At 40.5% G+C, this 284,964-nt stretch overlaps 10 protein-coding genes across 20 annotated transcripts; 3 read left to right on the plus strand and 7 right to left on the minus strand.

Moving 5' to 3' along the window:
- Positions 1 to 515: 515 nt before the first annotated feature.
- On the minus strand, positions 516 to 12,102 carry hmgcll1 (3-hydroxymethyl-3-methylglutaryl-CoA lyase like 1; the record flags this gene model as incomplete). Its single annotated transcript, XM_083988715.1, has 9 exons — positions 516 to 620; positions 1,015 to 1,140; positions 7,723 to 7,911; positions 8,537 to 8,600; positions 9,447 to 9,595; positions 9,787 to 9,882; positions 10,244 to 10,351; positions 10,849 to 10,926; positions 12,007 to 12,102. The coding sequence occupies 9 exons, from the start codon at positions 12,100 to 12,102 to the stop codon at positions 516 to 518; spliced, it is 1,011 nt and encodes a 336-aa protein (XP_083844841.1).
- An 8,271-nt stretch (positions 12,103 to 20,373) lies between these two features.
- On the minus strand, positions 20,374 to 30,490 carry bmp5 (bone morphogenetic protein 5; the record flags this gene model as incomplete). The annotated part of the gene is made up of 7 exons (XM_083987859.1): positions 20,374 to 20,523; positions 20,669 to 20,779; positions 20,957 to 21,033; positions 21,906 to 22,103; positions 22,480 to 22,628; positions 27,279 to 27,471; positions 29,971 to 30,490. 7 exons carry the CDS (start codon positions 30,488 to 30,490, stop codon positions 20,374 to 20,376), a joined length of 1,398 nt encoding a protein of 465 aa, XP_083843985.1.
- Positions 30,491 to 32,304: 1,814 nt separating this feature from the next.
- col21a1 (collagen, type XXI, alpha 1) lies at positions 32,305 to 56,088 on the minus strand. Of its 3 annotated transcripts, XM_083988040.1 has the most exons (29): positions 55,953 to 56,088; positions 50,749 to 50,876; positions 49,986 to 50,546; positions 49,654 to 49,819; positions 49,339 to 49,567; positions 48,616 to 48,789; positions 47,134 to 47,211; positions 46,092 to 46,175; positions 44,881 to 44,943; positions 44,394 to 44,447; positions 44,224 to 44,277; positions 44,066 to 44,119; positions 40,344 to 40,397; positions 40,205 to 40,258; positions 40,068 to 40,121; positions 39,651 to 39,704; positions 38,050 to 38,094; positions 37,896 to 37,949; positions 37,752 to 37,805; positions 36,759 to 36,812; positions 36,523 to 36,594; positions 36,028 to 36,063; positions 35,279 to 35,323; positions 34,301 to 34,333; positions 34,064 to 34,210; positions 33,878 to 33,932; positions 33,595 to 33,786; positions 33,438 to 33,515; positions 32,305 to 33,274 (listed from the first exon to the last, which is right to left on the minus strand). In XM_083988040.1, exons 2-29 carry the CDS (start codon positions 50,843 to 50,845, stop codon positions 33,087 to 33,089), a joined length of 2,883 nt encoding a protein of 960 aa, XP_083844166.1. In that variant the 5' UTR covers positions 50,846 to 50,876; positions 55,953 to 56,088; the 3' UTR covers positions 32,305 to 33,086. The 3 variants fall into 3 exon arrangements, 2 of the variants coding, with proteins under 2 accessions (XP_083844166.1, XP_083844167.1); XM_083988041.1 differs by lacking the exon at positions 50,749 to 50,876 and having other exon boundaries at positions 55,953 to 56,082; XR_014595970.1 differs by lacking the exon at positions 32,305 to 33,274 and having other exon boundaries at positions 33,458 to 33,515; positions 34,064 to 34,206.
- A 4,746-nt stretch (positions 56,089 to 60,834) lies between these two features.
- Positions 60,835 to 74,382, minus strand: LOC310997874 (uncharacterized protein; the record flags this gene model as incomplete). Its single annotated transcript, XM_083987698.1, has 26 exons — positions 60,835 to 61,044; positions 61,344 to 61,421; positions 62,449 to 62,539; positions 63,221 to 63,397; positions 63,859 to 64,005; positions 64,565 to 64,597; positions 64,682 to 64,726; positions 65,880 to 65,915; positions 66,001 to 66,072; positions 66,215 to 66,268; positions 66,360 to 66,413; positions 66,501 to 66,554; positions 66,653 to 66,697; positions 66,808 to 66,861; positions 67,277 to 67,330; positions 67,411 to 67,464; positions 67,552 to 67,605; positions 67,780 to 67,833; positions 67,916 to 67,969; positions 68,050 to 68,103; positions 71,160 to 71,213; positions 71,300 to 71,395; positions 71,485 to 71,562; positions 71,650 to 72,043; positions 73,077 to 73,200; positions 74,304 to 74,382. The coding sequence occupies 26 exons, from the start codon at positions 74,380 to 74,382 to the stop codon at positions 60,839 to 60,841; spliced, it is 2,295 nt and encodes a 764-aa protein (XP_083843824.1). The 3' UTR covers positions 60,835 to 60,838.
- A 1,944-nt stretch (positions 74,383 to 76,326) lies between these two features.
- On the minus strand, positions 76,327 to 169,644 carry dst (dystonin). Of its 2 annotated transcripts, XM_083988745.1 has the most exons (94): positions 169,477 to 169,644; positions 157,137 to 157,198; positions 153,471 to 153,560; positions 150,337 to 150,414; positions 149,161 to 149,253; positions 142,726 to 142,892; positions 142,503 to 142,615; positions 142,208 to 142,314; positions 141,994 to 142,113; positions 141,507 to 141,602; positions 141,268 to 141,395; positions 139,742 to 139,835; positions 139,501 to 139,655; positions 138,950 to 139,415; positions 138,722 to 138,850; positions 138,553 to 138,630; positions 138,264 to 138,425; positions 137,858 to 137,962; positions 137,564 to 137,659; positions 137,359 to 137,484; positions 137,114 to 137,266; positions 136,871 to 137,025; positions 136,583 to 136,709; positions 136,283 to 136,466; positions 135,498 to 135,655; positions 135,224 to 135,402; positions 135,000 to 135,138; positions 134,719 to 134,912; positions 134,446 to 134,608; positions 134,275 to 134,358; positions 133,989 to 134,096; positions 133,806 to 133,904; positions 127,633 to 127,779; positions 126,239 to 126,327; positions 126,047 to 126,155; positions 117,726 to 117,878; positions 117,383 to 117,616; positions 117,019 to 117,276; positions 115,962 to 116,510; positions 115,558 to 115,734; positions 114,528 to 114,651; positions 113,806 to 114,014; positions 113,383 to 113,700; positions 113,112 to 113,278; positions 112,846 to 113,002; positions 112,259 to 112,385; positions 112,016 to 112,066; positions 110,895 to 111,130; positions 110,586 to 110,715; positions 110,030 to 110,229; positions 109,447 to 109,945; positions 107,588 to 109,056; positions 100,261 to 100,422; positions 99,939 to 100,109; positions 99,470 to 99,636; positions 98,949 to 99,108; positions 98,415 to 98,741; positions 98,176 to 98,260; positions 97,744 to 97,985; positions 96,945 to 97,151; positions 96,730 to 96,849; positions 96,476 to 96,583; positions 96,165 to 96,383; positions 95,870 to 96,073; positions 95,109 to 95,340; positions 94,394 to 94,620; positions 94,181 to 94,303; positions 93,984 to 94,085; positions 93,261 to 93,362; positions 92,749 to 92,922; positions 92,368 to 92,523; positions 92,057 to 92,254; positions 91,375 to 91,503; positions 90,620 to 90,790; positions 89,367 to 89,522; positions 88,825 to 89,031; positions 88,415 to 88,534; positions 87,608 to 87,777; positions 87,325 to 87,484; positions 86,727 to 86,921; positions 86,514 to 86,642; positions 86,038 to 86,181; positions 85,730 to 85,918; positions 85,103 to 85,232; positions 84,745 to 84,908; positions 84,492 to 84,654; positions 84,247 to 84,401; positions 84,085 to 84,159; positions 83,840 to 83,857; positions 81,323 to 81,440; positions 78,984 to 79,174; positions 78,640 to 78,750; positions 77,987 to 78,113; positions 76,327 to 77,386 (listed from the first exon to the last, which is right to left on the minus strand). In XM_083988745.1, exons 1-94 carry the CDS (start codon positions 169,562 to 169,564, stop codon positions 77,130 to 77,132), a joined length of 16,464 nt encoding a protein of 5,487 aa, XP_083844871.1. In that variant the 5' UTR covers positions 169,565 to 169,644; the 3' UTR covers positions 76,327 to 77,129. The 2 variants fall into 2 exon arrangements, with proteins under 2 accessions (XP_083844871.1, XP_083844870.1); XM_083988744.1 differs by lacking the exons at positions 112,016 to 112,066; positions 126,047 to 126,155; positions 126,239 to 126,327; ... (31 more) ...; positions 157,137 to 157,198; positions 169,477 to 169,644 and adding exons at positions 80,452 to 80,565; positions 118,722 to 118,958; positions 119,042 to 119,185; ... (1 more) ...; positions 119,611 to 119,751; positions 119,844 to 121,464.
- An 8,650-nt stretch (positions 169,645 to 178,294) lies between these two features.
- znf451 (zinc finger protein 451) lies at positions 178,295 to 185,223 on the plus strand. 5 transcript variants are annotated; one of them, XM_083988044.1, is made up of 12 exons: positions 178,295 to 178,394; positions 179,397 to 179,478; positions 179,821 to 179,904; positions 179,998 to 180,111; positions 180,842 to 180,947; positions 181,186 to 181,336; positions 181,434 to 181,560; positions 181,679 to 181,838; positions 181,953 to 182,100; positions 182,206 to 183,683; positions 184,037 to 184,102; positions 184,334 to 185,222. In XM_083988044.1, the coding sequence occupies exons 2-12, from the start codon at positions 179,401 to 179,403 to the stop codon at positions 184,372 to 184,374; spliced, it is 2,553 nt and encodes an 850-aa protein (XP_083844170.1). In that variant the 5' UTR covers positions 178,295 to 178,394; positions 179,397 to 179,400; the 3' UTR covers positions 184,375 to 185,222. The 5 variants fall into 5 exon arrangements, with proteins under 5 accessions (XP_083844170.1, XP_083844168.1, XP_083844169.1 ...); XM_083988042.1 differs by lacking the exon at positions 178,295 to 178,394 and adding an exon at positions 178,817 to 179,085 and having other exon boundaries at positions 184,334 to 185,223; XM_083988043.1 differs by lacking the exon at positions 178,295 to 178,394 and adding an exon at positions 178,818 to 179,005.
- A 517-nt stretch (positions 185,224 to 185,740) lies between these two features.
- Positions 185,741 to 188,324, plus strand: bag2 (BCL2 associated athanogene 2). The gene is made up of 3 exons (XM_083987659.1): positions 185,741 to 186,025; positions 186,288 to 186,397; positions 187,595 to 188,324. Exons 1-3 carry the CDS (start codon positions 185,904 to 185,906, stop codon positions 187,987 to 187,989), a joined length of 627 nt encoding a protein of 208 aa, XP_083843785.1. The 5' UTR covers positions 185,741 to 185,903; the 3' UTR covers positions 187,990 to 188,324.
- An 891-nt stretch (positions 188,325 to 189,215) lies between these two features.
- On the minus strand, positions 189,216 to 194,772 carry rab23 (RAB23, member RAS oncogene family). Of its 3 annotated transcripts, XM_083987685.1 has the most exons (8): positions 194,421 to 194,772; positions 192,751 to 192,828; positions 192,474 to 192,668; positions 192,084 to 192,169; positions 191,668 to 191,824; positions 191,497 to 191,579; positions 191,317 to 191,409; positions 189,216 to 191,234 (listed from the first exon to the last, which is right to left on the minus strand). In XM_083987685.1, the coding sequence occupies exons 3-8, from the start codon at positions 192,626 to 192,628 to the stop codon at positions 191,101 to 191,103; spliced, it is 708 nt and encodes a 235-aa protein (XP_083843811.1). In that variant the 5' UTR covers positions 192,629 to 192,668; positions 192,751 to 192,828; positions 194,421 to 194,772; the 3' UTR covers positions 189,216 to 191,100. The 3 variants fall into 3 exon arrangements, with proteins under 3 accessions (XP_083843811.1, XP_083843810.1, XP_083843809.1); XM_083987684.1 differs by lacking the exon at positions 192,751 to 192,828 and having other exon boundaries at positions 194,396 to 194,772; XM_083987683.1 differs by lacking the exon at positions 192,751 to 192,828 and having other exon boundaries at positions 192,474 to 192,712; positions 194,396 to 194,772.
- Positions 194,773 to 195,660: 888 nt separating this feature from the next.
- Positions 195,661 to 215,644, plus strand: prim2 (DNA primase subunit 2; the record flags this gene model as incomplete). Of its 2 annotated transcripts, none has more annotated exons than XM_083987717.1 (14): positions 195,661 to 195,730; positions 196,854 to 197,009; positions 197,147 to 197,259; positions 197,754 to 197,857; positions 197,963 to 198,083; positions 198,675 to 198,770; positions 200,283 to 200,420; positions 203,696 to 203,763; positions 205,157 to 205,229; positions 205,495 to 205,680; positions 211,604 to 211,730; positions 211,962 to 212,044; positions 213,608 to 213,676; positions 215,414 to 215,644. In XM_083987717.1, the coding sequence occupies exons 2-14, from the start codon at positions 196,865 to 196,867 to the stop codon at positions 215,642 to 215,644; spliced, it is 1,554 nt and encodes a 517-aa protein (XP_083843843.1). In that variant the 5' UTR covers positions 195,661 to 195,730; positions 196,854 to 196,864. The 2 variants fall into 2 exon arrangements, with proteins under 2 accessions (XP_083843843.1, XP_083843844.1); XM_083987718.1 differs by having other exon boundaries at positions 195,679 to 195,821.
- Positions 215,645 to 233,867: 18,223 nt separating this feature from the next.
- khdrbs2 (KH domain containing, RNA binding, signal transduction associated 2) lies at positions 233,868 to 282,697 on the minus strand (the record flags this gene model as incomplete). Its single annotated transcript, XM_083988634.1, has 9 exons — positions 282,592 to 282,697; positions 271,313 to 271,440; positions 260,827 to 260,943; positions 256,066 to 256,212; positions 248,360 to 248,487; positions 245,696 to 245,885; positions 235,777 to 235,859; positions 235,001 to 235,059; positions 233,868 to 233,962 (listed from the first exon to the last, which is right to left on the minus strand). Exons 1-9 carry the CDS (start codon positions 282,680 to 282,682, stop codon positions 233,868 to 233,870), a joined length of 1,038 nt encoding a protein of 345 aa, XP_083844760.1. The 5' UTR covers positions 282,683 to 282,697.
- Between the last annotated feature and the right edge of the window lie 2,267 nt (positions 282,698 to 284,964).

The raw sequence follows: 284,964 nt of genomic DNA on the forward strand, positions 1-284,964 counted from the left end.
AAACGCATTTTGGTGATAATAAACTTCAGCACACAGCCAAAGCAGACTACTAAACTATTATTCTGTTACTTAAGGCCACAAAGCTTTGCAATGTAATTACAGTACTAGTAGTAATTACTGACCTCTACTGGGTGTATTTGTCAGACCCAAATAAAGGCAAAAAAGTGAAAAAATAGAAGTGGAAAATTACGTCAGTAAAAATGTGTGTTTATAACTAATCAATCTAGACCTGTGTGACAGAGGACAGTCTTAGAGTCAGTTGTCCCCATTTAGTTTTCAAGCTGATATGACCTCTACTCTCTCCTTTGCAGTGTCCAACTATATGCAGCAGATAATAAGAAAACCAAAATTCAGGAGAACTTAATGGTTCTTCAGCTCTGAATAAACCAAAACAATGTAACAATGCACTTCAAATACAGCGGCATAGGCAACAAATTGGAAGGCAGCAACAAGAGGGGAAGCACTTCAAAGGGAGCAGGTGGAAATGTTTAAACATATTCCTCGACTGAAACACATCACAACATTCTGCCTGTGGCCTGGGCAACTTTGGAGTTTGTCTTGCGGCGTAAAACGTTGCAAATGAAGTCACCAGCCTCTATGACTTTGCTGAGATCTACACCCTGCAGAAAAATAGTCGTATTATCAATTACTGTAAAATGCAACATCTCCAAGGTGACATGATGTCGGTGAGGTGAACAAATAGTGGCAGAATGAAGGATGTGAATGGATAAATGCAACAGGTGAGAGAAAACTAAGGTGTAGTGAAAATATTCTACCAGCAGGGGTAGGAATTGTTAAATAAATAGTTCCTGAGAAGGGCCATGCAACACCGTGGGCTTATGCAAGTTCTGTAAAACTACTGATATTATAAAATAAACATTTACAGAGTGGTATGTTTGCACTGCGATCTGTTTATGTAAATGAGCTTGGAATGATTGTATGAGTTTCGCTGATGTGTTTGGGAATTTAAAATACAGCAGGTCTGCCCCAATAGCACGGCACAGACATACTTACAGTTTCAATGCCCATGCCATGGAGCATGTAGAGAACATCCTCTGTTGAAACATTGCCAGATGAACCTTGAGCGTACGGGCAGCCTCCCAGACCAGCTACTGCCGAATCCACCACACAGACCCCCATCTGCAAAGACACACAAGAGAGACATTCAGCAGCTCAACACAGACTTCACCTCAGGTAAAGTCCTGGGAACAAAGATCCTTGTTCTGTTGAATTGTTCGAGGTGCTGGCTGTACGGCCACACGCTGCGGTCGTGTTTTACAGCTGTTTAGGAGAACTGTGGACTTATGTCTTGAAGATGAGTGGGCACAGAATGTCCCACAGTATGCCTTAGTCATCCTCTTTGTCAGTTCAAACCACCAGCACCACATAATTATGGCCTTGTTCATATGAGAGGAACATTATAAATGCTGAACAGAACATTTCATATGTTTCTTATTCTCCTGGTTACTCATGTTTTTACAGCACTACTCTGCCCTTAACCATGGGGATTCACTTTCTTGCCAATGAGAGGATGTTTTTTCCTCGGCTGGATGGTGTCCTATTACACTGTGCCAACAATACAGGAATTGTAACAATACTTCTCAAATGTGTTCTTATTTCAGAGATTTGGTTCATTGGCTAATTATAATCAATATTTTAAGGGAGGATGTCCTGAGACTTAAGTATCAAGTGACCCTAACCCTCCATATGAAATTTTATCATGTGTTTGCATTGTGTTTCTTTTTGTTGTTGTTGTTGTTGTTGTTGTTGTTGTTGTTTTTGCCGCTTAGGAAATACAACCATCCTAAGATGAGTAGATAAACTTGAAATTTCTCTGAAATGAGATACTACATGAAGAGATAAAACAGCAGCATTTTATCACTGTCCAACCTTTGTTTTCACACATGATGAAGCCAGACCTTCGGTTTTTCAGAGTCATTACAAACTCAGGTCTCAGGATGTTTTCCACATGTCCCTGGGATTGTCATGAGAATATTAAAGATGCTTTCCAGCTTCCGTGGCAGAGCCAGATGTCAACGGATCCCACAGTGAGACAAAATTAACACGCTGATCCTCTCAGTGGCATTGGGTCATGAAGGACTTTTACCTCCATGGTGCATGACAAAGAAGGCTAAATTAAAAGAATCTCTGTTGCCTTTTTTTCTCCTTTTTTTTGAACAATGCTGCTAATTGGTTGCTTTTCCTCCAGACAAGAACCTACTTCTTCCAACGGCTGTCTGAGCCAGCCGTAATTGCTGTTTGTGTTGGCAAGAGGAGAGAAGGAGGTGGGGTAGAAGGAGGAGGAGATCTACTCCGGTGTGTGTGCAGTGCACAAGATTTCCAGACCTTGGTTCAAGCCAGAGCAGGATATTGTACTAGGCAGAATTTTTGTAGTATAAACACAGAGTTGTAATCTACCATGCCAATCCTCTCGCTTTCAGCTGCTAACCGTGTAAGGCCAGGGGTCTTGAGCATACTGTTTCCGAGAGGAACAAAACAGAGCCTTCAGCAACGTGCCCTGCTCCTCTGGACAGTAATCACGCAGGGATTGGTGGTCAGCAACTCAAACTTGCCAATGCTCAGTTAGATTCTCACTGCCCAGAAACCAGATGTGCACTCAGTGTGAAAAAAGCCATATCCAGTGAGCTGTGGCTATATAAAAACAATACATTCCTGGGTAACGACACAGTGCATTTTCTAACTTTGCGTGATTGGGGATAAGCTTGTTGACATTCTACACACTGAGTGGACGAGGCTGAGGATGGACGTGCTCCCATTTTGGATTTATAACTGCGTCAGCAAGAGAAAGAAAGAGCGCATATTCACTGTGGGATATGCAGGAGTGATGCTTTACCCACTACTACATAAACTGGGAAGCTGAAAGAAAACTGTCACAGATCCACTGCTGACACATATATAACCTCTTTCCAGGAACCTGAAGCCCAAAGCCCAGATACTGTAGGGCAGCTGCGGGAGATAGACAAAATAAACACAGAGAATAAATAAATGACATTTTTTCCTTCATGATTTACTTAAGCATAAAAATACTGAACCATGTAATCAAATCATTCATCTTTATACCTCCTCAAGCATCACAGAGTTTTGACAAAATTTTGACCGTAATTTAAAATCCTTGTGCTTTTAAAATTATTCAAATTCATGTTCTTCTGTGCTTTTTTCATGTGGCCAGTAAGAGGGAAATTATATTAGCATATCTAACTTTATTACCCCCCCTAAAAAAGAATTATGTTTTAGAGCTGCCAGAACGACAGAAAAATAAATCAGCATCCAAATGACAAGTTGCCATAGATACTGACCGTGCCAAATGCACCTGTTTGTTTGTTTATTGGCCAACTCTTAATCTTATCAAAAAATATTAATATATTTTTAATATTTTTTTTATGAATATACTTGATTTCAACATTTAAAAATATTACAACAGTAGACTTAGAAAGCTGAGCTCTCTCACTCTTAGCACTTCCTATATCTTTGTGACTTTTGGGTGAGTTGGTTAATGTATAAGGGTCTAATGTGATGTGATATAGTGTCCACAATAATTTGTACTATACATTAGTCCATTCTTGCTGTAACCTCTTGCATGTGGTTTGATGCTGTTCTGTTTATTTAGCCTATAGTTTGTTTCCCAGAAGCTGCAAGTGAAAGTCGAACCCATTGACACATCATGTACACTACATTAACGTTCATTCATTTGTGGTGTGCCTAATAAATAATATACTGTATATTAACATACTGTAAGTGTATGAATACACTCATCTTATAAACCATTTTAATGTTGCAAACCTAGTTTTTGCGAAAGATCATTCAGTTTCACAAAATTGGTTATTTTCTATAAATATTATGTGGTGATTTGATTCTCTTGATTATCTAGCTTCAGAGACTGTCATTATTCATTTTTTGTTGTTGATCATGAGGCTTTTCCATTTCACTGAAAAGTGACAATGATACTATTAATGTTTACCATGATGATCATGATGATGAAGAACATAAATACATCAATTTTATATTGTCACATCAACGCCCACTAATGAGGCCAACATAAAGGTGTACTGAAGCTGTAAACACACTCAGTTCATCTATGACCGTTACTGACCCTGCACAGCCCAATTGTGCCTCATGGAAAAAAAAAAAAAAAAAAAGTGCAGATGAATGTTATTGTCAGCGGAGAGCTCAAGTGTGAGCACAAACAGGTTATAGTGTATTCCCCAGCTGCAGCACTACACAATACACCAAAATTGTGGGTAAGAATAAATAATATTCTTTGCCAAGCCTGTGAAATCTAAGTACATACATTGTCATTGTGTGACCTGCCAGGAGTAGGTTAGTAACAAAGCCCCCCCAGACCTCATGAGAAAAAAAAAAGGTACAAAGACTGAGGAATGTCTTTATCAGGAACAAAAGAGGTGACTCAGGGCTGACAGCGCTGGGGGAATTCATTTCTCTCCCAGTTGGTGGTGTGGGCTTCTGGCACACAGTAATGAAAAACTATGATAAAATCTTTCATTTCCATCTTGTTTATGGGTGAGCAAATGGTAGGCTAAATATCCGCGGCTGCTATTACTCTCTGTGGCCATGGGGCAGCTGTGATGAATCATTTTAAGTAGGAATTTCACTATCCCTCTGTGCTTCCTCACTCCAGCGTAGAAAATCTAAGATAACTTTCTAAATATTTGCTATTTTACACATGGAGATTGTTGAGCTTCACTTCTGTACAATGTTACGGTGTTACAGCTGACCATCACCATAGATAATCGACATTACAGTGAACATACTATTCTCCAAATTGAAGCCTTATTGTGTTTTGTGTCCCGAATGAGTTTACGATATATCATGACTTGTTTTTTTGTTTTTTTTTAGGATTTTAAGAAGTTAGAAATACAAAAGTTCCTGCTGAATTTCATAATGATAATGATTTTTTTTTTTTTTTTTTTTTTTTTTACAAATTCTCCTTCTACACTAAAGTTTTGTATAGAAGTTAGGAATGCACATAGAAATAACAAGTATCCTAATTTTATTTGATCTATTTAGCAAATTAAATATCAGGAAATAAAAGTGTGAAATGTGTGAAGATGTATTTCACAGTACTAATATTGACGTTCTTTGTTTGATGGGCGTGAGACCCTTGTTAATTAATTGTTTTCAGGTTTTAAAACATCTTGGTCTCTTTTGTTCTTGGGTGATACTTTTTCTGACTAAACATCATAGCACAGTAGCTAATTATGCAGCCATTTACACAAAGGGAAATTATCTTCTGCACACCAGACATTTACAGTCCTATGAAACAAAGTGCTCCCGAAGTCTTCTCAAGTTGGCTCTGCAGCTGCGGTGCCATTCATCACGTGCTCCGCAGCCAGCGAATGAAAGGATCATTTTCCACTGGCCTTTAAGCACAGCATTGTCAGAGTTCAACAGCCAAGCGACAGATGAGTTAGGAGCCCCCCAGGGCCCTTCTATCCACCTACCTTTCTGTTGCTTTGTACAACAGACACTGAATAGGTGAGCCTTTGTGCTGACCCCCTCACATCTGTTGACCCACCCAGCCCCCAATGAGCTTCCTCCTCTGCAATGACAATGTGCCCCAGAGAACTGATACAGCCATATCTACGTTACCTCTGTTTTATGTCTGGATTTATGTCAGTTTTACACTCGCTACGGGCAAAGTGCTGAATTCAGTGAGGTTTACAAGCTAATTACATTTTTGTGAGTCGCCAATATTCGAGCATATAACTGTAACAGTCCGTGAAGTTCTGCAATAGCATACATGTATACTATGATGGGAGGGCCCTTTGGAAATATCTTATGTTCATTAAGATTCTGGGATTTTTCTCTTTTTTTTCCACGGGGCAGTTTGTGAATCATCTTACTTTGTGGGACGGCTTAGATCATGTTTCTTAATGCCCCTCTTCCTTGTTGAATGATAGTTCCTGGTTTTCTGTGTGTCCCATTGTGACCTACACATTTGTTTTGGGCCGTCTATACTCGCTGAACAGAGGATACATTCATAATGTCGTAAACTGACACATTGCCATTAAAGCTGAGGGCCAATTGGGGTTTACGGAGACTTTCATAAACATCTTATCATACTCTACATACTCAAAATGACAATATTTGTTTAAAGGAAGGCAGTCGACTGAAATTTTATTCATATTATATTATGTTTATTCATTCTAGATGTTAGAGGCTTGAAAATACTTAATTTCATTTCAAACAACTTCACCCAGAATAAATGGCTTAATTGATGAGAATTTAACTTCCTTTGCCTGATTCCCATGAAATAATATTTCCATAACTCTTATAAAAATGAAGAAAAAAAATGCTGTCTTTAAATGTACTGTAAAATTGTCTAAAAAGATGGATTGGGAGCAGCTTAACATATGATTATCCCCAGCAGGAAGAATGATTTAGTGCCTCAGAAAAGACTTGTGATCTCTACGATGTTGGCAGTTACTTGAGCAAGTTGAAAGATATCCTGGAACAAGAATCAGCACCTCAACTTTGCTTCCACATCTGGTTGCTCCTCTTCATGTCATCATGACTAACAACACTGATGTATGCACAGGCTGGGCATTTATCCACGATGGGCCGCAAGAATATTTATATTCATCAGAAGGAGAAGGATGTGCATGTAAAGGAGAAGGTGCCTGAAGAATCCTCGCCAAGCCACGAAGAAAGCACAAACCAAAGGCTGTCAGGCAATTTAACGTGAGGATGTGAGGATCAAGAGGATGATGCACTGCTGTCTTGTGCTTGTACAGTGGAGAAGCTGCACTTCCAACTGCTGCCTCTTCTCCTGTAATCATGCCAGCATTCGTAAGCCCTCGGACCTCTGTAACAGAAAGTACTACCGCTTTTCACATCACTCACACAAAGATCACGAGGATTCGTCCTCTGACCTACATCAAAGCTCTGTGACTCACACCTGTCCTCCCTGAATGATCAGCGCCCACATCTTTCTTCTCTTCATACAAGCCTGAGACATTTGCAGAGAGCCCTTGCATTTGCTTCCTTTCACTTGAGTTTCAGGGACATCAGTTCTCTTCTTCACTCTGTTTTAAAAGATGCCTGATACAGTATCTCCTAGGTTTTGAAAATTTTCGAGTTTTTTCCACTGCATTTTCCCAGAAATCACGGTCTATCCACTCTACTATTGGAGCTGCTCCACCCCATTTAAGAACTTCCAGGAATACCAGGTGCTTTTAGAGTGACAGCACAGTCCTGACAGAGCAGCACCTTTCCCTCAGCCTCTCCTAGAAAAATGTTTTACTTTGTTTTTCTCTTTTGCTCTCCCTGTGAGTGTTACAGTAATGTTTTTGTGTCTCATGACCCTCTAAAAATAGATTTATAATGAGCGTGTTGTGTTCATTGAGGTTGCTACAATCACTTTTTACATCAGAGAACTGTTAAAACCATGTACAGTAGTACAGACAATCAAAGTTGAACAAGTTGATACAGCCAGGCAAAATGAGGAGAATGTTTCAAAGAATGTGAATGTTTCTCACAGATTTTTTCTCTCTTTTTGTCAAAGTCAATATACTAAATCTATATCTACACTTTTCCCTTCTGCCAGGCTAATTACAAAATAGCCTGATGGATAGAAATCAGTCAACATGGATGATCATTACATAATCAGTCCTTATTGTCAGTATAGTAGCACTATTGGTAATTTTGTGTCGATTGGATGTATTGTATATTATGAAGTCTTACCTTAAGTGCAGTTAGGATGTTGGGCAGTGCTTGTCCATAGGTGTCATGGCAGTGAATTGCCAGAGCATTAGTGGGCACCTCCTTCATCACACTCTGTAGCATCTTAAACATGGACCCTGGAGTACCGACACCGATGGTATCCCCCAATGAAATCTCACAACAACCCATTTCATATAATCTCTTTGCCACCTAAAGAGAAGTAAAAATATGGCAAAACAATGTTTACATTTACAGGAAATCATACAGTGACAGAATGGTTAGTGCATGTCTGATATGCAAGTATTGTTTGGTTTTTCATTGAACATTAATTTGTCATAGCTAAATATATTTCATTCTGTGATTACAGTGGGAAATATGAAGAACTGCCTCAGTGCCTGAAACCGAGGACCCATGGCTCAGATTTGTGATGCACATGGGAGGTTTTAGTCAACATCAAGTTTCACAGTTTCACATTAGTTTTTGCATTGCAATACAAGTTCAATGATGCCAGATAAAACAAAAGAGCTCAGCTTCGTTCCCAGACAATTATACATGCTGCTGAGATAAGAGCCTGCTCTACTGTAGTTTAATGAAACAAACCTCATCTCATAAATTTATCTTGCATAATAAAATGAGAAAAATACATTATACATCTGGCAGTTACAGCATAGTTACTTAACCTTGACCAATGTAAGCTTGTAGTATGTACTGTAAAGGTTGAATAAATTATGATTCATTGATTACTGTATATATCCCCTGATTCAGGACAGGGGATATATACTTTTCAGACATTGTTTCAGACATTGAAGAAAAATAAGTAAATAATTAATCTCACCTCAGCAACCTTAGAAGGTTCAATGTGTCCCTCATGGGGGCATCCAAGAGCACAAGAAACATATCTGAAAGAATAACTTTTTTTTTGTAACATACGATAGCATGCAACGCTTCTGCTTAACTAAAAAACTAGTGGTGTGGATAGAGCAGCATTTTTCTCTAAAAACTGTCTCTGAATCTATTATTTAATTATGGGTTTCATATTCCTGATAAAAAATATGTGTTTCACATTCACTGGAAAATAAATCACCATTTATGAAAAGCCAGATATGAAGCAGCAATTTTCTCTTGTCTGTTGTTGTAACATGAACATGTCCAGTTTAAATAAGGATAAAGAGCTTCTGGAGCCCTGCTGTTGATTCTGATGTGTTCTGGCCTTTAGCGATTTGGCCATTCATCAGTTTGTCAGCGAGATATCACAGAGGAATCCAAAAAGATTCACATGAGATCTGATTCACAGATTGGTGATTAGAATTTGGTGGTAATCCAGACTTCATTTCTATCACATTTGTAAAAGACTCAACAGTATTTGGCTCTTACAAAGTGACAGTGTTTAGACTAATCCACTTTTGTTGTGATGTGTTTATCTTTTTTGGACGGAGAAGCTAATGTAATTCAAGAAAACATGAATTACAGTCTTACTTTTCCATGCATGACAAAAGGCATGGCTAAATTCAGTAACTCCATCTGGACTAGTGGTTTTCGGATGCATAGATATAGCGTGGTGAACATCTGGAACTTTGCTATAAAGGTATCATTACTGAAGTGTGTTTTCTTCTACTTATAGAAACAGTATTTTAAAATGTTTTGTTTTCATTTGGAGCAAAAAGGATAAATGTGACAGTCAGAGCAAAATCAGCAAGTGAGTAAATGTGTTTACAATTGACAATTAATATACAAAGAGTACTGACCCGCGGACTGGAATTTGTTGCTGTTTGGCAGTGTTAATGACTTCCTCAAACCTCACCATGCTTTCATCAATCGAGCAGTTAATGTTTTTTTTACTGAAGGTTTCAGACGCTGACCCAAACACCGCCACCTCGGTAGCACCAGCTGCAACCTTCAAATAAGGAGAGAAAAATGAACTCGTAAAACTGTTCTGAGCGCAGCCTTGGAGTCACACTTACGTAAGCGCAGAGTATATGTGAAAAGACGATGTAGTGCCAGCAATTAACTCAAATTGACAAGTATGGGTAAACAATTGTGCTTTGTAGCAGAAATCTTGAGGCCGAATTGAAAATTAATGCTTACAGCGTCCTGGAAGCCTTGCATGTTAGGTGTCAGAACAGGGTACTGAATGTGAGGCGCTCTCTGGATTCCTCTGAGAACCTCAGTGTGGTCTGCCATCTAAATGACGGAGGTAAAACACATGATGCAGAAAAATAAACCATTAACATCATCTGAACGTGTTCCTGAGAATACATGAGTCATTCTGCACCAATGTTTTTTCATTTTTGCGATCCTTGGCTGACAGAATTCACATTTCTCAGTATTAAGAAAACATGTTTGCTGTTTTCCGGGGAAGTAAATAGTGGAACATTTTATGACAGGGAATGAGAAGGCAACTAAATGATGTACATCTTCAAATATTTTTTTTACATGGAGGATAGAGGAACAGATTTTTTTTCTTCAGTAGTTATGCAGACGAGAAAGAGGGGCTAATAAATCACTCAGCACTCTTTCGCTGTGCACAAAGAAGAGTTATTACCTGCGGTACCCACTTTGAAGAGACAAAGCTGGTGGCCTCGATCACAGACAGGCCTGTGCGTGAGAGCATGTCTATCAGCTGGATTTTCACCCCTGTCGGAACAATTTCCTGGAAAACAATGAAACTGAAACAGCTCTTTCTGGATTTGATTCCACTCAAAATGAGAGGCACAACTCAGATAACTTGCAGATTTCTTCTTTTTTTTTCTTTTCTGCAAGTCACATTGACATTGCTGATATTTTTAGATCTTTGAAGAATATAGACTGTAGCTCACAGTAACATGTTGTGGTAAATAAAATTATTTCTGCGTCCAGTGCAATCTGTAAAACCACTGGTGTGCAATAAGGAAATCATAAAGCTGTGACATGCTAAGAAGAGTAAACTAAGCCAGAAGTCGTGTCATCTTTCCTATTCAATTTCAAAGTAAATGTGAAACACATGCTCCTGGCAATTATGGCATACAAGCCATATGTTATGAATTGTTTTATGAATGACAGACACAGGAAAACATGGGGGTTTCCAGGGATGAGCGTGTATAGTAATACAAAATGAGGCTGCATATAAATGAGATTCCTGACTGAAATGATGGTAGGCTGTATACCTACCTTTTCATTTTGAAGTCCATCTCTGGGCCCAACCTCCACAATTTTAACAAACTCTGGATACTCATGTCCTGTGATGGTCTGACAAAGAGAAACAGAAAAGATAGTTTAGAAAGAAGAGGAAAAACACTCAGGACACTGAACACAAGCACTTAGTCATCCTTTTGGCATTGGATGCTCCAGATCATGTCATTTCAAACATGAAGAACTCTTTACCTCAAAGCAAAATGAAATATAAGACCCAAAACATACCTACTACGCTTGTCAGGCCATTAGGATGCAAACTCATATGTGTCACAGTAAAAAGCTGGGAGGGATACTGAGGGTAACTCCACAAAAACCACAGGGGGATATTCTGAGGATGAGGGTATTTTTCTAGTCTGAACCTCATCACTCTCAAGAAAAAGCTCTGATGGAACTCAAACTTGGGACCTCAAGAGAGATCAGATATTGCACAATGTATCATTATAACTTCAGCTAATTTAAGCTAGCACTAGCTGACCAAAAAAACCCAAAACCTTAACTTTCTTATTTGCGCACTATAGGGAGCAAAGAAAACAAACAAGCTAACAGCTGGGAGCTTATTTAATTGTTACTAGAATCGGCTAGAATTTCTTTATTTTCATTGTACAGTGAAGCACAATGAAATTTGGATGCATCTCTCCGGGAGAGCGCAAAAGCCACTGCGTGTGGATGCGCCGCCATGTTGACATTCTGGCTGATGGCTAAAAGGGTGGCAATCTGCCATGCATAGGCCTACACATGATTTCACATTTTTTCTAAAATAATTTATAAACTTTGTTACGTAATAGCATGTAAAGCGCCTCAGTTTCACGACTTGCAGACACTAAGAGACACTCTGTTAGTACAATTGCATTAGAGAAATATTGTTTTTCATAATCTTTTGTCATATTACGGTCAATTTAGAAATACATGACATAATTTTTCATTCTTAATGATAGAGAACCCCATGCATCCATAAGAATAAAGCAATATATAGGCTACATAAGGCAGAGTTTCATTTGAAGAGGACCATTATATAAGCAGCATGCAGCATCAGCTCTGTCGTCAGTGGCTGAGTGCTGCACAGCCTCTCTGTCATGAGAGAGTCATGTGGCAGAGCATGTGCAGCAGATTAGGAACAAGAAAAACGACGCCCACCTTCTCCTCCTGCAGCCAGCGTCTCAGCCATGGGTATTCCTGGACAAGTTGCTCATAGCTCAAGCAATGCTTCACTGTTGTGGGTACGTTACCCATCCGAGTGGCTGCTGTTCAGCCCTCCGCACGTCTGTATCCTCCGAGGCTAACTTGCAGGCTGCTGGAACCAATATAGCAAATTAAATCTTCAGATCAATATGCTAATGGAGGGCCTGGACGACGGAGGGCCTTGCTACACGACGAGATGGAATTAAGGGACGGACAGTGGAGGATGATTCAGCAGTTGCCATGGCAGCCACATCCCTAGCAGGGAGGGGATCAAAACAGAGAGGGGAGGGGGGCGGGAAGGTGGATGAGGAGTGAGAGGGAGGAAATGGTGTGAAGCAAAGTGGCAAATGGAGCGATATGGGAGATTACTGCTGCACTCTGGACTGGGAATTCTTGTGGAAACATTTTGAGGAAAGATGTAACATGTGCATCCAAAAAACGCAATGCAGGTGCAGGGCAGGAAAGTGGAACTATAAGGAAGGAAGAGTTTGCATAAGTGATTTATTAACAGGCTGAGTGCTGAGTGCTTTCTTCACTGTGGAAGCATTTAAAACAGCCCTCACTAAAAAGTTTTATAGTTATCTTGATTCAACAACAAGGTCCGATTCACCTCCCTGTTCCAGTGAGAACTGAAGGCTTCAGGGAAACATGCTGCTTTGATTGATTTCCTGTGACCTAAACATTTGAGGGCTTTCCATTGCCAGACGTGGCACTGCTGCCAATGTCAACTGCATGGTGTAATAAAATCCCTTGTTAAGCTAGGGCAACATTTACCAGAGAAAGAGCCATTCTTCTGAACCCAGATGTTAACAATAGAGGGGCTTAATGAAGTCCTAGCATTCAACCATCTCACCGCACTAAACTGCTCTGTGATGAGAGACCTCTACCTCTCTCTCAGGGGAGGAGAGTGACTCACATGATCGGCCCTGAAAAGCCTTTTTTGTAGCAGACTTCAAGGTTGATGTCTATCAGTTGCCACCCCCTAAAATTTAAAATGCCTTTTTGTGTATTTGCTCTAATCACTTATTCATGTTTCCCCAAAGAAAAGCAACAAAGTGGGATTAATGGTTGAATTTTGAAGCCTTGAAACTTTTAAACTTGATGTTTAACCTTTTTATCAGCGTTTTTTTTTTTTTTTTTTACAAGAAACCAAATAAGTGCTTATTATTTAAAAAAGGGAATTTTATTTTGTATTTGCCTGAGAATAACTGTTCATGCATTTGATATAATTTCACGGTTTTAGTGGTTTGTTGGGCTTTAAATTATTTTCAGACGTGAGTGCACTGATCAGAATCAGAGCAATGTATATGTCAACCCTTTTAGATAAAAATGTTATGGAAACTATTCCTTACAATATCACAAAGTAAGGTTTCAATCAATGATAACTAGATCAATCACTTAACCTTAACTGGCCTTTTCACATTTCTGCTTTCAAGGAATCTCGGCAGCTACAGTTTATCTTGACAAATACCAGCTGCAGGACAGTCACTTTAAACACCCGGCCTTCAGGGGCTTTCCTGCTTTTAGGAATCAATAATGTAACACAGGTGAGTAAAAAAAAAAAAAACTTAAGAATGTAAGTAGAGGAAAATTTGACATTTTACAAAACCTAGTGCCTGGAAAGAGTTAATCTGACATTTGTGAGACAATAAAAAATGGCCGTTTTTTGGAGATATTAAAAGTTGTGGTTGTGGTTTAAAAGGGAACATTGATAGATGAAGCACCTGTAAAAACATTTTTCTGTAGAGCATACATTCATACGATATAAGAATCTCATATTGTCAGATTACTTTGCAAGTAGTTTGGTCTCCATATTACATGGCAATTTTGATGTTGTAACTCATTTTTTGGATGGAGGATTTTCAGGACTCTGTGTGTCACATGCAACACATCAAATAGTGGATTTTTGAATCACAACAGCAACGGTTTTGTGTGTTTCTAGACCTCAGAGATCACAGCCATGTTGTTTGACTTAAATCTAAAAGACTTATAAAGTGTTGCAAGATGGTTATTTAATGTAATTATGAGGCTACTAACAAATGTTAACAACTATGAGATCTCTGAAAATAGACAATGCTCTTTAGGTTTGTGAAGATTAGGCAAACAGATTTGCTTTGACAGGAAAAAGGATGTCTCTGCTCTAGCTTGTGAGCCGTCTCCTGAGAACAATATATTTTACACATGAGGATTTTGGAGACCAGGCAGATGATGAATGCTTCAAAATATTAAATAAAATCAAACAGCCACAACATGTTTCTCCACTGGAAAATGGCGCATATAAAAGAAAGGGACTATTCTCCTTTTTTTTGTACTAAGAAAGAAACAGATGTGAAAAACAGCACTTTATAGAGTACAGGTTTCGGCATGGCATGAAAGAGGTTTTAAGCTCTCAGATATATACCGAAAACAAAGTGGGAGAAAGAAAACAGGAACCAGATTAAATCAATTTTCATCCTCCATCCGTCTTCAATTTCGACATCATGGATTTAACTGAACTGTAACAACAAAAGAGTCCATGGTGCTGAGCGAATAGCACATTATCATCACCCCTGAAAGCAATAATTATGACACAGTCTTTCATACCCAGGGAAGATGGAAGAGTTTGACTGCCTGATGGTTTGTAATTGAAACTGAATCATGCCTGAAAAACAAACTTGAACACATATTAAAAACTTGCTCTTAAAGGCAAGAAAAACCAAGAGAAAAAATTTATAATACCATTTATATAAAATGACCACCATATATATATATATATATAGGCCTTTATAAAAATAGCAGCCTACCTTTCGTCAGGAAGGCCGCCCGCTCTGAGCCAACTTTCCACAGCTCTCCTCAGAGACACCATGTGTGTTAAAGATTATCCTTGCAGTAATCACACCGCAGAGCGTCCCGTGGCTTTTAGTCACAAAAGCCACTGACCTGTGAGTCGGGTTTGTGTCCACACACAGTCACATCGAGGGCTGTTGAACACTGATTTATTAAGTTCTGTTTCTCCTGCTTGATTACCCGCCTGTTCAAAATGATGAACATCATATTTAATAAGAGGTGTGATCAAAAGCACTTCAGTCCTCGCCAGTTAATGATCAATAATCACTCACCTTCATATGGTCTTTTTCTTCAAGTCAACAGCAGTTGTCACAGATATACATTCACAAGCAGACTGTTTTCTAAGCAGCTCAAAATTTATTGTGTAGATTTTTATATTGCACCGTAGAGGACTTCACGGCTGGATTACTGCTCCGGTTGGATCATAAAGCGCAGAGGTTTCCTTCAGCATAGCCGTATCCTTGGTGGGAGAAATTAAATTTCACAGCAAAATTTACAACAGCGGTATACACATGAACTGGGTTAAGTGGAGAGTGTTGACGTCTCTATTTGCTCTCCAAATTGGAAAAACAGCCTTGTTTTGTTCATGATTTTATGGTGGTGTGAGACAGGACAGATGCAGTAAACATCAGCCCTGTGCGGTCACATACATTTTGTTCATCAAAGTACAATGGCTGAGTTTACTTACACCTTTTTGAGCAGTGTACACAACACATTTTGCTACAAAACTCAGTGACAGCAGCAAACACACACAGCATGGGGCAGCAGGAGGTGTCATCCTCCTGTAGTCTCCCACCTTTCCTTTAACAATCACTGCAGTCATTGGTCAGTGAGGTGGATGATTGTCTTTCTTTAATAAGCTGCAGAGAGGTTTCTGAGTGTTAGCTCAGCTCAGCTCAGTAATACTTTCAATCTGCATTATAAACACAGCTAGATACCTTTAATTATCTCTGGGTACTACAGTGATTGTGATTAATGTAGAGTCAGTGCATTAAATCTAAAGACTTGGACAAAACCAAGCTTTTTCCGAGTGTTTTCATCTTGGAGACAACAGAGCAGCAGGTTTTAATAAAAGCATTTTTCTCTTTGCTACCTTGCTTTTGATCTTTCTTTATTACTTAGTTCATAATTGTGCCCAGATATGCCCACATTCTTCTGATGTGCCCTGTTCTGGCAGCATATTAAACATTGGTTTAAAGCTCACTGTTACAGTAAATCAACAATGAATAATACTGGATAGAGATGTCCTTGGCCTCAGAAACAGGTTAATATCCTGCGCATCTGCTTCAGTTTCATCTTTTCCTTTTATTTTATGCGCTCTTTGACATAAATTGTACAATAGATGGGCAACAGGAGGACATAACTAACCAGCACACAAAGAGCGAAGTATCATGACAGACGCTTTTATTTCTCCAGAAACAAACCCACAAAAGAATCTTAAAAGGCTCATGTCTGTTTTTTCAAGGTGTTTTTTTGGATTCTCATGGAAAATATCTTTCATAAATGCTTCATCCACTAGAGAAAGGGGAAAATGGAAAGCCCAACCAGGATTTGCTTTAAAAACAACTGTGTGTACATCCATTTTACAGCGTTATACAAAGTAAACAGAGGGTTTAGATTTATTAAATGTTAAAATAAAGACTGAAAGCATGCGATTCCAAAATATAGAAATGATTTAAATGCACAGGTGCCACCTCTAATGGTAATGGGAAGTGACAGCTGAGTTCACAAACACTCTGTTGTAACTCCCAGGACCCAAAACGCCTCTCTTCTCTGGCTCGGGAAGTGAACTTGAATATGTGAATAACAAGCAAACATAGCGGAGTTTCTGAGTTGCCCTCTGAGAGGACACATTCCTCTCTGGTCCTGCTGCAGCCTTGTCATACCAAACAACATGTAAAAATGTGACCCATATGGTCTCCCTTTTCAAGAGGGACTGATTGAGCTGTATGGAAGTCATAGCCCACCCACAGAATACAAATAAGGAGAACCATATGTGAGGAGATGAATAAGGTAAACTGCACAACATTTTTATTAGATACAATTTCACTTGCCTTGTGGATGGACTGCAAGGTGAGACTTTGAAAATAAACTCTTGGCGAGAGCAAGAAAAAGATCTCTGCTTAACAGAGGGTAAATCTATGAAACATGGAACCGCTAAAACAAACGAACAATAACTATTACATTTTGCAGTTGTAACAAACTGACCAAAATGTGATCAAAGTCAGCATCACGTCCATCAACCAACCCGCTGACATTAGAGCGGACTGCACCAGAAACTGAAGCATGTTAATGAAAAGTCAACATTTAACTAGAGGTGTGTCTTTACAGTAGCAGCTCTAATAAACTCCACCAAGAACATGAACAAATGTTTAGTTACATCGTTTATAATACAGTATGTTTGTGGAAAATACAACTTTTCTTTCACTGACTTCTCACCACATAATTTCATTTCATAAACCAATGTTCTCATTCAGAACATATGTTTAGAAAATGAATAACAAACTACTTAAAATTAACTGTAAATAAATAAAACTTAGTTTAGCTGTTTAGTTTGGTGGAGTTTATTGTCATTATGCCCCAAAAATAATATTCCCCTTCCAATGTTTCTGTTGCATGTTTCCACATAAGCCACTTATAAACTGTTGTTTACATACATCTAACATGGATAACTGGGAAATCACTGTGCTAAAATGTAGGTTGTTCTGATGTAGATGTAGAAGTTCTGCAGCCTGTATGAAACATTGTTACAGGACCTGTCTGAGTGGCCCCCAGCTCATACGTACACCTCTGCTGGTGGTCTGACAAGATCAGTGGCTCGTAACAGCAGCCCTTTGTTTTTGTTTTGCAGTATTTGTCAGTGTATTTCCTGCCACTGATGGTTTAGATTAGATTAAGAAATGACCTGAATCATCAAGCATTTGCAGACAGCCAGTCCTGCCTACTAAGAGCTAAGAGCTTCAAGATGATCTCTCCTAACTAAATATTCTGGACAAAAGAGCATGTTCCTCAGAGCCACTCACATGAACGTGCCTGTTTTCTCCATCAGGTTTAAGAGAATAAATATGTTAGAAAAAAAAAGTACTGTAATACCAGCACCTGGAAAGACATCCTGACATTATGTAAAGTGTAAAGTCTAAAGCCAAATAGTGTGTAGTGGCATATTTGGTAAACCTGAGAGGGTGATGCACGAATAATACACAAGAAGCCCTTCATGAAAAGTAAACTTCTGTGGGTTGTGACCTTTTCCAGCTTAAAGTGGCCACTGGAAGTGCTGATCTGATGAATGTCGAGGCACCTCTGACTCACTGCAGGCTGGCTTTTGACCGCGGGGGTCTCAGAGGAAAGGGGGCCGATATATTAATCTGCCCTGAGTATGGCAATTGTTACCCTTTCCTTTCATGTGGTGAGGAGGTTGCTGTCAAGAGGGCTGCGGAGTCTCGGGGTACTTAAATAGGAGCTCATTCATAGCAGCTCCAGCGTTACAGAAAAGGAAGAAATGTAGTTGAATTGGAAAGAATCCATGATATTAAACAGTAGATGGGATTGTGAAGTGCTAGGAGTAATCATGCCAGGCAACAGGCCACAGGAATGCAAATCACCCCTCAAGCCAAGAGTTAAGTTAGCAGGTGGCCTCTTCTATTCACTGAATGTCAACACTCCTTTTAGATGCAGCCCACATAACATCTGGGCAGGCCGGCCACTGCTTTTAATTAAGTGAAATACAGTCACTCAATGTTCTGCCATGTCAGAGAAAAAATGTTATAAAAGTTGGGAAGGTGGGGGGAGAAAAGTGCACAGTACATATCCTGTGTTCAGGGAAGGTCAACACAGTTGTGTAAATAAATATTAATCCTTAACCTAATCCCTACATTTCCAAGACCATTGAAAATCTGTGCGTAACCAGAGTGTTTCTCTGGAAATAGCACGTTCTCTCACACTTCTCTGGAAGTTCTGCTCAACCTGAGCGAGGAGGGAATGTAGCACGCTCGCTCCGTTACAGTTTATGGTCTCCACTTTGTTTCCAGGGTTGAATCTTAGCTCTGAGGATGTGAGCATACAGAAAGCAAGCAAGCAAGAGGTGTGACACACATATCACATAAATCATTGGGCGGATGGTTGTTTTCTCCCCCATAACCTGGAAGGGATTGGTTACAAAACAATATACCTTGCTCTGCTGGCCGCCTCGTGATAATCGCTGAGTTCGTTTTGTTTTGGAGGTCACAGCACTGCTTTATTGCTACAACTGTACCACTAGCATTACCACTCCCCGAGAGCATGTCAACAGGCTCTGTGGGTGGACCCCCGAGTTTATATCATACTTGTCAAACAGTTATAAAGCTGAGACGGTAGTCCAGTAACACACATGTGAAACATCCGCAGAGCTCCAAACAGAAATACGAAGGGACAGCTTGAATTTAAAAAAGTCTGGAGACCTTGCAGCTGGAGGACAGAGGGGGGAAAAAAGGTCCAAGATGAAATGCAGTTCCGCATATAGCTGAGAGTGATGAATGGAGCGAGAAAAGCTGTGAGGTCAAGAAAAGGCAAAGCACGAGACTGTGGTTTTCAAGTGGTACATTTATTAAAATACACAACACTCTACATTGAGATATACTTTCCCCAAACAAGAGCTAGAAATTAGTGCGGAGCGGAGATGTTCGCAGCTACGACTCAGAGGAACAGTGTTTATGGAAGAGATTAACAATAACACTGTTTTTGAAAAGAAAAAAAAGCCCTGCAAAGTGTAAAGCATTCATTCATGAACACTCGGCATAATAAGAGTTTCATTCCAGATTGACACAATTCCCATCTGAGAACACGCTTGTAAAAACAAAACAAAACACAAAGCTGACATGGAAAAGGTGAAACGGTATCAGTGCTGAAAGATGGTGACAGCTTGTAAATAGCTTTGGGCAGTTTGGTTTATATACTGTAGGAGAACCTCCACTGTTTTTATTTTTGCACTGATCAAGTCAGATCACAGCCTGTTCAATTTAATTATTAGTGTAGTAGCATTTTGTCCTTTGTGTATCAAATTCACATTTTAACTGTTTCTGTGTACAGTATCTTTGCTTCTCTGTATCTGTGTCAGTCATTTAAAATTATTAAGAAACAAACAGATTACGAAATTAGCATTGAAGGAAAAAAGCACACACACATATTATATTAGAAAATGGAAAAACAAGCAGGAGGGGATGTAACCTTATGTATCATGATGACTCCAGTGAATAATTTACTCATAAAAGTTATACAGGCGTAACTAAGAGGGAGTATATGCCAACGGACACAAAAGATATGAGATAACTGGCATAAAGTAAAATCATTTTGTCCTAATCATTTAAATATCACAATATTCAGTGCTATTTTTAAAAAAAGAAAATAAATTAGGTAATAAAACTTTATATACATAATACTGTACATCACATCACACCTGCAGCAGATGTGTTTTCCAGCGATTCCCATAGCAGATAGCATAAATTAAAGTTAGCCCAGCCACTAATGGCAACCACAAGACCTAACTACCATATTCCTGTATTTCTTGAGGATAACGTTTGAGCTGTCATCAAAGTAAAGTACTGATATTGCGTTGAGCTTGGTTGGGGCACAGCATGGCTTTGGCACATTGTCAGGAAACATTAAATGGACCTATAAGTGAAAGCATGAGGTAGGTTTAAAAGAGGTGCGACTGCAGCAAGTTGCAAATGAATCATAACTGCTAAGAACATTATGGAGGTTGAAAACATGGCTTTATTGTAGGAGACATGTGCAATAGACTCTAAAGGATACTCACCAGGGTTTGCACAATTGCATGATTTGTTGCGTTCATGTGCGCGTTGAGTGGAAACGAGCATTCACCATCACAGTAAAAAGCAGCATAGCCCTCAGGTGCAATGATCCAATCCTAGACAGACAAAAAAAAAAGAGGACAATCTGTTTTTCTTTATTTGTGACACATTTATATGTTTTCTCAGTGTGACCATATAATCTAAATTTAACAAGTGTGTCATTCTTTGCGTTATTGCCATGTGGTAGTTCTATCACTGCTTTGTGCAAAAGAAGTGAAATCACTTCGCCTTACCTGCCAACCCAAATCTCGAAAGCTGACATAGAGTTCATGTTTCTTACAGGCTTGCTTCTGTTCACTGGTGTTATAATCTGAAAATTAAGATAAGTGATTATGACAGATAATAACATCTCCTTATATCCTGCTGTTCCTGCTTATTATGGGAAGATTAAATACAGCATACACTGTAGATGTCTGTAAAACTCATTAACGAATGCACTAAAACCATACACGCCACTGTGTCTGTACATTAATACGATGTTCGGAAATATTTCCAATAAATCTTAATTTATTAACAAACAGTAAATGTTGCACAGAATTTATAGCCTGTAGAGTCACAGATATGGAGAAGCTGTGACTGTAGAGCTGCAGAGAATCATTAATTAATGAAGATGACAGTAACTCATCCATCGATGTGCTGGATTATTAATTATTCCTGATTAATCATTAATGACATGTACAGCCCAGTACCTTACAGACTAATCCACAAGCCATTCCACCTCTCAGTCTCTCTGTCTAGTATTGTAACAGCAGTGTCACTTTGGTTGAGAAGAGAGAAGAGCTGACCTGGGATCTGAATTGAATCCTGAATAAAAACCTTGTTTGTTTCCAAATTGAAAATTAGTTGTTTCACACAGGGACATTTACAGTTAAAGAAACAGTTTTGGAGGAATAAACAAAAGAACATTTTGTAGAAGGAAGCTTTTACAATATTGAAAGTTCATTCCACCTCAAACTCATGGCAGATAGCCCATCACTGTGAGCATATGAGCAAAATATTATTTCCAATTTTATGGCAATCTGGCCGGTAATTGTGGAGATACCTCGCTGCAGACGGTTACAGTGGTTTGTCTGACAAACGCATCCACAGTCTGATGCTTGTCGTTAAAATGTAATCAAATCTAGAGATTTTATGTAAAAGAAATTATAGAAAAAATCTACCACGTCGTAAAAGAGCACATACCTCCACTTTTTGGCGCCCTGGATGATTCTTGCTGATTAGTGGATTTATTGCGATTGTGGTTCTTTTTCTTCCCACCAGCGGCTCTGACAGAGCGAAGTAACACCCCGCTGGCCTTGAAGAAAGCAACCAGGAAGGGCTGCTTGGACTGGGGCCCGTTCCTCCCAATGATTCCAGCAGATTTTATGTTGATGCTTCGTCCTTTTAAAAATCAGCAGGTAAATAAAACGTTCAAAACAAAACAGAGGAAAAAACGGTTACTTTATTATTTTATGATGCTTTCAAGGTAAAGCTGAAGTCCAGAATCACTAAAAATACAAAGACTGGATCAGCCCATTAATCTTAGTGGTGGATTTATGGTTATTTATTGCTGATAAATAATCACCAAAGTCAGATGCACAAGTCAGATTCGCTCTGAAGTCAATGAAAATACTGGTTCTTAATCAAACACAGACATTATGAATGGTTTCAAAAGATGAACTTCCTGACCCCTTTTTTGGATTCCAACAGTCTTAAATAAATCTGGTGATGTTACAAGGGAAGGAACAAATAGAAATAAAATCTGATCTTCACTTGCCATCTACAGTCTCCACACAGAGCTGCAGGCCCAGGTTCTGCTGTGGGTTCATTACCCAGTGGTTACTGGTGGCCGTGATGTCAAACACCAGCCAGCCTCCATCGGACGCCTGGACCTTTTTGGAGTCGAGTAAGAACGTCTCTGCATCTCTGAAGGTAGAAGAACACAACGGGGGGAAAAAACAACAAACATATGTATTAAATAAACTGCAGTTCAAATGATGCACACATTATCAATGATAGCTGCAGCTGCTATTACACAATAAAAACCATACAGTGTACCTTCTGATTATGTAGAAAAAATTCACAATCCAGTGTACGTACAGTGCATTGATTTTCAAGATTGTTACTTCTGCATTTCAGACCAAACAAATGATGAAATGAATGGCCACTTAACGGCTGCATCATAAACAAATTACAAAACCTCTGCCACAGTTTTTTTAAATGGAAATGGCCTGTGCACCTTATTGCTTCATACTGTAGCTTTAATATGACATAAAACAGAAACCATGTGCATCTTAACCACTTAGACAAGAGGAGATAAAGGAGGTATCACTGATTGAACACAAATGGATGCCTCAGCCCACGCTGTGCAGCAGAAGCCAGAATCTGAATGGCTTTTATTAGTTTCTTCATCTCTTTATCATTTTGAAACCAAACATTATTCTCCAAAAAGCCGCTCACTGTTGAAACCTGGTGATTTGGTGCGTAAGAGTAACTTGGTGATGTTTTGTGTGTCAGCTTTGTAGTCGAGATAAAAAGAAAAAAAGCTGCCAAAGACGCTGTGACTATATAATAAACTGCAGAGCTGTTGTGGCAGAGCGTGGGCAGAAATCTCAGCTATTTGATGAGTAAAACCTTTTTCAGGAGGTATGAATCCTGCATATCAGCCCTTGTGTGTATTTTTAACATGACTCTGACATAAGGCATCAATCAAACCCTAAGTTGAAAAAGTCCCCGCTGCGCAATTTGCATTGGAATACTTTCAAGCAGCAGATCGGATAAGGCCTGTTCAGTTTTTGTGGTTACATGGTGCTGGTTGGAGAGAACCAAGATTTTCCATGTGGCCTCGAGAGTTCAGGAACTATTCATGTGTTTATTACAGGTGTAATAAAACTCAACCACACAAGGTTAATCCTTATGAGTGACTTCCTGCTGAACTTCCTCTTTGAAATGTACAGCATTAAGGCTACATCCTGTGATAATTTAGTTTCTGTAGGTAAGAATTTGCAACTCTCACCGCCCCGTCCAAGAGGGAAAATGTTTTTCCCGCCCTTTAATCTGTGATTACTGGATGTACTGTCCCACTGAAAGCAAGTTTAACTGAGTGGAAACCAGGGATAGAGGAACTCAGTCTGTTTAGACTTTTTTCAAGTCTGTTTCATATGTCATCAGTCTCCAATAGCAATATGAAGAAGGTCAGGGTTGGTGCGCTGTCATTTTTTAAAGTGCCCTAAAGTGTAGGTTTCAAATCCATCTAAGAATTGCTTCTGTACGTGCTTTAGATGAGAGGAAATGCATTCAACATCTTGGTTGGACCTCAGTGATACTGTAAACACAGTGAGAAACAGTGAACGTAAACATAAGTTTGTTTAGAAAGAACATCATCTCCAGCTCAGCATCACACCACTGAGTAAGATGTGCTGCACTTTTTAAAACCCAGATTGACACTTTTACTTTAATCATAATCGAATGACTTTGTTTTTTCTTTTTTCTTTTTTCTTTTTTTTTTTTTACAATTGCTTTGGTGCATTTCTCAGATCAGAATTAAAAAAAAAAAAAAAAAAAGTTCAACCTCCACAACATTTAGTCATTTGTGCACATCATAGTAGCGATTTTCATTCCTTTGAACAAATTGCAAATGCTTTTGGACATGTCAGTTGCAGTTGATCATCAGTTTCTTTCATACAATTCTCTGCTGTTTTATAACATTATCATTTGCTTATGTCATGTCAGTCAAAATGAACTACTGTATACAGTGCTTACAAATGTTGAATAGTCATTCCCTATAAAACTAATAGTCCTCATTTCATTGCTTGAGTCACTACATACAAATTGTTGAGCAAGTTGTCAAAATCTGTCAAGCAAATTTTAAATGTTGAGAGAACCACTGTAAATTCAATTACTCAAACATTTCGTAGGGAGAACAGGTATGTACTGTATAGTATTGGACAGTAATTCATCACTAAACAATCTGCACTACAAAAACTGTCATTGTGTCATACATTAAGCTTACAGTGAGACAGAACCTTTTACATTTTACATTTAGACTTACAGCTTTACTACAGTATAGATTTACTGTATTGTACTGTATTACAGCAACCTGCTTACAGTAAAGATTTGCCATATTTACAGTATGGTACTGCAGCATTTTACAAGTAGGAAGCACTGATATTGTACACAACTACAGTAATATCGGTTAATGCAGTATATCTCATGTGTACTATACATTACTGTAATTTTACTCTGCACCACATAGGATTGCAAGACAACCTTGCATAGGTGGAAGAGGCCCTTTTTACTCTGCAACAAGAAGAAGCCTTTGTGAAATGGTGATTGCAAACAATGACATAAGGTTGAGAAAGATACAAAGCGAGGATGACAATATCTTTGGGAATATTGAATCCATTTCAATCATTACAAACATATTTGATGTAGATGAAAATATGTGGCCGGACAGACAGGAACGTCTGGATGTGCAGGAATGATTTACAGTACTACTTAGGTTCAGTTACATTATGTACTGCTATATTGTTTACAGTTGTGCACAGCTCTACCCAAAGGGTGTTTCTTGTGTTTGTTGTAACATGACTGTAGTGTATTTTTCTTTTGCATAAGGCTGTGAACAAATTCAATTGCAAAGAGCATATGCAGTAAAAATGTGAAACATACGTATCAGTTACTCCACTAGTAATGTGTAACTTTACTGAAGTTTTCACATGGCTGTACACGTAGTGTATAGTGCTGTCTTTAGTATTTTTAGGAAGTGTCACCAAGACCTGACATTTTTGCATTGGAAAACACTTAGAGAATAAACTGTCATAATGAAAACATGACTATCTTGTTCGTAAACAATGGTGTGAAGACTTCTCATTTTGATGACACTGACAGTTTCATTGACATGAATACTTTGCTTTTGAGGGAAGAACTATCCATTTTGAGCAAGTGATGCACTTTTGCAGGTTATACACTAGGTTTTGCAGTTTGTACTAATTGTTTTGAGAAATGCACCAACTGTTGTGTAAATGTTAATAGTGATGTGAGAAATGTACCAAAGTTACTGAGAAAAACTGGAAGAATTGAGATGAAGAAAGAGAAAGAAAGAGAACTGATGATGATATTTGCTAAAGAACTCATAACTCATAACCCTGATCTTGAGTGTTGAGGGGATGTTGTAGAAATAAGTGACTAAAAGCTCCTGGCTGTGACTTGAGGATTAACGTTAAGGAATAAACATAAAAAGAATATATATATAAAGCTGTGCAGGGCAATCTACCTTTTTGAATAAAAGAATGATAGATAGATAGATAGATAGATAGATAGATAGATAGATAGATAGATAGATAGATAGATAGATAGATAGATAGATAGATAGATAGATAGATAGATAGATAGATAGATAGATAGATAGATAGATAGATAGATAGATAGATAGATAGATAGATAGATAGATCTGTTATATCTGATAGAGCTGTTTAGTTGAGAATAATCACATTCTTCAATATTGATTCTAAGGTTTCTAACTAAACTAAAAACATACAACTCCTCATAAAAACGCGTGTGAAAACTCAAACTGAGCAGTCTTCCCCTTTAAGATGGTAGAGTCCATTGACTTGGACCTTTTCAAAGCCCAGGAGGGTCATATCTCCACTTCAATCACCCACACACATTTTTGGCAAGCAAATGTGGGCCCACTTTTAAGTACACCCTTGTGTATTCAGCTATGTCATGGTTTAAACTTCCGGGATATTGTTAAGACAGGCAGGTGGTGGGCATAACAGTGATCATGGGAGCACCCGAGGGAGCCCCCCACCTCCCTAATATGGGCCCTCAAGGTTTCATCTGGGACGCGGCCAGTTTGGCAGGCAACACAAGACGAGTGATAACTGATGGACCTTCTGAGCTTCATAAGTGGCCAACTTGCTAATGGAGCTCTCTTTATCCGAGGACTATATTTGTAGGGCAGACATGGTGCGAATGAAGGAGAGCAGAGTTGGAGATAGAAGGAGGTTCTGTGTGAGTGGAAAGTTTCAGCCGTGCAAGACAATAGCTGCGGGACTATTTGCTTTTTTTTTTAAACTGTGAAATAAGATTAGTGCAGAGGATCAAAGCAGAGCTGAAGTAACAGCTATTTCTGTTTTCTTTCCAACAATTTGCAGTTTGTAAAGAAGACAATGTTTGTTGTGTGCCGTGTGCTTTGTGTTTCACAGCATTTCATATAACTCAGAACAGGCTTGATGCAAGTCCTCCTGCCCTGTATTATCATCAACATTATTAGTACGATTACTATTAGTATTGTGAAATGTTTGTTACCTCTGGGATTGACTGAGCATCTATTTACGCCTGACATACATAAAACATATAAAGTTCTATTAGTTATTGGTGCAAGAAGCATTGAGATGTTTCAGTTTAATTCATACATTAGCAGCAAAATATATTTCAATCATCAAAAGTAGAAATATTCATGACTCCTGTCAGAGTGTTATATTATATTATTAGACTATATTTACAATGCACAACTGAAAAAGCAACATATTGATGTTTTAAGGAAGAGCAATTTTGTAATGATTTGGTACTTACTTGTTTTGATATTCCTTGATGACTTGATAAATGGAAACCTTCAGAGTTATATTGTCATAGCGGGCATGACTGCGGTCCTTATAGATCCGAAACTCCGCAGCCGTCACCGCCTCTCCATCTGGGATCTGAGTCAGATCAAAACGGAACTCCTTGTAGTGTCTTCGTTGGTGGGAAAAATCTTTATCTTTCTCCACTGGGAAAGAAAAATATTTTATGATGAATTTCATTTTTTACTGGCAGCAGAGCTTGTGCTGATCAAAATATATGGCTTCACCTCCTGAACCGCTACGTGAGTTGCTCAAAAGAGAAAATATGCCAGCATTAACGCACAGAAAAAGGGTAATTTATTACATCTTCTTTTACATTCCAGGTCCAATCCAAACATTTTGACTACCAACAAAAGCACTTTCCAGTTCATTAAATCAGTCAACTGAATACAGGTAGCAGTTCCCAGACAGGCGCTCTACTGTGTGCCTTAACTGCATTCTCTGGCCATGATGAATGGGCTGTCAGTTAAGAAAAACAGGCTGATTTCAATTAAAAACACTTTGGTCTGATCCTCAAGTGAGAGAAAAGACCAGACAGGATTCTTCAACATCATGGGAGCGTCTACTCTGACCTCATTTCTGACCTTTTACTGACCTCCTGTAGTTTTCATACAATGTGTTAAGAGTCTTTCATGACCCTTGACCCTTAAAACTAAATATTTCTAACATAATGAATGAGGTGGGATGTCTGTTAAGGCCTGTAGTTGTGGAAATATTTACAAACTCATATTCTGTTACATGGGAATAAATAAAAGACATGTAGGCTACTGCTTTATTTTTCAAAATAAAGTTCCTGAGTAAAAAAAAAAAGAAGACTTTTATAACTCAGCCTCAGTCACTCAATATCCTCACCTGTCAACTTTCAATAGTTTGATGCTATAAACGCTGACTGCTAACTGTCTCACACCCCTGCTGTTTAACAGAGAGGGGGCATGTGGCTCAGCTCAGTGGATATTCTGCCATCCGTAGTGATATCATGCAGTGCATTTCCCTGGTATTTTATCGGGAGAACGCCTGTGGTTACTTAGCACAAAGAGGTCAGAGGTCAGGTCTGACTTTTACCCACTGAGCGTGTTCCATTATTTTAGCCACAGGCAGTAATCTGAAGCAGAAGTGCCACTGAGAGCATGGAGCATTTTACTTTCAAATGGCTAAAAATTAAACAATAATGGCCTCATTCTCCGGTAAAGGTAAGCTGTGTGCATTCTGGATGTGTCCATCTTAACTGGATTCAGCTTCTACCACGAGTTTCCATATTTTGTCTATAGAATTAATAAATGACCTGTGTATGTGTTACATTGTCACATCTTTACCCCTCTTGCATACATATAGCTGCCTCCTATTCATACTTACAGTAGGCACGCTGCACAGCGGGAGATCCCACATAGATGTTTCTAAAAGAGCTGAGGTCAGTAGCTATATTTGAACATACTGTAATAAAGACAGAGCCCTATTGAACACTTCACTGACAGTCCCCAGAACGACAGCAGAGCTTTCAGGGCTGACAGTGTACATGCCCTGGTATAGTGGTAAGTGGAAACAGATGGGCTCAAGCCAAGGTGAGGGAATATACTCCCAAGAAACTCTATAGAAATCCACTTATACATGTGTTTCTGTATTTAAGAAAATAAAATCCTCAACACTGCAGCGCAGACACGGCATAAAGTTTGATTAATTTCATCATTAATTTACAATTCTGCAATGTTGCATTGTGTTTCATTTTTAAAGGTAGTTCATGTGTAGTGTGTTTAATATTTGAATCATCACTAGAGAAAATGAAATACTACACCAAACACAGATATGAGGAATGAGGCTCCTGGTTTCTCTTAGTGAGAGAGCTTCAAGAACTACAGCCATCAGTCAATATCACTCCCCTTTTAACAACAGGAAATAATTTAGACCAATTTTCTCAAGGTCAGACAGTCATCTGATAAGTTACTCTGAACTGCAGGGTTAAAGGTCACGGCTACTGAACAAACACAATCATTATACATCAGCTACTTTTTTTCCCTGTTAAATAGAAAGCAGCACAAACGGATAAGGTCCAAAAAATGTTGGAGCTTCATTGTGTTTAAATAGAAAAAATATTTCAAACAAGGCAAAAGCAACTGAGGCCAAATAATGACTGAAATCTGAAAATTAATGAATGACACCTATTCATTTAAATGTTGAAATTCAAACTAAATACATAAAGAATGAATGAATGAATGAATATGTCATTCATTCAAAAATGAATGAATGAAAGTCAAAAGGTGGAAAAACTTGCTCACACAATTTGGATGCTCACAACATTTTTAGAGAGTAATACTTTTTGATTATTTAAATAAAATCTACATTTATTTTGACGGTAATAAACTCCACGTGCTGATGTATCCATAATACAACAAGGAGGCCAATAGGCTACCGTGTTAATTTATGTATACCGGCCTAACTCCCGTCTATGTCCTTATATCCCCTTATCCTCAGAAATTGGAGTCCATATAAAGGGATAAAAAATGATTTGGAGAAGGATTTTGTGTCTTGAGGTTGTTAAATTTGTCTCCATTTGAAATATTAATAAAACCAATTACCTGTCTGTACTTTCAGTGTATGAATTAGGATTTAATAAAAGCAGTTGATGAAGAGAACATTTTAACTCCACTCACCTAAATTGACAAAACTCATCACCATGTCAGCGTCATTGAGAAAGTTGGTGTCGTGCGCTGTGGTGAGTGCGGGGCTGTGGCCTAACAGCGGGGCCGCTCGGTAAGGCTGTGCCACACGGCTGTAGCCGGCATGCTGGGGGCTGTAGTAACCCTTCCTGGAGTGCCCTTGAGCCTTGGCACTGAAGCTCTTCCCTGCGCCCTGCTCCACCGCAGCCGCCGCCGCTGCAGCCGCCGCCTCCTCCTCCTCCTCCACGGCCATCGCGTTGTACAGGTCGAGCATGAAGAGCGGCGCGGAGGACGCCTGCTTCCCGGGAGAGAAGGGCCTCGGACGGTGAGGCAAGCCCAGGATGGAGAGGATCTCTCTCTGGATCTCCCTGCGCTCGTGATTGCGCAACCTCCTGTAAATAAAACTGGAGTGCACATGGTTGTCACTTAACCCGCAATGAGCGCACGACAGAAAACTCAAACAGCTCCACGCCAGTCCGAGCACGGCACGGTTCAAAGGTGTAAGCGCTGTCATCTTGACAAATAGCTCACTCTGGGAGGTGAAGTTGAACTACATCGCACTCTGCGAGAAGAATAAAGCAATTTATATCTCTGCCAATACGGAATCATAGACTCTCCATATCAGCCAGAGGCACCACGACCTTCACGGTGGTAAATGGGAGAACTTTGTTTTCTCTACAGATGGAGGTATCAGTTTGCAGAAAAGTCGCCGCAGTACTTCCCTGTGCGTAAAGCTCCTCCGGCACTATTTACTCCTCCAGGGTCCATCCAAAGACTGTGCCACACCAAGTATTTATGGAGCTGTGACCCCCGTCCCTCACCTTACTCTTCTGTGATGAAAAAACAAGTAGGTACGCCCATAACGTCGAGGGATAACCCGGAGTTTCCAATGGATGAAAAGTGTTGAACAGTGTCAGAGAAGCTCTCGACTCATGGCCCGGCTCGCATTTTTCTTTCTCTCTTCTTCTTCTCCTTTTTTTTTTTTTTTTAAACCCAGTGAGAGTGGAGCCTACTAGGGCTAGTTGCCCTCTGAGTCCATCCCACTCAACTTTTCTTTTTAGTGCGTTTGTGTGTGTTTTTGCATCCACCTCTAGCGGCCGCAATAAAACTTCAGCCCCGGTCCCATGATCAATGTGGCGGCTCTGGAGTGTAAAAGGAGACACTTGAAATCCGAGAGGCCGTCTTAACGAGTGAGAGAAGAATGACAGAGCCTTTTAATCACCTCAACTTATTGAAGTCTGCTGTGTTTATGGGGAAAGAGCTCCGCTGCGTTCAGGGAACAACAACAAGGACCCTGTGTTCATATGCTGCACAGGGCTCCACTGGGGTGCTGCAAAATATATTTTTTTTTATTAATTTACACCAACAAATAAGTGGTTCTGTTTACACTGTAAAATCCCATCAGAGAAGAGAGGAGATTAAAAAAAGATAAAACCCCAGATAGATAAGGATGGTTGTCAAATCAATAGACCCACTACAGGTCTCTTAATCCAATAACAATTTCCATCTTCATAATTACATAAACTCCCAGAAGACCAAAGAACTTACTTTGAGCACAGAAAAGTTAATTTAAGGCAAATAGGTTTGACGTAGAGAGCTCCATTCTCAGAGGAACCTGAAGTAAACAGTGTGTTCAAGTGCACTGGGATAATTAAAATCATAAATAATCAGAGGTTTCCATGTGATGGGTGGCTGCTGTCCAAAGTGGAAAAATGAAGCTCCCACAAAGGTAAATTGACTCCAGGACATGTTGTGTGACCACATGGCGCCATCTAGTGCACAAACACTTAATTGAAGTCTCTCTCTAAAAGACACACACACACACACACACACACACACACACACTCACACACTCACACACACACACACACACACACACACACACACACACACACACACACACACACACACACACACCGCCCACACAAACTTTCTGTAGTGGTATCCAAGTTTCCTAATGCGCTGTCCTTAGTGGAAGACCCAGGTGATGATCTCTCTCTCTCTCTCTCTCTCTCCTTTTTGTTCCACAGCCACCACACTCATACACAAACACAAAACCACCACACCCCATAATTTCCAAGAGAGAGTTGAAACTGATGATGTGACAGTCTTGAAATAAAGCAGAAGCTTAAAACCGAAAGCAGAGGACAAACTAGGTTCACAAATCATTAAGATGTTTTAATTCTAGTAAAAAACAAAACAAAAAAAACAAAGGAAACAAAGAGAACTTTTCATTTAAAAAGTCACCATCAGTCACAAAATAAAATTACAAATGATGCTTAAGACATGTCACTGCTGAAATACACAGCTGTGACTCTTTCATAAATAACAATAAAATACCTGCTACAGTAATGAAAGGTAAGCTTCAGGAACATAAATGACAAAAATTCAAAGTAAAATGTCAGCATGTTCTCAGATAGCAAAACTTTTTGACAATTTTCTTTTTAATTGGAATAAAATGACACATGAATGGACTCAGGGGGAGGGGGTAATTTACCTTGAATGACACGCTGTTGTAAAAGCTTTTCATAAACAGTTAAGTGCTTAACAGTCTAACTGGATGCTTCAGGAACGCAGGCTTACAGCAGCTCGTAATCAGCTATGGGAAATCAAACTCACAGTTTTGTGCTGAAATGTGCCAATTTCTGACATCAGATATGGTGAAATCACTGAAATTGGAGTTAATAGATGATAGAAGTTGTGTTTTGTAATGTAAGATGTAGCACCCACTCAATGTGCTGTGAAAATCTAGACAGCAACATGCAACGAAGCAAAACCAGGGGGCAACATGGAAAAATGTACCAGCTGTTTGCCCAGAGGGAAAGTTCAAGGTGTTGATACTAGAGGTATTACATGGGGCCAATTGTTAATTCTATCCCCATTAAAACCTCAAAGCATGTTCAAACACATCTGAATAATAATACAGAATACCAATAGAGAAAAGGTGATAGGATCTAGTTCTGTTGACTGTCTGAGATCACATACAAGCTGTTAGAAGAGGTCCGTTTTGTTTCCACGACAGAGACAACTGTAAAGATGAGATCTTCCTGAGAATGACTGTTTGTTCCACATCAGCTCTAGACTGGTGCCTGCAGGGGTGCTGCATTACATCAATAGATTGGCCCTTTGCTGTAAGGATCCCGCCTCATCATGCTACCATAGCACATGGATGGATCACACACCCCGGGCTGGCCAGGGATGCCAGGACTACCATTTTTACCCTCTACTCCGTTTACACCAGGGGTTCCAGGCTTACCTGGAGGACCTGATTTACTGTACCCCTGGGGACCCATTGGACCTGAGGAGATAAAAGTAATACGCCAGCATAAAATCAGTTGTACACAGGACTGATATTAATATGAAAACCTTGTCAAACTATAGCTCCAACGTGGTTTTCCGTAAACAAAATCAATAATAAATTAAATAATTGGTGAAAACGAATAAGAAGCCTCTTAATTTACCTGGAGGTCCAGGCAGCCCTGGTTCTCCAGTCACACTTCGACCAGGACTCCCCTTCTCACCCTCAAAACCTGGTTCTCCTGAAAATGCAAGTGTCCTTGTGAGAGCATCCCATAAAGTAGTTTAAATAACACACTGTGAACATGACACTGACTTTACCTTTGAGCCCGTGCATGCCAGGGTGCCCTGGTCGACCCGGGTGGCCTGGCTGTCCCCTGGATCCAGAAAGTCCAGGAAGACCCCGGAGTCCCTGGGACCCAGGTAAACCAGGAGGACCAGGAGATCCAGACCGGGTTTGGCACCTGGTGCAGCCACTCTGCTGGTTGCTCAGCAACAATAAAGGCAGCTCAGCTAGGGTGATGGACAATGACAAGATTTCAGATGTGTGCGGTGAATCAAAGACAGAGAAACAAATCATCAGTCTGTCTTTGATGATACTCACTCTGAAGAATGTCTCTGCAAATTTGCCGAATGTGACTGTCTGACATTTCACTTGCCTGGAACAAAGTAATGGATCACATGGTTCTACAGTAAATGTCTGTGCAATTACTGTCAATCTCAGATAAAACATCACAATAAAATACAAGATCAACAGTAATACTGTTTACACAACACGTATCATGCATACAGATCTTCCTTCAGGTCCGGGTGGGCCAGGTAGACCATTGTCCCCCTGAAGCCCCCTAGGGCCAGGTGGGCCTGATTGACCGGGCTGTCCAGGCCGTCCTGCTTGACCCTCTTGACCTCTCTGCCCCGGGTCCCCTGTTGTCCCTTTCTGGCAAAAATACAAGCCCAGTGTTGGCAGTGCATGGGATAATTCAGGTAAGATGGAGGTAGAGTAATTAATGTAATCAGCTTAACATACCTCTCCCTTTAGTCCCATTGGACCAGTGGAGCCCTGTCAATCAAAGTCAGGATCTGTCATTAAAAACTGCAGTAGAAAGAAACAATCCTCAACCATAAATGACATTTAGATCTTAATCAAAACACACAATAACAGGCATTTGTGGTGATCTTACAATAATATTCTAAAAATGGAAATACTGTATATGGCATAAATATTGTAGTAAATATTTTTAATTTAAAAAGAGTCATAATTATGACTGCTGAGTTAAGACCAGCTATTAGTCATCATGTTGCTGTAGCACCACCTGTAGGCTAGACAGCACTGGATTTCTGCAGGATCACATTGAAACGGGACCATGTTGCACCACGTGTTCAAGAATGATGGGAATTTATGACTGAAGAACTTGGCAGAACAATGAAGGAGTGTATTCACCAAATGACTACAACCACATTTAGCAAATCTTGGATACCTTTCATTGACATGATAAAAAAAAGAGAAAAAACATTTGCATTTAGATAGGAGAAGATCAACATATAGATCACAGACACTGTATGTAGCTTCTTTGGGTAAAGTACAGTTCTGGACCGAGGGATCGAGGAAAACAAGAGTTTTGCTCTTCAGTTTCATAACTCAGAAGTTTTAAGTGAAAAAATGTTTATAGTGTTTTGTAAATGGCCACATGGTGGCACTATCAACTCTCAAGACACTCAAACTATTTGTTCCCTGGACCATGGCTTACTTTTCCAATTAATTCCTTTTATTTTAATGTTCACCAGTTTTAAGGCATACTGGTTTTCAACAGAAAAATAGGTGGAGGTAATGCATTTATAAATATATAAGTATCAACCATAAGACACCAACATTTCCAAATTCATCTCTCAATGTCTTTAATCAGATACATCTTCAAAGAAAAGCAGAAATTGCCTTTTTTTCCTCAAAATGTATTTTGTTATATTGTCAATCAGCAGACTACAAAGCTGAACAAAAGAAACTCACGTGATTGCCTGGTCGTCCTGGCTCTCCTTTTTCACTTCTCAATCCCTGATGATTAAAAACATAAAGGGCACAGTCACAAAAACCCATGAAATTACGTAATGTTCCACACATCAGTCTATAGTGGAAGTGCAGCATCAAGTGTTGCACTGAAGATTCAAATCTCAATTCAAGATTACAGATGTTATTTATAGAATTATTTATGGGTGCTAATGTGGTTTAAACGCAGCACGTTAAAAGCCATTAGATTTGATTACATAAATATGATTGAACCTCCCTGTTGCATTCCAGAGCTGATTTTGTTTTCATGACATGAAATTAATCCAGTGTGTTGTAATGGAGAAAACCATGATGGAAGTCACAGCAAAGCATCCAGTTGTACTTCCAAAAGACAAAATATAGCTGACACATAATAATTTTCCAAACCCAATACATGATAAATGAGGCTTTGTTTCCATTGGAATATAGTGATTTCTATATTAGATGAATTAAGACAGTGTAATATATTCCTCCACTAATCGGGATTCACCACTGCAGACAGCATTGAATACAAGTTTACAAAAATTATTTGATATGAAGCTCCAGTGGGAACAACTTTTTATGACAAAAGTATGTTTTGATCCAAGTGACACTCATTTTTTATATTAGGCTGAGGATGTTCTCGCAGCCTGTCAATATCAGTTGTTATTTCATAATAGGAGCACAGAGGTCAACAGGCTCACTGCATTGTCTAAAGGTTTTTCTAGTCTTACCATCTCTCCTCTTTCCCCTGGATTTCCCCTTTGTCCCTGGTAAAAAACAAAAACAAAGACATGATTCATAATTTTATAGATGTTTTATAGCAGGAAAAGTTCCACATAACAGAGAGAAAAAAATACATTGCTAGAACACATCCTTCTTCGCTCTATCGCAGTAAAGATGTTTGACTTATTTTAACATCTTTTGTCAATGACCAAATGAAATGTGAAAAAAAGTAGCTTAGATGACAATTACTACCCAAAAAAGTGATAGTAACGTTAGGTGTTTGCTGGTATGGAAGCAGAGGCATTATTACAACTAGAATTTCAATGGACATACTGTAAACTGTCTGACTGGGTTGACCATGACCAGCAAACAGCGGCAAATGATGAACTATCATTATAATCACAGGTTTAATCACATCAAGGTTTCCACTGGATGAAAAGGAAAAGAGAAATGACAATAATGTCACAACATGGTCAGAAAGAATAAAATCACAGCAGACCAACCTTGCTGCCCTTCAGGCCTGGCATGCCCGGGTGCCCAGGCTGACCTGCACTTCCTGGCTCCCCGGAACTTCCCTTTAAAGGCATTTATTCAAAAACCGATCATGAAAAAAAAAAAGCAATAGCATTATGGACATATTTATTCGCTCACACCTTAATCGATTCAATGCATTTTACAGTATTTGAAGTCAGACATAAATCCACCTGGTTCATGTTAGATACTTTAAACAGAAACATACCGTGGACCCTGGCGTTCCTCGTGTACCTGGACTTCCACTTCCCCCCTTACTCCCCTGGATTGAGAAATAAAACATGTCTTGTGTTACAGAGAACATACAATGAAACAACATCCAATCTACTTCAAATCACTGACCGCAGCGCAGTTGGTATTTTCACTTTCTTATCATAATTCATTTTCCTTGATGCGTGCAGGAACTCCAGCATACCTTCATGAGGTTTTTGGATATGGCAGTTTGATGTTTAATTGTGTCTAGTCGAATGCTTTCTTTTCCAGTTGAACAAGCCTCAGTAATTGCAGGCTGAAGCTCAGCCATAAAATCAAAGTCTTTGCCTGCCTGTCCATAAACTAGGTTTTCACTTGTGTGCCATTTACCAATACACATTGGCTTGTTAAAGGCAGATCAGCTAATGAAAAGTGATTAGGAGACAGAACGTCCAGACCAGACAAGCCCAGACTGCTTACATTTCCACTAAAATTCCACTGACGAAAGCAGTAAGATCGGATCATCGCTTAATTTAGCGCTGCCAGTGTGGCCAAGAGGTCGTTACTTGTTCTAAAGTGTATTTCAGAAAAACAGTGACCAAACAAAACATATAATGCTGCTGACCCAAGCTGCTTTTCTTTGCATTTCAAGAGGGCAGCAAAGATTTAATCTCATCCAAACTAATGAGACTGTGCCATATGCGCTGGACGACGTAAGGCTTGGCTGCTGGTTGACTGCTTAGACTGAATTTAAATCATAACATGGCTTGGCCTGCAGCTTGTCGATCTGCAGTGTTAGATTTTCTAGGTCACAGTTTGATCCAGCGCGCTCACCGCCCCGGGGATGTAGGGATGAATTCACATTATATTTAGTGAACAGTTTATCCTTTTTTTAAAGACTGTATTAAAACTTTTTGATGTCAGCTGGTAAAATGAAACTCAAGTCATTACTTTTACTCGCTTTTGTGGCATTGTAACTTTGTATTACTAACAATACGGTCATGATTACCTTGGGTCCAATTAGTCCTTTTGAGCCGGGTTCACCAGGTAAACCAACTTCACCCTGAAGGAGAGAGGCAAGAAGAAACCCCTTAGATTCAGTATCAACAGTCTGATGTGAAGTGCGTAAACAGTCCGGCAGCTGTCAACTTACGGGCGGTCCAGATGATCCTGTGAATCCTCTTGGTCCAGGAGAACCAACTTCCCCCTTAAATGAGAATCGTATCAACCAAATGTTGTCACAGAGAATGAGTAAAATAGACCACTGATCAGTTTTTTTTTTTGCACATCAGTTTGGAGTTTGTTACCTTTTGTCCATCCAGGCCTGCAGTTCCAGGTGATCCAGGTAATCCCTGACAGCAAGGAAACAGGTTAACTAATGCTGATCGGCAGTTTCAAGACCCCTGTCAATTCGGTCCTTAGTTATGTTCCTAATTTTTCTTGAGTAATGTTTCTAAACTGGTACTAAACACACGTTCCAGTTTACTTCCTTTCACAGTTCTGAAATAATTACTTCATTGTGTCAATAACCACTGAAGCCAGTTGCTCAATAAAAGCAATCAAATGAACTGGTCCTGGTGCAGCAGAACATGTCTGCCAACAGCTAACACTCACCAGTTATATTTTGTAAATATAATCACTGCAATAAAAAAAAAGAATATTTGAATTCATTTCTCAGACTAAACTTGCATCATTGTGCATGAGTGGAGCCCTGTCTAATGTTTAATCTGCATGTGATGAAATATATAGGCTCCAAGTGGGCTGTTGCAGTTGTTTTCTTTCTTTCAGCTAGACACAATAAGACAAAACATAGTTGCTATTTAAATTGCACTTGTGGGGGGAAAAAAAGTATAACAGCAGATACTGATTTAGAGAATAAATTTAATACATTGAAAGTTTATTTGGTTCAACATGCGCAGCAAAAGTGCCCTGGGAAGACTCTTTAGTTTCTTTTTTTTTGTTTTAGCTGTTTTCTTCAGAGATAAACGCTTGCAGATGCTTAGCGGTTGTCTCACACAAAAGTTTGAGAAACATATGTGCACAGTGAATGCATTAGACAGTCAAGCTGAGAGACGGGGATATAGATAGAGCCACCCAGACACTTGCATTTCAACCTATAGGTAAAGAAATCCTCACGCTGGGGCCCACACTGGGAGTGCTAACTTCATCTTGTTTTAACTTGAGGAAGTACAGTACTAATCCTGTCTCCCTGGATACATCGCTAACTCTATTGTTCTGGTTGTGGGGGAAATGGCTTACAGCCTTGTGGAGCAACTGACTCATCTTCTGTAGACCCATCTCAAACTTTTGGATGACACTTATAATCATGATCAGCGGGGTGGCTGCCCAGTTGAAACACTTTCTTCCTAAAACAGATTTGCCAGAGAGCCGCAGCATTCCCTCGATGAGTTACTTTCACTGCCTAAGATTATGGCCTGAGTCTGCTTGTTACATAACAGGGTTATCCTAGGATGAACTACAGGGGAAATACCCCTAATTTACTGGCTGTTAAGGGGTACTCTCTCCACTGCTGACAATATGTTAACACACAGTCTTGCTATGGTAAAAACATTATGTATCTATTTTACAGTTCTGTTAGATTAATTCATGTCAGCCACAATTTATTGCGTTTGTGTGTGACAAACTCCATGAACCGTAATATAAAGGACCACACACACATATAAAGCTCCACTTCTCTTGTTTTAAAATGTTTGGGTGACAAGTTTAAACCTTAAACCGACATGACAGACTTTTTCATATGTCATCCATGCACAATTTGCATCACATTTTGCATCAAATCCTGAACGTCTAGGGGTCCAAGGGGTAAATTGCAAGATAGCAATAACAGCAGTAGCAACCTACAAAACACCAAACATGTACACTGAGTAATATTTGTGTTACGACTCACAGGATGGCCTGCTCTTCCATCGGCACCAGGAATGCCACTGGCCCCAGCTTCTCCCTTAATACATCAGAGAAATAAAAATATTATTAATACAGTACATTTTCATCTGAATTTCTAGTAACGAGGCCTTAATTTGACACATAAACATAATTTTACATGTCATGCTGGATTTATTAAGAAGACATCTTCGATCTTTGATGTTTGCTAAAATTGTCAAATGGAGCTTGTAAAAACAAAGGGGACAGCAGCACTGTATGACTCAATATGCGTGGTTGCCAACAACATCAACAGTATGATTTTTGGGAACAGTTAAGTCTTTTAAGACTCTGCACTCTGCAGCCAATCTCGTGCTTCTATTATTCTCCAAATCCCTGAACGAGCTTCATGATGTAACTTTACAGTGCTGTCAAAACACTAGACCTTTTGACCAGGTCCACCCGGAAATCCGTCCTTTCCATCTCTGCCAGGTAGGCCCTAAAATCAGAGAAAAGGGTGTTGACACTGACTTATAACAGCACAACAGATCTGGATTTGATTCTGATTTATTTGATACATACAGGTTTTCCTTGATAACCAGGCAGCCCAGGAGGTCCCATGCTTCCTTTTTCTCCCTGGATATATCACATCATGCAAGTTAAAGTTGATCCGTTTTCTGTGTCATGTTCAGAGACAGAACTGTTGTGTCGGCAGCCTTACCACTTGGCCAGTTGTCCCTGGTAACCCTGTAGTTCCTGGCGATCCAAAAGAGCCCTGAGAAAAGTTACAAGATTGAAATGATCATTAGATGTGCCAATTATCTGTCATTCACATTTCAAATATGTGAAGCAAGCAAAACAGGGGATCACGGAGTGCAAGTTGTGGGATGTGAACACTTAATAGTCCCATTGTGAAACCCACACATGGTCGTAGATATGCAGTCAGTGTTTGGCATGAGTCAGCAGTTGTTTTTCTGAGAGAGACAATCAATTAAACCATTTCCACTGAAACCTAAGGGAGTGACTTGTTTCACTGTGTCATTCTGGTTGACCTAGAAGTACATGTTGAGTGTTTGTTGAACATTGCGTAAACTTAAGTTGCTGCGTCACTGTTTTATCAAATCTTCTGAGTAATAAAGGCGGAGTGATTGTTGGAACACAGTGGGACATTACATAATGTGTTTTCCTCTGGGTTTTCATCCCAGTATTCAAATGTATGCTAATCAGGCTTAAGAGGGGATACATCATTATTCAGCATACAACCAGACGACAATGTTTACTACTGGCTGACTGGTTTTGGAAGTGATGTCATTTTGTATAAACAGGATATTTTGTATGTAAAAGGGCTTTGTGGTCAGTAAGGAGATAGCTGCATAGCACAAATCTGGCCGTCACAGAGGCTTTTGTTTGGGATTGGGATTGGAAGTTGTAGAGGGGGCATTGAGGCTCAAGGTGCCACTGACTGGCAAGTGCTGCAGCCAGGGCAGTAAAAACACAAATATGGACCCTAACTGTTTATGTCTGTAGAGATAAGAGCCTCTAACCGGCATGTACTGTACTGTACACTCCCCAAGCTCCAACTAACATTGATTTCTGTCTAAATGAATGCAGACAATAAAAGTGACTAATGTCACTGAGAGAGAACAGACCTCCTAAAGAGTCAGTGTCAAACAAACAACATACACCAGACTAGAGAAAAACAAAAAATCTAATTTATAGTAAATGATGCAGATCTGCACCAAATTATTGTGAGTTCTTCAGTCATTTCTGAGTAATATTGCTGACAAAACATAACCTCCTTGGCAGAGGTACTAAACGACAGAGATCAATAGCACAGATTGACAGACTGGATGCCCACAAAATTAGCTATAAGATGTTCCGTCAAAGGTGATGAATGGTTGTGGTCACGATTAAGTATCACAGACTGTGAACACACAAACAACTGCCAGTTTTTTGGCGAAGTGTCTGACAGTCTTTCTTCCTCTTGTGATCTTGAATTATGTACTTCTGACTTAATTTAGCAGAGATCTCAAGTTTCCATTCTCTAGAGTCTGTGCCAGGAAAATGAGGCTACACCCTTTGGTGGTCTTAATATGGGAATAATTTGAGATGTTGTAGTTTGTAAGTTTGTATCCAAAGAAAATCTGATTTTCGACAAGACGAGGATTCCCTCTAACTGTAGGAGAAGTGGCTTCCTGCTTGTTAAAGACATCTTGATCTTCAGAGACTGTTTGCTGTTGAATGGAGGCTCTTTAGCTGCCTGGCTCTTCAGGCAGGCAAACACCTTTTGGCACCAGACTTGAGGGAAATTCAGTTGCCAAGACTGAAAATTGTGACGCATTTTCACTTGGCAGCCTTGAAGAATAATGTAAAGCTGAAGTCTGAACTATGAAGGTGCCAAAGACGCCAGACCTCTTCACTGTTTCATATGTATTTCCTGTTTTCTCAGACATGCAAAGGCTGGTTTTATTATTGCATTTACTGCTTTTAGTCAAGTTATTTTTGGATCAGATGTGCTAGTTTAATGTGACTGAGGCATGTTTTGGGGGATATTTAATGCTCTCTTGGTCATTCAACTGAATTCAGTGAGTTTGCAGTGAAATGTCACTACTACATGGTGTCTGTTTTACCTTTTCATTGAAATAATTCGGTCAAGGCTTTTTCCAAATCTGTGCTGTAACTCATTTTGGCAGCTGTTCTTTTTTTTCTTCTTTTTTTGCCATGCTGGTGATGGAAAATCACTTTCGGTGCCCCTTCTAGACACTCATCTCATCATTCAAGCCTCAGACCATTACACTAATTAGATGTCTAATTATCGGATTTAAAAAGAACTCTTTGATAGACCTAATAAAAGCTGCAATCCTTTTATGTGTTAACTGTAACTGGAAATGGGGGGAAGAAATACAGTAAATCCACCTGATCTTTAGAAACTCAGCCTTCCATTGTGGTCTCTCTCTTTGTGTTTTTATACAGACAAAACCAAAAGCATTTGACTGAATCAAAGACAGTTGTGTGGACAGTCCAAACACAAATAAAACCTTAAATTGATACATCCTGGACCTGTGAGTGAAACTCTAATAATGGGACAGATGGTACAGGAGGATCCGCTCCAGGTGCAGACACGTGTCTGCAGCCAGCTGAGACCATTTTTGACATGACATTAACTGCTTGAACTGCTCTGCACCTCAGCCAACTGGCAGGGGGTCATCCTGTGGTCGCACTGATTACAAGGTAGGACGATATGACAGGGGTGATGCAATCTGGACAGCATGCATTACTTCACTGTACCTCACAGTAATGAGGTATTATTGTGGCTAATGCTGCTCAGATGCGATGAGAAAAAGCTCTAAAGAGCCTCAGCTCACTCCACTTTTGTTTGGATTTGTACTGACGCATTTCGGCTCACAGGTGTTATGTCCTCGTCGTGGCTCAGGTTAGTATACATATCATGACAGCTGCTGCTAACACACAGCGTCAATAACTGCTTGTGTGACTTATCCAGCTGACTTGTGCGTTGATTTCCTACCATCTTAATACTTTGGCTTTGTTTGGCTGCGATCTAGACTTGCGCTGTCAGATTTTTATCTGGTAAAAGAGAACTAAATCACATTTTGTTTGGATCTGTTGATACATAAAGTATTCCTTCTCCTTAATGATATCAGGGAACATTGGAGCAGATGATGTACACTGCAGCCAGGCCTCCCTGGATTGCAAAGTTTTATTTCTAACTGACAGATGCAGATCAGGGACATACAGTCCTCACTGTGTGGGGGTGTGACTTTCTGGGATCTGACGTCACTTTGATTTACATTATCGATTCACATGACACTAGCATTGATTCATCTCTTCCTGGCACCTCCAGTTTAGATCTTAACACTATCGGAAGGCAAAGACTAGATGCTTGTGAGTGGAAAAAAACACAGGGCAACAAGGGAAAAGAGACACCTGTGGTTCCCTATAAAAGCAGCAGAGAAAGTGTTTGAGCTCACTGAGGAAACTGAGGGCAGAACAAAAGTCAGGAAATATGAACAGTTTTAAAAAGTCTCTGACGGCCCTCATGCTCTCCCTGCACAGCGTTCTCGTCCCACAGTGTAGGGGTTGTATTTTTGACTCTCCCAAGGGATCGGGCTTTATATTTATAACATATGGTTTCTGGAGTGATTGATGCAAAAATGTTCAAATGGCTCACGTTGATGTGTCTAGCAGGGATTTCCTGTTAATCCTACATTTGATCTCATAAAAAAACGAGAGGATAAACCTTGAAAATTCAGTGTGTGTTTTGTACTTTTTAACGATTGCTTTCTTTCAGCGTCGGTCAGTACATACAATCTCTCCCTTAGAGGATATTCTGGAGAAAATGAGCTTCTAAGGCAGGATCATCGAGACAAAGACACAGTACAGTCTTATTGTGAAGAGGCACATTTGAGAAATGAATATCAGCACCTTCTCTCCTGGTGGTCCAGGCGGTCCTTGTAATCCAGGCATACCCCTCTCACCCTGGAAATACAGGTATAGTATTACAAAATTGCTTTTCACTATGTCACAAATTAGTGCTACACAATGACAATGAAACACCCTTATGTGTTTTTTGACCTTCTTACCGAAACACCGGGCCTCCCTTGCTCTCCTTTGTACCCGTCTGACCCACGTGGCCCCTGGCGGAGGTAACAAAAGAAACCAGCATTACATTTTCTATCACTGATGCTGAATTGAATGTTCAGGTAGAATAAGTGAGTTTTTTCTTCATCTTCTTTTTTTTTTTTTCTTTTACCTCTACACCTGGTGGACCCGGCAGCCCTCCACTCCCCCTAACGCCAGGGATACCCTTAAATAAAACCAAAATAGTATGGGAGAAACACAGTCTTTGTTAAACATTTGAATCCAGCTGTGTGCACATTGTCTGAGTGAGTCTGGGCTGCTGTGCTGGATTCTGTCTCTGCCCTTTTTTCAAGATCAAGCTATAGAACATGTGGTTTACTTTTGGTTGGTTTTAATCACACAAAATCACCACTGTGCTGTCACTATACTTATAATCAGACATGTTTTTGTATTTACCCTTTGGAAAAATAAGCAAACAGGCATATTCACCACTGTGTCTGAGCGCTCGGATGTAGCCCTAACCACATACAGTTAACAAGCAGAAATTGTCGTGACCTAATGGCTACGTTAATTCAAATGGGCGACTGCGGATGCTGCTGTGACGTTGCTGTTGGCAGTTATGTACTGTATGTTTGCATATTGAACTATGTAGTACTCACAGGCTTACCATCAGCACCAGCAGGTCCAGGCTGACCAGGTTTGCCCGTGTTTCCTTGTTCTCCCTATAGAAACAGCAACAAGGTCACTCAGTCATGTGTTACTCAAAAAACTTGCATTGCAGCAGCATGAATAAATCCATTTAAGCATCTTTGGTAACGGCGTGCTTTCTCAAGCATAGAGTGTTGATTTATTTATCTATAAACCATCTCATGTAAGATACTCTTGGGCACTCTGTGGAACATCTGTGAGCCAGCAACAGACCAGCATTTTGGATCTATTAGTAAATGTAGTAAAAGCATAGCATTGACCTTATAAACACAAACATGCCTGAAACCATGTAGGTTTTATGAAGTTTTGTTGCTAAGGTTATATCTCTCTGAGGTCCTTGTGTAAAGGTTTTTTATGACCGGGGCTGCTATTATTTGCTTGATGCCCTGTGATCAATAAAGAACGGAGATGCAGGGCTTATTCCTTAGTTTGGTAATTTTCCATTCTAGTTGGTGTTTATCTTGAGCAGTGGTCTGGTTTGTTTCCAGCGAGCAGTACAGTACAACAGGATCTTGCGAGAATAATTGTGACTCACTCGCAATGGAAAGCCTCAATTTGGCTAAGTAGAGAAAAGAGGCTATTTGTTGCATTGGATAATTTGTTAAACTGTACACTTTCGGCAGGTACGTGTTTATTTAAGAGATAAAAGGTTCTGAAACCTCCCACACAGCGTGAAGGGAGTGTGTGTTTACAGGCTGTAATGACAGTGGGATTTGACCTATTGGTAAATTGCAACCTCATTTGCTCATCACATAATTATCTGACACAGGGAAGCAGGGTTTAGACATCGCTGGAGAATTCAGCAGAGATCCCCTCAGAGCGAAACTGTAGGAGAGATAGAGTGTGTGCGCTAACGCCCAAACAGAAGCCATTCGGTCTCTTTGTCATTCTCCAGTTTACACACAAACTGACACTGTTAAAGATTAAGCAATTTTTCTCTTATTCAATCTCAACAGACCTCCACTGTTTAAAGTAAATATTTAACCAGTTGTCTGAGCAGTGAGGGTTTGCTGAAGCAGGGACAAGCTCTACTGTCTGAGATCCAAGTGTGTGAGGTTCATGTTCTGAAATGTGCTTTTCAGAGTGGCACTGTTTTCTTTTGAGATACATAAAACAACAACATGCCATAGGACAAATAAGGAGAGGAAAGAGACCAGCTGACCTTCATTCCTTGAAGTCCAGGGGGTCCAGGAGGACAAACACACGGTTCTTGAGTAGGTTCAGTGTAATCAGGACTGTTGGAGCACTGTAAGGAACAAACATAACTAGTGTGCAATTTTCATTTTTTCATAATATTCTACAGATAAATTGCTTTCTTGATTATTTCACTTTTAAAAAAGACCATGAAAAGCTCATTTTCTAAAATCAGATTTCAGAAAAAGTTACATAAACAGAAGGAAACAAAAACACAGATTTTAAGGGCTGTAATAACAGAAAAGGCAGATGGCATATTTAGCCTGCTCCACTCTGTAATTAATGATCTTGCACTTGGATATGAGTGATGAATATGTGAGATTCTGCCAGAGAGAAGTCTGATACTTAACTTCATACAGAAATTGATAACTTGAACTTGGAGATTCCATAACAAATAAACCATTGAAACGAACAGAGAGAGTGGAGAGAAGCACCAGCGCCTGGCGAGCTTTTGTCATTTTAGGCTCCTCATCTTGTCTCTTTGATATTTTTATCCAACAGCTTCACATTAAAAACAGTAATTTGGCAAAGCTTTTGTGGTTAGAGCAATTTCCAGGCCAACATAACAATGGGCCACTGCTTCACAAACACATTTTTTGCCAGCAGACAGAGGGGAAAAGAAAAAAAAAGAAAAATACTGAGCGCAATATGTTTGAAGCGGAGCCATGTGGTCCTCCTCCTCCTTCTCCTCCTCCAGCAAATTGTTTTATGCATAAACAGATGCGACATAAAAATGAATATGCCGAGTTTACACCTTCACCGCAGAACACTACGGTGTACTGTACTGGTGAAATATAAAGCAAGAAAGCGTGATTTCATGCCCTGCCGTATGAGGTGTGGAGGTAAGTGATGATGAAAGGAATGGCTGCACCACAGCGGAGCAGAAACAGATGGAGCTGGATAAGGTGTGAAGTAGGTGAGAAGAAGTCATCTTTGTTGCTTTTGGACTGAAACTAAAAAAAAAGAAAAAATGAAATTGAGCAAAGAGCCAAGCAGTCTCTTGTACTTACAACTCCAGGTATTTCACATGCAGTCTCTCTGTTATTCTGCTCGGGGTCACAGTAGATACGAAGTTTCTGAATTTCAAACTAAAACACATTGGAAAGAAGAAGAAGAAGAAGAAGAGGAACATCTTGTGGAATTCACATCCTCCTCTCGAGACACGAAACAAGCTTACAAAACAAACAAACATGTAATACTGGGGTAATTTTGCAACATTTAGTCCAGTGATTGGCCACTAATGAATTGAAATAGCTATTATTTAACTGTTAAAGGAGAGATAAGTGCCCTCACTGGGCATTGAATAGCTACACGTTGCCAGACCTCCCTCAGTGGTTGGGAGTGTTTTGCACCATCCACCGATATTTGGTATTTGGTCGATGTTGGTGGTAAAAGACATGGCTCCAGCACGTCAAGCGTTTCACTTCAGTTACCACGTGAGCAGAGAGATGATTATCACATGTGATTTCTATTATTTCCAGCTGTATGAAAACACTACCAGTGCATGACTGTCAATCTGAAATAATGTAGTTGACATTTTGTTGATAGTGGCTTACATGATAAGAATGTCTGTTGTGTTGTTTAAAACTGCGTTGTGGTCTAATCACGGTGTACTTTAAGGGGTCCAGTTACAACAATCTGTTTGCAGTTATAGATGTATTTGTCTTACATAAGTACATTGGCTTTGTGGGTCAGTACACACAATAACAATAACAATAACATTTCCTGCCAAGCTGCATTCATGTTAATATTCACTGCTAAAATGATGGCTGACACATGATATAGAAGTGTCTGTCATGAATGAATTATATTCTTTATTTTGTTCATTTAAAATAAAAGACTTTCTGCACTGACCCTCGCCACCACCAGATGAACCAGGGGTTTCATTCTTTGATTTGAATTTATTTTACATTATTTCATTCATCATCATTAATGCCACAAATGAAACGATGCCAAAGTTCCCTAATTGCTTACATATGTGTTTGAGGTATTTTAGGAGTAGGTCTGTGCTATTGTTTCATAATACATCATACTGACAGTTAGAATAAAAGGATGTATTGTGTAGAATTTTACCAAAGCTGTGTCATTATACAGTATAACAATGTTATATTATGTTTGCAGGGATGCATTTATTTCAAAGCTCAGAGTTCACACCATCCAGCCTTCTGCAGAGCAAATTACAACACAGCACAATTATGATTTATTACAAATACAGCGTTTTTGCCGAAAATGATGCCAAATGAGACAAATAAAACAAAGATTAATAAGCCCTTGTGGAGAAAAAGGGCTCTTTTTTGCCAAAGATTTATTATCCACAGGGTTTAGCATGTCTCTGAGGAGGCAGCAATAAACCGTGCAGTGCTGTGTGATGCCTTTTGAACCATATATCAGCTACTCATTAAATCTGAGTGTATACTCAAGTTGACGCAGTGCTGGGTTACCTCTCTGGGGACCAAACAACATGCAGTTTATGATGATGCAGATAGACTTACTGGCACTGTTGTTTCCTTGTTCACATATTTTCCAATCTGGGTTTTTCCATTGATGAAGATGCCAACAGGGGGCTCCAGGGATAGGGTTTCTATTTCCAGGTCATCAACATAAAGAGTAACATCCTCCTCCGTGACCAGCAGCCGCAGCTGGTGCCATTTCTCGTCAAACAGCTTCTTTAGTCATTGAGAAAGAGTAGGAAATGGTAGTTGTTAGTACAATGGTACACCCTGGAAATGTTCCGATAAAGACAAAATACAAACAATAAAACAGAAACACTGAAAGGAAAAGGGTGTGTAGGATTAGAGTTTATTGATTACATAAAAAAGATTACGTCTGACTGATGCTTAAATCCTAGAGGTTGATTTTAATCTGTTTCTGCCAGAGTTGTATAAAATAATGAAGAGAACAGGCAACTGTTTTATCCCAGTGGGAGCAGCTTTCCTGCTGAAATATACTTGACATTAATTACCTGTGTCATGCAGTGGGAGTGTGTTTTTGCTTGACTGTTGCATGTGTTGCCTTGATTTAATATTGACTCACAATCTAATATTGGCTCATTGATGGTCCACATTGAAGCAGTAGTTAAAGAGATATTTATAACTTGTATCTTGTAGTATGAGCTAAGTTCCAGAAATGTTGGGCCCTACTGTACATTTCCATAATGCATCTTTGTAGTGTCTTGATATAACTCAGAATTTGTAACATGTTGTGAGTTGCGTTACCCTGGCTGTCTGTTGAGAAAATGTAACCGTCTGCGTTCCACTTGGTGAGTCGCTGGTTGTAGTGAAAGAGACGGTGCGATCCAGTCCATTTAGAGTTACCGCCATCTGCGGTTTTCCATCGCGTGTCTGCACTCTCCACAGGTCCCACTCCTCAATCATTACAGATCCTTTGTACCTCAGCGTGGAAACGAAGACGTAGGATGGAGGAAGGCCGTCGGGAAACAGGGTCCTGGATGGACAAATGTTAAGCAAAGTGAATTATGCCTGTACTGATGACGATGTTGTTGATGACACAGTAAAAGTATAGATGACTACCGTGTAGTTGTGCTCAAGTCAACTCGAGATGTCACTTCATAGGCCTTAGAGCCGTAATATGCCCCTTGTGTCCTCTTTGCTTTTTTGGCCAAATTCAAATGCAACAGAATATCAAAACCCTTCTCATCACGGGAATCCACGGGAATTCTTGATGGGCAAACAGTCTCTGCAAGAGAAAACAGTGAACAGTGAAACAGACCAAGACTGGGGAGATTGGAAAGATTGGAGGCAGAATGACCAATGGAATAGTGTGGGCTTGAAAAGATGCCACTGATGCAGTCAAGACAGCGATATTTGATATCTGAGTTGAAAAAAAAACAGCAGTTACTTACCTTCACACAGCTTCTGTCGTATGACCTGTATGATCCTGGAAATAGCTTTGTAGTCCTCGACAGAGAAGACATAAGTTGAAAATGGTTTGTTCGCAATAGCCCCCAACTGGGACGGTTCTGTCTCTGACCCAACACCAATTGCAAACACAATTACTCCTTTTTTCCTTGCTGCCTCTGCTGCTTTCAAAACCTCATCTTGAGACTTCCCATCAGTGAGGACAACAGCGATTCTGGAAATGCCTTGTGGGCCACGCTCGGAGAGGCCAAACAGTTTGTCTGTAGCAAACTTAATGGCCGTGCCTGTGTTTGTGTTTCCCCCCATGTACTCAATGGACTCCATCGCTTTGATGAGGTCTTTAGTAGAGGAGTGCTTCCCCAGAGGTATTTCTAAAACAGGGTCATCACTGTATTGGACGACTCCAACCTGTGTAAACTTCGTTCCGATGTTGAAGCTTGTCGTTATATTGACAAGCCATCGCTTTACTAATTCAAAATTGACATCTTCAACACTCCATGAGCCATCTAGAATAAAGACCAGATCACATGGCGCTGTCCTACAACCTGAGGCAGACAGGAAATAAACAATTAGCAGTGTATTATAATGGCTGCAATAATTAACAGTCTAGTTTGGTGGAATATGTTGAATCAAATTAATTTACAGTACATGAAATCACCTTTGCCAGTTGTATGCATATGGCAGTTTTTAATTTATGGACAAAAAGCAAAACAAGGTGTGAGAAAATGAAGACAGAAGCACTCTTACTTCTTATGTCTTCATCTTGCGCTGCACTAAACAAATGGAGAAGCATGAAGCACAGGCATCTCAAGACACAATGCATGGATGTCGCTTTGTAACCCATTATGCAGCAGTACCAAGTTCCAATTGTGCACCTAAGGGGAAAGGGAAAAACATGCTTTGTATTGCAGGGAAAAAGAAAAGGACAATGCAAGCAATTGTGACATGTGGTCCCAGAGTTATTTTTGCCTTGACAGAAGTTAATGTCCAAGACTAGTGTTTTTTGTTTTGTTTTTTTCCATTACTGAGATGTTTGATTGCCATTTGTTTTGGCTCCTAACTTCACCATAGACTTAAAGCTCAGAACTCTACAACAACAACACAAAACTACCCATCTGCCAGCAGTTTAACACACAAGTGATCAAATAATGGGTGGTTGATAGGCTACCTGTGACAAAGTTCTTGGCTATGCTGCCAGACTCTGCAACGGATTCTTGCCAATACATGCAAATTAGCAGCCTTTGTGCAATGAGATCAAGTTGTCTCTCTGAATGATGCACCAAAGGTCAACCTGGGGTTAGATGAAGGTGATCTGATTCAGCTTTGTAAGAATACACATGACTCAAGCATGACAGCAGGAATTCATGCATACATTCACATTGTAAGCATGTGTTATGACCCATTTTCAAATGCTGTGTATGTGACTTTTGTTATTCTTTGGTTCTTTTTTTAGTTTTTGGTTGTTTTTTTTGTTGTTGTCTAGTTAGCAGTTAAGGAAGTAAGTATTTCCTGAAGCTAAATGGTGCAGCTAAATGTCAACATAATTGAGAACGATACGGAACAATTTAAATCTGATCAAAAACTGTTATTATTGAGGTTTAATGAACAGGTAGAGCAACAAAAAAGTGCTTCAGTTTTCACTCTTTGTTTATCCCGTTTTTGTTCTCTTCCAGCTCCTGAGAGCCTTTTAGCTCTTAAGTTGCACTATGTTCAATAGCTAACTGCTACAGTAACTCTACAACCAAAACAATGAGGTAAAAGATGCTAAAACACACCTGCAGGGTCAACTGATCATTTACATTACACATTCACCTTCCTCGATTAACTTTATTTATAAAATACTGATAAGTGCAACTTTAAATCCAAAGTTAAATGCTATTCATTTACTTGTGGGTAGAGTTGATGTGTAATGGGAGGATATTAAGACATGATTCAGGACAAGTCTTCACACTGATATATGGTTCATAATCTTTCTTATAGTACTAAACCGCAAAGGGAAACCATACAGCACACCATGCAATTTGAGTGCCTCTTAAAGAGACGGTTAGCACTCATCAACCCTCTAACCTGAATGTGGTTAAATGTCACTGCGGGTCTCAAGTGCAAATCCCATTTGCCAATGTTTGCTTTCCCTTGTACTCACTTCCTACCTCCCACTGCTGCCACAGACACTGCTATACACAAATCCTTAATTCACTCTCTAACCACTAAATTATACTCAAAACTCTGCATCCATCCTCCATGCGGTGCACTCTATCTTTCCAGTCTGGCGGCATACAGTACATACTGTAGCCTCGGCTGCCTCGGTACACCTAAGCATTTTCCTTTCAAGCCTCATCTACCACATCCTCACATGGCACTGTCAGCTTTACTAAATAAACAAGTCACTGAACCTCTGACCACAACTACCCTTGAAACAGTGCTCACTGTTTCCTGTGGGATTATGAGCTGTTTCCTCAAATCTGCTGCCATTTGTCACTCTCTGCCCACCCTTGGCCCAAAGGCAACAGGCCTGCCCAGAAAAGCTTCACTCCTACACTTTTCCTCCCTCATGGATAAAACCAATTGTAATACCTTCCTTCCCATCAGCACATGAAGTAATTTTAGCCAGTTACTGTGACATGCTGCTGAAGCACTTACAGTTTGTTATGTCACCAGGGGTGTCATTACTTGGAGTAAGATTATTTTACACCCTGGCAAAATGTTTCAAAACACTGGCATGTCTGGACATATTGGAAACTGACATTTTGGGAAGATGTTAGCTGCTAAACAGTTTGTACATATGATTAATGTCTTTTGGTTTTCTGCCATTTTTTTCCTCCATTCATCCATGGAGACGGTTCTGCTGAAACAGCCGTGTTAGTGCTCATGTTTTGCTTTAGAACCATTCTGTTTTTTCTCTTGTTATTTTTAATTCAATCTATAATGATTTCTCTGTACTCAGCCCTGAGGCTGCCCACTCTGCACCTGCACAAAAACATCCGTGCTGTCTGTGTGGTTGACTGTTGAAATGCCTCAGCTACACCTCCACAGATTTCAAAACACAAGAGCTGATATGTCAAGATAACCATGTCCTGTGATGATGGTATTCTGTAAAATATCTTGATAAGGTAACCTGATAACAAGTTCACACCCAAATGGCAAAATGGGTTGTTTATCAGTGCACTTAAAAATAAGCCATGTGAGTCCTCCCCTGATTTGGCACCAGCACCACCATCTGTCAAGTTTAGTGCCTTTCTCATAATGTAGCTGCCAAAACATGTTGTAGTGGTCATAGTTAAAGGAAACCGCCATTGACTGTTGCTAAGAGACTGGATGCAACTTTTCGCTCCACCAACGCCACCACAGTTTAGTCATCCCTACAATACATCCAAGTTGGTACAGTTATATGAGTTGCATCTTAATTACTTTCAATTTGTGCCTGTGCTTGATTCAAACACAAATGTTAGCATGCTACTAAACCAGACTAAGAGTGCGTTCATTGGAAAAAGTACAGGCCCACCTGCTTTAAGCAAAAATATTATATTAGCTTATTCGCATTTAACTCCAAGTTGGCTGTAAGATTGGTTTTGTTTATCTGAACACAGGAGGTTGACTAACCAAATCTAAACGGTCAAATGACCACCATCTCAGAAATGGCAAACAAATCCCACTTGGATTTGAATGAATAAACGTGCAACACAAGACAAAATGCAAAATGTTTGTCCTTTAACATTAGGTAATGTAAAGTACAAAACAATAGCATATTACATACATGCTACTTACTGCATTTTGCAAGTTTATATCTGAACGTTAATATCATTCAATTCTGCTACAAACAAATGTAACATTGTAATGGAGTGTAATGATGGTTATTATGTTCATGCTGATGGAGTCAGAGATGAAGGGGGACATGAAGAACCAGGGAAGATGACGATGAGTTTCTCATTTGCATTTGCAGCTGGAGAGTTGCACGTCAGCAGAGAGCAGACATCTGATCGCATGTTGTTTTTGTTGCTGTGCTATTTAATTATCTTTTACTGTATTTTCCAGCACATGTAAGAAAGAAACTGCTGACATCCTAAAAGGAAGCAGTCACAAATGAGGACCAGATATACATACAAAACAAGGCTTGTGGAAGGAATTTGATAGGAAGGAACTGACCGTACACCTTATTCAGGGATGAGTCTGATTGCGGCATGCGAAGGTCAGCAAAACAGTGGCCAGGATGTAACCTTTGGCCTCCCAAATGCTTTTATTTCTATGCAGCCAAAGACGGGGTCACACTCTTTAACATGACTGCATTTTTCCACCGTGTAAATTCAGCGTTGAAGTAACACAGTCGAAGGAGGCGTTAAGCTGGAAGCCATTCCCCTCAGAATTTTTCCCCACTAGAGAGCTGGAGGAGGCTGCTGGAAAACCCCCTCATTGGCAGCGTCTAGGCAGAATGACTTTCCCCTCAACTGACTTTCCCCAAACTGAGTATTTCTACACCTCTGCTCAGGCCACATGGAATTCATTTACACCATCAGACAGTGAAATTCCGGCTGTGGACAGTGACCAAACACATGTAGTCGTGATGAAGGGAAGCAGCCTCCATCCAGGAATAAACTCGCAACATTACACGTGCCGTGCTATAATGCTCAGAGCTGGAATGCATGCATAATGTAGTGGAATTAGCAGGTGCACTGGTGTTGTAGGTTAGCACCAGACCCCAGTGATCCCTATTTTTTTTATTGCAGCTGCTCAGACACTTGGACACTTGGTTGGTATGTAGAATATTTAACTACGCAAACTTATTGTGGAAATATCTACAACATGACAGTAACTGTGACTTGAGCCTGCTGTTTGTCTGGCAATGCTCTGCAGAATTAGCAAGATTTAATGTTTGAGACTTGGTTTAGTGGTGGTTTAGATCCAGCTGGATGTGCTGACAAGGAAGCTGCGGAGCAAATGATATCTCATATTTCACCAGATAAAATTTTGCTTGTTCAGGGTGGGCGACTTTGACTCATCACCCAGATTTTAATCACAGTGTCAGACCACAGATTTTGTGCTTAACAAGTTCAATCATGTGAATTATTGAGCCCAGAAGCAAAAAACAAACTAACAGGCTTTTCTATTTGCTTTGTACCTGTAGTTTATGTAATGCAACAGCAGGCTTCAACTCCAAATGAACCGTTTAAGTTATAGTTATCTGTTGTAAATTTGGCAAAAGGAAGTTGTTCCATTCCAGAAACAACAACTGCTGTTCAGCGTGAACAGCAGTTGCCAAGATCGGGGGGGGATTTATTGCTGCCAAATTCTTGAAGCAACAAGGGAAAGCCAAGCCCCACCATAGAAATCTGTTCAACTAATCCACAAAGTTAAATAATGTCTTGTAAAACATTAAATCACACAGGTATTATCACTTTCCAGCCAACATGTTCACTTTCGGGTGCCTGATATTGTCTTCTCTAGTCACAAAGATTGTTGTTCTTCGTGTGCATGCAATTTTTCACATCTTTAAAAACCTGCATGAGCACTGTGCATGCAAAGCTGTGGTGCCGCTATCCAACGTGCAGGAAATATGTAAGAAATATCCATTTACGACAAGTGGAATAGCCAGGAAAATTCTTGCGATGATTCCATTCATTCTTTTCATGAAAGTAGCACAAACAAGGGACTGATAACTGAGCTTAATGTCTTCAATATGCAACTTCTGCAGCACGAAGGAGAGGACACCGAAGAAAATGTTGAAACAGTGCTAAACTACTGCTAATCTGCAAATTATAACATGTGCAGCACTGAAAATTGAATAAAAAAAAAAAAACAGCCCTCTGGACCGTAGCTGTCTCATAGTTAAAAACACATGACAGTTGCAACTTGCATGCATGAACTAAATCTGCAAAACATACAAAAAAAAAGTTGATTTCAGAAATACAGCATGCTGCCTCACAAGAAAACACCCACAAGTAAACATAAAAAGTTACCGGTAAGCGTCCAAGCCCTTGTGTGAATCCCTGTTAATCCTCTCATTGAGAGCCAGTGATCAATACTGTTCACAGCCTCAGGTTTACAGACACTGAATATGGGGAGAAGTGCACATGTTTCTTTGCTGAATGAAAGCCTGCCCTTTCCAGCAGCTCTCTCTCTGTCTCCTCTGTTTCTGTCCTTCACCGCGCCCCCCCTCACTCACTCACTCACTCCGGACTTTCACTGGCCTACTGCCATCCTCAATTACCATGGAAAGAGAAGCAGATAAGGAGAGCATGAAATAGCACAGCAGACAGCCCATCTGACAGTCCAAAAAGGAAAATAATTGTAATCAGTGCAACCTTCTTCCAAAGTGTTGCGGGTCTGGATCGTGTGTGGGTAGCTTAGGGCATAACCAGAGAACATGGAGTTTTCTGGATGCACGACAAGTACATATTTTAGTCTACTGAAACACATAATGTTGATGGTACATTCAACAGGACCTGAAGTAATGCATTACACTGCTCCCTGGTCTTTCCACTTCATCACCCAAATAGACACGAGATAGTGCTGCAATGAACAAGGTAAGAATAGCTACTGCAGTGCTTTTCCTGCACAAACAGCTGGGAGTTATTAGAAATGCAGAGTTGAATCTGCTGTCTATCTATGTGTAGAGCAGGAAGATCTTAGTTCGCTCCACTCTAACAAGTTTTATCATGTTTGTCCTCAGTGGCAGCCTGCTTTGCATCAAGGAACAAGAGCCTCAGTGTTTTCATGCTCTTAGAGGCTCCAAAAAGCCCGAGCACAGTGCTGTGTGGCACTATTTTATTCAGAATTAAGTAAAAACAAGGCCGATTGCTGACGGCAGACCAGTGTGGTCAATTATAGTCAATAGCTGTTCCTTTTGTTTAAAGTCATTTGTATAAGAATGAAACTGAATTTGACAATGGTGTGGTAAAGATTCAAATCAATGACATAATGCAAATTTCCATTTCATTAATTATTGTACCTCCAATTCAGTGTAAGCTGAAGATGCTGACAGACACTTGCTTGGGTAACAAGTTTAAGTCAATAAACGTTGAAGTTAAAGTGTTTGTTTTGTTCTTTACTTGAAGTTTCCATTAAGCTTCAATCCAGAAATGGAAAGTAAGTTTACTCATGCGCTGTGATTAAATCTGAATTTTACATCATTATATTCTATATGTATATATTTTTTACACACAACATAATATTGAAAGCGAAACATCACGCAATGAAATGACATGAGCTCATGTGATATTATGCTGAGATTGAGTTGCAGTGGTTTCCCCCCTTGTGACGGCCTGGTTGACCCTGAGACTCAGCACACTCTGGTGGATCATGCCGGCAAATACTGAGCTGGCGTTTGGTGAGTGGAGCCTGGGAGTGGCCAACCTGCTGGTGAGACTAGACTTTCCAATGCTGAGTAATCCTCTGAAGCTATTGACCGGTCTCTGGTTTGGAACCAACAGGAAGGAAACCCCCGGAGCAGAAAATCTGTGTGCTCATGGTGTTTTCCCACAAGAAAACCACTCTGGTCCTCGTCCTCTCCGGCCTGCACATCGATCAATATGCAGTAAATGTGAACAGCTGTCATATCTGGAAATATGACAGTGAATAAAATTAGCAATGACCTCAACAAGATTACATAATAGTTAATAAATAAATGATAAACACTATTTGGCTAAATCAGGTATGCCAGGAGAAACTAATTGTTTTAACTGATGTAATTAAACTGCCACAGTATAATCAAGTAAATTAAACTGTTTTGTGCCTCGGCTGTTGCTAATTAGTCATAATTTTAAGTAGATATGTATGTGCAAACAGGTGAACTCATTTCATTGTCAAAATAAATTACTCCAATTAATGTTCAGTGCTGTGAAAGTGAGAAAACCATTTCAGCAAAACAAGCTTTAGGTTATTTATCTTGCGCAAACCCAAACCGGAGCTACTGCTACTGTACATAGGCAACATTATCATTGTTGGCTGATTACTTACCAGTCTTACTGTGACCTCCAGTCAATCTAAGACGTCCCAGCAGTGAGCGGAAGTCCAGCTGGGTAGCTACTATATGCTACAAAGTGACTAGAGCTAGCTGGTTAACATGCTGTCTGTCCTAGAAGACAATATACAAACAGGAACAACACAAGAGAATGGCTTTCCACCATTGGAGACAGCTCTTGTTGAGTATGCGAACTGTATTTGATGAACCTGCAACATTTCTTCAAGAATCGCAGGTTAAAGCAGAAGTAAGCGATCCGCTCGTTTTGGCTAACTTCTTGTCAGCAGATGGAGTTAGCAGTCCCCGTCCTCGTACTGCGTCACCACATTCACGTGCATCCCTTGGCTGCACACACAGAGAGGACCGCCCCTTTATGCCTTTCTCTCTCATTGGATAAAGGTTGTAGGATAAAAGGAAAGTTTTCTCCTCAGCTTACAGCAGAGCAGAGTGACTGACAGACCCGTGTTTCAGACCAAACACTCTATGTGATTGCCGCTTTTTGTTAGCAGTCTAATGATAGGACGCAAGGCCTTCTTTTGACTGTTCAGGGTGCAGCTAGGCCTCATGTGGCATGACAAAAGCAAAAATGTATAATATCTAAACACTTAAGTGACTATTGGTTTATTGTAGGAGCCCAATGGGATATGTGGCTCATCACAAGCTACAACTTGAGCACCTGACTTGCAAACCATGGGCCAGGATCAAAACTCAGAACTTGCAGAACTTAATTTGTGCCCACCACATGCTTTTCTGTGTATGATGTATAAAAACGCTCACCCTACTAAAAAAGCCAGTTTAAGAAGTTTCTCAACTGATAACTACAAAATTCTATTCAATAACAAATTCGCCTTCAGGCAATCATGTGGGAATACAACTGATCAAAGACGCTCTAAAATCAGTTGACTATTCATAACTGTGAGTTAATAACTGCTCCCATGATATAGCCCTACAGCCTCAGACAAAAGGAATAAAGACCTTTTAACAGCATTGGCCTTTAACTTTTTTTCCCCTCATGATCATCAGAGGACTCTTTTTGTGTTCAAAACTCAACCCCAGAGAAAAATTCCAGTCTCTTGTCTTTTTTTGCAACATTGTGAAACAAGTCTGAAGTCTGTTAAGGAGCTCAAATGCTTCAAACAAATATGCAGTTGGCGCGCACACATATTAGCTGTGCATACAAATAATGAGGAGGCAAATTAACCAGAAAAAAAGTTTATGTCATCCACCACCACCCGCCCAGCGGCATCTCATTCTGCCAGTATGTTAAAAAGTGTGAATGTGGTAAAAAGTTGTCAGTATATTTAATGAAATTTAGAGTTGGAGCTAGCAGCATCAACACTCTTCTCATTTTCACTTCTACAAAACATAATGACACATTTGGATTATTACTTGAATCAGCTAACATTTACAGTGTCTGGCATTTGCTCTGAAACCTTTTAAAGAACTGCCTGAGGACAGTATAAAACCTCTGTATACTAACCTCTGATTCAGTGCCATCACTTTGAAGCCCAGTTGTACTGGTTTGTTTTAATCAGCTCACATGCATTAACGTATTTACCATGATCACTTGCATGGTTTGCCACAGGGATAAATAGTGAGCATGTCTGAAGCAAGTGGTTGAGCTCAGAGAGAAAATTCGGGGGATAATCGTGTATTAGTAATAGTTTCCATGACAGAGGTGGCCATAGCATCCTTTGATGGAACAAAACAGAGCAGCATGGCACACGACGCTGCAGTCGCACAGTGGTGGAGGATGACGATTTACAGTCGATGGGCTTCTTGCAAGAGCCAGGAAAGACACTGGGAAGAACCACACGCAGCGCATCCAGCGTGTGTCTCCCTTCAGAAGTGTCACTCCATTAAATATGAGCTGTGGAAAACACTCAATTATGATTTTTCTCAACTCATTTCGTCCTGTCTCGGCTGCAGGCCCGCTGGAGCCTTTCCCAGCATACGTTGAACACAAAGCAGGGAAATGCTCAAGACTGGGTGTCTGCCAATTGCACGGCTAATGCAGATAGACAGGCGGCACCTCACACCCCTCAGTCGATTTAAACTCTCTCCATTCCACTTGACCAGCAGGTTTTTCAACTGGAAAGTCCACACAAGCCAGGAATCAAACCAGCGCTGTGTTGCTGTGAAACACAGAGTGCTGCAACAGCATCTACAGAGTCATCGAGTGGGGAAACACTGCTCTTTGTGTCATTGTTTGTTCTCATCGCTACAACAACTTCTGCAAAAGAGGGAGGAAAAAAGTGAGCACAGGTTGAAGATCATCAACAAAACCCATGTATAATCATTGTAGTCCCATGAAACATGTCATGAGAGATGGGATTTCCATACCTTCCAGCTGGGGAAATCCAGAGGACTCTCTGTGAAATAAAAATACCCATTGGCTTCCCACACACAGGAATGGTGTGAAAATAAGCACCGATATGACTTTAATAGACTTTTCACATTTTATTTAACCATCAAAATGGATTCCATAAACTCTATGTATTATTAGAGTTTATTATATTCACACTAGCTCTCAAATGCCATGCCTGATATACTGTAGCTGTGATTGTGAACCTAAAGCAGGCTTTCACTCAATAGATTTTAAGATTTTTATTATAAAGAGCAGATGTTTAAAGACAACTCAGACTCAGTTTAAATAAAACTATCAAATGACGATGGTCTTTTTATACAAATATATTTTGTTACTACTCTCCTTCAAATCACATACAGTACAGTAGGTGTTGTCTTTGTTCCCAGAAGTTCAGTTCAGGTCTTAGTTGTATATTTACATGACATGAAATGTATTTGAACAAACAAATATTAACAATAACATTCCTCCATTTAGCTCAATATTCAATTCACTGTCCACATAGATGCTTTCTTTCTCTACGGGCGAGTCCTCGACCTCCTTGGCGCAGGCTGAGGTGTCCCACTGGTGGTGGCATTGAGCAGAGGACACCCAGAGGTGAGACAGACACCTGGAGGTCCTCTGAGACCTGGGTGGCCCCTGAGTCCCAGCTGGCCTACACGTCCCCGCTCACCTTGCTTCCCCGGCTGGCCATCGAAGGCTCTGCCCAGACGTCCACGCTGACCTGGGATGGAGGCACAAGTGTTGTTTAGGCTGCGTACGGCTGCGTTAGCTGAGTCAGACCAAGTTTTTCGCCGATTCCAAGAACAGAACATTTACAGAGAAAAATCATTTCTTTTTTGGCAGATAACCCACTCCCTCTTACAGTAACACATCTCCCTCCCCCTCTTTCCGGGGTTTTGTAGCACAGACTCAGCTGAATATAGTTTGCAAAACGTTGCACAAGCCCAGATGTGCACGTAGATTAATGTCTCATTTTAGCGATGTCATCAGGCGACAGTCAATTCTGGAAAATAAAATTACCCTTTGGCCCCTGATCTCCAGTGAAGCCAGGTAGGCCATAACCCTTGGCTCCTTTATCACCTTGCTCTCCTCTGTCACCTGGAAGCCAGACACACAGACACACACACACACACTTCTCTGTTAGCAGGAATGACAGAAGACAGGCTGAAATGCTGTTCCCCCAGGAGTGATCTCTAGTCAAGAACATGCCGTTCATGTTGATTAAAGACCATGTGTGTTACTGAGATCATTGTTAAATAAATGTTTAAAACACCTTGTAAATATTCTTCGATTTCATTGGTTTGGCACAGAAATGTAGCATGAGTGTCACGTTATGACATCATGCTAAGGCTGTTAACCATAAATTAAAGAATGTAAATGTTAGCCTATGAGTTTTACAACACTGCCATATTTGATTCAATACTTTCATACAGGTTAAAGGTGACATGTTTGTTCTTTCCAGTGGTGGAATTACAATTGGCTATTTGTTTGGCCATCAACAGGTTGCATATTAAACACAATGAACTTATATGATATGAGGTAAACAGGATATAAACGAATGAAAATATAGGCTAGGACAGGATAAAATAAGTGATAAAATTGAGTGCTTTTATTTTTGATAAATGTTGCCAACAAACCCAATGTGTTTCTGTTTAGAATTATCCTCCATATAGCTGGGGCACAGATTTCAGATTTAAAATTGAACGGTCCAAATTGATAGTCCAGGAAATAACATTTCCCAGACTTCAGCACATTTGAGACATTTGTGAGGCTCTAACATGCTCACGTCTCTCAAAATCCATTCCTCCAGTTTGTATGGCAAGCAGTCTTTTAAACATGTGCAAAATCCAAGCACTGATATGCCCCTGATGGCGTTGAATGTTGACGTTGCTTAGTGTTTGCTGGATGTGTAAAAAAAAAAGTATATCAATTTTATAAGCTGATAACATGTTAGTGATGTGTTTGTAACTCATCCTGCCCCATAGTGGCCAAAAACCTGCGAATGCAGATTTGAGTAAAGGATCTGAATTCCCTTTTCCACCACTGGCCCTTTCTAAAACAAGACACGGTGAATTTGTTGTTAGTTACATTAATAAATATGTCCTGTCAGGTTCGTTTTCCACACCTGTTTCTCCCTTTCGGCCCGGATCTCCAGCTTCCCCGTAGAATCCCGGTTGGCCCACTTCTCCTTCAGCACCATCATTACCAGGGTCACCCTGACAACATCATCAATAGGAAAATACATCATTAATCTTTTGGGTGTTTTCAGTATAACCCTGCATTGTTTTTTTTTCTCCTCAGGTTCTATTCAAGCCATGAATTAAGGTTCCATTCACCTCTGACCTGAAGCCTGTAAAGATTTTTCTGCGTGATCGTTCAACACTGAGTTGGCAAAACATTGGACATCACTATTCTTGGTTTGGCTCTAAACGTCACAACATGGGGCTTACAGGCCATAATCTAATAAAGTGGAATGTTTTTATATAGTAATGGCTTCAAGAGTATTTATCAGCCTGATAGTCATTGTGATTAAAGAAGTTGTGGAACATGAATTGGTTCTACACTGTATAATAATGTGGAAAAGGCTTCATCCAAGGACAGCCTTGATACTCTCCAAAAATCGTTCAACACAGACCAAGTGTCTAGTCTGTGACTCCTTATTTGTCCTCATAGAGACGTGGAAAATTGTAATGTTTTCATTCCAAGATTTTCTGCCAAATACTTCAGCTCTTTTAGTCCAGTCCAGACCATCGCAATGTGTTTGCATTTTACTCAGCCAGGGAGGCAGAAAACGAACAATGTATGGAGAATTTACTCCAGCAGACTGGAGAAAAAAGAGGAACCGAAAGCATTGGCGCAGGCCAATTAACCTATAACAAGGAATACCAAAAACTCACAACAGGTCCAGGGGGTCCCGTCTGTCCGGGGGGACCGGGGGCTCCCATGGGCACGTCGCCATAAAGAGGACACACGGCGGCGCACGTCCTCTTCACTGAGTTGGCGAAGGTGGACATCTGCTCCAGCACCACTTTCTTACAAACTTCGATCACGTGCTGAGCTGGGAGGGTCGGGCCCTGTGTGACAAATCATTACCACTTTCATCGCTGGAGGTAACTCAACTGTGGAGCATGTAATGTGGAATATTACAGGACAGGGCTTGTAGAAGCAGCAGTTACTTCTCTGAAGAAATGCAGAGAGCAAGTGAAGCCAACAATATTTCCTGAGGCTCATTATGGATTTATAGACACACTAAATGCTGTGAGTCACTACTAACTGCTGGCTAATGAGAAACTGGTTAAATGTGTTTTTGACACTAAAGTTGTTAGCAAACACAGCTTGTGTGCCAGTCAGTGTAAATGATTACTCTGCTCTTTCTGTGCCACCATTCACAGATAGATGAAGTTATAGTCAATTACAGCAGAGGCTGAAGAGCAGTGACCGCATCGAGTACCACTCTTTACTATCACGCTGAAATGTTTGTTGTATCAGCCAAGAAAAAAAAAAAAAAAGACCCAACGGCTTGTATTTCACTTACTGCTGGACCTGGGGGGCCCTGAAAGCCATCTGGTCCTCCTTCACCCCGAACCCCCTTGACTCCAACAGGACCTGAACGTCCAGGTGGGCCTGCCGGGCCACGCTTCCCCCGTCCACCCTGGGGACCCTGCCCCCCTCTGTCTCCAACCTACAGACCAGGTTAACAACATCAGCAGGCCTGAATTCATCACGCAGCCAGTGCATCCATAACAGAGAGTGCACAGTGAGAAATCAGTTTTGCATGGCCACAAACTTCATGGAAAGCAGTAAAAGCTTAAGATGAACATGCACTGTAATAATAAAACAGTAACTACAAGGGTCAATCTGTTTATACACAAAACCTGCTATTGAGATACAATATCTGGATTTTAGTATTACATCTACAGATGCCCAAAACATGTTTGAAATGTCATCTGATGAGTTGATGTTAGATTTTTCTGACAAAACAATGATGAATACAGCATTTTCAAATAACAATCAAATGTTTATCACACAATTTAGAAATGTGACCAAACTCAAGACAGTGAACATGTTCAGATTATCTTTTAGTCAAACTGTTAATTATTGGATTGATGTCGAATTGGAAAACCTTTTATCTACAAAATTCTTACATTGAAGTAAATTGTGCACTAAGATCCCATTGTGTAGTACAGAAGCCACAATTGTATGATTCTCAGTTACACTCCACCAACTGAATCACAGCTCACCTTTCCTTTGGGGCCTTTAACTCCTTTTCCTCCCTTGAAGAAAAGAGCAAATTCATGTTAAGAAAAAAAAACATGAAAACTGCAATGACAGAGATGATGAAATATTTGAGGTGGTACCTGTGAACCTTTAACTCCTTGGATTCCCTGGATTCCTGTGTCACCCTGCACAAGGCAAATGAAAAAATAAACAGTGTAGAGAGACTGGCAAATATTTGGTCTATCAGGATTTCACAGGTGCTCTGCTCTATGAATGGACACATTTCATTCACTGGTGAACTAGAGCATCTATCAAATAAAAACAGCTGCTTAAAGCAGTTCAAAAGGCTCAGCCAGGCTACAGTATATGCAGATTCACCGTTTTCATCATCTTCATATTTCCTCACCAGTGTTCAACCATTAGGTGTAGTTGCATTCAGCAAATAAACATCTCCTTTTGCTCTATTTCATTCATCACCACATGTGTGGCTCCCTGTCCTGATCACATTTTGTCTACATAGCTACTGGACATGGGATCGATCCACATTCACCGTAGGCAGGCAGATGGTTGTGAAAAGACAATGAGACTCAGGGATCAAACAACTATTTGAGTTGGTATGCAGAAAACACGATTTATTTTTGTTCTTACTTCAGGTATTTTGATCATGTGTCAACAGCCCACTGTGAATACATCTGTTTGCACCATGGCTGAGTGATTTGGCTTTTTGAATTTTTACAATTAACATTTTCTTCATCCAAACAGACCAGTGCCAGATTTCTTCTTTTTTTTGTTTTATCTGATTTGTCTGCCACAAAAATGCCACAAAAGCATAAACAGCTGAAAAGCGGCTTGTGCAGGAATATCTGCCTCTTTAATCAGCGTGGGACATCCTGTAAACACCAAGAACAGGACCTGAGGGGAGGTTCAGCACGGGCTGTGACCTTCAGTCCAGATGAAGACAACAGGGCAGACGGAGCCAACATGCCCTGACGGGCAACCTCTGATCTGAACTATTGAGGTGTTTATTCTGCCTCTTCAGGGTGGCTCATTATATGAGTTTGCTCACATGAAGCTGGCTGACAGCACGGTGATCAAAGGACTAACTTTGGTACTATTATTAAGTACTAATACCTCATTTGACCTTTAATTTAATTGTATGAAAACAGAGTTCCCACAAGTCTAGTGAATACACCTGGTTTTAGAGAGAACCCATATAGAGATCCAAGTGGCTCATTTACCCAGTAAATAATTCCTGAATAGTTACAGTAATTGTGCTGTTAAATGGTAATTTTGCTTTCATTTTATATCTCTAATGTGTAATGGATGAGGCTGTATTACCTTGGTTCCTGGTTTTCCAGGCACACCCACGTGTCCCTGTGAAGAGATGACAAGGTTTAATGGCTTAAAGAAAATGAACTAGTGTTGGGGAGAGTTTTGAAAATTCATCTGGAGCACTTACAGTAGGTCCCGGTGGGCCGATAAATCCAGGTCTTCCTGGCTTCCCAGCAGAACCTTTGTAACCTCTTGGGCCCTCGAGAATAAAACATTTATTAAACCGACCTTAGGGACTGCTTTATTCTTTATCTTTTTCCTTTAAGATGGCAAACTACTTTATGTATAAAATGCATTATGTGCTTGTCTTCAGTGACTGAGATGGCTGAAAAGTGACTTACAGTTCGGCCTTGGGGACCCATTTCTCCTGCTGGCCCCAGGGTGCCTTTCTCCCCCTGTAAAAGTTACAAATGACAATGAATGAATCCGCCAAAAACAGCTCATTTTAACATTTATTTACAAAACCACACGAGAACAGTGAGTTACCTTTATTCCAGCTCGTCCAAGTTTTCCACCAAGACCTTGTGGTCCTTGATACGCCTGTGGGGAACAGTTGACAGCTCTAACAACACATGTGCACAGCTTCCAAAGTTCAGCATAACAACATAATTACCAGGAAAATAATACCTCTATTCCTGGATCTCCATCTCTGCCAGATAATCCTGGATCTCCAATAATGCCCTAAGGAGACGCTATCATTATTATAAAACACACAGATTATTTTCAGAGTATATGTGAGCACCCAGTTATGGGGGCAGGTAGTGTTGGCAATGAATTACCTTTGGGCCAATGGTGCCAACTTTCCCCGCCGGTCCTGGGATCCCCTAGTTTTTGGGCAAAAAAAAAGAAATGTCCATCAAAATTTTAAATAACACATTTTGAAATCTATGTGATACTTGTGAATTTTCATGTAGGCGCGTCTTGTGATACATACAGGCTTTCCCTTCTCTCCAGAAGCTCCTCTCTCTCCTGGATCTCCCACAATACCCTAGAGTTAGAGTATCATTTGAATAAGATGACATAAGAAAAGATAAGATTCTACTTTTTATGCAACATATATGATTCAATTGGCAACATGATGAACCAAGGAGCCTTCCTCCTTGTACAATCCATCCTTCATGAGTGGGTTATCATTGCGGTTGAGGCTCTTCTTTCAGTGACTCACCAGCTTATGTTGATATAGTTCAGGCTCCCAGATCTCAGCCAATATCCAACCACATGGACTTACATTGTTTATGGAGACAGCACACACGCCAAAGACAAAGCTGTATTCCAGTGTTTTACCACATTAAAAATGATTTACTGGCTCTCTGCACTCAAATGAGGGAGTTTTGAAGATAGTGGTCACAGAATTAAGGAAGGCTTATTACGGATTATGGAACAGGAATCCCACAGCAGCCCACCTGTTTTCCTCTAGGTCCTGAACGCCCCGTGGCACCAGTGGTCCCACTTTCTCCCTGAAAAAAAAAAAAAACATGATGGAGTTTAATTACAATATCAAAGGATAAAAAACAGAGAAAGTTGGGAATATGAGTACCTTAACTCCTTGAAACCCAGGAATCCCTTCAAATCCTCTTTCACCTTTAGAGCCCTTCAAGGAGGCCAAGATGTTAGCAACACATTAATTACAAAATCACTTGCAAAAGGACTCACCACTGAGTCTGAAAGGTTAACTTACAACTTCCCCTGGATTCCCAGTCTGCCCAATGTCCCCAGGTGGTCCACGAACCCCCTGTAATTGGAGTTAAAATGTTGACAATAAACCCCTCTGGTTATCTATAAAGTTGTAAAAAAAAACTTTAACAACAAACTGCACAAAAAACCCAATGAAAAGTTTGTAATTTAATGAAGTGGCTGCCTAATTAAACAGATCCAATTAAACCCTGAACCCAGCCGAGATGTTTACCTTGAAGCCAGCTGCCCCGCTTAATCCTTTAAGCCCCTTAGGACCTCTGTCTCCCTGTTAATACAACATCTCATTAAAACAAATTTGTGACATATCAGTGTCAAGAGAAATGATAAATCTGGGTGTCATAAATTACCACTTGGCCCCAGAGTCCTCTCATTCCTTTCTCGCCTTTGATTCCCTCTTCACCCTGAGGAAGTGTGTTTAAAGTTTCATTAAGGTGTTTTGAGGGCAAGCCAAACCGGAGGAGCATATAGATGCTAATCTTACCTTTGGGCCTGTCTCACCGATGTTGCCATAGTCTCCTGTGTTTCCCCTGATCCCCTGCAAGACATGTTGGACTGAATCATATGCAAGACTTATGCTCAAACTCTTTGTTTGTGAATTGAAAAGAGTTTTGTGAAATAAGGCGTAAAATGTGAACAGTGTTTCCAGGGGGAGAATTCACTATTAACTTTTTCAAATTTGAACATTTGATGTATCAGGACATCTGGGGTTTGCTCTTTGAATAAACACAGAAAGTAGCTTTTGATTTTTTATGCAGTCAGTGTGGCAAGATGGAAGGGGAATAAAGATACAAAAACAATTAAAAGTAATAGCTGGACATGCTGGGAAATACATTTATATTCACTTTCTTTCTGAGACTTGGATGCACTCTCATGCCTGTGTTGTAAATATGAAGCAGAAAACAGTTCGCCTGGCTCTGTCCAATCGTAATAAAATTTCCCAGGATCCTCTAAATGTAATTGACATGCTACAATTTGTGCACAAACCAAAGTGTAACTTCAAAAAAACAGCATGTAATGATGGTGGAAAGCCCGCAGGAAGTCAGCATGTGTGGAAAAAGTTAATCTCCCATGAAACAGTTGTTGATTTTACACTTTGGTTTTTGTACAAAGTAAACAAACAAGATGCAGCGTGTTAGTTCATGAGCTTTAAAGCTGCAGCTCTTCACTTTAATGTCCCAACATCTAGAGTTCATAGAATGTGTTTTTGGGACAACATCTAAAAAAAAACATTTTGTTGTCAGGACCGTGACAAACAGGCAGACATGAAATATTACACAATAAATAACAGTTTCATTGCCAAAGTGGCCATTTCCCTTCTTTTCTAGTCTTTGTGCTAACCTCAGCTAACAGCTTCATACTGGCTGACACGAAAGTCGCATCAATCTTCTCATCTAACTGTAAATTTAGACTGGAAAATGTCAAAGTGACTGGAAGTCATTCAGTTTGTTTGATAGCAGAAAGCGACATGCTGGTTGGCGACGCATCTTGAGCATTGAGGGCTTCAGAACGAGTTAAAGTCCAAGCTGCTTTATGGTAACAAGCTATGATACAGTTCAGCAGCGGCCAATCAAAGGCTGAAGAGGAAACAAGCTGAGTGCAGGAGATTTTCATTTTGAGATTTGGGCGGGTTTCCATCCTCTAAGACTTGTTGCTGTTTGCTGACAGGGACTTAAGAAAAAAGGGAAGGGAAAAAGCATTCTTAACAAATGTGGTTTTGGTCTACTATACTAACTCTTGTCAATGAAAGTGAAGAAGACAAAAGAAAACAGGAACCTCTAAAGCTCAGTAATGTAATAATTAATTTGGTGTTAGCAAGGTAGGCTAGCTGCTTCTTACCATTTCCATTTTTATGGTAAGCTAACCATATCTGTAATCTTGTTACTAAGTATTCATGGCACTGATATGAGTCTTTCAGCAAGGAAGCTCAACTGTCATGCTGTGTTTATAAGATAAGCTGTTAGGATTAGGTGAGAAAATGAGGAAAATTACAGTTAAAATGTGAATGTGCTATAAATTTCAGTCACACTCGTCGCATTAGTGGAAAATTTACTCCAGCCTCTTCAGCAGGATTTAGGAAACATTAGTCATGAATACAACAAAGTGTCCCAGTATTGTTTGCACAGATGCTGACTTCCTGGGTAGTAGAGGGACAAGTGTTTTCCAGTTGGCTGTGTTTCACTGAGTCAACAAACAGATTAAACTCGTCCAGGACGCCTTTGCATTGTCAGTTTATTTGATCGTCTCACCTAACACCGCTTTTTACGCAGAGTCAGCTAGGCGGAGGCTAACCTCAGAGATGGCCGACAGGCCGGCAAGAGGCATGACCGTGAACTTTACGACAGTACTAAGGCGGGAATAGCTCTGAAGAGAAAAGGACCACCCACCACCTGAGATGGATAGTTCATGTATCTGTGCCAGGAAATGCCCTCCTCGGATGCCAGTGGGGGGAGGAGATAAACATGTTGGGGCTCTGTGATTCACAAGCTGGCAGGACGTCAAACTCTTAACAAGTTACACAGGGCAGATGTTTATTCCCAGATGTACAGCTCTGGAAATGTGCTCTAAATGTACATCGCTCTTCAGGAGAACATTTGTGTGTTCTCAGACAGCATGGCCGACGTTATATACCAAACCATCACATATGCATTAAAAAAAAGACCTTTCTCCTTTAAACACATGTTCTGTGGACCGCTATTAAAAGACTGTCAGATGTGCTCCGACGTAACAGTGAGCGCTAAGGATCAAAGAGATTAACAAGTCATAAATTTAAAGTGGAAATAATCACGTCCGCGGCTCCCTAAAGGACACAACTGTGAGTGTATTTGCTCTTTCACTGATCCCTGAGTTACTGGCTCCTGCAGCCGACTACTTTGTTCATTGTCATTTTCTCCAACCTCTTCTTTTCTTTCACAAGTTGGTCTTCCTGTGGTGAATTAATCAGCCCTGCCGCAATCATGAAAAATGCTTAAGAAACAAAACATCAGACAGATTTCACACAACAGTTATGCAGACTAATGCCACTCATTACCAGACACTTTCAGGGTATGGTTATTGCTCAACTCACTGGTTTTCCTGTGTGTGTGGGATTCATTACATTTGGCTCAGTTTCTTCCAAATGGAAAAGCAAAGCCATTACAAAGCACTGTGATCGTGTGCCAATTTGAGTTAAATCCTATATTTGCTATGTTTTAGGATGCAAATGGCATTTTCAGAACTGCAAAAACAAATTTATTGTCGCATCCGTATTGCGTTGTGTTTACCTTGGCCTCTTACCTAAATCTTTTGCAAAGCGGACATGAGTTTTCAAACTATGAAAGGAGCCCCTGTGTTTACTATCGCTGAGCGCTTCTGCTTCCAGATTTGTTTCCATCCTGTCGTGTCTCGGTTGTACTTCTATTGCCATTTTCCACAGCTTCACTGCTGTCTCACAAATGAAGGTTTTACAATGTCACAATTCATCTTAACTCTTGAATGTCCAGCAGGAGGAAGGGGTTGCTGCTAATGCTCAGGAAATGCTAGGTAACCACACACATCTAGTGTCATATAAGGTTTGATATGTGCACAATTGAGACATATTGTACAATTATTTACCCAGTTTCCTTGTCTTCCTGGGTCTCCGGGTTCCCCTGGAAGACCTATGTGACCCTGCAGAAGAATAACAACATGTCAGCACAGACTCGGTTTGTCTTGTCAGTGTGTTTCACCAGATTTCATTACAAATGCATGGTCACCTTTGGCCCTGGTGCTCCCTGAACGCCTGGTTGTCCGTGCATACATTTGCAAGAAGCTCTCCCAGCCGTGAGACCGATCTCTGCGTACCCACCACACTGCCATGGGAAGATGAAGAAATTGATTTGGAAATTTCACACATGTGTAACAGCGGGAGCGAAGCCTTGTTGAGTCATAGGTGACTCACCACATTGGAGAGCTCACAGCAGCCCTCTGAGTAAGCCTTCTCTGGGTCACATGACACATCCATCTGCTGGAGGTCCACCTGGGAAGACAGAAGAGATACTAATGAGAGAAAGAAAGCTGTAATCCAAAATCAATGTAGCTTTAAGTACCCAAGGCGTTAACATACAGATACAGATCGATCTCCTGCCGCCCGCTTAACAATGGAGGTGTAGCCTCGTCGGATTACTGGCCTTGACTCATCAATGGACTCCACGCTGACCTCCTCACAGTCTATCAGCAGCTTCACCTGACTGCCCTTCACACTCAGCGCCAACTTGTGCCACTCTCCATCAAACAGCTTTTCCACACCATGGAAGGTCCTCAGCATCTGGCTCCCATGGGGGCCAGAGTAGAAGAAGTCCAGAGAGCGCGTGTCACCTTGGAAACGAAGGCCAACTTGATCCCGTCCCTCGGGGTCACTGACCTGCCACAGGTTCCAGGATTTCTTGGCAGTGTCCTTGGTCACCTTAAATGTGGCAATGACAGAGTAGTCGGAGGGAAGTCCATCTGGATAGACATCGCTGTGGCAGAATGATGGAGCCCACAAAGCTGGTTAGCATCATACAGAGGCTTCTTTCTTCACAAAACAACAATTGAAGGCTTTTGTGGGAACATAAGGGTTGTGTTTCAGAAGAATGTGCATAAGCTGAAACAGAGACCTCAGCATCCTTAAATCCCATATTAGCATATGAGTTGGGACATGGTTCAATATTCACATTTGTTTGTAACTTTTTGTGAAAATGCACTACTTAGCAGACTACCATAATGTGGTTTAAATGTGCACAGAGTACTAGAAGCACTAGACCTTGTATTCATTAGCAAAAGGAGCTGAAAGAAAAACAAGATTGAGTGACCCACAGCTGTGCTAGCATTCCTGAGTAGGTGTGAATGGGCTAATGCTAATGTTAGTGCACTAACAAACATAGATACACAAGTGTGGGCCACAACAGCACAGGGACCAACATGGTTACATTACTATCCTTATAGTGAGGCAGGTAGCAGGGCAAAAATGAAACCACCAAAAGTACGTATTAATACAAGGAACTTCACTTTGCTATTCAAGAGTTACTGCCAATTTCCATCTGTGAATAATATAAAGCTCACAAATAAGGACTTGTTGGTCAACTTAACACCAAATAAAAATCTTGTTTTTGCAAACGCAAGAGGATTTTCAGCTTTTGTCTTGCTGGGTGGAGTTACAGGTGCAACATAGCTTTTCAACCTGGTGTTACGTTACCCTTTAAAGAGCAACACAACACCAAGCTTGTTAAGGCTGAAGCTTTCAAGTGTGTCTCACCTCTGACCACACACAGCACCAGTGCGGAGTGTGTTTGGGTGTGTTCAGTAGTGTGCGTAATTGCACCTGTAACCATACCTGATGGTGATGTCATGGCGTACTGACACACTGTGGTGTACACTTCTATCTCACTGCAGCCAAGTGAGATTTTTAAACCACTAAATCAGCAAAAAAAAAAAGTCTAATTTCTGATTACACTTTAATCATTTTCCAGCTTCACTGAAATTAAATATACTCTTGGGAGTCTGGCACCGTACCTCATGGTCTTGCGTAGATGGATGGAGGGATTGACGCGATAGGCCACCGCCTTAGGTTGAGAGCCTTTCACCCTCCTCACTCCTCTAGACTCAGGCACACGGAACTCCTCCAGGAGATCAAAACCTCAGAGCACAAACACTGAGCTTAGCTTCACATCAGAGGTCCAGCATCAAAGTAGTTGGACTCTTTCTAAACCTTATGTCATCGCTGATATCACTGACTTTTTTCTAACTTGCATTAATCATTGTCATTTGCAGTGCCATCTCTTCACAGGTACAATGAGGTAATTTCATTAAACCGATTAACGCAACAAGGCTGATTATTTTTCTTTCATGAGTGGATTTGGCTACTGAATTCTAAACACTGTGTGCTGTGTGCTGCAGTTAGAATGAGATCAGCATGGCAGCAGTGTTTCCTGTGAGGTTAAAATGAGAAGATGAAAGCTCTCATTACAAATGTTAAGACTTTAGTGGAAAATAACTCGGAGTAGCTACTCTACAATAATAATAAGAGAAAAAAAAAGTCCTGGGCCCTGCTGCTGTGGCATGTTAACAAATTGTTCCTTTGATTTCAGGTTGAGTGTGCGTGTGCAGAGATTTTTTCCATGATCACTTGACTGAAATCTGTTTTGTCTCTCAGTTTTGTCACATTGTTATGCGCTCCCATCAATAGGCCAACAATACACATAGTATTTCTGCAAACTGACAGCTTCATCTGTGGGCAGGACACCACAGGGAGAAAAAAAACATTGTGTTAACCTGTTTGTTTATGCTATCAGGGAGAGTCTGTTGCAGGGCTTCAAAGGTTCATGCACACAGTTTAACCCCAGCATGACCTTCTGACCTTTGGGTGTCTACACATACACAGCTCTGAGAGAAGGTAATATGACACTGGATCAACGGCGGTGCAGGCAAACGATGGACTAACAACTGACAAATGCTGACATCTGCTGGTCCTGGTGCTGTAGTGCAGTGTTAAATCTCAAAAAAACTGAAGTCTCAGTTTAAGATGATGTATAGTGGCTAAATTTGGTGATTGTTTTGAAAGATACGTAATATTAGATCATGTTTGCTATATTCACCCTTTAACAAGAGTGTTCCTGCAAAGAAAGTCAAACACATAATGTCCACTTGCAGAAAAAAACATGTGAGGATTTGTTGTAAATGTATCTATGCAGCAGGAAATATGTTATTAGGTATGAGAATATTCAATTTTCATTTACTTACTTGGCAACTTTTGACATTGGGCCAATCCCAAGAAGACATAGAGTGCTGCAAACACCAGCATATCTTTGCAAGCTGGCATTTTCAAATTTTGAAGTGCTACAAGTGCCTGCAGTACAGCAATGAAATAAATCAGCAATTCAGTATATCACATGCATTTCTATATGTATATCCAGTGGTTCAGTAGTACAGTTGACTTCAATGTGTGTTAAACCTGCACATTTCTGCTCTATGCATGGATATCAAAAACATACAGAATTAAGGATAGGCAAAAGAAAAGAAAGAACACTAATATCCTTATAATAATAGTGGGTATAACATTCTCTACGAGGAGGATATACTGTATATTAAATAATATAGTAGTAGTGACATTTTTTTTTTAAATCCTTAATCCTTGAATATATAAAATATTTCAATTTATTGTGTGCAATACAACTACTAAGGTTTCATGTTAAAAGAATATCTTCTTATAAAACCTTAAACTATCTATAAAGCGATGTGATAAATGTGAATCCACTGAATGGTTTTGTCAATACGATCTCAAGTTTTAACAGATCAGAGCGCACAGTTACACTAATCTGAATTGATCAACAACCTCACATAAGTGACAACTCCAATTAACATGATTTCTTACGAGCATAGAAAATATTTTGAAAATTGACAGACAATATGAGAATGAATTACTTACATATTCTTGAAAAAGACAGTCCAACGGCTGCTGTAGGTGGATCTTTTCCAGTTCCTGGTGTGAAGATATGTCCCTTTTCTAAAGTGCCATCCCGGGGCCAGTGTTTGAGCTGAACAGGAGGACCATTCAGAGTGGACGCTCTGGGTCTCAGAGGAGCCTGGCCCTTGAGCTCCACTCCACCTTTGGTCCCCAGGGGATCTGTCTCCTCTCATAGGCCAGTTACACCTACAGTCACTACATGATGACACCGTCCAGTCAACTGAGTCATCATACTGAGGAAATGTGGGTGAACACAACAGGGCCTTCATATAGACTAAAGCTGCTATAAGGAGAAAGAAACAGCAATGCTGCACGATAAGTTTTGTTTAGTTGTACATTTGTCAAAGAGTGTGGTGTATTTTACTGTGGTGATTGTAGGCCTAAATCTCCTTACTGGTACAACTAGAGACAAAAAAAAAGACTATTTTGAAGACTACTGAAGAAGAGTAGTCTATAATTGCTTTAAAAACACTCACACAGATATAGTTTATGTTCATTCAAGACCTTGTTTTACCACCTGCATGGTCTCACTGAGACACAGATGTAGTATGTCACAGCTAAACACAAGACGCTCTGCAAACATTCCACCCAGAGTAAACCCACCTTCAATCTACACCACCACACTGGATCATAAACCTCTGGTAGGCTATAGGGGATTATTGTAGAGAAAAAGGGGATTAGGGCTTCAATATATGGATATAAATAGGAAATAAAATAGTGATCAAACTGACCAGTTAGCCATAATTATATATCTTTAACACTGTGAATGGGTGGTGGTGACATCTAAGGCCTGTTGAGATATTTTAGATTGTAGCTTCAAAGAAAGACTGGGAAAAGACGAATAAACAGTTCACAGCTGTGTGAGGCTCTACTTAAGATACATGCTAACGTCATCATGCTAACTTGTTTACTCAGTAACAATGCAAATATTGATATTCAGCATATCTTCGTTAGCATGCTAACATTTGCTAATTAGTGCTAAGCACAGCCTATTAGTTGCAGCTGATGGGAATGTAATGAGGTTTAAGTTTCTAACCAAATATTATTTAATACTGACCTGATGATGGTGCTCTACGGGAAGTCGGGGGCCAAGATGCTTCATCTTCCCTTTACAAAACTTTGACCTGATGTCATGAAGAAGTCAGGATCAGTAAGATTCCTCCTCCAGAAGCAACAAGTTCCTGTGCAAAATGTTTACAGTGATAGCAGACGGACACCGACGCTGCCAGTAGCACGGCTGATACATGGAGATAAAAGCAGCAAAAGCAGAGAGGACTCTGTGGTTGACACCAGTATCTGGTGGCTTTCTGCAAGCAGGTTTATTACAAAGTAATGTTACAGTAACAATTTCAGCTCTACCGAAATTAACCATACACTGACATGGATGCACACGAGAATGTCTACATGGAGTGGGCACCTCGTCAAGGTCAATGCACACGCTGCTGTGAAGTGGTCAAACAAAACAGGGGCTGCAGCTGCTGACAAACAGACAGGACTTGAAAGCTTCATGGTTACGAGGTTTCTGCTACTTTATCTTAAATAGTGTTTTTCAAAGGTTTCTGCAGTGCTTACAGGGGTTTATTGTAGTATATTGCATTGCCCATTAAATGCATGTTGGCAGTATATCATAGCACTTAAATAGATAATTGCAATGCCTCACGTGGTACCATAATGCACCATCTACTCCAAACATCAGCAAACATAAATTACAGTACATTCATCAACTCTCAGCGCTATCCTGCGTGTTGCCCTTCATTAGTGTGTAGAAATGTTAGCTAACCATACAACGTAGTCATAACCCAGGTTTCCTAGTGTTCATCGAACCTCTACAGGTTTTGCACCAATAAAATAAAATACAATAAAAACAATTTGACATTTTTCACAAAAAATAAAATACATTAAAAACAAATACACAAGGCCATTGACATTCCATTCTCACATAAAATTAAATCATATTGCCTCTCAACAGAATATTTTACATCTTTGCAACAATTTAAATAACACTCAACACATTTGCAGTCTTTTAAATTAGATATCTCCAGTGTCCGTTATGTGTTTAGGGTGCAACTAGCTCCTGGGTTGTTTGTTTTCAAGGCCACTGACTATCGCTTGGATCCCTTGGCCAGTTTGCTTGTGGGAGTGGTTCTTCTTTGAGGGGTGGGGATCTTGGAGGGTTTCCCTCCACGTTGGCGAGAGGCAGAGCGCGGCGTCGCCCTGCTGGACTCTCCCACTGTCTCGGACATGTCTGAGCACACAGACTGGATGTCTGAGATGTCGAAGTCAGAGGCGTCACTACCTCTGCGACTGCTCCCTCGACTTCCTGCTTTACTTCCAGGTCGGCTGGAATTTCTTCTTGAATCTAGAAACAGAAAGTCATGAACAATAAATGAATAAACCTTGGACCACCACTACTGGAGCAGCGCCAAGGAGAGCTCACCATGACCACCATTTACAGACATGGAGCCACATGTCATTTTCATGAAGCCTCCTGTTTTTGGTCTCTACTAGCTCCATATGAAACATCTGCCTCTTGAGCTGCTTCGTTTTTTAGTTGTATGCACCACTGCCTGTCTGATTTATCAGTTAAAATACTGAAAACAGCTGTTTTGTGTTGTTACATACTGTATGTTACATATCTGATGAAAGTAAACCACGACAATACATTTGTGTATGAAAGTCAAAAAAATTAGCTATATGCTCTGTAGATATATAAACTGCTGAGTCTAGTGATGACTTTCTACTGTAAATGTTTGTCCAAATAGACAACTTGTTTCAAATTCAAGTAATCATGGCATTCACCTTTAAAAAGAAAAATATCGATTTTTGTAGCTTTCTTAATCTCCATTCGGGACAATTGTGTGACAATCATCATGTACCTCTTCACATGGCTAACTTTCCTGATAATACCTATATTTTCTTTTGATATAATGAAGAGTGACTGAACATCCTCTCTACTCACCACCTATTGTCTGTTGTCGAGCTTTCAGTACAGCAGCATTGATCAGACTTCCCTCCTCACTGGACTGAAATCCTTTTCCTGACAAGTACCCAGGAAGACGTAACTTGCTGCCTTGGACCGGTGTACTCTGTAGAAGACACAACTTCACTTACTTTCATCCGTGATAAAATTGCAGTTAACTTTGCAGTGTGAGGACAGTGTTTTAGAAAATGGTCCTTATCAGTTGAAGGATGTGATAAGTTGTACCAGGAAGCACAGTAAGTATTAAAAAGTTAGTTTTAAATGTCTTTTTAAATGCTTATTTCTGCTACAAGCTGTTAGTGTTTCATTTTGTTAAACCTGCAGAGTTGATCAATCATTAAACAATCACACATGCACAGATTTAAGATTCTTCAATTTCCAGCCCATCGAGCCCATTAGTAATTAAAGATACCAAAGTTTTAAGACCCAACTGAAATATCTAATAAAAAAACTTGAGCTCCATGTTGAGTCCAACATGCTTCAGTATTCATTTTGAAATCAGAGTCAAATAAAAATTATTACAGAAATACTTTTTATATGAGCCTAGTTTTGTCAGTTTTCATTAACTCTTTCATAAAATCTGGGTAGATGTTCAGTTGGGTCATAAATCCACAGCGTTCCACATCTTTTACCTCTGAGGATGAACCTTGGCTCCCAAAGGAGTCTGATGATTTAAGAGGAGTGGAGGGTTTGCTGTTTGTAAGCCAGGGCTTATCATAATTGCGGGTTATGTGTTGGGGAGTCTGGGAAACAATGGCAAATCAAAAAACACAGACATGGATTCACAAATCAAAAACTAGAAGAAACACTAGATGGAACAAACACAAAAAAAACAAATCAAATAAACAGGAAAGTAATCAAATTAATGCAACATAAATACGCTAAGGCTGATAAATGAGAGTGAAATCGTAGAGTGGGAAGATGAGTGTACAGTGTGAGAGACGAGTGGCTCTCGCAGCACGGCAGAGCCCCTCACCTTGGGTGTACTGGTCAGAGCTTGGTGTGCCGGGACCTGACAGCTCTGACTGGAGGTGGATCGGTTGGGAGAAGCTCCTCTGGACGACGGCCGGGATCGGCGGCCTCGGTAGCGGAAGCTCGCCATCACCTGGGTGGTGCCTTCTGGGAGGATGAACTTCTCCCGCAGCTCCATGTTGGTCCTGCCCTTAGCTACAAAAACACACTCCAAATGAGCCGTACTGCATGAATACAACCGGGATTCATTTTTATTAGTATTATGGTGTTGATGATGATGATGTGAGTTAACACTTTATTTTCCACTTTGAGCTCCTGACAATTTCCCAATATTTCCTGGGAAGTTTCCTGGAAAATACTACAGTATTTAATTTGGTCCTGATTATGGGAAATTTCCATTAAACCAAATGTTTATTGATTATTCATTGGCTAATAGAAACTTCACTTTTCATTAATTTGATTGTGTGCTTGGCTGTGGAGAAATTTCCCATTCTGGCGTGGTCTATGTTTTCCCTATAATTAACATCACACTCCACAGGGATTTCCTGGAAACCTCTGAATAAATCACTGGGAAAATACAGATCCTGTAAAATAAAGTGTTAAGGTCTGCTTTTAAATAAAGCATACTTCAAATGAAATAAAACAAAATACTGAGGAACCCATGAAAACCCAAGACCTCATGCAGTTTCACATCTCATCCATACTGAGTCCAGTTACTGCTACAACAGAAGAGTGAACTTTTTGTTTCTCAACCGGCGATATGTCTTTGTTTTCTTAGACTAGTGATCAAATGATGGAAAAATGAAATGAAATCTAAATGTGCCTGAACACTTCCACACCACAACTGCCCAAATGAGAAGAATTACAAAACCAAGGAAACATAAACAACACAGAATAAACCAAACAGACATAACCAGTTAAAAATAACAAACTGGCTTACATGCAGTTTTTACCACGCTGTCAAACAAAGGAAACAATGCATTTCACACTGTTTCAGTTTTGTTGCGGATGTTTCACAACTTGATAATTTTATTTTACCCCAATTGACTATGTGAGACAGTTTGATTGATTTTCAAAGATTGTATTGTCAGCTAAACATCTCTTGAACCGTTCACTTTTTTTCCCCAAATGCTCGTGTGATTGTCAAGCAAACCTGAAAACTGCAAAAGAAGCTCAGCTCAGAAGCTCTCACCACATGCTGAGAGAAGAAAAGAGCCACTTTGTCCCAAATGAAGAGCCTGAGAGAAAGTGTCAGCAGGTGATGTGACTCACACAAACAACTGCATGCATGGGAACCAGCTGGAGGTGAATGACAGTTGGTTTGTGAATGGGAGCCGGTTCACACGGTGTGAGATATGTCATTCATTCAACGACAACCGCTCACCCACACACACACACACAGCGGCGGTGGTTGCACACACCGGCGGGACCAACACCAAACAGCACACACTCGGATGTGCAGACACACATACCACTGTCGGGTTCATGGAGCAAGGTGAGAAAGTTTGAGATTTGCCAACCTATAGGAGACTGAGTAATTGAAGAGTTTGATTCCGAGCGCAACATTTTGCTCCCATGGTGATGAACTAGAAGAAATGATATCACGTTCAGCAGGAGGAAAGTTGGAAGAGAGCAGAAACATAGCACATCAAGCTTTTGCACTACAAGTGGGCACAGAGAGGAAGTTTTCATACTGATACACATGTGAAGGAGCAGGCCTTTATACGAGCTAGAGAGGTGTTCAGACTTTAATAAGATATTATTCCAAATTATGGCTCATCTAACAGAGATAAAAAAAGAAGAAAAAAAAGAAAAATCAGTCCCAGAGGTTCCTTCTAATTCAAATCGAGGATTAGCTTCAAAGTCTTTAATGGACCTGGAACTGAGAAAACACTAATCCTTTTACCATCAGTTATTCTGAAGTAATGTATTAGTAATGAATCACAGTGATGACATTGATAATCTTTTAAAATTATAATTTTTCATACTTTTTTAATCAAAGAAACATCAGTTTTGTGAAAGGATTTTCACTGTGTTTCAATTTAAATGTTCATTAAAAAAAAATCCTTATAATGATAATAATCTTTATCAAGATTAATTTCCACTGAGGTAGGAAATGTTTTTATAATTCAAAAATTGAACAGTCAAACTTTGATTGATGGAGGTTTCAGCTTCCTAAAGAGATAATAATAGGTTAATGATTCAAATGAATCTTAATCTTGTCATTGTGTACTCCCTGGAAGGCCAAAGAAGTTCAGCATACACTAAAAAGGAAAACAAGATTGAATGCAGAAGTGGAGTTATGCCTCAGTGTGACTTCTCGTGGTGAACTTTTGAACTCACCTCGACAGGGGTCGTTCTTCACCAGGAACTCATCCAGGGCCATCCAGCCTCCTCCCACCCGCACCATCACAGTGCTACGTAAAATGCGCACCAGACGAAGCTGCTGAGAGTCTCCAAACTACGGCGGGGGAGGGGAAAAGAAAAAAAGGAGACGTGTGAAAACACAGACTTGTGTGTGTGAACCGTCCTCACTGCAGATTAAGAGCTGTGCAACACTGGAAACCAGAGTGGTGTGGAGAATCAAATCCAATTCAAATTGACTGATTTGTCGGTGTATTGTGTAGAATTATGTTTAATCAAAATTGTCTCATTAAAGTTTCAAAAATGATGTATCATCAAAGATGCTTTATGTCCACTTCTGATTTCCTTTCTATGTTTACACAAACAGGATTTTGACCCCATTATATTAAATTTTCGGTTTTCATTCTCAAAGACACAAATTACACAAAGGCCAATCCAACTGGTTTCTTCTATAACTGTGTGCAGGTGTGTTGATACAAATGCATAGTCTAGAATTGTATACTAACTATGTGAGCTCATTGATACTAAATGGGTTCATGCTAAAAATATGTTTTATATTTTCTCATACTATCCACAAGTATGTACAAAAATCTGGTGTGGGGCCTGACTAGTTTTTATTGTTGGGTCAATATTATTAGCTATCATGTAAAATACTGAACTGTACATCTTTGTTATATTTTAGCCAATTAGAAAAAATAATCACAGCACCACAGACCCCAGTCAGGCTCCACACTATTCAATATATATATTTATATTGAAGTGATATCTTCTTATAGTTTCAGGATTTAATGTAATGACTTTAGCAGGGCTTGACTTTACTTGACTTGCTGCCGTTACTGCAGGTTGAGCTGTGAAAAAAACATTAAGTGAAGGCAGATTATTATACTACACCACCACCACCACCAGGAGGCACTGTTGTATTATAATTTGCCTTCATCTTTCCAACCACACATATCAAACATTCAGTACACTGAGCATGTCATGGATGTGGATGGTTGAAGCTTTATGAGGTGACACGACACAAGACGTCAGCCAGTTGGATGTGACCATGAGCATTAGCACAAAGAAAAACAAAACAAACAAAACGCACACAATCACAGCCGCATGCTTTCCGTCAAAAAAAGCAACAACAAAACGAAACAATCTCACATCAAGATCAAATGGACAAACAGCAATCTCCTGCAATCCAGCACTTTGTTGCACTTTCTACAACTACAACTCAAATGCTCAGGATGCATTGACACTGATGCAGATCCAATGCAGCTAGCTCCGATGATACACTGAGAACAACATGAGGAATGGTTCAAATCATTTCAGTCTAATCCACCACAGTGTGACACGCAGACATGACCAAACACTGATGACCCTCCACTAAAGTTCCTACTGTATCATGGTATCTTTAAAACTGCTAAAAAAATCTTGCACTGTATGATTTTCAGAATGATTTAATGCCACTGGTGATTTAAGTGATCAAATACATTAAGGGTGATGATGATCTGAGAGAAAAGAGGCACAAGAAACATCTTAAGAATAACGATTTACCAGAATACAGCTTTCCAAAACTGCAACGTGTAGGTGGGGGGTAAGATTTTGATTTTCCCTGTTTGCTATTGTCTCATCGCCGATTAAGGAGTCATGTAAGCAGTGAACCAGACCAAACTGTCAAAAGAATTATTTCAATTCAATGTAGTGTGATACAGCAACACAAACTAGTTCACAAACCACCACTGATGCCCCTATCCCCTCTCTCTGACATCATAAATCCAACAGGCTTCAAAAAGCATGTGACACATCTACCTGTATGAGTTTAACATTACAACATGCAGTTTGTCATGACAAAACATATTAACTCAGCAGGTAAAATGAAAAATTGAGTGTTCATTAAAATCATCAAAGTTGCCCAACTATAAAAAAATAAATGAATAAACAGTGTCAGTTACATAAGAGTGTGTCAGCCAATCATTCCCATGGTACTGAAGCGCCAAAGGCAAGCACACAGAAAGCATTATTTCCCAAAATGCCCAGCAGATGAATTTATGCCCGTGGACCAATAATAAAAAAATATGTGCTGAAATGGTATTGGCTCAATAATATCGTATTATCTGAAACTCAAAAGCAGATATACTATAAACATTTGCTAAACTACTTTTCACCTGGATTCTTCTTTTGCAACAAAAACTTATGTTCAAAATTGCTATAATCACAAAAAATACTTCAACACAGGTGCCTTTAATGATTCCTTTGTTACTCATTTAAAATCAACTTCATGTTCAGATTATATTCAGCAACCATAAATTGTTAGATCTCAGGCCAGTGCTCCATGTGGATTAAATCAGATGGCCATAGATCTTTATTTCTACTTCTGAGTTCCAGTCTGTAAATACCAGCCAGGAATCTGGACAGAGAGTGTTAATTGAAAAGCAAACATGGTAAATGAGAGAGGGCATAAGGCACAAAACAAAGAGATTAAAAACACAAGAGGACGTTCATATGTACCTGGTTTCCAAGGTAGAACTGGTGATGCGAAGAACAATAAAAATATAGAAAGGTTAGAGTTTTTATTTTATTGGCAGGTTTTTCAGCACATTCATCACTTACCTTTGCAAAGATTTCCCAATAAAAATAATGAGTTTGGTTTTTAAAATGCATTTAACAATTGTGACAGAGTGTGTATTTGAAGAAACACATGAGATATTTTTCTCTCTCTTTTAAACACATGCAGCAGGTAAAATTCTTCTTACCCGATATTTGTTGGCACCGATTTGCTCCACCTGGAATCGTTTTGGACATTTGCATTTTGCCACTTGACGTGTCACCTACAAACAGAGAATCATTTTTATTGAATCCTGATTTTAACAAGCTGCAAATTATTTGAAATATGGAGCATCAGAGTTCATTTTTACCTCATCTTCAATTTTGTCAGCATCTGTCAGTGGTTTGTAAGCATCTTTGTTGGGATGAAGAGCTGCCACAAACTCATAGTAGTCAATGTAGCCGTCCCCGTCTCTGTCAAATATGTCTGCCACGGCGCTCATCTCCAGACGACTGGTGGGGAATTCTGTTAAGGTTTTAATAAGTATATAAATATTCTGCTGGAAGGGGTTCACGTTGTCCAGTTATGATCTCATACTGTATGTTAGACACTTACTGGAGGAGAGAATGCCCTCTATGAACTCCTGTCGGGTCACCTTGCCATCTTGATCTTTGTCGATGCGGCGGAAGAAGTCCATGACACGAGATTTTTTATGGTTCATCCAGCGCATGTAGCGCTTCCGCCACACATCAAAGTCAAAGTTGGCAAATTCCTTCAACTACAAAGAAAAAAGGTGATGACATTAACAACCATAAAGGGAAAAATGTGCTTGAAATAACACTGAGAGCAGGTGTGAGTGCTCCGTTACCTCCTCCAGTCTATCCATGGCATCATTGAGTTTCCTCCTTCTGTCCAAAGCCAGAAGCCACACATGCTGCCACTTAGTGACCAGCAGGTTGACCCGGGGGTTCTTGGTTTCAATGGGGGGTTGTGTTGCTGACGCATACATCGTTTGTGTGGGTGAACGCTTTCCTGCGAATGAAAAACAAAAAAGGTCATGATGCATGTGTTTTTCTCCGTGTAATCAGGGGGAATAGATTGGCAATGACATCATTCCAGGTGATAAAACGGGACGTGAAGAGGATGTCGTGTCACCCTGCAGTGACTCAGCACTTGGCCAGATGGTTCAGGTCACGCTCTATAAGGGGTATTTGTGGGATACATACTTCCAGCTCTTCCTTTGTCGAGCACAGGGATATGTGACTGGATTTGGGGCTCCAGAGCAGCCTTCCTTTTGTGTGTCTTGGTGATTTTGTCAACATCTGGTTGCTTCCTGGTCATTTCCTCCATGAACGCCTGCAGGGAACAACAACAAGAATGTTTCCAACTTCAATCATGTACTCAGAAGAATATCAACTACTTTAAAGGGGAACTATGCCGGTCTGGTTGCTTTTTTGCTGTTTTGGTCGCTTTTTTCTCTACAGAGCTCCCTCTACAGTTTCGGACTGGATATTTTCACAGTCGTAAAAACTCACAGCTAACCCCTCTCCCTCCCCACCCGGCCGTGTGCATTTGTTTTCAACGAAGCTGGCGAGAAGGCAATCTGTGGAGTGTTGCCTACCGAGGTGGGTAACGTTAACAAGAGATTATGGATTACCGGGCGCGTTTATGTGGTAGTGCTGTAAAGCAGCCCATGTTTCTCGTGAGACAAGCTCTGGGACACTGGATCGGTGGTGTTGATCTTGCAAGGTTGGTTTTCGGCCAAGAGACCCTATTACTCCAAAGCTGTATAAGCTAAAAATCTTGCATAGTTCCTCTTTAATTCAAATGAATTGAAAACAGTTTGCCTTTACCTGATGTTCTGCTATGAGGCCTTTGACCTCTTCGATCTCCTGCGGCAGCGTCTCCTTGTCCTTATCGTTAAGGTTGGTCTCAGCCCACTGCAGCCAGGTCAGCAGATTCTCCAGCAGCTCCTGAGTGGCCAACAGCTCAGTGAGGGCTGTGGCCAATCTCTGCTGGTGCTGCCGGGCCCAAGCCTGCACCTGCAACAGGAACATCACACACATTACACATATTAAACACATGCAATTGTTGCCCGGTAATACCTGTGGGTGTGACGGAGAAGAAAGGCATGTATGCAGACACGCAGCTGTGAACTGACCTCTTCGAACCGGGCTTTAATGATGGTGTTCCAGTGTTTGATGGTTGTGATAGAGTCTGGATGGCAGATGCTCAGAATGGCCTCCCCCATACTGGTTGCTTTATTTAGAGCCACTCGCTTTTCCTCCAGTTTCTTCATGAACTCCTTAAAAATAGAAAGTAGAAAAGAGTTCAGATTTGCAGCTGGATTATCGTCAGCAAACATAAAAATTATCACATTGTTCATGAGGTTGTTTAAACGCTGGAGCCAGGCCGAGCTATTTCAATCAGATGAGATCATAGTTAAGAAAAATATTCCTGCATTGTTGGCATGGTACAGTAGATGTCTTCATCTACTCACAGACAGTTTATTTAATCAAACGATGGTGTGTTTCATTTATTTACTGAAACAACCAACTCTGTCAAAATAAAACAAATCCAAACATACATGTATAGTTTTGTTAAAGATAAAAGAATATAAATGTTTGCACTGCTTGCCATGTGTTGTTCGATAAGCGCCCGTAGAGCCTCCTCATCATCAGGCAGGCTGCCATGGAAACGCAAACTCTGCTCTGCCTCAGCAAGCCACTCCAGCAGGATATGAACAGTAGAGTGAAACTCCTCAGCCTGTATTGAGATAACAAACGTGTTGTGTCAGACTCACAGACTCCGTTCACCTCCTATCTAAAACCTGTGGAGGTTCTGCAGTACCTGACACAGGGCCTGCTCCAGCCGGGCCTGTTTGGACACCGACAGGTTGCACACCGTCTCCCAGCGAGTGCTCAGCTCCTGCATCTGGACTTTGACCCAGGACGAGTCGTCGTGACTGCTGTCGATCAGCTCCCTGGCCGAACGTTTGAGGGCCTGAACACTCACCGTCCTCTTTCCCAGCTCCTTCTGGAAAACCTGCAGAGGACGACGACACAAGTCAATCAACATGAGCTCACAAACAACAGACTGAAATAGCAGCTTGAAAAATGACCTGAACAAACAAAATAAAAACTTATATCACCAACAAAAACAACAAATGTCAGTTTTATTTACTAGATTACTTTTTAAAATACATGGATCTTCTGTGGACTTAGTGTAACAAAGAACACCACTATGTCTTGTGTTGATGCAGCACAGGTATTATTAACAATAACACTGGAAATGAGCAAACATAACAGAAAGTTTCCCACACACTCTTTCTGGACAGAACAATGCCTATAGTTCAACCCTGCTGGGGTTTAAGTGTCCTCTGTCTTCTATTGTGGTATGAAACATTGATGAATAAACGTCAGTGACGAAAGCTGCTGTGGTTTTCTACCTTGTGGTTATCTATCAGGTTGAGAACCAGGTCTATGTCTCCATGTACGGGCTGGTCCTCAGCCATCTGAGGTTCCACTCTGTACAGCCAGTCAATAAGCGCCTGGAGAGCGTCTGTAAACTGGCCGGAGAACAGAAGGGCCTCCTCCAGCTTGTTTTGTCTGCAGGAGAGAACAAATCATTCACTGTGAATGAAGAGGTCTTTCAGAAATAGAGCAAACAGTCTGACTAGTTGTTGGTGGGATGAAAATAGAACAAGAAACGTGGGAAAAAACTGTCCATACCTTTCTACGGACTTGCCACAGACAGTGTCCCATTTGTCCCTCAGTTCGCTCAGCATGTCGTCCAGCTTCTGATTGTCGTCCTGAAGGCTGGTCTTGTCTTTCAGAGACCGTCCTGTCCGGGCGGTGGTGTCGTACACTGAGTGTTTGCTTCCCAAAGCTTTCTGGAACTCCTGCATATGAGGAAAAAAAACAGCAATTCATTCAGCAAATGAAGTAATTCTGCATTTAGAAAACCAAGAAGCTGACAAGAGTTTTGTTGATCGGATTGTTTTAAATCCGTGTCTTTGGATGCACATGGTTACAGTGAGCCTTCTCAAGGGATTTTCTTTTTACTACTGTTGGTATGTGAGACAGTATCCTAATCTGTGTGCGTTTTGTGATTAAGAAGACGGTATTTTGTGAGGGAAACAAAAAAGGGGGTCAAAACTCAAGAGCCACTGCTTCATAGAGATTAAAAGTATTGAAAAGCAGGGTCACCCCTGATACATTTGGTCCATCCTGGGATTATGACAGGATTAGCACAATCTCCCCATAAAACAACTGCAGAGAAAACAAAAGGGACTAGGCGGTCTTTAACATAAACAAATGCACGACTAATGCACTGTAGATACTCCTATAAATATCTTTTACTACTGGAATTATCTACTTCCATTGCCTCACGGTTCAGGCTTGTACAAAATGGTTTGTATGCTGACGCCGTTTCTGTTAACTGAATGAAACTCAGCTGTAGATGCTGTCAGAGGTCCATGTCTATTTTAACTTTCACTCTTTTCTCATTAAAACCACGATAAGACGATGCTCAGTCACCTTGTGTTGTGCCAGCTGCGTCTTGATTTTGTCCGGATCATTGGCAATTTCCACCTCTGAGTCCAGAGTCTTCTCAGATTCGTCCAACCACTCCATAAGTTTATTCCAAGATTCACTGAACTAATGAAGGATAAAGAAACAAATGCAGTGTAAACCATTTTGAAAGAAAGAAAAGGCATGATTTCACTTGATGTATTGCCGAGTACTGTTTAACGTTCACATGATTAGGTTTTCAGGCCCAAGGAACTTAAGAGGCCCACGCTAATGAAAACACTATAACAAGCTGCAGGCGGAATATGAAACAAGTTTCATATACTATTTCCAGAGCGTTCCAGTGATAATAAAAATGTCTAAACAGTGGTGAAACATTGCCTATTTTAATCCCAGAATAAATATGGACAGAGCTGTACCTGTTTGGCCCTCTTCCTGGTATCATCCAGCAGCCGTCCCCGCTCAACAGATCTCTGCACCAGCTTCTCCCAGCGGCCTTGCACGCTGAGCAGCAGGTTCTTGATCAGGACCACATCCTGTTTCTGGCTGAAGTACTTCAAATGTGTTCCTGTCTTGTCCAGTTCAATGATGTGCTCTCTGTGAGAGTTCACTTCTGTCACAAACATCTGCACAAACACATGGAAGTGTCGCGAAACACAGACAATTAGGTAAGGTTCAAACTGAGGTCATTCAGTCATGAAGTCACTGATGGCAAAGGCAGGAGGTGAATTAGCAAACATGAACTGCTATTTTACAAGTCAGCCTGGTATTATTTATAATTTTTCACAACTAAAGAAATTACACAAGGTCATAGCAGCTGAATAAAAGCAAAGTTGGATGAAAATGCTTCAACTTGGCACAGATAAACCAATCATAACACAAACATTAAAAAAGAAATGTCCTGTCATCAGCATTTCATTTTGACTCTCACATTGTGTAATCCTCTCTGTGCAAACATTACCTTATGCTCATCAATCTGAAACATGATGGTCTCCAGAATAAGGGAGGCAGGGGAAACCATGTTGAGGGTCTGCTCTGCCTGGGTCAACCAGTTGATGAAGTCCTGCAGGGAGTTGTGGAAATCCGTGGCCAGTGTCAAGGCCTCTTCCAGTTTCACCTGTAGACACCACAAATCATCAGGGGTCCTCGTATAGTGAATCCTGTTACATTATCACATCAATGCTGAAAACAAACCATCTGGTTGCTACAACATTTGAGGGGTTAAAAAAAAACAATTGTGTTTCAATTGTGCCAAAGCTGACCTCTATTGAAACACAGGAAGTTCACATCTCTGGAGAGGCAGTATGAGGAGTGATGAGCTTTTAATTGAATGAGAGAAACATGCACTGCGTCTCGACTGCACAGACACATCCGTTTGCTACAGCCGAGGCCACTGGCACAGGCTCATCACATGACAGTTAACTGCTGTGTTAATGACATTACAAACATGACAGCGTCTATGAGCATTAATGTCTCCCTGGTTCATGATGAGCGTCTTGCTAAATATGGAACTGCAGTTTCTCTACGTATTTTATCATTTGAATTTTATTTGTGTGCGTTTGTGTTGCACACTGCACCGGAGGAGTGTCACACTGCTGCTGAGAGCTTGTCCAGCAGCTGCAGCTCTGAGCCGCTTTAAGATTTACCAGACTTTACATTCCCGGGAACACGACCAAAGTAAATAGGAAAAAAACCCAAAATGTTACAGCAAAGCCAGAATGAGGAACTCCTTATCTGGAGTGAGAGTGGGAAGTCAGAGATGATTTATCTTTTTGTCATGAAGTGTTGATGTTTATTTTTTGTAGCAACACAAGTGAGAAGCTGTTGTTCTAACGGTGTAACATATAAATAGGATAAGCACAACATAGTGAGTGATGTGTCTTTATTTTGGCTCTGCGCTTATTTTAGCTCCACTATTTATTTAATGCACTTGTCAGCTCTTCGCTATGGCAACATATGAGACGAGACCACTGTTGTTTCACACTGACTCAGACAGCAACTGCCCGTGCTGTGATCTACGGTGTGACCACATCCTGTGTGTGTGTCCTTGCCAACGCTCCGTCCTTATACCATTCATTATCGGCACTGGGATTAGAGGCTCTCAGCTACAGAGTCATGGCTCAAGTGGATGTCAGCGATCTCTCACTGGGAGCTAAATCTCAAGTTGTGAATCATTAAGCTGAGAGCAGTGAGAGCCAGCCATCATCTCCATACCTTCCTTTCAGCGACCTTCCCCTGGACAGTTTCCCATTTCTCCTTCAGGTTGGCGAGGTCCTGCTCCGTGTTGCTGTCGGGACCCTCGGGCGTCAGCATGAGCAGCTGCTGACCCTTCGTCTGCAGCTCCCGATACAGCTCCTCCTTCACCTCCAAGGCAGAACACAACTCCTGAGAGAAAAAACAAAAAACAATGACATGAAGAGAGCAACGCTTTCGTCACACAGACTTAAGTTACATTCACAGACAGGTCCACTTTTACTTTTGGATTCTACCAGCGTGTATGTGTATGTAATGAATTTGTCTGCAGTTCGTCCAAATCCAGCCCAAAAATGGTGAAAGAATGAGCAGAGTGAGGCACGCAGACTCTCAAGAGGCATGTTCCCACAAACATTTAAACTGTATAATGTTACTAACTTGACAAAGGTTATTGCTTTCAAGTAATCCCTCTGTTTTTGGTTTAATGAAATGCCAGTGCTGGTGCTCCTTTGCTGTGAAAGTGTCTTAAATTTCTCCATTAGAGGGAGAGAAAACAAAGGAGGAAAACATTCCCAAATTCATTCATTATAGTCAGACAGCCCTGAATCAATTTGAAACACTTCAAGAGCTTTTTGTCATCTCCTGCAAGGATGCAAGAAGTGTATTTTGCAGTGTCATTTAATTTTCACACTTCAGATAAAACACAGAAGAGACACCGTCGTCTCCTTACAAGCCCCGCCATCTGTATGCGGCCTTTCATATTGTTAAACACATACCAGATGGGCGTTAAGCTGCTCCCGGGCCGTGTCTGGTAAGCCTCCCACAGCCTTTGATGCCAACAGCTGACGTTCTGTGTCTTTCAGCCATTGCTGCATATCTTCTATCTCACCATGGAAACCTTGGGCCTACAACACAATACAACCTGAGTCAGGACAAAAGGTGTCTCACACACACACGCATTGTTAGCAACCTATGGCTCGAAGAAGAGGATGACTGAGTTATTAATTCCTTGGAATTTATTTTAGCTACCAAAACTATCAGCAGTAAAATGAAAATAAACAACCAAAAAAACACTAATTAAAGCTTAAAAATTAAAGCTGTGATTAAAAATTAATTGACTCTGTTAAAATGTAATGGAAATTTAAATTTTAACTTAATTTGTGTCACATTTTCCTGGTAAATACTCTCATTTATGGCAAATCTTGAGGACATTTTATAAACATGTCTTGAATAAAAATCTGTCCTAAAACTGCCCCCGTCCTAAAGCTGCCCCCAAAATGTCAAAATTATGAATATAAACTCAACATGGTTGCAGAAGGAATGAGGAGGGGAAGAAAGAGGAGTCACTCCTCCACACTTACATACTTGTTTCCCTGGAGGAAAGGTTTCACTCACAGCTCATTAAACAATAAATAATGATAAATGAGGTCAGGGCTTATCAGCTTTTTTTTTATATACCTGAACCAGAGCACTCTCCAGTTGTTGCTTCCTCTGCCCTGTTTTCTCCAAGATGGCTTTCCACCGCTGGTTCAGGTTCTCTAGTCTGGTCTGCAGACTAGAGGCCTCCTCACCAGCGCTGGACTCCACCAGCTCATTACCGGCTTTGTTCACCGTCTCCACTGTCGCTTTATGAGCCAACACATCATTCTGGAGGACCTGTGGAGATACAGCAGCCAGAGTTAGCCGGATGCTGGGTGGATGGGTCTGAGGCACACAAGACTGAACCAAATCTGCGTGGATGGGAGTAGAGGAGAGGAGATTTGTCGTACATGGTGCTTGGCGAGCTCTATTTCAATGGCTTTGGGGTCTCCTCCAGCCTTCCTCTGCTCGTTGAGCAGCTCCTCGGTGTGGCTCATCCAGGCCAGCAGCTCGTCCAGTGCGTGCTGGAACTGGCCCAGAGCCAGAAGGCCTCCCTCCAGTTTGTGCTGGATTAATGACGGATTAAACCATTAGTTATTGCAGCGTGTGAAAGCGCTTGACATGGATACAAGACAGCCTTTTGAGACACTATATATTATATAGCAGCTCAGGCAGTAGTGGTGTACAATATATTTCAAGTAGCTTTCACACTGTTTAACTGTGAAAAGAGACTATTTCAGTTTAAAAGGATTTCTGTCCCTGTGCATGTATATGTGTTTCCCTCGTCTAACCTGTCGGCTGATGATCTTCTCATCCAGGTTTTCCCAGAGCATCTTGAGCTCAGACATGGGCTCCTGAATGGCGCAGCGATCAGCCTCCTCTGTCACCTTCTTCAGCAGGAGGCCCGCCTGGTGGTTCAGGCGCTCCATCTCGATCTGCAGCTGGTACGCCTCTCCTTTGAACTCCTGGCAAAACCAGCGCACACACACAGTTACACCCAATCAGTCAACAGAAGAACAAAGTCACAAAGACAATACCAGCTCTGCCTTTTCAGCACAAGACTTGTATGAATGTAAATCAAAGCAAATGTGACCACATTACGTACAGTAATCTCTATAGCGCCTTTGTACCTGTACAAACTATGACATGTTATGAATCAAGACTCAATATAAACACAGCTGGTGACACAGCTCCTTTACATGTGACTACTGTGGTAAAGTTAAAGACTTAAATTCATTAGGCATGCCTGTAGATCGTAAAAGAAAGTCCGCTGTTGCATCAGAAATAAGAAAGAAGAGTGTACCTTGTGTTCGACAATCTGCTGCTTCACAGTTTCCAGGTCTGTGCCTACAGGTGACATTGAATCCAGTTTGCTCTCCAGAATATCCACCCAGTCAAACATTCCCTGTGTACGAGGTGGGAAAACCATTGTTACATGGAGAAAACAAAGCCTAGTGGCACAGGGTCAGGTTTCATATTCAGTGTCATGTACTGTACTGCGGTAAATCTCCATGGCTGACAAATTAGGTAAACAAACATAATAAAATGAGAATGAAAAACACGTTCTGAGGATAAACACTAACATTAAAAAAGTATAAAATGCGATCGTTTGAGCAGCTGAGTGGAGGATTCCTTTCTCACCACAAAAAGATCTTAGAATAACTTTATGAGGTAAAATGTGAGCCAGACCTAGAGAAGCAATGTAGTCTGTGTTTATTGTTTCAAAATTAATCTGTCTCCAAAAGAATGTTGCATCACTTCAATCAACTACGAAAGACAAAAAACAAAACAAAGCACTGTAATCTGTGGTTTCATCTGAAGGCCTTACAAATTGACTCACTTTCAAACATAGAAGTATGTCTGTGAACCTGTGTATAGTATAGTATAGTATATTCTCCCACTGATTACATGATAAAACAAAAAATATTTGCTTTTTTTTTTAAAGTCTGGGGAATGTTTTGGAAGAGATTCACCAAAGTAAATAAAGAACTTTATTGTATTGCCCTTGAAGCAGCGATCAAAGTACCTGCAGGCCGTCCTGAAACTGCACAGCAGCCTGCATGGCTTCCTCCAGTCTCTCTACTCTCTCCTTCCAAGTCTTATTGAGAGTCTCCCAGGCTGAATTCACCTGCAAATATCACACACAACAAGCATTACCACCAAAAACACAATAACTACATGGACAAAGTATCAGCAAGCGAAGAATGAAAAAAGTCTTTCTACCTCATCCAGACTTTTCTTTATCACAGGTTTATCAGGTTCCCCGCAGGCAGTCATAAGCTCCGCCCCTTGGTTTTGAACCACTTCTAGCTCTTCCTGCAGCCCGTCAATCTCCTCTTTGAAACCCTGTGGACATAAAATGCAGACAAAATAAGACTCCTCACTCTTATTTATCCGTTGGTTGACTCCGTTGTTTCATTTTGGGGATCCGTCTACCTCCACAAACTCCTGCTGCTGTTTGACGACGGACGGGTCGACTCCTGGCTCCTCCAGCTCCCTCAGCAGGTCCTGGCTGTCTTTGATGGTGACAATGAGAGCGCAGTGGTCACACCAGAATTTGTCTGCCAGGTCCATCACGTCCAGCAGCTTCGCCTCCCGCTCCTCTATCAAAGCCTGGATGTCATTCCACAGGAACACCATCTGGTCCAGTTTGTCTTGTACAGCTAATGGGGAAAAACACAGGTGACAATTACAGTGAATACAAAACAAATGAAACACAAATTTCTCACATTTAAATGAAATGTATTTGGTTTATTATCTCTCACTCTCTCTTTGATTATTTCTTGTGTCTGAAAATAGAATGGCATTCTCATAAAAGCTACACCTGGAGGAAAGCTTACGCAATCCAGTGTATGAAAAATCACAATCCAAACTAAATTTAAGATCTCGAGCCAAGATCTTGAAGCTTTGTGTAGTAATTGTGTTTATATACCCTTGATAAAATTTGATTGTGCTGACCTTTTATTATGCCATTTTTCTTATTTCCTTTAATTACCCGAATGCCCTCATATGTAATTGAACTGCCAAAAAAAGCTTTTAACCTTTTTGTTAGAGTATTATAACAAAAATAATTACTTCATTGCATAAACTGCTAAGAGGAAGTGAAACAAAATAATATCAAACAGATAAGACAACATGATGTGTAGCATACCTTTAGCAGATATGTCCTTGTCTGCCCCCTCAGACCGTGCAATCATCTCCTCGCCACGCTGTCGCAGTGTTTCATAAGAAGGCTGCAGTTTCTCCAGATCCATAGAGACGGCCTTATTCTCAGAGATCTGCTCTTTGATCTTGTCCACCTCCACTGAGATGGACGGAGGCTGACGCAGGCGCTCAGCGATCCGCTCCAGGGATTCCAGCATGGGGTCAATTTTATCATGGAACTGGAGGAGAGCGAGGAAACATCTCAGTTTGTATTCAGAATTCATCCAGCTATAACACTGAAGAAAGCTGAGACAGTGTTTGGCTTTTCTTTTACAGACAGATGCTGTACTTAAACACCAATACTTGCATGTACATTTAAGATTAAATAATCAGTTGATCAGACAGACTCACAATCATTTTACAATTTTGATATTCCCTCACTAGTTTTCATCAATGACCAAAAAAAAAAAAAAAGAATTTACTTTTAATAAAGATTCTAATTATGATCTAAAATTAATTGATTATAAAAAAAAGAATAATGTGCAGCCCTAATAAAAATGATTATGATTTATAAATTAGTAAGACATCGTCATCATTTTATCATCTGTTATATATTAGATATTGTAATTATTTATTTCAACCAATATTTAAATATGGCATTTCTTCAGCTTGTTATCACAGATGGACAGAACCAATGAAAACACTGTCAGATGCATAAGTAAAATTAAAAATATCCATAGAAAAGCCCAACAGCCAACAGCTTCTCACCTGGGTGGATTTGGAGATGGCCTCATCCAGAGTGGCTGCTCTCTGCTTGACATCAGCCTTCAGTTGGGTGTAAAGTTGATCAGAGGTTGTGTACTTCTCTCTGATGGGCACTCCCTCCACTGGGCTGATTTCAAGTAACTGAGGCCCGGTCTTATTCATCTTGTCAATGTGGGGCTTGTGCTCAGCGATCAGCTCCCTCATTTGCTGGAGAAGATGTGACACATTCAGTTTAGTTTTTTTTCCATCATTTGAATAAAGTTGTTGTGCTGAACATCTGCTGCTATCAGCTGCTTACCCTGAGCTCCTCTTGCTGCTGCCGGAGAGTTTCATACTCGATGGCAGGCGGGGGCAGCTGGCTGAAGGTGCTCAAGGTTTCCTGCAGCCACGGCCACATCTCCTCGTAGGTCTCCCAGAACTGACTGGCCAGGGAGTGGGCTCGCTCCAGCTGCAGACAGCGCTCCGAGTTCAGCTGACTCACGACGCCGTACTTCTCCAGGAGAGTCTGCATCTTCGCCTGATTGAAAAGCAAGAAGATGCTTTAGTTCTGATGAATATCAGAATATCATTCCTGACTGCTTCAAATTTAAAATAATCGTATTTTTTCACCTTCAGGATTTCTTTCTCCTCCGGGTTTTTGCAGTTCATGATGGCCTTTCCTGTTTTCACAATCTCATCCACAGCATCTTTGTGCCTCATGATGTCCATGAAGAAAATCTGGAAAACCAGAAGATTGAGTTAAGCTTGATGTTACAAAACAAACTTGTGTTTACTGTACTTAGTTGAAATTGAGTCCTGTGTGTACTCACAGACACACAGACTCACAGACACACAGACACACTATGACGGACGGGCGGGCTAACCTTCTGTGCTTGGAGCTGAGCTGTGTTTTGGTCTTTCTCCAGCCTGATCTCACCCATCGACAGCAACTTCCCTTCAGCTTCAGTCAGCCAAGCGAGTTCACTATCAGCAGCCTGTTCAAACTGCAAACAAACAAGACAAAAAAAAAACACTTTGGTCTCTGATTTGGTTCTCTCTGTTGGAGAGAAGTGATACAAGCAGTTTGTCCCTGGTTTACCTGCTGTGACTTAAGTATGTCAGCGTTGATCTGGTCGACCTGCTGAGTGACAGTCTCGCAGACGGCTCTGTACCGCTCACTGGCCTCAGTCACCAGCTTGTCCAGGCCCTCACGCGTGTGCCAGGGGATCAGATCCAGTAGAGAACCACTCAGCTCATTCAGCTTGTCCACCACAGGTTTCTGGTCTTTAGTCTCGTTCAGCAAGGCCTTGAAGACAGAAAACAACAAATGAAGAGCTCTTTTCCCAAACGCGATAAACGCCATTTTGCTGTGTACTGAACCTATTCACAGCTCCATCAACATATCATGTCAAATCGCTACATTTCCCTGTTTAAAAGGCACCGCAAGATGCAGTTCCCCTCCAAACCGCGATAAGCGCCAAATCTATTTTTAGCCAAAATGCGACTCTGAACCGAGGTTTGTTTTCAGTCATTCATTCAGTAGTTTCTGGGTTCTGTGTTAATTAGCCTACTGTATTTGTTTATATGGTGGACACTGTGCCGTTAAGTATATCCCCACAGCCCCCGCTTACCGTAGGGGCGAGTTTTTAATTTACACTATTGTTGTTTGATTTAATAATCATTGTTCAACATGTTCAGACTGAGCCAACAATCATTTTAACAGGATAAATTGAATATTAACAAAATGGGTGGGTCTAGGTAAAAAAAATTCATTTTCTGGAAAACTATTAAAATGGATTTATAGCGTTTTGGAAAAGAGCTCTTCAAATGATAACAATTGCTCTGATGTGTGTGTTTTATGTTTAATCTCTTGAAGAAAAAAAGGACAAATGACTGACCTTCTGTCTACTTTGTGCATGAATGAGCTGCTCGCCCACTGGCTCCTGACCAGCAAAAGCACTGATCTCAGCCTCTGTTTTCTCCAGCCAGGAGCTCAGGTCCTCATGAGTATGTTGTAGCTGAGAAGAGAGACTCAAAGCGCGTTCCAGTGTCTTCAAAACGTTGTCACTCATTGAGCTGATCTCAGCATATTTGTTTTTTATGCCATCCAGTTTGCCTTGGATAACAACCACCTCATCACCTGTGAATAGGAAGTAAATTAATATTTGTTAACTTAAAGAGTTTTGTTTCTCAGTGGTGATCTAAGCAAACTACAGTAAACTAAACTTCTCTTTTCTATAAATAAGAAAATGATGTGACAGATTTGAAATTGCCTGCGTTTTCTGAAAACTAAATTTTAACACATTTTGCTGTTATAAATTCAGACGTGCCTGTTGTTTGCTTCAGCAGCTCCATCCCATTAGAGATGGCTTGATCAACATTCTCCTTCTTCAAGTCAATATCACTTTGTAGTGCCTGAAAATTAAAGAGGAAACTTAGGAAAGGTACTGAGAGTGACACAAAATGTTAGTGTAAATAAAGTATAACACACAAAACACTAAAATCATATGAAACATGATTGATGCAATGAAAGGGCAACGTAATGCTTGGCCTGAGGAGGACTGTGTACCCGTTGTTCTGCCAGCTGCTTTTCAAGCACATCTATGTTGTAGTCCACCGCGGACACATCACCCAGCTTGGTGTGCACTTCACTGAGCCAGTTCATCAGAGCCACTTCATCCGCTCCAAACAGTTGGGCGTTTGCCAGAGCTTGTTGCAGCATCTCTGCTTTCCTCCTGCATCGCTCCTGGAGCTCAATGTAACTGGCCTGGGTGGTGTCCAGTTTAGATTGCACAAACTCCTTCTCGTCCACTGAGCTCACAGCTTTGAGCATTTGACCCAGACTCACAGTCTGTAACAGGTCTTTACTGTGATTCATTATCTCCTCCTCTAAGGCCTGACCGCACGGGATGGGAAACGAACCAAGGAAACATGACACAAACAGAAAACACACATAAAAAAAAAAAAAATGAAACAGAAATTAAATGAAGAACGGAATGGGAAATAATGACGAGCACAAACTTAAAGGTGCAAGCAAAATGAACAAAACTGAATTTAGATGAAAAAACAACATATGGTGATGAGGTAAAATGCTGTGCATTACCTTATGCTGAGAGATCTGATCTTCCAGCTTAGACGTCTCCGTGCCGATTGGCTCGGAGTTGGCCAGGTGTTTCTCTGTGGTGGACAGCCACTCGCTCAGGGGCTCCAGAGTCTCATGGAACTGCTGAGTGACCACTAAGATGCTCTCTAGTTGCTTGTGCCTGATACATAATGATAACACAAGGAATGTGTGAGGAACAAAAAACAGGCTTCACATTTATATGGACAGACCGGTCCATATAACATATTTGAACAATTACGATAAAGCTCCATCCTTAGCTTAGCACATCGTGTGTAAAAAGATAGACACAGCTAACCCCACTCTGTCCAAACAGAATCTGCCAACCAGCACCTCTTAAGATGATTAATTAACATGTTATATGTTGTTTGTTGAAAAAGCAGAAAAACTGTCTGTGTTGAAACATGAGTGTTGTCAATCATCTCATCTAATTCTTGGCAAGAAAAAATATTGATGTGTTTGGCAGAAGGAGACAGTTTAACATTACAGGTGTTTATACAGACCTGTTCTCAGCCTTCTTGAGCAGAGCGTCCCACCTCTGCCCCAGGCATTCGATCTCTTTTGCAACCTTCTCCTTATCCACAGACTCTGCCAGTTCTGCTACCTTCCCTCCCTCTTTCTTTATCAGCTCCACTGTCGGCTTTCGGTCATCCAGCAGTCTCTGTAAGAGCTGTCAGAGGCAAACAAAGGGGGAGAGTTATTGGGCGCCTTTAACACGCTCCAACCGCAAGCATTGCTTGGTGGTGAGAAACAGTGAATCTAATAGGCGCAAATTAAGTGTCCATTAAAGTAAAAGCTTTGTGTTCCACACTCTTGTTTAACAATGGATGTCAATTAAATAAGATGAATGTCGAAGTCATAATGCTTTGTGGACTTTGTAGAGTTGAAATGGGGAGATAAAAATAGAGCTGGTGTTTTCTATGTGAGAGTTTCTGTGTGTTTATGTGGTTGTGCCATGTGATGTTGACTTACTTTCTGCTCTTGTATCTGTGCCTTGACCACTTTGTACTCCGCAGAGGGAGGCTTTTGATTGGCTATAAGCTCCTCTGTGTCAGTCAACCAGCTGAGCAGGGACTCCAAAGCGTCCTGGAACCTCCCACAATGCAACAGGGCTTCGTGGAGCTGGGCTGAACGCTCAGCAATCTGCAGACCGCACAGTAAATACAGATGTCACCAGCTTTACTACTTATCAAAAGATAACCATATGACAAATAGCAAAGATGGACCACAATACGTCTTTGCTTTTGACTGCTAGTGATTGGTGAAAATACAAACATCAAACATAACAAATAACCTTTTTATTGAGGGTATTCCACTTTGTGTTGACACCCTCCAAGTCATCGTCAAGCTTCTTGGTGCTGGTGCCTTTGGCGGCGCTTTGGATGAGGCCCTGGCCGAGGGAGTTGATGTCTTGGAGCTGCGTCTGCAGTGGATCAATGTCGTCTTTCTGGAAGACCTAAAGACAAATGGAACAAATCACCATAAATGTTTTATAAGTGCCGAAATTACAATGCAATCAGCCTCATTTGGATGTTCATTAAACAGACTTTATTACTGCTCCAACTGTTCAAAGACCAGTGATTCCAATGATGCCTCACTGGCTTTACTGCAGTTTTCAGATGAAGCTCAAATTAAGTGTTTGAATTTGAACAGTTCTCATTTAACAGGGATTTTAATTTCAATATCACTTTGTCATGACTCTGCTCTAAAACGGACTTTGTTCTCCTGAGCTTTACACAAAATATCATTCAACAAGTCATCATCATCAAATAAATGAAATAACACTGGATGGTTGAGATGTAGATCTACAGACAAAAGCCAAGCTGTAAAATAGATGAATAATCTATTATTCAAAATAAATCATCTGCGATTATTTTTGAGAATGTTATAAGGTGATTTCTCGGAAATAAATAATAAAACAATGCTTAATGTTTTGAAATGGTAGAATTTGCTTTGTTTTATATCTCAATAAAGTTTGGTCAGACAAACAACATATTTGATCAGATCACCTTTGTTTCCCTCAAATTGCAATTGGCCTTTTTTTTTTGTTGACATTTTATAGACATAATAAAGAGTTCAAAAGAATTCTCCCATTTCCAGAAACACAACTGCCACGCCATCACCTCAGGTTTGGTGTTAAAATTCAGCTGACACAAACAACTCTCTAACCAGTCAGCAGCTTCTGAAAGGGCAGAGCAGGGCTTCCAGTCAAAGCACAGCTGTGCACAATCACATGGGACAGACCAACTTCCAGGCTGAACTGGTAAGCAAAACCTAATTCACCCATCATGTAATCGGATATGTTGGTGAACTACCATGGCAGCAGCCAGGAAACACTCATCTAAAGAGGCGTATCATCTAGTAAAGCCTGCTGGTCTGACTAATGAGTAAGACACTGAAATGAAGGAAGGAGCTATTTTTGGGCACCTGTGAGGAGAAATAACCCATAGGGTCCATTTCAGGACACACGGCGATGGCGTTCAGTAAGGCCTCTATCTCGTGTCCTCCCGTCTCGTGGAATGCCTGTAAACTTTTCGGCAGACAGGCCTCCACCGACTGCAGGAACTCCTCCAGCTCCTCCATGTTGTACTCGGACGTGGCTTGTTGCACAGGGCACGGTTTGGTGTGGTGGCGGTTCTCTATGGGTAGAGTTACAGAGTTTCCGTACGTCTCAGGCTCCGTCACCACCACACTGACCAGCTCGCAGTCATCCTGACGTGACGCATCATCCAACAGCTCAGCAGTGGACAGCTCATCGTAGTCTGTTAAAGTCCTGGAGCGCCATCCAGAGCTGTCGTTTTGAGTCCTAGAGGCCGAGCCTGAAGAGGACCTCCCTGTGGAGTATTTGTATTCTCCATTGCTCAGGGTGTCCCTTTCATTGAGTTCAGCCACACCAGATCCTGTCTTTCGCGGCTCCTGAACCAAGCTACTGCTATGATAATGAGAGCGGCTGTCCCTCCCAGGTGTGAAAGGGAACTCCTCCTGCCCTGAACTGAGCGATCGCAGAGTTTTCAGATCCCCTGACATGTGCATTGCCTCCGAAGACGACAGGCTCCTTGTACCAGGACCTGCTCTTTTGTGGGAGCGATGAGCGTGTCGCTCCCGCTCCACGGTCGGGCTGTACAGACCCGAGTCCTCCTCAGATGTCAACGAGCTGGTCATACTCTGTCCTCTCCTGTTGTGGATCAGCCCAGGTCTCTCCACGCTCCCAGAGCACAGGGTTCCACTCCGGCTGGCATACTCGCTCAGATTAGTGGGGGCGAAGGTCCGCCATGACCTCCGATGATGAGGATGGTCCTTCTTCTCTCCTCCTTGGAGTCGTGACTTAGGCAGCACGGCATCGGTCGCCCTGATTATGTTCCCGTTGAGTTTAAGTCCATCAAAGACCGCGCGCTCGTCCAGCAGGGCAGGCTTTCGGCTCCGCAGCTCAAAAGAACTGGAAGCAGAGATAACTCCATTTCCACACAGACTGCTGAGGTCTAACGTGCGGTGCGTGTAAGGCAGGGTGCCTGTGAAGTGCCGGGAAGAAAGGCTTCCTTTAGAGCCCGAGTCTATCTGCTCGTTGAGCCGCACGGTGTCATAAATGGATCGCTGGGGCACATAGCAGTCATCAATGTTCAGGTCCTCCTCCTCCCCCTTCCCCACACAGGAAGGGTTTTGTCTGAGGCAATCTGGTCTGCTCAGGGGTTTGCCCATGCTAAAACAATTGCCACCGCTCACCACACAAAACAGAGAAAGCTTAAGGATGCAGTGAAATCCTTTGAGGTAAACGTTGCTCTAGTGCACATGGAGTCATTTACAAAGGAGCACGATGTGACAATGGACATAGCATGCAACTGTGTGCAAAATAATGAAACTTCTCTTTTAAATGAGAAGTTAGCAAATTGAAAGTTTCCACTTGTTTTGCAAAATAAAATCTACAAATACATATAGAGATTTAAAAAATAATCACACAAATGTAGCTACATTTTAAAAAATAAAGCTTTTAGAAATACAAATGTGTCAAACAATACAGTATACAAAACAAAACCTGTATAGCAGCTTCATACTCCTTATAAGGAATGAAAGTCCAGTCTTTCAATACAGTCACCTATGCTAAAAATATTCCTCTAGGCTCTTCTTTGTGCATTGCCAGAACTTAATCACTAGTCCTCTGGTCCAAAGTGCTTCTTTTTCCCTGAAATCCCTGCAGCATCCATGCGGGTCAAAGGAAAATCTTCAGTGCAAAGTGAAAAATATCCACAGACAAATATCCAGCAGGCTCTACCAAAAAGCTGTGGGCTGCTCTGAGGAGAGCTGGTACTCTTGGATAAACAAAAAAGCCTGCCCTTTCTCTCTCATCGCTCCACTCGCAATGACAGACACCCTCCTGGCAGAGGGTTTCATGCCCCGCCCCCGCTCATTATTCAGACAACATCTGCCACAACTCCATTTGTGCTCAGAGCCGCTCCGGCACATGTTGATTGGTGGACACATGACCCTTTTTTTTTCCTCCTTTCTAATTCCCCCTTATGTCTGCATGGCCCATATGACTTCACTTCTAAGCCTTCTCCTGCATCCTGACACAATCACTCACTTTCCTGCTTCTTTTTCTTTCAGTGACTAAGGGAACGGGGAGGGGAAGCTGTACGCAACTGGTTTTTTTTTTACCTCACAGAAGAAAAAGAAAAAAGAAAAAGAAAACCTAGACCAGCAGGCAGCAGCAGTTCCCACTCTGGTGACATCACACCATGCTGAAATAGATACACATTTTTCCTTTTTTCCTCTCTTTGCCCTCTGTTTTCCTCTTGTGGACAGTTGCTGTGGACCCTGCAGATATTCTTAATTACTGTGGAATGCTGAGGGGGGCACAGGTCCCAGGTAATTTAACACCGACATTTCTGCCAAGTGCATGAAGGGGCTTTTTATGTCCAGTGACTGCGGTAGGAGAAAAAAAAAACAGAGGATCGAGGAGATAATAAAAGGAATTTATTTTTGTTTCCTGGATTGTCCACGCCGCAGTAGCTCGGTGAGGAGCTAAGCAATCCCACCTTCTTTGTCCAGTTCCAGCACGCATGAGAAGAGACGGAAAGAGGACACTGGCAGAGATAAATAAGCAGTTAAATATCTGGTGGGATTTTAAAGAAGGATGTTCAGCCACTGAAACCTGCATACTTTTTAAATATTCCGGCTTTTAAGTGAATGAACACAAATAATTCTTCTAGTCATTTTCTTGGCTGCTGCAGGTCCCATTGTCAACACTGTTCCAAATATCTTTGTGAAGTCCACATAAATTATTTTTAGCAAATTCAGACCAAAAGTTTCAAAGACCTGAGGTTGAAGAGAGGACACATTTTTCTGTTAAAAAGAAAAGAAACAACTGAATAAAGCTTGTTCAACAGCAACACTGTGGTTCAAACAATCAGCCACAGAGGAGTATGTACAACAGTACAGGGACAACTAGGAGCCAAAACTGAGAGACAGACAGGGAGAGAAACACTTGCTCTTCATGTGGAAGAAAACAGAGAATTATGAAAATCTCACCAGTGATAAATCACAATGATTTTAAATCATTCTATCAGTAAATCGGACCGTGTGGAGCAGTAACTTTTCCTAAAGTGAAGTAGAAAGAAGACTTTCCTGGATTACCAACTGCTAAAATGCTACAATTGGTGATTCATTTCAGTATCAGTTAATCTACCAAGAAATTTGTCATGATAGATGAATGAATGAATTGAAAATCACAAAACAACAAAGAAACTTTTGCAAATCTAGAACCAACAACTTTGGGCTCTTGTCTCTAACAATTTAAACAAAAAATAATATAATAATAACATATTATAACATATTATGAAAAACAAATAGTTGAAAATGAATTTTCGGCAACTAAACAGATAACATTTAGGACTTATTCAGTTGTGAACGCAACATTCAACTAGGTTTTCATGTAAAGAGGATCATTTTCAAACTGGTCGTCTGTCACTTCAGCTGATCAGTGCATTAACACTGAAGATTGAGTTCTGCACTGGAAACAAAGACTGGAGCCTTTGATGAATGGCTGAACTCAACATAACTGCCTTACAGCAATACAATGTGCACTCTATCTGTATAGAAAGTGGCCCATAGAGGGTTCATGTTTCACCTCGAGGAGAGTGTATCATCACTATGTGGCGGTGAGTAAGCAACACTACGTGGTCCCAGTGACACTTTTTTACCATCGACTTCAATGGAGTGGTTTAACTATAGTATGATTCAGGGGGTAGACATTTCTTTGCAAAGTGAAAGACACACTGATGTAATGTCTGAACAGTGAGAAAAGACACCCACACTAACCCCCAGTAGTGTTGAGTCACCAGAGCTGTTCTTTAAGGTACACTTAAAGACATATACACCAGGTCTTCCTCGCATCAAGCTTCCACACATCTCATGTGGAAAAACAAGAGTAAACACATGAAGTCAGGCATGTCTCTTTCAGAGCTTGACCTAAAATGGTAACAGCACATGAAAGAGGTGAATCCAAGTGCTGTCTTTTCTCTGTTTATTTCTTTCCCACCAGCTGCCAATAAAGCCCACTCACCTACACCCCGCAGTCTGATCCAACCGATATAATATGACAAAATAATTTCATGTTTTCGTGCTGGAATTAAATAAAGAGGCAATTCAAGTTTTGCTAAGTGTTGGCATGACAAAGCACAAAGGGGATTTTTCCAGCAGCAGCTGAGGCCGCGTATGCCCTCTCAACCCAGACTGGTGACAGCAACAAAGAGGGGGGTGAAGACACGCACCATGACAACACTGCTCCACAACAATTTGAATCAATCACTTCTTTAATAGTTCCCCTTCGAGGCCTTTGAACTAAACTCCACATAACAAACTGACTGACACAGCACCACGCCCCCCACTCCCCCACAGTGATACTTTAATCCATGTAACTCAACAAGGGGTTTGGGATGCAGCCCCACCATGGGAGTACAGCAACCTCTTAATTGAAAATAAACATCCCTTGACCTACATCTTACCATAGATCTGTGTCATTTGCCTATACATGGCAGTTTACATTGTTTTATTGTAATGCTGTCTAATACTATAAATGATTAAGTGTTTTTATAATTTCACCTCAAAATATAGGTTAATCCTCTTTTGGAAAACTCCACAGGAATTTATAGGCTTTTAAAATATTTTGCATCTGTCTGTAAATCTTGCTAATGGCTCTTGTTTTATCCCTCACTGATACCAACAGAGGCCTACAGCATTTTATAGACAATGTGGAGAGTCAGGGCAAGTGAAAACAGACCATTAGGACAATTAGGGAGCTGTGCTGTGTGTCTGTGGCTTTGCATGAAATAAAATTTGCATGTTTAGTCCAAAGACTCTCAATACAATAAACAGATGCCTTAAGGAACCATTTCAGGAATAATCTAGAGACTTTAGGATTATAGCGCTCAATGACATTGGGGAACTATATAAATGCTAAAGAAAATCTTCTACTTGTGAAGAAAAATAAAGAATGACATAGCTAATTTAAGTACACAACCTTAAGCATAAGCTTAAATGGACACTAACCCTGCACTACAGGGTTTCACTACATTTTAAAGACCACTAATCATCAATTGACCAACATGTCAAGAGAATCAAATTAACACCAGGCTCCTCTGATCTTAAATCCAACAATAATATCAGACTGTGGTTCAGAGGTAAAAGAACAACAGTATCAATGTGGGGAGATCAGGAAACAGACCCAGCGTCATTAATGAATCAAGTGACGCCCTGCTGGTGACCACCTGGCTGTGAGGGTCCATCCCTCCCTGCACCACCATTGCATATGGGCCGCAGCTCTTTTGTTAACAGCAGATGCCCTGAATGAACCAACAGTCCCCTGAGGGTTGCCGGCAAGTGTTCAGAATATAGCCTGCTGCTAATGTGCCTCAGTTTAAGGTTTTGTGAAAAGGAAGAATCTGAAATATAATTTGTACGATTCCGAGAACGTTTTGTAAATGTATAAGAACATTAGATAGATTACAGCTTTTAGTCTGGATGATTTAACATACATTAGCATTTTAATTTTAAAAGCAATTAAGTCTTTTCATGAGGTAATTGTTATCCTTAAAACTGTATCAAATGCATGTAATTTGTATTTTTCATTTTAAATTAAGTCAAAATTAATGTTATCATGCTATAAAAATGTTATCAAAATGTTTGCTGTAAATGAACAAATTGTAAAGGCATAAATGTCAATTATTGTATCTGTGTAGACATTATTGAAGGAAACCTCTATATGTAAACACTACATTGAAAATAGTAAGGTTAAAGGTAAGAACCAGTTCAGTTCATGATCACAGCTTCATCACTTAAGTGCACAGCAGACTGAACAGGTCTCTCTGTGTGAAGAGGTGCAAAGTCCCCGTGGAATAATTATATCATCATGTTCAGGACTGTAGCAACTCACACTGATCCCAAGAGGGCACAAAACAAACAGGTGCAAATGTAAAGAGCAAGCAGTTAGAAGAGATCATAATGCTCCTGTGATTTCACATATATTCAATCACACGTCTCATTCACTCAGAGGAATGGAAATGAAGTCATCTGAAATTCTGTATTTAGGCCCATGCGATGAGATAAATGTCAAAGAGAGGGCACAGTACCTTTAAGGCCTCCAGCTGTTGGTTGATGACGTCTGTCTCCATGCCGACCGCCTCCTGGGACGCCTCCTTGTCCACAGCTCTGCAAAGTTTATCTTCCATTTGGTTGACTTTGCCGTACAGCTCCTCTATCTTGGTGAGCGTGCTCTGCACCTGCACCTCCCGGCCTTTAGCCCTGTCCAACAGTTTACCACACTGCTTACTCAGAGCATCCAGGTCTCTCTTCAGGCCCAAGAGGTCGGGCGAGGATTCGGTCTCTAGCATCTTCTTGCAGCTGTCTCCTGCGTTGGCGGTGTTAGCCATCAGCTCCTGAAGCTTAGCCACGAAGCTCTGGATGCTGTCCTGCTGTTCTTTAAGAGTAGCCAGATCGAGATCCACAGGAGCCATGCTGTCCAGCTCATCATCCAGGTCTGTGAAACGGGCAAACATCTCACGGATGCTGTTTTGGAACTGCCCGATACCCTGCATTTTACCCTCCAACACTTGGCACGACTCCTCCAGTTTTGCGTTCAGGGAGCCGTAGTCTTTCTCTATGCTGTCAGCCTGCAGTAAAAGATCTGTCACTCCATCAGCATCTGGGACATCCACCACCAGGTCCTTGGCCAAGCTCTTCAGGTGCTCTACGTGGTTCTGCATTCCCTCTAAACTCTTATGTTGGGCTTTCATGTTGGTCAGGTTTTTATTGCTGTGGCCCTGCACTCCCTGTGATTCATAGGCATCCACCTGCTTCTTAGCTCCTTCCAGGTGACCTTGTGCCTCCTTGTAGGAATCATTAAACTCTTTAACCGTGTGTGAGATCTTCTCCAGGGAGTCCCTCTTGCTCTGTAGACTTTCCGCTACACTATCCATTCTTTTGCCAAGACTGGCCTTCTCCTCCTTTATAGCTTCAGTGTCTTCGTTGGCCACCTCAAGGAGGCTATCTGCAGCCGCGTTGAGCTGCTCCGCCATCCCTCGGTGCTTGTCTACATCCTTCTGGAGAGCTTTCACCTGAGAAATTGAGGTTTCAACGGCAACAGGGTCAACGGTGAGTTTGACTTGGCCCTCGCCCGCTTCGCACTCCTGAATCCACGCGCTGAGCTTCTCGGCATTCTCCTGATACTTCAGAGATCTCTGCAGAGCAGTCTGGAGTTTATCGGCCTGCTCCACAGAGCCCTTCTTCACCTCCTCCCAGTTGGAGGAGAGGGTCGTGAGCTGCCCTTGTAGTGCCAGCTTTTCTGCGCCATCTGTGTTCTGCAGTAGCATCTCCCCTTCCCCAACGATTGTGTTATAAGCCTCTTCATGTTCACCGAGAGTCTTCTGGAGCTTACTGTGATCCTCTATGGCCTGTTGCAGGATGTCAACTTTAGCAGAGATGGGCTGAGGCTGAGTCTGGTCCTGGAGCTTTTCACCCAGCCATGACTGGAAGTCTTTGGAGGTCTGATGGAACTGCTGAGAGCTGGCAAAGGTTGAGTTCAGCTGCTCAATCCTTTTTGCTACAACAGAGAAATGTGACAAGTGGTGAGTTAAATACTGTAACACCTTTTACACAAAAAGTAGAGCCCCTAATGCAGCACGATGGTATAACTGCAGGTGACTTTCCTAATGCATTCTTCATTTCTGATAAAAGTCAGTCATCAGTCTTTGGACCAACTATGACAGATTCAAATGTCGGGAAAAACAAGTTGTAAAAATGTTGGCAAAACAAGTTCAAACAGAGCCTTGATCAGAGTGTAATATAAGAGCAACAGATTACAACAGCTTCGTCTTTTGGGAAGTTGTTGTCATAGAATAAATATATTCTGCAGTGATTCAACACTAATAGAATCATTTCTTCTTTCCAAACATTACAACACTGCATTATTAGGTTAAGTTACAAGGCCAACCTGTTTTCTCTTCCAGCTGTTTGAAAGGCTTGCTGACACTCTCCAGCTGCCTGGCTAAGTCTGCTTTCAGATACTCCTCGGTCACCATCGCCGTGAGCTCTGAGTTGATGGCCTCGGCCTCCTTCAGCTTCTTCTTTTCCTCTCTCAGCTGAGCCGAGATGTTCTGGACGTCCTCCAGCTGCATCTTCACGGCGTCGGGCTGGGTGCTGTGGCCCTGGTGGTCGGTGAGCTGACTCTCCAGCTGAGTGGCGGTCTGACTGAGACTCCTCAGTAACTCCTGAAACTGCCCCGTCTTCACCGCGGCCTGGTCGATGAGGCCGTCGCGCTGGTCCAGCTGTCCCGTGAGGCCTTGCCACTTTTGGGTGACGCCGGCGAGCTGGTCCCTCACCAGCTTCCCGCTCGAAGGATCCTGGTTGTCTGAGGAGCTCAGGATGGCCGAAGCAGCTTCCTCAAGTTGCTCATATTGAGGTTTACGACTCTTAAATTCGTTCTGGAGGATCTATAATCAAAGATATCAAAGTTGAACGATGTATCAGAAAACGAGAGGGGATTAACTGTCCCCAGCAGCTTGTGCCATGCTTACCTGAACCTGCTGCTTCTGCATTTTCAGCATGTTGGGATCTATGGAAAGGGGCCCAAGGACGCTCATCATCAGCTCCTTCTCTGACAGCCACTGACCAAGCTGCAGCTCCGTTGTCTGGAAGATATCCAGGTTCTTGTTGGACTGTTCCAGGTGCTGCTTCCTCTCCTCGACCGAGCTGCTGACATCGGCCCAAGCAGCATCTGAGCGGGAGGCCACAACAATCACACCAGACTTCATTAGTCAGCACAATCGCACCTTCCCATCCACTGTCCTACTGTTCACCAAGCGCACCTCCCACTGTGCAGAAACTTGGCACAGCAAAAGTGTTAATTTAACTGGTGTGGCAGAGAGCAGATGCTGATACAGGTTCACATTGTATTACATGTATGTATGTGGTCATATATCTCAGAGAGTACATGCTGTTTTGTAAAAAACCTTTACTCAAACACCAGTGCCGTAATGGGATACATTTCGTCGGTGAGACTCAACATACCTCTGACAGTTTCAGTGACATAAATTACCCAGGGCCATCTGGATGCAACACCTTAGTGCATACCTATTTCTGCCAGCATCTGCTTCCATTTTGCTGCCTCAGGGGAGTTTGGATGAGTCTTAATCAAGTCAAGCAGCTTCTCTCTGAGTTTCTGGAGCTGCTCCTTCTTTTGCTTCATGTCGTCTTCAAACGCCTGAAATAATAAAATAAATCATCATGAAAGTTGAAGCCTTTTGATTCCCACAAAAAAAATTGTCACATGAGTATCTTATTCACAACAGACCAAAGTCACTGACAACTGTGTTTACTGTAGCTTTGGCGCATAATTTAATGTAACACTTAATTTGGTGTGCAACAACAACGGTTCTGTACCTTCTGCTGCTCGAGTTGTGTTTTCACTGCATCTTTCTCTGTGGCCGTGTTGTTCCACGATGCTGCAGTCTCTTTCATGCTCTTCAGCCATGTCAACATGTCCTCTGTCTCTTTTTGGGCTTCTTTCATCTCCTGCACCGAGCCGCTCAGCTCGGCGGCTCGGCTCTTGAGCGTTTCTCCGAGACTTGTGTATCCCTCGTTGACGAATGACATGTTCTGCTGAATCGTCATCAGCTCTGAGGAGATTCAAAATAATTCCATCAAGTTTCCTTTCTGGGAGTACTGTATAGTAGAGTGTCATAATGAGATTATGATAACAGTGAGGCAGTGTTAATGTAATAGCCTTGATGTGCAGTATGTTCAGAATATGAGCAAAGAAAATATCACCAATTCCTTGTAAAAAAAAAAAAAAAAAAAACACAGTAGAATTGTTTGTGTGAGTGTGTAGGCTGAAGTTTAAATGGTGCTCCCCTGAAAAGACATAATTATTATAAAATGAATACTTGGATGCATACTACACCCAAAATTTATTTTATATCATAATTCTCTTGTCCACATCCAGGACCTTAACTGCTTCTCCCTTAACTGCCTCCATGTTTAGCCAGGGCCCACTTTGCTTTACCAATATTGTAGCTTCTAACCTCATGTCAAACCATCACTTGTTTATTTCTGTCATGATGCTGCTCTGTAATGTCACACTGATGACAGCTGCAGTGAGATTTTTCCATCTTTCGGATTCTGTAATGATACGACTATCACTGCCAACGTGCTTTTAGAAGCAGGACTCAAAGTACAGCACCATGAACTTCTGTAAAGTTTGATGGAAATGTAAAAAAAAAAAAAAAAAACTCTCTTTCACCATCACTCAGTATCACTCGTCCTGTGGAGTTTGGTTGAGACTTATTGTCTTACTTAGAGTGGTGGGAAAAAAAAAAACCCTGTCCATTTCTCAAACTCATGAACTGAACATACTGTTACTCAGATTTTCAAAAGCTGCTATTTGCTTGGCATTGAGCCACCACAGTCATAGCAGTGTTTCGAAAACCGGCCATGATACCGTCACAGCAGACCACAAAGGCTGTATTTTTCCACAGCAGCAACCCACATACACACTTCATTACCTTTATTAGTTAGGTAGGAATGGCTCGCCGGACCACCACCATTAGTAAGAGCTGATGCAAAGACATGAGACAAAGCTTTGAGTGAAGGACAAGACAGACTGACTAGGACTGCTGGCAAAAGATCTTTTCCATGGTCTCTAATTGTTAGTGATTATATACAGTACTCAGAAGTGTGCCCAAACACCATGCTTCCCATTCCACTGAATGATTCAGACACATGAGGTTAGGTGTGCTGTCGTTTACCTGACTTGTTCGGAGTCTTTGTTTTGGCAGGAGATGTGAGGAAAGTAATGAGGCTACACAGCTCTGATCCTTTGCTGTTCAGGTCTTGGACAGCAGGGCCTTTGGATATCCATTCATCTAATAAACCCTGATGAAAGAACAATCAGACAGATAGATGGCATTTATGGATACAGATACAACAGGTGGCATTTGTGACACATGAAAGTGAGAGGTGAATAAAGTAAAGTGGGATATAGGATCAAATTATATTCGATTAGATTCAGGATCTATGATTGTATTTCTAACATCATGGAGAAGAAAGTAGTTCCTCTGCTCCACAATGTTCTGTTTTACTCCCAGATCTGTCTTGTGTGAAATCTTACCATCCATCTGTCATTCTCTGGCACAGAAAAGCATGCTGGGATAGGGGGGAGTTTAGGGAGGATATGAGTGGTTGTTAAAACACACTATCTATCTATTTGCAGAACACATAAGCAAAAGATGGAAAGTGGAACATCAATGGCTTCTGTTCCAGCATTTTGAGTGCAGTTGGATGAAATAAATATAGGAATGACACTTTATAGTTTTTTATTTATCTCATGACTCACGGTGACAGTCTGCAGGTCCTTCTCCAGACTTTTCTCACTGCTGCTTGGCTGAACTGCAGGTACTTTCTCATTGGTCTCCTCCAGCCACTTGGTGAGTATGTTGGCTGCAGATCTGAACGCTCCCAGCTGGTCTTGACAGGATGAAACCTCTTCCTCTCTGTAGTAGACAAGAATCAGTCATATCATGCAGCCATGTGTAAAGTAAGTAATTGTTAAAAGTGGAAAGACAGAGATCTGGCTCTTTCTTTCCCCATGTCACAACTTACTTCTCTTTGACGGTGTCTTTGAAAGTGGTGAAAATATTGGAGATATTGTCTATCTTGCTCTGGATCTGGGCTTGGTTTCCATCAGGATTTATTTCAGACATCTCTTTGGACAGAGTGTTCAGCTTCTCCAAATCACTGGCATGTTCAGCCATCTCAGCTTTAGTATTCTACAATGAAATAAAGAGTAAAATAGTCAGTCAGTCTTTAAAAAAGTTTAAAAGAAGTCACCAAATATGTAAATCAACTGGCCGAGTACCATCAGTACGTCTACCTGCATTAGCTCAGACAGTTCATTGAAGGTTTTCCCTGGCCCGTCTGTCTCATGTAGGTCTTGCGTACGCTTCAAAACAAACTGCTGAACTTCATCTGCAACCGTCTCAAAGTCGTCCACTTTGTCTTTCAGCTGCTCCAGTTGAGAAACTTTCTGCTTGTGCTTGTCACAAGCATCCGAGAATCGCTGAGACAGAGTATCCATCGTAGACTGCAGGAGCGCAGCGGCAGATGGATCTGCCGTCTCCACAAACTTCTTCACCTTGGCTTTCATGGCTGAGATGCTGCTCTGGCGACTTGCAATGTCCTGCTCTAATGTCTTTAAATACATAATGGATAACAGCAGAATTGTAAAACAGAGATAATGTTAATAAAAGTTACAGCATTGTTGTTGCACTAGTAAAATAAAGACAAGAATACACACTGCTTCTTTGCTGAGGATGTCTCCAATAGATGCAGAGTCCAGGGGAATTTGCCCTTTCTCCTGGACACTGGCCTCCACTCCCTCCATCCATCCCATCATTTCATCCAAACCATCCTGGACACTCATGGAGCGAGTAAGAGTGATCTGCAGTTTCTCATTGCGATCACTTACAGACTTAGACACGTTGTCATAACGCTCCACTATATCGTCTGCAAACACAGAGAAGGAAATCAGGTTATATATCAAACAGAACACTTTCTCGCTGTTTGTGACGCACTGTGAAATAAACATTACAGAGTAAAGCACAAACTTATGTGGAATTTATGGGTTTGTTAAAGCTATAATTTTGGCAAAGGAGTGGAGTCACCAAGTTTAAGAAAAAGAAAAACACAGTGATTGGGGGAAATGGACACAAATTAAACACTATAAAATCACAATGTTTGTGTGTAAATTGTGGAGAAGAAATGGTGGAAGCTTTGTGATATGTTGCCAGTTTTGTGTGCAATCTAATGACAGTCTGCTGGCTTCAAGACCGTCCCAATTATTGCATGTTTTTAAACATTTTGCTGTACTACAGGGTTTATTAACTTCAAACTGTGTAAAATACTTTTTGATGTCTGGCAGCGTTCAATTTGTCAATCAAAGGCTTTAAACCTATTGAGTGTGATTGATGACACATAGACGGTGTAAAAGCTGCTCCCTGCTTTGATTATGTTCCTCACCTACTGTCTCCTGGATCTCATCTGGGTTGCTCAGCAGGTCTCCTTCAGACGTGATCAAAGACTCAGCTGTTTTGCGTAGCGTGTCGATAGCAGTTTGATGTCCTGTCATCTGACCTTGTAGGGCCTGTGGATGAATAAAAATTAGGAAATCAGAGAAAATAAAACTACATCCAACTGAAAAGAAGCCCTCTTTCAAGATTTATTCTGTCGTGTGCTGGTTATCCATTTCACCAGGGTGATGGATTGAAGATAAAAGCAACAGAGTGATGACGTGCAAGGATGTCTGGATAACAAATATGTAATATTGACTCATTCCACAGATACAGTTGGATGTAGCTGCCTGCCTCGCTTGTTACATCTTCAGAAAAGCCTAGGAGTTATGCAGTGATTTGTAGCCAAAGACAAAAGTACAGTGCTCTTTGGTTGGCTCACAGGCGCCTCTTATCTTGGCATATCTATGCCGTAAGTCACTACCTCCCTACAGAGAAATGTTGATTCTAACTGCAGCCAAAGCTTTGACAGAGACAGCTTTGTCAGCCGAGTTTCTTATCCTCTCGTAGGGAGTATGCAAGATACAAATAACTAAACTACTCACATGTGGGTCTGAATTTGAACAGGCAGCTAAAAATAGCTTTGTTGTACTTAAGTCGGTGGAAACACTGTACGTATATGGTAAGGCAGGTCTATTGTGTCATGACCCTATAACCCAGTAAATGCTCCAAGTTCTGCGTGTGTTCTTTCTAAATAAAGCTATCTTTTATTTCTTTACTTGGATCATTCATAACCTAACATCCATCACCAACCAGCCTTTATGAACTATAAAAAATCATTTTCTCCATAATTTAATGCATCACATGGGAGGAAAAGATCAAAAGGTTTTTCATACGAGTCTTAAGAATTACAGAGAGTTCATAGAAAAACAAAAAGATCACAGTCTGAGACAAATCTGAGCTTTTCACCACAAAATTCTGAGGCTGGGCTTTATACCAAGACTAGACCTAAGCGACATGGCCCTGGCAGTGTTTCTTGCCTTGGTCTCTTCCAGCTGTTTTTGCAGTGTTTGTGGGTCAGCTGCTATGGCCTCTGATTGCTGCTTTCTCGCCTCATCCTCTGAGTTGTTGAGCCACTTCAAAAGACTTGAGCTGGAGTCGTCATATTTCTTGTATTTGTCAACTACATCTTTGAGGTTGTTGCCAAGCTGATTGCACTGAAACAAAGGAAGAGAAAATATACTGTGTGTGAGAAGATACACAGATAATGACATGCACAGACGCAGTACAGTACATCTAAATAAAAATGTCAATTCACTGTTCTTGCAGAAGAGGCATTACACCTCTGCTGGGATTTCTATAAAGACAAATGCTCCCACCCAGTGGCAAGAATAAGCCACTGCAGCCTCTTATGATGCCACTGAAGGGATGCAGGCTAAAATACCTGGGAGTGCAGGGTTTTATAGCGACTTGCAGCTGCATCCAGTTTATCCTTGACAGCAGAACAGGTTCCTGAAGTGTCCACGCCCTGGAGGGCATTCTTAGCAGCAGGGTCACCCGCTCCACAGGGTTTAGCCACATCCAGCACCTTCTGCCCTGAAATAGTGATGAAGCGAAGGTCCCCTTTGTGAGAAATCACATCCTCCGAGAAGCTCTTCTGTCTCTGGAGTTTGTCACTGAGGATGTTGAGGGAGCCTGCCGGAGCGCCCAGCTGCTCCATCTCTCCTTCTGCCTGGTCCAACCAGGACTCGAACTCCTCGCAGTCGTTCTGGAACTTCTTCAGCTCCTCCTGGACACACTGCACCTGCTTCATCTGCTGTTCAGCCTCTGTCAGCGAGGCCTCGTAGCGTCCCTTCAGTTCCTGGATGTTCTTCTGCAGTTTCTCCTTCTCCTCTGGGGACAGCACGTTGGCCTGCTTGTCAAGCAGAGCCTGAGCCGACTGGGTGGCCATGATCAGATCCTGCTGCTGGGACAGAATCTTCTGGTGATGAGCCTAAGAGAACAATAAAGACTTGAGGATAAAATACCAACACATGGTAGCAATTATTATTTCTATTCACATGTTTTTGGACATTATGACTTAATTTATACTCTTCTATCTTTTTAACATTTCTTGCTGTTTGTCTTCACTTGCTTCAGATGCTGGTCTTCCTTTTCTCCTGTTTCTTTAACCCCAAATTTTAAGTTAGCTTGATACTATTAAAACCATCTCCGTATCTATTTTGTTGACATATTTCATCACATGTATGTACATTTCACAAAGTAATGCATATCTTCAGCTTAGTATCTTCTAATGGGAAATATCTGGTTTCAGTTTGAGCTTTTTCTGGATAACAAGATTTAGTAATTACATTGTGACCTTTCTTTGGCAAAGGTGCTTTTATCATTTTTGACGTTTGCTGTTAAGAGATTTAGAAACTGATTATACTTTACTTGACTATTTCGACATTTCTTGTGTCTTTTATCTATAGAGAGGTTAAGTCAAGTCAAACCAACTATACCTTGGCTTTGTCATATTGTTTATCGAGATCCAGGGAGGCGTCGTTCTTGCCAGAATCATTTTCAGTGGTCTGCAAAGCGTTTCCATTGGCATCGTCATCCTCTCCTATCAGTCCCTTGGCCGTGGTTTCCTCTGGCAGGTTTCCATTCTCTTTGCTTATATGGTCAGTTTGTTCGTTCTCATTCCCAATGTTGGATATCCAATCGAGAAGACCTTCGATTTTGTTCTTACTTTCTTCAAGCTGCTCAACAGCTGCTGCCTGAAATGACATATACATCACGTAAACAAAATACTAAATCGTGAACAAAATTAGTTTGTTTAATTTTGAAGTATGTTTGTTTCAACACATAAGGAGGTAATCTGACCTTTTCACTTTCCTGTTTTATGGCCGTCGTAACAACCTTCTCTAAATCTTTCCTGGACTCCTCAGCCCGCTCGTTGATGAGTTTGGCTTTGTTTTTAGCCTCTTCCAATTTGCTCTCAATGGCGGTGATCTGATCTGGTGTCAGCTTGTTCCGGTTTTCGTCAAGGAACTTTTTAGTACTTGTGATGACCTCATTCAGGGCGCTGGCATTTGTCAACACGTCTTTCTGCAGAGCCTTGAGATCAAACAGGCAAAGCAAGAAATAGCACAAGGATGAAATAAAGCTGCTTTTTTTACCGAGTTTAATATGTGCTTCTTATATACAAAGATAATGTTTTTCAAACCTGATGTTCCTGCTGGTACTGCTGCAGATCTGTCACACACTCAGCGTTATCAGACTGTTGCTGATGACCAATCAGGCGGTTCTCTGTCAAGGTGAGATTATCACAAACTTCCTCCAATTTGTCTGCAAACTCCTTGTGTCTCTCCAATAAAGACTGACAAGAATAAATGAAAAGAAGAGTTGGTATTAGAAAAAATTTAGACACATCCATGCTAAAAAAAGATTCACATTCATCACTATTCATAAATCCTTGTAGTCGGAACAGTCAGTCAGTATTTGGGAACAAGAACATCAACATTGGGGAGACGAGCCAGGCACACAGAGGTAACATGCAAAATCTGCTTTAGAAAACATTTTCCTTTATCGTAACCGGGTAAAACTCTTGTATGCTGTAAACATGCTTTTTCGCCATTCGCCACTTTGGTCTTGTGATAGTAATAAGCAGACGGACATAATATCATGTCTGTTAGTGGGTTTGATGTGGGTTGAAAGGGTTCCAACAGGAAAATGTGCATTTTTTTCCACTGTTAATTGTTCACTGCTGTCTTGAGCCCTGTAGAATACAACCAGCATAAAGGTTAGTGCACAGGAGTGATCGGGGACTTGAGCATGCAATGATGTTATTTCTCCAAAACATTTAGGCCATTCACAGTAAAACACCTAAAATCTGGTCCCTGGAAAATAAAGCAAATAATACATTTGAACACAAGATCTAAATGCTGCGTATTCTAAAAAGTCTAATCAGTTTAAATAGTAAAAATCATCAAAATCCAATATTTGTTCAAAATACAAAATGTTTGTTTCCTTTTTTTGGTATTTCACTCTTGTCTGAGGTTCAGATGTGTCAAACCTGATCTAATTTAGATGAATTATACAACCCTTGCTTAGATCAGTTCACATGGCTCAACCTCTATGAAAGCATTCTTAACTATGTTACTTTTAGTTCAGCAAACCAATGCAACCTCTGTGATATTTTATAGCATATCCTCAGGCAGACCTTCTCCTGGTTCTCCCTCTCTCTGGTGTCCATTAGGACATCTAAGGTGTTCCTCTGTGTAACGAGCCCCTCTGTCTGGTCCCTGAAAGCTCGCTGGGTGCTGCTAAGGACCTTGAGGAGGTGGCTGCTCTGAGCTGGACTCAGGAACTGAGCATGCTCAGAGATAAAGCACTGGACATCAAATGTTACATCCTCTAACTTCAGCCTTGTGTCTTTTAGCAGACTGCTCTCCGTGTCCTGGAACAAGACAAGATGGAAACAAGATGAGCATGTTGTTGTTGTTACTGTAGACATTGAATTTAGTTGACTTAAAAAGATACCTTGTTCTGCTGAATCAAACACTTCAGTGTGTCAATATCACACATATCCAGATCCATGCCCTGCATCTCAGGGTTGTTTTGAATCAGGCCCGCTAGTTCTTCAAGATCACTGAGATATTTCTGGTACATTGATTCCAAATGAGCCTAAAACCAAACTCAAATTAGTCAATGGCTGATGCAAATGTTACATACATCACTGCAATGAAGCTACTAGCAAAGAACACTGACCTTCCCTGTTTCCATCACTTTCATCAGGGAATCACTCTTTTCTGTACACATCTGGGAAACAGCAGTAAAGTTTTCCTCTAATTCCTGACACGTTGAAGCTAAATCTTGGTGGATTTGTTCAGGAATGTCGTCATCAGCAGAATTCAAGAGCTGTTTGGCCTTCTCCATGTCATCTGTCAGACCACCAGCCAGGCTAGAAAGTCGGGACTCCAGACACTGACCACAAAAGCAGATACGTGTGTTAAATAGATTAAAAAAAGAGGATTCTCTGATATCAAATGATCAAATTTTACACCACAAATGTGGAAGACAAATGTGTCTTAGATATTTCATTGTTTAACCTGGCATTCCTCTAATTGGATCTGCAGTTCTTCCATGTTGTTGCCCATTGGGGCCTGGATCCCAATTTTGACTTCATCTAGAACATCAGCGTGATCCTGCAGTCTCCCAACACACTCCAGAAAATCCTGGATGGACAACAGCTGAGTGGGGACATCACAAAACAAGAAGAACAGGTGTTAAAAATGCCAAAAAGCTAGGGACAAAGGGGTGAGATTAAACAACTTAGATTTACCTTGTGTTTCCCCTTCTCATTTTTGCAGGTATCCGAGTTGGCAGATGATTGAGGAGATGTTCTGTGACTATCAGAGTGACAGACGGCCAGGTCATCCTCTGCTGACCCCTCACCCTCTCCCTCTGAGCTCTCCTCCTCGATGCTCTCCAGCATGTGCTGGCGGTCCTCCTGAGAGTCGCCCCCCAGAGCACTGGACAGAGTCTCCATCACTTCCTGAAGCATTGAAAGGTCTTGGCTTGAGGAAACAGTCTTAAGAACCTGCAGTAGTTGCAGCTGGACGTTTGAAACGTCTGAATGATCTGTCTTCTCATGAACTTTGTCTTCCTCCGGTAGCAATTCTGGATTGTCTTGTTCCTTGTTTTTCAAACGGAGTGTGCTTTGCTTCAGCAAATCCACAAGAAGATCTGGGTGACAGCTCTCCGGAAGCCCCTGAGGTGTGTCTCTCTCACCTTTGTCTAAGGCTTGCGGCATAATCTGAGCCATAGTGATAGTGTCTTGAGTTTTTGAATTTTGTAAATTACCAACAGCCCCCTCTGTAACCGTGTCCTCCTGATCATCTATGTGTGTCTTTGGAGCATTAGAAAACACAGATGCAGCTGAAGAGGCAACATCAGATGTGAGGCTGCAGTCTGACAGGAAATCGGTAGCTACCTGTGGGTTTTCAAAAGCACACACATCGGAACTATTTCTTTTTGGCAGAACATCAGATTCTAACTCTTCTCTCATTCCAGTTTCAGACTGTCCTGACTCGATGTCTGATGATGCAGTTAGTTGATTAAAACTGCAGACTTGTCTATCAATAGGTGTATTTTCCTCATGCCTTGACACAGGGATCTGCTCAGAATCACTGAAAATGTCCTCATGTTGCATCTCTGGGGAAAGCCTCTCCGTGTGTAACTCAAGGTCATCTGCACTTCTGTGCTCCGAGTCCAACGAATCTTTACGAGTCATTACTGTTGGAGTGTAATCCTCTGAATTGTCTATATCGCAGCTCTTATGACTGATGGTATTTGATGCAGAGATTTCACTGGAAACGGCAGGTAACTGAGAAGACGAGTTCAACTGCCCATGTTTCTGACCATTTTGAGAGCATCTGGGCTCAGATTCAACACTTAAATTGCTTTCTGAATGAAGAGCTGCTTGCTGAGGTAATGTTATTCTGCTGCCATCTTCTGTAATGTTTTTGTCAGTGTTACAATCACCCTTGGAAACTGAGGTAATTGCACTTTCAACTAAATCTCTGTGCGATGAGTAATCTATACTTGGAGTTGGCTCATCGTCCAAACGTAAGCGAACAGCACTTGGGTCATTCTCCACTCTACTCTCCTCAGACAACACATTGCGGTGTGGTGAGGTCATGTCTACGTCACTCTTACCAACTGTCTGATTACCCAGTTGGGGATTGTAGCCAGCAATGAAAAATTCATCATTCGTGGGCGAGCCATCATGTTTACAAGAGAAATCCACGAGAGTCTGACTCTGTGGATTAGTGTTGCTATCGGAGGACCTGTCACTCAGGCTAAAGGGATGTGACTGGGTAGTTTCAGAAGTGTTTTCCATCACTACACCGGATACATCAGCTCTATCTGCCGGTTGGTTATTGATTAATTCCTGTGACTCAGTGTCCTCAGCCAATAAAGGCAACCTGTCTGTTTGATGGATGCACTCTGCAGTAAACTGACTCCAAGAGGCGGGTGAGATCATCATCTGAGGCTCATGAACACTAACTGAGGGAGGGGAGCTATTTGCTGTATTACTCATTTGTTCTACATTTCCTCTTGTCACACCATCTAATGCACTTCCGTACTCTTTCTCCTCATCCTCATCTGTGAAATCAAGCACCATAGCAGCAGCCTTCTTTTCAGGTGGCTGCTGTGTTTTTTCAGCTTCATCCATATAAATTAACCCCAGATTACGGTCAACTGACATACTCTGGCTACTCTTTTCTCCTGGGGAAAAGATGGCTGTGGAGTCTAAGTTAAAGCTCTTAACAGCATCAGGGGCTAATGTAGACTCCAACGACTCACCAATAGGAATGGAGCTATCAGATCTTGACGGGCTGTGCTGTTCCACTGACGGAATAACAATATTTGAGGATATGGATCCATCTGACAGTGCCTGTTTTAAAACAGACATTGTGACTTCCTCATCACCTGCATCGCTTTCATCCGACAGCAGGTCAAGCACTCTCAGTAGAGTCATTTCGTCAACCAGGCCCTTACTAAGAGCTAACTCCAGGTCATAACGTCTCCCTGAGGTGACATCTAAAATGCCCCCTTCCTCGATTTGTGCTTTCAGAACACGAACAACATAGTCTTGCTCACTTTCGCTCTCCATAAAATCCTCAGAGCATAAACTCTCAGTTGGGTATGTATCGATACTCTGTGGTTCACTGCATAGTGACTCAGCATCACAGAGCGGTAGATTCTGAGGTCCATGCATCCTGGAAGGTGAGTCAACATTTCTACTTTCCACAGAACATAACCTGGGAAGGACTGAAACCCCAGGAGAACTTGGTCTATCTAGACCTTCACTAACATCACCTCCCACATCAACCTGTACAACACTTCCACAAATTCTCTCTTCTGACTTTGCCCACATGCTCATATATGTGGTTTTCTCCCCTCTATCAGTCTGTGTGGTATCAGAAGATTCCTCAAAAGGATCTTGTTTTAGAGCCTTGTCGTGTGTATAATATGTATTTTCATCAAAGGTAATCATCCCTCCACTGGCTGAGGACGCAAAGTCACAAGGATTGGGGGTGTGTTGCGTGTTCTCATCAAAGGTAATTCTTCCTTTGCCAGATGAAACAAAATCATGAGGATCGAGAGCACGCTGTGCGCTTTCATCAAAGGCGGTTTGTCCACCAGCTGAGAAAGTAAAATCATAAGGATCAGAGGCGTGTTGTGTGTTCTCATCAAAGGTGAGTCTTCCACTGGCTGAGGAAACAGAATCATGAGGATCAAATGAGTCCGTGTTTTCGCCAAAGGTAATTCTCCCACTGGCCGAGGAAGAAAAATCAGGGGTATCAAGATCGCGATGTGTGTTTTCATCAACGTTTATTCTTCCACTGGTTGTGGAAGTGAAATCATCAGGACCAACGGTGTGTTGTGCATTTTTGTCAAAGGTAATTCTTCCACTGACAGAGGAAGAAATATCACCAGGATCATATGCGTGTTGTATGTTTTCGAAGCCAGTTCTACCACTGGCCGAGGAAGCTGATCCGTCAAAATCAAGTTTGTGTTTTGAGTTTTCACCAAAGGCAATTCTACCACTGCCAGAAGAAATAAAATCATGAGGATCGAGAATGTGGTCTGTGTTTTCATCAAAGGTAATTCTTCCACCAGCTGCGGAAGAAAAATCGCAAGGACTAGTGGTGCGTTGTGCGTTTTCAAAGGTAATTCTTCCACTGGTGGAGGAAGAAAAATCATCAGGATTACATGTGTGTTGTTTGTTTTCATCAAAGGTAATTCTTCCACTGCCAGAAGAAACAAAATCACGAGTAGAAAGAGCACGTTCTATGTTATTGTCTAAGGTAATTGTTCCAGTGGCAGAGGAAGAAAAATCACAGGGATCAAATGTGTGTTGTGTGTTTTCATCGCAAGTACTTCTTCCACCAGTCGAGGAAACACAGTCACGAGGATCAGAGGTGTGGTACGTGTTTTCAACTACTGTAATTCTTCCATTGGCTGAGGAAGAAAAACCACAGGGGACAATGGTGTGTTGTGTGTTTTCACTGAAGGTAATTCTTCCATTATCAGACAAAACAAAATCATGCGGATCATGAGTATGTTGTGCATTGTCATCAAAGGTGATTCTTCCACCAGCCAAAGAAGTAAAATCATAAGGATCAGAGGTGTGCTGTGTGTTTTCATCAAAGGTGATTCTTCCATTGCCAGATAAAACAAAATCATTATGATCAAGAGCGTGTTCTGTGTTTTTATCAAAGGTAATTCTTCCAGTGGCAGAGGAAGAAAAATCATGAGGATCAAGTGCGTGTTGTGCGTTTGCATCAAAGGTAATTCCTCCGCTGGCTGAGGAAGGAAAATCACGGGGGTCGAATGTGTGTTGTGTGTTTTCAGTGATGGTAATTCTTCCGTTGCCAGAAGAAACAAAACCATGAGGATCAAGAGCACGCTGTGTGTTCTTATCAAAGGTGATTCTTCCACTGGCAGAGGAGGAAAAATCATCATCAGGATCAGAGGTGTGTTTTGCGTTTTCACTGTAGGTAATTCTTCCAGGGCCAGAGGAAATAAAATCACGAGAATCAAATTTGTGTTCATCTGTTTCCTCATTTATGCGCAGTGGTTCGCCTAAATCTGACTGTTTGCCAATATTTAAAGTCAGACAACTCACATTTTTCTCTCTGTTCTCAGAAAATAGCAGATCATCAAGAAAGATTTTGACTGTCTTACTCAGTTGTGTGTCAAGTATGAGGACCCTCTGTCCAGACTTTGGATCAATGTAACTGTTGAGTATTAGGTAGGAAATGAATAACTGCCTTGCCTCTGCTGGAGTAGGGATGTTGTCAACTTGTAAGCATTCTGCCGCATGGTAGCATCCATCGATTGTGAGTTTTTTATACATGAGCCAAGATGAAAACTTTTCATTAAGGTCATCAACATCGGGGGCATCGTCAGGAATTTCTATAGACTTCAAAAGCTCTGCTGTATAACTGTCAATCAAACCATTTTGGACGGCGAAGGTGATGTCTACTATCTCTGAACTGCCTGGAATGTAAAAAGCCGCTATTTTTTGCCGATTAGTGAACAACGTGCTGGTAAACTCACTGGTGGTGATCTGTTCATCGTACTGGAATGAGGTGGACACAGTTTGGATTTCCCCAGAGTGCGGCAACACAAGTCCCATAAACTGCTGCTGATTTCCAAGCACAACAAGTGTGCTGTTAGACATCATCATATCACACTGAACAGCTGCATCAACCTGTAGCCTGTCACTGTTCTGGGGGGTTTGGAGGTTCCTAGTGTCCTGTGACACTTCAGCACTTACATTTTGGCCTTCTTTTAAGTCACCTACATCAACCTGAGGTCCTAATAGCCTTGACATGTTCTCCTGCTCACTTGAACCCTCACAATCAGACCTTAGGGTGTTGATATTCCTTCCTGGTGTAAGTGATTTATTTCTGCTGAGGCATTTTAAGATCAGTCTACTGGCCTCACAAGGTTCATCCTCCTGCTCAGGCTCTAGGGGTGACACATTTTGGACACTGCTAGGGTTTCTCATTTCTTGACAAGTCTTTTGTCCCTCAAGAATCTCTGCATAGACAGAAGTAGATATTAAACCACTCTGAAATGCATTCTCTAGGGTAAGTGTGTTCCCTGTGTAGCAAACCTTCACTCCATCGCTGTCTTGTTTGACCTCTATCACCTTGATGACAAGGTCTTCACATGCAGGTCTTTCCCTAGCTGCTGTTATGTCAGAGAGGGGCGCTGAGGAGGCCTGTGAGCTGTGTATGCACTTATTTGCATCACTGTAAATGAGATCTTGTTTGAGAGCGTCAGAAGTCAGGAGCTGGGCCTCTGGAAGAGCGCTCCAAATCATCTTATCAGTAGGGCAACTGATGATGTCAGTCCCAAGCAAACCAACCCAATCATCCTGCAGAAAAAAAAGACAAAATGAATGGATTGGATTTAACTCCTAGAGAAATCTGTATTATTAATGTAAAAATTCAAACTTCAAATATTCAAAAGCAAGACAAAATATGTACTCACCACCACACAAACACGGGCATATTAAAACATCATGTGCACAAGTGCAAGACTGCATCAGGGTTGCAACAGGAGAGTGATGATTAATACACTTAAAGCTATCATGCATCTGGGATAGCAGTTTCCAGCATCTTGCAAAAAGAGGGTTGTTAGTCACATCACATACTGTGGTGTTATCTGTTATAATAATCCTAAACTTTAAGAGAACTAAAGCACATTGATAACAGTGAAATGTAAGACCAAAGCCGGGCGCGACTAAGCATGTTCACAGCATACGTGGATTTTCTGTTTCAATTGTACAAATTCTGTTTTCTGACCCAGTGTAAGCGATGCAAAAGAGAACTGCTGACACTGTACTGAGATGGGGGGGAAAAAGGTTAGTCATGCAGTTGAACATCAGGTGGCACTGTTTTCTAACACATTGAAAGACACAAACGCAATCCACTCAGTGGAACAAAGAGCCCAGTGTCCAACCTCTTCTGCAGAGGTTGTCTGGTCTGAACACTGCTGGGAGAGTTCACTGTATGCCTGGTTGAGAGCCTTCAGCTGCTCCTGGGCCTGCTCTCTCTCCTCTTCTGTCATTCTGTAAGGCAAACAAACAATGAGGATGAGAGTTTTAATAGTGGATAAAGGATTTTGCATATGCATCACAGCCACTTTGCTTACTTGTCACTGTGTTTGTTCAGCATCATTTGTGTGGCTCTCAGTGCCTCTGCTATTTGTTCCTTCTTAGTGACCATTTCCTCAACTGAGACCTAAAACATCAAACAGAGAAATATTAATACTTTAACTTTTCAAAGTAAAAATGTGACTGAAAAATGACTGAATAGATGTGTTGTAGGTTGCAGGAAGATACATAACAAACAAAGTAAAATATAAACTCCTGTCCATATCAACGCAATCCAATAGAACTTAATAAAACGTTGACTTTCTCAAACATAAAGGCTAGGAAGAAGACTTTCAAAGCTATGGTCAGTTAAAGGACATGATTTTTAATATTAAATGTTGGACTGCAGAGGGTGTAAATATTGTCCGGTCCTTTAAATTGAGAGACAGAATATCAAAAAGACTTGTGTTAAGAAACAGGGGGAGAGACTGTTCTATAATACATAAAATTAGGAAGTCAAAAGCTTTCATTATTACATTGCAACTGTTGTGTTGGATCATGTACAAAAAGGTGAATTAAACATTACTTTACTTATATGTATTGAACAGGGCTAATGTAAATACTGGAATAACTGGCAAGACAGTTTAAATAATTTTATCTATGTAAAATACACATAGATGAGCTCCGTTTTAGTCACTGGTTTTAACTCATACACTCACTGGCCACGGACATGCAAACCAAGTTGCAGATATACATCACGTCATGCCATGCCAGTATGGCTTTTTGGAAATTTATCATAGTTTCCTTAATGCATGTATATGATCTTTTCTCTTCTTTTACAATGGACAGAGAAAATGCCAATCAATAAAAAGCCCTTCCTTCAAGATTCATTCTGATACTTTTCAGTACTATTACATTATATGATCATTACAATTGATTTTTGTTCCAAATTCAATTCAATTACCAATTATCTTTATTTATATTGAATAATGACAGCTTTGGACAGTATGTGTTATGTACAGAGAGACAGCCCAAACATCTGAGCTTCATTTTAATATTTTCATAACCTGTGGGTCTTATTCAATTTATTAGTCTGTGAGGTTGTAAGTATGAGGTGCTTGTGCAACTTGATCATTTGGTGCTATTGAATCAAATGAATAATAAAGAATACAAAATAATACCTTTATGATACCAAGAAAACGGGGTATCGATATGATAATAAGTTATTACAACCACTGCCTACTGTATAATGTAAAATATATAAGTAAAATGAATTTTTAAAAAATGATAAGAGTTTTTATTAGAAATCATACATGATGACAGCAAAAAGCTGTGATATCATTTTGATTAGAAAACAGAATAAAACGAAGAATTGGATAATGTACAACAATCTTGTGGCAGCAGATTAAACCAGTACATACCAAAAGCATAAAAATCAATACATATTGTTTACCTGGGGTTTATTAGAAGCATCTGTGTTGGCATTGCTATCTCTGAGAGCATTCCCATCATTGTTCACAGTCTGTTTCACATTGGACATCCAGTGCAACAGTTTGCTAACTTTATCACCATGCTCTCTCTTCTCCTCATCAACAGACCTCTACAATCAGAACAGATGAGTTTTCAACAATATTATTAAAATAATACTTAATGTGGGAATCCTGAAAAGGAGAAACATTGTACGACTACATGTGTTAACAGACTATCAAAGCTTAAGAAACATTGTCAGTTCCATCAAATGCACAATTCATGTGTCAAGCATTCAACTGAGAAAATAAGATTAACTCCATTGCTAAACATGAAACCAAAGAAAATCAAATTTGCAGATTTTGATTTCATGCTATGGACAACCACATATTTACAAATGTTTATTGTCGATATGCCCAAATGTAATGAAATGTTGATTTGGCTCCAAAACCAAGAACTTTTGTTGCCTCCAGTAAGCGTAACCCTGTATGGCAGTCATACACACTTCTTTCAAGTGCCTCTCTGAAAGTGATTCTTCTCTTGGTCTTTGGACAGGTGAGACTTTTGGTGTGGAACTTCTCATCTTTGAGTACTGTGGCAGTAACTTTGTCAACAAGGCCGCTCTGAATGACTTCCTCAAGTGAGACTCTATCATGAGTGTCAGGATTAATCAATCCTCCAGTAAGGAGCTGGAACTCGATACAGCGAAACCCGGCATCATTTGGGAAGAGACTTTCTTGAATGGCTTGGGGAATAGACAACGTCTTTGCAGTCTTTGGTTGAACAATGCCATTAAATGCTTGTTCAAACAGTTGGAGCTGCTGACTCAGTGCTTCATCTACAAGGCCTCTTTTGACAGCCTCAGAGACTGGAACTTTCTCCCCTGAAGAGGGATCGCAAAGACCTCCAGTGCAGGCCTGAGCCTCCAACAGCCTTATGGTAGTGGTTCTATCAGTAAAGCCCTGTTGAAAACCCTGAAGAACTGACAGCCTCTTTTTCCGAGTGATGTCCCAGAAGCCAGCAATGGGGCTGTTAACATCATCCACAACCACCATTCTTGAAAATATAAGGTCTGCAAGCTCACAGATACTAAGAAGCCCTTGGCAATAGCTGTCAAGCTCAGATTTCTCAAGAAACCTCTGACTTAGAGCAGACTCTAGACAAAGTTGTCGGCCACTTCTGACATCAGTGATGATGTGAGTTGGGCTTCCAATGGCATCAACTACAGACTTTTCATGCCATTCACATTCCTGCTTTGACAGAAACAGATATGTCTTCTTGTCAATGTATTTCCCCTTGTATGCTTCGTACGCTGACATTTCTGTGCCACAGCTGCTGTTGACAACAGACACTCTGTGAGGACTCGTGGGAGAAGTGTTAGTTAGATGCCTATCACCAAAGGGGAAGAGAAACACACAGCCATCGATGTCGTAAAGGCATGTCTTGAGTATTTCAGAGTAGTATGCTTTCTGTCCAGTGTCAGGGTTATGGAAACCTTTAGGGTTGCTGACTGGATCGTACAAACCCTCCAGAGTTTCCTTGTTTAAAAGACCCTGATCAACAGCAATGCTGGCTGGTACCCTGACACCAATCTGTGGGTTGATCAGTCCTCCAGATGAAACTTGGACTTCAAGGATCTTCTTGCCTTTGTATCTATCAAGAACCCTTTCCTCAATTGCCTGAAACACAGACAGCTTTTTGCCAGCATGGGCATAGCCACTGACAGCTTTCTCCGCCTCTATCAGTTTATCTTGCAGACTTGTCCCTATAATACCTATTGCCAGAGCCTCAGCAACTGAGTGTGTTTGTCCTGTGGCCAGGTCTGTAAGGCTTCCTGTTGCAGCCTGAGCTTCAAGAAACTCATGTGCATAAGTTTTTGCTAGGAAGCCCTTCTCAGCAGCCTCTAGAAAGGATATCTTTTTCTTACTGGATTCCACATACACTCCAGCAATGGTAGCGGGTTTACCAGTATATTGAGCAAGCACTTCCTCCATTGTTATGAAACCCATCTCCAACTTACGCAGAACCTGTCCATCCAAGAGCTTGAATTTGATTAAGTCTTGAATACCTGTGCTGCCTTCGAGCATTTGAGACGTTGAATATGTCACACTCAATTTCCCCCCACTGTCTGCTGAACCTTTCTCTGCCATGTTTACGGTTTCATGAGTCTCTTTGGTCTGATAGATTCTTGTCTTTGTACTTTGACTTTTATTTGGTCGTTGTTCTGTTAGTCCACACAGAGCCATGTATCCTTGTGTTGTCACAGTCATGCGCTCATCAGGTTTGATTTGGCTCTTTAACACATTTTGCATGTCTTTTTGTAGCAGAGCGGGACCAAAACCACTCAATGCTTTCTTTGTTGTTGAGTCATGAAGGTTTTGGCTGTGGATGGTTTCAATTTCGTCTTGTTTTACTTGTTTCAGTCCTTCAAGACTATTTTCTGTCTCCATTGTTATGACATATTTATGACTAGTTTGACTGACTTCCGGTTTATTTGTCCCCTGGTTGTCAGTTTGCATCTTGAGCTCCAATGTCAAAAGCTTTTCCTGAAGACTTTTCACTTCTTTGACGTATGACTCAATTTGTTCCTCAAGAGATCTCTCCTCATTTGCCCTGAGTTTCAGTTTCCACTCACTGTCTGTCAACAGCTGTTTAGACTTGACTGACTCCATTGACTGTTCATTACAAATGCTTTGCAAAGCACTTATTTTGGAGTTGAGTTTTAGTTTGTCTTCTTCCAGTTGGATAATTTGGGATTTTGCTTTTGACAAGTCTTGGGTGAGCTTTGATCTTTCTTCTTGCAGTTTGTCCATTTTGACCTGTAGTTGTAGCTGTTGGTCCAGTAGTTGCTTTGATTCCACAGTGGTTTGATGCACACTTTTTGTCTGGGTTGCATCATGTGTGAAATACTTCTTTAGCATTCCTGATAATTCTGCAATGTGTGCTTGTTGCTTTGACTTCTCATTGTTATTTGTGATTTCAGAGTGTAGTAAAATGAGTTTTTTCTCTATTTCAGTCCTCACTAGAAACAATTGCCTCTCATAGCCCTCTTTCTGAAGTTCTAGTTTACTCTTTAAATCCTCTAACATTTTCTTGCATTTCTCCAACTGATCTTCCTTCTGTTGGTACCTTAGCTGAAGGCCAGAGTTTTCTCTTTGCTTTTGCTCGGCTTCAGTCTGGGTACGCTGCAGCTTTTCTTTCAGTGTTCTCACTTCAGATCCCACTGAGATGTTTTTCTGTAGTGCCTCAGCTTTCTCCCTCCTGAGAATTGTATTCTCATTCTGTAGATTCGACCCGGATTTCTCAGAGCTAGAAATTATTTCTTTGATATTCACTTTATGTTTCTGAACCTCAGTTTCCATCTGCAAAACCTTGGATTCTTTTACTTGTCTTTCTCTGGTTTCTTTAGCCAATTCATCTTTGGTTCCCTTTAGGGTTATGCTTAACTCTGACATTTTCTCATTCAAGTTCTTAACTTTGCTTTCTGCTGCTTTGTTATCATTATGCAGAGCATATATCTCCTGCTTTAGACTTTCTGTCATTTTCTCTGAGCTAGTGGTCAACCCTTTAATACTGTGCTTCTGTTTGAAAAGCTCATCCTCTAATGTTTTAACTTTATTGAGATGTTTTTGATTCTCAGCAGATTCCTTTTTCAGTTCTGCATTCTTTTTCTGTATTGTCATGGTCAAATCATTAATTTCAGCATATTGCCTCTGGACTTTTTGATTTATTAAATTATTCTCAGCAAGCAATGAGTTCTGCTCTGATCTCAGAGTTGTTATTTCTTTCTCGTAGCTTACAATATTTGAATTGAGTCCTTTCATTTTCTGCTGCAGTTCGGTCATTTTCTTAACCTCCTCACTGTAATCCTGTATCTTAATTTGAAGGTCATGGGAGCTCTGGGACTTCTTATGAAGTTCCTCCTCAAAAATTCTGATCTGTGATTTGGTGCCCTCCACTTGAGATTTTAGGATTCTGATTTGTTGCTCCTTGCTGTCAGTTTCCATTGTCACATGATCAAGTTCAGCTCTTACATTCTTCAGATTATTTTCCATCTCTGTGTTTATCTGTTTCAACTCATCTACTTTCTTTTGCAGTTGAGAAACAACAATTTCACTATTTGCAAGTTCTTCTTCTAGATTTTTACATTTGAGTTGGGACACCTGCTCAGACCTCTTCATTACTGTATTTTCCTCCTTTGCTGTTTGAAGCTGCTGCCTCCAGCTTTCTATCTCTCTCTTCAAAGACTTTATCTTATGCTCAGAAATTAATTTCTCTTTTTCCAATGACTCTGTTTGAATCTGAAGACCTTGAATATCACCATCAAAAGAGACATTTATCCTTGTCAACTCATTGCATTTAAACTTCAACTGATCTATTACTGTCTGCTTCGAAGCTACCTCTTCTTCTAAGCTGCTAATCTTAAAAATGTTGTCCTGATCTGAGGAGCTTTTCTTATGCAGTTCGCCCTGGGTGATCTTCAACTGCTCTTTAAGGCCTTCAACTTCTGTGCTTTGGAAGAAAGTGTTTTGTTCCAGGGCAGACTTTGCTCTTTGGAGAGATTTGATTTCCTCTTGAAGTTCACTTATGGATTTTTTCATGTTCAATATGTCCTGCTGGAACTCATCTGATCTCTGCCTCATGCTGATCCGCTCACTCTCCATATCCATCTGAAGTTTCTTCATTCTGTTATTGCTGTCATCCAGCAGCTTTTTGTAACTTTGTGCCTTCTCCTCAGCAATTTCTGCTCTTTTCTGGACCAGGACTAGTTCTTCTAGTTTCTGCTGCAGGGCCTCCACCATCACGCGGCCATTTTGAGTAACTGCAGATGAGTCAGGCTCACTGTTGACTGTTGATTGACTGTCAGTTGCTAATGGCTGTTGAGCTACGTCATTTGCTTTAGCCTGGGCTTGGCTTTGCAACTCTTCCTCAGTACCTTCCTCCACAACTGTTTCTCTCTTAAGTTTGGTGCCCTGTTTCTCAAGATCTGGGTCATCATTTGTTTTCTTCAAGAGGTCTTCTAGTTTCCCCTGAGCTAAAGACCATTTGGCCTCTAACTGCTCAATTATCAGTTTTGTGTGACTTAACTCCTGCTCAGTGGCAGCTTTATCTGTGATGGCGATCTCTAATTTAGTGTGATACTGATGAACGTCGTGCTCAAGCTGCGACTTCTGAAAGTTTAGATCCTCAATTGTCTTCTGTTGTGTGTCTACTTCTCCCTCCAACTTTTCCAGCTGTGCTTGTCTTTCAGCCAGCAAAGCCTCCTGGTCATGGACCCGTTGCTTAAGTTGACTAATCTCTACTTCCCCTGCAGCTTTTTGGAGCTCCACGCTCTCTGTCCTTTTTGCATTTTCTGCTCGTTCAAAAGCTTTTGTGGTCTATAATACAAAGAAGATAAGTCATCTACTGCTTTATACTTAATTTAAAATTCAAAAAAAGATTGCATGAAATATTACTTCTTACCAGTGCACTGCAGCAACATTAAGCAATCTCTCCAGGAATTTGCAATTTCAAGGCTGCATGATTTTTTATTTTACTAAAAATACTGTGGAGGGTTGAAATGATCAACATTGGCTAAATTAACAACATGATCTTAGATGTATTTAAGATCATTTTAATACTACTTGTAACTCTGATATCAAACTTGTAACAGTCAGGTTTTCAACAAACAGGTGTGAGATTACATCTCAGCACCGATACTAGACATAATAATACTAGACAAACTCCTGGAGAAGCTGTATTTTTCCCACAGAAAGGCCAACATGAGAAAGACTTTCTGTCGAAGAATAAAAAGCATGTCCCAGTCACCAGCGATAAGGAGTTTCCCTGCGTGCAAACATGCACTGCTTTCCTGCATTTTCATTGCTTCTTTTGTGTTGTAAAGAAGCAATTTACCTCTAGTCACGATAAGCTGACTATATACTGCATATATTTATTGGAACCCATGGAGGAAGTCAAGAGGGGTAAGAAGGAAATATACTGTAGGTGTCTTAGTGAGGTAGTAAAACATGTTGATGCAAAAACAGAACATCTAGGAATCATGCAAAGGTGAAGAAGGTGAAGAAACATTTTGCATGATACATTTCAGCAGCCACAAAGCCCCAAAAGTCTCATGTGCTGCATGACTAACTGTAAATGCAGAGAGTACGAGTGTCTCACCTCCTCCTCTTCGGTTCTCTTAAGTGTTTCGCTGGCAAACTTCACATAATGCGTCATGAGAGTCACAAGAGCGGTGTAACGGGTTCGCAAATCCATGAACTGTAAAATTAAAGACAAAAAAAAGTAGTTATTACGCATTTCCTGCAGCATAGAGCACAACTCCCCTGACGAAGATAGATTTACCTCCTGTTGAATGGCGTCAGAAGAGCTCTGCATCCGCCGTTTCTTGAGAGGGGATTTATGTTGGGAGTCAACCATTGCCCTGAAGGTCATCAGCTGAAGTTCATAATCCTAAAAAAAAAGATGTATGTGTAAGGATAAAAAGGTAGTGTTAATTTCATTATATTCTTAGATCATTGTCAACAAAATTGTCAAAACGTAACAAATTGTCATTATAATCGCGCAAAAATGCAAATCAATACAGTGTCTAAACAAAATGAATGAAATGAATTGAAATAAATGAGTTTACCTTAATGGAAGATGAGTACTGTTCTGAGTACTTCTGACACTCGTCCATTTTACTCTGTTTTTGTTCAATTTCAGCAACAAGGACCTGAGAAACAAAGACATTATCTAAATACATAATTCTACACTTTATGGTGTCTTTATCTCAGTGTGACAAAGCTCAGTCTTGTTCTACCTTTTGTTTATTTAACAGCTCAGCCAGTGCCTTGCTATCTTCGGGCTTGTTTTCTTGAGCCTTTAGCTGTGCCGCTTCCATTTCCGTTATCCACTCATCAAGACTGCTGTAAGAGTCTCTGTAGTGTTTCAGTGATTTGCTGATGCCATCCAGGTCCCGGAGCCTGAGAATTCAAGATGACCTCAATGAGAAATACTTACTTTCACAATACTTTCACACCTAATGTTGTTATTTTAATCTTGTAGTGTAAAGAAATCTCAAAAAAGGACTAACCTGCTATCAATCTGGGAGTGAACGTTCTGCCATCTTTCACTCAGCTGATCAGCTTTTTCCTTGTGCCAGTCGAGGTCAAAGTCACGCTCATTGTGAGTCTTGAACATGCGGTCACTGATCACTCTTGCTTTCTGAAGCTCATCCTCCATGTCATGGAACACCTCCCGCTGCTCATCGATCTCTGACCGCCATTGCTACAAGAAGAGAGATAAACAATCACTCGGAAAGAAATGAAACTGGTGCCAATATTGGTAAAGAGTTTTTGCTAAATGGTCCATTACCTTTAATGTTGAAATGACAGTCTCAATGGACTTGACGTCAGAGTTCATGGCATCTTCCTCATAGAGTTTGGATTCGTAGGCTTTAACTAGTGTCTCTGCACCCTGGCTGTGCTTCACAACTAAGCTCACTGTTTTCAATCTGTGGGGAAAAAAAGGGGTGTGTCTTAAGTTCAGTCACTTAATACCAGGGTAATTACTTGAGGAAAGTGGAGGGAATATCTTACTTGTCCATATAAATGGAAGACATGGAATACACTTGACTCATGCTCTGAACGAGGACGGTGAGTTCGGATGAAAGCGCTGATACAGATGGAGAACCTGCAGCTTGTCTGAGGAACAGCTCACACTTCTCCTTCATGACATCAAGATCCTCTTTCAGTTTATTCAGCTCCGCTGTTTTCCTCTGGGAGGTGGAATGTAGAAAACCCTCATTAAAATAACAACCTTTATAAGTTCTTGAATGTCTGAACTGTTAATTACTGTTACTCTGATATGTACCTCGTGCTCTGTGATGCGCTGGAGACTCTGCTCCAGGTCATCCCTCTCTAGTGGCGTGCGGATTTGTCTGATCAGGTGTTCTTCGTGGGCCTCCAGGTGCATGCGGAAGTTGCGTATTTCTGAGATGTAATTGTTGTACACAGACTCCTCATGCTCTTCTGTTTGAAAAAAAAAAGAACTGGTAAAAAGATGAGAACATAATATATGCAACAGAACGGTTTTGTTTTGTTTATGTTTTCCTCCATCTGAAAATCTACTGACAAACAATTATTCATGATAAAACAGAGGGGATGTTAATGCTGTGTACAGTAATGGCTAAAATATGAAATGACATTAGTTCACCACTAGGTGTCATCATTATAAGGCATTTTGCAAGACCAAATCAGACAGAGTCTACACTGTTGTGGTAAAGTCATTAATTGGTCAATGTAAAATTACAGAAATTACTTTAATAAGATGAGAACCTTTTTAAGAAAACTGGAGAAGCATCATTCTGTGTAGATGAATGTATCCCTGTTTATCTAAGCGGATCTAAAAAATGATCTGTATTTATGCCAACCTATTCAAAACCCATGACTACAAACTAACAACATCCCAGTGTTTGCATTACTTCATAGCAAAGCTAATGATCTCTGTAGAAACTGAAAAAAAAAACATAATGCCGAAAAGGAATTGACTTGAGGCTTAAAGGGCTTAAGGAGCCATGTGTTTCCCTCGCGGCGCTGTGTTCACTTTGCACCAGCAGCTCCCGGTTGGGCGGGACGGGAAGGGAATCGGAGCCTTGCCTCTTTCTGCAGATCTGAGCAGTTCCTGGTAGTATTCCTTGCAGGCGGCGACGTCTCTCTCAAGCTGGGTGCAGTCTGCCACTGTGAACACCTCGGACTCTTCGCTGTCTTCCAAGAACTCATCGAAGTGGGACTGTAGGTTGCTCAAGACCTGCTGATGCTCACCTGGCAACATGGTCTTTATCTGGATTAGTCAGAGAAATAAGAGTGGGAATAAGACAAATACTTTTGTCATTTCTTTTTAAAGGCAATCATCAAAAATGTATCTGTTTATTGAGAGGAGACGTAAAAGGAGCATACTGAAGCCACATTCCAGTTGCGAATGGCTCTTATATCAGCCATTAGATAATGCCAAGACACCACACTCTTCATGTTGATGTGGGAGTGGTGCCACAGCGCCAGGACATTCTGGTATAACTGCTCAGTCCTGCAGAAAAAAGCAGGAGGTATTAATAATGAATCCCGACTCAGCCCAGCCACCACAAAATGCGCATTCAGTGGCATTTGAACTTATGAGTCAACTTTATTTTTAGCACAGTAATTGCAGCGTAGGGAACTCTGCGCACAAACTGAATCCTTGCGTCTCACCTTGTTGCCATATCAACGGCCTCCTTGTTGGGCGGAGGCACAGTGAAACACACAGAGGGAACCATGGCCTCGTTCCCTGCTGGGTTGATGATTTTCCACTTGGCCCGGTGAGAGTTATTGGCCAATACGCACTCATCCTCTTTGTAAATAGTGATCTGAAAAAGAAATGCAGGTCAGATTTTGTATGACACATTGAAATAAGGTGAGATGGCACATCCTGCAGTAGAGCACAGAGGACCGTACCTCTATTTGACGATAATCACAGATGGCTTTTACAGGGAGGGAGGATCTCACAGGGCTCTCAGGGTTCCTGGGTCGGAGCTGCACGATGTTTTTGGCCCTGCCCACTAAACCGGCTACAGTGCTGCGGTACTGAAGGAGCTGCTCTTTCTCATCCTAGGGAAACACAACACCAATGCAATGTCTTTATTTCCTGTATTTACATTCACAACATAGTGTACGCACTTCATCTCCCTCCATGAGTTTACCATGGACTCCTGGATGAGGTCCTCCAGTCTGTGCAGGTTGCTCATTCGATCGCAGCTGTATTTCCTCTGAATGGCATCTTGCAGGCTCTTAAGGTAATCTATGGACTTTTTGGCGTCACTGAAAAACTACACAGGAGACAAGTATGAGAAATCGGCTCTGTCTAATGAATGCATTTCTTTCTGTATTAACTATGCAGCGGCTCACCTCGAAATAAACAGCGTTCTCCTTGAGATGCTGCTCCACACAGGAGCAGAGCTGCAAGATCCAACTCCACTGTGTCTGCATGGCGGCTCTGTACGCCTGAAGGAGAGGCAACACGGAAATAAAACACACAATATCCAGGTGTTAATAGTTGGTAAATGACACGCTGAAACAGGACTTTAAAATCTTTTAATTATAGTGGCAGCTGTATGCAGGGTGGAGACACTATTGCTGCTCCACATCTAATTGTCATTCTGACCACAGAGCTGAGAACACAGAGACAAAAACAGGGCTTACTTCAATAGTCAGTTTGGCTGGGTGGTTCTTGAGCATTAGGCGTTCTGCCTTGTCCTGCACAGACTTGATCATGTCCTCCTTTTCATCCAGCTCCCGCATCAGGTCCTGTATAAAGACATTAAGCTGAGTATCTACAACATCCAGCCGTGGAAACCGACTGTTCACTGCATCCTTTTGCACAATCACACATCCTGCCTCACACAGCTGAGTGTGAGGTTAATCACTCAGACCACAATACATAGACAAATCCCATCAATGACATGATTGTTTTCTTAAATGAATGCAGCTGAAACTTAGCCAAAACCTCCACAACCAAAACAAGTGTTTCAACAAGCCCTCGCTGTTCCGTCTGCATGGAGGATTTCACAAATTGTAGTTCATTACAAGACTGTTTATACACACTTACAGCGTGGTAGTCTCTTTTCTTGGAGACGGTGCTGTTGCGATCGCTCCAGTCGAAGGCGACCTCCTCTTCCTCCTTCTCGTTCAGCCAGATGAGCTCCTGAGTTGCCTGAGACACAAAGTCCTGCAGGCTTTCCAGGTGGCTCTGTCGCTCTCTTGAACAGCTCTGAAAACAAAACAGGCATCCACGTGATCAGACCACAAAGTGCGCACAAATAATCTATAGCATTTATGCAGCAGCACAGATTTTAGATTAGTGTGTGGGGGGGGGGGGGGCAGAACAGAGAACTTACCAACAGCCTTTCATATTGCTTTTCCAGTTTGTTCAGTTTGTCTGAGTACGATATCTTCAGCGGAATGGTCATCTGAATCTGAGAGAAGAAAGATTTTTTTATGATTATTATTATCTGTGATATTTCAAGTAGCTTTTTTAAAAAAAAAGACTTAATCCAAAAAACTTACTTCACTCAGTTTGGCATCTTTAAGACTCATTTGAAATTCTTCAATGGCTCTATGTACACTTTTGTGGTTCTCTATGTGCGTCTCCACACTTGGCAAATCAGATCCCCACTCTGAGCGGTCCAGCTGCACCTGTAAGACAGCACAGAAAAAAACAATTTAACAATTTTCTTCCTTATTTTACAATAACAGCTGTGGTACATGATGAACAAACCAATGTTGGCAGCTCACCTGCATCTCTTCCACCCAGTTCAGCAGGTCCTGAACATATTTCATGTTGACCTCCTCCTCTGTCAAGGTGGGGTCGGCCAGTGAGGATTTCTGTAAGGGCTTGCGGATCTGCATGTGTTTCAAATGCCTGAGGCTGCCTGGGTCCATGCCGCCGCCGCCACCGTAGCTCTGGACTGAAGTAGGCTGCAAACCGGGGGTCAAGGCAGGGGTCAAGGACGGGGTCAGGCACGGTGTAAGGCTGGAGGTGAATGTGGACCCAGGGGTACTTAACCCCCCGGGGGTGAGTGCAGGAGTGAGGGCTGGTGTCAGGTTTGTGCTGATGTTCTGGGAGAAGCCAGAGTTCAGGCTCTGTGTGATGCCTGAGATCATCATTTTGGTTTGTTCTGTTGTCAGTGTTCGACCTTTGCTGTACACAGAAGAACATTCAGCTCTAAGGGTTAGAAGGTCATCCCGGAGTTTCGATACCCTGTAATGAAAAAGGAAAAATATGAGTTGTCATAATGTGTGAGCGAATTCAGTCTTTTATTTTTTCAAGGGGACTCTCTATGTACCTTTGCACTAGTTGATCTGCAAAGGGGAATTTTCCATCCAGGAGAATCTGGATGTCCACCACTTGTTGTCTGAGGATATTCTCACACTCCAACAAGTAGCCTGCAATCTCAGCTTCATGTTGGAACTGAATTCCAGACTCAAGACGTTTTGCATCCTTAGAAGAGAGAACAAGAGACTGAAAACTCAAGACAAACAATGCACACTCGGTGCTATTCTTTTACAACTTTCAACCAAACTTACAGACTGTAGGGCTGTCCGTGCCAACGCTAGCTTATCCTCTCCGTTAACACAGTCCCGCTGGACCCTGTTGGCGATCTGTTGTAACATCTCCAGCCTAAAACAAAAGGACAAACAACATATATATTAACACTAACAAAAACAAAAAAAGCTTCACAAAAACACATGCACACCATAACCTCACCTGGATCCATAGGCGAAGCTGTTATTGAGAAATACTGAGCTGTTAATCTGTAAAGGCTCATTGAGGACACTGTCTCTGGAGCTAAAGCTGTTGAAGCTGCTGTTGCTAACAGATGAGGTCCCACTAAAATAGGCCATCTTACTTCACATGCTAAATATCTATTGCCGTTCCCAGCCAGTCAAAAAAATTTTCATCATTCGTCTTTCATCCTAACCATCCCTGTGTAAGCATCACAGCCTCGACCTCACCTTCACTACTGCTACGCATTCACAACTTTCAACCTCCTCTTATTTATAGTGTCACAGCCAGGTAAGGAGCGTGGAAAATGAATCCCACCCTGAAATAATATGCTGCCCTCAGGGGATAAAAATTAAATAGCAGGTTGAGACAGTACCCTTTTATGAGAGCTGAGGCTGTATAAAGCAAAGCCAAACTGAGCTTCCTGCCAGTATCCACCACGCCCAAGATTGATGCAGTATAGTGTGTTGAGAGACCACAAAAACAGGAATGGAGATGTAAACTTGTCTAAACTATTGTTAATAGATCATCTTCCACAGAAACAAGTTCGCCTGTGCAAACAAACACAGATGGAAAGAGAACACTGGATAGAGTTCAAACCCTTGACCAAACTTGCCATAAGAATGTAAAATATTAGAAAACATCTTGGTTCAAGCTATGACATGAGATCCACCATTTGCATTTTGTTTTAAACATAAGTTTCTATCCTTTCAAAGCAACTAGACCCATCATGATTTTATGCCTGAACAGCTGAACATTTATCTTTTATTTGTCTCCCGCTAATTTTGCAATGGAAAAAAACAGCCTTATTATATATAAAGTGTGCACTTTAGCTGCAGTAAATGTAATCTAGAAATACTGTGTGCAATGCCTCATAAATATGTTGATATAAACCTTATCATAGAGTCCATCAGCTCAGTGAGGGGATTTCTGCTCTAATAAGAAAAATCACACTCACATAACATTAACATGCAACATTATCCTTCAGTGTCTGGTTTTAGTAGAGACATTAGTGAGCCTGTAATACGACACTGGGGCACTCCAGCCTCAGAAGAAGTTTTGCTGACTCATGTAGCATCTCCTCTCCTTTATTCATGCACTTTATACTGCACTGAGAAAAGCAGCACACTATCCAAATATATCCGGTCTTAGATCGTGTGTGGCCTCAAACGCACATCTTGTTATATAAGGCACCATTTATGTGCCTCTTAAATAGTGTTAGTTAAATAGTGACATAGATTTAAAAGGCTATAAACAGTAAACCCTCAATTACATTATGATATGGCAGGCAGTGTTAAGTGTTAATATTCTGAGCGGTTGTGCATACCTCTCCACCTCCGGCCTCAGGCTCTTCTCTCTTTCCAACATAGCAACAATTAACTTTCCCCATTCTTTCTCCACGTCGTTGGGATGATGACCCGGGGGTAACTGTATTCGTCCAAACTCGATCCACATCTGACAGATCAACAAAACAGGAGATTTTGTTATTATTACATCATATAGAACTACTAACACTGCAATAGGAGAAAGCAACATGCACTGCTGTTCTGCATTTCCATACAGTACCTCGAGCATTTTATAGAGATTTTGGATTTTTGTCTTCTCGTTCTCTTTCAGAGGGATGTCATGTTCTTTAAACTGCAGATACTGTGTATAAAGTGCCTGTAAAACAAAGCAGAGATCAGACTGAAAATGTAGTTTTTCTATTTTTGAACCACAGAGCATCAGACTTGATATCAACTAGGAGGGAGATGTCTAAATATTTGCCCATGTTCTCTACTACTCATCATTAAAGTGTATAAAAGTGCCATCATTGGTAGAAGCTATTGATCTCCTGCAGCAAATGGACGTTGCTGCTCTCTCAAATCCATCAATATCACTCTAAGTCTCAGTTACAGCAGATTAATGATTGAAGCAGGCAATTATTCGTTTCTGGGCACTCTGTAAAATGAGACAGGTGAAGTTCCAACTCATGGAGGATAAATTATAAAACGATGATAACAATAATGACTTAAATTCATCAAAAGATGTTTATTTTGTCGTGGTACGATACCTTGATTTCCACAGGGTTGTTGGGGAATGATCTGTCTGACATTATGGCCACATTGTGTTTGATCCACTGGCTGAGGTATTTGATCATGTTCTGATACTCCACCCATTTGATATCCACATCCTGTTCGGGGCAAAAAGGATCATCAGCCACAAAACACTCAGCACTTTCACTTGGACTGGGTGGAGCTACCAGGGGACAGATGCTATCGACTTACATTAGCACTGATTCCATCAACACCGTCTGGTACTTTGGGGAAGGCGTCGTACAGCGTTGAGACATATGTGATGACCGATTTTTCATCTGGAGACTGAACATCTACGTCTGATGGAAGAAGATGGAAGAAGAAAACCCAAAAAGGTCAAAAATGCAACACATGAGCTACTCTCAGAGGAATTACTCCTCAAGCCAAACTCCAAGCTTCACTCAACATGATTTATAGTGTACAGGTTTTTAATGAGCTTTACTGGTTGTCTTTTGAATCCAAATCAAACAGTATATATGGGTCTCACCCTCAGGGTCCAGTAGTCTGCCAACCCCCAGCTGCTCAGCTACGCCAAACGCTTGCTCTAAATTTGATCGGTTGGTCTGTGCGGACACACGGCTCATGTCAACCAGGTCTGGCCTATAGCAGAAAGAGAGAGAAGAGGCAAGACAATCCAAGTAAGTGAAGATGACAAGATACAATATGATGCGAACATGTATTTCCTCCAATTAAAACGTTTTTTTGTGTACCTGTATTTGTGAATGATGGCGTTAAATAACCTCCCATCCCTCCAGGAGGTTGTGAAGTTGTCACATCTGACGCCTACGTAGCCATCTGTTATCTGCTTGGACCAGAGCAGCAGCCGTTCCTTGGCTGTCATGTCCTCGGACTCCCCTGTCACATGGATCTCCGAGATCTGTCACAGAGATAAAAAATTAAAAAAAAAAGAAGGAGAAAGGTGTTTCAAAATGTGCTGACATGAAGAGTTTGGTTGAGAGACACAGAAAATATTTTACCTTTACTGCTTTGTTTGTTTTATGATATAAAAACAAGGTATGCAATATGCATGTGTGATAACAATATCAGAAACTTACAGCTGCAACAAAAGCTTATGTTTATGTCGACACCTCTATGACACAGCAAGTATGCAACATGTAAATAATGAAATAATGCATTTCATTTCACAATTGAGTCAGGCTTTGTCTGAGAGCTGAAAGAGCTGCAGCTGTACTTTAAACATGGAAAATATCTATTGGTCAGAAGTAGAAGCTGAAAGATAGAGCATGTATTAATGACTCAACAGCTTTACAGCAGGTGAAACGGATGGAGAGCATGAAGATGTCAAACAAACAGTGCCACGTAGGACAGGACAGGACACACTATATGTCAGAGTCATTGAAGGTTCTTAGTAACTTGCAACAATAAGAAGGAGGCAAAACAGTATAAAGTTTTCTGAGCAATTGTAAGATGAAAAAAAAAACACACACACACAAAATCATTGAGGCAAAGTATGCAAATGTGCTCATTGCAGAGTAACACCATAGTTAACTCCAGGAACAAGGAACAAAATATTGCATCAACACTGCTCATTAAAGAGTCTAATTGCCACAGGAACAAAAGACATCCTGGACCTTTCAGTGGAGCCAGTTTCTCTCACTGCTCTTTATGAAGTGACTGTGTGAGAGTCCGGTGACAGAGCACCACTCAGTTACCCTCTAGTCCTCTGCTCTGACAACACACATGGTGGATTATTGAGTCGCAGGGCAGGAGTCTCTCAAGCACACACAGGTTGAGATCCACAGTATTCTTGGCCCACCACGGTTAAAGGTCATTGATGTTATCTTAACAATACACACACCATACTGCTTTGAGCCTTTGTAAACTTCATTCTTCTGTATTACATGTGTCAAACAGCCAGAAATATTTTGCTATGCAATACTTCCTGAAGAGTTTGTTCCTACTTCCCATACCACAGGAAATTTTGCTTCACCACTTCATTGAACAAAAACAAATACAGAGAAGGTTTTATACAACTAAAACCAGTCATAAAAACAGAGAAAAACAGGAAAGCACTAACAATCATGCATACAACACACCTGAGCTGAAACAAATAACTATTCTCATCACTAATTAATCTCAGAATCTACCGATTGTTTGAGTTATTCAACCAGTAAAAAAAAATCATCATATATGAGAAGCTATAATCAGCAAATGTTTGCCATTTCTCTTGAATCAAATACTGACACAACTATCTTATAAACTGCCAAATTTTCTTTCAATCGTCTCATTGATTAGTTACCTAGCCTTTTCAGCTACAATACACAAGATTTCCACACAATGCACATGTCGCATATATCATGAAGATGAAGCACAATGGAAGAATCCCCCGCATATCACACTACCCAGATTAAATAACATCTAAAGCTTGAAACATTTCTACAGTCCAGTTAAGTTTGACAGAGGTTTAACAGGCCCACACCCCAGACAGACGGTTCATTTAGTCCTTTTAGTCCATCCAGTCCTAACATGACAACTGTGCCTTAGCTGAGACTTCATGAACAAGGGATCAACAGGACAATGCGGCACCACCTCAACTCTCCTCTGTACGTTAATGAACTGAACATGATTCACCACTTTTACACTTTGACAAAACCGTTGAGTCACTTTCTACAGACAAGCTGAGGTTTCCATCCCAATAAAACAAAGCACTCATGGACCCATAAACAATTCTCAAAAGTCAAAGCACGGTTCACTGGAAATCGACACATTTAGAAGTGTTGATGGTCAATAACCACTTCCAGGCATTTGTTATTATCAACCAGTATCAAATCACTAATGTCACTTGTCACTTATTTTGTTAACATAAAGCTAAAAGAAGATGAAGCCTCTAAGTCCTGTCTTTCTGTTTCTGTAAGACAATCTCTGCATCATCAGCAGATTTTAAGTGCTGATTTTTAAACAAAGTTTGGCAGCCATTAGTTTCCAATAATGTAATATCAAACATAACCAACTATTTTGGTAAGATCACCATTTAAGATAATCAACACAAGGCATTATAGTAACACTAAGTGACATCACTCCAAAACTGAACTTACTTCTCAATCTAATTCTTGTCAATGAATCCACCTCATTTTTCATCAAAAGAGTCACTTTTCCATTATACTGTACAGTACATGTATGAGTGTGAACAGAAGTATAATTATGGGTATAGATAATTGGCTTTTAACAGTTACTCAAAAGTCTCATTAATCTATCAGGAATCAAACACGTAATTACTATAAATAACATGTGCTTGGTTTACCTCGTGTTGCGCAGAAATACATTTGGCAGGAGGTGGAGGATGTTCTACGTAACCAGAGCAGGTGTAAGCCCTCCGTCTCCTCCTCCTGTGTGCTTGAGAGTCCCATATAATCTTGGCAAACCTTTCCTCACTCCCAGGTCTGTCATTACCCCTCAGAGTTCGTAGCATGTGCTCCACAGCTCCAAAGCTAACAGCCCTCCTTAGCTGACGCCGTAGCAGCTTCTTCACAAGCAGGCCATCCTTGGCTGAGACACCTCTGGACGCTGTGTTGATACAACGAAGCTTTTCTTCCACAGAGGACCTGCGCCTTTCACCGTCTGTCAGCTCTGTGGAAAACTTTCCCAGCCTGATGGCTGACCTTTTTCCAACAGGTTGATTGAAAGCATCTTTGAGGATTAAAACCGGCACCTCTCCGACATAGACGCCTTTGCTGATGCTATCTCGCCTCAGTAAAGGATTCTCCACCTCTGATGGTTTCTCCACCAGTTCTTGGTTTTCCCCTGTGCTCCCATCTGGGCCATCCTGAAGCTCAGCACTGTCACAGATGACCCCACTTGTAATAGTTTCACTTCCAGTACTCCTGAAAGATCCAGCAGGCTGAAAATCTCCCGATTTCCTCTTCTTCCTTTGAAAATAGCGTCGACCTTTGCGTTCTTTCGAGTCAGGGTTCAGAGGAGCTTTCTTGGGGTCAACATAACATTCCTCTTTAGGGCCTCGAACACAGCCACAGATGTTTCCCATGGCTGACAGTAGGATAGCCTTTCCCCCATGGACAGTGTTAGAGTGTGTTTTCAAGCAAAGTATCCGGTTAGGTCCACTTGATCTGAAGAGCCACTATCCCACTGTAAGAAAGCCATGTTCGGGCTGTGCAAAGAGCGCACAGCACGCGGTGACGAACAGCCTGGCAGCCAGACATAAACCACAGCTTCACCCAGAGCAGAGTTGGCTTTTCCCTTCCGTTGACTCTCAGGTTTACAGCTCACAACCGGTCAGCCTCTCTCTCTCTTCCTCTCTCTCTCTCTCTCCCTCTATCTCTCTCTTACTGCATTGCTCTCTGACTCTCTCCCTCTCTCCTGGGTCTCTCCTCTGACACTGGAATCTTTTCTGACCTTTGAAACATTTCTCTGGCTTCGCTAATCCAGCACAAACACCATAAATGCACACACAGACATGGCCCACGTGTCTGACTGCAGCTCTCAGCTGAGCAAGAATGGAAAAGACTTTGTGGACAGACCTGTTTGTGGCCGGCCTAGGTCTGCTTCGCCTACTGTAAACATGCGCACGTCACAGATGCTACTTGGGTTTCCTAATATTTGTGTTCGTGGCGTGGAGGGGTGAATGGAGGACAAGCTTTAAACTGCTAGAGGATGCCAGCTGATGGGCCACCTATTATGCTGTGAGAAACTTTGGCTCAGCAAGTTTGGCTGCACGAAGCAGACAGAGTCCCAGCCGGTCAGAGAGGCTTTGAAAAACAGAACAGCGTGGGTCAACGAGAGCGGCAGAAGCAGGGGCAAATCCGAGCTGGACAACAAAGTGCTTTCACTTTGTCTGTCAATCAAGCCACGCACAATGGCAAAGCCAGAGGTGGGTGGGCTTAAGGACAATGGTTTAGATAAACACTATTATCTGAACAGATCACCACCACCGCAGTTCACAAGAGGGCAAATACTCTGACTAGGAAGTGATTCACCGTATAAAAACCATCACAACAATTATACAATAACATTGCCTGACAGAATGAGGCGAGCCCAAGCAGCTGCAGAGGTGTATTGTATATCAATACTTTTATTTCAGGGCAAAAGGAGAAATAAGTATAATGTCAAAGAGTGAATATAATATCAGCTCCACTAAATATAACTGTGTCACTGTGAGCTTTCAATATCTGAACATACAGTTTCCCTGAAGGTCAAAGTCACATGACAGCCAAGCAGTTCAAACTCCTGCTGCTATTTATGACCAGCCTATGGTCAAAGTATTGACCCATGATGTGGTATTATATTATGTCTGTGCATGTTCGAGTTCAGTTAAATGACCTTGTGATTTATAGCCTTAGCTGTTACAGGGCAATGTTATAACAACAATGGATGAATGGAATGAATGGATCATGAATATGTGTTTGTGAGTCATTGACAGAACAAGAGACAGTGACAGTGAATCAGGGCAAAACAAACAAACGAGCACAGACACACCTGACAGAGGGGCACTGTCACTAGCCATGCTAATGTAAACATTACACTCCTGTTCTCAACACCTTGTCCCAGGTGAAAATGCAACGTGGTGGCTGCAATGCAGTCTACAACTGTGATGTAATCAACCTCTTATCTGTGCAGGCATGATCAAATAATGGAGTCTGATGTCTGATGTCTGAGATTTGACTGTTGAACAGTAAACCAGCTATTAGGAACGGCATGCATACTGTTAACATATATGAACTGCAAAATAACATTTATAAATATAAATATTTAAAAAAAAAATGCCTGCAGAAATAAGAAAACAATGTACAGTACAGTATGTTCCCAAAGCAACTGACATCATTTAGACACAAACTGATCCGGATACATTCAAAAGCCTGTTGTTACAGCAGAGCAAACGATAAAAAAAAACATTGCTCAGTTTATACATGTCAACCTGCTGTCAGCCTATTAAAAAGCAACGCTGAGACTGAAGCGCAATATTTTCTCTTGATGTGCCCTGCTACGCTCAAGAGGAAACAGGCCCATCGCTGCTGGAGCCGCTGCTCTAGGGCTTGCGTGCGACTGACAGCAGCAGGTGTTGGCATCATCACCGACGCTACCTGTCAGCGTGTTTGAGAGAGTGCACGCCGTCCACATTGGCTACTTTTTTTTTTTCCTCTCATTACTTCACAGAGTGCATTAGTCAGACAGATGATAGCTTGTTCCAAAGTCATATATCAACTCAAAGCCACTAAGCCAGCACCATCTCAATCAGAGCTCTAAGTCCGCTGTAATATTCCTGTTAGTGACCAACAAGTGAGTCATGTGCCATGTGCCAGAGAGATATTAATAATCCAATGCAAGAAGACAGTCAGAGAGAAGGTGAGTAGGGGAGAGTGTAAATGAGAAGTACTTTAGAGTATGAGATGTCGGCATGAGACTGCACTACACTGGCAACCTGGATCCTGACATGCAAACACAGACCAGCCCACTTGACATGATGTGTGTCACTCCAGCAATAAAAAAGTATTTCCTGAGAGAACATTTTTCAGAAACATAAATGTAGCACAAAGCAAACAAAACCACAGCAAACTACCCCGACTATACTTTAGTTCTGTAAATCAAAGTTGGACTAATGTTGCCTCTGGGAAAACATGCTTTACATAGGCTTTACATAAATTATAATACATTTCAAAACAGTTCAGCCACTGAGAGCCACCTGATGTGAATTTTTCATGTTACAACTCGAGTTGTACGTCTGTAACCAACACTGACATCATATGTTTCACAGTAGTCTCCAAGGAGTGACACTGCAGTTTCAGCGTGATGCCTGCTGCACAGCTTTGACACCTTGTGGTCAAAAGCACAAACACCCACTTTATGGGTGTGTGAACTCATTGGAGGCCATCTGACACGTTAATATCTAAGTCAATAGCAGGCAAGATGGGAATCTTTATGTTGCCTTCAAATACATTCAAAACCCTAATATCCTCCACTTTAAAAACATCTAAAATATGCAACACATATGTAAGATGTAGAGGTTTACACTAGTTTTAAATTAACAGCCATTATCAGTATAACCTCCTCAGCTGCACATAAAACAAAGAAATTAAACTGTGATAATCCATTATCTAGGTAATAGATCATCTTAATTCCTTGGCTGTAAAAGACAGAAAGGAATTTCTCAACCATGAGATGATAACACTGACCTGAAAGTGCAGAATTATGGTCCAGATCAGTCCCAGGGTCAGTTTTGGGTTTCCGTCTGTGATGTCGTCATTCCTGATATTTACAAGTTTGACCTGATGACAGGAAACACGTGATTAACACACACATATTCACAACAAGTCTGTAAATGGGGCACCAAGTGCATGTCATTCCCCCCCTCTCTACTCTCCTGTCTTTCTCAACTGTACTATCAAATAAAGGCATGAAAAGCCAAAAAATATACTTAAAAACAAAAAGAAAAAAAAGCCTGTGAATGATGATATTTATTTTTCATTATATTTGTGTTGTGTGAATGTGAGCATGAACAGACTATTGTTTAGAATGCACCACAAGGTGGCACAATAGTCATTTCACAGTAGGGCTGAGCGGCCTTATCATCCTAACAGTGTGGGGCAGAGGTGATTGAGAGTGCATGTTTGCTACTAATTAAATGCTATAAACCTGCCAGAACGGCCTTATCTACTGCTTTATCACACGGAGGAATGGTGTCTATTTAATGATGTCCTTCACATAAAACAGAAACAGAAACTGTGCAGGTGTGAACAGAGTGTTAACATAGTGATAATGAATTTCTTCCTCCAATGCCAGGCTGATCATCTTCAAAAAGACAGAGTTTAAACGTCTTTCTCCAGGGGATGCGTTAACGTGTCTGGTATGTCATGTAGCCAAAACAATAGAACAACTCATTTGTGACCATCTATGAATCCTTTGTCTCCAGCCTTACGTCACATCTGGCTGTGGCTCAGCCAGCCAGTGTTCTTCATCACGTTCTGACTGAGGTGGGGGAGGGGAGGGCAATCAAGGCCTTTCTGAAAAACCGCACTGATGGGATTTGTAGTCAGCGTTCCTTAAATGCTGTTACTAGCTCTTTAAATGCTGATGTTTACTGTTATTGTGGGAAATGAGTCAAAGATAATCTGTAACAATAAGATCAGATATGATGTAATCTTTCAGGTTGATGTTGCCATGAACCTGTGGCAGCTTAGAAAGCGAAGAGAAAAATGTGTTTTTGCCATAACATCGCTGTTTCAAATCTGACAGTAAGATGGTTCCCACTAGTTTTAACGCTTTGAAAGGTTTATTTGGATCCAACAGACCTCAGTAGTCTAAAGTGTGAATTCACAAGAGGTGAAGATGACACTGGCTCTGATTCTTACCTGCCGCCTCTTTAAATAATCCAGCGCTATTTGTACATTCTGGAGTCTGTGGAAGCGCATCCTCCCTCTCTCCCGAGGCTGTGGACATAAAGAGGGAAGAGGAAACATGCATAGTAATCGGGTTCTTGTTAATGTCAGGGGACAAAACACAGAAAATGATTAGTAGCATAGAGGACACACAATACATGCTTCTGGGTTCTTACCCGCTGGTCTGGTGAGGTAGACTTTAAAGAACACACAAAAAAAGAAACTACCAACAACAGGAGCATTCATTCCTGCAAATCCACACAAAATCTGTGCACGCTGTACATTTAATCTACCATCCTAGAACATTTTCCACCATTTCCACCTCAACACATTTCTCTGACTCTGAATAATAGATTAAGTTACCTAACATGCTAAGATAACCTGCTCTAACCTCAGCAAATGATGCAATTTAACTACATTTACACTCGGTTCTCGGTGCTGTAAAGAAATAGTAAAATGTCGTATTGTATGATTTCATGTGGCAAATGCATGTGGACGGTCAGGAGCCACAGCATGAGGTAATGAAATGGAAAATGCACTCAAGCCAGGGTGCAGCAGCAATGGCAAAAGACTTGCTGCGTTCAGCCATATCTCTATGCTGATGGTAGGAGGAGGATGAAGAGTCCTGCTCATCTCAGTAGCAAAGCAACAACGCGTCATAAAAAAACCCGTCTCTATCATTCGGTGAATCTCATTCACTTATGAGGCCTTCTTGAGGCGTCAAAGCAGCAAAATACTCAAAAAGCAGCAGATGAGAAATGTCCTGATGCTCACGCAGGTTCTGTGCGCTTCGACTGTATGGTTGAGTGATGTGCAGAGCTAGTGAAATGGGTATAAAAGACATGTTCTGAAATATCTATTGCAATTTATTTTTTGCTGTGTCAGCATGCCAGACTTCTTATCATTTCCTCTACTTTATCTCACGAAAAGGAAGCTGCCTGGACACTGCATCATGTGCACATTTCTCTGCATCGTCAGTCTCATCTGGTCTCGTAGACAAAGATTCTGACAAATTTCCTGATCAAAAGCAGCAGCATTTTGAAAACATAATGTTGCACAGAAATCACAAATTTAGCAAATTGGAAAAAGGTAGAAAAAAGAACTACAATATCTGCTAAAGCAATTATGTGAGACTACACAAATCATACAGTGGAATTGTGGGATTGTTTCTACACCTCTGTTAACCTGCAACAGCACGCTCTGAATTAGTTTGTTACAAGGGGGTGGAGGGTGGGGGTGGGGGGGTGAGCCACACGTACCCCCTTATCATCATCCACCGTGTCTCCATGCTGCTCAACTGCACATGCTTCTGTCCCACTCACCAACCGCAATGTCTTCAGAAAATCACGCTCCCTTGGCTTTATCAACGAAAAGGCAACACATGGGGGAAGAAAGGAGGACATGGACGGGGACACACGCACACAAACACAAACACACACAAACACAGTGGCCAAATCAAAGGACGTTAGACAATGGACAGAAAACGATCAAAAGAGTGGAGAACAGAAGATGAGGAAAGAAGGATGTCAACAGAAAACAGATCGCTATTCAGAGGATGAAAGTTAGTCACAGCGGCGAGGTAATAACTGCTGGGGTTCCCGCTACAAGCATAATATGCTCTTAAACTACTGTGTATACAGTATATATATAGTAAGGGACATCACAGCATGATAACATTATGTAACTCAGGACTTCACAAAGACTGCATCTACATACTTCAATACAAGGTGAAAGAATGTCATGTTAACAGAGAGATGGAATAATAATACTGTAAATAACCTGCAGCACTTCAGTCCTATGTATCTTAGGCCAAAGCAATATAACTACACATGGTAGTTTAGTTTAGTAGTTTTAGACACATACATGTACTGAACTATCTAAGATTTGAACCCCTATATGATTTCCTTGTTCCACAATAACACGATTCTGGTCATTCCTTACTTCCACCATCCCTTTTAATGTGGAAATATTTCATGGTGAATAACAATTGAAAAATGTTCCTGTAAGTCTACTGGATTCATTCACGATAAGATGAGCAAACCACAAACAATTGATGCAGTGATACTGCAAATGGTTTTTCTTTGGTATAATTTTGTGCGATTGATTGAAAATTGATGATACAGTACAGCCTTCATCGTGATCACTCCACCTGTGCATTGATCACTGTTGCAGAGCATCTCCCTGCACTCAGAAACAACGCTCAACCTTGTAATATTATTGCATTACAATGTAGTTTTGTAGAAACAACCCAACGTGTTCATGCTGCTCTGTGTCAGCTGCAGTGACATTCGTCCTTTGAGTGACATACATTCCTCTAATAGAGACGATCACAGTAAGGTCTATCATAATTCACTTATTGTATTCTCGTTTTTCTTATACAAACTGATAAATTGGTGCTGATTCTGTATCTCTGTGGCATACTGGATTTATGTTGGTAAATTAACCTTTGGCAGTTAGAGAGTTAAAAAGAAAATGTAGTTAGCGAGTTGAACTTTTTAATGACTCTTTTTTGGATGCCAACAACTTGCAGGAAACTCCAGAGGGCAACCAGAGAGCTAGTTTTCCAGCTTGTTGGATTTCCCCTGATGTGTTCATGACAATCTGTTCTAAGTATCGTATTTCATATCTCACGTCAATGCCAATAGAGCATCACTATCTGCTACTAATGTGGCAACAAGTGCTCCACCTCTGGCTGCAGGGCAAACTCCACCACCTTATTCAATAATACTTAGTGTACACCTAGAAGCACAGTAAAACTAACCACAGTGATTTGCACAACGTTTAGTTGCTTCGATACGAGGAAGAGGAAACAAATAAACAGAACAACTCGAATCCCAGAATTCCCACATCCCTCCTACCCTCAGTTATATAAATCAGGAAGGAGGGAGGGCATTAGTCATGCAAAGGTGTGACAGATTGCTCCATGTGAGGAAGTTCTCTCATTTTCCATGTCGGTGTCCAATGTCAATCTGAATGGTTTGTGTTTTCATGCGACTGTTCTCAGTGGCAATTTCTCTGACTAAAAGCTTAATGGCTTTTTTTGAGCTCTTACTCCTTTAAGGGATGCTGGTGATGAAAATGACCATAAAAGAAAAACATGAACTCACCAATGTGTCTCCAGACAAAACCTCCAGCAGTGAGATCAGGTTATGTCCATCTCGTAAGTCTTCATACAGGTCATTTATATGCTTCCGTACCTGCAGACAAAAAGGAAGAATGCAACATGTGAGCAAAATGAAAGTACAGTATCCAGGGTTTCCTCTACATGTAATTGAACGTGGCGCACCGCCACGGCAAAATAAAAGCCGCCACACCTTCAGAATTATGATTTATTTTTATGTTAAAACAATGTAAAGCAGGGTTTTCATTACCAGTTACCATTACTTTGCACCCCTTTCCACTACACAGTTACAACTCTCGACTCGGTTTAGGTGCTTTTCAATCACAGCTGAGTTCTTCATAGTTCCTCCTCAGTAAAAACTAAACTTATTGACCAGCGCATCCAAACGAGTCTGTGGCGGCCGCAACTCTCTCTCGCGCTGACGCACGCGCGCGCGCACGCACGCACGCACACACGCACACACACACACACAGGTCGCGTTGTGACGGTAATAAACATATGTGCTAAATCGTGCTGATGTTTTCAAATTGCCCCCCATCAGACCATCCGACGGGGGGTGGTCGACAAGCGCTTCTGCCCCTCAGCTCTGTGTGTGTGTGTGTGTTCATCTCTCTAGATTAATAAACACAAATAGTTTGTTTTATTTTGAAAATTGACCGGATTCTCTCGTGTTTCTTTGTGCGACTTCCTGCCAAGATCCCCCATCCGACCACCCTCACCGCCACTCTTTTAAAAAAATCCTGGAGGAAACACTGGTATCATTGTTGTTATCAACTGTTCACTATCACAATTGCATTTACCTGACTACTGTACATGTATTCAACATTGTTGTTGTTTTGAAATATCTGACTGGCTGGTACAGAACCATAACAGTCTAAATTTTCAAAAGAACAGATCTTTGAGGATGATACCAGGAACAATGACCCCCACATTCTTGCGCCTGGCATCACAACCTATTGCCTTTGATGTTACTTCCTTTTGTCAGGCATTCAACTGTTTAGTTTCAGTTTTAGCCCAGCCTCAGAAAAAACACCATGACTGTTTTTGTTACTCCTTGACATCTCTATACTGAAATGCATGCATTATAAAACACTTGGTATAAATGCATGGACAGCATATTTTTGTGACCTATCTTATCTAAGCACTTGAGTAAGGCACTTAACAAGTCCAGTCCTCCCAGCAGGCCCATATTTCCTTCCTGTCCTAAATACCTCTGTCTGAAATCACCCTGCTGCCCGTTGACCTGCTTTCACACAGGGTTTTCATCACTGTAATCCCACATAGCAGCCACAGCTGTGGAGCCAAAATAGACCTGCACCCTAATGTTATTGGGTCAGCCAAGCAGATCCCCAACTATTACTCAGCACCTTTGCTTTCTCATGGACCATGCATGCAGTCTGCCGATAAAGACCTAACGGTAAGCTGAAGCGGCCTGAAATCCAGCTGTCAAAATCTGATCATCCAACATGAAATAAAAGGCAAAAATCCAACAGGTTCACTCAGCCTTTGGTTTTTGCACACTTGATCTCTGCATGTCCCCCACATTTTATTGAACTGTAGACATAAAACACTGTTTCATTCTTTCTCAAATCAAGACTGTGACACAATTTCATGACATGGCATTTCTTAAGGCAGAACTGGAACCAGCATCTCCTTAGGGCTCCATGTGTCCTTCTAATTATTGTTCTGTTAGAAACAGTAAATGCATTCAAGTTTCAAAACATCACACACCAGTGATCATAAAACTAGTCGATGGCATGGATCCATGGGAAGCCCAATATCCATCAAGCAAAAACAGGCCTAATTGGGATCCTTAAATTGACCATTCAGGACACCAAGCTTTGAAGATGATTATCAAAGGGTCCAACAAGCCCTCAGGGGCAAACCAGTCAATACAATATGGTAGGTGGAGAAGAGAGGCCCACTGTTATGTAATAATCTAAATCGGTCCATTCTGGCACTTTATTTACATTTCTGATGAAGAATTAGTAACAGGTTAGCTACTACACAGTTGTATTTCCAGTAATGTAAGCAGCTATGAGGCCAGAGGTTTAATTTATAATTGTGGTGGAAATTTGCTGTGGTTAGTATTCTCCTTGTAATAAGTAGTAACGTAGTCTTTGAAGTAGTTGTAGTAAAACCTTGTAGCAATCCTGTTAACTCCATTAGTGGGGACATTTGTGTACCGACTACAATAAACCATGGGGGCAGAGGAAGGACACTAGGATGACCCACGTGCAACCGTGTTTACCAACTGATCTAGGTTGTAAATTCCTGTGACATAATGAATAATAAGAGAATAAGAGTCTAGCTATTCCAGCAGCTCTATGAGGCATCAACATGCTAAAACACACATAACAACAATGTGAACATGCTGATGTTAAGCAGGTAGAATGTTTATCTTGTTTGTATGCTTTATCATGTTTATCTTGTTAGCATGCTAACGGCATACCATACAGATAAGAGTATGTGTGAAGTTTGTCATGAAAAAATATAATTTGATTTCATTGCCAATGAAATAAATAATGAATAAAAGGTCATGGGATGTTTAGGGGCAATATATGCATCTTACCAAGTGTTGGACAAATAATCATGTTCGTATTGGGATGGTTTGCTGCATATGTGAAGTCTAAAGGCACTAGGCACTAGACACTAGAGGAAAGTTCAGATCACCAGTCTCAGTGACTTTCAACCTTTGGAGGCCTTTGGAGGCATATGAAATTCTACTTGGCAATAAACCACATGCTGATTCTGATACAAATGGCAATCCATCTGAAACCAGCATATGCTTCACACCACTGCTGGGTGTTTCCTTTATATTCATGTCATGTATTCCTGCATTTGCCAACAAAAAAGAAAGAAAGAAATCCCCTTGTTGAGAAAGTTTGAGCAAAAACAATCAACAACCAATGACCCATTACTCTTGATGGCTCTATAACTGAGCCCTGAGCTGCCAAACAAAATAATCAGCATCTAGCAATTTTTTGTTCCTGCCAGGTAAGCTTAAAAATGTCCTGTTAGCTTGACCCCATTTTCTGCTCTTCAGTGTTATCTGGGATGCCAATTACTACCTGGAAGATATCCAATTTTCAAGACTTGAGGATTCAATGAATAAGTACCAACTTCTTATCTCTTAAAATGCTGTTATCGCTGATACAGCCTTTAAGTCCCCTTTTATTTATATATCAGAGATGGATAAATTGCGCAGACATTTATGTTATACATACAAGCATGGGTGCGATTTATTAAAGGAGACTTGCCATTGCTTGCCTAATGTATTTCATCAAATTCCATAGACGGATGAAACAGCAGACTAAGTGATTCTAACATCTCAGTCAACAAAACACAACCTGTTGCTGCAGCAGCGTAGCAACACATGTCATGCTAAATGACTTTCATCCAGCTTTAATGGGGGGGAGGAATGTTGGAACGTTGGAACACAATATAGAGAGTGGTAATAATTATTATTACTGTCTATACCTCTCCACTGAGGAAAAACTGGTTATTGTTTTGAGTATTATTTCAGTTCCATGTGCATTAGTGAACATTGTTTCCATTTAAAAACATAGGGCACAAGGAAATCTGATTTTTAGATTTGCTTTTTTGTGATGAAAGTCTCATTTTATAGACAGGACAAACAAACAGATCTTACCTTCAGCAGATGCTGGTTTATCCATTTTGTAAACGTCTTCTTCTGCACTCTGTCTCTTTCATCTGAGGAGGAGAGGGAGAAAAGAAAACACGACCTGTGATTTTGTGATCAGAGTTAACTGGGCAGCGCAGATTTCTTTGTGGGAAGGTTGTCTGGAGCAGTTTAATTCTCCTCAGCGTAAGCCAGTTATGTAGCCTATTATGTTACAAGGTGTTAAATGCCACAAGAGGTCAGAGACAAATACAAGGCACATAGACAAGAGTAATCATGTTTTCTGACATGCAAACATATTGGCTTTTTGAGGTTTTGAAGCATTTGGAGTTTAGTTAGTATAGTTGAATCATTTCTTTCCTGTTGCAGACAGTCAGTTCTTTTTACTTCCAATGAAAGTCATTTAGCAAAGGAAAGGATAATGAAGACCTCAAGTCTCTGTGGCTGAAAAGAAGGATGTCGTTCCCAGAGACTGAAATGGCATCACTCTTTCCTGCATGCTGCTGACCACATTATGTTTCTTGTTTCCCATCACCATAGCAACCACACTTCCTGCCACCAGTGACATATGTGAAACCAGAATGCAAAAGCAATAAAATAAGGGGGGGGGGGGGGGTTTAATGTTTTTTTTTTCCCTCATAATATTTTTTTCTACTTGTATTAGTACGATGAAGAGAAGGAGTGCTCGCTCCTGGACTACGTGTCCGATTCTCGAAATATGGACGAGATATTTTTTGTCACGGCATTTTCCTTAAGACTGTGCTTTATGCACGGTCAGATGTAGAGACTGATTCATGCCAGCCACATCAGCCATGACTCATGTCGTGGCTGCCACGCCTCCCAGCCTGACAGTCACAACTCCTCTAATTATCCTCAGAAAACACCAAAAATAAAGACTCCAACAATCGATCACATTTCCAACATCATCAGCCGGCTAGGTCGCATTCACAACAACACTGTGATAACAACTACAATCGGCATTTTTCTGAACTTTGCCCACAAGACTGACAACACAGATAATCTCCTCCCTTTAATGTTCCTTAGTGCTCCGGGATGTCTTAGCGACTTAAGTCATGAGCAAGCACAGACATGAGTAATCTATCAAGGAAAAGAAGTACGATCAATACTGACCCATACAGCACATAAGAGTTACCAGGTGAGTCCTATGCTCCCGCTCAGTCTCAAGCAGCCACTTCATTCTCTGCTCTAGCCCCTTGGAGCTGTCAGGAGGATCGAGGTTCAGGTAGACGGATGCCATGGATAAGCCACTGAAGAAGGAGTTACAGTTGCCGTCTTCTTGCCTGACTGCCTTCCTGCCTGCCTGCCTGCGAGAGCCTCTAGGGCAGCCGTGACTCCCTTTTTTTCATCAAGCTTCCAGAACGAGTTCTGTCAGGTTTTCCGTATGCTACTCACTATTTTGAGTTTCCACGCGGTCAAGTGTTTATCTAGCAGCAGCACTCAAAACCACACAAGAAATCAGTGCTTCTTGTAAAAGAGAAATGAGGAGGGAGAAAAAAAAGAGGGAAAGTTCTTTTCTGACATGTTTCAGGAATGACTGCCGCAGGACAGTTTATCTAAGCTGCTACTCTAAGAGCGATGTACCATGATATACACTTGATTAATTACCAATATCTTATCATATGCTTGAGCAATATAAGCATGCTCTATGTAAGTTCAAAGGTGAAAATGTTCTCAGGTAATCATCTTTCTATTCTGCAGTTGCTACACTCTTTACATAGACAGAAACAACTGGAAACATAAAGACAAATCCCAATCAACACTCAAAAGGGATTTTTGGTAATGGTTTTTACATTCAGTTATTGATTATTTCTCCACATATACCAGTTACATAAGGCAGTCTGCTGTTAGAGTGGCATCTTTTTCATGTGACATTTCCTGTGGGTGGTTATTCTTATATAAGGGACGTAGCTGAATTATCATAAAGCCTGAAGCACACATTTTCAGGACAACAGGGGTACCTTAGGAGTCCTGTGACTGTACTCTCAGTGGATTTTTACATTTAGTTCATCTAAAAATAGTCCACGTGTAAAAGCTGCTGAGGATTGGAAAGTGGGTTGGTCTGACAATTATTTTGTGTGGTGGTCTAGATCAAAGCCTGACATGTAGCTGAAATATCAAATGAAAGAAGGAGGATTTTGGTCAGTCACAGAAGTTTGGCTAAAATGACACAATAAAGCCCATTAATGAAATAATGCTGTCAAATGAGGAAAGTAGATGGGCATCACATTAAAAGGCCTGATGCAGTGAGAGGCCTTTCCCAGCAGTGCTGCTGTGTCATAGCTGATGCATCTGTCCCTGTGACACTACAGCACAGAGATAGAGCAGTGCAGTCTGCAGTAGGACACCAATTTGGTTTGTAACGCCCATATCTAAGCTCTCTGCTGCATAATATATAAACCTCCTCTGAGAAACTCATTAATATAGATTGACCGGGCAAGTATTCAGTGAAGCTCTCCAGCTCAACGATAACGGCCGGCTGAGCAAGAGTGTCATCAAGCAGCTATCAGATGTGGTCAGCAAAAGGCTGCTATGCTTCACATTTTGCACAGATGACTGATAAGAGACGCACTGAGCACATCAGACAGTGAGACAGACGGTTTTTCATTATTTATGCCCTCCATATTCAATTTTTCATACTAGTGGTATAAACAGAAACAGAAGCAGGCAGCAGGTTTGAATAGGTAATAACTGAAGATATTTCTGTACCTGTGCTTTCCAAAAGCATGAAGGTGAGTTTAACAGTATGGTGCCCTCTTGAGGATCTTATGAGAATAAGAAGTGAGTGTGAACTCAGTTTAGTGTATCCCACAGACTGAATTATCCATGCCCTTTAACGGTAGTAATAGATTATTTTGGTCATAACATGAAAAGTAGTAAAGATTATTAAAGATATCAGTCATTTAACAAACAAGCTCTCTCCATCTAACAAAATTGATGACATAATGTCAGATCAAATATGAGCATACACTCAGTTTCGTGAAGTTGCGCAAACTGCATCAGCATCATCAATCTTCTTATCTAATAAAAGCTGTGATCATGCTACTTGGACTTTCACACTTTTTACTCATTAAACTCCATATCGGATTCATTAAACTGTAGTATAGTGCTGTGGCTTATCATGTAGCTTATATGCATTTCATTTATTTATTCATTTCTCATTAGTTTGATTTGTTTCATATCGTAACGAAATGCATTTCTCACACAAGATTTGCATATGGTATAAGGAGCCTACAATCGTGATCATGAGCTACATACTAATACTACTACCTACTTTTACTTTAAATACTTTTTTTATTTTTTTTATTTACCACATTGTTTGAATTATTTAAGATTAACACGTTTTGATGATTAAATATTCACATTTCAAATTCAGGTAAATAGATTACTTACATCCAGCAGAGGTCAGGGAACAGCTTAGAGTATAACCAACAGCTTGTGACCTTTGACTTTAATGGGTTGATGGTTGAAGGATCACATAAAAAGCCTGACTAACCACCTGTCTCTCACATTACATTTGCACTTCTTGACGTTTGGGTGACGTCTTAAAAATAATTGCCACTGAAGCCTTTTTTTTTTTCAAAAGTGCAATTTCACACCATGACAGAAGGTTAAACTGGGAGTCATTAAGATATTATTGATCGAACAGTACAGTGTGCCCATTGTTTTGTGGCTTCTGCGTTCACTGTCTGCAGACTATAAGCCCAGCACTCACCGAGAGACTACCACAACATTCAAACAAACAGCCATGGAGCTGCTCAGACACTTATTTGAAGACCTCAGCAAAGCACATGTGCACAGCTATAAATAACTACAACTCTAAACCATGCTGCCCCTGAAACTGCAAGCCACATAATCTGTGCCACTGAGGTGACGTCCTTCATTTCCTCACATTCAACAAACATGATTGAAGTTAATATTTGTATTAAGAGTCTTTGAATTAATGAATATTTGTAACTAAACTGTGAATAAAGACACTGCACTAACAGACTGTAGAAAATGCATTCACTAAGTCTACACCACTTCACTCTGGCCTTTTTATTACAATTTTTTTTTTTTACAAGATTCTTTGAACAACACAACGGACAAACTGTTGTCATCCAGAGAATGACTTGCACAGGGGGCCAGTGACATGCTTTGGCATCTTGTTGCGTCAGGATGCCTAAAATATCCCCACATGATTCTGTGCAGAGCAGAGTCAAAAAGTCCTCGCAATCAAAATCCAGCCTGTGTAATCCTCTTGACCTTGTATGGGAGGGAGATCAAAACAGACCCAAAGTCTAAACTGAAAAGCCCTCAACCTTCCAGCGTATGACAAGGACTCGTGAAACATTCTTGCTCAACCGCTCTTGTGAGCAAACACAGATTGTGATGTTGAAGTAAGTATTGGTCATTTTCACTGTTATCCTAATCAAAGTCAACATCCTACCCCCCTGACTAAAAAAAAGAAAAAGCTTTGCTGCATCCTAAAGATCAGCTGTAGATCCCCTGCATGCTTCATCAGGACAAACAAAGTGCTAAACATACTGTTTACTGTTTAAATACATTTATTTTCTCCAGTGGATTATAAATAATGAGTTTCAAGCCTTTTTCATTTTAAAATTTCTCAAATTATATTTTGTATCAATCTTGGCAGTCTACTGCCGTGTTGTACGCTTTTTGAGCCTGTACTATAGGAAGAGTGGTGCTTTGAGCTAAATGCTATCATGGGCATGCTAGCATGTTCACAATGACTGAACTAAGATAACAATCAGTGGGAGGTTTAATGTATACCATGTTAGCAAGCAAAGACTTGCCTAGTACACATTTAACACAATGCACAGCTGTTATTGATGCCAAAACCAATAGTTTCATCAGTCATTTGGTCCTGAATTAGTAGTGCATCAATGACTGATTTATTAACTTATTAAATGATCAACAGGAATTAATCAAAGATTTTAATAATGAAATAATTATCTTGTTTTTGAAACCCAGACCAAAAAGATATTTGAAGACATTACTTTGTGCTGTCAAAATTATGAATCCTGACAATCCATCCGATAGTTGTTGAAACATGTCATTAGTGGACAAATAACACACTACAATCCCTTCAGCTATAAAGTACCAAATGGTCTGTTGCAACTCCCAGATCGACAACGCTAGTGATTTAATGTATGTTACAGACGCCCAGTGGGAGTGGTGACTCAGCACAAAGAGGCTACCACTGCATTTTTATAACTATGTTGTCACATATCGGGGTAGGTGGTAAACAAAAATACAATGTGAGACGGTGATGGGGAAATACCTATCATACTTTGGAAGTGAGAATCCTCTTCTCGGAGGGGCAGGGCAGAGACTGAGATATGTAACACGAACAGCACTGTGACTGAAACAGGTTGCCAAGCCTTCAAAGCAGCCCTCCCACTCAGCCTTTGCTTTGTCTTGAGTAAAGAAGACTGCAGGAAAAAGGGTGCTATGTCTCAACATCTATGCAGAGAGTGTTATTATTATCCTGTCTGTCTTGTTTAGAGCCAATGTCGCAATTTTCAGCATTCCCCTCTGATTATTATTTTTCCTCAACCTCGAACTAAATGACAGTGATCTGCGGTGGCTTATGCAAATGAAAAAGTAAATAAAACGGAAGTACCGTACAGGGCACAATAGGAATATATATACAGTGTGAACTGGAATTGCAGCACTGATTAACTATATGAGCTCCTGTGGAACATTGAATGAACCTTGATGAAAAGGCAAATGGAGGGTGAAGGTGAAGCTGTCAAAGTACCCATAAGCATGAGCTGTCACTTCAGAGGCACTCAGCAAAGTCAAGGAGAGGAAGAGGGGAAGCATTAACAGCAGCTAATGGGGCAGACATGCACACTAATGGTACGAACATGAGCACACACAGATACACAGTTGCTAACACTCAGCTATCAGCCCCCATATGTGCAACAGCTGCAACTGTGACATTTAAGTGAATATTTGCACATGGAAATCTGTTACTCTCTCAGCCCTCCCTCTCACATCTATTACGGAGAGTCCTGATTATGATTTATAGCTATGTTAATTCTGGGGGTCATACATGGTGATATTCAAAATCAACAATTACGATTATAGCCTACAAAATGCCATACAAATGAGCATATGATGAAAGATGCTATTAGAAGAACTCATAATGTTCAGACAAAGCTTTTCTTGGCCAACCTAAAAATGATCGATTTGTAGGTTTTGCTATTTCTATAATGTTAGCATTAACAGCTTATTAGCCACCAGTCATGGCAAGAGCTTCAGTCAATGTTGGGTTTAGAAGACAAAAGGGTATGATACATCCTCTGAGCAGCACTGTTTCTTCACAACACACTGAACTCTACAGTGACTCCCTATCAAAAATGAGACAGTCTGACCAGGCCAGGGCTTGCTTGTTAGCATGCTAACTTCAGTAAAAGGTAGGAAGTAGGCTAAAGGACGCAAAACAGGAGGTTTTTTCCCTCACCTAAGACGGCTCTTAGTTTGTAAAGGAATGATATTTCTTCTACACTGGGAAATAAAAACAATTGTGAAAACTAATGTTAGCAATGTAGCAATTAATAGATCCTTAAAGGTTTTAAAGTAGAACCCAAGAAATCACACACATGAATTCAGAAATAGTTGCCAAGTATTAAGGGTGATTATTAGCAATAGATTTGCTTGGTAGTATGCAACTGGCAGTAACATGTTGAACAATCTTCACTCTAAAAGGCTAGATGATTTTTGTATGTTATTATTGAAAACAGGCTATACAGGTGACACAGATTCTACAAGTCTTTTTTTTTTTTTTTTTAATGCTGCCACATTTGGTGTTTTGATGATGGTGCTGTCCACAGTATATGATTGACATCATTTTCATACTGATGAAAACATTTACGCAGTGGTTTAAATGTTATTTTCTCATTTGGCTCCCGAAATCATGTGAGCATCAGACTGAAATACAACAATAGCTTTTATGATGTGGGGTTAACATAAAAGCAGATGGAGCTGCCCTTGGCCATCAAATAAGAATTGGAGAAAGGAAATCTGTTTCCTGTTTCTAGTGGGACTGCTTCCCAGCATCTGCTGCATTCGGGAGAGAAGGGTGGTGCCGGTGGAGCGGGAGAGGAAAAGCAACTGAGCATGAGTCAGGGGTGGGACAGAGACTCAAAAGATGATCTCATGTAAGAGGAGCTAAGCAAAGCTGTGGAATGAGGTTCAGCCACGCTGGTCTTCCCATCACCATGACAGCATATAAATACAACATTTAGAAATATAACAGTGAGCAGACAGCACGCTCAGACACAGACATGCAACCAAATCTGACAGCATTATAACGTTATATTTAATTCAGCTCCCTACCAGTATGTTGATAATGTACTCCAAAGGGGACAATGCGTTTGCTGTACGTACATCTATGATGCATATGAGTGAGCAATGAATAAAAATGTCTGTAGCTGACTGACTGATGGAGCAGTGAGCTTTCTGAGATCCCTGGTTTGGATTACACAGCTCACAGATCAATGAAAGGCCTGGCAACAGCAACAACATTATGTTGGAGCTTAAACACTTCTAGTATCGTGTATTTACCGTTGCTTTCATTCTTAAATTTTTTGTTTTCCTCATATAGACCTTGGCAATAACAGCAAACAACCAGACATTAGGTTTCTGTTTGCAGATAACTTGCATTCTGATCTCACTACACATACTGGTGAAACCTGTAAAATGAAACCATAGCAGCTGTTTTCAGAGTTTCAAATCAGCTTCTGCCCAGTGTTATTGTGAGGTTATGGAGCACCATTTGGATCTTGTGCTGGAAAACTGATCCGAAGATTTGATGCACTTAATTAGGTATTAGCACTTAGCACTTTGAATTCTGGCTGTGTTAGCTGTGAAATTACACCAGAACACATCACAGCACTATAATTAGATAGTGATTGTACTATCTAAATCATATTTGCTCACGTATCAAATAAATCATATCCAAGTAGCTTTTTTTTTATTCGTTCAGATTATACAATAAAATCACACTTAAAATGTATTTCATAAAAAAGTATTGGTTGGCACTGGCAGGTATAAATGGCACATAGCTACACAAAATGATAACTTTGTGTATTCTCTCAATTACCAGTCAGAAAAACAGGGCTTAATTCAAACCTATATAGCATGATCCTATTGTTTGTGAACAATATACATTAGTGGGTTAGTGTTTAGGAGGCTACAATGCCCAGCTGTGCATGTAGCCTACAATATGTTGTACATTCACTTGTAGGCTGAATTAGGTGGGAAGAGACCACCTTCAACGTTTGGCTCCTTGACGTTCAAGCCTCAATGAAAAGCCAAAAAAGGAGTGTCACCATCAGAGACTTGACACATGAACAAGTCTGTGGAACTTGGATGCTGCTCGCCTAAAAAACAAAGTGTCTTTTGTATGGTAGCAGACAGTCTCCATAGAGGCAGCCTGCTGCATGTGTGGGCCACTGGACCATTTGAATGTGATGAGTGGGCTGTCGACATAGAGCAGAGGGGTTGGGCTGGGCACAGCCCAGGAGGATGGACAAAGGCAGTGACTGTGCAAAAACAAAATGCTCTTTCACTCATCACTGTTTGATAATACAAGATAATATGAGTATCATAATCTTTAAAATATAATATATTTAAACTATAATAAAAGTATTCATTGTTATAGCTACAAAAGTCTTGCAAAGAAAAATCAAATCATAAGACAGCCTGCAGCGATACACAGACGGAAACATCAGACAGCCAGTGAGAGGCCACACCCTCCTATATAACACACAACTTACAAAGCAGCCATACTACAGACTGGTACTGTATATGGGCGTCTACTGAATGGAATGAAATAGCCAATACCATACTGTATATAAATATACACACACACAGTTGCCCATAAGTCAGACTTTAATATTTTTTCACCTTTTCTCATGAAATGATTGTGACAATGGGATTTATTCTTGATAGATAAAGTGTATATCTTCTCAAAGCTCTATTGGTCAATCCCTTCCAAATATATCACTGTGAAAATTAAACCACAATTAACCTTTATAATAGGAATAAAAAGAGGAATGTGTCTGAAAACAAAATTATTCCAACTTTATGGGCAACTGTGCATATATATATTATGCATCTGTGTGTGTGTGGTGTGTGTGTGGGTCTACAATCTGAGGCAAAAAAAGATCATGGGAAATGAGCTTCATGGATGTTTGATAAGAGCACGAGATTTCATCTTCTAAGAAACTGTCCAAGAAGACGATTTTTGAAAATAAATGCCGTAAAATTGAAATATTGTTTTCTATTAATGTTTAACATTGCAGTTTTGTTTTGTGTATTGGCAACTAACAAATGTCTGCACAAAACTTGAAGAACTTTGAATATGCTGCAAGACTGTCAAATCTCTACGAGCAAAACATGCTTATTTTGGGTGCAGTTCTTAGACATGTACTCTTCCTTACACTCTTGTCAAACTATTGCCACCATATGGCATCTTAAAAAACAAAATGAACCAACTGCAAAGGGAGCTGGCTGAACCACCAAATATCTAATCCATTAAATCTTCCCTCATGTCAGAGGATGATCATCTGTTGGGAAACTAACGCTCCCATCTCGCTGACGACCAACCAAGCAGGCTCTGCTAGAACAGCCCGATCCCACAGCAGCCACTACCCACTGCATTTAACTGTTGTACGCGTCAAGGAAACCATGTCTTAAACTCATTCCTCAAGTTTACGGCCTTTTGTAAAGCCTGTATTGAATTTCACCCTGGCCTAAAGCAGTACTGTTGTTGGGTGTATAATTAACTCTTAACACCTAATTGGTATGATATTCTTACAGCTGGGACAATAAGAACTACATAAACATTCCTGGTGGTCGGTGGCAATTGTTATGCTTAGTCTCAAGATATGATCGAAACTCATGGTTCAGCTCTTCACGGCGTATTTCCTTAATCTTGAAATGTGTCAGTTCATTTTGAATGGTTGAGTTCACTACAGGTCCCACTGTAGGTCAATAAGTGCACATGTCATACAATGTTGCTCATTCACCGCCATGAAGACTATATTTTTGTTTGATCTCCTTTTCTCTTGTCTTGTCTTGACTGCTGACGTTATCTTAAAGATGTTTGACAGGTCTGGAGCCAAGCCAAACCACCAACGACAACCGCCCAAATTAACCAAAAAGTCACCAGAGCACAAACTATTAGTTACAATTTGTTTGCCTGAACATCCACTGTCAAATATGAAAAGGATCTGATCCTATATGTTGTTTTGGAGAGACAAAGAAAAAACTGTTTTCTACTTTATAGCTGAGCCTCCTGCTGTTCTGTTTACTGGTCTGTTTGTTTGGTTACTATTGATGACTTGGCTATGAAAATGTGTCCCTTTGATACGCTTAGCGTCACATGGAGAGAAGCTCGGGGCTCTGGCTGATCTTGTTAACTGCAAATAAAACTTTTACATTTTAAATCAGGATTTTTTCCCCAGCACTTAGCCCATGTCCTACTGAAAAATAAAGCAAAACATATTTTACAGAAACAAATGTTTTATGGGAAGACAAATGTATATTGGAAACACTATTTAAAGAAGAACGAGGGTATTTGACTTTGATGTAAGCATACATTTCTCCACCTACCAATCCAGTTACAATATATATGCTCAAATACACGGTTTCAAACAATAACTTCTCAAAGATTTAACTTTTCACCCTGTCACACAAAAACTCACATTATTTTATTTCTGTTTATCTCCTAATTGTCGTCAGCTCACTCACCACTCGCCTACATTATCAGACACAATAATGGAGTTCACTACTTGCAAAGAAAATATAAATTATTCATATTATAGTCTGCTCCCTCTCTCCTTAAATGACCCCTAGTAAATAAATGTTGATTAAGGTTTTCTGCTTCAACACTCAAACTTTTCCTGCTAATGATTAGCTTCTTCTGCTAAAGCCAACTTCCTACTAGGATTGCAGCAAAAACAAAAAAACAAATCTGTGGAGAGCAGTATATCGTATATAAGTCAAAACAATGTTGTCAGTTTTACCTAAGAAACAGTCAGCATAATGAAGTGGTTGCATTGAGACCACAGGTAAACATTAGCATTACTGTGAGGCTACAACGAACACATCTAAAAACTTGAAAATGTGTTGGTAAAATCATTAAGAAAATACTAAAGAATGCCTTACCCCTCAATGATACATTCATTGTTCATGCACCAGCTGGTGGAGAGTCAGATATCCCCCCAAAATCAATACTCAACATGTAATAGCTAATCACAAACTGGTAGTTAATGATAGGAGAAAGCTGAAAAATAAGTAAGCTCATTGTGTGTCACTGCTCCTCTGCCTGAAGAAAACAGATACAGATTCCTAATGATGCTACATCATATGATCCCATTAAGAGTCCAGTCAGGGCGTTTAAGCCTTATACCACAGCTGACTGGCCCTGCTGGCTACAATGCCTCAACAGCTGAGAGAACATGCTCATGGCAAGCATTTCACTACAATAGTCCACAGTCAGTTAGTTATTGTGCTGTTGTTTTACTTTGTTGGCCTGAGTGAAAAGGAAAATGAAGAGTTAAAACCAGTGCTGTCAGTTTGAATTCAGCTCAGCCGGATGTCTCCTCACGCCTCAGAGTACATGTGTGTGATTTTGTCAACGAACTCTGGCTGTCAAAGAGACACTGAGGAACATAGATGTCTTATGTGTGATGGATTCGCACTAATTAATGCGATTGACCCAAAAGGAGCAGCTCCATGAAACGACACGAGCCACTGATATGAGCTAATGCCTCATCCTGCTATGTCATTGTCCTGTTTGCCTTGAGACACCACACAAGTCACAGAAGCCCTATTCACAGAAGCGCAGTGGTTTTTCTTTAGGCGATCAGCCAAACACTATGCAAACACATTCATTTGTATTATGAAAGTACAATTAACTCAAATCAACAGACACTATTTATCCGTTCAGATCTTTCAGGCTGCCAAGTAAACAATGAAGACACCGGCTTGATGTATTGTTTTTCCAGGCTTATTTCAAACTAAAGATTTTTCATACACCAGCCACACAAGAGAAATAATCCCATAATCTAATGATCAGATGTGATCATATAATAAGGCCTTTGTATTGGCTAATAAAAATCAGCCTAAACGTGATGTCATGCAGGAAATATTCTCACTTTTCCAGAGCAGGCATAAAGACACCAAGACCAGCCAGTCACCACAGGGAGAGGGGCGCAGGCTGACATTTATCGAACTGTCAAGCAGCAATCGGGAAATTTCCTCATCTCTCAAGTGCCTGAGAAATAGGCGATTCAATCACCATTGATCCTACCTTTGTATTTTTCCAAAACATCCTCATAGGCTTGGAGGTATTCCTGTTCGTCGGAGAGCACGTAAGCCTGCGTTGCGTACTGAGCCATAACCCGGGCTCTACAAACTGGACATTCACCAGCGGCGGACAGGGACACAGCGTGTGTGTGTGAGTGTGTATGTGTATGTGTGTGTGTCTATGTGTGTGCATGAGCATGTGCATGTGTATGTGCTGAGAACTCGAGAGTGATCGGCGCTGTTGTTGCACTAAAGGAAACGCCCTATGTCCCGCCCTTGTCTGCGTTTTGTCCAATGGGCCACACTTCCTCTCTGGAGTTCACGGATTGATAGGGAGGACAGCCGGACATGCTGCACTGCAAAAAGTGCCTGTTTTAACAAGTCAGTCATGCCAACGCTGAGTGTAAAATTCTCAAAAAAGTGAGATTCAAATCCGACTTTACGATCACAACAGGATGGGTCTCAACAAGCCTGGTCCCTAATTTCGCAGTTTGCCTCCAGTGAGTGAGAGAACCTGTGTAAAGCGCACTGAATGAATGGCTCACCTTTTACAGCGTGCGACAATAAACTCAGGCTTCTCAGTACCGGCTCGTGACATGGACCACTTTCTGTTTTCTCTGTAGGCTAGTCCACCTGCCAGAGACTTTAAACAACTCTGGCACATTTACAGGACTGCTGCTTGAAACGATGTCAAGTGTCTTTGCTGCCAGTGGGCACAATCAGCTGTCACTATTGTCACACCGAGTCCACGCGAGCTGAGAGTTTCCATTGAAAACTTCTCCCCCTGTATCGATTAAAGGCTCTGATCTGGATCTGATCCGATCTGATCTGATGAACTTTATTTCTCACAGGAATTTAACGACGTCAGATGGAATTAGCCTATCATTATAAGCGCGCTGTCATTAAATAGCCCAATGAGAGCTATAAACTTTAAACTCCAACCTTGTTATCAAGTGTGAAACAAACATGATCATGTTTTATGTTGGGCCCAATTTATTTAAGCGTCTGAATATAGCCTATACTAATCTGACTTTTAGGTCTAGGCTTTATCTCCCTAATTGAAATGAAAACCAAAAATGACATATTTAAAATCATCCTCTGAGATATGTAGGCTATTTGATGACGAGTATAACGGAGGTATAACTCAAAGAAAAACACAGTAGTTTCTTATTCATTATTCCATAAATCCATCGGCGCTTTGGTTAATTTTAAAGCATCATCCAGAATAAGAACAGACCAAAATACCATCACATGTAACAACCACAGGTCCATGTCACTGTGTCTATGATTAAGTCCCCAAATAAACCAGGAATAGGCTACATTTTAGTCACGATGAGATCATGGTCTCCGCACATTGCAGCATATCCGAGCGGCGTTTTTCCCTTCAACTCCCTGTCTGATAATAACCGGACAACAATAAAGACTCAGCCGCTCACCTGCGATCCTGAGCACGGCTCTCTCCGCCGGATCCAGCACGGATCCTCCTTGGATCTTCCTCTTGGACCGCTCGTGTCTGGGCAGGTTCCAGGGTAAAGTGTCCCCGGGAGCAGGTGATGCCGACCCGGATTTAACGCTGTAATCATCCTCGTCCGAAAAATCCGCGGAGGAAGACATGGAGCAGTGGAGGGAAGGGTTCCCCGAACTGGAGCTCTGTGAGACAAAAGAAAACGGGGCATAAAGAGACGGGAGAGAAAAAAAAGAACAATGCTAGTCTTGATTTCACTCCCCGTCAAAATGAAAGAGAACAGCACAGCAACAACAAGCGCAAATCAGATGGTTTCTCACCATAGCGGGTCAAAGTGCGTAATGTGAGCGCAGGTTAGGTGTGAGGACGCTGCGTGACACGAGCCACCAGCTCGCAATCACCCATAACAATTAAAGATTGAGCCAAATAAAGGCGATGTGAAATCAATAGTAAATGGCTCCCCCGCCAGGTCAACAACAAGACTTACCACTGTATACATGGAGACCTGTCAGCTGGAACAAGAGAAGGAGAAGAGGAGAAAAAAAATCCACAATCCTGTTTGTGCGTTATTAGCTTCCAGCCCTTCGGTCACACATCTCGTGCGTTAATTTCTCAGGGTGCCACGCCCTTTAAGGGATGCTCCGGCCATCGGAGCATTAAGGATGTGGGGTGATGTCAGATCTCCAGAGGGCTGAGGGGATGGTACGCTGTGTGCTGTCGAGGCAGAGCTGCACCGTGATGGGGAGAGCAGACTGCATGTGTCTCCGCGTCATACCCTGTTGTAGCCAACAACAGCAGCAGCTCCGCCAGCGACGGCGGTGTTAGAGCGCCATCCCTGCACAAAAAGAGGTGCTGGCTGACTACACATGCCTCTGAAAGCAGGGGGTAATAAGAGGACAAGGGCTCCCATGGTTTCTAATGGCAAGGACCTCGCTGCAGATGAGCATTATTACTGTCTACACGGTGAGTGGTAGCCTATGTGAACCGCAGGGGTGGAAGCATTCATATAGCCTACATTGTGCTAATTACCTCACAGTAATGGAGTGGATCATGAGTGCACAACGAAATATTGCATTTGGATTAGGTAGGTTTAACCAGGTTTAATTTTAAATCCAGTTAAACCAATTTACCAAACGGCTATAGCGATAATACCATTAGATTCATCCCATCCTATCCCGGATCATCTCTGGTTTATTCTTATATTATTCCTCGGACAGTTGCAGACATTTTCCAGTTCTTACTCAAACTGAATAGAGCACAATTCCTCACATGAAGGAAAATTATGAATGAATGACTTTCCCACTGCAACCAGACACACCTGAGGTTGAGCAACAGAGCAAACACAGGTGAGCACAACCAGACTTATAAGATAATGGGTGGGGCCGATAATACCTGTATAGTTACACCTTATTTGCTTAATGGTTCAACCCAAAGCTGAATGCTATATATGACCCCTGCCTTGGTTATATTTTTAATATAGTAAGTCTGACAACTTTGAAGTGTCTGAAAATAAGTTCTGGTTCAAAATAGCTGTAGCTGAATATGTTTCAAATTCAGTGTGGGGTCATTCAGTGCAGAATCTGCAAGAGCAGTGCTGATAAAAGCAACATGTTGCTAATATTAGCAGCCTTTTCATCATTGCATCACTTTTCATCAGGATAAAACTCTAGTGCAGCTTACTGATGCAGTTTTTAACAGCTTTCTGCTTATCCCTCTACTAAAATGAGAAAATACTCCATGATTTGAGTAAAGTTGATGTGCACTATTATGAAATAGTTATTAGTTGGATCTCCCAAGTCTGTTTTTCGCTTTCTTTATAAGGAAAAAACTGTAGCCTAATAATATGAATAGTTCATTTAGGCCTTCTCTCATCACTTAATACATAGCCTATCCTCGCAATTTAAGAATGTAAGGTCTTTAGTCTTTGTTGATACCACCTCTTTTTTTTCCACTTAGTTTTAAGCTTGTGTATCATTGACAAAAAAAAACACCAAAAAAAAAAATCCTCAAAACAAGGCCACCATTGTGAATTATTCATCTTTTACACATGCAAACAAACACAGATTTGCTTTTGAACCTGCACATTGTGTCAATACAACATTTGGTTTTGTTTTACCTATGGTAACAAAATATTTGGTCTAAAGGCATCAGAAACAACAATAACACATTGATATGCTCTTGTTGTGGTGTCAACATAATCAGTAGGATTATGTTCAGAGTGTATACATAGGAGACAAGGTTGTGATATGATAAGTCTGTTGAAAATGGTGGTTCAAGTCACATTGACACACATGTATTTTGCTGACAATGGCAATAAGAAAAAACACCAAACTGTTTGTCTCTATTATCTGCAGTATTGCAGAAAGGAAGCATGACATTGCAACACATTCGCAGAGATCAATACTCTTTTGAGTCAGTCAGTTCAGCATCAGCGTCATGTCAAGTCTTGTAGCCTACTTAATTTGATTTTCAAGAAAGCAGTAATAGCGAGACAATGTTCTGTAATTATAAAGGTTGGGTGTGATATTTAATATTCTGGATTGACATCTGACATTCAACAATTAGACACACCCAGAAACATCTAGGGACATAAAGTGTTTTGAAAGTTTTTTCAGATTGAAGCAGCAAGAAAAAACACAAAATAGGTCATAGTTGTGCTTTTTCTGGTTAAAGTCCCCTCAAGTTAATATTTCTAGTGCAGCTGAATTCTCCCCTTCTCTCCTCACCTTTCACTTTAATTGCACTAACTGAATCTGATGTTGAATGGCGAGCACACCCTTGTTTGGAAAGAGCAGCTAATAGACAGGTTTATACTAAGATCCAGGCATGTTGACCCGAAGGCCTAAACATGTGATGAGTTAGCAGAGCTGAGCTTTTCATCCACAAAAGGACACATTATGTGTTCACATGGACATGGTAAATTGGGAACAGGCTTTGGATGGATTAGAGAAAACAGGTACCAACACGCCATTTAGGATGACTTCAAATGAAGGCCAAATGAACAGATACCATGGAAACCATAAACAGATTTAAGATTTTCTTTAGCAGATCACTTGAAGAAATTGTGGATTACCTGCTGGACAGATGTGAAAAGGCACTTGCCAAGTTCCTAGGATCTGTTATTAAAGGTGTGCCCTATTTTTAGTGGTCCAATGTATGATCATATTTGTCATACAATGCTAAATAACTGAACACCTATGGATGCAAGGTGCAAATACAGTAACACTTAATTTCATAGGACCTATTATGTAAAGAGACCAGCACACACAGGGTCCAAGCCCTGTAGTCAAACACTTGCCCTGTGTCCTTGAGCAAGTTACTGAATCCTTACCAGCATCAAAGGCACAACGTTGTCCCTGGGAAGGGAAGCAAGCAAAAAATAGTATCACTTCATCATTATGGTCACTCAAGGTTACAGGTAAGGGGGGGTACCTACAGGCTTGCGTGTTGGGGTGACTTGTACAGACTGGTAAAATTCTGGGAGCACTCTCTTCTTCACTTTCCGTTTTCTTAAAGTGGAGGATGAATCAGGTTCACTCTCAGGAACCTCAACCAGACTGGGTTTTTCCTCTGTCACTCGAGCATGTATGCTCCTTCTTGCATGACGTGGACTGTGCCTGAAGCCCTGGGAAACGACGAACAAATGTCAAGCATACAGCAGACTCAGCAACAGAAATTAAAAGGCTCAACATATTATGAATAATACATGTAATGCCATTCATGCCTCTTAAGCTAACCGGAGACCGTTGTAGTTGTATGACCTAGATTTCCGGCATGCTAGAGATAGATGTACAGACATTTTTATTACTACACAGGAAGTAAAGACAAACATTTCAGTGCAAATGTCTAACTATTACCTTCTTTGGACCCTCTGAGTTTTTCTTTAAGAGCTATTCGGTGTTGGACTTTATGTTTGAAGGTAATGATCAGCAAGACTGTTCTCAGCCACTGTCCTGCTGTTGTGTCCTTGAACATGATACTGAATACCCACCAGCTACAGCACTGAGTACTGTAGGTAGGGATTCAGTGTCCTGTGGTTCAATAACATGACCTGCAATGGACAGCAAGCTTCTGGAGTGTTTAATATAAAAAACATCATAACCACAGGGAATCATGGAAAATGAAACTATAGAAAGAAAAAAGAAGACTGTCTGATGAAAATGTAGTCTAGAGTAGCCTAATAAAAGTGATAAACCTAAATAATGAGCTTACATGGCACCAATCCCCTTTTAGGGTCAATGAAATAACAAAGCTTTCCCATTTAGACCTGCCTGAAAGAAAGAGAAAGAAAGACTGTCTTGTCTTTACCACAATACTGGCAAGGGGGTTGAGGTTTAAACCCGTTTTCATGCAGTCGATATATTTACAACCTTAAAATGTTATTTTATTCTGAAAGCTGTGTGCGTAAAACGGAAACGGGTCGCCTGAGGGTTTACTTGACGCATTTAAAACAAGCATCAAACATGAAGGAACATGTAGATTATGGATCACACATCCGAGTAGCTTTCTATCGGCTCGATGAGATCTGACATTTAAACAGTGTTTCTGAGAAGACAGTATTAAGAGTTTCTACTCACCGTGGAGCATGAAACTGCAAAATCACCTACGTTAGGCTATGTATTGATAAGACATGCGCATTGCGCACAACATGGTCCCTAAAATAGTCACGCAACCGTTGATAAAAGTCCAAAGAATCAAATTTGTGGATCAAGAATTTCTTGTTTTATACTTGAACTGATCATGCAGCCTGAACATGGATTTGACAAATTTAAAGTAGCCTATCATATCTTCAGGTAGCCTAAATAGATATGAATGAATGACTCAAGTCAATAATGCAAAAAGTTCACCCTACCTCTGATCGAAAATGGTGCGTCCGGAGGCCAACTACAAAACAGATAACAGATGTTAGACAGAAAAACTATGATTTAACATTTTCCACAAACTATGACGTGTCACATAAGAAAGCCCGCATCTTCATTTGCTATAGTCTATTAATAACTTCAGCACATTTCCAGCTAGTTTGACTAAAATACCCCCATGAGAATCATGTTCATTTGATCAGCCCAAACTGCAGATGTCTATTATAGCTTCACACTTTGGCTGCTCGGTACAGCAGTCAAGAGAAAAATACTTTACGGACAAATATACGGATATTTAAAATGCCCAGGGATGAGATGAGCTGGCAGGGAGAGGAGATGCGGCTGGCCTGCGCTATACTCACCGCGGCTCTTGGAGCGTCCAGAGAGCACAGATTTTATTGGATGTTTTCCATTACGAAGTCTCCGATGCCAGCAGCAGAAAAACAAAATAGTCGCAATAGTCCCGAGCAAAAGCAGCAATAACAGCAGCACACATTGAATACTGTACGGCCTTAGCAGCACCAAAAACGCCGCAGCGATCATCATAAGGCGAGATGTAGGACAGATCCCGCAGCCTCAGGCAGCTGGCTCCTTCTCCTGCCGCTACACCGCTGAAAGCTCAAGATGAGAATAAAGACGCTGAGCGACATACGTGAAGCATCGCACAGCAAACCGTGTGAAGTCCGTAGGTTCAAAGTAGACAGTCCAGACTATTGATATCATTATTGTGAGGCACAATGCATGACTCAGCAGAGACGCAAGTTTTATTTATTTATTTTTCCTAACAGGGGCAGGGAGAGTCAGCAGATTCATCTGAGCATCGCAGTGATGTGCTGCAGAGTCGACAGCACAGACGGATGATGCTGTAATACTAGTTATAACAAGCACATCAGGATCCACATAGACAACGGTGTGTAGCCTAAACGAAACCATACAGTCCAGGGAAATGGTTTATATAGAAGATATTTTGCATTCTTAACTCATGGTAGGCTATAGCTAATATTTTACCAACACATTTTGATCATTGTAACAATAGCAATACAACATGCCTGTCTAACGCAGTTGTAATGTAATGTAAGTAGCTATATTTTGCTGTACAGGCTTCCTATATTCGTGTAAAATGTGGCCGGTTGTATAGTCACAGGCCCTGCAGCGAGGCAGGTGTTATGCACAGACACTCCCAGGATTAGGGGGGGAAATGGAGAACAAATCTATTCATAATCCAACAAGCGTTATGTAATTTTTTAAAGAACTAATGTCATGTGAAGTGTTCAGATGAAAAACTCAGACAAGCAAAGTGTGATGGATGAAAAACAAGTTTTATTTTCAGCTTTAAAAAGGCAATTCTGTATCCAGGCAAAAAGCCAGATGCTGCCATCAATAGGATATAACTATGTTAGCATGTGTTTAAATATACAACAGTTATCTTACATAAATTCTGTAGCAATTGCAATACATTCAGTGGCCACTTAGTTGGACATCTACAAAATATAGCTAATACAGTCCAATTCACTTACAAAGATAACAATGTTAATTTTTTTCTTGACAATGTTTATCACCGAGTTTGTAGTTGGCAGTGGTGAAGTGGTCAGCATTATACCGAGAGATGTTACTACTGTTTTTCCCACTACATCCACAATGAGTGGGTAGAAACATATTTCAGTGTAATGCAGCACAGGTAAAACCGAGCACTAACAAGATCAATCTCATCAATAAACATAATTGAATAAACATATCACCAGTTTGAACAAAAACCAGCTATTGCGTGATATGTAAGGATATGGGGCAATTGAGAACTGGATAGCATTAGATTACATGCAGCACATGTGTGGTGAGTTCTGGGTTCATTAACATTAACATTATATACATGTCATATATCTACAGTATGGAAAAGATACACATTGTCATAAGCAACCAGACACTCGCATGAGGCTGCAGTTTTGCAGTTTCAGTGTTTGCCAAATGTTGCTTTATTAGTTTGTGTGTGTGTGTGTGTGTGTGTGTGTGTGTGTGTGTGTGTGTGTGTGTGTGTGTGTGTGTGTGTGTGTGTGTGTGTGTGTGTGTGTGTGTGTGTGTGTGTTAAAATGACTTAACACAGTTCGGTCAAAGGAGGTTTTTGGATCAGATGTTATTTAGCCATGTTTTGTTGTTGGCAGTGTGTTACAACACGCCTACATAACAACAATACATCATGTACGAAACATTTGTGTGCAAACATTCAATAGTTATATGAAATAATCAATTATATATTAACCTACTCACTACATGGGGATATAATTTGACATGTGCAATTAGTTGATAAACTTCTCAAATAATTAGCATCATTTAGTTACAGTCTATGTTTAACTATTCATCAGACTAACTAAAACATTAGAGGGAGTCTGAACAGACAAGTTTAGCACCAACTAACTGGAAACGGGCGGAGTTTATCTCAACTGCAACTAACCCCGTCCACGCGGCACACTCCGCGGGGAAAAGGAGCGCTTCAGTGACATGACGTCGCAGACCAGACTAGCTGCATTTAGCCTGCTTTGATTTGGGGTCTTGGAGCTAGCTGCCTGCCACTCTTCTCTACAGAGGGACCACTGGGAGTAAGCGGTAGGTCATCTTAATTAATATGTTCGTTTCAGTCATATTTCATCAATACTCACCCTGGTGTGCTGTCCTAAGTTTAGTTAGGCGGTGCCAAAGCTGCTGCAACTGCAAACGCCAGAGAGCTACGGTTAGCTTACCCAAACTCCTGGCGTTGGTGCCACTCTGTCGAAGTGAAGCATTTCAACATTTCGCTGCTTATAAAGTATCTTAATAGATAAGACTGGACTATACGAACTCAAAACTTTAATGGTGACCATCTCAGCGACGGGTTAGTTTGAGTCGCGTCGACGACATTACGTGAATATTATTGAAAAAGGAGTTACCGCGAGTTGTTCAAATAACTTCAGGCTGTCCAACGAACAGCCTGTGGCGCGTAAATATCATCCTCGCTGGTCCTTAAATGTAGTCTGGCAGCTCGGCGGCGCTCAATGCTGCCGCCAGTGGCCGAGGGCCGAATTGCAACAACACAGTGATTTGAGAGCATTGCGGACGGTTGCAGTATAGCTTCCACCCATCTATGGCAGCATAAAGAAGAAGCCATGTGAGCGATAAACGAGGAAGATATGCCCTCTGACCTTCTACTGGATCTTACACGGGTTGATCTGAATTTAATGGTACGAAATATTGCACAGCGTCGGGGAGCGAGTCGTGTTTTTGTCACTGCAACGCTACACAAACCTGACGTCGAGGCGAGGTCCCAATGTCCCTGTAGTAATTTGAGCAACCTTTCCTCACTAATACTACCAGTGTATATCAGATATGAAAGCGGTGTGGTACTTTGTTAGCTAACTTAGCTTACCGAACCCAAACGCATTTCCTTTCTTTTGTTTCTGGTCAACGAAGTCAAAATTGAACTGTGTATGTTTAAGAAAACACCACTGACTTGCATTACTTGCCAATTAGCATATATGACAGGCTTTCAACTGTGTTTAGTGTTGTTTGTTGGAGTTGGAACTTGTTTCGACTTTTAGCCTCAGAAGTTACAGTAGTTGTTTTTTTCCACAGAGAAATGTCATCACCAGCTCAAGCAGACGATGATGAGATGGAGGAAGAAGAGGAAGAGGAAGAAGAAGTGGAGTTTGTATCAGTAAGTCACGTGTCAACTTTATCTGGTTTAATTGAAAATCGAGAGATTTAATGGATAAGATGATCGATTGCATTTGCTTTCTCTCTGTCTGTTGACATTGGATAGACTAATTGTGCAATAACTGCAGCCTAGTTTAATGATTAGACTGGTGTGCCATTTTACCTCATTTCATCATTCGTTCATGATTGCAGTGATATTTCAGGCAGATACCACCTCCCTTTGCAATTTTAATAAAGCATCCTCATTTCACAGTGCACAGGCTTTGCACGCTCCATTTGATCAATATATTGTAGAGATGTGTTTAATAACATTTAATGGCATGTTATCTCGTACTTGCTTCAGGAGGGCCCGATCAAATCTGTACCAGAATGTATTGATCTGCTGAGTGACAGTGATGATGAGGGATGTTCATCATATGGAGGAGGGGTGAGTGGCTGAATAGAACATCCTTTTTTTATTTAATTGTGTGAATACCTGACTACAGTTCTGAAATTGTTATGCCTTCTCTTTCTGATATAGTTTGAAGATGAAATTACCCGTCACAAAGCACATGTTACGTCTACACTGGACAGACTCGCACACAAGGTGGCCCGAGAGAAAAAGGAACGAGCAGATAAATGTAGAGCATTCCAGGTGAGGTCCCTTTGGTATAAAATGAGCTGCTGTCATTGGTTAATTGTCAGATTGTAATTAAGCTATTCATTTCCCTGGAGGTGTCTTTATCACACCACTATCTTTACTCACTTCCTCTTGAATTTAAATGAAAAAATGATTTGTGCTCATCATAATGAGACATTTTAACAGAATGTAAAATAAGAAGGCATTATGGTTCAACTTTATATTTTTTTAACTAATCAATACTAAAATAACTGAGTGTTGCCAAATTGGTAGCTATAGTTCATATATTCTGTGGGATCTACATTGTCTCATACTGTGTCTACATTGAATCATCAAAATTGTGTTTTAATATTATTTCCAATAATGTTTTTCTTTTCTCAGTTACTCTGTAAAAATCATCTTCATGTACTTTAGTCCAGTCCAGTCTGTAGTGTCACTGCTGGCAAAACTTTCTTGACAATGTTCTTAACACCTGTAATTACGGTAGTATCTAATTTCAAGGCTGGATGTAACTTAAAATGCTTGGGTAGAAATTTCCTGAGTGTGTTGTCTGGTGTATGGGGTCAGTTGAGGTCAGTTGTAATAACAGTAGTGCCACCTGGTGGGCAGAATGGAGAGAACAGATGCCGCCTATAGTTCAAAGATGAATAAACAAATACATGTATCATACGAATGTAAGGTATATGAAAAGAAAATCCAGAATATGTTCTGTTGTTGTTCATCTCTGTATTTTTTTATTTTTCAGGAGAAGCAAATCTTACAAAAAGCTCACGGACGACAGGAGCTGGCTTTTGGTTCTCCAGTTAATCAGGAAGCAAAGCGCTGTGTAGACATGTGGTTGAAGATGCCAGGTACGTTTTCAATCAGCCATCTGTTGCATTATCTCTGACACCCCCATCTGTTAATTTGTCAGAACAGCAGGTTTTCTCAGGTCATACTATTTTATTAGTATATTGTTTTGTGCTGCTGCAATTACCTACTTTCCTCACAGGGATGATTATTTCGTTTTAATAGATGCAACCATGTAAACATCAACCTTTTATGGTGCTGATATGTCAGCTGACTGTCTCCACCTCTGTGTTTATTTAGGTGTTCAACCTGGAACATTTAGTGGTGGTTTTGGAAGAAGGCACGGAACCGCTTCATTCGCTCGTAATAGTTCAACTAGACACACCTGTCCAGTGATTAACTGTGGTCGAATTTATGACAACGCATCCCTCCTCGAAGGGCACTTAAAAAGGTCATTATCCTCTCTTCGTTTCCCTGCTGGTGTAATGGGTTTATCATTTCCCTGTTTCTTGTACAAACTATTTTTAAGTAAAATATCTTGTGTGCAGGTTTGATCATTCTCCTTGTGACCCAGTCATCAATCTGAGGGGAAGTGCCTGTGAGCTCTTTGCCTGTGTTGCCTGTGGTCAACATTTTCAAACCAAAGAAGCATGGAGGAGTCACCTTGAAACCAAGGTTTGGTCACACTAGACTTTTAGACAAGTTTTACCAGTTAGTTATTTCAAGTCATGGCTCACTATTGATTTATACGAGTTAAAAAGAATATTCTAGACTGTTCAATTTTGAACCCTAGGTGTCCTCATCTGCTGCGAATAATCACACCATCGATCAGACCTATCAGCGGATTGTGAGCTTTGCCTGTCCTGCCTGCTATGTCCTCTTCAACCTCAGAGACGAGTGTCTGCAGCACATGTCAGCCAAAAACCACTTCACAGAGACACTCATCATGAGTGGTAAGATTTAATTTTCACCTCACATATCCATGTCTCCCTGAACTTAAAGAAAGCAATCAGGAGGTATGGCATGAGCAGGATTATGTGTGATTTATTTTTCTCTTCTTATTAAAGAACCCAAAGGAAGAGCACTGCCTGTTCCTATCCCACAATATGTAAAGAAGTCCATCATCGCTTTGTGCAAGGATGTGGCGTTCAATGTCCGGTGTTCTTTATGTCATAAAGTACTGATGTCACATCAGACCGCTCAAGCTCACTTTAAGTAAGTTTGCTGAGATAACTCTGACATGCATTGTCACATATTTATGTGTCAGACTTTCTATGTTTCTGTATTTTTACTGGTTTTTCCCTCATTTTTCTTTTTCAGTGTGCATTGCAGACAAGGCTGTGCGGTGGCCAAGGCTGATAAAACAATAGCGCAGGTGATGAAACAGCTGCAAGTGCGAGGGCAGTGCTGCCTCTGCCGTAAAATCTTCCTCAGCCAAGCTGAAATCGAGAGACACGAAGAATCGACCCAGCACGATGTGGAGGTCAACCAGACAATGCAGAAAGCACTTCTTCAGCACTGCAGGTTTGGTGAAATTCAACACAGCCAGAGGGATAAAGAAGCACAGAGGAAAAGACAGTCAGCTGGCCTTGAAACATCTTTCCAAAAAAGAACACGTAAGGAAAACGCTCATGAAAATTCTCCAAACAAGCGGCGGAGGCAGAGCAGAAATCTCGTGACAGCCTGGTGTTGTGAGTGTGGTCTACAGTTCCCAGAGGAGGCCGCAGCCAGCAAGCATCTCCTGGCAGTGAACCAGATTTTCCACAAGTGTGGCGTGTGTGGCAAACTCATGGGAGAGTCTTCAATTACGCACCTGCATATGTGTCGCTTCCATGGGGGAGCTCATCTCTCCAACTTCCTCTACTTCTGTCGCAAGTGCAAAGTGGAAATGCCTCGATATGAAGACATCCTGTCGCACGTGTCAGACGATCACAGCGGCCACACCTACTTTACCGAAGAAGAAGTACCTGAACAGGTCAGCACGGTCAGTGACGCAAAGCCGTCAACCAGCCACGAAGTACATTCATCCTCCAAGTCCACAGCGCGGCGGAACGCAGCAGAGCCGTCTCCTTCGAACGCAGAGCAGAGCTGGATGTGCAGGATGTGCGAGGACATCTTTGACTCGGAGGCGGCCGCCCACAAGCACTGCAGCGACGTGAGCAGTCACAGCTTTCAGAGGTTCATCTGCGGACATTGTCCTCAGAAGTTCTTTAAAGAGTCCACCGTGTGCAGGCACTGCGTGAACGAGCACGACGGGGAGATAAAGAGCTCCCACTTCTGCGGCCTGTGCGAAAGCATGCAGTTTGAATCTGAAAGCGAGTTCTTGGAGCACTACAAGAACCTTCACAGCAAAGACTACTACTGCGTGGATAATGCTGAGGTTGTTCAGCCGGCCGTCGCCGAGAGCACCAGCCTGCCTACGTGCCCATGCATGGCCTCAGAGAAGGGCAAAGACGAAATGAAAGCTACGTACACACAGTGCATGAGGAATCTGGCCTCTGATGGAAAATGCCAGTACGTGTGCACTCCTTGTGGCGTATCTGTGCCTTCCTATGCTCGAATGAAGACTCACGTCCACACAAAACATGCAGCCTTGAACCTTGAGAACACGTTCGATGTGGAATGCAACGCTTGCCAGGAGAGTTTCGAGGGTGTACCCAGTTTCCATAAACACTATCACTCCCTACACTGTACACTGGAGCCGTGCATGAGCTCCAGGACCTGCAAGAAAGACGTGAAAGCAGAACCCACCACTGTAAAGATACTTAACGCTGTGGAGCTCGAACCAGACAACAACGGTAAATCACTTCACGGCACATTTTAGCTTTTATTATTGAACTTAGCACACAGCAGTTCTGTAGTTTCATAGGTAGAGATAGAAGGCTGAGAGTTTTCACATCTACCAAGCCAACAAAGAGAGTCAAGCTAATGAAGGCTAATGACGGTAGGCCATAAATAATGCATAGCAACTGTGTAATGTGTGCTACATGGAAAAGTATAGAAGCAAATAAATCTGTGTTAAATGGCATCACATTTTAGTGCTTTTGTATTCAATGTGTTTATTAAGTCATGATATGCGGAACATTGTTTGCATTTCTTTGACTACAGATTTTCATGAGCCAACCGCTCTTTTCTGTGTGTTCTTTTACAGAGGGTTCAGATGACGAGATGAAGCAAGCTGTGTCTGTGTTCGACGAAGAAGCAAGAGAGACAGCAGGTATACCGTGTGAAAGAATGTAAATGTTCCAACTCAACATGTTAGTGCTCATGGTGTGCTGTAAAAGATGAATCTAGAAAGTAGAAGAGGAAATAAGAAATAAAAAGAAATGTGAACAACCACTTCAATGTTTTCAGTATTATTACAGTGACCGAGCAATCTGTGGTTTTTATTTGGATTTACTGTAACACAGATTCTAATGTGTTTTTTTTTGTTGTTGGTTTTTTACAGAGTTGGAAGAAGTTCTTAAAAGAAGTCTTTTGGAATTCTAATGCCCTGATGACCTTGAGCACTTTTATGACACAGTTTATCAGACATTGTATTGAAACAATTTGTATGAGGTAATTCTGTTCAGAATATATTAAATAAATGTTAGCTGTTATTTTATGTTTTCTTCATTTTTAATTGTTTGAAATGTATATAGTACAACACAGGCTCCACATTTAGAGTTTCTCTCTGTTCCAGTTAACAGCGTAGCTCCCTGATCATACCGTTGTTGGCAGATCTTATGTTTTTTGATTTACACAGTCACCTGCTAAGAACGACACTTCAGTGTGTCGACACATGTGCTATAGATGGCACCGATGGCTCTGCAAGATGCCGTAGCTGAACTTGTGACCGTGGTGCCAAGTGTGTCTCCAGTTGCAGTCTCTGTTTTCAGCGCAGACATGGAATCCAGTGGATAGTCTGCACCAGTTTTTTCCTGGAGTGCAGTAGATCATTCCTCTAAAATGATTTGTATTTGCTTTAGTTAATGCTAGTTAGGAGTCAACAGTATAAAGAGAGAAATGTGATTACATAATTTGGAGCACATGGTAGGCTACACAACGCACCAGAACAAATTCTTCTTCCACCCACTTGAAGATGAAGATAAAAGAAATTTTTGGAGACATACACCAGAGGCCTGTAAATAGTTTTTTGTGCACAGGTTTGAATATAAAGCAATTCTGGCAACAACTCTTTGGGCTCTGTTAGTTTCCTTGTGTTGCCATTAACAATTATAGGGAGACTGATTAGTTTTAAAGTTGATTCACACTGCAAATTGCCATTTGGATGCATTATGTGATGCTGCCTTTGTAATTGGGATATACTGCTGTCTAATGTATTCCCAAAATATTTGCTTTCTGTCACATCCTCTTAAGATACTTACCAGGTGGTAACAGCTTGTTTATGCACTCATGGAACAAGTTAAATCAGATTAAATCCTGCCTGGTTGTGGAATTTAACAGCTACTGTCTAACTACACGTTGTACCACTGGTGTGAAACCACTTCAATGATCATTCAGCAAGTTGTAGAACATGGCAGGTGGATTAGGACAATTCGTTTAAAGAATGCACAAAATCTTTTTCTTATTTGACATTTCTGATCTTTATTTTGTGGATCTCAAACCAACAAGGGTTTCTTGAAGTAATGAGTTCACCAATAGAACCAAATCAGGTAAAAAATAAAAAACCCAGATGAGATTATTTGATATTTTAAATTAAATAAATACTGGCAATTGAATTATATTTGTGAACAAAAGTGCAAATCTTTATGTGGACCCTCTGGAGTTTCTCATGGACCTGTAGTGGTCCTCGGACCCCACATTGGGAACCACTGATCTGTTCTGGGCTCCTCGGGAAACTTCTGCAAGGAGCGAGTGAAGGAAGTCGCAGCCCATGTTAGGAAATGTTCTCCCTGGGGCGCAGCCGGTGGAGTCAGTGTCAGTTGGACGGCGCAGGGTGTTGATCGCACACGGGACTTACTCTCAGGCACGGATCATTAATAATAATATAAGAAGAACAAGAATCATTCACCGACATGGCTCAAGCTAAAATACACGCGAAAATGAGCGAGATTCCGTGCAGCAAGTTCAGCAGGACCCTGTCCATGGCAGACCGCTCCGGGCGACTTCTGGAAAATTTGGATCAGCTGGAAACAAGGTAGAGTTAAGTAACAGGCCTCAGCCATGTGCGTTATGTACAGTGCACTTGAGCTGTTTTAAGCACTATCGTGTTTACATTGTGTAGTTTTCACAAGTTATATAGGCCGTAACAGAAAAATCACTATTTATATTGTTGTTGATTGTGATGATCCTGTTCCTTAAACCATCACCAATAATAAAACCGTTACTTTTTACAATAGGGCGTTGTGGTTTTTCAGTGGGCGGTGGTGTTTGTGACCTGCCTCTGTCTCTCTAACCAGGGTGGAGACTTTACGCGAAGCAGCATCGGCCATGGAGCAGGAAAGGGAGTGCATCCTGGAAATGATTCAGTCCATACAGAACAGTCAAGAAATGCGTAACATCTGTGCTGGTGAGGCTGCTGACTGACTGACTGACTCCCACAACTAACACTGTTACATAGACTAGTGATTGAGTCTGTCTTCCATTGTGTATCTTTGTTGTTGCATGCTGTAAAAAAAATAAAAAAAAAATAGTGATCTGGTGAGGTTATGCTGACAGCTACACTGTAGGAGGGAGGTGGTGTTCAAAAACCGCAAGGGATTTCGAGGAGAAAGTCAACATGAGCGTTTTTGTACCCCACCCTAAGACAAGATGGAAGTTTGTACCAGGGAGTCATAGTTTTCCTCCTAGTTTCCAGTAGGCTACTTGTTCTATTGAAGGATACACAACAGTCTAATTATCATATAATATGTATGAATAATAATTTCCTGATTTCCCAAATGAACATTAATGCAATTGGTCTATAAATATGATGTTATAGTACACTGTGCAGTGATTGGGCCATTAATACCACCATTGTAAGTCTTATAGGGAATTGTGTATCAATGTTGTTGAGTTTGTAAGCACATTATAATACAGTCTGATAAAATGCTGTTTTTGTTGCACAAAAAAGCTGAATAGGCGCCTGCAGTGACACTGTTTAAAATGAAGTTCACATAAGGTTGAAAGTTGAATTGTAGCCTATTTATTATCCCTGAGGAGCAAATTGTTGTGCCAGCCAGCAGTAGCCAAATAAATCACACACAGTAATACAAAGGTACAGCCAATTCCAGATCTGTATCTCAAATAGATTCTAAACAGTAAATCAAAAAGAAACTGTGTCCAATAAATATACAACAAATACACAAATGATTAAATATAAAAGGTAGAGAGATGTAAGATCCATGTAAATTTGCAGTGAGTTATTTAAAAAATAACTGAAGCAGGAAAAAAGGAGTTTATGCATCTTTGCAGTTTGTACCGACTGGCTAGAAGCTGTATGAACTCCCTGAACAAAGGGTGGCTTGGAGTTGTTCAGAGTCCTGACCTTATATAGGTGGTGAAGGTAATTAAGTGTCATTCCTGCAATTAGGATTGGACAGCTCTGTTCACCTGAGTTGTCTCATATTGAGACTGAACATGGAAACTTGTTATGTGGCAACACAAAGCTATTCTATGGCCCCTTAGTAGTAGATTGCAAGATGTTCTTATGATTGTGTCCATTACAGTACCAATGTATTTTATTCATTTGAAGGTATTGATTTCTCTCTTGCTTCATGTCCTCTAGGGGAGAGAGAAGAGTTGGAGTTAACTGCAAACCGTCTGATGGGCCGGACACTGTGTGTGGAGATCTCTGTCGGCACAATCAGAAACACCACGCAGGAGGAGGCGCTGCGCCAGGCCACATCAATAATAGATGAAATAGTGCAAAAGTTACTGACTGACATGGACAGCGGCCGGGAGCGGCTGCTGGCCCTGCATGCTGCCTGCGTAACCGAGGCGCCGCCCGTCCCCATCAACCAAAAGTTTCAGGCCCTTGTGATCAGCTGTGCTATGGAGGACCAGAAGGATATCAAGAGGCGGTTGGAGACTTTGTTGAGGAACGTTGAAAATGCTGAAAAGAATATCAAGATTATGGATCACCAAAAACTGGAGGGCCCACAAGCCAATGGCAGTCAATAAGACCTGTCACCAAAACATAAAATGTGTCTTAAGCACCACTAACCTCACGAGAACTGTTGTAACCCTGTACTAACTTTAAGAGAGAATTAACATGTAGCATAGAGATGAATCACTTTAGGTAAATTACAGTGATGTTCAACAGTAGGGCTAAAAATACAGTAAAGCACAATCACGAATGAACAGACACCAGGATTCTCCTGCACAGTGATTCTTATATACATAATCAAGTTTTACTTTCAAATGATCATTTATACTAACCAACTCAATATTGATTGTTGATTGTTTACACCCACCACACAATGTGTGTTCACATGTGTAGCCCACTAAAGACAGAAACAGATACAGCAGCAGTGGTTCATTGGAGGTTTTGTTCCTTATATAAAATGATAATACAGTGTTAATTGTCTACCGAGGTGAAAAGGAGTGACTTTATATATCTGTTACTATCATCAGGAACATCTGGACTGAACATCAGCACAGCATTAGCCCGAGTAGGGTAAAATGATTGGTCATAATATTGGTTAAGGAAAAACTGCTCAGTGAACCCAGTGTTAAAGTGTTTTTTTCCGTTTCACTCACCTTTGAAATCAGGCACTTGTCTTGCCACAGGATTTTGGGCGTGCATACACTACCTCTATGTGTGAAGGCAACACGAATCACATCAAGCTGTGGATTCAGTTCACATTTACAGCTGTTTGTAATGTTGAATTGTGTATCAAGAAAAGTAAATAAAAAAGGCTTTGTCTTCTAAGTGAATGTATTGAAGGTGGTCAGTGGTAATCTAACGGTTATCAGTTGGTTTTTATGGAACCTATTCTACATAAGTGATATCACCCTAAATGAACCCTTATTTATTGTCTTCTTTCATCTATCCAGTAACCTACGCATGTTCATATCAAGTCTGATATACAGTAAATTTTCAAAATTGGGACAAATTATTGTTTAGGATATAGTATAGTATTTTTTCCTATATGTATAATATCAACAGGCAATGGTGAAATGGTGCTACGGTCACATGCTGGTGTACGTATACACATCTTGGTAAGTTTAATGTTTCAACTCAAGGCCATATTTGTTTGAAAGAAAGTTGAGTTAAACATTGTTAGTCTCTGTCACAACTTGTTTCCAAGGTTAAGATTCAATCTCCACACCAGTCCTGTTACTAATAAACCATTGTGTTAACAGGAGTATGGTCATTTGAAATAACACACTGGATGCCAAAGAAAAAAGTTTTATTTAAGTCAGATTACCGTCAACCTTCCCACCAAACTTAAGGTGCACAGTCGTGTGGCACACTTCAAGTCGTGACACATTTGTAAACTGTTAAAACAAAGATCCAACAGTGAGAATTGTTTTTGTCAGACTCTAAGCATACATATATCGTTCTGTCTATCTTAATGTGTGAAACTGGTTTGTGAAGTTGTGTGTGGAAAAACAGTAAGACACCTGAGAGACAGCACATAAGTATGGTTAGTTTCAATTTATGGTTCTTTTCAGATTATATGCCATCTTGATGATAAAGTGCGCTAAATCCATTCAGTCAAAAAAAGCAAAAAGGCAACTTAAACACAATGTTACAAGTAAGAGAAAGCTTGAGAAAGAATTATTTACAGAGTTACTGTGCAGGCAGTCTTAACAAACAGCAAGAGTAGGATTCAAATGTTATTGATGGTCAGAGGAGGAAAATGTAAACATGGACAAGGCATTGTGGTATCGCAATTATGAGTTGAATGAGTGTTCACTGATGTGGAAAAAAGGCATACATGCATTAGTTGTCACACTTTCTTTTTTTCAAAACAACTGCTGACATACAAACTAATGAGGGATCTTGAAATGTGACACAGTCTCAGTGTCAATGGTAAAACTGTTGAACACATTTTAAGCGACTGCCAGGATTTTCACAACAGACTATGAAATTTAAAAGTATAAATTCAATCCTTATCTAATCCTCATTTCAAACTGGTAGAAGCCTCTAACACAGATCTGATATCAATTACAAAACTTTTTTAAAAGACAAAAACATGCATGCACATGTAATCCCAGATGTCTATGTATTATAATTCCATGTAAAATATTTAGAATGTATCTATCAATAAAGAAATGTCAATAATCTCAAGACAGGTGATAGCCACACTACCATATATTCTTTTGTGCTTGGTAAACCGGTGTCTTTCAGATAATGAGTTTTGGAAGGAACAATTATAAAAAGGCTTGATTGATGCAGACAAGGCAATAACATACGGTTCAGAGCTAGCTGCGCCTACGATCCAGCATTAGTCTGGGAGATCTTTTTTGGAGTGCCCTCGTGGAGTGAGAAGTAACTGGATTTGCTTGCATATTCAGGCACATACAAGCAGTTTAGCTGAGAAATATCCAATCGTAATGTTCAGCTTTTTGTAAAAACTTTACACCACGAGGGCAGATATAACTGTGCTATTCTTACTTCCTTTCCCTTCTCTCCATCAAAGCAAGAGCAGAATGATGTTAACAAAATAGTAATAACTGATAAGATACAATAGAGGCCAAAGGAAAAAGAAAAAAAATAATGCACCATTTATAGTGTTTGAAATGTAGTGAAAACTGAATACAAACATACTGAAACATATTCACTCAGCTGTACCACACTTTAAGAGAATCTCAGTTAAATATGAAATGTGTAAGTTGTAAACAAGTGAAATTAAGCCATGGTACCATCTGATTGATGATTTGATGTACAGTACTACAAGATACAAGAGTATCATTAATTCAACCCATGTTTTATATCATTAAGACTTTGTCAAAGTCTGAGAATTCAGTCAATAAATGTGTAAAGAAGCAGACATGGAGGACTATTTTTAACAATAGTTGTTGATATTTGGTTATACATTGGAGCACATTCTATTAATTTCATGTTAACATCCAAATCACTGCCGTGTTAATATTTAACTACAGCTCAGATAAATGGAAATTTGGCACTATGTCAACACTTAAGTGAAAATATCACTCAACACTGTTGATTCATACAAAAATACTTCTGCACAGAGAACTCCCTCTGGATTTTATAGTGTTTTTGTCCATGAGACAATAGATAGAAACAATAGTGTGTCTGTCACTAAAATAAGATGCCTCTATCTAGAGAAGGCTGCAGCTTCCAAAAGGATTTTTACTCTTCTTGGTCCTTTGTTTGTTAGGTCTCAAGGTGATGACTTCTCTGCCGTTGCTGGAGCTCTGGTTGCAAACATTACTACTTGTGGTATTGAAAACACCTTTGGAAAAACACAGTACATGAGTTACATCACCTCAAAAAAAAACGTAGCATGAAAGGTGATCTGCAGAAATCTTTCTTACCTATTTTATTGCTTGTTGTGTGGACCACCTCTGTCTCCTCTGCTGTTTGCTGTTTGAGTCGCTGAAGATATTTCTCAGCTAAGTATTTAAAAACTATAAAGAGAAAAACAGAAGAGATGTTATGAAAGGAACATTCAAAATGAGTTTGTGTGCTTTGTGTAAAAGTGTTTGTCCACCCACCCTCGTTGACGTTGAGGTCTTCTTTTACTGAAGCTCGATAAAATCGCAGTTTAAGCCTTTTGGCCAAAGCTTCTGCCTCCTCGCTGCAATGCAAGTAAAGAGAACACATTTACCAGTCAGTATCATGTGTCTCTCCACTGTGATTTTCACAGAAAAATTAAATAAACTTACTTTTTTATAACAGTCTCTTCCAGGAGGTCAATTTTGTTCTGCACTAGAACTGTGGGAATATCTCCGACCTCTGCCTCCACCTTCTCCCTCCAGCTGTCAATGGCCTGATACGACTCCCTGTCTGTGGTGGAGAACACTAGCACACATGCCTGCGCTCCTGGAATGCAAGACAACACACCATGACAACAGTTCACATTTTACAAGCTAGTAACTCCTTTTAAACGAGGACTTCATTTATTCCAATACATAATTCACCCTCTTTAAGGATGTAAAAACAATCCCACTGGAGATTCACATTTGAGGTGCCAGAATGTTTGCTTTGGTTAAATGCTGTGCTGCCAGTAAACCATAAAACCCCAAACAAAACTAAACCCCAGCAGGTCAGTGAACCAAAGCAACAGTACTAGGGGACTTACCACGGTAATAGGCCTTGGTGATAGCGTCAAACTCCTCTTGCCCAGCAGTGTCCCACAGCATTAGTCGTACCTCTTCATCATTTACGCTGAAACAATGAACAGGTAATGAGGGAAAATGTGTGTAATAATTCCTAGTTAGCATAACAATATTGTACCCAGCAGCACAGTTGTTTCTTTGTCTAATATTTATGTAGCTTTCTCAAATCTGTTTTATGTGAGAACGTTGCATCTCACTGTTTTCTGGTTGATTCAGTTCTTGAATGAATGTGCAGTTGTTGTCTCTCAACTTTAATATAACATTACAAAGTACAATATGTGTGGGTCGAAACTGTGGTTACATCAGAGCAAAGAGGTAGAGAAATGAGAATGTGTGTGAAACAAGCTGCTTACAGAATCTGCCTTTCTAGGAAGTCCACTCCAATGGTCTTTTTGTAGTCCTTGGTGAAGATGCCCTTGCAGTAGCGTTGGATCATGCTGGACTTTCCGACAGCTCCGTTACCAACTACGACCACCTTAATGGCCACTTCCATGTCCTCCTCCAACATGGTGGCGACGTCCAGGTGCTTTTCTCAGTTCCACTCAGCCCTGGTAGTTTCAATTACAGTATGTGACACAGACATATACACCACCTGAAAGCATAAAATTAAAAAACATTGATGTTCCCTACCTTTATAGGTTGGTACAGCAGAAACAAATGTTTATGTTTTATGTGTAGTCCAAGAGTGTGAGGCTTCTATTGGATCCACTGTGTTAATAAGATATCAACAAAATTACAAGAAGAGCATAAAGCAACAGCCTCTTTGGTTTAGTCAACAGACAAAACTTTAAAATAATCCAAATTAAAATTTGAATGGCTCACCCAATTTGAAATTTCACAACTTTTGCGACCACATGTTTCCATAAATATATAATTAAGGACAAGGTACACTCTAATAAATGACTTTATATACACAATAACTGAAATCACCCATTTAACTATTATGTGTGTACTCAAACTGAACAAACAGTTGTAAATTTTACAGGGAACTCTTATGGAGTGGCTGTGCAACGTGTTTATTCTTCCATTAGCACTGAATGCAGCAGACTCTGCATAGCAACGGGGTCCTCCACAGTTATATGTGTGGAACAGCTGAGTGCGATGCTAAACAACATATTGTGGGAAAGCTGTTCCCAATGGACACAGACAACCTACTGTGTGACTGTGGTGTCCAACAGCCTGTCTGACTGTCACAATATTGCAGCAGAAAACATTATTCAACAACCATAATTGAGCTGCCTGATGCAGCTGTCGTTATAACACACGTTCAAAACATGGCTTAGAATAAAAACAGCCAGCTCTTTATTCGTACAGTCCTCTCCGGTTAATACAACGCACTTAAAAACAGGATCTGGTCTTTCTTTTAACCTGCCATCTCACCAGCAAGTTGTATATTTGCAGTTCTTCATATCTCAGTCTAGAAAGTGGTTCAAAGTAGATTACACTTGAAGAAGAGTTGACCACTAGTCTTAACTGTCTGTTCACACACAACACAATGAAATTAGTTTCAACATCATACTATCAATGTCAATAATAACGCTGTTCAGTTATTTGACATATTGGTATCACTGTGATGAGTGAGATATAATCAATATAAAGCAGTAAATCTGACAACAGTCTGTGATTTTAAAAAACAGCTGAAAACTACAATTAGAGTGACACACCTTATACCTCCACACATGACTATACTTCCCAAGGTCTTCTTCACATGTTGCCTACTAATATGAAATCATAATCCCAGTCATGCCATGTTTCTTGTAAAGCAAACAATCTAAACTGCACTCCTATTTTTTACATGATAAATCAGCAGGGCTGGTTATCCCGTGCATTACAGTGCACATACAAAAAAAAACTGTCAACTATGTAGGGGATGATACACCTCCCTCCAAGTCAGTGAGTCATCTTCAGACTCACCGTTAAGTTACTTCATCCAGGCCTCAAGGCGGGGCATTGTTAAAAGCAATAATTTTAGGCACAAGGACAACAGATGGTTTAAGATGTAACAACTCCTGTTTCTATATTTACTGTTACTGTAGGTGACATGTATATCCCCAAAGTCTGTGAGTGGAGTTAAGTTGATAGTAAACTTTCCAATGTTTTTTATTGGCCCAAATCAGACTCCCTCGCCCTCAAGACATGACCTGTTGAATGGCAGCTGTTGAGACCCGAGCAGCTGCTGGTGTTTTCCCTTAAAGCTGAATGAAGCGACCGATGCTGCTGACCGGTGAAAATTATTAAAAGCTAGCAAACCCAGCGAATGGGTAAAATTTCTTACCTGTAAAAATCACGTATCGACTCACCCGTTGTCCGTCAACATTAGATGAGCTAACCAGCCAGTGAACCCACAATCACATATCTGCAGCCTCTCCTTGCTCTTCTCTGAGACAAGAGGAGACGCTAATGACTCTGGTGCTAAGGTTACCTAGCTAAGGTTAGCCACTTTTCCTAAAGAAAACCAGCTCCTGCTCCGCCCGTTAATGATATCCAGCTAATGCCTCACACAGCCAGTGGGTTTCGCTTCAAAGAGGCAGATAAACGACGACAAGTGTGTAAAAATCTGTGACATTTAAGGAATGAAGATAACTGTCTATCGGCATTATTGTCTATCGGTGAGCCTACGTCTCAGCTAACTACGTTGCGCATGAGAGTAGCTCAGCTAGCCTGGCAACTGGCTAGCTCGCTAATGTTTGTTGCTAAGCAGCAGAGCCAAAGAGTGCACAAGGCAAGATAGTTACGTGACACACGCACGCACGCACGCACACACACATGAACATTTGGAGCTCTAAAGTCACGACTGTAAATAAATGTGGATCCTGTTGTCTTTGTCACATATTTCTGTCTTTAGTTTGTATTGTATCATGTGTTTTCAAATCAGTTATTTGGCACGATGTATAATGGAGATATGACTGAAAAAAAAATAAACGAAATGACTCCTCCTCCCTGATTTTTTTGTACACAACTACCATGTGTGTTGCAACATTAAAATACAAAACAAATAAATATTCGAGTACGAAAGCCTCAAAGACTTTCACTCAAAAGCACAGCTATTCTGAAAAATCATTAACAATGCTGGTTAACAGTCCCAAAGTTCCCAGGAACTTTGATTGTCAATTGCAGATACATTCTCAATAAATCAAGCATTGCTACACCACCATGACCTATTTTTGAAAGCTTTCTAGTAAGGCTAGAGAGCATTTTAGGGAGAGATGCTGGGCTCCAAAGGCCACATGTTCCGGGTGCGTTTGTTATGTACTACAGATGCTCCTATGGATTCGTGGCTGTTGCATCCAGCTCGACGACAAATGATTCAGAAAAAAACTGTAACTCTATAAACGCGGGATATTACCATAGACTGTAAAAGGATATTACCCGTAAATCACAATTTATCCAGGTACCGTATATGACAAGTTCCAATATGTCTTTAAAGGTGAAAGGATTTGACGCTGTCGTCGACAACGGGAGATGCGGAACAACTAAACGAGCGCTCACGTCATGACGGCGTTCCTCTTCCTGCGTTCACTAAAAACGTCACCATTTACCCGCGTTTGTTGAACAGCCCACTTTGTTTGGCGGGACTGAGCGTTGAGACAGCGGCTCCATCGTTTAATCGGTAACGTAGTGACAATATTGCACATTAATTCTTCGACCAGTCGCTGGTGTGATAAGCTGCTCCGTTTGTTTTAGAGCTCGGTCGACTTCAAGTGAGTTTCCAGGGCAGCCTGCAGTGTGTGTGTGTGTTAGCTAGCATCTTTCACAACCTAACAGTCAGAGTTGTGTGTGTGTGTGTGTGCGTCCAGCTAAATGGACTCTGTCACAGATACCGTCCTGATAACGTGCGTTTTGATACTCATTAGTTAAGTCTCAGAGTCGGGCTGCTGGTCAGGACTCCTTGTAAATATATTCAAGCTTGTTGCTAGTAAAGTTAGTTGTCAATGTGTTGCTAGCTCACGGCTGCTACGCTTGTAAGTTACCCATGTAGGAATAAATATCACAGTGACGTTAGTCTTTGCAGACTGGTCAAGGGCAGCTTCAGCTTGGACAGATGCAGATCAAAATATGTTTTGTTTGTGCTTTGTACACATGTATATATACGTATTTCTAGTCTTCACTTGCGTTTTCTGATGAATTATAGTAAGATTAGTTTGTTTAACCTCAGTATAGTTTGATGATAGGTAGTAAGTGAGATTAGGTAGGCATTTATTTTATGTTTTTTATTATTATATTAACTGGGTGAGTCACTGTATTTTTGGAATTTCATAAAGTCAGGGTCTTATAAGAGGTCAGACAATTCTTCTGTCCATGCTTCTTGTTGTTGTTGTTTTTTTTTTGTTTTTTTTTACCTTGTATGGATCATGGATGCAACTAATGATCAATCGGCTCATCAGTGATTTCCTGCAGATTATCTTTTTTGATCAGGTTGGCCCTAGAAACATAAAGAATGAAAATGTCTAACATATGACATCTTCATATGTGTTATTGTTACTAACAGTTTGAAACCCAAAGAGTTTCAGTTTACTGTGTGATTTAAACAAAGCTTTTGTAGTTTGCTAAATACAGTATGTAATTGAAAAATTAAAAGATTTGCTTATGGTGTTCTGCCAATCAACAAATTGATTAATCAGTGAATTGACACTGATTTGGACCTGCATGTTTCAGTTGCACCAGACATCCTAACATGGTGACCCAGCAGCTTTTTCTCTGGTGGCACATTAAAGACTCTTATTTTCCTTTAGGATTTGGCACAATGCAGTTTGGTAGCAGACGAAGAAAGATTGATACCAGCCCTCAGACGGAGCTGTATGGACATGCTCTGCAGTTCTACGGGCAGCCTCCTCTTGAAAACATCTCCCTCTCTGAGTTTGAGACATTTGCTGTGGACAGAGTAAAATGTAAGTACTTGGTCTCATACCATTCAAATTGCTTTTGGATAATGAACATTTCTGTAAGCACTGTATTCTCTGATGTCATGAAATACATTTTCAGTGTGATTAAACAAGAACATAATCGTCTTTTAATGCCACTGCAGTGTTGAAGACCACCGAGAACTTGGGAGTGAGCTATGTGAAATTGTCAGACGACTACAAGAAGAAACTATCTGCTGAGTCTAAAAACCTGAACTTTCCTTACAGGCTTGACGCAGTGAGTATGGCATACATTGAAAACTGCAGTGCAGCTTGTGCAAACTGTTATTGAATACCAGTGTGAAATCCTCACCCTCAAAGCTTTGTCATACAATGATTTCTGTGTTCATAATCCCAGTTTTGGTTTTCAGATGAAGCCTACACAACATTCATCTTAAATTGTCATCGCCTTTTTTTTAGGTTTTAGGCATCCTTTTTCAGGTTGTCCCAGAATGGTGCATAAATGTGCATATTTCAAACAAAAAAAATCTGTCAAAATGTTTATTCAAAGTAGCAGCTGATGAATTACATTTATGTAACACTAGAGGCCTGCACCTCTGGCACCATTACCAGACAGAATCTAAATGTCTGATCTAAATGTTTATCTTTTTACATATGTTCAAATTAATTAAAAATCCCCAAAGCCCTGAGATAATTTAAGGGATAGCAAAAGCCGAGAGAAAAGAAGAGTTGAAAACTACAGCACTGTAATTTAAAATGCTTGTTACCTAGATACCCAAGGATGATAAGAAATCTCACATTGGACAAGATGAATATGAGAAACGAAGAAAGGATCATATCTCCCACTTCATTCTCAGACTCGCCTACTGCCAAACGTAAGTGAAAATTATTTTAGTATTTAATAACAGTTGTATCTTTTTGACAGCAAATGCTTTGAAAAGCAACCAAACTAAATATTTATTTTTAATGTGATCTTAAAGGGAAGATCTCAGGCGTTGGTTTATACAACAGGAAGTTGATCTTTTCCGCTACCGATTCGATGAGTTGCCATCCGATCAAAAACGTGAATTTCTGCACAAAAACAACCTGCAGTACAACACAGTAAGTTTCTGGAAGCTGTTCTTTTGCTTGAGTTTAATGTTTTTATGCATTTCAGTGAATAACAGTGTGCATCACATTTCCAAACTTAAAAACTCAGTATGTAATGTTATTCAGTTGTATTCTCACTAGATGGAGCTGTTTGATCACTGTAACTGGGCCAATGAATGTTGAGGGCTTTCTTGTATGGTGATTAAAAAGTTTCATTTTTCTTAATTTATTTATTTTGGTCAAACATTGATTAAAATGATATTTCACAGATTTAAAATTTACATAAATTGGCAATTTTTCTAACACTTACATTCCTAATAATGTGAAGAATAAGTCTTTGTGTCAGTGTCTTTTGTCTCCCTCCTACTTATGTGCATCTAAAATCACACTTTAAAGAAAGCATGCAGCAGGTTTTCATAAGTGGAAAAACTACTGAATAATTCATCAGCGCATAATGAGTCTAGCAAGGATGAAAATGGTGCATTCATTTGATAAATGACATTTGGTTTCCATGAGCTTCAACCTTCATTGTATTAACACTGACATAGCTCTGTCTTTGCAACTCTTCACTGAAATTCATCATCCCCTTCAATACCTTTTCAGATTAGCGCCACGGAGAAGGAGGCTATGAAGGACCAGCTTGTCACGTCCAGTTACGGCACCAGTGGAGTCACTGTTGAGAGTCAGGACTTCTACAAAGTAAGTTACTCATCTCTGTCAATTGAGTCCATGAAGAAAGTTAAGTGATTAAATGTGCCTCCATAAAATCGTTTCTAAACCTTTTAGTTCCCAGCAGGTGAATGAAATGTGCAGAATGTAGACATAGGACCATGAACTAGCAGTTTTAACATTTGTATCGTAACAGCCAATCAGAAAATGCTTTTATGTTAAACTCACCCGCTCCTCTGTAATTATCTTCAAAGTGTTTCTTCTATTCACTATCAAGCTCCATCATTTCCAGCAGATGGTCGTGTTTCTGTAATTTCTGAGTTTGGCTCATTTTAACAAAGGGGTGTCCAGACTCAGCCCTGGGGTGTTTGCCATGTTAAAGGAGCACTCCACCAGTTTTACCCCAAATGGTGTCATCGGAGTGATCTCAGATCAGGTTCACCTGGCTTTAACACAAAAAGGCTGTGTTTAAAACTGGAGATGTGCGGTTATAAAGTCACATTAGCTAATCAGGAGAGTTTCTAAAAAAAAAAAGATGCACTTTGCACTTCCATTATAGTGGAAATCTCTGTCCTTGTGATTCTCTCCCCGAGTTTCTATTTGAAGCCATTACTAAGTGATATACTGTATAACAGAATACATGTTTATTTTAGATCATTTTCTCTGAGTTCCTCTTCTTAATGCTGAAGCATTAATCATGAATATTAACCATTAATTTTTGATTCTGACCATCACTATTACATGCAATAACTCATTGCAATCGGCTGTCATAGAGTGTAACTTCTGCCTCTGGGCCAATGTTATGCTTGGTATAATTATCACAAGAGCTTTCTCACTAGTGTCATCAATTCTGTGTGTTCCTAACTTAAGAAGACCAGCCACTCTTAAAATACTCTTTAAAATGAAATATTGATCATACTAAAGTAAATCCTAGTACTTAGGTCTATGTTTTTACTCACCTACCCCCAGGGCCTATATTTTGTCAGATGGAGTCAGACCATCTTATAATATGAAATAAATAAGCAACTATTCTTCCCTTAGGCAGTTTAAATCAACATATTGGAGAATGCATACACTCCCAAATGTGTCTGACTGTTTTGTAATACTTCTTAAGAAATGTTTTGACATAAGATTGTCAAATCATTAAATGTTAATATAAGTGTAGGAATCTCTGAAATTGGTGTGGATGGGTGAACCTGAAAAATAATTGCCTGATTGACAGATCACCATCATAACCTTTCACAGTTGGGTAACTTAAAGACTGTTTGTCTATTCATAAAAGGGAAAGGAGAAATGTCATGGCCTGCTACTTGATTTTGCATTTTATTCTTGTTGTGGACAGTCTCTTCATTGAGAATGTAAATCATTAAACACTTTATGGAATATCACAAGAATAAGTCTTAAATCCTTGGATCGCATTTTAAGTAGCCAAAAAACATAAAGGGCAAAGGGTTGGCATCAACATCCTGACACTAAACATGCAAACGGAATATTAAAAGATCTCTTGTGAATGCATGCATTCTTTTGTTTTGTTTTTTAAAGGTTCCCTTTCAAGATGCCCTGGATCTAGTGCGAACAAGGAAGGTGTACCTCAAAGGAGGCTACGTGTACATCCCTCACCAGGACATTGTTACCATTGTTCTCAATGATTTTCGCACAAGGCTATCTAAAGCCCTCGCAGTAAGTGTTTGCAGCTCTTTGCTGTTTTTGAAAAGCTCAATAATGGGTCTTATGTGATGTTCCAGAAAGCTCACAGATGAATGAGAATATGAACTTGGGAGAAACATGGCAACTTCAGGCATACTTCACAGCTGCAGTTCATGGTGTAAACATGTAGCAACAACTTACCATTTTCTTCTTGTACTTTGTGAATGTACAACTACAAGGCTTTAATGCAACACACGTAACTCTGACCACAAAAATAATCACTATCATAGATTTGAATGAACATCTTTCTGACTCACTCCCACCGCTTCATTTTACATTATATTCTGAGGTGTTAACGTCCACGCCTTGTACATGTAGTTTCTGTAAATGGACTTTGTGTATACAGTAACCACGGGTGCATAAGGCATAATATTAAATTGGCTGTTCCCTCGAGAGCCCCGAGGGCAACTGGAGAAAGTTGTGGTTCAAATGAGGGGAGTAAGTATGCACACATGACATAAAATGTCTGGAGGGAAGATCGGAGGACAGCTAGTGTGAAAGTGCTTATTCTCCCTATGGGCATGATGTTTTTTTTTAAAAGGAGGTGGAAGAGGGTCTGTGAAGTCGCAATATCGGAACAGTTGTGCATTGCATCGAATGCCCCGAGGGTTGTGAACCATGATGTTTTGGGGACCAGAGGCGTTTTTTATAATACATGTGAGGAGACAACCTTGGTTCAAGTTAAATCGCGGTCCACACCGGGGAGCAGGCACAGGCATGATCAACAGCCAAAGGCAGTGGCCATGTACGGTTCATGAATAAGGCTTCTTCTTTCAGAAACACAGACGATAGTTAGTGTACAGGTGATTTAGAAGCCACAGACAAATGATATGAAAATTATCAAACATGCAGTTACAAGGACCTGCAAATCACAATTGTATTTGTTGGTGAGTGTGAATATCACACCTGAAGTCACTATCAGAGTTGCATTGGGAAATCCATTGTTGGATCAGAACAACGTCTACAGATGTAACAGCCACAGGAAACCATGGTGCCAGGAAAGGGGGAAAAAAACACATTCATTAAACTATTTTTGAATGTGAGAGAGTGTATAATTAATATGAGGGATCAGTGTTTGCAGTAATTGCACCCACCTTCTGCTGAAAATAAACCCTGCAGTTTTTGCCTGTTAACACAGCAATGATTGTTAGACCAGATTACTGCCATTGACACAGCACTGCAGATCCTCAGTCCCAGACAAACAGACAGTGGAGCTCATCCTTTGAGTTTGCCTGAAGTGAACTTATCTGCTACGAAGGTTTTGTGTCAGTAGAATAGATACTTGCTACTTCTCTGATCATGCATGCCATGCGTCACAGATAGGGCTGGGCGATAAAACGATCTCGATTCGGGATTGCGATAAATTTTTGATCGATTTCGATAACTGGCTATGGTAAGAAAGTGGAGAAAAGTCCAACTGTGAAAACACTGAACTGCTTGTGACGTTAATTCTGCGGTAACACACCTCATATGTTGGCTCATCTACGGCGTGAAGAACATGCACTAATACCAGTGCCAATATCAACAATGTCAGTCAATTACATGATGATCATTTATACAAGCTATTCAAATTTAAAGGTGTACAGAAATGGCCGTTTGTCCTGTTTGTCGCGCCGAGTTGTCACGAGTTGCCGCACGAGTTTACCCGAGTAAGGAAAACTAATTTGATTGGTCGTTATCGAGCGGGCGGGATATTCAAAGCTTGGGGCGAGACCAAGCTTGGTGTGTGTGTGTTGTCTCAGACGTTTGATTGACGGATGACGGATCCAATATCAGTGGCTGATGAATCGTGAGCAGGCTGACGTATAATCCGTGCGCCTGCATTATCCAATGCGAAAAAAAAAGCCACACTTTCATCCCGGATTTAATCAAAAATAGAATTTTGTACAAAGTTTGGCCTACATCGTCTGATCAATGAGTTATTACACTAATTGTATGACCCAGAGTGGGCTCAAATTCAAATTTATTTTCTGTACAGCTTTAAGTTTTTTATTTTAAACATAAATGTGGAAACAAAAAAATATTTAAAAGATAATCAACCATACATTTTGCGACCCCCTTGCAGTACCGACCCCCTGTTGGAGACTTCTGCTTTAGTAGTTTGAGCAAAGGTTAGATTGTGTTCTGCTGTCCATTCCTTGTATGCAATCAAGTCGTCACTTTCAATCAGGGAAGTTCTAAGCTAATGCCCATGTTCAAGTCAAAGAGTGGACTCTGCACAGCCACTGATCTAAAATGTCTATTGACAAACTGAAGCACTCATCTAAGACTCACTGCCGTGGAAGTCTAGAACTGCACCGGCTGTAGAAGTGACTCTGGTGTCCAAATAATGATTGGGTTGCTCTAATATAGAACGCTGTTATCTCTGTGCTAATGTTGGTATAGTGGGCAACATTTGCTTGATTTGCTTTAACCTGAATACATTTCCTCCATTACAGCAGGGCAGGCGGACAGGATTAGAAAAAGAGACAAAAAAACAAATAATGAGGAAAACTTGGTCCAGTTCGGCCATTCTCCAATTTCCTGGTAATTATCCGGACCACTAACTGCTGGAATGGAATAATGCTCCAGAACTATTTCCTTGTAACTGTGCCATTGTCACTGTTTCTGTGTTACTATAATGGCTCTTCTCCACTGGGGACAGCAAGAGGACAGTGCCAAAAATGTGCCATTAAAAAGGCATGAAATGAAAATCTGCTTCTCCATATGACTCCAATGACCAGTTGTTGGTTCTATGTTCATTTCAACAGATAGAGTCATAATACTAAGCATTTTTTGTGTGTGTATCTGTAGGGCAGACCTTGAAAGGGTTGATAGTATACTGTTGCTGTTTGGAGTTGTGTTTATGATGCAATTTGACTAAAGCGTTTTCATGGGGAGAGATGTGCTTATATCTCTGTTTGCTTTTGAATTAAGAAAATCCAGTCTGACTCACAGCTAAAAAAGTTCACATCTAGCTGAAACTGACTGAGGCAGCGTGTCTGGAATTTACTCCTGATTGATAATGTTCACTTGTTTGGTTAAATTTGGATAATGTGGTTCCAGAAACATTTGAGTCTTAATGAAGTGATTGCTTTTCTTGAGTTTTGTTCAACCCTGTTGAGCCAATCTGATTCCATGACCTTGTATTTTAACTCTTGTTCTATGTTTTACTTAATCTTGGCACACCTGCAAATGGTAGACTGCTCCACTCTTTTGACCTACGCTGCTGCTGACCATCACTCATTGTGATGCCTGTCTCTCTGCAGCTGACTGCCCGCTCCCTACCAGCAGTGCAATCTGATGAACGGCTCCAACCACTCCTTAACCACCTCAGGTAAGCAGCAGGATTGATAACTTTGTTTCCATTTTGCCAGGACCCTGTTGGAGGAAAAAAAAAAAAGAGATTTAGGAGGATTGATCTTTGGCAGCGAGGAGGGCTGGGGGCTTGTGGCTGGTCAGAGTCAACCCAATCTGTCCCTGTAGACACGTCCAGATGTTGTGGGAACGTATGGTGCCTGGCTACGTGTACACCATCATCTACAGTATTTTTATTGTTGCTTACCTCAGTCTCGAGGCAATCAGAAATATGCAACATATGCATCGTGTCTCCTACGATTTCTCACGCGTTGCATTTCATTAGCCTTCGAATAGTGGGGGGCATGTTTTCACCTTGTAAGTGCTTTTTGGGATTTATTACATAATTGATTTAGAATTTTAAAATGTAATGTGTTTTCATGATCAAATATTAGATTAAGCGGAGCTCAGTATGCAGGCCAACTCCATATGGTTGGTGTACCTGCTTTGTCGTACTGTGAGCAGACTGTGATCAGCATCTGTGATGTGGACACACTGCAAGTGGTTTCCATAAGAGAGGAATGGTGCAGTAAGAGCTGTCGCTTATCTTGATGTATTGTGGGGTTCAATTTTGCAAAAATATGCAAGCCAAGCCTGTCACTCGATACGAATGCTGCCCTAAACCTGCATCTTGTTTTATCAGACCTGCATTGCAATATTAAAAGACACCTAAAATGTAAATTTAGTTAACATATTTAATCAAATACCAGTGCTGCCGTCTGATACTAAGGCAGCAGATATCTTGATGTAAAAGCCAACTTTTACACTACTGACAGCTGAAGTGAATCAGCAACAGCAGGAGTTTGCATGAAATAGTAGCTTAATGACAACTGACTTAATTTCAGCTTCAATAGCCAAGAAGAGCAACTCAGAGCAGAGTGAGGGTGTTTATCTTACTTGAGATAAAAGTAGGAGCATGAATATAGGGGTGGGAGAAGTCGTGTTGCCCGATTGTTGTTGAGGATTAGTGGGCAGGTTGTTGAGATTAGTGGGCAGGCCACTAATCTCTGTGGTGGGGGGATTGGAGGGGGGTTATATGAAGCACTGCCACATGGGAGTCGATAGATTGCCAAAGTCATCGACTTAAAAATCTACTGCAGCTTAGCAGTTTCAAGTTTGTTTGGCAGGACGTTGAACAGCATGTGTTTTTATTATTGCAGTTCTCATCATTTGAGCTGTGTCCAGTCTTTAGGTCTGCCAGGTATTATATCTAAGAAGATTTGATTTAAGTTGAGGAAACATTTCTCAGAAAATATGTTCGTGTTTCACGGCAACCCCAGTTGCCTTTTAAAAATTGCATTAATATTCCCAAAGGAATACAGTCTCATTTGTCACAGTCCTGATATTTTTCACATTTTTTTTTGTCATTTCAGTCATGCCTATATGGGACAGGATTACAGCATCCAGAAGAATGTTGGGAAAATCTCCTTGGAACAAATTGATTCAGTGAGTCGCACTGACCATTTATTCTCGAAATGTCAAGTTGAGGGTGCCATGTTGCCTGGGAATAGGCAGTGTACAAGGGGAGAATGAGGCTTGTGTAGTTGCCCTGGTGGCCCACAGCGAGAAATGAATAGAAAGTGTATTTAGTGTCACATTAGTTGTAATCAGTCAGTTCACATTATGTTCAACATGTGGGAATTTACAGGTACTGATGAATTACATTAGTTTTTGTTTTGCTTGTTAGTCATTAAATGTGTTTTGCCTGTAGCTTTCGGGCAAGTCCTTCCCACTGTGCATGAGGCAACTGCACCAGTCTCTGAGAGAGAACCACCACCTCCGTCATGGAGGACGCATGCAGTACGGCCTCTTCCTCAAAGGGATCGGCCTCTCTCTGGAGCAGGCGCTGCAGTTCTGGAGGTCAGAGTTCATCAGAGGAAAGGTGGATGCAGACAAGGTAATGTTGACAATTTTAATTTTATAATGTCATGATACAAGAATGTGCCAGACCAGTCAAGTAAAGTTAAAAATGATGACTATGCTAAAGCAACACACAACGGCAGTGTTAATATCCCAGCAGCGCCTTGTCCTTTCCTGGGTGCTTGTCAATACTTGGTTTGATGGTGCTTTTGTATTATTGAAGAGGCCCCATCAAAGCTGTATTGATAAAAGGGAAGTTCACTGATTTCATCAGTACTACAATGAGTCTAATGAAGACTTAAGTGGTTTGCTGATTCAGTTGTAGCAGCAAAACAGTAAAGACATTAAAATTGTGCCACAGGAAGGGAACATCTTTTCTTAATGTGACAGGATATGCCACAGGCAGAATCTCATGAATCATACTGTTTGTTCTGGTTGTGATACTTTTGATATTAAATGTATTAGAAACGAGTCAGGACCACACCAACATTTATTGAACAGTTCTGAAAAAGTTTGGTTTCATTTCCCCAATGAGTCCATTAGATAGCTGCAGACATGTTGTTAGACAGCGGGCCTGAGTTGGCTTTGTCTGAGTACATGGTTTTTAAACGTCTGATCTTAAAAGTGCTAATGCCTGTCCTTGTTGAGTGTAAAGGAAATAACTGCTTTTTAAATAGTTAATTACTTGGATAGCATTGATTTGCTTTTAGGAATATGGCTCTATACACTAAAGACTGTTAGTCTGCCTCACCTTGGTGGGCCTGTATAGGAGATATGAGATATTGCTGATTCAGATGTGTATGTGGCTTCTGACTGAGTAGTTTTTTAATGCTTGAAATCCACACAGAGACCTTCAGGAATATGTTATTGAGATCTTATGCATGAAACATGAAAATGTCCAGTAAAAGTTAAGCTATTCTTTTATTTTTATTTTATTTTTTTATGTGAAAATTTGATCACAACACTCTGAGCTGTAAGAAATGGGGAAAGTCTTTCTTCACTGCTCTCTGGTGTTCCTAGAGAAAGAGGTGAGGTAATAAAAATAATTGTTTGTTGCAAAGCTTCTTCACAGGTAAATATCAAACCAGCATGATCTGATTGCTCTGTGGCACTGTAAGAGACTTACTGTATGTCATCAGCCTCGTAAGCTTTTGACCTGTTTTTGTAGTAATTTCTATTTCTGTAAATTATTTTTGCAACGTAAAAGCTTAAATTACAGTCTCTGTGTAGCTCTCTAACCTACTCTGATAAGCACCCCATCCACTGCTTAATCTCACACATAAGTGTGTGGCATTTCTGAGTGCTCATCAAGAGATGCAGTATTAACAGCGTGCGAGGTGCCAAGAAATCATATAATTGTGCTGTGCTGAATAGAAACCCAGTGCAGCAGTCTGGCACAGCAGTTCATGTGAATGGGCCTTGATCCCTAAGCGCTGTTGTCTTTTAATAATGACTTGTAGTAGTATAGTGGATCCATTTGTTGGTGTCCCACTCCCTACCATGCCACTCCAGGTAGGCTCCTTTTGTTTTCTCCAGTCCAATGATGTGTTTTGCGTCACTCAGATAATGTCTGAGTGACATTGTGGGAATATCCTGATCCTGTTTCCTGCTCAGTTTTTAGTTATGAGATGCATTAAAAGGACTCTGACCAGATTCTTTATTCACAAAGATGCATGGACGTTTAAAATTCAGACACTTTGCCATTTGTAAGGTTGTTTACTTACATCTCTTTGCAATAGAACAAAATACACTGTCATGCAACTGGTTAGAGACTCACATGGTCTAAATTTATGCCGTCTATACAGAAAAGGCCCATGCCCAAAATCCCTAGTAAACACTTTGTGTAATTTATTTGAACATTCTAATTCTTACCAAACACAAAACTGTTGAGCTGTTTCTGTCACCATGGAAAATCACAAAACAAAAAAAATTCTCTTTTTATCTTATATTAATCGTTTTGTTTTTTATAATAGAAATCAGTCTTCTGGTCGGTTGGTGTTAACTGGCACCATCACCTGTAATTTATTCTAATACCACACAGTGTAAGGAGAAAACATCCTGCAAACTAACACAACTATGTAACTATTCTCAGGCAGAATGTGAACCAAAAATATCAGCAGTGATTGTTTTTTTGTTGTTGTTGTTGTTTTTTTTAAATTAGTTATTCACTGGAGAACAATTTAGTCTTCAGTCTCCAAAGATGTAATTTAGTCTGTTATTTTTTAGTTTTTATAAGTGTACACCCCCCCGCCCCACCACAAAAAATAAAGAAGGATTTTCATTTGAGCCATTGAGAAGTGTCCCATCTATCCCCCGTCACTCTGCTGTCCCAGAGACTGTCTCTCACTGGCCCTCAGTAGGACTGGATTCACGTTACATCCCTCTTTGCTGGCCCCATCTCTGAGGTAGCATGTACGAGCTCCAAGAGAAAGTGTGATGGGCTCTGCATAAAGCCCAGCTCTTGTTCCACAGCAGAGGCAGCAGAGTGGTGCTGACCAGATCGCAGCTCTCACAGTGATGTATGTGTTGTGTCAGGGACTGCACTTTGTGGCAGGCTGCACAAAGCCTGCTCATTAGTATGCGACTGGCACGAAGAAAAAGATGGGAGGCAGCGATGCCTAAAGGGAGGCCTGGAGGAAGAGGCAGTGTAATATTAGACTAGAGGGAGAGGGGAAAATTGATGAAATCAACTTGATCTAACCATTTTTCCTGCCACGGAAGTCAGCCAATTTATTTGGAGGAGTGTCTATTTGTGCCACATTTTAGTGTGTTGTTTAGCCTTAGGGTTGGACTGCTCCAAACTGCTTGTTTTACAGATGTTAACTTCAGGTTAATTAATTTCCACTAACTGACACCATTTTTCACATTACAGCATTGTTTTTTCCTCTGGGGTCTTTTACGACCATAGTGGAGATTCATTGGATGACACTTTATATTAACTGCTCTTAAATTTGGTTACAAATGTACACCATTTTATTTTAATCACTGGTATTTTCAGTACATTTCAAAGAAGCCCCAAGCTCCTCCTCGGCGAGGAGGAGGACGAGTCTTTTTTCTTGAGGAGATCTGAGAGAAATTATCTCACGATGTTTGTCAGTTTTTGCTTCTTTTTTCATCAAAAAAGGTTGAGCCATATAAATAAAAGCCCTATTCTTAAATAAACAGAATAGTGCATCTTTATCTCATAAAACAAAAAGTCTAGAGAATGACTCTTGGTTTTACTGCTGGTGCTGAACATCAGTCCAAACTAGGTCCATGCAGATGTGTAGCTTGTATTGGATTTACCAGGATAATTTGTTTGGTTTGTGATTCTACTTGTTCATTTCTGACAAAATGACCATTTCAAAAAGCAGTCAACTTCTTCTCCCTGCAAAACTCGTTACCTTGCGTGCACTTGGGAGTGTTTTATAGTCTCTCACCTTTTATTGTTTTTAGGGTGTGAAAAGGCCTGTAGTGCAGATTAAAAAGTATTTTAATGGTATTACATATAAGAGGGATTGGAGCTACAGACACATCAGTCACTATGGACTCAGCCTAAGAAGCCATGCCAAGTTTACATACACACACACACGTACATAATCCCTTTGATTGTGTCCTATTTCTCTGTCTCCATTGCCGCAGGTTTTTGTGAATGTGTCCTAGAGTGTGGGGGGATGTTGCAGCGATGATGTAGCCCCACGAGCCAAGATGTGCACTAGAAGAGCTGCGGCTCTGCTCCTTTAATACATCTTTTGTGCTTGTGTTCAGACTCGCTACTCTGATTTTTCTCAATTTCATCAGTTTGGAGGTCAACAGTATTAGAGTAGATCCAGGATTATCTAAAGTGTAGGCTGAAGTGTAGGAACACAGTTGGTGATTAGAAGAGGCACTGGAAAAGATATTACAATTTTTAAAGAGCCGCATTCAGCGCAAGTAAAAAAAAAAATGGGACAAGAGGAGAACAAACTGAGCTGTGTGTAACAGGGGGATCTGAGTACAGTGTTGAGACAAAATCAAACATCAAAAACAGTTATATCTCATCAGTTATTAAACATCAAGGATTTGACTCTGGAGCTATTTGCAGTTCTGTGCAAAGGCTTTTGTTACCTGTTGTTCATATGAAGTTTTGTCTTTCATCAAACCTCCTCAGTCTTAGAGATGACCTGGCACTGAACTTGTCAGCTAAGTGTTTTTGTTTTGTTTTGTTTTTTTTAGATCACACAGGATCTTTTTAATGCCCTAATTATTTCATGTAGTACACATTAAACACACTTTAGTGCCAGAGAAGTTCCAGGATCAGTTTTAATAGAGTAGGGGGGTCTTAAATTGGGAAACAGCCTCTTGAATCCGTAGAAGCTCTCAATAATTAATATTTGATTTATTGTACTTAAAGAAGATTTTATGGGTTTTTAAATTGCTATTGCAGGTTGTCACATTAGCAAGTTCAGGGGTTTTATTGCAACATTAATGTGTTATGATCTGGTGCAGTCATGGTGATTGTGTTCTGCCACTGTCGAAGCACACAGTGTGTATTTTACTGTTTGAGTTTTAGAGGCAGGGTCCTAATAATTCATTTTTAATGGTTGCTCAGAAGCACGGTACACATAAAAGGAGTTGGCTGTGGAGATTTTGTGGAATGACCCCCATCAAAAAATTATATAAAGGATTCTTTGCTTTGGAACAAACTGGACAGAATATGGCGTGAAGGTTTGTAGAGGTCTGGCACTTAAAAGTTTATTGATACAGTTCACTTGTGTCCTTGACTTTGGGGCTTTTCTTTTTGGGAAGTCATACAAATATTTTTCCTGATACTAAAGCAGGGGCTCACTTAGTTTGTTTGAAGTCAAACCCTGATAAACTAGGAACAGACAGACAAAGCCTGGTTTTGTTTGACTGAATTTAGCTGGTCAGTGCATTTGTTTGTCAGTAATATTTGGAGCTTGACAAATGATTGACTGATTAAAATGTGGATGCTCAACATGTTTGTTTAAATACATTTCATATCTTCTGCCCACCTGTTGCTACAAGAAATCATCATTCCATCACCACTTACTGTATCGTTTTCTAGATTTATGAGTCAGTAAATTAAATAGGTACGAATGCCCATCACACCATCTTGAAATCAGAAGAGCTACTTAATGCGCTCATTTTATCCATCAGCAATCCTAAACCAAAGACATGTGGTTTGGAGCAAAAACTTAAGAAGCACACAGATTCAGTAAAACTACATGCTCCACTGAGACATTGCCTCTATTATTAAACCTATAATATGTGATTAGATTGTTAACTCTGATGCATCAATGAATAAGCAGCATTTTGCTGTTGTAGGTAGTTAACAGTTACAGTTTGTTCAGTCCAGTGGTTCTCAACCCCAAACAACCCTCCAGTGGGTCATGAAATAAATCTGATTAGTTGAGGAGCGCGGCAGAAAAGAATGAAAGTTAAGATATATAAACACGTCTTTATGTTTTTGGACTTTAATTGTGAAATGATTGGACATTTTGCCCAATAAGAGAGTTTAAATGGGGAAATGACACTTTGGGAATGAAACAACTATTGCAACCATTGCTTGCCATACTAATATGGATCTGATGCATTTTAATAAGGGATGATAATTAACTTTCCCACTGACCAAGAGAATAATGAAATGCTACGTTTTAAAGTGGAATACTAATACATCATATTAGGATTTCCATTCTTCTATTTAAAATATACTCCTCACATTGTGTCAAAGTGGACTCTGCAGGACAAGGAGCATAATCACAGAGGGAAAGATGGCCGTATTAAGGCAGCCATAATTCAGCTATCTCGAGTGTGGCGACACCTCTACAGCAGGTTCTCTCTAATAGCTCTATATTTCATTGAGGAAAACACCCTGTCAAAACTGACATGATGTATGACAATGTCTCTTTTCACCCCAACCTTGTCCCTCTTACACTCTCATCCTCACTAATGCCCTCTCTTCCTCTCCCTCTCTGTAGTTTGACAAAGCATATGCCTACAGCATCCGCCACATGTTTGGCAAAGAAGGCAAGCGAACAGACTACACCCCCTACAGTTGCATGAAGGTGATTTTATCAAACGCACCCAGCCAAGGCGACCATCATGGTGAGTTGACGGCTGTTTGGAAGAAGCCATTACCCGTGTGATAAGCCACTCAAACCCTAATTATCGGGCTTTTCAGTTAAAAAAGAATTTGGCTTGGAAATGGGGACACAGCAGCTGACTGTGGATGTTCATCACCAGAATCTCTGCACGAACAGTTTTCACGTGCTGAATGCTGTGATTGTCCATTTTCATAATAAATGATTAAAATGCATTTTTATGTTATGCTTGTAGGATGTCCGTTTCGTCACAGCGATCCAGAGCTGCTGAAGCAGAAGCTCCAGTTCTACAAAGTGTCTCCCAGTGGAATCAATCAGGTGGGTGTCGTCGTGTTGTCAGTGGGTGTCTCAAATGGCTTGCCTCAACATTTCTTTCCTGAGCTCATGAAACTCAGGAAATATGTTTTTTGTTGTTGTTGTTTTTGCAGTGGGGGTGTAATAAATAGAATTTGTGTACCGGTAGTTCATTTAGAAGCTGGAAAATGGCACTACTGTTCACAATACCCTCAGTGGCAGAGGGCAGCTGCTCTTAGACAGGGTTTTAGAAGTGGAGCTTTAATTACAAGTTGAAAGTAAAGGCAGCACAGAGGACTGCAGGGCCGAGGGCAGACAACACCAACCTTTGACTGACTGCAGGTACTCAGAAACCAAAATATTGAACAAATTAAAAACATGACCTGGTGATGGCGCTTGATGAAAAGTTGATGGATCCTCAGATTTATTATTTGATGGCTGTTCATGCAATGTTGTCAATATATGTAACTCAAATGGCACATCAACCTCATGATTGTGCCACAGGAAATACAATTTCACAGGATACATGAAATCTTTGATTTGCTGGAGGCACTGCATGAAAAGTCGAGTCCCGATTCATCCATGAATGTGCGTACAAACTAGTTGCTTTCGCAGAGTGACCTACGATATTTCTGCAACAGTGGTTTATTTTCTTTTAAAAGACCTGGCAACTGTCTTATCTTAATGTGATAGTGTGGATGTTTTCTCAAATCCCTGAAGAACCTTCCAAAGTACCTTCCACAAATACAAGTGAAGTAGTCACAGAACACACAAGTGTGATACTTAGCAAAAGAGAAACGGTTCCCTCTTTTGCAAAAGAGAAAATAGGAATGAAACTCACAGCACAGCCAGTGTTTGCCTTTTATTACCCCTCTCGTAGATCTAATACCAGCCACAGTGGTTGAGCGTGCTAGTGGCAGTATCAGGCTGGAGGCAGCCTTCAGGAATATAGAGAATAATGAAGGAGCCAAATACAGGCAGATTCCTCACTAGAGTCTCTTTCTTAGTGACTGCTGAAGACCTTGGATTTATTTTTCAGAAGGTAAGTCACCCTGAGTGTGCAGTAGTACTAACACTACAGTGGGTTTGGTACACGAATGTGAGAGCCCTCATGCGACCCGACCAAAGCCCGTGCTTCAAAGTGGCTCCTCACACCGTTTGCAGCTTCACAGAGCTTCAGAAAGGAAAGAAAAAAAATAGAATAGAAATTAAAAAATGTAGATGTAGCAGGAGAGCAGAAGGTGTAATGGTTTCTAACAGTTCCTGCGTGCTACAAAGAGTTGATTCAGGGCATGAATATTTAACGTGATCTGTTTTGATTACATTCGCAAAGATTTCCTGAAGGATGCACTCTCTGCTGTCTTAATGATTTACGAGGGATGTTTGTGTAGGTAGTTGATCGAAAGCCAATTAAAACAATTTTGATTACAAGAGTGCAAAATCACAAAAAATGTTGGCAATAGCATATGAAAATGTTCTGTGCCAGTATCTGAAGTGTAACAGTTTGACAGTGTGAGAACGCGGTTGAAATTTCAACTCTGATGTTTTTGAACTTCTCTTTTTCTGTCCTCTACCCCATTGTTGCAGATCCTGGAGCTGGTTAAAGGAATGCACTATCAGCTGGCATGCCAGAAGTACTTTGAGCTGACACACAATGTAAGTTCAGGTTTTAATTTGGAGCGGGGAGTACCTGCATCAGACGCAGGTGTTTGGTTCCTCACATGCGATGCGGAGAGGCTCGGGAGAGAGACCCAGAACTGTCATCACATCCATCATTAGCTGGCTGTCATAGCCACTTAATTTTTAAAGGTTTATTATAGCATTCAGATTTATTTTGTCCCCTGTGGATACTTACTTAATTTAATCTGTTTAAGTTTGGATGCTTGAGTCATCATCCCTTTCAGTCACACTCAGAGTCCTGGCTTCAGAGAAGAGCAGTGACTGGGGGGGAAGAAAAGACAAACAAGGTCTTTAACTCACTGTATTTGCTTGTGACTACAGATGTCATTCATGTGAGTTTAGCACATTATGATCAGCAGTTAAATACACACTCTGGTTTTCTCTCCCTGTCCTTACTGCATTTACACCTTCATATATCACATACGTATATGAGATGAAACAGTTATTTTTAACTCTCAAACATAGTCGTAGTTAATTTTGGGAAGTGATGCCAGTTCATACATTTTGATTTTAGTGAGCGAGTTGGTGTCCTTGAAATGGCAATGACAGTGTCTACACATACAACATGAAGAATATAAGAGTAGCTTTGATGTTAGATTGTTTTTTTATATAAATTGGAAATGCACTGATTGTACAATAGCTCTCAGACACAACAGCACTCTGTGTGAGACATCTCTTCTTGAAGTAGATCAGTAATTGCGTAAATTGCATAAAACTGTGTCTGACAGTGGCTGAAGTTGTTTATATTGAGACATATTCACTATTATGTAACTCGTTAAAAGCGTCATCTTTTATTTACTTACTTAACACATTAAAACCTGCTTATTAGAAAGTTTTTTTCAATTAATATTCTATAAATGTTGTTTACAGTGATCCTACAGTTTTTTTTTTTTAATGAGTAAGAAATAGATGATTGACAGTCTGAACATTTAGTCAGTCAGCCAAGTTTAAAACACTTCACTTACTGAGTGATGTAACATGTCCAATCTGCTAACATTAGCCTTCAGAAGCTACCAGTCATATCATGGACCTCATAAGGCTGTAGCAGCAAAACCCCAGTTTTTTTTAGCACAGTCAATGTGCTAAAACAATTACATGTGTCAAAAAAACAACCTTGAATATACCTTAGATGACTGACAGTTGAAAAAGCCAGAAGTGTGTTGTCACCCTTCCACTGCAAACGTATGTAGTTAAAGTGTTTGCTATTTTTACCTGTTGAGCTTGACAGAAATCATTCAGTACCAAAGTGAACTGCATTGTGTCCAAAACTGTCGCAGTAGCTTAAAACGTTGATTCTTCATCATGAAAGGTTTTGAAAACATCACTCACCATTAACCAATTGTTTAAAAACTAAAGGTCAGCATTTGAAAGATCCAAAACCTCATCTGTTCATTGATTCATAGGTTTTTACTCACAATGAGTGATTTTGACATTTTATTTCCTGAGAGGACGTTTCATCTTTTCACTGTGCTCCGACAGAACAGCGAGCCGGTGACTTAACTTGCTAATGCGCCTGTGGAAGTTCTCCTGATTTTAAATTAGGAAATTTTTGGCAAATTAAGCAAAGCATTTCACATCTCAGCCAACGAAGCAGATGTTATGTGATCATCTTATAAACGGTGACATGAATCGATCAATCTGCCACCAAACTCCCGACTCCCGTGAAAACCAACACCCACCGCTCCTGTCTTCTCTTCTCTTCTTTTTGAGCAGATCGAAGACTCCGGTTTTTCACTGAACCACCCCAACCAGTACTTCATCGAGAGCCAGAGAGTTTTGGGCGGAGGCAAGGACGTGAAGCGAGAGATGGAGACTCCACAGAGGTTGCAAGAAAACTCTGCCTCCAAAGGATCCACAGCAGCAGCACGAGAAACAACAGCAAATACCTCCCAGGATTTGGCGGAGATGACAGAGGATCTGGACTCTTTCTTTCAAGATGCCTGATTTTTTTTTTGATTTTTTTTTTTTTTTATTCCTTTCATTTACTGTGTACATGTAGAAATAAGTGTCTGTCTTTTCTATGAGGGATAAAAGGAGTGGGGGGAGGTCGATATTCTGAGTTGATTTGAAGAATCTGTTCCTGACTTATAAAGTATTAAATTTGCATATTAGTGATCTTTCAATGATCAAGTCCTTTTTTCAACACAGCAGGGTTTCATCCGGCCTTAATGCAGCATTATTTTAATCTCAGCATCATTTTCTACCTGATAAAATTCCGCGGCGGCGTCTGTGAGGCTGCATCGCTCACTGAGCTGTGTAACCCGTGTGTTTAAAGGGATAGTTCAACATTTTAGCAAATTGGACCATTGACATAATCCCTATAGTCACAGAAGTAGGTTGGTTTTTTCCTCCTCAAACTCTGAGCAGCTCGCGGCTCTGCTCTGCCGTTCTAAAAATAGCTTGCACCGACAATTAAAGGTAATGAACCTACTGCTAAGACTATAGGGATTATGGCAATGGGCCAATTTGCCCAAATGTTGAACTACCCCTTTAAAGTAGCCTCTTGGTTTGCTTTATTTCTTTGTTTTCACTCTGCTCTGGACTCAGATGGCTTATGCACAGTCTCAGTGCACTGTGTTTTGGCAGGAATGCAGTTTTGGGGGTGATGACTAGAACATTTCCCAGCTGTCTCAGAAACAATGTCATTGTATTTGCTGGCAGAAGTATGGATGAATGGTGGCAGGGGGATGGATGAAAATAAATAATTTCCACAGTTGTATTATACCGCCTTGGAATATTGCCTCATAGTGCACAATGCAATTTATTCAAAGCATACGTGGTCAGGAGACATTTCCTTTTTTCTTATCTCCAACTGCCTGCCCAATAATTTGAGGAAAAAAGGTGGCTGCCTGAAAGTCAAGGACCTTTAGCACTGCTGTGATGTGGGGAACAGACGGCGCTCCCCTCATCTTGGTTCTTTAGGAGCTCCACTTTTACTATACATTTTACTAGATTACTAACTTTAGATCCAATTAGAGGTGCTGAAGAGTTGGCCTTGAATTATATGAATACGAATGTGTTTCCAGGGGGCAAAAGGAAATAATTGAATGATAGGATGAAAACCATTCTGTGATTTAATTATTGATCATTTTAAATCTAATTTAATGTACCAGATGGCATCGGTGTCAAATGTTTTATAAAAAAGAAAAAAACTGTGTTTCTGCACCTTTCTCAGCAGACTTTGACACTTCATCACTGTCATGTGCTTTTTACGTCAGAGCTCAAACACATGGCTTTTACCAGAGCTGCATATAGCTGGAATTAAATTAGGTCTCAAAATCCAGGCATGGTGCTTGACATAGAGAGGATTTATCCAGTATAATAAGGCAACTGGATAACAGTGCGCAGCCGGGCTGCTGTCAGCAAGAGACCCTTGATGTTTAATATTTGGTAAAGCATGACTACATTTGACAAAGCTGGCACTTTCTTAGACTGTGGGCAGGCAGTTGACTAGAACAGTGTTTATCTCCTCCGAATGGATTTACAATCATTAGTCATGAACTTGCTTGCTTTCGTCGTGCGATTCGTTCTCTTCCCGTACTCATTACATGGGCGAGAGGTGTTCTGGGGATGGTGCATTATCCGAAAGAGCGAGAAATTCAATCCAAGACCTAACCGCAACATTTGTTTCATGAGCCTCACATGGAGGCCGACATGCAGGGAGCATCTGTATGCAGGGATGTGTGGCGTAGATGGGGTGAGGCTTTTGTTGCAGCCTCGTGAATGTGCTGCAATCTGGAAATCGTAAATGCTGCAAACATAACATCCTCTAGTTGGTTTGTATTGTTTCCATAAACAATTATTAATGCAGATGTAAATAAGAAAGAGATGAAACATGGGGAGAAAAACATCAGATACAACACAGAGATGTTGGAGTTACAAGTGCAACTGTTGCATTATGATGTGAAGTGCACCAAAATAAATCAATAGGTCATTTGTCAGTGGTATTGAATTCTCAGCATTGAGTCCATTGTACATCTCTATTCAGAGCGTGATGCTTCTCTTTGTCCTAATATAATTTTGCCCAGGGGGCCAAATGTGCAGCAGTTTGATTTGTTATTTAATATGCCTCACCAGGAGCAGCTCTGGTTCATTTGTGGGGATTTGTGTCTGTTTTTTGTTTTCTATTTATTTTTAAGGATTAGATAACGCCCCATAACGCATACTTGTCGTAAGTCTCGCCCCGGAGCTGTGCAGAAAAACTAGCACAATTTATTTGATAAATGCCTTGTTCCCGATTTCAGATTTTGTGAAAGGTTGTGAAGTCATGATGGAGCTTTAATGTTTCAGTGGGAGGAAGAGCAGATTATTTTGGGGGTCTTTGGTGGGTTCTTGTCAAATTATGAGTTCTGCACTCACTGACTTTGTCCTCACTGCGCTGGGGTCGCCGCCACACTTGGAGGAAATAAATAAAGATTATAAAGTTTGAGCAGATGTGAAGTGAAGTCTGGTTGAGGTTAGGAGCAACATTTAGGCTGAAGAGAGCACAGTGCATGAATTGACTTTTGTAACTAACTCAAACACTGACTCATTTAGTCTTAAACGCTCCTCTGTTAGAAGTTTGTGTATTTGGACAGAGTGGCAAAAAGGGTGACATTTAATTCCTTTACTCTGTAGAATCACTCAAATGTCATCCATGAGTACGTTCCCTATATACTTCACCCTCCACCTCCGAGTCCCACTGGGATGTATTAAACACAGCGCTCAGATGTTTACCTGTGGAGAAAAATGTACCATGAAAAACATTACTTCCATCTGCTAACAGCCTGAAGATTATATTCAGAATAATATGTAAAACCATCAAATAATACTAAGTAGTAAGTAGTTTTCTATTTTAGTAATTTAATTTCCCTCTGAGAATTCATATGACTCACCACCAGACTGACATTTAATCAAGAAGTGGTCCTGGAAGATGACTGAATTTGAGAGTAGTGCTACTCTTGCGACAGGTTGCAAGGCTGATAATGGGAATCATATTAAAAGTATATTCTAAGCATTATGTTTCCAAGATTAAGAACCCTGATTACCTTTTATATTTTGTTTCTTCTTGGCACTGGGCATGTCATCTAAAGCAACATGACAACGTTTTACTCTGGAATCTAATATTAAATACTGAAAAATCATGTAGAAATAGTCTGGAAGTACCCAGGGGTGCTAAACTCTTAATTTATACTATTTTATTGATATCACTTAAGCTGTTGTCAAACTTTTTTTTTTGTGCTTAAAATGAACCAGATTTCTCCATGTTTTTAGGATGTGGAAGAAAAGCACCACAGACAAAAGACAAACACTCCGGGAACTGGTGTTTTGCTCTTGAGGAAAGAAACATTGTTAAAATATAAAAGTGAATTTAGCTCAATCACTGTAAATAGGTGTCCTTCTCAGTAATGCGAGGATGCACCTGTTGGCATCACTCCATCAGTCTAAATCTGGAGATCCACTAGTGTCCATTACTGTCTCTTGGTGACACTTGGTATCGATCGTAACACCAGATGGAAGCATCATTTACACTCCCATCAGCATTTTGTCTAATTCATGTAAAACCTGACAGTTCTTGTTAGGATACACAGAGTGAGATTTTGGTCCCTTCAATTTTACAGGAAATCTAAAAAAAAACAACAACAAGCAAACAAAAAATACATTTCCCAAACCAAACACAGAATTATCCAGGAGATGTGACGCGATCCTGTTGGTTGTAACATTGGTGGCTGCAGCTGTATGTAAACTCACCATTAATCCCCTGGGTGTTGTTTCATTAACCTGACAGATGTGTGAGCCCGCTGCTCATGTGATTAACTTTAACTCACAAACTCATTCACTCTTTCAGAGCTCCGCCTGGAGACGCACTGTCGCTTTGTGTTAGACTTTATGTTGGACACGACCTGTGAAAAGAGGGAGAGTTGGTCCCTGCTCCTGCTCTGCTGTGGTTAAAGCAGGCTTTAATCACTGCGGCACAACGGCAAGTTTGTTTTACCCCACTTCACACTGCTGTGACTCACGCTTGCCTGGTAAACACACTGACCATCTATTTGATTTCCACACTAGAGCTTATACCCGGGTAGGACACGTTCCTCTCCACAATTATTTTTCCCATGAGTTATTAAAGCTTAGAAGAGAGAATGTAATGAGATCATATTGCTCTATATCCACATTTGACCTGAAAATGACTTTACCCATAACAACACTCTACTTCCTACTACTTATATGACATTGTTATTGCTACATCTATATATTTAAATACCAAAACATCATCAGTATGTATTCATACTCTATTGATCACACTGAAGGATACATCAATGAGGGATTGTTGGACATTTTGGGGATTATATATATCTGACTCTCAACAAAATGTGAAGTTGTCACTTCAAATAAAATTACAGATTAGTTAGGAGCTTTTTTTTCATTCAGATTTTGTACCTCAGCTGTACAACACAATGTGGACTATGGCTGCTCTATAATTGCTTGTGGTTTAACACAACACAGACTATAAGAGTACCATGTCGGGGGTTGAATGTCTGCTGTCAGTCCAGGAAAAAAAGGTTTTCCTCTCGCTACCAGTTAAGTGGATTCTGTCACACATGTTAAAAACAAATCTGCAGCAGAGTGTGACACATCAAAGGAGAAATGGAAAGCAACCCCCCCTCTTTGTTAATGGGGGGAATTGTGGAAGCAGGGACTGTGGGATGTTGGGGAGGGGGGGGGCATAATGGCCCTGACAATCAACCAGCAGAGTGCCCATCCTTTTTCCCTGCAGGGGGGTGTTGATGGAGACAGAGCGCTGGAGCTTGTTGATGCTCCGTGAGCTGACACAGAGTTAGCGGGCTGAACCGACGACGGGTGATAAGAATCCAAAAAATGGGTGAGTGCGAGGAACCAGAGTTAAGAGTAATCCTCTGGATTTCCTCTTTGACATTGATCGATTGATGAGCCGGAGCTCACACTAGTCCACCAGATTGCCCCCTTGTGATTGATGGATAAATACGTTTTCCTCGCCTTATTTTCAATGTTTATGCCCCTTAACATGACAGATAAAAGGCCTTTTTTCTCTCTCACACTACCACTTCCAATTTGAAGCCAACATTTAGATGAAGAATGTAGCTGATATCTTCTTTTGGTTTGAGCTTATGACTCATGGCTCATGTGTCTATACACGGTTTCAAATTCTACCTAATGCAACGAGAAAGGGAAGTGATGCTCTATACCTATTAGGCATGGCTATAGTGACAAAAAAAGCCATAAAATGAAATGTCAGTGTTTTGTTTGATGAATCAATTCCTGAGCTCCTTTGCCTTTGTACTTAGATTTATCACTGTGAGAGCAAAAACGTCTTTTGGGGCCTTCAAGTTGACAACAATTATTTGCTCCATTAAATCACACCTGCCATTGAACATTTATTAAAAAATAAATCATTGTAGAAATGATCTGTTTGAGAGGGAGAGCAGAGAGAGAGAGATAGCCCACCTCTCTCACAGGTTTATTGGTTAATCTCTTTCTCGTGGTTCACAGCTTCACCGCCCCGCGGGGAGCTGGGACTTTTCACTACTGACATGCATTTTTCATCTTCACTGGGTTTTCAGCAGCACTCACCACGGAGAATTGTGGTTTTCCACAAGCCGCATAATTGTCTCCAGTTTGATGTTTTAGCTGTGGTTAGCCACGCGTCTGTGCAGATTTGAACCGGTGACCTCAGAAAAAGACTTTCTTTTGCATTACTGTGACCCCCACAGCATTATGTCAGCACCTCACAGGACTTGGATGGTATACAGAGAAACTGATGACTCCATATTTTTTTAATAATGGTTTCATATGGGGTTGCCTATAGCAACAGAATTTATTATGGTCTCAGCCCTTGAAATTTAACAAAAAAACAATGAAATCAACCACGAGCCCTGCAAAAGTGACCTTTTAAAGTTAATTTATGATTACATTCACATAAAATTATGCAGGAGGCTGTTTTTCCTTTAAAAGCTTATCAACATTTTCTCCAAATTCATACATCATGGTCAAAAAGTACAGGTCAGAGGCAAAGTACTGAGAAAAGTCTTAATTAGAAAATACCAGAGAGGCTGTATGCAGATGTTGCACTATATTTGATCCTGGAAATGTTGTGGACTACTTTCAGGAGACAAAGCACTAATATAACCCCATGGGTTACCCCACTGATGCGGTGAGGTCAAAGTGGGCTTGCAATCGACTGCAGCAGCTTACTGCAGTGACCCTTTGGGCATTTTACCAAAAAGAACAAAAGCAGCAGTGAAGGAATATTTTAGTATCTGAGCTGAGGCTGTGGATGAGTTTTCTGTCCACGATTCTATCAAAAATTATGGCTCCAGAAACTGACAGGATTCAGTAGACTTTATAACAGCTACATCAGATATAGACTTTAATTAACCCCCAGAAGATGTGTGAGATATATCAGGTGTCCAGCAGCTCATTAGTCATAATAATAAACAGTAGTTCAGTAGTCAGGTGTAGTCTGATAGGAGTAGGGACAACGGATCTCCTTAACTGCTGCAGCTGCATTTCCTCTCCGGAATCACATGGATTTATGTGTGTATACGTGACATGTATTAACTGAACAATTCAAATGACATGTCAAAAGTAATATACAAGTGTATACCATTGGCAATCATTTGGTAAAAAAAAAAAAAAAGCAACAGGTTTTTAATAGTCAGCCTTTTAGTCGGTAAGCAAACAAACAGTTAACAAAGTTCACTAGCTATGTTTGTTTGGTAGCTAAAACCACAAAAGTCCTTATTTCCGTTTTGGTCCATGATAAAGATGAGAAATGCAAGTGAGGATGCCACAGATTAAAAAAGATTTATATGCTGGAGCAATTGAAGGTCAATACCATGTTATTGTCATGGAGTTCTTGGCATTCATTAGTTAAAAATACAATAATTCATTCATGAACAAATAATGGAAATTCAATTTAAAAAATGGATTCACAAATTGAATTAAGAATGCATTTAATCAGGAATAAATGTCTGTTCCCCCCTGCATTTCCGTTTTCTCTCTTCTGTTCACTCATTTAACCTCTGCCATTAGCCTTTCCATAACACTTCTGTGGTAAACCAGGGTAAAACAATTGAAATCCTCTCTTAATGTAAACTAACCATTGATGAATTAATACTTCTCTTGAGGACTGAAGTACAATTTCATAAATAAACCACACAAACAAATTTATAAATGTTCAATTAGTCAATAGTTTGTGACGTGCTATTTTTGCTATTCTTTCCACGGCTTTTGTGGTCCTCCATAATGTTCACTTATATTTCTCACTTGTCTATTAACCTCTTACCACGTTCTGTCAATTCCAGGGCTGCATATGTCAAAGCATATGTTGTGAATTAAAGTAATAGATAGTCTCATTAGCATAGAATGTGAAAAATACACTGTAAAGTGAATGAGAGCATCTTCTCATCACAACACAGTGAATCTGGCAGAGTTTACATACACAGTTTCAAAGGCATTTTGCATGCTGTAAAGTCACATTATGTTTGCCTATGGCGTGTGAGCCTAGAGGACCCATTAGTTGTTAATCCAGTCCCTGCGCAAAGCACCGACTGTCCTTTGCAGAGATGTAACGGGTCTGACTAATTTCACTTGTTTGGCTCTGAAGAGTTCCCTATCGAAAGTGCAGACTCTTGTCATATGCTCTTCATTACGGCACCCAGGGACAACATGACTCAAACATGACCTTGACTGACAATCAACTACTGCAACAAATAGGGGACTCTGTGTGTGTGTGTGTGTGTGTGTGTGTGTGTGTGTGTGTGTGTGTAGGTGTGTAGGTGGGTGGGGGTGGGAACGACGACTAGCAGGATCACCTTGTCCTAAGCAATAGTTGCTGTAGTGTAGACTGTACTTTTGTCATCCAGATTGAATCAAACAACTGTGTATTATTTCCTTGTCCCTGAAAGGAAATACAATCTAGGCAAAACAAAAAAGGCTTCATTGGGGACACCCATGACGGTGAATCTTGATAGCTACATCACAGTCTCATCTTTGGGCGGCATTTATCTGACATGGCATCCTGCACTGTAACTCATGAGGGTGTGAACTGTGGTGGAAAAAGCAAAAGAGAAAAAAAAGAAAATAAAAGACCTGACTCAAGACACCTGTGGTGCTTTCATCTTTCACTGCAATCTTAGATGTAGTTCTAAGCTGAATGGACTTTTGGATTTCCATGATTGGTGCCGCTCACCTGAAATAATGACCCAAATTTTAGTTTACATCGCGAAACACTGTGAAAGAAGATCAAAGCTGTAACACGCAGCGGTGAATGGCATGGAAAAGCATGGAGATATATGAGAGGATCCATTTGCAGTAAACAACTGCTGAGGGCTACAGTGAGGTTTATTTTCACCCTTGGCATGGTACAAAGTTGTGTGAGTAATGACAATTTGAAAACCATGTGCAGAACAAATGTCATTTTGACACATAAAGTTTACCGCCACAGTTTTAGGAGTTTACGCAGAAGCGCTTGTGTTCTATCATGTGTAGTTTAGGAATGAATGAAACTTCCTCTGTTATGTTCAATACAAGTTTGATACATAGCATTTGACAAACCGTGCACAAAGTCATGTTTTATGTTGCACCAAAATAAACCACTTCAAATACAAAGGTGGTTGTGAGTCAAACAGTTTCATTCACATTGCAATAAACATTCTGAACTCCGAACGCTGAGGAATAAGCATGGCCCTTATCATCAAGAAATGTGTTTGTCTGCATGTATATCTATGTTTTATGTTTAATGTCCTTCATGTTGGAACCTGTAGGCTACCAAAGAGCTGTACTGGAAACAAATTCCACCATCCTGGCTGTGTGGTCATTAAATGAATCAATCGATAAAAATACACAGTTCTAACAAAGCAACAGCTTTTTGAATGCACTCTGAACAAACATGGTAACTCAAGATCATGTAGAACACAATTTTATTGTGTATACTCATAACACCAAATGTTTTTGAATCTCAGACATATTTTACACACCATGGAAAGCATCATAGAAAATACCTTTGGTACCGAGTGAGGACAAAAGAACAGACTATACATAAGCACTAAATCCTCTTTAGAGTTTGTGTTGCATATACTGTACATACTGTATGTTTGACGGTAGCTCTGATCCAGTTAGTAGAAACGATACATGAGCTATGCAGCACTTTGCCTTCATGAACCACAACACTGAGGCATATAGACACTGTGCCTGGTTTGTTCCTTCCTTTTGTAGTCTATAGAAGTCCAGTTATCAAGGCAATATTATGTTAATAATAGCCATTTTTAATCTCAATATGGAGATGTGTTTCATAACTCGCATCGGTATTATGCATGAAGACAGTCAGTCAGTGAGAAAAGATTTCAGGCTACAGATTGTTTTAAGACACTATTCAGTTTTCCTTGAGAGGGACTCAAGGTACATTTAAGGTTTGAGCCCAAACATTTGAAAATTATGATAATGAATATCCATTTTTGTGTGATTCGGTGAAATATTATGTTTAGTATGTTTAAATAAGCAATGGGATCCTGCTACAAATATTAAGGACTGCTTCATCCTGCAAGACATTTCATGCAATATTACAAACCAAGAAAATCTTGTGCATCGAACCAGCACTGTGTTTTGTGTTTTGTATACACAATGACTTCATCAGTAGAAAACATGGTTATCCCAGTTCACTTGCTGCTTGGTTTATCCAAATGCATGGTGCAACACAACATGTCAGAACTCATCATCTCTCCAAAAATAGCTCTAATGAGCTGGGAGGCAGGCTTTTGTGCAAAAGGGAGCTAAGATCAGTGCTCTATACAGTAGCTCACAACTTCCTAAAAACTGCAACTCAAGCTATACATCCTCACCTTCTGTCACCTGGCTTAGATCCCAGCCTGCTGTCGCAGGGGAAACAACATGAAAATCATCAAAACCCGTCAAGGACTCTGCCTCTGCACACCATTTCATCACAAGTGCTATGCTGGTGAAGAGGCCCTTTTAGACTTGGGTGATCATAAGCCCTCATTTTCTATTCTGGCTCATCAAGCAGCTGTCTAAACAGAGCTCAGTTTGCTCAGGTAGCTGTCCCTGGCTGCGGGAAATGCACTGTTTTGCATCATTGAACATTTCTGGTTACTCGCCTAGATCCTGATCCACTTTGGTATGTCTTTGTGTTTCCAGTATTTAGATCAAGTGATATATCGAGGAAGATAAATGTCATGCCGTCTGACAGGCTGTGTGGGGCGCATGTCATGGAGCAAATGAATTAAACAAATGCCAGAGTCAGGGGTGCATATTTTGACGAGATGACTTTGCCACACAATTGAGCGGATTCATGAAATCCATTTCCATCCGATGAGATAAGAAACAGATGATCAGCTGCACTAAATCTGACTCTTTTTGCCTGCGTGCGGTTCAAGTGGAGTATGTTGCAAGAAGCTCGAGATGTGCTTGGGTTTATGAGGCTATCGATTTATTGTTTTGTAAATCACACAAGAACAAACAAATTCAGAAAGAAGTCACATATAACTAGTGTGATACCTGTATTGCTTCCATCAATCTCAAGTGTTAATCACTGCATACCAAATGTGGAGCTGCAGACGGCACCATTCATTATGACTATACCACTCCGAAAATGACACAAGGTGTGAGCTGTGACTCTCTGCTGAAGTATATTCCTGAGGCGGAGACGGGCTGGGCTCGTAAAGTAGCTGTGACATTTGGTCAGAACGCCAGCAGTGGGCTCGACTTGCTTAATGAACTAACATGTTCATGTTGGCAGCACTAAGTGAACCATTTATTAGTGAGCTGGGAACAGACATGGAGCACTCACAGGTTGGTAATAACAGCAGCTGCCAGATGACAACACCTCTCAACGTGGTTAAAAAGATGGTGCAGTCGTGTTGAGTTTTTTTTCTTGATATTACGTATTTCCAGGGTAAAGTCTGTTTACTTTTGGCCTGATTGAATAAAAAAATGTATTGTGACATAATGCTACTAAACACGTTTGGTATTAAAGTTCTTTTTGAATTATTATTAAATAAACTAACCTGAGGATATTTGTACATGCCAAAAAAAATATAACAAATAGATTCTTAAGCACAAGTTTAAAGTTTTATTCTCCACAGGGAATGTGACTTCATGTTGTCTTCATAACATTTAACAACCTGCAACACAAGAAAAGAAGCACAAAACAATGAATGTTAACAAAATGAGCAAAGCACAAATACCGGCAAATACTTATAATGATAGTACTGATATTTTGATTAAATATGCCAATACTCATATGGGTTAAAGAGATGGTTAGTTTAGCCTTGCACTGTGATTGTATGGCTAACATCTACTGTAAATGCAAAGCTATTCCTTTCAGTCTATATAATAATCTGTACAACCATTTATGTGTCAAGCATGTTGACATCTGCCACAATTGATTCTGAGCATGTATGATAAATGACCTTGCGTCCTTGGTGTGCAGTAGGTTGTGTATATGCGTTTGAGCCCCAGGTCTGACATTTTTGGCTGGGTGTGTATGGTAATTCCCCTAGATCCACTGACGCCCTCTTTATGAAACCCCCAGTTATAATCTGTCAACACTCGTCTGACGTCCGGTCTGACATTCTGTATGGAGAGGCAGCTTTTAGCCAGAGACAATCAAGCTTGTCCTTGAGGTGGAGACAGATGGAGACAGACTCTCACCTCACACTCTCACCTCAACCTTTTTTAAATGAGCTTTTATTGTCTTGTTAAGAACAAATAGGTGCAATTATTCAAGAAAATAAGGCACTAAGTGTGGGAGTTGGCAAGAAACAGCGTGCTGCCATCATTTATTTGTTCACACAGTGGTTGACTGAATTATCGGGAATGGTGCGTTGCATATCTGAGGATGTCTCTCTCTCTCCATCTCTCTCTCTGTCTCAGACGGTCTGAACCCATAACCATACATCATCAATCATACATAAATTGTACATATTTATCTGTGTTTCGCATCTTATTACCGAGTCAGTGAACAACGACAGGGTGAGATTTAGTGCACTGCTTGGAAAAGGTGCATTCTGAGAAACACACTTATTAGCTTTCCTGCATGAAGAGATTTGAAGATCAATACCACTGTCATATTTGCACTGTAAAAATGAGGTTACAAGCAGCAGAGGGTTAGCTGAGCAGAAATGGGTGGAGACAGCTAGTTCTGTTCAAAGATAATACATCTGACGAACAGAAATTCAAAAACTCAATATCAAAACATTGTGGTTTTATGGGTTCATGTACCCCGTAAAAAAAACCACAGGGGGAATACCAGAAAATACCAGGATACCAGAATTTTCTTTCCAGTTGAGATCAAATAGTGACGTTTATTCTAATAATCAATATTAATGTTTACCACCACCTCCTTACCTGTGAGTCATTTGTCAGTCTTTGCCACCATATGTCATCATGAATCATCATTTTTTCTCCAGTCCAAACGTAGCCTATCTGTGCACAATAAACAGAAGTTAGAATAAACAGACTGTCTTTACTTTTTCACAGGAACAGATGCATAAACAAAGAGAATTCACTAAATAGGCTAATGTGTATTCTATTAAGAGTGTTGTGGCTGCATAAACAGTGTTGCCAAAGGTGATAAAGTTGGCAAAGCAACAAAACAAGCAGCTGCCAGTTTTTTTCTTTTTTTATTGCGCCCTTGGCTACAACTCAGGACTGCCTAATGGACAAGAACCACTGTGGAGCCACTAATGACAAAGAAATGTAAAGACAACTAAAGCCTTTAAACACCTTAGACTCACATTTTTTTGTGAGAAGAAGAAAGATGCACAATGAGGAATGATTGTTTTTTTTGTTTTTTTCAAATCCTTTTTGTAATCTGAGTGTGAGGGGAGTTTTATCAGTGGCATTCACTTTAAGAAATGCATCAACATCCGTAGCAGGCTTTGGGATTTTGGTTCTTGGCTGGATTTGAGCTGGCGGCCAGCTTGTTATGAAAATGGATCTGAGAGCGCTTCTGGCAAAGTCTGCATGAACATCACTGGCACACACAGAGTTTCCAGCAACACTGATCTCTTCCAACTCATGGGTGCAAATAAACATGACAGTTAGTTTTAAGAAACAAGTCGAAAGAGGAAACTTAGGCCTCCAAACTATGAAATTGAAGTCACAACCGTTTACAATTTTTCAATTACAGCCATTTAATCAACCTCATTTTATTCTTGGCTGTTGAGTGAATAAATAAATAACAAAACTGGACTTGGATTTAATGAACAATCGTCTGTGAGCAACATTTTCTCTGAACAGCGGTGTCTGAGCTGCTTTGCTGTTCCCGGAAATATGTATTTAATAAATAAGGCAATGCTGTAGCTCACAACTGATTTACAAGAAAGTGCTGCTGAGAAAATAGCCTTGAAAAACAAACTGTAAGACGATGTCATCTTTTAATGAAATGCAAAATGGAGACATCTTGTTAATTTTGCATCAAGTTGACACTAATTCTTCCCGTAACCTCAACAATTAATCTCCTCCAGTGCAGACAGCTTTATAGGGAACTGCTTTATGGAGAACAACTTCAAATACTTACCAAGCTACTTTCCTGACTGATGAAGCACCCGAACATGTCTGATGGCTGAGTACAATCTTCACTCCTCTGGGAGCTGGTTTTTGTGCCTTCTGCTCTGGAAAAGAAGCACAAGCGAGAGTAGAAAATAGTATTTTTGCAAAAAGGCAGTGGCAGCGTGATGTGAGTCGTGTTACATTACTGCAGAATGAGAATACATTGCAGCCAGACTGTGCTGTAATTGTACGATTCAGCTGAACAGCACTTCAGCACAATGCGACTTCGACAACAATGCTTCCTGTGCGTCAGTGTCGAAACAGTTCAACTTGCTACATGTAGCCATTATTGTGACCACTACATTGAGGTAAAGCAAGTGGATAGCTTTTTTTTTTTTTTTTCAGAAAAAGGAAAAGAAAAATAGACTCTTCCTTTCAGGGAACTGGCTCATCATTATGAGATTATACTGAAAACGAGACAAATGGATGCCGTCATATTTTTATCCCCATTTCCCGGTTTTAATGCAGTATTTGTTTTCTAATGTTAAAGCTGTTTCAGCCAAAGTCAAACTGTTTGCCCTGAACCTGTTCATTAAATGTTCTGTATACACCAATACAGCAGCAAACAATAGTTTTCTATGTGAATATATAGTGGAATATGCTTCATTTTTGCTCCACTGGCAGCACTGGCATATTAATGCATGTACTGTATATTCATATATATACTATATTTTTTAAATTCATTTGTACAATTGCTCCCATCAGACAAGTCCAAGGTGCAATTTCTTTCCCAGTCCAATCATAAAGTCAGAACTGGTTTGTCTTTATTAATATGCATACTGAGAATGCATAGGAGGGGCAGAGCATTTGTTTTGATGTGAGATGATGGTGCGAATACAATGTAGTGATGTTTGCCTAGAGAACATTTAATTAAAACAATGTTTCTTTTGTAGATAGATCTCCTTTGTTTTACAAGCTCAGAACAAAAATACAGAGGATCTCTTGGGGACACTTAAAACTGTAAAATATGAACTACTCTTTGAAACTGACTATGGAGTGAGACTTTGTTTTTGATTTAATCTTTCCTTTCACATGAGTAAGAATTAACTTCAGTAAAGCTTACATAAAGCAAAAATATTTACAGCTCTCAGTCAGTCCTGTTACTATGGTTTCCAGTCATCCTCACATGGCATTAAATATGGTGACACGTTTTAAGGTTTGTGGGGAGAATCAACAGCATGTTACAGTTAAAGATAAAAATAATCTTAGGAAAGCTTATACAGTAGCATCTTTGTGTATGTAACAAATAATAAAATATTACAGCAACAACCACTGATGCTGCGCCTCCAACTTCTCAGCGTTGCTCATAAATCTTGTTGTGCATTATCAGCACAAGTGTGTAATTAAGGTGTTGTACCTTTGAATACATTTGCAAAAAGCACTGCAGCTTTGGAAAAACATCCGTCGAAGGGCATGAATTATGAATTAGTCACCAGGTGTGTGCGTCCATAGGGATGAGGTGCAGCTGAAGTTTGCTTGGCTAAAAAAACATAGATTGGAATAGACAACACATTCATAGTTATATAATAAAAAATATTAAAAGAACAGCATAAAGAAAAATGTGCAAATACCCAGTGCAGAAGTTACATAAAATTAATTCATACCACAAAAAAGAAGTTATGTAATGTATGTAGGCCACAGTAAATATTATTTTTAATTAGTTAAAGTACAGTTCAAGTAGTTCCACTGTGAAGCTTTAACTGTGGAGTCATTACTCTGCTGTTCTACTGAAGATGATTATTTCTAATCACATTGCAGTTTTAGTGAGATTTGTTTCCTGTATCCCTTTTGTTTCTATTATTTTAATTGCATGTCTGTACTTTATTGTATTTTTAATGAGCCGTCAGAGTAATAAAAACTGTGTAGTCTAGGACTTGCAGCCGATGTAAATGAGCTTTAATGGTGAATTTATGAGAGGTGGAAATTATATCGCAGTTCTTTGTGAACAGTGTGCACGCAATGAGCCACAAGAAAGTATTTGCTCTCTGCAAAACAATTACACAACATAAATGGAGAAATTCAGCATTAAATTATGTCATGGCACTAAAAACAAACACACGCTCATTTAAGTTTCAGTCTCTTTTAAGATGTAATCTCTGAATCAAAGCAAACCTGTGAAGTCTTTGCTAACTGGCTAGAGACTGAGGAGGTCAGAGAAGTCAAAGCTGCTGATTTTCTGTTAATTATGTCTCATTTCAATGTTCAAATTAAATACGACTCACCAGTAACCCCCGAAGATTTTAACAAACCTACAAATCATTTGCATACATGAATACAAACATATATCCACTCACCTGTTGTATTTGTCTCTGCTTTGACCAGACCACACTATAGTGTGTTTCTTTATCTGCAGGGAAGAAAAACAGAACAATGAGATAAAGAATATGTCAATGTCATCACTCACAAACTGCATGCTATGTATATGAATGTAATGAGCACAGTTTATAGCACAGAACATTTCATCACTGTGAAAAAAGTAAACCAATTCAAGTTGTTATAAATACAGTATGACATTTTATGAAGAGTTTTGAGCAAATTTATTTATATCACTGATGTGATGTTTAGTTGGCTGCACATTATTTTAGTATCTTTTATTTATTAAAAAATAACGTATTATTTCTTTTATCACAGTTTAGCTGTATTTCTTATGAATTGTCTAGTTAGAGATAGAGGGATTTTTAAATCAATCGTGTATTTATTTGGGGTTAAAAAGGGCAGGTTTACTTTTTTTTAAGTGGAAGTTAGCATTTGATGATTATATTATTATAATGTTAGTATTAGGGTTACCTGCTTAGTGTTTAGTCTTCCTTTCATGAGAGCCAGGCTTCAGGTGTACTAATCACAAAAGAGAATTCAAATGGCTAAATGGACTTCAGCTCTGATGTTTAAGGCACGGAAAATTACAGTGCATATACAGCTTGGTCAGGTTAAATGACAGAAATGCAGAGAGAGATTAGCAGAAACATTGATGAGTTGCAGATAAGACACTGTGCTGTTTTTTTTTTGTTTTTTTTACCCCCACTCAGCAATAACATAATCTCAGAGGGTAAAAACCACTGTCTACATCCTGTATGGCCCATTGTTCTCTTCAGGAGCCAGCTTTAAATGCTGAGCGTGTTTGAGTCGTTATTGAGATAATATATGAGGACTTCTTACCTCTTTTAACTCCATATCATTCTCAGAGTCAATCAGTGTGTCTGTTTAATGATGTAAAACTTCAGCGGATGGATTAGGAAAAGAAATGTATTAGTTTATAAAAATAAAATAAAAAATAAATAAATAAATAAAAGCTTCAAGGACATGTAAATTAGTTAACCAGTGATTCATTTGGGACAGGTTGCAGGGCTTTCTTTATGAAGTGGGTTAGCCATTACCTGAAAGCATCTTAAGTTTGCTTATGTTAACAAACTGTGGAGAAAACGCCACTTTATAGCTCCATAGCCACCTATTTAGAGAGTCTTACACACTGTGTTGAGGTTTATGTTGTTTTTATTAAATGCTTTATGTACAAATACAGATTACACACAGAACAAAGCACGCATTATAAATTACACACTGTATACTGCTGATTGCTTTCCACCCACAAAAAAAAAAGAAATGTTTTGCACGATTACGATCTCACATCTTCTATCATTTAAAATCACAATGTAACTTAGGCTAACTTTAGTCCGTCAGCTCACTTTTACCATGAAGTCATCTTCTCATATAACAATCAGTTACGGGGAAACGTGAGGACTGGTTTAGATTGGTCAACATTAAACATTTTCAAAAGAAATGTTTGGTAAATTTAGTCACTTTGCACTCAGTTCTGTAAAAGGTTTGGCTTCCATCTGTGGCCTTTAATGGAGTTTATCCTGTCATTTTCAAAAACAAATTATGTTTAGAAATATGTCTTGAAGAAACCAGTTTGTATCTTGTGAGGTTAAACTTGAGCTACAAGGTATTCATTAAAGCAAACTGATTCCACATCCATACCAGAGGTAGATGTTTTCTTTGTGTATTTACGTGTTTCAAAAAGTTGAAATGAACTGAGCTCTCAGGGCCACAGTCGACATGGGTTGATCTTTACCCAAGTTGTGAAAGACAACATAGAAATGATTGGTCCGCGTCCAACATGTTTATCATGTCTCTGGGTCAAGTCGTAGCTGATGAGCATCTTAAATATACCGTGTAGTTGTATTGCTGCCTTACAGGGGTTAGTTGATCACTGCATTAAAGGCAATACATGGAAACTCATTTGTCAAAATCTGAGACGTAACGTGTCCAAAAACTCTGTTTAATGTCAAAAATCTAAGATGAATAAATGTTTTTTGGGGGGGATGGAGGGCATTTAAACAGCCAAATTTAAGAACAACTTTCCTGTACATACATTTCTTCTGTTTTCATAAAAGGACTCTGTCCTTTGTGGAAAAAAAAAATCAGTGCTGCAATATTAGATTTTGTGAATTTATGCACTATGTGGGATTATAGTTTTTATTTCAATTTGTGAACGGACAAAAAAAGTAAATGTTACAACGTTTTATGTGGAATTAAAAAAAGAAAATTACAAACAGTTTGAAATTGGAGATCACATGGAGCACCTTCAGTATCTACCATAGGGATGTTTCCTGTAGCCCCCTCTTGTCAGCCGTAAAATGGGGGCTTTGAGACTGGGTCGGGTAGTTGTCCACTCCTCCTCTGCAAAAAAAAACAGTTGAAAAACACATAGTAGAGAGCTGCATCCACAGAGCTCATGTCACACAGGTATTGTCTACGACCACCTCACAATTTTCCGTGGAGAAAGGTCTACAGAGGCTCCTCTCCACGGAAAATTAATTTCATAAGCTCTTTGCCCTCTGTTGGGCCAATACTGAGATCTGACAGTCAGCAGCTCCTTCCTCGGAGCCAAATTACATAAAGATGGCCACCTCTGCTGCATGGCACATTGCACAGCTTCCAAATAAGAAAGTGTTTATGGAGCAGAAAATCAAATCATTGCCCCCTTGGTTTTGGTTTGGTCTGACCTCAACACACCAGTGCACAATTCATTGTGCTGAAAATGAATGAGGCTGCAAACCTGCTGTGGCAACCAGCTTATCGCCGCTGTCATGTGATAACCTTGTAACTCCACTTCAGGTGATTTTAACATTTTCTTTGCTTAAATCGAAGCTTAATGTGTTTCGTTTAAAGCTTTGAGGAAATTTTGAAGATGCAGTCTGCGTTTTTGGAGATGGGAGATATTTCTTTATAGCTGACAGCGGTGTTGTATGCACAGCAGAGGTTACTCAGCAGATAGAAACAGCCTTTTTGGAATAAACCCATGAGGGCACATATCCAAAAAAAAGGCAAAACACTCCACCTTTACAACACGGCATTGGTTAGCCCCCTGAGTTTCCTCTGGCACATTTGCTGTTCTAGTCAAATGCAACTCATAGTCGAGAAGGTGGGGAGGGTGAAGCATGCAGGAGCAGCTCCCTGGGTGATGATGATTAGAAGTGGTCTGGAAGCACAAGGTTTTTTTTTCCTCCTTTGTTTCTCTGCTGTGGAACATCTTTTAAATATCAGTGCAGCAGCAGCCAAGATTATGTAGCCAAGGCTCTCTTTTTTTTCTTTTCAGGAATGGATTTAAATAAGGTCCAAGGATGTTTGGTGGGAAAAAAAAGTTTGTGACCCATATTTTTGTTGTTGAGCTCACAAAAAAAAAAAAAAAAAGCTCTGCAAACAAGCTGTTCTTACCGTAGTTGTTGTAGGATTCATCATTTGTTGCGTGTCCGTATTCGTAGTATTCTGAGATGCTAAAGAGCGGAAACATAACAGTCAAAATAATGGCACGCTACTATATAAAACATTGGCCAGTCTCGCAGTGCACTCCATTATAAAAAAAATATCAACACCAAAATATCTCATTACATCTTGCTAGTAATTCTCACTCTCCTACCCATTCAAACCCATCCATTCCTGCTAATACATCTTTAAAATGAATCATAAACACAACACATATGTACTGTATGTAATTCCTCAACACAGCTGGGCACTGATTTCACTGCCATGTACTGAAACAGGAATAAATAGTGAATTTGCTGGGGACTATTTTCAGCTGCGGATTAATACACATTTGACGCTCCAGTGAGTATTTACTGCAGCAGAACGGTGTATGTGGGATTAACTCTGGTGCCCCGGCTGATGGTGTCTCTAATAGTTTCTGGAGGACAGTTGAGCACGGTGGCACAGAGAAATGAGCTACATCAGGCTTCTGCTGTACAAGACTTGTTAGTTGGACCAGTTTATTGTTACTTTTTAAATGTCTCGAAGAGGGAAAGCCCCATTCTTTAACAAAGATATGTGGTGTTCATTTGAAATGTTGTAAATGTGGGAAATTTCTTCTTATAACAATACACACACAATGATGAAGAAAGCACTTTTCACATGCTGTGCTATAAGTGGGAGGGTGCCTGTTGTAAAAAAAACAGTGTTTAAGTGGCTTAAAGAGCTACTTTGCAAGAAAGTATCACCTCTTTGACTGATTGCTGTAGTTATCCTCATAGGCTTCGTAACTCTCGTCATCGTATTCACCACCATATCCATCATCGTAGCCCTGCGAGAGGAGACACACTGTAAGCATTCAGGTCGACTTATCTCCTCATCTTCCCCTCTAACGGGTCAGAGATGAATATAAAAACAATCGATACTTAGTTCCACAGGCAAAGTCCATCACTTTGTGCTCATAATAGAAGAGGAAACAAGAAAAATTCATGTCCGGCTGAGATTATTGATTGAGATGTTCAGGGGGGAGCATGTCTCACTAGTGGAGCCTAATGGACACCTTCTGAGCCTTAACAGCAATATGGATCTCATCTATTGATAAGTAGCTACTCAGAAAACAACCCGTTTATGCAAGCAACCTGGTTTAGGTACACACAATTCAGGTAAACACAACTCAGAAGAAGAAAAAAGAACATGATGTCAAATACTATAATAATAATAAACTGGTTACTGTGGCATGGAAACATCTGACTCCTTTTGTCATCTGCATAAACCATATACAGTAATGTTCACATAATCAATTCACTGCCATCTACAGTGGCCCTGAGAGCTCAATGCACTGCAACGTCAGAAAACCCTTCAATTTGTCCTGTATGTATCCATCAACTTCATTTGACAACACAAATGCCCTAGAAAACCTCACAACACCTGCAAATACGTCAAGAGAGGTGTTTCTGGGGACACAAAGGACTGTGAGGCAGAATTTGGTCCACCGCTTCTTCACTTGAGAAGTTCTAGGAAACAGCTACCTGTTAGAGTGTTTGAAACTAGGGTGGGTTTCTTTGGTTTATTATTATAATGTGATTGGTTCATTATAATTCAGATGTTATTGCAAATATGGACTGTTAGATTAGCATTAGGCTTTACCCAGGTCTGTCACTTTTTTGTGAGTTTTTGAGGTATGTTCGCGGAATCATCAGTTCTTTACCACAGGATTGCTCTGTCGTTTTGTCTGTTGGACATGTTATCTGGATGAGGTGGACACGTCCATCATTCTTTTACACTCTCTCTTAATTTACTCCCCAAACTCCTTTTGAACAGAACAATGTGCAGCTGATCAGAGAGGAGAGGAGCTGCTCAAAATCTTGATACCCTCACCAGAGCTGCTTTTCAAATATAACTCTGCACTCAAACTGATTAAGTTTTATGAACAGAAGAAAGCACTTGGTGACTTTTCATCCAGGGTCTTTTCATCTCAGGCAGCACTCAGGCCGCCCTGTCATCCTGGAGGAGGTTGTTGGAAGCGTGTGCAACCTGAGAGGAAACCTGCAGGAACTATGTGGGCACTGAAAAGATGGTAGATTTGAACATCAAAGATATGGCACGAATGGGCAGTAGTGCTTTTACACCTTGTGGTATAGAGAACATTATTGATCAGACATCATGAGGAAACTAGTTAGTTCAATACAGTAATAAAGCAGCATTTACATAATATTTCTTACTTTTATATGCATCATGTGTAATCTGCTATTTGCTAAATTGTTGTAAACCACACCTATACCTGTGATCTACTCTGTGAAATGGTTTATTCCTGACAGCAGGGGAAACCAGCACATAAACAGCTTAACCTGAATAACACCATAACTGAGGAAAGGCCAAAGTGTGTGCACAACAGTAAACTTCCCTATTGTCTGCTCTTGTAATTGTTGGATCTCACTCATTTAAGGAGATTTAGTGGAGTTTAAAGTGCTTATGTTTCTTTTTCAGCCATGATCTAATCTCTTCTAATCCTTTCCAAGCTTGCTGTTTCAAATCAAGCTCCACCACGATACGTACAAGTGCTCAGTTCCTTTTAGACGGCCGATGCATTTTACATCAGTAGAATGAAACAGCGTTGAAAGGCTCAATGAAGCCGGTTTATGCCAGGCGCAGTCTCCACAGTGCATTATTCCTTCAAGTCTGCCTGTAACATTAGAGTAATATCATCGTGCATTAGGTGTGGCTGCGTTTGATTTCGCTTTGTGACACAAAAGCAGACGCATAAGTGTGAAGGACATCAAGTGCAGCAATGCAAAAAAAGAGAAAGAAAAAGAAAAAAGTACATTCTCGACAAACGTACGCGCTCCCTCTTTCCTGTCGGGTAATGCCGGTTCCCGCTATGTGGCTTTATTTGTGCGAACATGAATTTGACTAAATTAAAGTTAGGGATTATGTCAGGGATTAAGTTGTTTCATGGGATCCAATACTTCTCTTTTTCTTGCGTGAGTCTTTTCCCCACAAAGGCATCAGGAGTCAGAGACCTGCATATCTTGGTAATTGACCATTTTGTTAGCAATTCCACATCCACACTGAAGTGGATTAATTTCAGTCAAATATATTAGAAAAATGAAGCTAAGATAAAGAAATGCAGGAGTGTGAAGTCGTGTAAGAAACGTGAGTGAATTCTTGTAATATCTGTGCTGCTTTCAGGCACATAAAATAAATATGTCATTGTTGTTGTTCGTGCATTAGCTGCACAAAAATAAATAACTAAATAAATGATAGAGACAGGGAATTCATTTGAACACATCATGGCCTAGCAAACTGTTTGTAGCTGTTGGTTTACTAGGAAGATGTGTGTGCTCAGCTCAGCATAAGGAAGGTGTAGATAAAGTTATCTCTGTGTCCTGCTGCTGTTTACATTCTTAACACAGCAGTTGTCTGGTTTATGCTTTTACTTTCTGAAATACCGTTTTTTAAGAAACACAATTCCCCATATTTTAGTTGACTTTCAGGTCATTGGTTTTTACTTTAATACTTAAAAGTTTGTGCGTCTAATTAAACTTGTGTGAGGCTGAATTTGTGCTAATATAAACTATGGAAACGTGAGCGATGGACTGCTTGCCCAATCATCTGAACAATCACATCTTAGCAACGGTAACTAAGGCATGGCAGGTCTATCTATGGAAGTAAATCAACGACAAAGGATTTGAGAGAAAGCAAACATCAATGTCTGAGCGCAACTCAGTCTGCGAGTCGACATTTGAGGGTGTCAAGGCACGGATTTGTGAAAGCAGAAATAGATCTGAGCACGAGGTTTCAGAGTCTGTTTCCCCAGTTTCCTCCAGCAGTTAAGGCAGTTTCTGAACACTTGTGACCTGACAGCCATGTTTGACTTGTAAACAGGACACACCCACATCACTATCTGGACTATTTTGGGCACAAAGTGTATTTTATTGCCTTATTATTTATTTCAACTGCTGTATGGATCAACACTGAGTACAGTTAGTTGACCCATATCCTGCCAATCCTGCTGATCCCCTTACAAAAACCTCATCCATTCATACTGTTGGTTTTCAGATCAGATCACAGATCATTAGATTTCTAAGGGCAGCACCCTGCTTATGGAGTAAACTAGTCCCATTCATAAATCTTTTAAAATTATATCAGCCTAACCCTACATGTGGGTCAGTATAGATATGGGGGTTAGCAGTTTGCTTGCTCTCCCTGCGTCTCAGCACAGTCCAACCACATAGGCTACACACTCGAGAATGTGAACATATGCGCCTTGTGCATCTCAAAATGTCAGGCCTGTTATAGATTGGCAACCTATCAAGAATCAACCTGGCTGCAGCCCCCCTCTACAGTACATGGATTAGTTGTTTAGGCAATAGATGGATGGATAAAAGTTTGCTAACATGATCAGCTTTTATTTTGAAAGTCACTGGATGAGTCTCAGAAGATGATGATTCACATAAGTGAACAGGTGAAGCTCTGTATTCAGTTGGGGTTTATTTCCACTCTTATTTGTTATGCTCACACATCTTACTCATACTGCTTTACTGCTAATAAATGATGCATGATTAGCCATGAGACCCCTGAAGCATCAGTGGTCATTTAGCATCAGTGCAGCGTCTTTGAATCGATTGTGAAATTGGATTTCAAATGAACTCTAACTGTGTAGGCCTATGTTTATAAATGTATGATACATCTCGTGGGTAAGCCTTGAGTCTATATGTGGTTAAATACAAGCAGTGAATGTTTAGAAGCTGTGGAACAGATGTACCATATGATAAAGCTGGATGATAATGATATTCAGCTCAAAGAAAACAAAATGTTCATCACTGTAACTTATCTCTGCGTTGACCTTAGTCCGACCCACAACGCCGGCTGCATTCAGATTGGACAAGGTGCTGCGTGTACATAGACCTGCCCCCAATTATAGAGGCTTGAATCCTTAAGTTTGACACTTACCTGTAAAAACTATTAACACTGGTCCCTTTTAACGAGGCAGAGGAAATAAATCAAATGTTAACACAAGGGTGGAGAGTCCTAGCTCAGTGTAATTAGGACAGCGGGAACCGAAAGGCCCTTAGCACTGTGCTTCATTATCAATTGACAACCTGTATGTCCCCTGACAGTGACTGATCTTCATAGGGAGCTGCCTGTGAATGCCTCTCCACACAGCAGAATGGGAGAGAAAATGAGATTTGCAGCCTTTTGTCTCAGTGAATAGATGCTACTCTTCGCTGCTTTCTACCTGTGCAAATTCAATCAGCACCGACCTTTTGTTGTCTGCAATGCACTTAAAAATACGAGTTTACTTTTGAATACAGTACCTTCACTCGAAGTGTGCCACTGTAAAAACATGCTTTACCACAGGAAATAATAACGATGAGACTGGGATGCGATTACTTCGCTGACATTAAACAATATAATTTTGTCATATTGGCTTCAGGGGGGCTGGAGAACAATAAACAAATCAGACAGGGTTTTCTTGCTATACAAATAGCATTACTTGGTGTGCTTGCAGAGTTTAGCATCAGATGTAACTGCATCTGTCTGCTCTTCCCTCAGCAGCAGCGTCACTCCCCGATGGTACGACAGAGGCCATTATGCATTCTACCTGAGTTTTACTTGTATTAAATAATCCCAGCGCAAGTGAGTGTCATACATCTGTTTTAATAAACAAGAGAGTTCTGCATGGAGAATTTCCATAATTAATTTAACAAATGTGAAGTCAGCAGTGTATCTGAAGCCATTGTTAAAGTGTAAAGCAATTACAGCAGATGTGCATACCGTCCTTAAAGGTGGCCTGAGAAACCGCTCCCCTCCAAAAAATATACAGCATCTCAGGCATCTTTTTATGTTCGTGAAATAGATGATATGGGGAGATGTTTTTTTCCCCCATTTCAAAAGGGTGTCCTTTTGCTTTTTTCACAGTAGATAGATTAGACTTTTTTTTCTTCAAAGCCTCCCGAAGCTCTGTGTTTAATCACATTATGGCATTTCCCGCACAGCTTTGGTATGGTTGCAGGGCTCAGGTTTAAAAACCAAGCAATGCGTTTAATTTTTTTTAACCATCAATTTGTACAATTCATGGTTTGCTGTCAGGGATTGAATCCTGTATCACTCTCAGATTCCTCTTTTCTATCATCAGTGTTGACATTAAAAGATAAGATCCAGATGGGATTTGATCTTTAACATTAAACCGAGGCCATGGTCCAAGTCTATACTAAATGCCATCAATCACGGTCTTTAATCTCCCTCTGCACTTTTCACATGGAAGAATTTTCAGTGATCACAGTGAAATGTCTCACTGCTGCTCTGTCTCAGGGATTAGACACATTCATTCAGCAACGCTTGTTTAAAAAGTCACAAAATCACAGCGGCTAGTGGTAATTTTAGCACTTCAATATCAAGTATACCTCAATACTACACTTACAATGACAAACTTCAATAAGGTGTTCATATGAATAATGGATTGTAAGTAGCAGGCTGTAATAGTCACAACCATGTTTGAGAATGAAACTAAAACTAATATCTGCTCATAGCTTAAAAAAAAGGCAAGGAAAAGAAAGTAGTGCAACTTTTCCATTTCTGCTTTATGTATTAAACCATACACTTTTCATAAATGTGCCATCATATGAAAAGCAGTGCCACATACTGTACTATGTAAGACATTTTCTCTGCTACAATCGTAAAACAATTAATAACACAGTTTTACACATTGGCTGATTGCTGAAATAGCAGATAACTTATCACTGAAAAACAGGCCCCTTTTTGACTGGATAACAGATCTGCATTTTAAGCACTTTCACATATACAGGCTACATATGGAGAAATTCATTCAGCGGCTCTATGCAGATGGGTGGCTGAATGCTTATTTTCTTGTGTAATGAATATGTCAAATAATTGTGAAGTCATCATTAATAGTTTGGATTTTTAGTCATGCCTGTCGAAATATTATTTACAATATTCCAAGATATGGGACCTTCCCCTTAACCAAACAGCAAGTTAAAGCCTAGTGCTTACAGTAGGTCAGCTGCTGTGTGAGTAGATGATCCTCAATTGGTCTTAATGAAAAGGTAAGAAGTATGTCACCTTAAATTACCAGACCAACTCATTTTCTAATGATCAATCGATCCTATATGGATTCCTCAATCATTAAAGGACCAATCAGTTTGTCTGAACTGATACTAAAAGCCCATTCCCACTAATGTATGTGACAAAGACACCGCAGATGATTTAGTATAACACCTCTCCTCAGAACTGAAATCCTGACAGTCATCAGTTTCTGCATAAGGAGGACTTTGTCTCCAATCGATTACAAAACAGTTTCAACCCAGAACCATGAAATAAAACAATTCTGACTACAACTTGTAAAAAGCACTTGTAGCTCATCCCCAAGGGGTGATACCGTCCTGAATGTCTACATGCTGGACCCCCCCCCCCCCCCCCCCCCCCCCCACAGTGAAGCACCGCCATCCACTTCACGTCTATCCTTTAAGAGGCACAATAATGTTAACTGTCACTGTATTAGTTTTACGACAGTGACAGCGTGACAGAGGCCATTAATCACTACAGTCTCACTTTTACATGATCACCTGCTCCACAGCAAAGACACAGCAAATATTTATGGCAACCTCACCCCAAACTGAGCAGTAAACAATAGTCTGTCATTCATCCACTATGCCATAGCTGCAAACTACAGGGTGCATGCACAATTACATGTGTATGTGCTGGTTATGAATAAGCAATCCTATGCAAATTGGTTTCTGGCAGCAGACTGCACAACAACGTTAATAACAGTTGTATTGACTGAAGCATGAAGCATTGAGGGACAATGCAACTGTAAAATGATGCGATGCAGAAAACAAAGCAGGAGCTCCAAACATGTCAGTGAGAGCTTTGTTATACCTGAAGAATATATATTAGTAAAACTCTCAATGATTTAGCCTAAAGACACCCCCCTCCCCCAACTCTCAACTAATAGACTCATAATTACTGTTAATTAAATTCCTTTTAGACATGCACCACTTTATATTAATCTGATGGCAGTTATCATCCTGGTCACTTATACAATGTCACAATGGCAGGTTTAATAGGTCAGACCTAGAATTTAAATTTCGACTACACTTTTCAACAGTTTTCTTTTCTCATAAACACAAGTAGAGACACACAGACACAAGTTACTAAAACTTGGGCACTGTAGTTTTTGGAAAGTGTTACTCAATCTGTGCTGTGTTTTTGTTGGGGACTATTTTCATCTGTGGATTAATACACATTTGAAGCTCTAAGTTTTTACAGAGGGAGTGGAATTGAGGTTTTCATTGTAATGAGGAAAATGCCACAGAGTTCAATGGTGTGACTCAGTGTTTTTGAATAGTTTTGTGCACAATAATGGGGCTTGGTGGCACCAAGCAATAAGCTGCATCCAGCTTTGGATACAGATAAAACTTGTTAGTGGGATCAATTTATTCTTAGTCTTGTTTTCTTAATGGAATTTGCTGACGGTAAGAGCATTATCAACAGCTTTATCCTTTAACATCCTCAATAGAAAAAGAGATTTTAGCCAAGTTGGCCTTGAAGTCCTTCACAGCATAACCGGGAAAACATAAACATGAGGTTGCAAATCTGTTTTTTTTTTTTTTTGTTTGCTTTATGTGGTTTCGGTGAGTGATGGGCTGCGTTCTGTTCACCTGAATGGTAAAAGCTAAGGTGAGTCATCAAACAAAGCGCCACACTCTGCGAGGAACAAAGGGAACTGACTGGGTGCTGGAGTAAAGGATACAGCAAGGTGAGATTTGTGGGAGACAGATAAAGAGAAAACGTTCATAAATTATAAAGCCAACAAGGATACATGATAACTACCAGCTTCCTCATGCTTCCCATCGCAGCTTTAAATCAATACCGACCTCGATTAGGAACAATTATGGACGTTCTCACAGTATCACTTTTATGAGATAGACTGACAGTTTGACAGAGTCCATCAATCACTGATCCCCGGAGAAATCTACACGATACCCGTGTAACGCTACAGTACATTCGGCACCTACCCAAAGACAAACACAGGATGTGACAACAAAGAGCCATCTACTACTGCTGCTGATCTACAGTATTATTGTGTTTCAGTAGCCTGTACAGTGCTGGATTCTTGTAGTGGAATAACAACAAGCTGTGCAGGATCTTGCGTAAAAACAAACAAGCAAATAAAAATCTGGACCTTGGCATAAAGAGGTCTTGCTACATTCTGGAAACATGCTCAAAAAAAATCGTGTAATGTAGTAGAAAAAAAAATAGCAAAGTGAGATATGAGGAAGGAAAATGTTCAGGACAAACTCATCTTTCCATAATCCCCCAGTCTCTGTGCTCCCACCCTCCAATTACAAAGAGAAGAAATGCCTCGCTTTCTCACTCCTCAGAAATACACAGGCTCTACATCAGAACTCAATTTGGTTTGGTAATGAGACTGCGCTTGTGCATTTCCCCATGCAGACAGCCCAATCTTCAATTGCCAGCACACATGGGGGCTTTGCTTAGCAGGAAGGCTCTGAGGAAATAGACTGGTAAAAGTGTTGCCTTTTTTCATTTGGATGAAACTTAGAGCTCACCTTGTGTAGTCTTTTCAAAATGACCTTGGGAAATTTCCAAGATCTGAGGACAAGCGTACTTTTAAATAGGGCCCCCTTGATTCAATATGGATCCCACCATCATTTTAAGCGAAGCGAACAAATATTTGATAGAGCACTGGTCAAGGGACTACCTACAGTTTACTGAGATCAATCTGGGCCGGCTATCACATCAGTGGGGCGGTGGACCATCTGTCCAGCCCTTTTTAAGGCCTCTCTGTGTGTACCTGTCAGTCAGGGTGTGAATGAGAGCGTGCTGCGACTGGCCAATCAAAACCAAGTTTCAGCCTGAGACCATGAGAGTGGACAAGTGGCTGAATTTCTGTCCCTCTTCTTTTTTTTTGTGCATGTTAATCGGGCAGCTGTTCATAGTGCACAGCTTCATGGATTTTCATTCAAAGCTGCTTTACATTTACAAGACACGTTTCCTCAAGGTGAATATTTTTAATAGAAAAGATAGCGTCTAAGAGGTAAATGAAAAAATCTGAGCTAATTCCATTAGCATAATTAATTGTTATTCGTCAAATGCAGTATTTATCTGCAAATCTGCACAGCAACCTAAAACTGGATGAAGAGAAAATAATCCCTACTTGCAAATAATGGATATAAATATGCATGATGCATATAAATATACATTATTATGCATAGAATTAATGCTTGCAAATATATTTCACACAATGATAACCCAGCTAAAAGACAAACGAGGAAGGCGATGCAATGTTCACTGGGATAAATTACTTATTTGAAGCAGTGTTTAAGTCAAACAAGTTGATTTTAACATTGTGTGGGAATAAATGGAAACCCAGGGGCTTGAACAGAGGGCCCGCGTTCATTATTAAATGTATAGGATGTTCTTGATTTTAATTACAAAAAATAAAATAATATATTCCAATGATTGCCCTAATTTTTTTTTCTCAGACAGCCTCGCATCTCCATGTAAAGCAGGAGTCATCCAGATCACACGAAAAGGGATTAAACCAACTGTGATTTACACACTGTTCAAGTGAAATTACTATCAACGATACTTTTCAGTGTGTGCAAAGAGGATTGGACTCACGTAGTCGTCGTATGATTCATGTGTGACTGCTAACAGTGGGACCCTGTATCCAGCACTCCCCGCCGCCGCCCCTCTGGCTCTCGGAACTTGCACCTCCCTCGATAAAACAGTGGTGGGGAGCTTGGTGTGTGTCACCGCCGCCGCCGTCCCCCGAGGTGCTGCTGCACTCCTCCCTGTTCCTCTGTGGCACCTGGTAAAGCAAACAAGCGGTGAGACATGGCATCAGTTTAGCCCTGAGAATTTTCGCTTCATGACGCGTGTAAATAAGCCACAGCGACTTCAGTGGAAAAGGAGTCAAAACAATGGGAAACTAGTTATATCCCTCTTATTGCTGCATACGTGCTGGCAGCCGCAGCTGGAGGTTGTGTGGTAACCTCTGTTGGCACAGAGGGTTGATCTTGTAATAAGGAGAGTGGCTGAAGAGTGTCACTTTGTGTCTTCCTCTTGCTCTGCAAACATGCCTGTAGGATGCTGCGTGGTGACACGGTGGCGCCGTGCCATGCCAGCGTTTGTACAAAATCACATCTCCGTTTGCCCGAGTCGACTCAATCCACTCAGGTTGAAGTCCAACAGCTGTGGTGTTCGAAGGCAGTAAAGACTCATTTAATATTGTCCAACAGAGAAACCCGAAAGGCCCAAAGGACTTGGGCAAGTGCAAGGAATTTAAGGTGGATTGTTTCCTTTTACAGAAGTGTGACTGTCCAGCAGCAGGACCACATGAACGCCGCAGGGATTGCAGGGTGGATTTAGCGCCGCAAAGCCATCCATTGTCTGCCAACTTACATTTTAACAGCAGCATGATGTAGGTGGGCTAGGATACCCTTTCTTCCTCTGGCACATCCTTTACTAGGTATCAGCTCATTGTGATCCAAAAATACAGACACTCAAAGGGAAATTACTGGTGGAAATTTTTCATGGAGATTTACAATAATCGCTTATCGGCGTGCCATAAGGAGGAAATCTGGGTAGGGAAGTGGTGGTGGTGGTGACTTTAAATTGGGAGCGTCCTGTGTTGCTGCAGGATTTAGAGCATCTACACGCGCTGCCTGAATGAGGCCACGCTGCCATGGCAAACTGTACCTGCTTACTCCTGAGGGACTGCCATGGCTCAGATAGATTATGGAAAATTTGCTCTAAAAACAAACTGTAAAGGCGACTGGAAGAGTCAGGAGTTGCATACCTACAGCTTCTTGCGCAGCCCGACTAAGCCAATCAAACGCTCTGTAATGCCAAGTTGTGCTCTAAGTGATCCTGACTACATCTTAGTCCAATAATATTAGTTATCTGGAGGAAATGTACAGAAAAAAGTTAAATCCTGTTCCAAAATATTACCTACTGCATGACCTAAGGAAGACAATGAATGTTTTCCAGTGAACCAATTAATATGAGAATATATCATGAAGCTGAGTACTTTCTTTTATATCATAAAAATTGTGATTCATAGAAATGCACGGTGAGTTTCAGAATATACAATAATAAAAGTGCAATGAATAATAAATCCGTGTTAGGAGATGCTGCTTATATTTCTGTGTGATAATGTGTAATAAAAGTCTGTTTTGCTTTGGAGGTGGAAGTAAATAAAAACTAAAATAATTGAGGCTGGCCTGCAGCTCTTTCCTCTCCCCAATTTCCCCATCCCTCCCTCTCTGTCTCTCTCTCTCTCTCTCTCTCTGTCTCCCTCTCTCTCTCTCTATGACTATAGGCAAAAGCCTGAAAAAAAAAATACTTTAAAAAGAGGAGAGTCTGTCTCTTCTAATTTTGTCTCCCAGTGATCATTTCATAAGTAAATACAGCTGAAATTACATCTCAGTCTTCGACTTTCATTTATGTGTTTGATGATTTTGTCAGGTTGACATCGTGGTTAGAAAATCAGGATTTGACTATAGGCGGTCCAGCTACGTTGGCCTTGTTTTTCATCTCTCTCTTTCAAGTCCCCAACGTAATGAAATTAAAATACATTGGTAAAATACCCCTAGAAGTTTTCTCAGTACAGCAAATAATTTGATTTTGCATCATGTGCTCCTATATGGTTGAGTGTAATTCCCTTTCACAGTACTGTGAGACAGCAATACATGATGTGCATTTTAAGCCTACGTAACTTGCATTACTTGCTAGTCCAGCAACAAGATGCCCCATGTCTTGTCTGAGTAAAGTAAATGTCAGTCCCAGATTTAACCTTGTCTAGTTCCTTGCTCCTCTACTCCTTTTTCTTCTCTTCCCCCAGCAACTTTGGTCTCTTCGGACCCTCTGCCATGACGAACATACTGAGAATAGTGAGCTAGCTTGCTTCTTAAAGCTGGTGTTGATTTTGGTGTATGACGTGTTGCTGGAAAGCAATATGTGTTATTAAGAGGAGAGTGTGTCGGACAGGCAACCAACGATGTGCAATACGAGGTCAGCCAGGCCCACTGGGTCAAATCTCATTTCAGGGTGAAATAGCAACATAGTGTTGCCTTAAATAATTGCTTCTTATAAATCTGACAACATTCACAGCAGCTGTAGGCAACCACGAAGAGAAGTTTACCACAGTTTCTCTCACAAAGTTTATTAGAACAGTAACCTTCACAATGTCTGTACTTCAAGAAGCCTTGGTTATTGTTTTTTTTTTTTCCCAAAAAAAACCCCTCCGGGCAGCTTTCTCCATAGCTGTAACAAGGACTTTACCTTGTGGATATTGTGGTTGCTGGTCGTCCACTCCTCCCTTGTGCACTCCTCCCTCTGCTCGACTCATCAGAGCCGTTCAACAGGGAGAGCTCTCTCAGTTGCTCCTGTCTGATCTCGTCATTGTAGTCCTGTGGGAATAAAAAAAAGAAACGTGTTTCATATAAATAAAAGGAAAAAAGAGCAAGGACATTTGTCTTGTGACTGCAGCAGATGCTCGCAACAGCAGCAAAATGTCATCAAATTGAAATTATCTTGACATGCACAGGAAACACATGGCGTTCCTGAGCATTGAATACTCAATGGAGACTCTTTTCTCTGATTATGTTTGGACACATAATGCAGGGGAGGGATGACTAATGGAGGGAAAGACAATACATCTTCCTCAATGGAAGTGTGGATTCACTGTCTGCAGGAAGTTTGGATGATAAGCAAGAGAAAAATGAGGAAAAATCCTGTTTCTCCTCTGCAAAATGTGGAGATTTTTAGCAACAAAGCACCTCCCGGGTTGAATAATAAGAATCAGCAAAATCAGGATTTTCAAGATTTCTAAATAATTCCAAAAAATTTTATGTTGAGAGGAAAGAAATATATTAATAAATAAAAAACAACCCTTCATTTCCCTTTAACACAACATAAAAATACCCTTTACTTTGTTGGCACACTGCCTGTAATTGACAGCTTCAACTTTGTGTGGAATATCGTCATCTTGTGCTTCTGAACCATTTTTCTCAACCCGTTATCAAACATGATATGGATCATTACACAGCAGATAAGGGAGTGGACAAAGCAGTATTCATTATCTTGTCATTGCTGACAGATAAACAGGCTTATTTCTCAGAAACTCTCAAACCAAACCCACAGGATTTTCTACAATGGGGAAGATGTTTTTGTACTGATAACAAAGCAATGGAGGCAGGAAGTGTTTGCTTTGATTATCAATGTTTTTGTCCTGCACTGAGAGCAATAAAGCCCCCAAAACTTATCGCATCCTGAGAAAAGTTTTCAAGACATGCATAGGTCATTACAGACAAAAGCCCAGTTTGCACTTGGAGTATTCATCATACAGTGAATTTCTGGACACGAGAGATAGTGTAAGAGTCGCAAATAACTTCCCCTGGTCTCCATTAATCATCGTACTCTAGTCTTTACAACCACAGAGTCTGTGACTCTGTGACATCTTTGTGTGAGCGTTAATCCAACCAATAAATTAACCGCACGTTGATTCCTGAGATATGATTCTGTCCAGAGTGATAAGTGCAGGGACTTGATAACGTTTGATGTGTGCGTGGTTTAGATTACAGCTCGCAGTACAATATAATACACTGGTGAATTAGTGTCATCTTCTGTGTTTCTTTACACCCTCCTTCTCTTTGTCTTCTGTGTATTTTCATTATGTTACATCTACAGTACCTTCAGTGTTACACCTACACCACTCTTAGTCATGTACAGCAGGCTACAGTTGCATCCTCAATGATTTTCATATTTTTGACACTGAATATAATAAAATCTCTGACAAACACTTATTATTAGATTATTAGATATAAATATATATATATATATTTTTTTTTAAGTTTAACACCAAAAACTGTGAAATTAATTAATTCATTGTCGAAAAATGTGATAAGCAAATCCTCTTGTATACATCATCAACTTTAGCAGGAAACTCTACAACTGCGCTCTTCGTGTAATAATTCATAATTTCCCTCTGGACCTTTTTCCAGCTGGATAACACTGGCAGATCTCGTTTTCATCTTTTACTACAATATGTCAGAAAGTCCCCTTCCACTCATAAATGTTTCTTACTGATTTTTTTTTCTACATTTGCAGGTTTGAGCTTCTTTATGCAGAATGATAAATGAGTAGTTTTTAAATTCGTCCACTGAATGAGGAAATGTCATAGCTAAGACATGAGCAAACATACATGGTTGTGTGACATCACAAATACACAAGTGTGATGAGTAAACTTGAATCATCTAGTGCACATTCACTGCTATAATTTTCTTTTTTTCTTTTTTTTAACCAATATTTGCACGAGTGTCCCCACTTTGTTCACACATGGGTGACATACAATACAACAACACATTCCAGCCAGTGGTTTCACACTCTCGCTCACCACGGATCAACAGGTACCAAAGCAGTGAGGAAGAAGAAGACTGTTAGACTGTAAACACCGCAGCTTTCACACTTTTAAGAAAAATCTGCTTTGGAAATGTTTTATGGGGAAGGAAATGCATTCAGCATGCTCGTTAAACCTCGAGGACACACACACTGTGTCTTGGTGAGTAAAAGTGAATGTGAATAATATAACTCCACAGGGCACCTTTAAACTTTGCATATTCACTTTTCATTGAATGAGAAAGAGAGAGAGAGTTTTTTTTTCTTGTTTTTTAGTCTGTTCACCGGTGACAGCCAGGGCTGGAGGCTTTTATGTTTTTGTGTTGTCCATCAGCCCTGTTCCTCTAGACGCGATATCTCAGTAACACCTTGAGGGAACTTTCTCAAACATGGCACAAATATTCATTTGGACTCGATTTTGATGGTCAAAGCTATTTCCAGTTTTTTCAAGCAGAATATTTTTATATATCTTTAAACACCTCTGAGGAATCTGTGAAATCTTGGCTTAATGATACCAAAAACACCACATTTAAAGAGGAGTCATGGATCAGGGGTGGAGGAGAATTATTCCAGAACTGAAACACTGAAAGCATCACATCATAAAATCACCGTATTTAACACTTTGCCACTCACAAAAAGTAAATATTTCAGTGTATTTTTTGGTCTACTTTCCCTTAACCCAGAAGATATGTATGTGACCAGGCATGATGGGAGACCTGAGAAACCTCATGTTCCTTGCTGCACCCACAATTTTACATGAAAAACATGGAAGAGGCAGGAGAACAGAGAGCGGATGGCACCTTGTCACAGCTCTTCAGGATACTGACACTCAGGGACTTAAATGATGAACAGATTTCAAAAATGGGATTTTTTTTCACACCCGTCAGCCATGGGGGGGGGGGGGGGGGGGCAAGGAAGGAAAGAAAATATCCTCTGAAGATTTCCAAAACATTTGCCACATTGCACACATGTGCTCCTCTTGTCAATGAATTAATACGGCCTACAGCGTTGTGTTGGTTTGCAGTGAAGGAGACTGGCACAGCTTTTTAATTGAGGAGCTGGCAACTTATCCAAAGCACAACAAATCTGCCAAAGCCTGTAAAAGTTAACTGTTGACAAAGGCGTTAACATGAGTACACAGAGATAAACCTCATGCTGAGGCTCCTCGGGTCAGACTGTTTGCTCAGTGAGATTGATTCTGACCATGCATGACCTTGTGCACACTGGCTGGCCTTCAAATAGCTGAAGTTAGACTTTTAAGAGGTCAACACATGACGCACGGCGATGCCAATCACTGTATTATCTTCTGTCTCAGTGATACGGCTCTGTCTGCCACAGGAGTGTTTGTGAAAGAACTGCTTTTGTATCCTTGGACACTTTTCTGGTAAAAAATACACACGGCCACAGGCGTGCGCACACACACAAACAAACGGACACACACACAAAACTAGTCTGTTTGGATAATCAATCTCAGCGGATTTAATCTTTAATTAAAAGAGATGTTGTTAAGACAGACCTCCCCTGAAACATCGAGGCTCGAAGTGAGCTGACATAACTGAGTGAATACATTTCTCGAACAGAAACAAAATATTAATCCAAGCAAAATAAATCAATGTCAGCTTTTAAATACTGCATATCCTGTGGCCTTTGTTGTATTACTAATCTAAGATTGTTCAACATTGTGCGGTTTAATTTAAGCGGTCTGCTATCACTACAATGAGATCTATTGGTCAGTCACACTCAGTCTGATGGATGGATGTCAGGAGCTCTGGTGTCTTTGGAGGACACATCCCAGGATTCAATGGTAACTGAATTGTCGAAATGTATCTCGTTTTAGATCAGCTGATGCAACGCACTCTGTCCATCTCCGTCCATTTAGAATGACCTCACAGCTCCGGGACGGCACATTTACGGAAAATGCTTTCACACAGTTCAGGTCGTGTCATGGCCGCAGTGCTGGATATGGGGTCAGTGAAGTGTGAGAAACATGTTTGTGTACATTGCTGGTAGGCCGGTCAACATCCACCAGCAATTTGCAGGGACATACGGTTTCACAAACACATTCGTGCTACAGATAATTGAATTTGTTGCGATCCCACTGCACAAAAATGGCATTAACTAATACTGTAACAGGCTACAGGTTACACAATGCATTTCAAAGCAGTGGAAGAAGAGACTTAAAGAAGTCACATTTTGACTTTGTGTGGCAGCATTTTTAGATTCACCACTTCTCACCTCTTGGAGACAACAGGAACTGTTATAGCGCAGGGCAGAGAGAAAAAGACGGCAGGAAGATGGAAATTTCTAAACAGTTTTTTTCTTCTTCTTTTTTTGAGCTTGAGAAGGTCTGAAAATTCTTCATAGCACATGCTGCCTCGCATAACAACCAACTGAAAGATGTTCCTCCCGGAGCTCGGGAGCAGCCTCACAGCTGCTGCAGCTGTTAATCTGCATCTTGATGTGATGTTTGTGAAGTTTTGTAATGTATGACCGTATGTTTTTTGGTGTGAGCTGCTGATTTTCTTATCAAAAGACACAGGATCTGGATTTTGATTCTTTTTTTTTTTGGTGTTATCACAAACTACATTTATCTTTATTTATCCTAATTTGGACTTTGTGTTTCATTTTGTTGTGCTCGCTTATGACCACAGGTAGTTTAATGTTAAATACAGAGAAGAATCAGTGCTACTATTGACATTCTGATGCAGCAAAGCATAAATGAACCATAGAGTGAGCCTTTTTTCACACCTGGAAGTTGCATATATTTATATATTGTCTGCTACTTTCAAAGTTAACTCAGCACATATTGCACCTTCCCCATTTCCACAGCACAATTGGCCCTGTGTTGTGAAGAACACCTGCACAGTCTGGATGGATGCACCCAGAAAAGCACAGATAATGATGTGCATCGAGATTTCACCTCTGCAAACCCAGAACCACCTTTAGTCCCACAGCTCAGGCTTCTTCATTGGAAGCATATGGCTCGAGTAAATTACATTAAAAGTAAAAACAAAAACAAGCACAAGCAGACCAGTGTCAGTCATAATCTGTTTGACTTTATGCAAAAACAAATTACGGCTACATATCTTGTTCAAGCATCTGTGTCATCCCCTCTCTGCCAAAATGCTCCCCATCGCAGTTTGGCCCGAGATGAAGGCCACATGCTCATCCAGCTGAGAGCAGGATCGCTTGTCCTTCTCCAGTACTCTTCTCTCTCAGCCTCTACATACAGTAGTCCACTGATTAGATTCCTGTTTACATTTTTTTCCCTTTTCCTCTCTGAGCTGACAGGACCGATCAGATTTTGCTTCACGGCAGATCTGAGGGCTCCCACTAAGACGAGCTTTTCTCAGTCTTCTCACACAGACAAACTGCACTTGTTGGTGGCCTGTGTGTTCTTTTTCAGCTCATAACTAAATGAAACACACAATATACACAAATTATGCACCTTAAATTCCAACTGAAAATGACTTATAAACAACAAAACAAGTCTGCACACCGCACCGAAGTGAAAAGATGAAAAGAATGTGTATTTATTTCTCCTGTTTTGTGGATGCGAGCTCAGTGGGAAGCAGGGTTTTGTGAAATGATAGGGATAAGGCATTTACAGTACTTTCAGACTTCATGGGACTGATTGAATAGCACTCCCCAAGACCTGTAAACAGACTTTGATAGAGTTCCCCTTTAAGTCCATCCACATAAACACATTTATATTACCCTGTCTGTTGGGAACATACATACTTTAAATCCATGTTGCTAATTTAAAGCCAACGAACCCTTCACATGATATTGTACTCTGACAACCTGCTCCTAATGCACAATGCAGTAAAAAAATAATAATGATAATAAAAAAAAGGGGGGAACACGGCAGGACACACTTGCCAGTCTCCACCAGAGGCAGGAAATATCTGTCACTATGGATACTGACAGATGCCTGTTGTGTTGCATTATGTGCAGTTTATTTGCAGTCCCATGAGATAACTGAAGCAGTGAGCATGTGCTATAAAAACAGCATGGTGCAATCTTTATTTTTATATGACCAGATAATATAAGGTAGAAAATGTAAGGTTGTTTTGAATTTGGATTCACATTTACAATAATAAATCATTATTTTAGGATTTTATTGTCCTCTCCCACCTTCCACTAACTGGATTTGGACTTCCCCACACTAAGCATTGACATCCACAGTGTTGATTTTCAGTCTTTTTGTCACTTAATGAAATATCCCTCGTCAATGAATTCTGCAGGTGGATTTTTACAAAAGATTTCAACTTTTGCCTGGCCTTACCTGTCCATGCTTATTGAATGAGCGCACCTATTTAAAGAGAAATGTATTACGACCAGACCAGTGTGTATGCTATTTAGAAAACGCTGCTGCGGTTCTATGTAAGAATGTAAGAATAATTCAGAGCACAATACCCTCATCTTTTCTCAAGGTGCTGCAGCGAAGCGAGAGCTGGGACTCTGGCAGCATATTTACAGTCAAATAAAGCATTAAAATACAATACGTATAAAGCCCCTGCTGATCTGAAAAGAGCAAGAGAGCCAGCTGACCCTTTTATTGGTGTGGATTGCACAGTATGAGGAACGGCATGAATGGGATGCTGATTTCTCAGTGAATACACATGTGGTGTGTGTTTATAACACCAAGGTGGATTTCACAGTGCTTTAAACAGATCTAATACGTTTTCTGGATGCATGCAGTATAGTACAGCAGGGGGCACATCCTTTTGCTTTTCAAGGCCTAATTCCGCATACAAATTGTTAGCGCCAACATGAGTCACGGGTTCATGGGACTCTGACAGTGTCAACATTGTTTCTCTCCTTGGTTTTCACTTTACTCATGTTAGAGTAAACCTACACCAGCTAACCGCCTGCAAACAGGGAAACAAATCGAATCTTTTCCCTGAAAGCTAACCCACAGAAATGTTTCTTTGTTAGCTTTCTGTGAAAAATAGGAACAGATTAATTATCCTATATTCGTTCGCTTGTTGTTGTTTTTTATGGCAGACGTGGCACTGTTAAGTAATTTGTATTTGGAAGAGTATGTACTGCTCAGTGCAGATGCAGTATCATCATCCCCCTGGCTCAGTGAGCAGACATGCTTGTAAGAACACTGGCTGACTATAGGAGACACATGAACTCCATAAAGTAGACTCATGCAGCACAATTCCTCTATTAGACTTGTCACATTTGCAAAGCTTGATTAATATTTACAGCTTTGACTCAGCAAGAGGACACAACACGCACATTAATTATTGCTAAGTTCTGCAGGCTATAAGTTGTTGGGAGTCTTGCGAGTTGTTCCATACTGCACTTTAATTGCTGAATACATTATTTTTCATTTGTAAGCAAAGGCCTGAAGTGCAGAGCAGTGGTTGTAATGCAGAGGAAAAACTTCATGCTTATATCTTACTCTTATGTAAACACACCCTGGATACTCTGCAGAGTGCTGTAAACCAAGAGGCTGTTTGCTTTGTGTTAATAAGCCTGGTGGAGAAATGATCAAGACGGCGGTGGTGACTGATGATCGGAGATGACACAGGAATAAGAATTAGGGAGGAATAAATAAAGTGAAGCATTGAACTTACTGGAACTAGGAATTTCTTAATCTCCTCCAAGGCGTGACTCATGCGAGAATACGCCTCTCCAGGTGGAGCGAAGACTTCAATTAAAACGTGAAGATCATTACTCAGATGGGCGTACTTGGCCTCCCCGCTTTTCCTTAATTCTTCCTCCTATGTGAAAAAAAAGAGTAGGGGAAAGTTTTGTGTCCATGAAAGAGAAGAGTCAAATGCTTGTCATCTATTATTACTATAATATTACTATTATTATTTGCTATACAATAGTAGAAAATATTGCCAAATGTAATCAAAACAACAACAATGACAGTTTGCTAAAAACCAAAAATGTCAACCTCCTGGAGGCATGAGGAAAAGTCAGCTGGATCCCCAAAGACGGCAGGATTTGCACTCAAGGGACCATGAATGTCAGCACAACATCACACAACAATCCATCAATAGTTTAAGTAGTTCACTCCTTGGACCAAAGTGGTGGACAGACTGACATTATAACCCCAAGAGAGCTGCTGCTATATTTGGTTAAAAACCAGATGGAGTAGATGGAGTTGTTCTGCTTGAAAAATGTGTGGCTGCACTTGCGCAAGAATAATTACAGCTCATCTAACAATGAAAAAAAAACTATCTGTCCAGATAGTGGAGCTCTGCCATGGGCTGTGACACCAGGGATGCTGTTAGTGAATGTTTTTCTCATAGAAATTGAATGTTGTGATTGTGTGAAAAATGCTCTGCAGGCACTGCTCCAAAAATGCTCCTGGAAATGTTTAAATGGACAGTCCTGTGTCCTGAGACCCAGACATGATATTTAGTTCACGTTATCTATGGTCAGAAAATGATTTAGTGACCACTCAGTGCCAAATGGATCTGGGAACCCATAACAAAAATGAAATAAAAAATAAAGCAGAATGTAGCAGAAATAGTGTGTTAAAAGTCACAACTAAGGGACAAAAAACTGAAGTCATCAGACAAAGAAATTGCAATCAGACAAAATAACCTTCATGATTTCCAACATGCGAACAGTAGAGTTGAGTCAAGAATGCTGTATATTACATGAACAAAACTGATACAAGACTGATATGTTAATGAGAGGACTGACTAGCTAATGAGGAACAGGGCAGGCAGATCCACTCGGAGTCCCTGGGAGACAGGTGAGGTATGACAGGTTCACCAAATAAAAACAAACAAATCAGTTCAATTCAGTTTTGCTTGTATAGCACCAAATCATAATATACATTATCTCAAGGCCTTTTCAACAAACCTTTCTGTCTGTGTACCTATGTGTTTTTTTTTAAATGAGGAGGCGAGGAGTGAGAGAAAGATGATGCAGACATCACCATGGCGATACAACATACAGCATCCTATTAAAGCAGCAGATGCAGTGCCATTTCAGATTTTTTTTAATTGAATACCAGAAGGTGTTAAAAAAAGAAAAGGTTTCCACATTCCCTTTATCGAATTAGTTCCAAGTTCTGTCGACAAAAATGGTGCTAAAGAAGTGCAGTAATGGAACAGACCTTTTTCACAGGAAACTCTTTGACTTGTTAAAACAGGAGAAGCACAGGTGGAGTTAATGTTAGCTATGGCAGCTTTCCACTTAGCTGCTCCAGTCTCAGTTACTTGCTCACTGGCATTTTCACTGAGACAGTTTAGGAATGGAGCGTTGTTAATGCTATTAGCTGCACCTGTGCTTTGCCTGCAACAAGTGGAAATATGTGTGGGGAAAAAAAGAATTTCCAAAGATGCTAAGATGATGAAGACCATGAGATGGAGGTGAAAGCTCCACAGGTAAGTAGACCTTGACACACCATTTTGTGGGTTGATCCACCAATTGTGTCCAGCCTGAAAAATCTCAACATCTAACCTATTGGATGGATTCCCATGGACATCCATGGAGACCCAAAGACTTCCTCATGCCCCACCTTGAGATTAACATCTTCAATTTTTAGTAAAATGTTAAAACAATTAGACGGTCTATACCATTCAGTTTCTGGCAAAAACACAAGGGATGCAAAAAATTCGACAAACAGTTTTAATGGGACACAAAATTAGGAGGAACACCCTTGAGTGCAGGACAACATATTAGCATTCTGATGTTAACATTTGGCTAAACGCTAGCTGTGAATAAACATGCCCATACTCATATATTATTCATTAATTTGCTGAAGTTAGTATAGCACAGTGTAAAACTGTGCTCACAAAGTGATTAAACAATGAAGCCCAAGGCAAATTATAAAGAAATGAGGCAACCAATTTGACTCTTCAGTTTGGATGCGCGGTATTGGGCTACGGCAAGACTAAGAGAAACAAAAGATTTCAATCCAAGCTCCTATTGCAATTGTTTCCAAAGTCTGATCAGAAGAAAAGCACAGTCACCTTTCAGTCTTAACCCAGGCCCCGAGGGGTCCTACCTGGGGCTCTATACTGGCTTTGAAGGCTTAAAAGATCTGTAATACAGCTTGAGGTCTTAACTATATTTTAAAAGGAACCAGTTAAATAAAAAAAATACAGTCTCCTCTGAACAAACGATCAGAAGTCACGACAGAACAGGAGAGGCAACATTTCTTCTACTTGTAACAGCAACAAATGCAGCTGCTGCAGTATGAACAATGGACAGATTACTCAGCCGTCTCAATACAAAGACAGTGTTTCATTATTTTCTGCGCTGTTACAGTTGGGTGTATAGTGCTTTGCTTCAAGGACACCTTTATTCAGAGAGGTGAGAGTGCCACTCATGCGCTTTACTCACCGAGCCAATTTGGGGCCTCAAACTTTTGTCCTAGCATCACAGGACCGTTCTCTACCCTCTGGGGAAGTCAGCTTTAATTAAAAAAAATTCTGCAGGCTTCACAATGCTCTGTCAGAGTCCCTCAGTCATCACGGATCAGATCAAAACACTGAGATGATTGTGTCTCTCAGTTGTTTCAACACTTTGTCCCTGAAATGTTTTACAGTGGAGAGAGAGAGCTATACATCAGTCACCATGACAGCAGCCTGTGTGTTTAATCAATCAATATTATATGTTTGCGCTGCTATAAGGACTTTAGGAACTCTGAAATAAAACTTCTCTCTGACTTTGTGTTTGCCTTGGCTAGTGGTGCACAGACTGGAGTCAGAGAGGTGAAATGAGGACTCTAAGCTTTAGCACTATGACTCAGCACAGTGTTAAGGTGAATACCTGTGCACAATGTGACATATTGACCATATGGTCTGATATGAGAGGGTTGTCTGAGATGAGTGGGTGGGTTGCTCTGATGCAAAACCTCCAAACCTGAGCAATTACCTTACTACTCGACTGATGCTTCCTGCAGGGGAATGGATGAGATGGCAAAAAAAATGTCAATCTGCTTTTGCATGTAATGGGACTTTGGCTATCTCTGTACCACAATGCCTTGTAGCCAAGCTGCTTGGGATGGCAGACGCTCTGTCAGTCATAACCTTTAGGCCTCTTTCTCAGGTTTTCAGACCCTTAGACAAGCTCAGACTGTACACAAAATCAATACGACAGACTGAAAACACCAAGCTAAGTCCAATCGTTACACAGGCATCCTTTAGGCAGAGGCAACTGTTGAGTTTTTCTTCAGTGCTGCACACAATACTGTATGTGTCTCCCTCAGACTGGATCTGATAGTCATGATGTATAGGAGCAGAATCAATACCGATGTGTTGTATTCATGTAAATAAACTGTCATATAGCCGACAGTTTGGCTTGTGTTAACATTTCAGAACCTCTTTATTTACTTCTCAATGCAGCACATGGGTAAACTAATTGGACCGAGTGGCAGTAAACCAAATAATTTAATGAACTCCTGCACACGACTAAGAAAAGTCCAAAAATGTGAACTTCACAATTAGGCCTGGATTAAAATCCATGTAAATGGCATTTTTCCTAATTACAAAGCCACAAGAATATGAAGAATTCTTAGTTTTATTTAATTCACTAACTGTTTATAGGCAAATTTGGGTGTTAACAGTCTGCAATTTGGATTTAATTGTAAAAACAACAACAACAACAAAAACTTATGCAGCAGACACTACACAAACTTTGCACCTCAACTCTTATACCAAGACTGACATTGTTCAAATGCTTAACAAAAAATAAAAATGAACATTCTTATTTCCATGAACTTACATCAAAAGCTTTATAGAAGCTACTGAGTGGTCTTCATAGTGAGATTGCTTATTCAGCCAAATAAAGCAGATCATATGCAACTAAAACCACACTGATTGTGTAAGAGCTCCTGTGGTGTGTATTTGACATATTGAAATGCAGCTTCGGTTCACCAGAGAGGAGGTGAGACTGCAGGGCTTCTGTCAGGTCCTGATGTCTGAATCGGCGGCTACAGCACTGATAACCATGTAACTCTATAGCAGCACACTGAGACCTGTTATGAGCGTGAATACCAGATCCAACAGCCTGTCTGCGAACATGCTCGGATAAGTTTGGCCCCAGGGGACCACAAGTCAGCAGGATAAATGACTTTGGCAGAGATTCATTACTTTGCATCCATAATTGACTATTACACAATGTGCTATTAAACAACACGCAGAAAAACATCCCCATTTTTTCCTTCATATGTTTGTCAACTGAAAGCTATTAATTCTACTGCGGGTGCCATTCATCTCAGTTACAGCTCAGATGTTATTTGTTAGAATATTTCTCAGTGCTTTCAAGCAGACTTTCAAGAGCTTTTGTTTCTGTAAATATTTCCTCTTGATCCATATCTCAGAGCCGCCAAACAACTATATTTCAACACAGATCAATATTTCTCTTACCTTGCCTTTATCCCTCATGGACCCTTTGCCGAGGATGGACATCTTCACACCCGTTTCCTCCTGTAATCGCTTCATGGAATTTCCCCGTGGTCCCAGCAGCTTTCCAACAAAATTAAACTGTGACACAGGTCAGAGAAAAGAAGTAATCAGACTCCTTATCAATGCTTTTAACAAACAGTTTGTAAGCAGAGGACACACAATGAAAAATGCACATGTCAAGACGAATCTCTACGAAGCAGGCTCTCCCTCTCTCTTTATGCGTGGATATAAAAAGAAGTTGATATGTTTGGAGAAAAGGTTAAATAAAATATGTTTGCTGGCCATTAGTTATCTGTTATCAATATAATCTCACATTCCATTCACCATTCATCATGTGAGAAAAAGCTGTAATGTGACCTGTGATAAATCAATATACTGTAATGGGGCTCTGTATGTAGCACATTAAAGGTGAATGAGACTCTCATCTGCAGCCTGGCATAAAGTATGTATCCATCCTTTGGTTTAAACTGTCATGTATCTTATTGGCGTTTAGGGTCATGCATGTCCTGGGCGAGGAAAAAAAAAAGGAGGGGGAACATGGGCTCAGACCAATAATGTTCCTCAGACTGTTTCAGAGGTCAGTGCTGAGATAAAGTCAGAAATAATGAGTTTCTTCCCAGTGGGAAATTAAGTAATACTATCCAGATGACAAACTATCAGATTCAAGCCTCGGGGCTCTGATGATCATTTCCCTCTCGCTGTGCACCAGCTAGTGTTCATATTGAGAAAAGTAGCTCTGGGTTGTTGCAGGCACAACACTGCTGGGATTAGTGGTAATTAATCCGAGAGGTGAAACTCACAGCACAACTGCAGACAGATGGGTCGTTTCTGAAGAAAATATGAGCCCAGGATCAATTAGAAAATGAGGGAAGGAAAAAAAAAAGAGACTTAATCTTTTGCTACTTGAAACAAACCCATAAAGACCTCTTGTACTATCTTACACTGTTTTTTATTTTATTTTTTAGTGTAATAAATGGTCCGACCTTCAGATGTGTGCTGTGGGATGAGATGATAAGAGACCTCCTCCAGAGCTGAACAGGTGGTCAGTCGACTACGACTACCTCACCATAGTCTGGCCAACCCTAAAATGATATTAACCTTTTCACAAAACAGCCTCTCCCACTGTGGCTCAGCGACTAATAAGTCCACCGCCGGCTGTGTGGCTGCTCCAACTCGACTCCAACAAATGCACACTCAGCTTATTTCATGAAACGCGATTAACATCACGTCTGACTGCTGCGTCTCGGGTTAGAGAGGCGTACAAAGATGAACCCTTCAAAAACAAAGCCTCCCCGCCGCCCTTGCCCGTCCTCTGATCTGAATGATTAAGGCACCTTTTGTGGACGCCTTTCGTCACAGGGGTTGCTTTGACAGGACTATCCTGTAGCTAGCAGGGAGCTGGAGAGCAGATGGTTGCTGCGGCTACGCGGGGAAAGTGCTCGCTGGGCGGTAGAAGAGTGGCCTGTTTTCATTAAGCTAATGAATGTCTGGAGCCACTCTGCTGCTCCGTGGCGAGCAATTTGGGCTTCAGAAAGGGGCACGATTCGGTGTTAAATGAGGTTTGAAATGATGCTGTGTGCCCCCTGCAGTCTCAACACTGATAACAATGCAGATATTAGAAAGATGGGTGTTGTGAATGCGACAATTATGAACAAAGACATTTTAGACATTGAGCAAATATCCAGCAATGAAATGGATGCGCTGATGTGCCTATTTGTATTTCATAAAGTGCATATTATTCTACATGAAGGACACACATTTCATTGTGAGCGTGTCTGCAGGATAAACTGTAATTTATTAACCTGCGTTTTAGTTCTAAAAAGCCAATTTTATAAAGTTCTGTGTTGTGGACACACTTGGCTCAAAGCACCAGGTGATGTGGTGAATCTGCAAACCTGCTGCAGCAGCTGAGGAAAGCACCTTACACAAAAACCTCAGACACCGTGGTGTATTGCTTAGTTCTACTTTTGAACACGATTATGATGATTCACGCAAAATCTTCTCACAACAGTGGCCTTGAGGGACTCAATGCTCTGAAACTGGAGAAGAAACACATTAAGTGACGAAACACAAAAGAAACAGAAAAAAAACCCTAGAAGAACAAAAAACACAAGCAAACCTTTCAACTCTTTTTCCCTCTAGAATGTCTTTTGTAGCTGTTCTTTTAGTCTCTGTATTTACAGCATGTCTCATTGGGCTGCAAATGTGTCGTCAAACTGGTGAATATGCATCTCAGTCATCGTTTGTTTTGTCTATTTGTGTTTTCTTTCCCCCTCACACATAAGGAGAACTCCATCAGGTGAACACATCAAAGTCTGTTTACAGGTCTTGGGGAGCAGACCTACTACTGTGTACGCACGGTTTATTGTATAAAGCTTTTTGCGGCTTCTTGTGGAGCTATGTGCAATCTAATAAACTCATATGATGTCACTTGAGTCTTGAGTATTGTTTGGTTAGCAGACCTCTGTAGCAGACTTCCTCATGCTTGCAGCTGCTCCAGGCTACATTGGTTGCCACTGGCAAACCACACCTGAACCTCTCACTGAACTGTAATTGGTTGGGATGCATTGTGGATAGCGTAAGAGGGATGTGTGGAATAAAAAAAGACAGTATCCATTGTTCTGCTGCATTGATTTTAAACCGTCCTTCATTAGTCCGACGGTATTAGAGGAGGTGGAGAGCATTTTTAAGATGCAGTACATTAAGCTCTGAAATCCACCACAGACATTGAGGACTAGAAACATACTACACCTGTTGTGTAGTACAGCTAATCTCTGTTTTGTTATATATAATCCATACGTAATCTCCTCCTTTTATGTGCTTGTGCCGGTGTCTGCTTTTCCGGTTTCATGAATGATTTTCGCACTACAGTGTGTATAGGATGTATGTTATATCCCCAAAACTTTAATATTAAAGTTGCCAGTGATCTACATTTATCTTGTGCTGGTGACAGACAGCAGCGACTGAGAGTCACCAGAAAAACATATTTTGAAATATTCTGTCACAAAAGGAACAAGTCTGAGTCACTTGTTACTGTGGTTGTTTTGTGTATTCACACCATGTCTGAAAACTGCTGCAATCTGCAACAGAGACATGACATGGGACTCTTTATAGCTGCCGTGAGGACCTGTACACATAGGATATCTCAACTAGGAAAAATTCATGTAAAAAAACAAACGTGAAACTTGGTTACTGACACACATTCAGCTCAAATAAATATTTTACTTTTTAAACAAATTATGCATTTTGGCATAATATTGTTCTTTAATCATCTTGATACCTCAACCACACAACAGCTCTTTTCAGAGGCGTGATGGTGGAAAGCATACCCACTAATCCTTTGGAAATGGTTTTGCACCTGTAATGCAGCACAGCCCCCCTGAGCATGAAGTTGTTAATATTCATATGGAATTTGGCGAGTGAAGCCTGACCTTGTATGGATTATCACATACAGTAGCCTATATAAAACAATGTAACCACTGCTGTCCATAAGAGGATTCATTTATTTGATGAAGGGGCCAGTTCCTGCTGCAGGCTGCTGCATTTGATCCTCATGTCACTAATGTTCCTCACAAGGCCTGAGATCTCTATGGACACACAATAACATCCCAGCTCAGAGTCACAGCAGCAGCACACAAAGAATATTCTTCTATTCACTAAAATAAAAATACTGTTGCTGTGAATGGAACTTCTCACTGTATTGACCTTGATTTTTTTTTTTCAAATGCTACTACTGTAAATTTAAAGTAATAGGAATAAATCAAAGAAGATCAAAGAATTAAAAAAAATCAAAGCCGGCTTTGTGTGATTTTATGAATCCGACCAGCATCCCTTTGTGCTTTTCAGAAGCATGGAAATATTGATAGGTGCTCTAAAGTTGCACATTTAATAACAAAACATCTTTTTCAGCTTTCAGTTTGTAAAAATGTGCATGGTGGTCGCCCTTTAGTGCAGCGCAACGGGCCTAGTCAAGATTTGCAGATGTCCTGAGGCACTTACTGGCAGGTTAGCGAGCTGTGCTATTGGGGAAAGTCCAGGCCCGGTCTGATAGGAGGATTAAAGCCTCAGGTAGAGGTTTCTCCTTTAATGACAGCTAGGGATGACTGGGCTGTGAGCCACTCAGAGGAGTGTGTCCTATCAACTTTGCACACATTAAAGAAAGCAGATGAGTGGCTATTTGGTGTGTGTCACACAAGGGGAGGTAGATTTACAGTGCACCTGGTGAGAGAGGTATCCAAACCAGCTGAGGCTTTCTGTCAGCTAATAACAGCTGTTTTCTCTGGTTTAAAACATCAGGTAGCACTACTGGATTGGGACACATTACGTAATTCACATTTAATTATATATTATATTTTGCAAACCGGTTGAACTCTGACTATAAGGGAAGGAAATAATTGTTAAATCTTCATTTGCACAAGGTGACAGAATGACCTATCATCCCTCATCTTTATCGTAACAAACAGGAGCTGCTTGTTCTAATAGAAATGTCAGAAATCCCATTAATATGTAAAGCCAGAGCTGTCGCCCAGATGGCCTACACACACAGACAGTAAACAAAACAAATATCACGATTACTGTAAATTCTAACAGGTGACAAACAAACTTTGACAGACTGCGCGTTCCCTCCCGGCAAAGAGGAATCAATGCATACAATCTGAGCTCTGTTCCGAGTCTCTAACAAGCTGCAGCCTTAAAATGACAAATGACGAAAACACCTTCTTTTCTACAGAGTTTCTTCCGCTCTTTCAACATTTGAAAAGGCAGAGTTTTACAAATCCTGCTCAAAACGTAACAAAAGACAGAAAGTCTTTGTACTCAACCACTTCGACCAAGTCTTAATTTCACTCCCTGTGAAAGCATTGCTGTAATATACACATTGCATATGAATCATCACACCATTCTGTGTATGTTAATATGCAGTAATTCACAGTTAGTTATTTCATCCATTATTGATGTGAGATATTAACATGTGCAGCTTTACAGGGAAAGCAAAATGCTCCTCTAAACATTTGTCACTTTATTTTTGTTTTACTGTTGCTTACTGTTTACAATTGACTTTAATTTCCGCCGGCTGTGATTAGCCCCTTTCTGTTGTACATTTCATCTTCGGACAATAATGTCAATCAGCTGCACACTTAAAAAATCAAGTGAATCTATGCTGCATGCTGATATTTTCCTCCACTGGTCACATTAGAGTGAACAGCACAGCATTATTGAACTGTACTGTACTCATACAGGGCAGGGGCACAGCGAACAGTATGGGGGGAGGTTTTTAACATGGGGAGGCATTTTATCTTCATTCCATCTTGTGAGCAGCATTGTGGCAGACAAAGCCATCACACAAACACTGACTCAGTGGCATCCCAAAGTGGAACTGTGATGCTATCATACAAGTGCTTAATTTTAATTCACATTCTGTGCTCTCTTCGCCGTATTCAGCACTTATCTAAGCAAAACACCTTTCCACATGATAGACCTTTCTTTGGGACACTGACATCTCTGGGCCGACAAAAATGGAATTTCTCTATGGGTACAGCACAGCTGTTGCACTATTTAAAGGTTACAATAACCCAAGACTGATAAGCTCGAAATTGTGGCTCCCACAAGGACAAAATACAATTTAATGTGTTGCTGGCTGCGTACGCACCTGCTGAATGGATAGTTAAAGCAAATACCATACAGAGGGGAAATAGCTTGTTTAGATGTGACAAGAGAGAGATATGGACATTTTGGTTTTGAAATCAAATTTGTCATAATTAAAAGGGCAAAAATCATTCCTGTAATATTCTCATCCACACGCAGAGTAGACCAAATACTGGACTCAGACTCACAAACAGTATTAGCCATTAAAAATCCATTTCATGCCCAAAGGTTATGAGATGCTAATCAAGCTATCTCATTAAACAGGAGAGGGTAGATTCTACTTAAGCGATAATGAAAATGACGATGCTGATTATCTTAATCATATTTTTAACTCTAGTAAACAACAATATCAGCGACAGCGTTCCATTTCAAGACTTTCTTAAGCACCCTGTGAGGACCATTTGTTTACATGTCAATACGGGACAGGTACAGATGCTCCTCGTCTTCTCCCGCAGACTGAGATCAACCCTGATTTCAAGGTTTCATCCCTTTTTCAGGGGAGATTAAACATAGAAAGTGATGGGAAGGTCACTGGAGGAACGCTACAAGGCCAGATTCCTTTATCTCGACAGGCTGTAAAATGACAAGAAACCTAACGTAGATTTTACAGAGAGTGGTGCGCAAAACACACAAGAAATCCCCAATGAATGATGGATGCAAGAGGAGCCAGTCTGCAACAAGATGCATCGTCCTTTCACGTTTTTATCCAAATAGATCTGCTGTGTGGCAGCTGCAGATTCATGCATCTCACACATCTTCATCAAAATTCTTACTTTGAATGTTTGAATCATACACGTTATTATGGAATTACGTACGTTCGTAATTCTATAATGATTCTTTAACTAACAGATGTCATGTTGCAAAATTAGTCATTTTATTAATACATTTTGATGATGAAACTTTTATTAAAGTTACATATTTAATGCAACTTTTTATAGTATGTTCTATTAATGTTATTTTTACTTTTCCATACCCATTCTTATGACATTTCTCCGAAAGTTTTGCTGACTAATTACATGAATGTTGCAATTAATTATAATAGTTGTATTACAATAGTACGTTTTTAATTGCATGAATCGGACATGTAATGTATTGAGGTTACAGGACTAAGTGAACTGGTCTAGTGTTTTATGTCCATTAGCTTCTTCTAATGTTTAATTCACCAAAACCGCCTGTTGTATTTTAACTGCATCACAAATAAAAGTAATCAACACTGTGAATGTTAAAATGATATAAAATATCCCTGTAATATGCTGTTTGTTTGCATTTGATTTGTTGATGACATAGTTATAATGAGATATTTTGTCACACACACACACACACACACACACACACACACACACACACACACACACACACACACACACACACACACACACACACACACACACACACACACACACACACACACACACACACACACAGGAACCATGAAAATATGTATCATTCCCGATCAGGACTAAACAGGTTCTTTTCTCAGCAGATGTTTGACTTGTCATGGCAGCAGAAGCACATGTGGAACTAACAACATTACATGACGCTGAGATGCGTCAGCATGCACAATACCCTGCACAGGACTCCTGTAACCGACCAATGAGATGTAGCCATTCCTAATGTCATTACCAACACCTGACGCGATCTCAACGGGTTTTACACAGTCTATGTTATTACCTGGTTAAATAAAGGTTAAATAAACACCTGACACGTCCAAATGTCTCCAGTGACCACGGCCTGCAGTGTGTGTCTGTCAGTGCCCCATAAAGAATGACTTCATCAGCACTGGCTGTTTCAGTGTTAGATGACATTAATCTTCCATGTGTCACATTTTCACATCTGAAACCCTGCAGAAGAGTTCTCACAAGTAATAATTTAATTACTTTGCTTTAAATTAATCTGCAGAAAGATGACAGGTGCTAGCTCCAATGAGCACAGCCAGGCTGCTGGGATGTGAAAGAGCAGATTTATGATTTTTTTTTAATTTTTTGCTCTGTGACACTTTCTAAGACTGGACATTATTGAACAGTTGACACTCTAGAAAATAGTGATGACGCAAAGTGAGGTTCCAATGTGAAGCAAAAAAAAGAAAAGAAAAAAGAATCAATAAGTTTGTGCCTCTCAGATGTTGTCAGAATAAAAAAATAAAAAATAAAATAAAATATATCGACCAGTGAAAACTGGCAAGAATCCATATCTATGTAGCCACAATGTACAAGCATATTTCAATCGCAGTAAGTGCAATATTAATGTTGATCTCTGATCTAGCTTTTAAATAAATATAATTTGGTTTGCAAATGTCAAAGAAAACTGATTAGTTTTACAACATTTAGTCTACCATTCAACTGTCTGTTAAAATATGTTAACATTTATTTTTACAGAGTGGTTGTGAATGAATTTGAATTTTGAATAACTATGTAGAAGGTCATATTTTTGTGTCCAGTTTAGACTTCACTCGTGTACTAGAGAAGTACAGGAAGTGCAATAAATATGTTTGGAACTTGGTGAGGTTTTTTGACTCATCTTTCCAATCTCTGCTCTACTTTTTTTGTTTTTCTCAGCCTCTTCGTGCTCTTGATCAAAGAGTTGCTTCGTGAGGCTAATGACTATTAACTCAAAGTGCAGTGTTACCAAGATGTCTAAGATAGTGACACTGCACTCTTGTAGGGTGCTGACTCTGCAATTAGGTCACACAAACTGTTGTTGGACAACTGCTCCATCCCCCTGGACCGCACTGATTTGCTTACTTTGCAGAGTTGGCACTATTATGCTAATTATACACAACAAGGATCTAGAGCCTGTGATGTACCTCTGATTATTTATTTTTATATTCACAGGTATGTTGTTTCTCTAATATATATCAGTAATCTATCACAGTAGTTATTTGTTTTTATTTTTTTGATGCCATGCTCCATTGGCTTTCATTAAACATCCAATAGGAAGCTGAGTCACACATGGGACACCATGCAATTAACCAGCAGTTTGGGGGAAAAAAATACAGATAGATATATATCCTTATTTAACTTTTAATTTTATTTAATTTTATTTCTTATTTGTAATGACCAAGAAGAAAATCAGTATTTAACTTTAATAGAGAGAGAGAGTTTATTCTTAGCTTTACATACTGAGGGAAATTTCAGCGTTCACAGTTCAGAGGTACTTCAGTGATGCTGTTTACATGGACAGAGAATGCAGCTTAATGAGATATCCCCGAGTCACTGCGGGTCTTCTGTTCGCAACAAATTGCCTAGATTGGCTATTTTATAGATTTGAAATCAATTTAATAGAGCGAGGAGTTCCTGAACGCAACTTAATTACTTTCTCAGTACTGTTCCTAAGCAGGAAACAGCAAATTGATTTCTATGCAGTGTCCTGAGGTGCTCATTGGACTTAAGTCTACCGCCTGTTCTCCTGAGTGACAATTAAAAGTTTCCTTGTCCTCCTGTCCTCCTGACATCCTCTGATAAGACAGACAAATGCTGTTCAGTACTGTACATGTAAAACAAGCATCATATGCCTTTTAAATGTTTGTGTATCCAAACACCAGCAGCTGTCCTGTGTGGTGCCATGAAGTAGCTGTGAGAAGTTGAAACGAGATGCTGAGGAGCGACACGAGAAGTGATTCATTTCAGATCAGCACTCAGATACAAAAAGTGTCACAGAGTGTGGGAGAAGAGAGAGAGCGGAGAAGAGAGGCGATGATGATGATGATGATGATAGCAGTATTGTAGCAAACTGACAGTGAAGTGTCAAATCTTGGTTTACAGAACAAAATAGCCCCTGCAGGTTATAATGTGAAGTGCTTGCTTTCTTTTGGCATCATAAAAACAGTGGCACAGATGGTGAGACACTATCGGTTTGAGTTTTCAATAAATCTCCTGTATGATCTTTTTATATATAATTATTACACTACAATGAAAAGGTGTTGACAGGCTATTATTCAATTTAATGCTAATGTACCAAATCATTTTGACCATATATTTCATAAACATAATTTATGCCATATGTTGGAGGTGATTAATTAATGAAAATATTCATATTATATATACTATATTCAATATTTGATATTCATAAGACAAGATTATAAAGGGTTTCTGAATCATTCCAACAAACCTAGCAGCATATGTTCATTTATTTTTTACATAGACAGTAAAGAATAGAGCAAAGAGAATTACATTCTCTATATACTAATGATCTGGAACAGGGATTGATCCACACAGTACATTATGTATTTGCACAACAGGACAAATAATCAATGAATTATATCAAAATATATTCTGTTGCGCTCAGTGTTGCTACTCTGAAGCCATTTTTCTGAGCAGCCTGTTGCTTGAATAGTGTAAATGCAAAGTAAGTGGAGCAGATTTTCTTGATTACAGTGCCAGTGAAGCCTTTCACTTCTCCACCAGCAGCTGTGTGTAGCTGCATATCTGCCCAATGGAGCAGCCTCATTAGGCCACATTTCAAACTCCGTCAGTACTGACATTGCACAAGTCAGAATAAGTGTGTGTACACTGTGTCATACGGTGATTTATGGTCATTGTTGTTCACTGTGCCCTTGGGTGCTTTAGTGCAGTGAAAACTTTGGTTTTTGATGACTATATGAAAAATAAACAGACGCTGCCTGATTACTTTGTATTTGCCTGTTTGAGGTTTTCAGCGCCAAAAGCATTTGTGCAATGGGTGGAGCAGATGATGACATGGTGCCAACACTGAGAGGCTCCATCCACCAATTGACAACAAAAATGAATGCAACAATATCACACACATACACATGGACACAGACAGATAAGTGTGTTTCATCTCTTACCTTTGGATACTGTTGGACTGGAATGAGCACTCTTTCGGAGAGCTTGATATTTTTATTGCTGATGATATCTAGGTATTTCTTTGTGTCACCATCTTTTCTCAGTTCATCCCCTTCATTTTTTTCGATCTCTGCAGAAAAAAAAACATAATGAAGAATCAGATCATTAGTTTGTTTGGTAAGTGAAAAAGAATTAGTCACATCTTAAAGTCTGCTCTTGTTACAACTGCAGCATGACAACCAAAACAGTGTGATGTTAGACTGGGGACACAGTAGGAGAAATGTAACTAAGCATTGCACTGCACAGTGAATATTTAGCTGATTATATTGGTATCTCAGATGTAAATATGCTTACATTGCAAACTTAATAATATGAGATTATCCCACTGACTCCCGATACGTCCTTTACATCAGGCCCTGTAATCTCATGATCCAGTAATTCCAATCAAAATAACAACAGAGGCAAACAGTCACACTCAGCTCGCTGTGCCTGACTTCACTGCAAACTGAGGTCTGGTGGGCTGTCAGTAGTCTCTGGTCCAAAGGCCTTTAACAGATGTCAGATTAAACGTATAAAACATTTGATATTAGAGTCATTTAGGAACCCCAGATTAGATCTGTGGACTCTCATATTAAGATCATATTTGCAGATCATTGGTTCCAATCAAACTGCAGTATTCCTCCTCATAATTTACTCGATGGACAAATCATGTGCAAATTGGCTCAATGGTCCCCCCGTGTCTCCCCAGCGTTATTGCTAATAGGAAAGAGATGAGAGGTGGATATTACTGTCCGGCTCAGTTTGACAGGAACACCCAGAACGCTGATATTTCTGGACTGATGCATTTTACAGCACTTGGGCTGAAAGACTCACAGCGCATTAAGCTCTCAAACTGAAGCGATCTGTTGTTCATCTTGCGGGGATCCTCTTTGGTCGCTAATTAATACTCCAGGGAATTAGAAATTATCACTCGGCCACACACTTGCTGGACAATAAAAGATTTTCCTGAGCAAGAACCTCTCCTGAGCTGCTATATTGAAACTCAAGAGTTCATTTAGGCTGGAGCACTTCAGCCTTATCTGAGGTGCCAACTGCCAGTGGACAAAGCTGTGAGGTTAACAAACAGCTCTGGCTCGGACAAATAGGTGGCTACAAACTGTCCACTGAGGAAGGAAGTCGGCTACGAACTGTAATACATCCTGAGTGAATCCAATTTAGCATCCATGTTAAATCTCTCATAATCTGGGTGGAATCCAGAAATTGTATTGCAACGTTAGGAAAATGTGTCCATCTATGTCCACAGTGACGTGTCCTGAAACTTTTCCCTGACATGACTTTCTGGATATCCACAATAGTTAAATCATCATCATCCAGGCAGTGCCAATGTTCACTCATTACAGTCCCAAATGGCCAAAGGTTTCAGTTATGCACCATGAATTAAGGTAATTTGTTTGGTAACCCTATTGTCTGTGAAATCACAAAGACCAAATTCCAACTTGCATCGATTTCTTCCAGCGTAACACAGTCTCTCTGATTGTGCCTGATTGTTCGGGGAAGATCAGTTAAATTGGAACATGCCGTCTCTCCTTTGCAATTTCTCTCTAAAACGACTCTAAGCAAAGCTGCAAAACTCTTTCAGAATCTCAGGCCATTCAAAAAGGGTGAGCGCAAATGACTGAATGTGAAAATTACGTTTTTAGGATATTAAGGATGCATGAGTCACTGCCAGATGGAAGAGTCTTAACGGAGATATTTGCCAAAGGAAAAGTTTTGTTCATTACTTTGTGGGACTACTTTCTGGAATCTTTATCAAATCTTTCAGGTGGGTAAACAGACTGAAAGACCCATCTAACCTTTTCTTCCCATCAGCTGGGCTGATTCACACTTTGTGACACTTAGCACAAGACAGGTGTCCCAGGATAACAGGAGCTTACAAAGTGTGCCTTTTAAAAATAACATTTATGTGGTTTGCCAGAGGCCATAAATCAAACACAGCCCGTGGTTTGCAAACACATGCATATTTTGAATTACCTCTGCTTAATAGACGGTAGCAGGGTGCTGCATAGGCACAAGTTAAATATACAGGGTACGGGCATACAAGAGAGCTTTAGGTGGATGGACCGATCAACAGAACATTGGAGCATAATGTTGTGTCTCCTGTTTATGAAATAATTTTGGTTTCTTTTTCCATGACTATACTCTTAATCTAACCTTAAAGCAGAAGTAAGCAGAATGTTTGTGTTAATATAAGTCTTAAATAGTTATATCTTCCGACAGCAATCACTTATAGTGTTTGGTCCGAAACACGGGTCTGTCAGTCACTCTGCTCTGCTGTAAGCCGAGGAGAAAACCTTTATCCAATGAGGAGAGAGAACGGCATAAAGGGGCGGTCTTCTCCGTGTGTGCACGCCAGAGCGATTGATCGCTCTGGTGCACGCCAAGGGGACAGTTGCATAGACTGAGGATGATGCACGTGCATGTGGTGACGTAGGGACGAGGGCGGGGACTGCTAACTCCATCCGCTGACGGGAAGTTAGCCAAAACGACCGGATCGCTTACTTCTGCTTTAAACAACAGGTTATGACTGTAACTTGGAAAATAAAGGCAGTCTAACCCAACCCAACCCAACCCAACGTAACTTGTCCATGTGCTTAAACTGAACACTCCTTATCCTTACTACATCGCCAGATCAGACAACAGTTGCAGTTTAGTGATTTGTAATGCTTTTCGAAGGGTCAGACTGATAATGTCCTCCTATCAGTGTGGGGTGCATGGACAAGCCACATACTTTTTCACAATTCCCAGGACTTGTTGGTGTTGACCCTCCTTAAAGTTTTGGTAATTTCAGATTTAGCTGCAGGGAACACACCGACACTCTATCTAATGCAAATTTAAAAAGGGCAAAAAATATATTTCTGTTACAATTAGTAAATCTCACACCATCAAATAAAGCTCTTTGGATTCATAAGTGCTTTTTGTGCTCATTGTGGAGTCTCAGTTCCCAGTTTCATCAAGGATTTATTTCTTGATATACTCATAGATTAGTTCTGCGCCCCTGCATATGGGAGAAAATTTGTTTTGGGTTATATTTTCATTGTGAAGTGTTTAACTTTCCAGTGGGTTTCATGTTCGTATCATTTGAATAAAGTAATGAAGTTTTTATAGCCCATGAAGATGATTATGCTCCGCAACAGTGCATAATGGGAAACACCTTTATTCTGCTGTGCTGCCTGCCAGTGAACTCAAAGGAGATTGTGTGTGTGCGAAAGAGAGAGAGATTAAGAGATGGAAGAGGAGAGAAAAGGTGGAAAATGAGCTTACAATGCATAAATGTGGTGGAGCGTTCACACCAGTATCATTGTTGTCAAATATGTGGTGGGAAGTGGCGGAAGCCTGAAGATCAGAAAAGCGGGAATGTGCTTTGAAGGTCACTGGTTTCAGTCCTCACGCAAAATGAAAATCTCATTGGGGGGAACTGAATGAGTAAAACACTCTCAGTGACTATTCTAGTGCTCTTGATCCCCTCTGTTGCGCTACCGAAACTGCTTCAGCGGAGCTGCTGCGCGGCCAAGAGTGAAAAAAAAAACAAAAAAACAACAACAGTGGTTTAACTGGGCAGCCCCCAGATAACTGTGTGCAACTGTACGAGTTAGGAGACAAGGTTTTGCTGAAAAAGAGAAAATGTGCTCAGTCAGCCTGCCATGGCTAAAGTTAAATACATCTGCTTTGGTCGGTATGCAACAACACTGAGCATCAACACAGACAGAGGAGCAATGTGAAGTTTATTCATATATCCTGGAAAACAGTAAAACGTCCACAAATGTACACAAATCTGTATTCCTATATCACAGTGAATTACCTCCAGCTTCCATTAGAAACGCAGATATTAGATTTAGCAGCGATTTGATCGGCCATTAACATAAACTTCAGTGAAACAGCTACACCGCTGGGAAACATTTAGTTTGTGAACAGGTTATTCTTGCTGACCAACAAGATCATTGTGCCTCTGAGATATGCTATGAATACATTTACTGTGATGGACTGTGTTGCACCGATTAAGTTAAATCTTTAAATCATAGTAGGCTACACAGGCTGCAGTACAGTGTGCTAAAAAGAAAACAGTCTCACATTGTTTGAGCTCCTGTCAGTATAAAGCAGCACATATGCAGTTCAGTAATATGATAATATGTTTACTGCTCAGCTCCTTATCCCCACATTGTAGCTTTATTAGATTTAAGGTATTGTGTGTGCCATACAGTCCACACCACTCCAGCATGCTCTTTGTTCTCAAGCTGAATAGACGCTGTTTAGAAAATGTGTGTGCTTTCCACTCTATGATGTGGATGAGATCTATTTGTCTCTTACTACTCTGCCGCGGGGTGTTTGTTGATAGTGGGTTTTTTTTTCTCTTCCTGATGGGTCAACAGAGTAGCCTAACATGGTATCTAGATCCATAGTAAATGAACACCCCAGCCAGACAGTGATAAAAAAAAGTCACCCTAATGAATCCAATCAAAACGAATACCTTTGAACACAGGTTTGAGTAATCTCCACACCCTCACACTGTCATGCCACAGAGGGATTTGATGAGGCAAAACAGAGCATGAAGATGAACCTCATCGCACACAGCAGAGAAAACTGAGGCTGGGATTTGACATGTGCTCTGTGTAGACAAATAATGCACAGAGTAAGCACCCTCCCCTCTTTTGTCTTACTCTCACCTTTAATTTTGCAAAGCTGGCTGAAAGACATTAAATGTTGAAGAACCCGCAAACCGACTGACAAGCTTTACAGACAAAAGATGCAGATAGTACAAAAATATATGTGGAGTTGTCTTCAAGCTTTAGGCTGATGTTGGTAAGTTACAGCTGAACAGCGCTTTTCCATTTGTTTACTTAAAGTTTTATTTGAAGCTTGAAATTCGGTCAATACAGAACTGAGTGATTATATTTAATTTTAAATATTTTACTGCACCGTAGGCAGCTACACCGACTGCAGTCAAAGTCAAAGAACAAAGGCTTCGTCAAGTGCTTCCATTAGTCTGTAAATTATTCACCAATTTCTCCTACCTACTGAATTGTATATCTACAATAAAGACTGCACAGTGGGAGCCAAAATGAATCAATGTAATTACTCTTAGTGCTATCATGGAATTCAGCTTTAATGGCACACCAATTCCTATATTCAAGCTTTCCACATGTTATTTAAAAAGATTTTGGGACAGGTTAGGGTTAAAGAGGCTATTTGTACGTTTCTCTCCGCTGATGAATGCGGTTTCTTTTCAGAAGCAGGTAGCTTGGTGATTGACGGTTGGTAAGAGCTTTGGCTATTGTTGCATTTGGTAAGAGGTTATAAAATACCCACTGAGCAGTGTTGCCAAGAACAGATTGGAAGTGAGCTGCTATCAGAAAGTGACAGGGCTAGTTGGTTAGCATGCTAACGTCAGCTGAGGGAGAGACATGATAGAGACTTGACTTAACATTGGTGTTGCTTCTGACTGCTGGAGGCAGTTCTCGGCCAGTACAGGAATGAAGTAGCTCCTTTGAGTGGGGGGGGGGGTTAGTCAGTAAAGACAGATGCCCTTTGCTGAATTACTCTCCAATAACTGATTGCTTATGGAGGTGGGGGGTGGGGGAATGAGACGTGCAATTAGCTTTGACCTTTTTCACTCTGGACTGATGAATTAAAATGCAAAGCGTTGGAAATATGCACCACCACTATTTGGCCACATGTTGTTTATGTGTTATGTTTTTTTTTTTTTTTTAACTAGGCTGCATCGAGGAAAATTGTGTTCAGCCGCTAAATTGTATTCAGCCGCTGACAAGGTGATAAAGTATTAAATCTTCAATCTAATTATAATGCCATCTTCAAATTCTCCACTGAGTGGAATGGTAAGTTAATGGAAAGTTAAGTGAAAAAGTAATTATTATTCATTCAAATTACGAATTAAAAAGCAAGCAAATTACACACATGTTAATCGTGATGGTTTTTCAATAATCATCTATTATTATAACCTCATGTGCACAGCCCAGACCAGATGGAAAAATATTCCCTCAACTATCTTCAGATTGATCAGATTGACACACCATTATATAAAATACGTTATTACATACATGTTGCATTACTTTCTCTTTGTAATATTCAATCATCAATCTGTATGACATATAGAACTAGTATTATAGTTGTAGTATGTTGTAGCCTACTTTCAACTCTGCTGATGTTTAGTGCACATTGTGTCATATGTTTGACTTCCTGCTTTTTGGCTCAGGGCATTATACAGCACCACAGCTACTGCTGCTATCTGCTATTTAATGAACTGATATTTTATTTATTCAATCTACATTGTATCTACATTTTAATTTATTTGACCAGCAGGGTGGAGGCATGGCCTTGATAAGGAGGAAACCTTAGCTGTGGGTGGATAAGGAGACAAATGTGATGTATTTTGCACTGATTTTTCTGTTGAATCCTCTAAAGGAAAATTTAAATTGGGTTTCAAAAAGAGTGACTGACTGATTCTTTCACTGGATTCGTGTTGGTGTTAGTTGCCAATTGTTGTTTGCAGTGTTTCAGCATGCAGGGAATAAGACACACTACTTGCATTTATGCTTTTACATGTTTTTGTCCATACAGTAGGCTACTTCTGTCATCTGGTTGTTTGCCATTTAAAGCATTTCATAGTGTTGCTCAGTCAAATTCATATATTTCTCAGTAGTTGATAAAGAAACAGTGACGTGATGTGAGTCATGGCTAATGGACTGATTAGTTGACTGGTTGGTTCGTTCATTCAGTCAGTCATTGATTGCTGATCGGTATGGAAATCTATCACTTTCTTATTTCCTTGTCTAATGAGACAAACTGTTTTTGGTGTTGGATGAAAGAGGAAATTAGGTTCATCAAAAATGCTGAGGCTGATGATGTTTATAAAAGCAAAATATTAGAAAAAGTAGTAGGTTTCACAGCTGTCCTCCACTCTAATACATAAAATTGTGATGTCTTGAGATGTACCTGAAGTAGAATCGAAAGTGACTTACTAAATAGATGTGTTCACATGTGTTTGAAAAGTATAATAACCACAGAGACAGTCATTTTGCCTCCTCCAATGTCATTGTCACGGCTGAATTCAACCTTTATTTTTGCTTGATTTGATTTAAAAATCCCATTTCTATCTGTCCCTTGTTTCTTTATTTAGAACTTTCCTGTTATGTGTGAACATTCAAGAGGCACAGTAACACAATCTGATATCTAATATCTATTGTCTGACTGCTGCGGCTTCGGCTCATCCACTCATTTCTGTTGCTTGAAATGCTCATGACCTTGGAATTTAATCTTATTCGACCCGTGCTCTCATTGTAAGTCACTCTTGATAAGAGTGTCGGCTAAATGCCGAAAATGTAATGTAATGTCTCACTTTCCTGAAATGTAATTTTTGTGTCCTTTTGATAGGTCATACCACACGGGGTGGTGTTTATCTGTCGCTACGAGCCGGGTCACTGCCGGATACTGAACGGGCCATCTCATAATGGATATGTGAGCAACAATTTATTAACAAGAGAGAGAGGGAGAGAGATTAAGTGAAAATCAATCCTTAGAGTCTCCAGACAGAGCTGCACTGTGTGGTGAAGCATCGTTCAAATCACTTGTAAGAATCTAAGATGTGTCTTTTTCAATATAAGTTATACTTTCTGACTTGGCAGGAAACCTGTGTGTGTTGAGGAAAAGGCTATGCTATGCGGTACTGTAAGTATTTGTTCCTTGACTCTTTTGTGCATCATGCATAGTCAGAGTATGGAAAACGATTAATATCTCCTCACCAGCCAGTCACTGAAGCTTACCATCACAGTTTCTAATTACCGCTCTCTATTATTGGCTGACTACAGTTAAGACTTAAGGCTGCAGTGCTTTGCACAGGATCCGGCACTCTCTGATTAATTCTAATAAAAGTTAAGGGATCATTGCCTAAACTGTGGCATAAGAGTGTTTCTGACAGACCCTTGGTCTAACTCTTCTGGAGTTTGTCCCACGGGCTTTTACACCGAGTACACAATGTAAACTGACCACTGCTGTCATTAGCTGCTAGATGGTTCACCTAAGAATATTTCCTCTTTGTGTAAACACGAGAACCACAGGGAAGTGGTGCCAGAGTGCTGAGCTCAAACACTTCAGTGAATGGTTAAATGGAAGGCGAAACGAACATGATGAGTACAAAACCCAGATATGAAGAGGATTAAAGGGTGTTTTGAGCTCACGCACTGTGGTGTTTCACATCAAAAGGAGACTCTGCTCAGGCAGTTTAAGCTGCTTCAAGTATCTAACTCACTCTTTAAGACATTAAAACTGGCAAAATCATGAACTTCCATAAGTAAAAGCACTGTCGTAAGGATTTTTGTGTGTGCGTGTTCTTCTGTGATGGTCCTCCTCCACATACACATGTACTCATGTTTTATTCAGATAAGTCTACATCCATCAGATCTCATTAAGATTTATTTGTCCTGTCAGTGTGGCTTGCAGTACTTGTGAGGGCATTTGAGTTATATATCCTATCAACACTAGTGAGAGTCTAAACTAGATTTTGGAGAAATGTGGAGACATGAAACATACAGTGGTGCACGCTTGCTTTAGTTTTTCTCATTAACCAATATTCCTCTCCATGTAAACGTCTCACTGCCTCCCTATCTGCCTTCCTTTTCACCTTATTAGGAATCCCATTGGTTTTCACAGCAAGCCGGAGCTACGTGGCATGTATGTAGGCGAGCGCTGCAAAGAAAACCTTTGGGATCTATTAAAGGCTTTCCTTTCTTGTCTCTAACTTCAACCCACTTTTAAAACAACTACAGTTGTTCAGTCAGAGGAAAATTGAAGTGTAACACATGAAGGAAATCCCTTTTTAGGTGTCAATCTGAGCAATCATCAAGTCCTCGCTATACTGAGATGAGCTGACTCTCATCCAAGAAGGAACGGTATTGAGCGGAAAATGGGAAAGACAGGCTTGAATATTAATCCATAAAGTTATTAATAAGGATGAAGTTTTTCAAATAATCATCTTTGTTTTGTTATTACTTTAGCTATCAAAGAAAATAAGAAGCTCACACAGAGAATTATCCCCACCCACCACCTGAGAGCTTCGCCCCAAACAGCTCTAAATCTGCTTAAAGAAAGACAAATGATTTTGGAGGCAACAATAACTTAAACACATAACTAATTCAGAATTTCATAAATATGAAGCCGTTAAGTGAGGCCACGGTAAATCCACCTTGTGTTGTTTATTGTGCATGTTGTGAATAATGCAGGATTACACGCTCTGCTATTCAGTAATAAATAGCTGTGAATCTATAAATCTGTAAACGTAGTTTGTCTCGCTGGCCACTGATGTGCAGGATCTTGTATTATACATGAGCGTAGACTGACAAAGGGGACAGCAACTGTGTCGGCAGTGGTTAAAATTATGAACATTATTTCACACGCTGCCCACTGCTGATTATGTTGAACATTCCTCACATTACGTCTGACTGAACTGACAGTTTGTTATATTGATTGTTCCCCATTGTGTGTGATGAACACAATTTTCTGTGTTGACCTTGCACATTCTTTATAGGGTAATGCAAGCTATTCTGTTGCAATGTATTCCAGTGTATTGTGTTTTTGTAGACTGTGCTGCATTATGCATCCTGGGGAACTGCACGTGAAGTGAAGTACAAGTGTGTCTGTATAGTAGTTCCCAACTGCTTCCACTGAATTTCCACAAAAACCATTTTAACATGGTAACCGCTGTTCACTGTGGTAGACATGATAAAGACAGCATTTTTTGGGGTTGTTTGTTTGTTTGTTTGTATCCTGGCTATGTGAGTCAGCCTTGAGTAAATCTGGCAAAGTGTACTGTGTGACAGATGATCCCATCTGCATCACAGTTAGTGACAAGCGCGGGACTGTCAGGTGTCTCATCAACACATTTCAACGGGAAAGCTCAAGGGGAAGAAGCACCAGAGCATAAACACTGTGTCCAATCACAGCATATTAATCCAACAGCTTGACTTCACCCCTTTTAACAATCGCAACAAAAAAAAAGCTGCTTTGTGTTCATTTAAAACTCTTCAATCTGAATTTCAACACATTAATGAACATGAAATCAACATCTGTTATACTGTTTACATGCAAGGATTAAAGTACCTTTAATGTAAACAGTGCCCTCTAAGCCCATGTGGGCTGAGAACCTATAGCTTTATGGCACCAGAATAAAAGTATATGAATTCACTCACTTCTTTATTAGCGTATTTCTGGGTTTATCTTCCACCTGCCCTGCACAGTTAAAACAAATCACAGCGAGAGCACAGACTCTCAATTTGCACTAGAGAAATGGAAAAGTTTCATCTCTAGGCTGCATGAGCTGAGCCGCCTTCTTGTGTTTGCTTTGTGGGGTGATAAGTTCTCCATCAGAAGCGACACAGCCTCAGTATGTGAATAAGACTATAAGGCTACCTGCGGGATGAAGAGGCACTTTATATGCTGCAGGCCGGACCTGATTATGCTGCCCTGTTGCCGTTGGACAAACAGTGACATTAAGTCAGAGGAGAAGACTGGAGAACATCTGTCCCAATGGCACCGGCTCCCTTCTGTGACCTTGATGACAGCGTTGGTGTGAAGAGAAGATGACTCTCATGCTAAATGACTAGTTTATCATACAGCACATTTCCGCCTGCATAGTACCTCAGGTAGATTTCTTCAAAATGTCAAGTCTGATGAGTGTGCTTAATTATTCTAGCAAGAAAACTCAAGGAAACACATAGTAGACCACAATTTCATATGAAATCCTGATATTAGTCTGTGCTGAGGAGAGAACAGTAGACAGACTGTATAGGTAGTTAACACTTATAAATCTAGTCAGTCCTACAACTGAGCTCATTAGTCCTTTCACCATTTTTACCCTGAGGCCAGGAGGGCTGCTTTATGAACAGTGTCTTTATGTTTTTGTGCTGGTGCCTGACCTTGTAAGTGGTGGGTTATAGTAAGAGGTGATGTCTCTCTGACTTAACACACACTTTACTTTCTGTGCACAACTGCATGATGCTAATATAAAAAACGAACCTGAGAAAAGTTCAGCTCTGAAGCAGTGCCAACAATACCACCCATTAACAGCCAACGGTAGCGAGTGAGAACACGCTCACATCAGGTTTTTAAAGGCACTTCCCTCAAAATGCAATGCAAGGATGTTTTCAGTTGCAGGGGACACAGTAAGCGAAACAAGTGCAGGCTACTGACAGTAAATCCAAAATACCTGACTTACCTTCTGCAAGCAGGCGCACCGCATTCACGAAGGAGGGATCCAGGCTGTTTTTCTCGGCCACCAATTCAGGTAAGTACTTATCTGGATCCATTATTGTCACAGCGGACCTGTTCTCCGGGAGGTGCAGGTGAGACCACAGGGCTGCTGAGCGTCGGAATGCAACTATAAACCTGCTTCACTCTGCCGGTCTTAATGAGCTCCACCAGAAAAATCCTCTCCAAAAGAAAAAAAAAAGAGAAAAGAAAAAAAGGGAGAAAAAAGGAAGGGGGGAAAAGAAAAAGAAAAAGAAAAAATAACTAGCCGTCCTTCAAGGTCTCCGAGATGCTTGACTGGAGAGTGAGTGTGTGATTCAGGGGTGTGAGCCCATCTCTGCCGCCGCTGCCTCTTCCTCGGCACCCCGCCAGACTCTCAGACTCACTGGGTCTGCAGACCGCGCTGCTCCCCGCCCCTCAGCACCGTTATTGGCCATACTGGGACTGGCGCTGCTGGAAAACAAAGACCGTCCCCGCTGAGCGCATACCAATTGGGCGATGTGCACGGAGGGAATGGATAAAAAAAAAAAGAAGAAAAGTTGAGGTTGCGATTGGTCGGGGCTGACATTGGTCTTTAAGAAAATTTCCCTCCAAAAGTGCTGAATTCAGATGATTCAGAAGTTTTATGACACCCTGCTGAAAGTAGTGAAATACCTGCCATTCTAATATGCATTACGCAATACTGTGCTGCAGCACTGTAAATCTTGTGAGGGTTAAAAAAGAAATTATTTCCAGTTAAATCATAATAAAGCCACTTTAAACTCTTAATTCAGTACCAGCCATCCTTTAAGTCCTTATGAGAGCATATAATAAAGATGTACTTTATTTTTAATCAGGGGATTCTGAGAGGCTATCAGCTGAGCTTAAATTATAACTGACTTTGATATAACAAAGATTAATTAGAGCTAAATCAGTAATGTCATACTAGAGAGAGATAATTGCTTATCAACGGGGAAACATATCTTATCCAATTATTTTCTTGATTCAGCCAATGAATGGTGGCCTGTGAGTTTCAATTAGAGTTTCCAAAGTTCACTTCAGTTTGTTGCCCTGTCATAATGAACAATGCACTTTGGTTCTGTGGCCCCCGGCAGCTGTAGCTCGAGGTACAAACACACAGTTGTGGCCTCTGTTGTGTGTCTGTCCATGGTGCTGAACACCACCTGCGTGCATGACTCACATTTCTCTTGATGTGGGGGGTGCACATGAAAGAGGCATTTCTGAGGCCATGTTGTTTTTCCTCATGACATCTATTGCAAATGAAAACCAACAGGAAATAACAAGTCATTACTTTCCTAAATTGTGTTCTCCTCAGTCCGCCCTCGCAGCCTCGCAGAACCTGATCCATACTCCCACATCTCTGTTAAACACTCCAGGAAGAAATTCGGCTGTATTATTAAATCACTGCTTGGCATCTGTCTGAAAAGCATTTACAAAATGATGCCCATCGAGAACCTTTTTTTTTTTTTTGGAGAGAATTTTATAGCCGCTGGAAGAGGGGAGCAATGTCAGCACTCTTATTTCATATTTCCTGTTTGTTGTTGACTTGACTTTGATGTAGAAGTAGCTATGTAAGAATCTCATTCATTTTTGCCTGCACTCTTTTACTTAATTAACTTGGAAACCATCTTAGGTCCTTTTGATTAAATCTCAATAAAAACACAAAATGAAGCAGTTTCTGTCATTTCCTGTCATATCTGACTTTCTTTCTTCTTTCGCAGTATGTGTGCTGTACAGTACACAATGCCTTTTGAAGCTCTGCACGTCATTCACTGTACTACATGTATATGTCGGCTGGTAAGAGCAGAGCTGCAATGCCAGCACAAGATTCAGAGTAAGGTAGAATAATGTAATGGTTTTCACTTCCTGCCCTCTAAATGATTTGAGACGGCTTAATTGTTCCTCACAGAGGTCAAGTCAAGAGGAGCTTTTTATGCTTGTGAAGTAAATCACAGGACACTACCTTAAAGAAGCAGTAATGTCAAGTGAACGCCTCATTAGCTCCTTACAAAGCAGTGTCAGCAGTGTCGGCAATGTAAGCATGGACGTTTGCATCTCATATGCCTCTCTTGTTCCCCCCAGCTATGATATCGATTTGAATCCTGAACTCATCTGCACCACAGCTCGCCGGCTACTTTACTTACTCATAAATGAGTTTTGAGCAGAAGAGGCTGTTGAATGACCAATTCTGGCTCTACTTGACCTTTAGAGGTACACTGATCAGAATCATAAAGACTTTGGGAGGCTACAGGTGAACACCGGTCTTTTAGAGGTGCTCTGCTTTAACATTTCTGACCAACCCTGTGGATTAAATTGAGAAAAATGATTTTATTTCAAAGTC

Source organism: Trachurus trachurus (assembly GCF_905171665.1).
Source record: "Trachurus trachurus genome assembly, chromosome: 15".
NCBI classification, from domain to species: domain Eukaryota; kingdom Metazoa; phylum Chordata; class Actinopteri; order Carangiformes; family Carangidae; genus Trachurus; species Trachurus trachurus.

What these genes read in the sequence shown, in the direction of transcription:
- dst (XM_083988745.1), bottom strand. Translation starts at nt 169,564, where the DNA reads ATGGCTCAGTACGCAACGCAGGCTTACGTGCTCTCCGACGAACAGGAA. An exon ending in CACTCCCAGATTGATAGCAG is followed by an intron (nt 134,609 to 134,718) that starts GTTAGTCCTTTT and finishes TTGAATTCTCAG; the next exon opens with GCTCCGGGACCTGGATGGCA. An exon ending in AGTTTCAGGACGGCCTGCAG is followed by an intron (nt 93,363 to 93,983) that starts GTACTTTGATCG and finishes CCTCGTACACAG; the next exon opens with GGAATGTTTGACTGGGTGGA.
- rab23 (XM_083987685.1), bottom strand. Translation starts at nt 192,628, where the DNA reads ATGTTGGAGGAGGACATGGAAGTGGCCATTAAGGTGGTCGTAGTTGGT. An exon ending in GAAGAGACTGTTATAAAAAA is followed by an intron (nt 191,580 to 191,667) that starts GTAAGTTTATTT and finishes CTTGCATTGCAG; the next exon opens with CGAGGAGGCAGAAGCTTTGG. An exon ending in AGACCTCAACGTCAACGAGG is followed by an intron (nt 191,410 to 191,496) that starts GTGGGTGGACAA and finishes TTCTCTTTATAG; the next exon opens with TTTTTAAATACTTAGCTGAG.
- znf451 (XM_083988042.1), top strand. Translation starts at nt 178,955, where the DNA reads ATGCCCTCTGACCTTCTACTGGATCTTACACGGGTTGATCTGAATTTA. An exon ending in GCTCGAACCAGACAACAACG is followed by an intron (nt 183,684 to 184,036) that starts GTAAATCACTTC and finishes GTTCTTTTACAG; the next exon opens with AGGGTTCAGATGACGAGATG. An exon ending in AGAAGCAAGAGAGACAGCAG is followed by an intron (nt 184,103 to 184,333) that starts GTATACCGTGTG and finishes GGTTTTTTACAG; the next exon opens with AGTTGGAAGAAGTTCTTAAA.
- bag2 (XM_083987659.1), top strand. Translation starts at nt 185,904, where the DNA reads ATGGCTCAAGCTAAAATACACGCGAAAATGAGCGAGATTCCGTGCAGC. An exon ending in TTGGATCAGCTGGAAACAAG is followed by an intron (nt 186,026 to 186,287) that starts GTAGAGTTAAGT and finishes CTCTCTAACCAG; the next exon opens with GGTGGAGACTTTACGCGAAG. An exon ending in AATGCGTAACATCTGTGCTG is followed by an intron (nt 186,398 to 187,594) that starts GTGAGGCTGCTG and finishes CATGTCCTCTAG; the next exon opens with GGGAGAGAGAAGAGTTGGAG.
- col21a1 (XM_083988040.1), bottom strand. Translation starts at nt 50,845, where the DNA reads ATGGGTTACAAAGCGACATCCATGCATTGTGTCTTGAGATGCCTGTGC. An exon ending in GACTTGAGCACAACTACACG is followed by an intron (nt 49,568 to 49,653) that starts GTAGTCATCTAT and finishes TTGTCCATCCAG; the next exon opens with GACCCTGTTTCCCGACGGCC. An exon ending in CTGGTGCTGATGGTAAGCCT is followed by an intron (nt 44,448 to 44,880) that starts GTGAGTACTACA and finishes GTTTTATTTAAG; the next exon opens with GGTATCCCTGGCGTTAGGGG.